The 270,152-nt window shown below is 40.9% G+C and overlaps 25 protein-coding genes and 1 non-coding gene across 32 annotated transcripts; 14 read left to right on the top strand and 12 right to left on the bottom strand.

Annotated features, from left to right (window-relative positions):
- Window positions 1-4,713: 4,713 nt before the first annotated feature.
- On the top strand, window positions 4,714-12,437 carry abhd15a (abhydrolase domain containing 15a). Its single transcript, XM_085917319.1, has 3 exons — window positions 4,714-5,452; window positions 8,915-9,267; window positions 10,452-12,437. The coding sequence occupies exons 1-3, from the start codon at window positions 4,976-4,978 to the stop codon at window positions 11,098-11,100; spliced, it is 1,479 nt and encodes a 492-aa protein (XP_085773445.1). The 5' UTR covers window positions 4,714-4,975; the 3' UTR covers window positions 11,101-12,437.
- A 30,628-nt stretch (window positions 12,438-43,065) lies between these two features.
- On the top strand, window positions 43,066-47,416 carry aipl1 (aryl hydrocarbon receptor interacting protein-like 1). Its single transcript, XM_085916881.1, has 6 exons — window positions 43,066-43,161; window positions 44,146-44,325; window positions 45,293-45,481; window positions 45,561-45,737; window positions 45,842-45,983; window positions 47,217-47,416. The coding sequence occupies exons 1-6, from the start codon at window positions 43,066-43,068 to the stop codon at window positions 47,414-47,416; spliced, it is 984 nt and encodes a 327-aa protein (XP_085773007.1).
- Window positions 47,417-49,476: 2,060 nt separating this feature from the next.
- On the top strand, window positions 49,477-56,842 carry trarg1a (trafficking regulator of GLUT4 (SLC2A4) 1a). Its single transcript, XM_085916922.1, has 3 exons — window positions 49,477-50,255; window positions 54,592-54,718; window positions 55,250-56,842. Exons 1-3 carry the CDS (start codon window positions 49,827-49,829, stop codon window positions 55,258-55,260), a joined length of 567 nt encoding a protein of 188 aa, XP_085773048.1. The 5' UTR covers window positions 49,477-49,826; the 3' UTR covers window positions 55,261-56,842.
- Window positions 56,843-56,925: 83 nt separating this feature from the next.
- gosr1 (golgi SNAP receptor complex member 1) lies at window positions 56,926-66,875 on the bottom strand. Its single transcript, XM_085916921.1, has 9 exons — window positions 66,730-66,875; window positions 66,280-66,391; window positions 65,868-65,955; window positions 65,023-65,130; window positions 64,810-64,901; window positions 61,921-61,995; window positions 60,105-60,134; window positions 58,465-58,547; window positions 56,926-58,053 (listed from the first exon to the last, which is right to left on the bottom strand). The coding sequence occupies exons 1-9, from the start codon at window positions 66,815-66,817 to the stop codon at window positions 57,929-57,931; spliced, it is 801 nt and encodes a 266-aa protein (XP_085773047.1). The 5' UTR covers window positions 66,818-66,875; the 3' UTR covers window positions 56,926-57,928.
- Window positions 66,876-67,406: 531 nt separating this feature from the next.
- Window positions 67,407-81,404, bottom strand: cpda (carboxypeptidase D, a). The gene is made up of 21 exons (XM_085916363.1): window positions 80,628-81,404; window positions 80,173-80,420; window positions 78,689-78,831; window positions 78,298-78,467; window positions 77,452-77,882; window positions 77,174-77,365; window positions 76,373-76,540; window positions 76,170-76,279; window positions 75,882-75,984; window positions 75,492-75,634; window positions 75,236-75,405; window positions 74,870-75,166; window positions 74,591-74,786; window positions 74,320-74,455; window positions 74,084-74,230; window positions 73,420-73,518; window positions 72,811-72,875; window positions 72,568-72,699; window positions 72,292-72,477; window positions 69,276-69,378; window positions 67,407-68,853 (listed from the first exon to the last, which is right to left on the bottom strand). The coding sequence occupies exons 1-21, from the start codon at window positions 81,275-81,277 to the stop codon at window positions 68,627-68,629; spliced, it is 4,116 nt and encodes a 1,371-aa protein (XP_085772489.1). The 5' UTR covers window positions 81,278-81,404; the 3' UTR covers window positions 67,407-68,626.
- Window positions 69,807-70,641, top strand: LOC147054738 (uncharacterized protein C22orf31-like). The gene is made up of 2 exons (XM_085916364.1): window positions 69,807-69,963; window positions 70,045-70,641. The coding sequence occupies exons 1-2, from the start codon at window positions 69,923-69,925 to the stop codon at window positions 70,598-70,600; spliced, it is 597 nt and encodes a 198-aa protein (XP_085772490.1). The 5' UTR covers window positions 69,807-69,922; the 3' UTR covers window positions 70,601-70,641.
- trnad-auc (transfer RNA aspartic acid (anticodon AUC)) lies at window positions 70,974-71,046 on the bottom strand. Its single transcript has one exon. It is a non-coding gene; the product is annotated as a tRNA-Asp (tRNA).
- A 1,003-nt stretch (window positions 81,405-82,407) lies between the features above and the next one.
- On the bottom strand, window positions 82,408-83,585 carry cryba1a (crystallin, beta A1a). Its single transcript, XM_085916211.1, has 5 exons — window positions 83,547-83,585; window positions 83,295-83,413; window positions 82,950-83,091; window positions 82,655-82,797; window positions 82,408-82,555 (listed from the first exon to the last, which is right to left on the bottom strand). The coding sequence occupies exons 1-5, from the start codon at window positions 83,583-83,585 to the stop codon at window positions 82,408-82,410; spliced, it is 591 nt and encodes a 196-aa protein (XP_085772337.1).
- A 2,754-nt stretch (window positions 83,586-86,339) lies between these two features.
- On the top strand, window positions 86,340-87,650 carry crybb1l3 (crystallin, beta B1, like 3). Its single transcript, XM_085915991.1, has 5 exons — window positions 86,340-86,405; window positions 86,497-86,615; window positions 86,697-86,829; window positions 87,003-87,145; window positions 87,482-87,650. The coding sequence occupies exons 1-5, from the start codon at window positions 86,340-86,342 to the stop codon at window positions 87,648-87,650; spliced, it is 630 nt and encodes a 209-aa protein (XP_085772117.1).
- A 1,186-nt stretch (window positions 87,651-88,836) lies between these two features.
- On the top strand, window positions 88,837-100,206 carry unc119a1 (unc-119 lipid binding chaperone a1). The gene is made up of 5 exons (XM_085916383.1): window positions 88,837-89,249; window positions 97,630-97,743; window positions 98,156-98,246; window positions 98,777-98,949; window positions 99,308-100,206. Exons 1-5 carry the CDS (start codon window positions 89,126-89,128, stop codon window positions 99,418-99,420), a joined length of 615 nt encoding a protein of 204 aa, XP_085772509.1. The 5' UTR covers window positions 88,837-89,125; the 3' UTR covers window positions 99,421-100,206.
- A 1,107-nt stretch (window positions 100,207-101,313) lies between these two features.
- On the bottom strand, window positions 101,314-109,338 carry foxn1 (forkhead box N1). Of its 2 annotated transcripts, none has more exons than XM_085916534.1 (9): window positions 109,169-109,338; window positions 106,856-106,985; window positions 106,371-106,679; window positions 106,161-106,256; window positions 105,914-106,044; window positions 105,267-105,363; window positions 103,917-104,124; window positions 103,414-103,848; window positions 101,314-102,720 (listed from the first exon to the last, which is right to left on the bottom strand). In XM_085916534.1, exons 2-9 carry the CDS (start codon window positions 106,964-106,966, stop codon window positions 102,440-102,442), a joined length of 1,668 nt encoding a protein of 555 aa, XP_085772660.1. In that variant the 5' UTR covers window positions 106,967-106,985; window positions 109,169-109,338; the 3' UTR covers window positions 101,314-102,439. The 2 variants fall into 2 exon arrangements, with proteins under 2 accessions (XP_085772660.1, XP_085772661.1); XM_085916535.1 differs by having other exon boundaries at window positions 106,371-106,602.
- A 1,938-nt stretch (window positions 109,339-111,276) lies between these two features.
- Window positions 111,277-118,951, bottom strand: LOC147054731 (solute carrier family 13 member 2-like). 2 transcript variants are annotated; one of them, XM_085916071.1, is made up of 13 exons: window positions 118,850-118,951; window positions 117,674-117,802; window positions 117,451-117,587; window positions 117,123-117,370; window positions 117,009-117,047; window positions 115,988-116,162; window positions 115,221-115,343; window positions 114,940-115,149; window positions 114,746-114,841; window positions 114,079-114,193; window positions 113,844-114,005; window positions 113,442-113,579; window positions 111,277-113,161 (listed from the first exon to the last, which is right to left on the bottom strand). In XM_085916071.1, the coding sequence occupies exons 1-13, from the start codon at window positions 118,949-118,951 to the stop codon at window positions 113,033-113,035; spliced, it is 1,803 nt and encodes a 600-aa protein (XP_085772197.1). In that variant the 3' UTR covers window positions 111,277-113,032. The 2 variants fall into 2 exon arrangements, with proteins under 2 accessions (XP_085772197.1, XP_085772196.1); XM_085916070.1 differs by having other exon boundaries at window positions 114,079-114,182; window positions 114,747-114,841.
- Window positions 118,952-120,965: 2,014 nt separating this feature from the next.
- slc46a1 (solute carrier family 46 member 1) lies at window positions 120,966-125,772 on the top strand. The gene is made up of 6 exons (XM_085916878.1): window positions 120,966-121,453; window positions 121,786-122,177; window positions 122,256-122,728; window positions 123,588-123,671; window positions 124,037-124,193; window positions 124,263-125,772. The coding sequence occupies exons 1-6, from the start codon at window positions 121,136-121,138 to the stop codon at window positions 124,312-124,314; spliced, it is 1,476 nt and encodes a 491-aa protein (XP_085773004.1). The 5' UTR covers window positions 120,966-121,135; the 3' UTR covers window positions 124,315-125,772.
- sarm1 (sterile alpha and TIR motif containing 1) lies at window positions 125,102-132,136 on the bottom strand. Its single transcript, XM_085916877.1, has 8 exons — window positions 131,305-132,136; window positions 128,873-129,491; window positions 128,022-128,234; window positions 127,844-127,935; window positions 127,425-127,751; window positions 127,135-127,324; window positions 126,840-126,961; window positions 125,102-126,754 (listed from the first exon to the last, which is right to left on the bottom strand). The coding sequence occupies exons 1-8, from the start codon at window positions 131,769-131,771 to the stop codon at window positions 126,652-126,654; spliced, it is 2,133 nt and encodes a 710-aa protein (XP_085773003.1). The 5' UTR covers window positions 131,772-132,136; the 3' UTR covers window positions 125,102-126,651.
- Window positions 132,137-132,926: 790 nt separating this feature from the next.
- Window positions 132,927-137,264, top strand: vtna (vitronectin a). Its single transcript, XM_085916919.1, has 8 exons — window positions 132,927-133,010; window positions 133,718-133,837; window positions 133,916-134,425; window positions 134,542-134,681; window positions 134,749-134,905; window positions 134,976-135,128; window positions 135,509-136,039; window positions 136,485-137,264. Exons 1-8 carry the CDS (start codon window positions 132,953-132,955, stop codon window positions 136,601-136,603), a joined length of 1,788 nt encoding a protein of 595 aa, XP_085773045.1. The 5' UTR covers window positions 132,927-132,952; the 3' UTR covers window positions 136,604-137,264.
- scarf1 (scavenger receptor class F, member 1) lies at window positions 137,197-142,271 on the bottom strand. The gene is made up of 11 exons (XM_085916918.1): window positions 141,912-142,271; window positions 141,630-141,691; window positions 141,454-141,555; window positions 140,710-141,250; window positions 140,417-140,635; window positions 140,175-140,303; window positions 139,391-139,497; window positions 139,173-139,284; window positions 138,879-139,003; window positions 138,666-138,803; window positions 137,197-138,604 (listed from the first exon to the last, which is right to left on the bottom strand). Exons 1-11 carry the CDS (start codon window positions 142,010-142,012, stop codon window positions 137,511-137,513), a joined length of 2,730 nt encoding a protein of 909 aa, XP_085773044.1. The 5' UTR covers window positions 142,013-142,271; the 3' UTR covers window positions 137,197-137,510.
- Window positions 142,272-142,909: 638 nt separating this feature from the next.
- rilp (Rab interacting lysosomal protein) lies at window positions 142,910-149,558 on the bottom strand. 2 transcript variants are annotated; one of them, XM_085917251.1, is made up of 8 exons: window positions 149,005-149,558; window positions 147,531-147,660; window positions 146,459-146,580; window positions 145,487-145,672; window positions 145,237-145,400; window positions 144,801-144,923; window positions 144,601-144,675; window positions 142,910-144,284 (listed from the first exon to the last, which is right to left on the bottom strand). In XM_085917251.1, exons 1-8 carry the CDS (start codon window positions 149,332-149,334, stop codon window positions 144,170-144,172), a joined length of 1,245 nt encoding a protein of 414 aa, XP_085773377.1. In that variant the 5' UTR covers window positions 149,335-149,558; the 3' UTR covers window positions 142,910-144,169. The 2 variants fall into 2 exon arrangements, with proteins under 2 accessions (XP_085773377.1, XP_085773378.1); XM_085917252.1 differs by having other exon boundaries at window positions 147,531-147,657.
- Window positions 149,559-150,260: 702 nt separating this feature from the next.
- On the bottom strand, window positions 150,261-163,982 carry prpf8 (pre-mRNA processing factor 8). The gene is made up of 43 exons (XM_085916021.1): window positions 163,791-163,982; window positions 163,180-163,305; window positions 162,929-163,097; window positions 162,628-162,792; window positions 162,250-162,468; window positions 161,956-162,168; window positions 161,689-161,814; window positions 161,428-161,533; window positions 160,922-161,112; window positions 160,698-160,817; window positions 160,406-160,595; window positions 160,150-160,269; window positions 159,926-160,060; window positions 159,653-159,782; window positions 159,134-159,330; window positions 158,803-159,009; window positions 158,390-158,553; window positions 158,180-158,306; window positions 157,861-158,053; window positions 157,597-157,784; window positions 157,279-157,517; window positions 156,963-157,109; window positions 156,662-156,872; window positions 156,373-156,489; window positions 156,040-156,287; window positions 155,777-155,956; window positions 155,332-155,467; window positions 155,061-155,230; window positions 154,837-154,966; window positions 154,578-154,724; window positions 154,320-154,480; window positions 154,028-154,219; window positions 153,695-153,932; window positions 153,455-153,583; window positions 153,140-153,253; window positions 152,853-153,026; window positions 152,514-152,707; window positions 152,182-152,421; window positions 151,889-152,030; window positions 151,644-151,784; window positions 151,389-151,528; window positions 150,900-151,102; window positions 150,261-150,806 (listed from the first exon to the last, which is right to left on the bottom strand). The coding sequence occupies exons 2-43, from the start codon at window positions 163,289-163,291 to the stop codon at window positions 150,652-150,654; spliced, it is 7,020 nt and encodes a 2,339-aa protein (XP_085772147.1). The 5' UTR covers window positions 163,292-163,305; window positions 163,791-163,982; the 3' UTR covers window positions 150,261-150,651.
- A 226-nt stretch (window positions 163,983-164,208) lies between these two features.
- On the bottom strand, window positions 164,209-170,473 carry aifm4 (apoptosis inducing factor mitochondria associated 4). Its single transcript, XM_085916253.1, has 19 exons — window positions 170,331-170,473; window positions 169,697-169,786; window positions 169,047-169,156; window positions 168,857-168,966; window positions 168,627-168,671; window positions 168,465-168,546; window positions 168,268-168,380; window positions 167,724-167,810; window positions 167,564-167,655; window positions 167,346-167,476; window positions 166,549-166,664; window positions 166,398-166,469; window positions 166,237-166,300; window positions 166,013-166,089; window positions 165,801-165,918; window positions 165,626-165,724; window positions 165,481-165,556; window positions 165,243-165,347; window positions 164,209-164,817 (listed from the first exon to the last, which is right to left on the bottom strand). Exons 2-19 carry the CDS (start codon window positions 169,783-169,785, stop codon window positions 164,787-164,789), a joined length of 1,617 nt encoding a protein of 538 aa, XP_085772379.1. The 5' UTR covers window position 169,786; window positions 170,331-170,473; the 3' UTR covers window positions 164,209-164,786.
- Window positions 170,474-171,019: 546 nt separating this feature from the next.
- tlcd2 (TLC domain containing 2) lies at window positions 171,020-187,007 on the top strand. Its single transcript, XM_085916990.1, has 4 exons — window positions 171,020-171,620; window positions 171,710-171,792; window positions 175,414-175,496; window positions 183,529-187,007. Exons 1-4 carry the CDS (start codon window positions 171,442-171,444, stop codon window positions 183,907-183,909), a joined length of 726 nt encoding a protein of 241 aa, XP_085773116.1. The 5' UTR covers window positions 171,020-171,441; the 3' UTR covers window positions 183,910-187,007.
- Window positions 187,008-187,352: 345 nt separating this feature from the next.
- Window positions 187,353-194,660, top strand: ccdc92ba (coiled-coil domain containing 92Ba). Its single transcript, XM_085916659.1, has 5 exons — window positions 187,353-187,671; window positions 187,760-187,947; window positions 188,255-188,455; window positions 191,881-191,928; window positions 193,684-194,660. Exons 3-5 carry the CDS (start codon window positions 188,323-188,325, stop codon window positions 194,391-194,393), a joined length of 891 nt encoding a protein of 296 aa, XP_085772785.1. The 5' UTR covers window positions 187,353-187,671; window positions 187,760-187,947; window positions 188,255-188,322; the 3' UTR covers window positions 194,394-194,660.
- Window positions 194,661-198,056: 3,396 nt separating this feature from the next.
- On the top strand, window positions 198,057-213,044 carry cluha (CLUH binding protein of NUMT mRNA a). 3 transcript variants are annotated; one of them, XM_085916495.1, is made up of 28 exons: window positions 198,057-198,172; window positions 198,267-198,429; window positions 202,269-202,450; window positions 202,537-202,708; window positions 202,892-203,035; window positions 203,128-203,255; window positions 203,388-203,542; window positions 204,194-204,319; window positions 204,401-204,548; window positions 205,290-205,382; window positions 205,717-206,151; window positions 206,313-206,572; window positions 206,686-207,068; window positions 207,524-207,625; window positions 207,846-207,946; window positions 208,029-208,181; window positions 208,721-208,783; window positions 208,890-209,134; window positions 209,206-209,290; window positions 209,356-209,509; window positions 209,880-210,019; window positions 210,335-210,415; window positions 210,497-210,622; window positions 211,276-211,397; window positions 211,478-211,571; window positions 211,641-211,775; window positions 211,865-211,938; window positions 212,059-213,044. In XM_085916495.1, the coding sequence occupies exons 2-28, from the start codon at window positions 198,291-198,293 to the stop codon at window positions 212,189-212,191; spliced, it is 4,173 nt and encodes a 1,390-aa protein (XP_085772621.1). In that variant the 5' UTR covers window positions 198,057-198,172; window positions 198,267-198,290; the 3' UTR covers window positions 212,192-213,044. The 3 variants fall into 3 exon arrangements, with proteins under 3 accessions (XP_085772621.1, XP_085772622.1, XP_085772620.1); XM_085916496.1 differs by lacking the exons at window positions 198,057-198,172; window positions 198,267-198,429 and adding an exon at window positions 199,014-199,194 and having other exon boundaries at window positions 206,686-206,981; XM_085916494.1 differs by lacking the exons at window positions 198,057-198,172; window positions 198,267-198,429 and adding an exon at window positions 199,014-199,194.
- Window positions 213,045-214,241: 1,197 nt separating this feature from the next.
- On the top strand, window positions 214,242-234,289 carry pafah1b1a (platelet-activating factor acetylhydrolase 1b, regulatory subunit 1a). Of its 2 annotated transcripts, none has more exons than XM_085916249.1 (11): window positions 214,242-214,465; window positions 218,825-219,116; window positions 224,126-224,210; window positions 226,348-226,422; window positions 226,657-226,863; window positions 228,357-228,525; window positions 229,422-229,524; window positions 229,634-229,862; window positions 230,331-230,432; window positions 230,508-230,664; window positions 231,526-234,289. In XM_085916249.1, the coding sequence occupies exons 2-11, from the start codon at window positions 219,085-219,087 to the stop codon at window positions 231,597-231,599; spliced, it is 1,233 nt and encodes a 410-aa protein (XP_085772375.1). In that variant the 5' UTR covers window positions 214,242-214,465; window positions 218,825-219,084; the 3' UTR covers window positions 231,600-234,289. The 2 variants fall into 2 exon arrangements, with proteins under 2 accessions (XP_085772375.1, XP_085772376.1); XM_085916250.1 differs by lacking the exon at window positions 214,242-214,465 and adding an exon at window positions 214,598-214,801.
- Window positions 234,290-234,547: 258 nt separating this feature from the next.
- Window positions 234,548-247,869, top strand: mettl16 (methyltransferase 16, N6-methyladenosine). Its single transcript, XM_085916294.1, has 10 exons — window positions 234,548-234,696; window positions 234,964-235,101; window positions 238,427-238,614; window positions 238,842-238,982; window positions 239,410-239,525; window positions 239,692-239,834; window positions 241,721-241,790; window positions 243,271-243,360; window positions 246,082-246,255; window positions 246,615-247,869. The coding sequence occupies exons 2-10, from the start codon at window positions 234,974-234,976 to the stop codon at window positions 247,176-247,178; spliced, it is 1,614 nt and encodes a 537-aa protein (XP_085772420.1). The 5' UTR covers window positions 234,548-234,696; window positions 234,964-234,973; the 3' UTR covers window positions 247,179-247,869.
- Window positions 247,870-248,426: 557 nt separating this feature from the next.
- On the top strand, window positions 248,427-261,230 carry mnta (MAX network transcriptional repressor a). The gene is made up of 6 exons (XM_085916293.1): window positions 248,427-249,254; window positions 251,499-252,108; window positions 252,773-252,814; window positions 252,937-253,048; window positions 258,286-258,478; window positions 258,928-261,230. Exons 1-6 carry the CDS (start codon window positions 249,182-249,184, stop codon window positions 259,569-259,571), a joined length of 1,674 nt encoding a protein of 557 aa, XP_085772419.1. The 5' UTR covers window positions 248,427-249,181; the 3' UTR covers window positions 259,572-261,230.
- Window positions 261,231-262,270: 1,040 nt separating this feature from the next.
- septin4b (septin 4b) lies at window positions 262,271-268,971 on the bottom strand. The gene is made up of 12 exons (XM_085916382.1): window positions 268,861-268,971; window positions 267,912-268,244; window positions 267,608-267,704; window positions 267,421-267,507; window positions 267,008-267,131; window positions 266,783-266,917; window positions 266,248-266,365; window positions 266,070-266,171; window positions 265,539-265,635; window positions 265,282-265,444; window positions 264,998-265,097; window positions 262,271-263,557 (listed from the first exon to the last, which is right to left on the bottom strand). The coding sequence occupies exons 1-12, from the start codon at window positions 268,954-268,956 to the stop codon at window positions 263,489-263,491; spliced, it is 1,521 nt and encodes a 506-aa protein (XP_085772508.1). The 5' UTR covers window positions 268,957-268,971; the 3' UTR covers window positions 262,271-263,488.
- Window positions 268,972-270,152: the final 1,181 nt, after the last annotated feature.

Here is a 270,152-nt window from a genome sequence, read left to right as displayed (position 1 = left end):
ATGCCCCATACTAAGACCATCTATCTACCTAATCACAAGGCCTTATCATGTTGTTTTGAGACCAGCAGGAGAGCGGATGTCTTGGTTATTGCCGATGAGAGTGCAGCTCTTAAGTGAACTGTTGCTCCTTTCCACCTCATTACCTTGACCTTTGTGGTACTAATTAACCTGAAGTAGGCGTAGCATCAAAATCAAACAGATACGGTTTGCTTGTTTTGTGACAAACCCTGATGCAGGATGTGGCTAAAAATATTTTCTTACATTGGATCTTGTGGATGAAAACAGTTTTGTATTAAACAGGAAAAGACACTGCCAGATGGCATTTATTCATTACAAAACAATGGAATGAATTCCCGATGGCACTTTCATTCTTAAGAGATTCTGGATGTGTTCAAGGTTAGCAAAGGATCATAACAAGTTGTGTTGGGCTCGCTATATTACAATGGAATATTTTACAAAGCGATTTTGGCACAAAATGAAACTCATTACATTTTATATATTTCCTTTATAATAATACATATAAAAATGTTTCTTTGAAAGTCTCCTGTTGCAAAGATTTTTGTTTTGTTTTAAGGCTTCCAAATTTAAGTCAGCTTTCATGCAGCACTATTTTGATTGGCTGGTAAGTGATATGGAAAATATTTCCCTATAAAACAGCCCAATATTGCTGACAGAAAATGACAGAAATAGAAGAACTCTGTTTCAGTGTTGATCTGTACAGCCATCTTTTCAGGAACACTTAAGAGGCATACAGTAGAAGTGTAAAAATAAAATCACCACAGTTAATAGTAACATCTAAAAACAAAGGGATGCCCAATGGGACTTCTTCTCTTAAGATCTAAACACTCCTTTTTGTGTATGACTATGGAATAATTGCACAAAGGCTACAAAAAAACAAACAAAATGAAACAATTTCAGCTCACTGAAGTGAAATCAAAGCCCTTTTCCACATTATGATAGCATCTCACTTGCTGTTATGCTTAAAATAACAAAACAGGGTCAGGTTGTCTTTGTTTGTGTCATACGTCAGTTCACTCTGTTTTGTTCCATTCCCGCTCTTCTTGTTTATGGCATTAATAGATTTGGATGTCCGCTGACTTCCTCTTTGATAAAGATAAAGGAAGATTGGCGACCACAGATCTGGAAATATCTCTTTGGTTGGAGGTCTGTTAATTAACTTAATAGCGATCTGATCTGTGTGTGTATGTGTGTTATGGAGCTAAAGGGCACATGCAAAAACGACAAACTGTACCTTTCTATTATTTCATTGAAGTAACATAAGGAATATTCTTTATCTGTATCTGTAACAACAGTAGGTGCTATGAAAATGCTAATGTGGAAATTTGGACACCAGTAAATATTTACACTGTTAGGTTAAAACAAAGGTCAGTTAGGACTGTGTTGCTCGAGGCATTGTTCAGGTTCTCTCTAATAAGGCACATTTGTAAATCATTAGCGCCATGTACATACTTTTTGGGATTTAAATTTGTGATGCCTTTCCACGACAAGAATGCCCAACAGTCTACACTTAAAAAGTGAAATTCACCTTTTTTTGCAGAGTAAGTTGTTGTATATATGTCAACATATTCCCATTTTGATCCTTCACATGCCTCCCCTCCAGGGCAAGCCATGTGCTGTTTACGGTACATTCAGTGCTTATGCTCCTCACTCATGCAAACGCATGCAAAGCCATGTCAACAGCATGCTGGACCTTCAGAAAGCCCGCATAGCTAACTCAACCCGAGTGCCCATCCATTAAACAGAAAAACAAAGCAGCTTGGCTACACAACAGAGACTCACTTGGAATTGGATCCAGCCCTGTATAAACTGACTGTTAATTGCATCTTCTGTGTTTACACAAGCAATGAGAAATTAAACAAGCACGCTGCAAAAGTTCTTTAAATGGACTTTTAATGTTTCAACTGAGATGTGATTTTGCAGGTGATGATGCAATGCACGAGTCCATAAAAATTTCTAAATGTATCATTTGTATGCCAGGTGTCCCTGGTTTGGTTATTTTCTATTTACACATTTTAGTGGATCACCTTGCAGTCTAGTTTAGGTTTAATGGAGTAGCTTTTAGTTTTGCATTGAATATTTGCCTTTCACTTTCACCACAAAACCTCAGTGATGTTGTAACAGGATGCTTGTAACCTTTTTGTTGTTATTTGAGGAGATATTTACTGTTCCATTAAGATTATCTTACAAGTCTCAAGCCGATAACCCAATTCTTTTTCATTCAACAACGATTGCACAGTTACACATGCTTGATCAGGCTTATAATGTTATGAGGTGCGACATCCGGATGTTTCCTTGAGAAGACGACAGCGATAGCACGGAAGGCCGCTGCACTCACTAGCCCCAATGATCATGAATATTTTCTTTTCCTGTTTGTTTCTACAAATATAACCTTCAATAACAATCCCTCACAGAGTATTTGTATAACTTCATAATCAAACTCCTCTGTCCTCCACATCTGTGCCAGCTTCTTCTTTCTATTTGTTGTACTTTTCCTGTTTTAGTTACCATTATTTGAGGTGTTTTTGCTTGTGCTTCTATTTAAAAGTCTGCAGAAGCACATCTTGATTTTTATGCTGAGCATACCATTTCAGAGGTTAGGTTTCCCGATGGCATTGCATAAGATAAGCCTTTGGATATTTTTTGTCCTGTGTTATTTTGAGTTCTGCTCTGTTTTGAATAGCTTTTATCACAGTTCAAGACGAAAGGCGGTGCATGTAAGTACAGGATTCTGAACAAAGAGAACATGAACCAGATTGTTTAGACAGCAATACACTGTTCCACTTGTGGGTTTTATATTTCAATTGCTAACATTTATTTGAAACACCTCACAGGAAGAAGGATGCTCTTGAGGAAGTGGTTTTGCAGTGAAGCGAACATGAGGAGCAAGCGTGACATCGTGACCTTTAAAAAAAGAACAGTCAGCTTTACACATAGTTGTCTAATTAGCATCAATCATCTGCTTGCAATCTTGACCGGACTAACAGTGATTCTCAATCACTATTATCAAATTTGACTTGTTTTTCCTTTTTTATAAAAAATATTATAAATAATATCATATACTACTACAAATATTTAGTATTTGTTGTGTATTTATTATTTGTATATTTTTTACACATAATATATACACCCTTAAAACTGCTTGTTTAAAAATTGGGATTTGATCTGTGGCTAAAAAAAGTCAATAAAATTGGATGATTGAGATGACGTCAACAGAGATGAAAGACGTTTCAAAGTCATGTAGCGAAGCAAGTGTGTGTTAAATCATCCCACAGTATAAAGTTCCTCACTGTAGTGAATATTCAGCCCGATAAGTGGACACATCTGTTGGATCGTGAATACATCGGGAATACGTAACTGCCCGCTTTGTTCACTGGAAAAAAAAACACATGGAAGAACACGTGAGTGTCCAAAATGTTGTGATTTTCAGGCTGCGTTAACCTCTAAAACCACTCAAAGCCACAAATGGGCAAACATATTGTTCACATGAATTGCAGCAATTTGTAAAAAGCCTTGGCACAGTCCCTGTTTGCTCACAGTGCCATGGTGACAGTGGACCTGCAGTGGGGGGTTGGGGGTGAGATAATGACACAGATCAAAATCATATGTCTAAATCCGCCATCAAATCGGACCGTTTTAAACGTAAAGATGTGATCTATAATCCAATTGTCTGGTTTGAAGTTGGCCATTTTCACAAACTTGATTTGACATTAGGTTTTGTATGCATGTGGATGAGCATCACTCATAAAATAAAAGAAATCAATAATACAAGAGATGTTATGTGCTAAACACATTAATTCCATTTAAGGCCTTGGACCTCAGTAAAAATGTTGCCCGGGTGTGATGTCACTCTTGGCTGCCGGTTCATAATAACAAACATCCAAAGTGAGCTCACAAAATGATAAGGTTTCCGTGTAGTTTGGTCGTCAGATGAGGGTAATTAATCCAAGCAAGCAATCCAACAATTTCAATCACAATTGTACTTTACTAAAGTTGTGAAATAATTGATTTTATTTTGCAAACAACTGCAATGGAAACCCAGCTCAGATATGCACATTTATTCAGAAGCATTAAGGAATTATTTGAGAAAGTTTTTCATTTGATGCTATTTTAATAACAGGATGGTAATATACGGGGTGTTATCTGGGATCATTGGCCTTGAAGTCATCACTTCTTCCCATTTTAAATGCATCCGATAAATCATTTACTATTCTGTTATTTACAGAAGTCCACACGCGATATACTATAGTCTTATTGCCACTGGTTTCAAAGTTTGCTTTTCACAAATGCTCATACAAAGTGAGCATTGGTTTTATTCTCATGTTTCAGTGTGACTCTTTTATTGTTTGATTAGATTAATGAAGTGCCCCTTTGGACCCCAGTGCACTCAAACTCGTATTCTGGTCTCAACAACAACAAAATTGAGGAATATTGGGTTGAAATATTTGATCTCTCAAAACTTCCCCAAGATAGCATGTAAAATTGATGGTTGGTTGGATGTTTTCTTTGGTCATCATTCATATCCAAAAAAATATTCACGCATATACTAGAATGTTATTTAATCTAATTCTAATGTACATGTACGTATTTTCCAAAGTACGTAACAGCAATATGCTTTGCATGCCACTTTCTTGCGTCTACTTTCTGTACCTGCTCAACACAGTAGGAGGGGGTTGGACTGGGAAGAGAGGCGTTTCCATTCAGCTTTTAACAGACACATTTTTTTTTTTGCACACCCAGGCAGCTGTTTTCTTTAGTCTCTGGGCAAAGACGTGTAAATTTCTATTGAGACATGATGAAGCAACTTAATGGGCGAAATCAAACCGGGATTTACTTGTTTGCGCTTGGCTGCATTTCATCGGAGGACAGCAGCCACAATTTGTTGTCTAGTGGGACAAGGATTTAGGACAAATTAGCATTAATAGTGCACAAGTGTCCCGCTGAAAAAAGCGTGACCATGCTGGAATGGCTCATGATGCTGTGCGCTGCGGTTTTGGTGGCAATCATCTGGTCCAGCTCCAAAGTTACTAGTACCGAGGAGCATGCAAACAATGGACCGAAAGGATCCAGCCGTACACTGAAAGACGACGGCTGCACCGAGCACAAACGCAGCGTGGAGCTCATCTGCAAACCTTCCGCCCTGGCAAACTATCTCCTGAAGAACTGCACCACTTTCACTAACTACTCGCCGTGGGTCGGGTGGACCTGGCGAGGTAACGCTATCCTCCAGAGCTTTTACGAGGCGTGCTGGTCCTACGGGAACCCGGTCCACTTTGTGCGGGACAACCTGCAGCTGAGCGATGATGGACTGGTGGCTTTGGACTGGGCTTTTCCTTCCTACCAGAAGAGGCGCAGGACTTCCAGTCATTCCACCAGCCCGGTTCTTCTCATCATTCCCAATTCGTTCGGCAAGATCACCAGAAATGCGTTGCAGGTAAAGTGGAGATACTTACGCACCTGCACAGGGCAACGGCAGCCAATACAATAGATGTCCTGTACGTACAGTGCATTAAAATGATTTTGGTGTAGAACTGCACTGCGTAATGTTGAGAACAGTTTCCAATATTTCTAAATATCCTGACCAAATTGGGGCAAACACCAATGTGTGATGCAGTGTAGTTACAACTACATCCACAATAAACTGTTGATTCTGACAATCAAAACTCAATTTGTTTATATTTAACAAAGCATCATATTTAATCCGGATTGATCGTCATTTGGATGTGCTACAGTGCCTACCTCATGTTTTATTTTTCTGGAGGGGGGGGGGGGGTCCAATGCACCAAAAGCAGGTTTTATTTTAAACCGAATATTAGATATCTGCAAATATAATGATATTGTATGGTGACAATTGCATTCATGTTTTTGTAGGGTTAATTTGGACTAAATTGCATTAATCATGGTCTAAAGTGTTTTAATATATTGGTAATGAAAATGACCCATGAAAAGTTATTATTACAACAATTGGGTTTTATATTGCGAATGTCTTGCTGGCAGTCAATCCAAACTGAGCTAAATGAAACATATACTAAGCAAGATTTAGCTTTTGAATGAGAACTCAGTTGTTCAGCTCTTTCTAATGTGATCAGTTGATCGTCACAATAAAAATGTTGCACTTTCTGTTGAATGCTTAAAAATTGTGTTGTGGAAGATGTCTCTTAAAATACTGCCATGCATTGTTATTTGGTCAATGCTAAATTTGATTTAAGAGGTATTTATCATTTATAAGCATCATTAATGAATATTATTAACTTTGAAATTTTGGGAAATGGCTTTGATCCTGAGTCCAAGTTCTATACATGATAAAATGCCAGGTGAGAATGTGTACAATACATCATCAGAACCAAACCATATGACTAATTACGGGAGATTTAATTAAATTGAACAGCTTCATATAGAACAACTGCTGAAGTAGCCAACGAGATCATCATGGAATAAATACAGTGCTGCCTATTGTATGACAGGTTTGATTTTGTTTAATCCACTAAAAATAGGACATAGCTAAATATGTGCTCTCGTGAGACATTCCGTGCCTTTTAATCCCAATGTTTAAAGCTCAGTGAAAAAGAAGAGTAGACGCAGAGGCGGCGTCAGTCATTATACAGCTCTCCCAATACACTGTCTGAGGTAATTGAATGAGCTAATATAAAGCATCTCTTGACTTGAGGGGGGCCACGGTAAGGGTAGCATTGCATTGAATGAATGGCTGTTGGCTCACCCTTTGGACACTTGCCACTGTTTGAGCTCATTACCTTTTTATATCATGTGCTCTCTATGCAAATGTCATGAAAATGTCAAGTAAGGAGGCACAACAGCAACTACATTAAAACAATGACAGAGGAGTGAAAATTGGTGGAAACAATGTAGAAAGAAGAATCCAGTGAGTGGGGTATGTGTGTATTGTGCAGTCTGTATGTGTGTGTGTGTGCGTGCGTGTGTGTGTGAGAGAGATGATTTTTTTTTAGGACAGTACTTAAAAAGAAAAACAAAATAATAATAGCAGCAGGAGGAAATGGTTTGCAACAATGTATTTTCACCGACAGTAGACAGACAGCCCACACTCCACATTCAAAGATATATTACAGCAAGGATTTGGTACAGTAACAATTTTGAGGGAGTAATAAAAAAATGAAAAGAAAGGAAATCCTATTGTAAAACTGATATGACGAATGAAAATAAATATTAATATATATATATATTCTTTTTTTCTATATATAATTTTTTTTCATAAAGTGCATCATGTGGGTAACTACAATGTCTCAAACTCTTGTTTTAGGATGTGGTCTAAGTACTGATTATTTACCAGAACCAGATTTTTTTTTCTTTATTTTTGCCAGAGTATACTGTAACTTGATGTGTTAATGTTTTTATAGAGAAGCACCTCTGCAGTAGTCTTGGAGTGTTCACTTCAGGAATTTATCACTGAGCTGACGGTCAAGCAGTTCTGACTGCAAAACTGCTGGAAACGCTGACATCAATTTAGGTTGTCTACACAAGCTCAGACTTGAACAATCATAGCACTCATGCAGAGCCAGCGGCAAGTATCATACCAATATTACTGACAATTTTATTATCTAAACCGATGGCAGTTGATTATTGCCAACACGGCATAGTATCTCAAATACCAAAACAAAGACTCATTTTGATTGACATCCAGCAAGTCTTCGACTCCTCAGTGTCATCCAAGTAAAATCTTATTGAACTTATGTATATATCAAACCAAATGTTTTGCATAGCTTCTTGAAATTGTTCTTTATGTACAGTAGACAGACATTGCACAGATGCTGTACCTAGTATATCTATAGTACACTGTACTTTGTAGTTGGTCTACTTTTAGCGTATGCTTGCAATGACAACAACGAGAGCCTTGCCGTGTGTTGCGTGATAACAATGACAGGGTTGACCTTCATGTCTGCAGATTGTCAGGTTGAAGAACAATTATCAAATGGCAACATCTTGGCTCCTAATAAACTCCAGATGACCTTTCATATGTGGGTTGTATTGTATTATTGCCAATTAAAGATGATCAAAGTGAACATTCGTCATTTTAAAGTAGCAAACTTGATCTTTATGGACATTTATTGAGGCCAGCAGTTTTAAATGAACAATAGGAATGCAGTATATTGTCATTGAAAAAAACAAAAAACAGAAATGATTTGCTTTGGTTGATGGATATTCAGTGACAGGCTGTACTGGTAAGTGTAGCGGAACATGCTGCAGACATTGTGGGTCGATTTGTGGCCAGTACCACAGCCACCTGCCAATAGCGTTCAATAACAGCGTCTGGCACCACAGGCTAATCACAATGTTCTGAAGGCAAAAGTATTATCTAAACCGTCTTGGTAAGATGAAGAATTAAAAAAAAAAAAAAAAAGCAAGAAAATAACAGTTCAACAAAACCCCGAATGTATCCAGTTTTTGTCAAGCGTGTGTCCTTTGACGTTATACCAGGGGTGTCAAACTCATTTTTTTCACGCGCCGCAATGTAGTCATAACTTCTTTCGGAGGGCCATTATGACTGTCAACCCAAATAAATGTATGAGCACCTCATTATATACAGTAAACGCTACAAAACAAACTGACAAATAACTCGTTTTCAAATCAGATGAGTAAAAACTGGTCAAATATTAAAATGAAAAGATATTAAAAGTGAAGACAATTTGCAATTCTAGTAATGACACACGAATTTGATGCCCAATTTGTCTTCGCAGGCCACATAAAATGATGTGGCCCGCCGTATCTGGCCCCCGGGCCTTGAGTTTGACACCTGTGCGTTATAGTGTATATAAATATATATATATGTATATATGTTTATGCCCTTGTAAAGTTTCCATCATACGTTCTGTAACGTGGAGATAACAGCCACATTTCTGTCTCTGTGTATTACCTCCCACAGTTGTGTCAAAGTGCCCTTTCCTATGGATACCTCCCTGCAGTCTTCAACCGCCGCAGCCACAACGGCACACCGCTCACCACTGTCAAATTGCAGCAGTTTGGAGACCCCACAGACCTGCGAGAGGCCGTGCGCTACATCCGCTACCGGCAGCCTGCCAGCAAATTGTATGCAGTGAGCGAGGGCACCGGATCAGGCCTCCTCCTCTCTTACCTGGGGGAGTGCGGCTCATCCAGCTACGTGACGGCGGCCGTCTGCCTGTCGCCTGTCTTTCGCTGCCAGAGCTGGTTTGAGAATGGCCTCTGCTGGCCCCTGCAATGGGCCTTGGTGCTTTATCAGAAAATGTGCCTCAGCAGGTATGAAGGGGGAGCGTGGGGAAAAGGCGACAGATGTTTCAGATTGTCGTTCCTAACATTCCCACCTGAATCAGCTTTTACTCGCTGAAAAGTATTGAGCTTTTACACAGAAAACTGTTTTCTGCACAGTGTGCCATTGATTATTTTCGTGTTCTAGCAAAACATTTTTTTTTTTTTAGAACACAAATCCCAATACAAATCTGCTTGTGGGAAGCTAATATAATGATGTGTCAGAGAGAAAATCAATGGTGTGTAGGGCATGCAGGATATTAGATGGTCTTGTATTGGCAGCAGTCGGGATTAAATGAGACAGAAAATTAAAACGTAGCATTGAAATTTGCAGTGTTTTTTGACCACGCCAATATCAAAAGTCAATATTATCTGGCCAATGGAAACTCCCCCAAAACCCTAAATTCGTAATTCTTTGCGGTCAACAAGTGCCCCATATTTCATAAAATTCGAAATTTCATGCCTGGAGATGTTTTTTTTTTTTCCAGGGCCACACTACAGCAACTTTTACTTTTCGCTCTTTTGTGTGTCTTGCTGCCCTCAGTTTGGTCTTCAACAAGTGCAAAACTGAACTCGAAATACCACAAATAGCTTGTTCTTTATTGGGCTTAGCTCAGGCCCCTGATTTGAGAATTTAAGAAATGTATTGGCATTCAAAAAGTCTCAATTTTTCTTCTGCAGTATGCTAACTCAAGATAAAAAAAACACTAACAATGTACTCTTTAGGAAGCTGATATCTACTAAAGCTTTCCCTTGCTGAAGCGCAAACGCATCAAAAGAAATCAAGTATTCAACATAAAAAGCATTGCGCATTCTGGGGGAAAACAACTATAGGCTACTTTTTTTAATATTGTTTTTTTTTTTTCTAAGCTAGCGTTTACACCTTCATGGCATTGTAGCATTTCTTTATTTCCAATTTACCATGGTGCTCCATGAAGAGAAAATGATAAAATCCCACTCACTCAAAACATAATTGTATTGACTAACCACTGAAGAAAAAAAAAAAAAGCACAAACAATTTAAAAATCGTTTAGTTACCATAGCAACTGATTGATTCTGAGAGACATCGTGACAATAGAATTGCCTCTGTAATCACCGACAATTTGAAAGACATGCTGAGCTGCTTGTTCTCATGTTGTTTGTGTTTTTTGTGTCTGTGGATTTGCTGTGCTTAGATACAGGACGGCGTTGAGTTCTTCCATACATACGGACAGCCTCTTTTCGACCAGTTCCCTACGTGGCTTGGAGGAAGTTCTGTTCTGTCAAAGTGACCAGGTTGGCTGTACTTCTTCGGCAGTACCAACTGGGACCGGTGGCAGCGCTCCTGCTTCTTGGGATTCTTACTGGGAACGCAATGAACCCTTAAGAGATGTGGATGAAGTGGCCATCCCAGTCCTGAGCGTATGTGCTCAGGACGACCCTGTCCGAGGAAATACCCAGTCCACGATACCCTGGGAACTTTTTGAAAGCAATCCACATTTTTTTCTCCTTCTAACTGACCGAGGCGGCCACTGTGGTTTCTCCACGCCGTGCGAACTAAATATCACTGGGCCGGCTAACTCAGCAACAGCTCTCAGCAGTGTGAAGGCTAACGGTGTGACCAATTGGAGCCACCGAGCTCTTTTGGAATTCTTTAGGGCAACCACAGACTTCTTTGCTGCGGAGGAGAGGACAAAACAGCTCGCTGCAAGAAGGAGAGGTTTGGGGGGAGGCTCGGGAGGGAGAGTCTTCCGACACCGGAGTGTCAGTACGTGTAAACGAGTGCCAGAGTGCTCTCATAATATCCACGCCATCTACAACTGGCAGAGGTCCTATACACGCTGAAGGAAATTAATGGAAAATGACACTCATGTGCTTTTTCTGGTTCCAAGACAAGATGATGGGACCTTCCTTGTGCCCTAGCGGACATAGTTGCCCCTTTGACTGACATGTTAATTTAAAGCCATTGTAAAAGTTGGACTTGATGTGAGTAAGTGATTTTCCCCTAATAAAATCAGCAATTCAGCTGTCATGCTAACATAGCAGAGTTGTTGCTGAGTAACAATGTGTGATATAATGTTGGCTACCTTTTGTAGTTGACACTGGAGAAACTCAAATGCACTTGGGCTACAGCTCCATGTTTGACATTTAAAATGTGGGAAGCATTGATAGGAGGCATGTGGCTGTGTCCCTTGGCTCACTTATCTGCATGGAGTTTGCATGTTCTCTGGTTTCCTGTCAAAATTCAAAAACATGCATATAAGTTTACATAAAGTGAGTGTGACTGTATTTTTGTCTATAAAGGCCCTGTGATTGACTAGTGAGAAATCCAGTTTAAACTCCACCTCTTGCCAAACGTCTGCTGGAATCCACCTCAGCTTTAACCCCAAGCAGGGTTAGTGGCAGGAAATTGTTGGATTCATAGATGGATGGAATCATCAGTAGTGTTCTATTTCAAGGTTTGTCAGAATTTGATGTTGAAGCTCTGTTGATGTCATCATACTTTTTTCTTTTTTTTACATAGGACATTTTTGAATGCAGCCATATTGTTGCTCGTAATAAAAAGTCATTCTACTGTTTATCATTTCATGGGGTGACACACTTGCAGTTGCACGATTGCAATGTTGTTATTCTCTCATGCACTTGCTCTCTTCTCAAGGTTCACAAAGACGCCCAATTATAGCACAGTCCCCATGGCCATTTCATGTTGAAATTGCGTGTGCCCACTGAGCATTATCCACTCAGACAGCTGGAACACAGCCGTACACGCACACACACACACACACACACACACACACACACACACACACACACACACACACACGAACACGCACACAAATGCGCACACAGTGCCAACAGCTAAAATGTCCACTTGCATAATGACCAACTTCACTCACACTCACAAATGAGATGTCACGCTGGGTACATGAACTACAAATTGCAACCGACAATATGAAAGAATATGATTCGTACACAGGAATCATAGGTACTTTTTGCGAGTGTGTTGTTGCATTTCCTCCACTCCAATTAATAAGAAGGGTTGCAACAATGGCTTTTGTCATTATGACTAGCTGACTGGGAATTTTTTTTTCCACCTACTTTAAAGTAGTACTATCCCTTTAATGCAGACCTGTATTTGGTACCTGGGTCTTCAATCTGGTTTTAGCTGACTCAATCCAACTCTTAGCCATACAATTTTAAAAATGATCAACGCTGTTCTATATGATGCAGAACTACAAAACGTTTGACCACATGTAGCTGAATGACACCCCTGAATCCCACTTACCTACTTCAACAGTTAAACTTTTTTTTTTAATCAAGTAGTGGTAGTCGAAGTATTGTTTAATTCAAGGTTATGATCACTTGACCCAGTTGTGCATCCAAATCTTCAAGCATGTCAACGGATGTTTCTATGGCAACCACCTCCGCTCCAGCAGCGTCCACAAGATGGCAGCATTGACAAGGTTTGTTCCTGGACTGTTCCATGTCTCAACTTCCTCAAGCGTCACACTGACAGTCAGAATGACGCAGCTGTCTTTGCATTTGGCTTGGAAACTGTCTGTATATTTAGCACCCCGTTTAAAATTAGAGCTTAGCACATGGGGGAATAAATTTAGAAATCTGCTGAGTCAAACTGGTCCTACTCACATAGTCACCATCCCAATATTGTGCCTTCAGAGAAAAGGGTTAACCTTTTGAAAGCCTGACGTCAAATATGAACCCTAAATTTATTGTGTGGGTGTGTTATTTGTTGCATATCTAAAAGCATTTTCCTTAATAAAATAGTTCTGTTGTAATGAATAAAGCTCCATCTGCTCTTTTAAAATGTGTTTATGGTTTCACTTGCTGAACCATTTCTTATTAAGATGAACTGCACTGAATTCTTACTTGGTGGTTTATTTTTTCCTACGTGGTTTTAGGTGTTGCATCATCACCGTCATTATCATTATCAGATAAAACCCATGGCTAAACTTGTCATACTATCTGTGCATCTTGCAAAACTTAAGGCAGCTCTGCTTACCTTTTGATTTTGAAATGATAGTTTTTTGTCGTAGGTTGAATCTAGATCTCTAGGAAAACTAGCTGTCAAGCTGTTTTTTGTTTATGTAAATTAACCAAATAACAACATTTTCATTCAGCACAACTCAGAATAGCTTGCTCACTGGCACTTGTTCAAAAATAGGTAGATAAAAAAGATGTTCTTGGTTGTTTGGTTTTGAATATTTTTAGGGCCTCTTGCTAAGGGGTACTAGCTTAGCAAAAGAAAGAAAATTTAACTGCAAAAGCTGCACTCCCCGAAAAGATTGTGTTCAATCTCAGAGGTTTAAGCCAGAATCTGGGAATCTTAAACAGGTATTTGAGCATGTAAAAAAACAAAACTAACACACAAACAAACCAAAAACATCTTCCAAGCAGTTTTCATCAACTCAAACATTTCCACCATTTTTCAGTGACGTATGGAGTTTAAAGTCAGGCTGCAAGCATTTGTGGCTAGCCTGCAGCAAATTCCTCAACTGTCACATTATATCTAAGGTGTGGCCATCCTCTAAGCTTGGTGTGTCCACCAGTCCATCAGTTGCTGAGCTGTTCTTACCCTGTTGGCTCTGCGAGGAACATGAGTGTGTGTGTGTGTGTGTGTGTGTGTGTGTGTGTGTGTGTGTGTGTGTGTGTGTGTGTGTGTGTGTGTGTGTGTGTGTGTGTGTGTGTGTGTGTGTGTGTGTGTGTGTGCGCGCGCGCGCGCGCGTGTGTGTGTGTGTTTTCATATGTTGCATGTGCATGCCTATTCTCTTGTTTTGATGACACGGGGTTGCTTTCAGGTAACCACCTCTCCTTCAGGCTAAACTAGTGTCAGCTAAAGCCCAACAATCCGATGGAACATGACAGCCCTAACAGCCGTGCACAAATGCTAGGCAATTAAAAACAAAGCATAATTACAGCCGGCGCACGTGCTTGGACATAAAATACCCTTGAATTTTTTTTGGAAGAAGCAGTTAATTAATAAATAAATAAATAAATAAATAAATAAATAAATAAATAAATAAATAATATATTCTTTATTTTCATTATTTGCATTTCATTATTATAAATTAATTTTCATCTCTTGTCTCAGTCATAATTTAATGCTTGTTTCCATGTCGCATTGTTCCCTTGTGCAGTATTCAGAGTATTCTATTCATGACAGTGGGTTGTCTGACCAGGCAGCCCTAGATGGAGGCCAGGGAGCAGCAGGCGGGCCACCAGAGTGCAACAGGGGTATTTTTTTTTTCCTCTTCTATAGCACACCAGTCCTTAACAGACAGACCTTTACGCTCTTATTATCTCCTGGGGACTTTGTCTTCTTCCATTTCTCTCTTTCCTTGTACTACATCTCTCCGTTCATTGTGCTTTGATGATGAAACATCTCATTTTAAGCAAAAGACAACTCCAAGTGACTAATGTTTTTCTTGGTGTGTAATTGTCTGTCTGTCTGTCTTTCTGTCTTTCTGTCTGCCCGCTTGTCTGTCTGTCTGCCTGCCTCTCTCTCTCTCTCTCTCTAATCTATCTATCTATCTATCTATCTATCTATCTATCTATCTATCTATCTATCTATCTATCTATCTATCTATCTATCTATCTATCTATCTATCTATCTATCTATCTATCTATCTATCTATCTATCTATCTATCTATCTATCTATCTATCTATTTATGTCTCTGATGGTAACTTCACTGGTACCAGTGTGGGATTTTTTTTCCACTAGACTTGAGTTTACTGTGACTTTGGGATGGAAAAGTATGAACGTTCTTTAATTATCACTGCACTCCAGGCAGTAGTCCTGTTCTCTATATTTTTGCAGACTTTAATGAAATGACCTCAAAATGTCACTGTTTTTACCATGCATCTGTGTTGTATAGGTTCCGGAATACATTGCAAGTTTTTAATTTGGTATGATTTTAGAAGTTACTTAAGGTACTAGAAAAAGACAACAAAATAACAATTTCAGCTTTCAAGCGCAATTGTTCAGATTTATTTTAAATGTTGGAGAGATGTTATAAACACAGTGTGCATGATTTCACTTCAGCTTTTACACCGATGAGTCCCCTTCCTCAATGGGTTTGGAGGAATTTTTCTTCACGTAAAAATCTGGACACTTCCTCCATATGAAATTGGCATCTTGTGATTGAGCAGTGAACAAATACCATTTAGAGAAGCAGAAAAAATGACTCATTCTAACTTCCTGAACAACCGAACTGTATGATAAAGGCATTCCGTGAACCTGAAATGACTAATCATTATGTACCGAGAAATAAATACATTTTTTATGCTGTATAGATATTGGTTATCAAAATGAAGATTATTTCATGATTTTGTAATGTCAGAGTTGTTTAATTGCCCTTCTGTTTTGAATCACACCATGCAATACTTACAGCTGCATGTTGGTCCTAACGTGTCAGGTTTCTTTGTCACATGACACGGACCGGCACATTGACTTATTGAAGTAAGCTAAAATGACACCGCTAATTATTAATTGAGAAGTAACATCAAAATAAACTTGGAGACAGCTCATCTGAATGAATAGCTTGCTGGTATCTACATATTGGTATCACAGTATCCATATTGCCATCTTTAATGGAAAATGTGTATTAGGCTGTGGGATAGATAAGGAAAAATATACAGTAGGCCAATGCATTCAAACCCTTGTCACATGTTGCAATCGGCTGGAATCTCCCCTCCAGTCCAAACCAGAACGTTATGTAAGTTAATATATTGATTGTGAGAGGGAGCACTGAAAAACTGAGTGACAGTCAGGGTTGAGGCATCCTGCTGGCCTGCCTGTCTCATACATGTCGCATAGTGTCACAGCATGAAAAACACACTGAGGACTCTATTTTTGTTGATGGCCCGTTTGTGCTTGGGCATTCAAACTGCCACAAAGTGATTTGGGTCGCGGTACAAGACCAGTTTGCCATTTGGGAATTTGGCAGTACGCGCTGCCCCATGCTAGGTGTTCCGGCCGACCGAGGAAATTTTTTCCTACTCATTGCTGACGCACTTGACAATTTGGAAGGAAGAAATTAGACTAATCTTTAGACCTGCTGAAAGTAGGTATAAGTTGTGGCACAGCTGTGTTTTGGGTGGAGAATCGTGTGGTGATTGTCATTGAATTTCATTCATGGATATGAAAACAGTGTGCATCAAACCCTCTTAATTATTGTAGCATTCAATTCATTGAAAACAATACTATTATTCCCATCTTCATTATATTTTCAATGTTTTTTTTTTTTTTCACATGGACACCAACAATCATATTTTCACTTCTGCATTGTCAGAGACTGTGTGCCTCTGGTGCTGACTTTAAAAGGAATGAAAGGAGACACTTCCATTGACTGGGAAGGAATTCAGCTGTGCTCACGCCCAATGGCGCAAACAAGCATTTGGCATTAAAAAAAAAAAAAAATATGAGGTTTTATTTTAAATTTCAAACAATATATATTCCATTTTTTGCATGAAAGCTATGGAACAACAAGTTAGCATATACTGTAAATACAGTATAGTATGTCAATCACAATATATATATGTATATATATATGTATATATATATATGTATATATATATATATATATATATATATATTTGTATATGTATATAGATGTATTTTTATTTATTTTTTTGATTTTTTGATTTTATTCTATTTATTTTTTTATTTAACCTTTATTTACCCAGGCAAACAATTAAGAACAAGTTCTTATTTACAACTGCGGCCTGAAATATATGACATATATATTATATATATACAAATATATGACGTATATATGTAGACTGGCCAATCCTCACATGAAAAGTATCTGAAATCCATCATATTTCGATTCCACGTGTATGTGGATGAAACCTAAAGAAAAAGAATGCAACATTGATGGATAAATACACAATTTGAGAATCTTGGATTCAATTTTGGTCAATTCAAAACGAGTGGAAATTTGCAGTATGTTAAATGGTATGACTTGACCAATCTCAGAACACACAGCAAAATATGTAACGCAGAGAAACACTGTCAGCAGTTATTCCCAGCTATTGTCACAATCACGTCTTTCGTAAGAGTCCCTATCAGAGTGATGTCATCACTTTCAGGCACCACAGTTGTGCCAGCCCATCTCCATCAATTAGCTTCAATGTAATATCCCTATTCTTGTTATATTGTTGTCATTATTTATTAAGTGAAAGGTCTTTTTCTATTACCATCATCATTAGTCTTTTTTCAAGTATCAGACAAACAAGGGTGTTTAGAGAAACTGGAAATTGGACCAGGCTGTCTTGGGATAATTTGTTTCCTTTCCACCAGCAACAAGGCTGATCATATCAGTTAGTTGGCTTTGGCCCTGCATGTGGCAACCAAAGTTAACCTTGTGGAAATTCTACTGTACTATAAGAATCTATGGAGAAATAATAATATATACCATATCTTTGCTCTAAAAACAAACTATGCATGTTGAAAATGGTTTGTGGTAGCATTTAGAGCAGAGGTCACCATCTTAGTCAGAACCGGTATATATTATATATGTAATTATTTTTGGAGTTTTGACTGACATTCAACTCTTACCTTTCTGCTACTGTATATTAATTTGTGTTTCAATTTACTGTTTCCACTATTTTTGCGGTGCCTTGTTACAACTGCAGCAGTTCTAAAATGCGCCATGTAAGTAAAGTTGTATTGTATTGTAAATGTTTTTTTTTCTTCAATTTAACTGATGACCCTTGGCATCAATTCCCAGGAAGTAGACGTCAGTTTCAAAAAAAGTTACTGAACCCTGACCCTGATTTGCTGGAATGATTGCAGCTGACACACTTGACATGATTATGAAACAGATGAGTGTAAATCACGTGAATCAATGAGGAAATAACTGCTTTGCTTTGTAGATGAAATAAAAAGTCCAAAATTCAAGTTAGAGCATTTCCCTCAAAAAAACCAATATCAATCACAATATGTAGAGAGGTGAATGGAACCAAGGACATTGGTTACTGATCTCTGAGAAACATCACTGCACTTTGGACCTCCACATAATCCACTGTGAACAAAAAGATACCTTTATCTGTAATTGTCACGACTTATCCAGTTTATTGTGCAACCCTATTGTAATTATATATGTGGAACTCCTGATTCTTCAAGGTGTTTAGAAAAGGAAGCTACAAAAAGAAAAATTTAACACCATGTTGCCAAGGCTCAAATTAGGACTCAAAAATTTTTTGGACGTATTTTATTGAAATTACAGTGTATGTTATTATTATGAATATTCTCATACATTTTCATATTAATTTTCATTTTGTCTGTGGTGGTGTACTGGTACTCACAGCTGACTTTGCTGTTGCCAGCGTGGAATGAATAAGTGAGTGTCAGTGGTTGTCCGCTTTCTTGTCCTCTGAGATTGATCGATGAGCAATCAGTTGTTAAAGGCTCCAGCTAAAAAGCACCACTCCCTTTTTATTGCAAAGCGAGCATTGTCACAAGTTCAACTTTTCTAAGTGAGAGCTACTTTTTGACCCTACACTACGTTATGTACTGTAGATTGCTGAGATGGAGGACCACATACAAAAGGCAATTATAATAAAACCTCAACTTTGAAATTTTATGATTTATATTTATTCATAATAGCTATAAAATATCAGAATTTAAACATTTATCATTTTGTTCAATTCTGGTGGATTTAAAATGCAAATTATCTATGCATTGCACATTTCAATCGTTAAATCGTTTGCTAGTGCAGTTAAAAACGGTTTTAGATGACTTGTTTTCTTCTGGAAAAAAAAATGCTTGAAATACTTATTTCAGGGGTACACAGCTTATCTGAACAGTCTACGATCTGATATGATATGTTGAACTGATATTACAACTGCCTGCTCAGTTTTTCCTTCCGCTAGTAACACATAGTGTACAATACTAGTATAAAAGAACATTTCAATTGACTCACATTCCTCTCTGATTACTGGGAGGAAGAAATAAAAATAGGACTGAAACACATGAATGAAAGCGTGACATCTTATAGTTGCCAATAGATCAAATCCAAGAAGTGACTCTGTAATTTGACGACAAAAATATTCCTATGTGTTCCAAAACCTAAGTAGAATGAGAAGAAGAAGTAAAAAAGTAGGCGTAGTTCTGTAAGACTGGACTGTTTGCACGGCCTGGAAAACTAGCCAAGGCCACATACTTTACATGACCTGTTCAAGATGGAGAGAGCACATGCTTGACCTGATTTTTAGACCGTTCTCCTCAGCTGCATTTTTAAAAGTCGGGTGCGTGCACGCTGGCCCTTTAAATTGCTGCAAAGTGTCATGTCACACGCATACAACTTTGCTGAGTCATTGGGTTCAAGGCTTCTTTTGTAACCTCTACCCAGCAAGGCTCCTCATTGGCTTCACTCTCCACACTACACACAACCTGGTTGGCTGCCAGCACTACAAATCACTTTTCTTTTGACCATGGGAGTGCTTTAAAGTGACAGAGGCAGCTCCCTTGACTCCCCTTTGGCCGATCTTTGATGATGAACAGACTGAGTGAACTGCAATCATGCAGCACATGAGTTATTAGTTGCCAGCTCTGCGTAAGCAAATCTGCACTTTCATTTGGGCCACGGGAGGCAAAGTATTTTATTGCAAATTATTGAAGTGCATGCTGGTTTTGTTAATTGTAATTTATTTAGATACTTGATCAAGTCATATTACTTGCAGTGGAAGTGCCCACCCAAATAATAGCCCCAAAATACACAGAAAACGGAACACCCATGCACAAAGACATTCGCTGCTCACTGAACAGGTGCAGTGACATCTTCCAATGCACCTGCATAGTATTTACAGTGGCAGGCTAGCTAATAGAGTTAAATCACAGGATACAAAGGGATAGCGCAACAGCACTCCTATCCTGAATAAAAGATCTCATCTCATCTTATGGATTAGAAGGCAAGTAATGCGGAAGGAAGTATTGGTTTCCTGAAGGAGGCGTGCTTGTGGCGCATTGCTGCCCGGCTTTGTGAATGCATCAACATATATCGAGGCAAGGGATAAAAGCTGTGTCACTGTGCTGAGTCTGCATTGTGTAACTTCATATTAAAGCAAAGAATGTTGACTGGTTGTAACGTTTGATCTGCGTAACATAGCTGCTCTCTGCCCCTGCCAGAGGATGGGCTGCTATGCTACAGTTTAAAAAGCATTATTTACTCTGTATTTGTACTGCAAGAGTTTTATGCCACCCACCCTTCGCTACAATATAAAGATATATGTATTAAAGCCATGTAACATATCTACTCTTGTGCAAATGTAATTCACGTACATGTAAAGTGTAAACATTTAATTTGCCATTTTTATTGTTACAATGTAAAAACAATGCAACTTAACTTAAATAACGGATGTTAATTGTGGTATTATCATGCTGGAGTCTTTAAACACAAGTCTTCTCCATTCTGTATACATACTGTAGCATAGCCATGTTTTCCCCCTTTTGACAAGAAAGCCCCAAATTGGGGATTGCAACCATGAGAAGTGTGAATAGTTATTTAGGTATTTAAGCCAATTCCCTCGCCACTCCAATCCACAAGAATGCTTTGTGTACTTAAAAAAGATGAGAAGCAAAATGCTTGAATTAGATTAAAATGCTTTGGGGTTTTTATTGTTATCAAGGATAAACACATTGTGTGCAAAACGGGCATTCCCTGGGATACCGTGAAGAAGAAACGTGTATTTTATGGTGTTTTCATGCTTGGTCCCTTTCAACTAAATTCAGCCTTTTTGTGTAAATGTAAATTCTCCAAACGGAATCAAACCACGCTGAAATGGGGGGTGGGCGGAGGGAGATAATCTATACTATAGATTCTATAGTGTGGTCTTGGGTTGGTTCACTTTGAGTCCCCTGAGTAGTTTACCTAACCTGCACCGTTTGTGTAACCCATGCAATGTGAACAAAAGGTGCTCCTGGTTGACCTCTGATCATGCCATTTCATCCGAGGCTGACCAAAAAGAAATGATAAAGACAAGCAAGATGTGAGAAAATGTCCCCAGTAAAGGTGATGGATTAGAAGTGTACTTTAAGAACAGTTCTTTTATTCATACCATTTGTATGCAAACTCTGAGGAGAAATTTGAATATCCATTCAATGCCTAACCATCCTGATAGCACAGCCTTTATGAAAGTAACGTAGTAATGTGTGTGTGTGTGTGTGTGTGTGTGTGTGTGTGTGTGTGTGTGTGTGTGTGTGTGTGTGTGTGTGTGTGTGTGTGTGTGTGTGTGTGTGTGTGTGTGTGTGTGTGTGTGTGTGTGTGTGTGTGTGTGTGTGTGTGTGTGTGTGTGTGTGTGTGTGTGTGTAAAATCTATGTATTTTAATAAAGGCCTCTTACTAATAGACTCCAAATAATCTTATGTAATCATGGACTACCAGACACGACTAAAAATTGCATGACAATTGCATATCATTGTGGCAATACACAGTATGAGATAGAAATTATTTAAAATCCTCTTTTGGCAGACAATATGATTTCTTCTGCCATTCGGCAACAGAGTGAGATGGCTCTGCAGCCTGGTCATGTGCAAAAGTTCTCAACATTTCACATAACAATTCTAGCAACCCGATAGGTCAGGGTTGGAAGCGCCTCCTATGGGCGGAAGCATTTTGATTGGTCCTGAGACTTAAAGCCCGCCTATTTTCTCACAGTAGTCTACACCGCCGTTGGTTAAAAAGCCTGCCTGTCATAGCTGACTCGAGGTGGGCGTGTGCCCTTGTTCGCTCATTAGCTTCTCCGATTGGTCGACTGGGCTATGCTTACGTCACGAGTCTGCCAGCTGATCGGGCAGAGAAGCCGGTTTGAAGAGATGAGTTGGACGCAGGGAGAGACCGGGGTGGGAGTCCCGAGGAGCAGCGAAGCAGCACGGGGTGTGACCGCTTGATAGGATACTCTGCTTTAGCCTCTCTCTCTTTTAACAAACAAACAAAAAATCGTGTACAACCGTTGTCACCGCTCAGCGCTGACAGTGTAATCCGCAGAGAACTTGTGAGCTGTCGACCTCGTCGAAAGCTCTGGAATTGTCAGGAGAAATTCAGAGAGTTTAAGGTGTGGCTGTCAGGCGTCTGCGTTGAAGGACCTTGCAAAACCAAATGTTGGTCGTGGGAGCCTGGCCGTCCAGGGTTGGGCGCCCGCTACCCCCCCTTCTGGTCTTGCCACAAGCCGAGGCGTTTAAACGTGTTCGGTCATTTTCTTCAACATCTTACATAACCAAAACGTCTTGCCCACCTTGAACGTTCTGCTTCCTGACGACTTGAAACGCGCGTGGCAATCTAAATAAATAGCACAGTAGGAGATGGCTTAATGCTTTTGAGTGCTCTTCTGGGCTTTTAACAAGACCTCCCGAATGTAACGGACGTGGCAACTTTACAGTAGAGAGCCAGCCGCCACAGGCCAACTGGGCGTGGGGTGGAACCGGCCCGAACAGTACGAACCGTCCTCTCCTATCAGCTGCGCATATTAGAATCGTGTTGCCAAGTGGTGCAGTGGAACCGTTGGATTTACCTCAAAGTAAGTGTGAAAATCCCTTTTGAAAAGTTTTTAAGCAAGATATAGCAATCCTCTGTCTGTCTTCTCATGTTTTTTGTTTTTTTTTGCCATCTATGACTGGCGTGAACCCACCCTATAGTCAATGCGTCAGGGTCGTATAAATTCATCTGTAATATCTAACCGGGTCTAAATTGTACTAGATCGACTGGGTGGAGGATGAAGCTAAAGCCTCAAGAGTTGTCTCTAAAGCAGTTGTCATCGGAGTGAAAGGTGACACGGTACAGCTCGATCATTATTTAGTGCACGGAAAGATTGGCCCTGTATAGTCTAATCAAGATAAGCTTTTAGTCAAGTAAAGCAGATTGAGTGAATTCTTTAAGGCCCCACCCTTTGCAGCTCAACATGGACATGAAGCGTTGCCCCTCCTCCACCTCCTCAGTCATTTATTTCCCCTTTCAAGCTTGTCTTTTGCTGTCCAACCCCACGCACCCCCCCCCCCCCCCCCTCCCCCCTCCTCCCCCCTCCCTCATATGTCCAGGTGCCCACTGTACAGACACTTGTTAAAGACCATTTTGAATTTGCACCGCAAGACCAGGACTTACTTCCAGGAGTTTACAAGATGATGGATGAAAGGTGAGGTTTTGTTTGATTAACCTGTGGATGCTGTTTTAATTATTTTTAAAAAAATACATCATTTCTTGGCATGGTATTGCCTGTCAACCTGTTGCAGTTTAAGTTATGCTATGACCTCTGCCCTCCATTATGGCTGCAATTACATAATCCTATTGGCGGCGATCAGAGCCTACCATGCCTGTCTCTGGTTTTTAAAGCAGACGTACTAATGGGTTAACTCCCTGTTTAAGCGGTGGGTGTCATTTCCCACCTGCACCCAGCATGTCAGCCCTTAAATGGCTGTGACCTTGTCATCTATTAACCTCCAGAGGCCCATTATTTACCACCCTGCTTCATTTTTCAGGTTTTTTTCCACCCTTCACTGATAAGTTTTCCATTCAACTCTTTTGCCTGCAGGGTCGAAGGTGCTCTTGCCATCGCCCGTCGCTAACTAAGCCACCAATGGCCTGTCTCTGTAATGCACCACTTGTTGACTGTGAAAATATTTGACATGGAGCTGTTGCACAATTTGGATCTATGCATAGTATTGCGGCAGCCATTCTTAAAGACTATTAGCGTTAAAAATGTTCCAATCCCAGTATTTGCATTCTGTGTGGGAAGTTCAGTGTTGCAACTAGTGTTGCACAAAGGGTTGGACACATTTTTAGTGGGAGAGTGCTGCAAAATTGGAATTTCAGTGCAGTGCGTTGCTTTGACAGATGCATTCATATAATTCTGGTTGCTCAGTGTTTTGTTATCTGCATGGCTGATTGAGATTATTACTGTCGTCCAGTAGTGACGTCCAGTGAGCCACTCCCTAGGCGCTCGCACGTTCACATTCAAAGGGCATACGAGATTGCAATTATATGCTACTCTGTTTTATTAATTTAAATGGTGGATCCACCTTTCATAGTCTGAATTATTTATATAAGCATGAAAATTCATCTCTCCGTGTATGTGCGTGTATTTGTCAGCAGATTTGAAAAGGATTTAGTCTGACCATCGGCCTCAACTCATCCAAATTGGCCACAGTGAGATCTGGAACCGAATTTTTCAACAGTCAGCATCGCTGACATTTATCACACCCAATAAACATAAAAGTGTGTCATTTGCCGAATCACTCGTTCTGTTCCAAGTGGAATGACAAGCCCGTGGAATGATTGCGTGTACGTAAGCGTGATTTAAGGTGGACTGTTATCGACGTAGCAGAGGACCTGCGGTGAAAATGCGGTAGCTGCAGTGAGGTTGCATATTTGGCAAGGCCACGCCCCGACAGCCCCATCAGATGATCAGAGATACTAGCTCAGATTTGCTTCAAACTGCTTTGGACTGTATTTCAAACCATGGACGAAAGATTCTGCTCATGGTAATTTGGAATTTCAATGCTGCATGCCGCACTGCAAAATGGAAGCCATTAGACCACTTGTTGAGACATAAGCAAGTAAAGGTGTGTTAGAAAATCCCTCCACGCCCTGTAGCCTGCCTTTTTTTTTTTTTTTTATGCGGTTGTTACATTATTAGTGACCTGGTCTAATAATTGCATGCAGGGTTCCTCTCCTACCATTCCAGCTGTCCTACAATTGTAACATAGGCTGAGACTGTTTCCGCTGCCGTCTTATCAGTGGAACATTCCATTACCCCATTCAGACTCTGTGCCTTTTAAACAGAAAGGGAAGTATGTAATAATAGCGCATTAGCACTCCGAAAGGGGGCTCCTGTTTGCTTGCCCAATGAAAAGGTCAGTTATTACTTGTCTACAAGCAATTTAATTGTTTGTGTTGTGCATGCATTTTTTTTTTATTGGCGGACACTAAAATTAAAATAAATTGTTAGTTTTGTACAACGTAATGTACGTTGAAATAAATTACTATATCAGAGGTTTAGCCAAGCAAGAAATGATTGTTTGATAGTATCCCGCTTGAGAGACTGTGTCGTTTTGGACCAAGCGTTCATATTTTTGTTAGCGCCTACGGGTAATCTTGGGGTGTAGCCAGCTTCGCGTTTATTCTTTGAAAGCCGCAAAGATAAACTTGACCATTCTGTTCTTTTGTGCTTCCAGAGATGAGTCTGCTCTTCGCCGGCGAACGCCTTCTTCAGCAGAATGCCCCCTCTGCAGTCAAATTCCAGCCTGGCCTTTTGGGAGTCGGTGGGAATCGTCCCGAGACTGCGCTAGTTGAGTGAGCAGGAGCAATCGAACATCCATGCATGATGAGTCAAAGCTATATGGAGCTAATAATAAGTTACCACTCTTCAAACGATTAAGCAAATATGGTAGCCTTTGATTTACTGAATTAATGGCATCCAGGTTTTGGTTTTCACACTTTCTATGAGTGACCTAGATAACAAACAGAGGCTGGTGTGTGTGTTTGTGTGTGCGCGTGTGTGCGTGTGTGCGCTCACACACACACACACACACACACACACACACACACACACACACACACACACACACACACACGTGTAGACCCACGCCTTTTAGATAGAGCTAAAAGCTTTAGGGCACGGAAATTTCTTCAGTAAGAGTACCCACCATTTTCCAATGATACGGTTAGAGACCTAAATGAAACAACATAGTTGACTTAGTTCAGGATGTAACTTATGGCTCTTAATTTATGAGGCTTTAGTAAGATTTGGTCTCCTGTCAGCATTGGATGAGCTATATGAAGATTATTTTAGGCTGCAGCACACACCGCTTTAGGGTAGTAGTGTGCAGAGCCAGCGGTGAGGAGCAGTGGGCCTCTCAGCAGACAGGCTGGAATGTGGACCATATGTAGCAGGCATCCCAAGAATGTAACTTGGCCTTGCTGAGCTGACCAACCTAAAGATACACAGAGCCAAGGGCGACAAGGAGGAGGTAAAAGATAATGTCAAGAGAAAGCGGTTAAAAGCACAAAAATAGATTACCTTCTTGTCGGGAGTGGCTAGACAGGAAGACGTAGTGAAGTAAAATGTTGAGAAAGGAAACATTTCAACTGAGATCAGTGCTTAAAATCTTTCTCACCCTCAATTGAGATGATTGGATATTTGTAATTGTCTATGCAAAGAACACAGGCACATCTGTGTCATCACACACCATGACAAAATGATTAGTAGTTAATTCAAACCGCTTGTCCTCACTCCTTATTGTGCTTGTGTTCCCAGAGATGCCCTAATCAGTGAGTGACAGAAAATTAATAAGTTGTTTGTGAAGCTCCATCTTGGTCACCAGGTTGTATTTTACCGAAGGTGGCTCGTTCATGACAAAATGTAATCTGCTCCTAATGCTGCTTTTCCTTCTCAAAGATTTTGTCTACCTGCTTCTTCTTTATTGTGGACTTGCACGGCTATCGTTACACTTGTCGCCTTTCGACACCAAGAAAGAGCAAAACACTTTTGTCGCGTTCATTGTCACCGTGTCTTTTAAGGCAAATTGCCTCCGACTCAAATCTTTCGTTTGAACTCCATATTGTAGTCATTTAGTATGTAATGAATAAATTGGTAAGAACGTTTCCCATGTTCTTCCGGTAAGTGCGAAAACGAGGGACCTGCAGGTTAGGCTTCTCGAACAACCCCGTTAAAGAGGATTTTTTTTCATTAAGGTTCAGCTGGTGGACGTTTGTGTGCTGTCCATTTGTCAATGTAAATGCAGTGGACGTGTGGTGATTGTATATCAGGCCGCAGTGTTTTTTTCAGTTCACTACCTCAGGGCCAATGTTGTTCTCATCTCCGTTAGCTTAGCATGTCGTGCTCGCAGGGCATCTGGATACAGCTGCATCCAGCACGACAGGAAACACATTCACACACAGACAATCACACGCACTCTAGCACGGTGCCCCCTTTTTTTTTTTTTTTTCTCATCCAACATACCCGACGACGATACTCCTTCCACATGCATGCAGTCTCAGTCTGCTGAAGTGTGATGAGACTGGCATAAAATGGCATCTGACCTCCTTTCAGCATTCATTTCTTTTATTCTTAGCATTTATTCATCGGAAGTAAAGTGTCATCAGCTTATCATTTCATCGAGGTGTGCGGTCCGTAATCCTTTTTAGCTAAATGAGAAATTCCATTTGTAAACTCAATCAGCAAAATGAGGGGATTGAGTCATTTTAGCTCTCTTGTTGCATTTTTATATGCAAAATATAACGGTTTGGTTTCCACATTCTAATTAAATCAATAAGGTGCTGTTACTTTGGGAGTGAGTCGGTTGAGATCGTACCATATTTATGCATTACCATGAGCATCTGTGGCATAGGATCCGAATATGTACTATTTGCTAGTTAGGTCTTTGTGTAGGTCTGAATTCAGATGTATTTTACTGGAAATTCTCCATACTGCACAGGGACAAACTTCCTCTCCTTCAATGTTTTTTTGTTTCCTATCTGTGTGCTTCTCAGGATATTGCATCTGAGTCATAGTTGCCATGCGGCCTTTGTCTGTTTTCGGTCTTATTGTATTTATGTGTGCCTTGCCTGCTATAGTTAATCAAAGCTAGATGTTCAGCGATAGGACATTTCCTTTTGAAGAGAAGGGTGACATGTTGCCGCCAAACGGCAAACGTGACACTTGGCTGTTGGCTACCCTCATGCAAATGTTTGAAATCGAACTCGCGTGACACTCTGAGTCTGACGATAGAAGCTTGGAGGGGAAGGATGAAACGGAGCAGATTTACCAAGCATGGGCAGCTCTTACTCCCTCGCACGGCTGACATTTCCTGTCTTTCAGCTAATAACTCGACTTCTGCATGTGGGGGGGGGTTATGTACACACACACACGCACACACAAGCGGACGGACTCATGGCGACAAAAACATACACACATAAAATGAAACAATGAAGTCTTTCACATACTTCTTCCTATTGGTAGGAAGGAAGCCTCACAAATCTTTATTCTTTCTGGTCACATCCCGTCTTCTACAGCTCAGCTCGATGCCTTTTGAAGCTTTCTCTCTCACTTCTATATGAAACGTGTCCTTCACATGAGCTTCCAGCAAACGCAGACACATTCATACGCAGACGGCTCATCATGCCGCATCGCAGCATTACCACCATGTCGTCGGCTTCACACTTCCATCTCCTCGCCGAGCCAAGCCGCAAACCAGCTCGCCCGCCTTGCCGTGCGCGCACATACGTAACATACACTAGCTAAGACTCAAAAGGTCATTTCCGCTTTCCCACCTGCTGACATCTTACCACCTCACGTCACCTCTTCCTCGAGCGAATTCCATCCTGCACTTGAAGGAAATAAAAAATGAACAGCAATAAGAGTTTCCAACATCTCACAGGTTATATAATTGTGAAGTAGTTCAGGTTATATTAGGAATGTAGTCATCTTTGTTGAGATATGTTACTTTTAAGCATCACGTGCCCAGCCCTCATTATGCCATGCACCACATCACTTTTTTTTTTATGCGTCTTTGTACCTGTCTTGCAAAAAAACAAGGCATAGACTTTAAACTCCAGTGTTTACCACAGATAAAAATGAACGTGTGCACGTTTGCGCGCATATGCATCTTATTCCCTTTTTTTTCCCTGCTAATCCCGTTCTAGGCCCGAGTGGAAAAGCCAACATATTGATCCGATTTTTATGTGAATGCAATTAGTTGTGCGGAGGCCTCATGGGACTTGCCACTCCAAATTATTTATACAGTACTTTATATAAAAAAAAATAATAATAATGTTACTGCGCTGTGGTTTTGATGTAGTTTATGCTATTGAACCTCGAAGGTCCAACATGTGTTTAGATTTGGCAAATAAAAAAATATCGGTAACTGAAATAAAACAAATCGATGTTGCCCTTCTCAATTTTGTGCCACTCGATGCAAATTATAACTGAAATTGTGAAATTGTTTTGGCCATGTGCCTGTAGAGGTTGAATCATACAAAGATGGAAATGCAGCATTAGAATCACAATAACATCTGGATACTGCATTTGGATGACAAAGTTCAGAGATCCAGTCAAAAAGGTTCAATACTGCTGTTTTGTTTGCAATTAGTGTGCAATGGTTTTCTTAAGAACTCAAAAGACCACAGGAAGCATTTTCATAGGTGGAGCTCTGGGATGGCATTTTTGGGGAATGATTCATAGCACTTCCCATTCTTTTGAGCCGTGTCATTCTGTGCAAAGGCGTTTTAGACACGCACTTACTGGCAACTTTTAGATGTGATCCTTCATTGAATGGCCGACCGAGCACATTTTCGTCATACTTGATCAGTGAGATTCTCTAAAGAGAGTTGATTGCGGCTCCAGACTTTCTTATCAGGCCAAGTTAGATTACTTTAGTTTCATAATGTGGCGATTCCATTTTGAAACACTCAAATGCTTTTGCATTTGGTTATATTTATACGAATCCAAGCTGCCTATAGTTGTTCTGGGAGTCACCAGCTCTGCGTAATCAATGACTCTTGGTACACTATGTCCTCCACCGCGGGACGGGCTCCGTCTGCGTGTTTGTCTGCGTGCTTCACATATTGTGAGTGCTAAGAAATAACAGGGTTGGAAATGTCTTTAACAAGCAGCAGCTATGTCACAACAAGCTGTTAAATATGCCCGAGGCGATAATTCTTCATTTCTGTACTAAATGGAAAAAAACGATGGCCTTTGGAGTTTTGTTTGTGAACTTTATTTAGTTTTTTTTCTTCTCAAATGTTAATACTGTTTTGTTTGACGTAAAAGACTCACATGGGGTTAGAGCTGCTGTGTTCTCTGACTGATAGCATATTGTGGCAAACTATAAGTAATGAATCATAAAAATAATTGGCCAATTATAATTTATCACATCATCAAGTTGAGTCCCATGGGGGAAAACTGTAATTTGTCTTTCTTACCTGTGCCACTTTAGTTGATAATATAACAATATACTATAATGAAATCGTTAAACGGCTGTGCAAAGAAAGTGCGTATTTTAATACACACAACGTGAGACATCCCAGCCGTCATTACGTGGACATTTAAGCATTTCTGATCTGTGAATTGGGGTCATCATTTTACTTGTCCTTTTTGATATCCGTTTTTCCTAGATAACACAATATCCATTTTAATATAGCCACCCCAGAGGAAAGTTGTCTCCTCAGGGTTAACAAAGGCAGAAGGACACAAGCCAGAAGATGCCTTTGGCTTCCAATATGTCACATGCATCATTTGAATTTTATAAGGTTGAACAGCTAACTTGGAGGCTTTTACCAAATGATACTTTAAAAAAAAGTCAAACAAAAACAAAGGAGAGACGTGAGTGTGTGTTGACTTGCAGTTTAGAGCATGCTAGTGTTGCGCCTAGCAGCATGGGGTTCGTTGAGTTTTCAGAGGTTACTGGGTTCGCAGGGCTGTGTGCTAGTTTGCCTGAAGGCCCGTCCTTGAACTGAGAGAGAATATGCTGCCGGGGAAAGTCTTTTCACATCGACTGACTACGATTGTTGAAGCTCGGCCAGCTGACTGAAGGCCAGGCAAGACAAATCCGGGGCTTCTCTCAACTATTATACAGTGTGTATCACATAAAGGGATTCTTGTCTTTTATTTCTCAATTTAAAGCCAGACTAGCAAGTTTACGGATTGTCGTCCATGTTTTTCTTCAGGTTGCAATTTGAAAGAGTTGCTCATTGGCTGACCTACAGCAGTTCTTCACTGGCAAGCTTTATGTGCTCATGTACCAACTAAAGCTGCCAGCTGAAGAACTGTTGTGGTTGGCTCTTCCCTGCAATGAAGACCGCTTCTATCGCCAGGACCGGAGCGAGAGTACTGGCTGAACGGAGTCTCTCCCTCCATTTCTTACCACTGATCCTGCTCAGGGTTATGATTGAGCTGGAGTCTATCCGAGATGAATTGGGACAAGAAGCCAAGGGAACGCTGAAGGGCAGAAAGAAGTCCAATGGAATGAAGGTGTCACAGAAACTGTGTTTCTTCTGCAGCATGTTCATGTGCTGAGATACATACCATGACACTTGCTGTTGCATGGAACAAAACATTACTTCGAGACAGATTTGCCCAAATAGATTTAGAAAATAGAAGAAGTCCCTTTTCAAGTGCTTATCATTGTGCTATAATGAAATGAGAATAAGAGAAATCATTTGGAAACGGTTCTATCAATAATATGATGTATGACTTGCACAAATGTATTAAACAACGTTTGTTCTCTCGTAACTGCTTCCACCTTTTCAAAAGCCCCAGTTCCATCTGAAATAAAATCGGTCCAAAAGTGAGATGCTGCCACCACCAAGCTTCACCGCAGGTATGATGATCGTTTGGTGATTAAATATGTTGCGTTTGTGTTAAATAGTGTATACTTTTTGGAATTTTGGCTAACAAGTTAAACCTTGGCCTTTTTTTACCGTAATAAAAATATTTCCCCAAAGCATGTGGGAAAATATTATGGTGCGATAAAACCAAGGTTGAACTGATCTGGCACATTCCAGGCTAGTATGTCTCTAGAGATTTGCAAATATTCAAAGTTAGATACTTTCTACTTGATTTATTTTGATTATCTGCTATTTTGTCATGCAACAAAACTTACATTTTTAATAGAATAAACTTCCCCCTCAAAATGCTCAATTTCTATGGAGGTTATCTAGCTCGTTTTGATGGTGCAAGTCGAAACGTGTAATTTTGTATCCGTCAGAAACCTATTGATGTTTGTCATTTGCCTTCTTCGCCGTGTCTTCATGCACTCATGGAAAGATTCTTCCACCACATCTTCGTCTTCACCGCCGTCCTGATGTTTTCCACGTCTTTGTAAGAGTTTCCCTTGATAACCTCCTTGAGCTTGGGAAAGAGGATAAAAATCCCACTGAGCCAGGTCAGTTAAGTAGGGAGGTTGCTCCAGCACAGTGCTGGTTTTCTCGGCCAGGAACTGTCTGATATTCGGGGCGTAGTAAATCTACGATGACTAGTCCTGCCTCAACTTTCACTTCTTCATACTCACTGAATGAATCCAACTCTACAGGTGCTCTTTGTAGATGTACTGGTTGAAAAACATTTCTGACATTTCATAGTTTCCTTAGCTTGTGGTTTTCAACTAAAAAGAAAATGCAATTTTCTGAATATCAAAACTAACCCAGACAGTTTATTTCTCGCCGTGTGAATACCACGACATACCTTCCAACCAACAGCTGCCGATGTGCCGTCATCGATATGCTTATGCATTTCCCCAGCTTTGTCATGAGAGACGCACAGCCATCCTCCCGTGTGTCTTCCAGACTAGTCCAACTATAAACACACAGACAAGAATCTTGTCTGTGACCCTTAGCTCTCATAAATGAAACTTCAAGAGAAAGGCCGATGTCCAGACCAGGATATGAGAGTGAGCATGTCTCTTTAAAGCTGCCAGCCAAAGTCCAACACGGGGAAGGAATGTTCCGGGGCCTTAACAAAACCAGATGCCCTAGCTTACGCTCCCTCGCACACATGGTCTGTGTTGTCTACTCTGAACAGAATTCTTACTTGGAATCACAAATTAAATCAAGAACTGAGCAGAGGTTTTTTTTTTGTGGATTCCTTTCAGTGTCTTCTGACTCCTTTGACCTAATCTCCTTATCTTGTCTGCTCCTCTTTACCTTTGCCCTTATGCTTGGAAAGCTTTTTCTCACCCTTCAAACTGTTACACTCATGCACACACACACACACACAGGAAACACCAAAATGGGATTATTGCACTCTCTTGTGTACATCCTCTTCTGGTAGCCCTGCCAGTATCTAGCATTAGCGCAATGCAACGGTGCATAGAAAGGTTGGACCTTGACTTTGTGTTTCAGGTGATTCACCTGCTTGAGCTGCTTGCCAAGGAGTCCTCCAGTGAATCCACATGACTGAAGACACCTGAATCAAATATATAACTATTATTGGACTATTTAATATCACAATCAATACCAGTTGACTCAAATAATAACTGAGGAGATATTTTTGTTTAACAAGAAACTTTCTGGTTCATCTAGCATTCAAGGCATTCAGACAGGGGCGTTCCATTCATTCCAATGGTTGTATTCTGAATAAAACATGAAAATTATGATAGCCATTAGTGGACAAATGGCATTCTGCCGTTTGAATTTTGGGGCACAGTGGAATCATTTATTCCTTTATTCTATATCTGCATTTTAGACTAAAGATAATAAATTCTTTCTTGGGCACATGGGCCACCCCTACAAAGTTTTGTGTTTTCCCTAATCTTGCTAACTATCAAAGAAAGAAAGCAAGAAAGAAAGAAACCGTTACGTGGTATTAAGATGGTGTAATGTTGCTTCCTGCTGTGTTAAATGCTCCCTTGTTATAGTGTGCAAGGCCTTATGGACCTATTTGTATAAAAAGTGTGCAAGTCACTCTGGTATGGGATACATTTTAAATTGTCAGCAGGAATAGTAATTCTTGCTACATCTAAAGATGCAATACAGAAAAAATGGTTCAAGGCAGAATAAGATGCAATTGTACTCATTCATTCCATATCTAAAGATTTTACCTATATATTCATTTATAAGGAAATTGTCTCAGAGCAATTCATTGAGCAAGCTATTAAACTAAAAGAGAGGATTTGAATTTAAAACATAAAATTACTGCTTCAAGTAATTTTTATCCATTTGCCTATGTCTAAGAAAAAAAAAAATCAACTTTTCACTTTTCAAATCAATGTGTTAATGGATTTGCTTCAGTACAAGTACATTTCTCTAACATGAAACTAGTTTTACTGTTCAAAAAAGAGATCGTCGACCGCTGAGCCGGAGTCAGGTGACAGTCAAAGGTTGGATGTAGCAGAGTCACGCAGGCAGGATAAGGTTGCGACTGCTCTTTGGAAACTATAGGAGCACAGCATGTAAAGTCATCAGGCCCTATAGCTGGCTGCGTGTGTCGATGAACCTCATTTCATTCTGGCAGCGGAGGTCAGGGAGACAACTCCATATGTAGTGTGTGACCGATTCATTTGAACTAGCTTCTAAAGCTGATGAGAGATTGAAACTCATATCATATACTATGCCTGGTCCCACTGGATTGTTTGCATTCTTTAGAAATGATGCATCATGACAAAGGAGTCAACCTTATTCGGAAATTTTGAATTTATTCAGTTTTCAAGACATTTTCTATGTGGACCACAACCACTCTTGCCACATATCAGGAAATCTAACTGAAGCACAATGGCAACCGAGGCAATCAAAAACTGTCTGTCACATGATGCAGAGATTTAGGGCAGCCATTTTCCTTGTTTTATTGGGTTGAGATGGCAGAGGAGGCAGAAAAAAAGAGCAAGAGTGAGGATAGAGATTTTGGGGGTGGGGTGAGAAAAGGATGTGTAACACATGATAAGCGTAATACTGTGAAGGTGATTAGCAGTAATGATCATCTTAAATGTAACAAATAATGTTATAAGGGACCTATTTCCAAGCAAAACTACAGCCTACTGTACTACTAATGGTATTGTTTTGACATTATACAGCAAGCAAAGTGCTTTGCTGTGATGTCTACTGTACACTCCTTTCGTCAAAGCAGCCAGAAGCTCCAAGGCCAGTCCCTGAAGAGGTTTACAAACCTCTCCTAAATTCTTCCCTGAGGGTGAAATCATGTGAAAGCTGCTTAGGCAGATTATCCCTGCCTCGACGGCAGCTGGCAATGGGATCCTTGGGAGTGCACCTGACTCAATACTGACTGTGACGCAACTGAAGCCTGTGGCCCAGCGTGCCGCCACAATCCTCTGTGACCTTTGGCCCTGGAGTGAAAAATGCATTATTTTTTTTTTGCCTTGAACCTTGCTTTAAAACACACACATGACACTGGCTGACTTGGTCACCAATTGAATAAAGCCTTAACATAATCTATGTTTTTTTATTATTTTTTATTATTTCTCTTTTGTTGTGTGTGTGTGTTTTTTTTTTTTTTTTTTATCTCGTACAAAAATAAAATTCTTACTCTCTGAAACAGTCCAAGCGCCACAGTTGAACGCAGTCCAGCCTGTCGTACCGTTAATATACTCTGTATGCTTTGCCCTGTTCTTAAGGTGGCGTCCTATTCGTGATGTGTATTACACATTGCAGCTGGTACTTGGCCTGTACTGAGCTCCCAAAATAGACACTCGTTCCAGATGGGTGGGCTGCGAGGTGAAGGAGAAGGAAAGAGCAAAAATGATATGTAGCAAAGTGAGAGAAAGCTATTGCAAAGCATTGCAGCTGCACCTTTAAATCACTCAATGAGGATCCGAGGTCCTCCTGGTCCACCAGACTGGTGCTCCTCCTAGAAGGCCTGTTATGTAATTTAGTGATCTCCAACCGGGGGTGCCGTCACCGTGGCTGTGTTTTTAGGGCAGTGGAAAGTCGTGTAGTTTCAAATAATTGGTCTGAAAATTATTACATGTATAAATATCTTTGTTCACCCATCTATGCCAGTGACGTAAAGAGACAAGCAAACGGTATAATTAACCTGTCCATCCGTCTGTCTGCATTCATACAACAACTTGTGACTTCCTTCAAGTATTTTCTGCTTTGTGTTGAATTAAAAAGGGGAAGTTTTTAGAGGAAGTGAATTTGTGAGAAAATTAAGATAAGGCAATCATTTGAACTTTGTACATTTTGGGAGATTTTTTTGTCAAATGGCTGCCCTAGCTGGCTCAATAAAAGTTGGGAAACACTGATGTAATTGATTGGAAAGTGTGAGTCGTGGCATGGCTGTGTCAGCCACACACACACACACACACGCAGCTAACATGTGACAGTTGGAGGTCAGAGAGTGGATGGCTCAGGCGCACATGCACGTACACACACACCACCTCAGAGGTGAATTCATCTTGTGTTCATATATGAAAGGCAAACATACATGTGGGCTGAAAGTGGAGGGAGTGAGCGGACGTCAACCCAGGAAAGTTAAAAATAACTGAACCCGCACCTTCTAAGATGGTTTTGTCTGGAGTGAGGCTGCTCAGAGTTCAATGAAACCTGACAACTTAATCCCTTGTAAGAGATTGAGGCAGTGGCAAAATGATGGCACTTGTGTGTTAATTCCAAATATAAAATATATAGAGGCTTATTAGCATATGAAAACATTTTTTCTTGAAAGTGTGGATCAGCAAATGTTGCCTCAAGCTCTTGTTCCTGTTATGAAAAATGACTTTATCTGATTAAATCTCAAGTCTCGTGCTCTTCAGTGGAGAATGGAACATTTATTGCTTCTAATGAAGAACAGCATGTGCTTTGAATTTACAAGGAAATTGATTTCACTTCGCAATATCTTGAACTTTAAGATTTTCATTCTTTTGAGGAAAAAAAAATCTATATTATGCAACACATGATAAAAGCACAATTAGAAATGTCAAATTTACCTCAGTTGAGACTTTATTCCACTGAAAAATACAAATATACAGTATAGCGCCTCATACTTACTTTCTGTCTGTCTGTCTGTCTGTCTGTCTACCTCTATTGCGTTAATCTGGTACTGGTCTTTCAATAGACTGTCACTTCTTCTCGTCAGACCTTAGGTGTAGCTCTTGCACCTTATTCAGGTGTTATCCATGTGTTTCCTAACAGCCAGATGATTTGTCTTTAAGTCACCACCAGGTTAAGTCTATTGGGATCAGACAGGATGGCCACTGAACAGCACCATTTAATCTCTTGACCTAGTCCAGACAAACAAGATTAGACCAAATTGTTGAGCGGGGATATACTCACCTTGTGTTGTCCCTACTTCACTTGCATTCAATTTCCCTCTTCCCCTCTCTCCTACACCCCGTCGGCCCTTAAGGAAAGGTCAATAGGGCCCCGTCACATATCTCATCTGGGAGCACCAGAACTATTTTGGCCAATGAGCCGTAGCAGGCGCACGGGCTGGGTTGTGCAATCGCATGAAATCAGATCTCCAAGTACAGGAAGTGATAGCGATAGGCCATGAGCAATAAATAATGGATGAGCTTGACAGTTTATCCCACCAAATATTAATTAAACTTTATATTAGTTATGCATTCAATTGTGAAGACAATATAATGGTAGATTAAACTCATTTTGAACCCATACAAATGTAAATTATGATATTTAAAGACATATATTGTGATATAAGTGTAGACTTTTGTCCTTTGTGAGCATTTGTCATATTTGATGACATCCATAAACCAACATAGGTCAACTTAACCGAATGTCATAAAGTGACCACCGCCTTTAATCAACTTTAATGCCTGTTTTTCACAGTTTACACACAGATATGGAAAATAGATTGGCTTCAAAAATAATATTTGTACTTCTTAAATCTGACAATCTGTTTTTGTTTTGAATTTGATCAATTTAAATAGTTTGGCCTTTGGAGAGCTTTTACCTGATGTTACCCATTAAAAAAATGACGGCAACAGACATTGTGTATTAAATTGAATTATAATCCCAAACTGACTCAAACTGAATTGAGTTGTTCAAAACGTACCATTCATGAATCATATTGTTCCCCATGTATCAAGGTCTGTATTGAGACTATCATATGCTTCTTTTGTTGTCCTTGAGAATCAGACAGGAATCTGTAGATGTTCAATATGATAAAGGGAAATAGGATCATATCAGCTGTGCATTGTATGAGGTCAATTAGCTAACAGCGGGGACACAGGCTACTTGTCTTCTCTTGAGAGTGCCTCATCAAAACCATGCTGCCAATCACTGCAGACATTTACATCCTGCTGCAGGTTTGCCTTTTAAATGAAGCTATTGATGGCAACCACATTCAAAATCTTTGTGTAATTGATTATCCTGATCTTACCCGAATATAATTTCCAAATTTTGGGGCTGTGGAGCGTCTGCATTAATGTTGTGTAAACGCATTAACCACATTGCCGTGTTTATGTGTTGCATGCATTTAGCCTTTCTCCTGGCTGCTATGTGTTCTGGTATGCAGCTAAAGGTCGAGCCCCGGTGGAGAGCGGCCTGGCAGGGGCCCGGTCAGGGGGCGCTGGAGCTAAGAAATACTGCAACAGCCAAGACCAACATCACGGTGGAGCATCACAAGCAACTGTAGACAAAGGCTACCGACTGAAAAAATAGTCGAGTATATACAGAATGAGTTTTGTGATTGGGTTTCAGAGGCTGCGAGTGGCAACGCAGGTTTAATCACCAGCAAGTAATATGGACACCTTGCGAATCGGAGCAATGTGTTGTTCCAGAAACGTCTCACATGTTGATACCCATGACATGACTTCACAAGACACTTGGGCAGGCTGTTCCCGAGAATGTTGCAAGTCAGAACAGCCAACACACCAGCTCACGCACGCATGCACACACAGCACAGCAGCCCTTCTGTTGGCCCGAATAAGTACTGCATGGTGTATATATATATTTTTAAAATTCCTTGATAAATATGGAAAAAATCCATTGTGAAGAATGGTGGCTTCTTGTCTGACACAAGATCATCACTATTACATTTTGTGATTTTTTTCCGTTACGTGTTGTGCCGTGAAACGTTAGTTATGTAAAAAAGTGTATACCTCAACTAGTTTTAATATTGAGGAAAAAAAAAAAGATTTTGTCACAGTACAGTTTGCTAATCCAAGTCAAGAAGGAAAAACAGATGTTTGTTGACATTATCTGAAACTGTTTCTTTGGAAAGTATAGTATTTTACTTCACAATCTCCACTTTGCATATACACCCTTTCTGTGTTTAATTCATATAATGGGACATTATTTGTGTGGATGACACAAATACTTTGCACAACCGACCGACCCACCCTCACAACCAGTGGAAACAAACCAAATCAGATTTCCATTGTGAGCTGGACTTGACTGTAACATTTGGTGGAAAAGTCAGTTACATCATACAAAATAAATGTGGTCAAACACTCTTTCCTTACACCCTTTCTGTTGTTGACTCCACGTCGAATAATGTGTTTGGGCGGCTGCCATTTGTTATGCAATATAACTTCACGTGTGACCTTGTTCTCCAAAGAATCCAAATTGTTGAAATATGTGCTAGTGGAACACTTTGAAGGTTATCTTGAGCCCCGTGAACTGGTTGGGGATCTGCCAGTTATGTCATTCTAAAATCAAAATGAAACAAATGAGAAAAGTGTAGCTCAAGGCAGAATTAATTGTGTGGCAAATCCATGTTGAAAGTCTTGTGTTGGTAAAATCAGAACATATGAAGCATGTTAGGAATTGTACGCGTTCTGCATGTGCCTGCTCTGCTCTAATGTGACAAGGGAAAAAAGAAGCGTCAGGAAACAACCCCCACACTCCTCACTCTCTCTATCGCTAATCCATATGTGCAACACAAAAGCCTCACACATTCATCAACATTCAACCGTATGTGAGTGGATGTTGTGCGTCATGGAAGGTGCCTCCCCTGTGTGATACAGTATATATATATGAATGAATGGCCTTTACACAGCCAGCTACGCCTCTCCGGGAAATCCATGACTGCACTTTCCACAAATAGAGCATGACTTGCTATAAGTATAACTAATGCATCAGCAGCAGATTTCCAACAGGGTTCAATGTGACAGGCTGACCATAGTCTCTCCTGATGAATGCTTGTGGTTAAACCTGTTCTCAAAAGGTGCGTGTGTTGGGCTTATTTGATGACTTGCGCCACAGTGTACCTATTCAAATGCGTGCGCATGTAGCCAGTGAGTGAGCCATGCAAAGGCAGGGTCACGAAGAGAGGTGCAGGCAGTGTGACGTGAGCATCAATGAGTCAGACTGACACAAAGCCTGAGTCATAGCACTGTTTCGTCTGGATAACTGTTCAATGTGCATATTCGCACGCTACTTCCTGCTGAAAGTTATTACAGCTATGTTTCAGTTACACGGAAGCAATATGATGATATTGATTTCGCTTCTGAATCTAAAGATTGTATCGTTTTAATAGCGGGGGGGGGGGGGAATGACGGAATAGGCGGTAACCATAGCAACGCCAAACCTGTCATCCAAGAGAAACAGCACACCATATGTCCATGTTACTTTTTCACGGTTTCCAGCACACGTGTAAACTCCATCAAGAACAATGAATCTTTTCATTTGAAATATGATTCCATTGTTCTTGTATAATCTCAATACAGAAAAGATTAGCATGTTGTAAGGGCTCAGATAGCATGTCGCTATGTGAAGCAAAACAATCATTAGGGGGTGAAAACTTGGCTTCAGCCCCAAATCCATTTAAACATCAATCCCCCAATGAAATTTTGAATCATCCATCCACATAATGCAATGATGTACTTTTGTTTTGTGTTCATGAGAATGTTCCTGAGACTAAATGGACCCTTAATTATTTCAAATCATAATCCTAAATATTTAGAATACCAAGTAGACCCCAAGCCTCAATAAAACCTGCCCACTTGAGAAGAAACCTTCATATCAAATGACAAAATTAATTTCAAATCATCTTTTTGTGGGGTGTTCGTTTATTCATGCCTTCCTTGAAAGTGTTAGTTTTGTCTTTCTCACAGATATGATCTGCAGTTCTCAATCAAGGCAATAGGAGAAGGAGAAAAAAAGAGCTACATGACTCAGCAGAAATTATATCATCAAGCTAATTGCTCTGAGTATGGTCAGACAAGCCAGGGCAGCTTTTTATTATTCATTTCCTAAACAAGGTAACTCATTGTGCTAAATTAGAAGTACATTTAAAAGCAGTATAAACAAAAAGTGTTGAAAAAAATTAAACACAGCTTATCCTGTTCAGGGTCGTGGATGCTTAACTTCTATTTACCATATTTTGCCAGTTGTTTATTTATAGTACATTGACAAAAACCTATTTATGTATTTTATAAACATATAAGAAAAAAATGGTCTGACTGGAAGTTTGTTGATGTTGAATCTGGTGTACTGTAATGTGCTTTTTTTTTTTGCACCTACGGCTGCTGTGTAAGTGCAATATAAATAAAAGTAAGTTAAGCTAAAGATAAATTCTTAAATAAATTCCATCATGGTTGACACTATGTGCAAACACCCAGGCTATATTCCCAATACTGCTGCACCTACAACAGTGTCCACAAGACGGTCTGAAACCTCTTCATCCGCATGACAGCCGAGTGCATACTGTACCAAAGTGTTACTTAATGCTCTAACACGTCAGCCGAGGGGAAAAAAAAAAGAGAGGCCGACCTGATTGGAGGGTTGCAGTACAATCCATGGTATAAAGGCCCTATTTGAACACAGATAAGACAGCAACGTTGCGTGATAGTCCCAAGTAAAGGACCTAAACTATACCTGCAGTGTTGCTTCACAAAAGGAAACGCACAGCGGTACAGTTATGCAAGCATGAGCCATGGTATTCACGCACTGAGTCGAAATAAAGCATTAGCCGTGCTCTAAACTACTTGCAGACGTTGAGAAGGAACATTATACGCACATGCACGCACACCCAGACACAGATAGGTGGCAGATGCGGAGAAAGAAAGGTCACTGAGTGCATTGGGTAATTGTCTGCTTTTAGGATTCACCGCATTATTCACATCACCATATAAATCATTGAAATTTCCTCTGGAATGAAAGCAATGTGCACTCCGACATACTTTTTTTTTTTTCTCTTGCTGCTCTTTCATGAAACACACATGTACGCACACGACTGTTCATACGATTACACAAATTTTGTTTTGAAAAGTCTGCCTTCACTTAAAAAATATAAAATGACAAAAAAAACTTAGTCAAGCAAGTATAGACGTCCACCAAGACCATGCAATTCTAAACATGACAAATTATGGCTGAAATCAAGTAGTTGATCTCCCACCCTCAAGGTGGCGGTAATGAAAATGACCGCATTCGGAAAAATGTATGTTATTAATGAAAACCATCTATTGCACGGGTGTCAAACTCATTTTTTTCGCGGGCCACATTGTAGTCCAAATAAATGTAGGAGCAACTCATACTATATGGAGTAAAAGCTACAAAACAAACTGACAAATAACTCGTTTTCAAATCAGACAAGTAAAAACTGGTCAAATATTAAAAAAAAAAAGATATTAAAAGTGAAGACAATTTGAAATTCTAGTAATGACACAAATTTGATGCACAATTTGTCTTCACAGGCCACATAAAATGATGTGGCAGGCCGTATCTGGCCCCCGGGCCTTGAGTTTGACACCAGTGATCTAGTGGCTCGGGGTACTTAGTTACTAAACTGCAGAGTAACAGGAGCCGATTTAAATGGAATTCAGGTCAAAAATGTTGCTTCCAATATTAAAGTCTACATTTCCCACTAGTTTAAACATGTTTATGCAATTTATCAATAAAATGTAATCATATCAAAATCCATCAAAAAGTGCAGACATTTTGACATTCTACTGCCACCTGCTGTGGCACATTCTAACATTCGCAATGCAAACATATTGAATGGAAGAGACATATTTGACTTAACTGCCCCTTTATTTCCTCAAGAACATTTCAACAACTATATGAAATAATCTATCCATTTTCTACAGTGCTTATGCTGTTCAGGGTCGCACATGAGTTGGAGCCAATAACAACTGACCTCTGGCAGGGTGCTGCATTAATTAGACTGGAGGCCCAAATTGGAGGAAATGCTCCTTGCAGTCTAACAACACCATCAAGATGAATTAAATTTGCTTTTAAATAATGCTCAGTATCAACGTCATCATATGAGCCACTTCTTTTTCCCCCAAGCTGACAGACAGTGTTGATGACGGGTGGACAATCCTATTATCCCTGCCCGAACTAATCCTCCTGCAGAGATGTACTTTACACACTTATGAACTCACTCATTACACTCAACATAAGGTGACAAATATATCAACTAATAAGGCAAAGAAATACGTCAGATATGCAGGACACGTTTCTGCTTGGGTTAGAGGGCATCAAGAAGAAGATCTTGCATGGAGGGACCGGAGAAATCCCCAAATTTAGCACTGGGGCAAAGGTAATTGTATTTTTCTATTTTGTTCTACTTTATTCTCTGTATTTATTGTAGTTTCGGATTAAGTGGACTCTCATGTATTATGTACACTTTGAATGTTGATTGTTTGTAATGATTATTACATTTTTAAATGGCTCTTCTGGTCAAGATTTTTGGCGAGATTGCTATTAATGCTATAAATTCTGGAAATCAGATTTAAGACAATTGTACTATTGATGTTGCTGTATTTCACATTAGAGCCAAACAGCCAGTAGAGGGTGATACAGTAACAGAAAAATACTTTAATTGGGCACAATATTTTATATTGATTGCTGCACATGACAACTGGGAGAGGCTCCAGCACATCCTAGTATAAAAGATAAGCAATTCGCAAAATGGATGGACTCTTCTATAAAGTAAGGTGTTTATTTTTATACATTTTTGATTTTCTAACAATAAAAATACACATTCAAAGGTATAACACATGCTGTACTAAATGTGCGAATGATTTGTTAAAATAATAACACTTCTTTTAATTAGAAATAGTTGTATAATGTATTTACATGACTTGAAGAAACACTTTTAAAACAGAAAAACAATCTTACAAGAAGTGCTGGGTTCTTTTTGTCCTGAATTGTTGTAGGTTAGGGTTACATGTGTACTGTACACGGGAGTGGAGCGCCTTCAAAGTGTGAGCAAGGCCTCTATGAATGTTCTTGCACAACACAAATAACTTGGCTGTGTGCTCATACTCTCCTTGGTTGTTATACAACCATTTGCTGGCTTGTTGAATAAATATGTTCATATGTGATGTAACATATTTGTCACATACACACATCATGTTTTTCATAAGAATATGATACGATTAGTCTTTATCGTAACATGTTGGAGAGGCAGTACCATTGGTGACGATACACAAATGATATGTTTCCACTTCTTCCCCTTTGTAAGCATAGTTATGAGCTCACATTTCATAAAAGTCATGGCTCGGTGCTTGTTTTGGTCCAGGTGACCTTTGACTTCCGCACTACATTGTGCGATGATGAGCGCACGGTGATAGATGACAGCAAAGCTGTGGGCACGCCCATGGAGATAGTAATTGGCAACATGTTCAAACTGGACATCTGGGAATCGCTGCTGGCCTCCATGAGAATCGGAGAGGTGGCCGAGTTCTGGTGTGACACTATTGTGAGTAGAACAACAATATACATGTTGAGTTTCTCTCGTTCACATATATTTTTTTTAAAGACACTTGCAATTCTTAAATATGGAGCTAGGTCACGGATGAAGTTGTGAAAAGACAGTTTGAAGTACTGTCTTCTTCATTTATTAGGGTGAAGTGATAGGAAAATGAAGCTTCATATCACTAAGTGAACCAGTGTTGAACCTCTAGATGGGTTCAACATTGGGCTGAATAGAAACCTAACTTGCCATTTCTTAAACCCCTTTCTGTAAAACAACAGTGCCATCTACGTGCAGTCGGAAAATACAACTGGTTCATGAAGCAACTTGAAGCTTCATTTTTACAAAAAAAAAAAAAAGAGAGAGGAAATGAAAAAAACAATCCATTTTGTCATCGCAGTAAAGTAGCCAGTACTGTTATGGTGATTGTATATGTACATGTTAACAAAACTATTCTATTGGTAGAAAAATTTATGATATTATATTGAATTATCTGGTATTTATTTAATATTTATGTAAAACAACGTCTGTCATACGTTGATCCAAATAGTTTCACATTGACCTTTGCCTGTAAATGTCTTGCACAAACTACAAAAATATTTGCCATGTTGTGTAAAGACAATTTTGGGTGGGGGCGAAATGTGTGCACATGTAAGTGCGTGCGTGTGGGTGAAAGCATGTGTGTGGGTGTTTGAGAGAGAGAGAGAGCGAGCGAGACATATGGGTGGAGAGGAAAACTGTCATTAATCTGCAGCAGTCTCACTTTTGCCTAATCGGCTCGGATTCCTGCTGACTCAGCAATACTGCCATTCCTCTGCTCTGATTAGATGTGAAAGGGCTCAGAGTGTTTAGTCCCTTCTCTGACCGACTCTCCACGCACACACACAGTACCAAATGTGATTAATAAAATTCCATTCAGTTGCCATGTTTACGCACAATTAACTATTTCAAATGGATGCATTCTCCTCTGAAGCACACCGGCGTGTACCCGCTTGTGTCTAAAAGCATGAGACGCATTGCAGAAGGTAAAGACCCAGTGGACTGTCACATTCATACGTGTGGCATTGCCAACATGTTTGCCTACCACACCCTGGGCTACGACGACCTGGATGAGCTGATGAAGGAGCCCAAGCCGCTCTTCTTCATCCTGGAACTGCTAAAGGTCGGCCCCAGAAGCAAAACGGAGAGGAGAACTTGAGTGGAAGCATGTGCAGCCTCGTGAGAGATGTGAGTATGTGCAGGTTCTCCAGCCCAGTGAGTACAACAGGGAGTCCTGGGCTTTGAATGATGAGGAGAGGCTGAAGGTGGTGCCCGTGCTGCACGGTCAGGGCAACAAGCTCTTCAAGCAGGGACGCTACCAAGACGCCACGCTCAAATACAAGGAAGCCATCATCTGCATCAAGAACGTGCAGACCAAGGTGAGCAAAGCAAATGCAAATAAAACACACTTTGCTCACAAACATGACTGAAAAGCTCTCACACACAAACACTTTGAGAAGACCATGCGACGTGTTTGTCACAGGAAAAAGCGTGGGAAGCTCCATGGCTGAAGCTGGAGAAGATGGTCCACACACTAACACTCAACTACTGCAAGTGTCTCCTCCGCATGGAGGAATACTACGAGGTTATCGAACACACCAGTGACATCATTAACCAACACCCAGGTTGGATGCAAAGCACACACGCTCGCTTACACACAAATCTCGCCCTAGAGAATGGAACATTAAGCTCCATTAGTTACATTCCATACATGTGATATATGAGAGACCACTGTGGTTATATTAGCGTTTATTCAGCTCTTTACAAGCTGGAAAGGATTTCGCAGAGTGTGAAATGTACCTTTTTATGAGAGCCCTAAGTGAATTTTTCATGCTTCTGTAAAGGGCTGACCCAATAAAAGCTTTTGTTTTTACTGCACAAGATCTGGATCTTCTTGAGATACACTCTTGTTTTGGAATGAATTTGGAACTTTTCCAGGCTATTTGAGATTAGCTGGACTTGATAAATATTTTGAAACCTCTCAGTATTGAACACAAGCGCTGGTTGAACTTTTTTTTTCAGATTTTCTAACCAAATTTGTTATTAGTATTAAAATAAGTTAACTTTTGTACAAAACAACAAAACAGTCCACCCGTTTTTTGGTATATGACATCAGAGTCTCAACATTTTGAAAACTCCTCTTACATAACGTACTTTTTCGCCCCCAAAAAATTAAAATCCTTCCACAACAAACCAAGTAACCACTAGATGGCGCTGCTTGCATTCATTTGCAATGTGTATCTGCATAAAGAATCTATTTCCTGATTGTCAGCATTTGGATTGTTGCAATGTAGTCTATGCAAATTTTTCTTTATTATTGGAATTCTGCTTAGCAACATGTGGCTGGTAGTGTGAGCAATAGTTTTGTAATATCTGTTCAAATTGGTTCTAAAGTTTTATGATGACTCGCCCGTTATTTGCATTGTATGCAATTTATAACGTCTTTTGTAATAAGATATAGCATTTATTTGCATTTGCATTTGTCTTATTTGTAATTTGAAAACCACTGTAGTTTTCCTGGTATGTCAGCCAATTCCTGTGCTCCACCAACACAATTCAAAAATGCCACTGCAAAGAACTAGTTCTTAAAATCTGAAGTCAATCCAATCATCATCAATATTCTTTAGGCAACATTCCCCTTCGAATTTGGAGTAATATCATTTTGAAATTGGCAATTAAAGATGTTTTCAGTTTCATATTATGAATGCACAAGTAATGGCCCCTCAGAAAGCAGCAGGATTTCAGTAAATGCACGGAGCAGTGTTGTAAATAACTCAAGGGGTGTGTTTGGAATAATAAATGCTGCTCTTTATAAGCAACAACGACAGCTATAAAACCACTTTATGTTGGTCCCCTAGGTGTCATGAAGGCCTTCTACCTGCGTGGGAAGGCCCATCTGGAGGTGTGGAATGAGGCCGAGGCCAGGCAGGACTTCAGCAAAGTTTTGGATCTAGACCCGCGCATGAAAAAGGCAGTGAAAAAGGAACTGGCAGTGTTGACCATGCGCATGGAGGAGAAGAACAAGGAGGATAGAAACAAGTACAAGGGCATGTTTTGAATTGACTTCAATGTGCAACGAGGTTTGCATACTTTTTTCAAATTTGACTCATTTGCCGAATTGTCACAGTAATATTTAATTGGTTGGAAACTATTTGTGTACCTTTGCATGAACAGGCAGCTTTACTGTAAATCCTGTTACACTGTAAAAAGTGAAATCTTAAGTAAGATATAATTTCTTCAATTCAACCTAAATTTGCTTATGTTGTTGCTGTGTTAAGTTATTTTTACTTGAAATAAAATTGTCAGGCAAGAACATTCTGCTTGTTTCATGATACTTATGACTTGATTATCCTAATTGATCATATAGTCTTGTCAATGAGGATTAAAAGGTTGTTTCAAGTACTGAGACTTAAACGAACACTTTAAAATGACTGTCCAACAACAAAAGAACCTGAAGTGTAGTTTCTTATGTCGAATTTGCTTATTTTAAGGTTTTAATTATATATGACTTGTTTTAAGTTTAAAAATACTCTTTCAAGACTGCAATAGATATGAGCCTAGTATTATTTTTATTTATTCTTATTTGTCAAATTCTTGTCAAATAAAACTTTTTTGTTCTGTTGGCAGATAATTTTGCTTATTTTAAGGTTTTTTTCCGTTTAACATATTCTTTTTCTTAATATTTCCAGTGGAATTTTATTCGCGTGTGTGTGTGTGGGGGGGTCAAAATAAAAGACAAGTAATTCTATTTTCTACCACTAGATGTCACTCAATCCACATGTACGATTTGGTCGTGTTTCATTACAAGTGCAGCAGGGGGATGCTGCAGGAGAAATGAACCCGGCCTGCAGCACAACTTTATGAGCAGCCCAGAGGCTCTTAGAATGAAATCACGTGGGTTGGAGCTACTGTTTGTCTCTGTCTAATCGCCTACAAGAACCTTGTCGATATAGTTAAACAATCACGCCTTAGCTTTTGTTGTAGTTGGCAGTGGACATTTCATTTAGTATTCCCCTTTTTACACTGTTCATTAAAAGTTATCTTTGTTAAGGTTTTGGTGACATTTAAGGAATTCCCACTGAGCTGGCCACAGTAGGGGAAATGAGGCTCACACTATGCAGAGGTCTAATAATGATGAAATCCAATGGGCGTGGATTACTGGGGGGAAATGCACAGTGGATGGTCGTTTAATATGAAACCAGCTCGTAATCGCAATCTACTATTGTCCTCCGATACATGAGATTTATCCATTGTACGCAAAGCTTTATACAGAACTCTAAATCAAACTTTTGTGTGTGCTGATGATTTATGACGTGAAACCACTGTGCCATTGGAACATGAACGGAAAGTAAATTCTGCATAGCAGCACAAAGCCTTCCATAAAACACTGGTGCTGATGTTGAGAAAGGGAGGGGAGGAGGGTGTGTACGTGTGGCGGGAAAGGGGGGGGGGGGGGGGTGAACTCCCTGAGAGACTGCTTTGCTCAATCAACATCAGCAGCATCAAGTTAGACAGAGATATAGAGAATCATTGTGGAAGTAAGAAAGTAGTACCTTCAAAATAAAACACACTTGAATGATACAAACTATCACAGAAATTTAGGACGTCAAATTTAGGATGTATAAATCAAACTTAAACTATACGAATATTGAAATTGCAGACAAAATTGTTTTTGTCCGTTAAAACCCCACTTTTATCATATAATTTCTTTCATATCCATTTTTAAAATAACTATTTCCTTTTATTGATAGCCTTTCTCTCGGCCATTAAGCAGCCTATAATTAGTATTAAAAACAATAATAATAATAATAATAATAATAATAATAATAATAATAATATGAATAATAATGATAATAATAATAATATAAATAACAATAATAATAATAGGATCTATAAAAGGAAATACTTAAAGAGAAAAAACGAATATACAGTTTAATAAAGCATTTTTATATGGTAAAAGTTCATTTTTTTAACGGATAAAGAAGTGTACACTTTTAATTTCCGGAAACGGAAACTATGCGCTTGTGTAACTTGACAACGGTTTTGTCCAGTCTCTTGCAAGCCGCAGCGTGAGTAGGGTGGACGGACTAGAAGGTCAGAGCGGCTTTCGGTGGAAGATAGAAAGTGCACTTTAGTAGTCTTCTCTGAAAAAAAAGGAAGAAGTGAGAGAAGAAGAAATTGGAGCAGGACTGGATGGAGCTCCATTTTGTTTGCTCCTCATTGGATCCAGAACATTTTTGTCATCTTGGAAGTAATTCAAGTGGATGTGAATGAAGCAAAGTGATAAGTGGACGATTTCAAAGCAACTTCATAAGAGATCTCCGAGACTTTTTTTTAATCTAGGAGGATTTCACTCACAGTCAGAAATAATTTGTCAAACTTCCCCCTGATAATGGCCTATAATCAAGATTAAACTCGGGAAAAGACAAACAAGAAGCAATTTTTGTCAATACGTGATCGAGGCGAGCATGGCCATCAATACGGACAACGACTTCCTCAAGTCCAACCTTGGAGAGGGTGGCGGAGGAAGAGGAGAAGGTGGCGCTCAGCTGGCTGACTTCCAGGAGACCGAGAAGCTGCTGGCCGTCACCAGCGAGCCCGCGGGCCACGGGCTCAAGATGTCCTCGTCTTTCTCCGTCAACATGGACCACAACCAGACCAAGGGGCCGGAGACGGACCTCAACGGCCACGAGCTGAACGTCAGATCAGGCTCCGCGGGGCAGCTGGACGTCGCCACGCCCCTCTCCCCGTCCAAAGTCAGCCTGAGCCGCTCGTCCACTGGCAACGCCGCGGTGCAGGAGAGCCCCAAACCCCGAGACTACCTGATCCTCGTCATCATCTCCTGCTTCTTCCCCGTGTGGCCCGTCAGCATCGTGGCTCTCGTCTACTCCATCATGGTGAGTGAACAAAAAAAGAGAATGTCACTAAAGCAACCAGTGAAGTGATAATTGTAATTCATTTTTAGTTGAGCTTTTAGTGCTCTTTTTTGTCATTTTTTTAAAATCTACTTTAACGATGAGAATAGTGCTGTTTAAATGGAATGCAAAATATAACAATAAGTATTGTCATTTTCATTTATGCATGTCCGTTGCTTCATATTCTGTACTACAGTTGGAGCCTATCCCAGTTAACTCAGGGCAAATAGTGAACTCATCATGTCGGCCACATGCAGTCATACTCAAAATGTTACTACTGTAGTCTAATGGTTTGAGTATAACTGATAGCTCTGTACAATCTTGCACACAAACTCAATATAAATACAAGCTACAACTCTCTCACAACCCTAATGAGGAGAAGAATGAATAAAAATGATGGAATGGATGTAATCTATTAAATATTACGAGGTCACTATACATCATGACCTTCTTGTTTTTCTCTGGTAAGGCCAACCTTCTTGTCAGTGGACCGCCATGCATTTACAAATACATGATTAGGCAGTTTTGAATGCTTAGCAGCGTTTCGTCTCCGTACTGCAGACAGCACCACTTGAATTTAGTCCTCATGATCTTCATTTTACAGATGCCATGTTTGCTGTAGAGAGGGTGTGTGTGTCATGGTCAAATTAACTGTGACATAGTGTTGTGGTATGAGATGTCATAGCAAAGGTAATACAAATCTCCAAGAGGCATCAGCACTTTTTAATCTACCGCCTAAAGGCATGAAGGGAATTGTTTAAGGTGTGGTGTTTATTTGTTGCAACAACACTGCTTTCTGAAAATACACAGCTCCAAGTTGACACAGAAGCAAAGAAATACTGTAGGTATCATCAAGTAACTTGAGTTCTCATCATGAACTCAGTGACATTTACTCGTTGAACGCTTGCTAATGACTTGGAATATACGTATGCATCCATATGTGGGAGAGGAAGTGTGGGAGGTATTGACAGAGAGCTGTGAGATGCAAAGTAAAGGAGACGGAAACAAGATCTGGACACTAATTCAATAGACGCTGAGAGAAGTCAATTTAGTTACTCTGCTGCAGAGAGCAGATTGCGGCAGTTTGCAGCGTACGATGTGGCAGCAATAAACATGCCGGGGCCAAAAGCTGCCTTCTTCGCGAAGGACGATGAGTGTGAGGGGAACACCAAATGGATCCGGTGTACTTCCCATCACGGGGAATTGAATCAGATAATGTAAGATCAAGTGAGCCAGGGAGAGAAAACAGGTTTACAACGCTGCTCGTGAGTAATCGAAGTGATGTCATTTGCATAGAAAGGGGCTCAAATATCCTGGAAACATTAAAAGGGAGATGTCATCAGCATATATCACCAGATGGTGTGAGTGAGTGCTCCCAAATGCTGGTTGATGGAAGGAGTTAGCTTTGTTTTGGCATGACCCTGATAACTCACTAAGGAAGGTCAATATATTATATGGTTTTGGTTGATAAAAGAAAAAAAAACCTCAGTAGTCTATTAGCCTACTATGAAAAATATTTTTATGATGGCACAACCAAGGAAATTCATACAGATTGTTTGACTAATGTGAACACTCCAAGCCCCAGCAAGGTTGTCAATTAATGAAATAACTCCTGCCAACAGTTTTTTTCAGGGCATCTGCCAACTTCATCCATCCATCCATTTTCTATACCGCTTGTCCCCACGGAGGTCGCGGGCATGCTGGAGCCTATGCCAGCAGTCATCGGGCAGTAGGCGGGGGACACCCTGAATCGGTTTCTGGCCAATCACAGGGCACACAGAGACAAACAACCATCCGCACTCGCACTCACACCTAGGGACAATTTGCAGTGCTCAATCCGCCTACCAAGCATGTTTTGGGGATGTGGGAGGAAACCGGAGTGCCTGGAGAAAACCCACGCGGGCACGGGGAGAAAATGCAAACTCCATACAAGGAGGGTCGGCGGTGGAATCGAACCAGCACCCTCCTAACTGTGAGGCAGATGTGCTAAGCAGTGCTCCATCTGCCAACTTGCTTTACAGAAATAAACAGAAATACTGTAGAGTGGTGCCTCGAGATACGAGTGACCCAACTTACAACCTTTGTTGCGATGGACTCCTTTTTTTTTTTTTTTTTTTCTTCCTCCAACTTGGGAACACAAACCCTTCAACATTAGCATTGATAGTTGTGGTTGTATAACTTTTAAAGTAAAAAAAAATATATTTGAACACAAACAGTGGAGCAAGACATGTTGACAGAAAAGGTCCAAGGCATATAGTGTTTATCTTCTGTGAAAAACAAACAATGTTGTACTGTCCCCTGGTGGTTGTATTTTAATACAAGTGTAGCGTATTACGATAGATTGCCAGGATTTTTAATGTTTGAAGATTTTACAACAAGATTTGAGAAGAAATGGTATTATTTTCATCAGCTGGACAACCGGCAAACTGCCATTGGGCAGATCTCGGACAGATGCTGCGTTGGCGAAGGCTTGTGGTCGGCGAACATGGACGATGTGAAGCCAATTACAGGATTAGCGATGCGGGTCTAATGGATTTTTACGGCCAACACCGGACAATCCCAATAATGGCAAGGGCCGAACTGCAGCAGCGCTACTGCAAGCTCGGCAGATTTGCTGGTGATGGATGGACCAAGATGTGTGCATTCATGCTCAGTCGCTCACTTTGTGATTGACTTCAACTACTGCTGAGATATTCTTCATTTTAAATTGGCTTTTAGAATGGCAACTAATTGCCATTATCAATTTGTTTTGACCGCTCACAAATTTGTACTAATTGGATATCTCACACCAGAACAGCGTGAAACTTGATCATCTAAACCACGGGTGTCAAACTCGATTTATTTTTTTCCGGGCCACATCTTAGTCATAGCTTTTTTCGGAGGGCCATTATGACTGTCAACCCAAATAAATGTATGAGCACCTCATATGATATACAGTAAAAGCTACAAAACAAGCTGACAAATAACTCATTTTCAAATCAGACGAGTAAAAACTGGTCAAATATATAAAAAAAAAAGATATTATTAAAAGTGAAGACAATTTGCAATTCTAGTAATGACACACAAATTTGATGCACGATTTGTCTTCGCGGGCCACATAAAATGATGTAGTGGGCCATATCTGGCCCCCGGGCCTTGAGTTTGACACCAGTGATCTAAACAAACCTGTCATTTAATTTGTTTGGCTTCCACCTAATGGAGGATGGTTATTATTTACCGTTCTGACAATTTTTAAGCGCTTTTTACTGACTTGATGTGAGGCTGTGATAATTGCTCAGATGGGTTTGTTGAGTTTTTCACAGAAAAGAATCTGATCGTATGCATGGAGTGCATGGATGGAACGAGGTGAGATGGAGAATGGGAGTAAATGGTGTGAATGGAGCTGACTCAGTCCCTCCCAGGCACCACAAAAAAAGTCTGTCCAATTATAATTTATGAGCTCCAATGCATTTTATTGCCCCAGGAAAGAGAGCGGTGCCATGGAGTGCCGAGCAGATTTGATCATCCGGCTGCATTGAGTGCTTTGCAATTTTAATGTAGATTTTAATGTAACAACAGTTGAGTCTAAAAGCTCTCCCAGCGGCCTCTCAAGGCTGCTCAACACCAAATCAGAGCAAAGTGCCAGGAGATAAACAACTTTGGATCCTCTTCCAAAACTATACACAACATTGTGTGTGCAAATTATTCTTAATCTAAGTTAATAAAATTTTTGCACAGATGTTTTTGGAGACTAAAAGGCTACAGGACACAAAGATCATGACTCAAAATGTGCATTTAAAACATCATCTTTGAATTGAAAATCCAAAACGACTGCATCCGACGCACAGCAGCTCTTTGCTGTGTCCCTCCCTTCTAGCCAGGCTGCTGCTTGTCCATTATTAATGACAAGAGAGAAGAACATTTACTCACTTAGCTGCCTTCCTCTGCTGCAGCCACAAGAATGTGTGCAGCAAAAGCTGGTGTGTGTGTGTGTGTGTGTGTGTGTGTGTGTGTGTGTGTGTGTGTGTGTGTGTGTGTGTGTGTGCGCTGACTCTGGATCAATACATACTCCCTTGGGACTGACTATGCCCCATTCACATTGCAGTGCTAGGGGTGAGCGAGTGCAGGATGTGTCTTTAAAAAGATGTCATATTTGACAGTTCTCGACCATTCCCAAAAGTTTTTTTGATGGTGTGCATACACCAGCCTTTACCTTTAAATATTAAGCACCAAGGACAGTTCCTTCCAGTCGTTCTCATACAGTTGCAAAATGATTTGCACAATTTTTTGGGGGGATTGCTTGTTGTGTTAAATAGCATGTATTTTTGTGTGTCACCAGTCCAGAAACAGTCTCCAGGCGGGGGACGTGGACGGGGCCAGACGGCTGGGTCGACTTGCTCGTCTGCTCAGCATCGTCTCCATCGTGCTGGGTGTGGTCGCCATCATTGTTTTTGTCTCGCTTTCAGGTACTACAAAACCACTATTATGAAAACTGGTTGACCTCCACTTTTTAAGAATTTAGAACAAAATAAAATTGCCATTTCAAACTGTCATCCTCATAACGCTTTTACTATGCATACACGCAAAGTGTTTGAAAACACTTTGAAGGTTCTTGATGAGCCATTTTTGTTACCGCCTTATTAACACACACAAAAGCTGCTCACATGATTTGCAAAAGCCAAGCATCACATCATGCAAGCCATTTATTCGATTCTATCCAATGTTGAAATGTATCACTTCCGGGTTATCCAACTTGAGAGGTTCGACTGTGTCATATTCATTGAAGTCTCACAACAAGTGCTGCACAACAAACGCTATGACAACATGATGAGAAATACGACCAGTTGACAAGCATGAGCATGTTCCTCTTTGTTCAAACTCAGCACATTTTCATGCTTGCTTGTGTTGGTATTTGATTCAGCACAGTGCAATGGGCTGAATGTGCAGTTCCCCAACTTAAATCTCTCCCCTTCCACCCTTCCTTATGTCTTTGACAGCAATCAACTGACACGGACGACCTGAAGGGAAAAACAAAACAGCCAGCCGTGAAGGCCATACCACGGATGCAACAAGAAAAAGCCCATTCCAACAAAATATATATATATATATATCTCCAAAATATGATCCTCTCTTGTACCTCTCTACTTCTACCATATTGTAATGATGCCATCCTGAATTTCAGAAAGCAAATTGCCGCAGAAAGCAGACAGGAATCCAAAATGCATGCATTACACTCCACTAACATTTGCTTGACCAAAAAAAAAAAAAATGTGTGAAAGAATGATCAAATCCTGATGCAACGTTGAAAGATTTTGATATGTATGGATTTGCAAGGGATTTTGGAATAAACGAACGAAGAGGATGACTGAGCACGGACGACTTTTTCTACAGCTATGATGGGGTGCTTGAACAATTTTTCAGTTTGGACTTCTACATTGGACAGCTCCCGTATAATCCTCATATATTTGCTGCTGCGTCGAAAGCCGATACAACTGAAACGTGGATACTTTTGAAGATGTCCATTTTTGTAATGTCAAGCTGGGAGAGTGAAAGAACCCGGAAGAGGACACATTTGGAACGTTTTATTTTTCTTTCACCATTTTTTTTTTCAACAGTGAAGAGTATTTGCATGCCTCAACAGGGAAAGTGGAAATGTTGCCTGTGTAATATTGACTGTTTTCCCAGTTTTTTTCAGTCCAAAAGAATGAATAGTAATATGAACAAGGTGAGTGCAGCTGACTGAATTGTAACCCAAACCCGTCCACCTTAATCTTTGCAAAATGTTAACAAAATATTACATCATTACGCTGCTTTGTACTAGCAAACACACTAATGCGCCACACTCCTAATCCTCCAGCACACTACACTTGTGCCCATTTTGAATCTTTTGCTCCAGTTGTTCACCTTGTGCCCTTAATCTGTTTACGATCTTTCTACTTGTCTTCCGTCATCACCGCTACACCACGATTGTTGTTATAATTGTTTCATCAAATGTTTTACCTGATCCTTGTATTGGTATGAAATATATTTATAAGGGGAAATATATGCAATATTTATGCATGTTGTATACATTTTTTTTGTAAGAGACAGTTTTGTGGTTTATTTAAAGTTTAAAATCCAAATTTAACAGATCATGTGTAGTACACTGTGAACACACACACAAGGCTGCCACACTGACATAGCAAATACAAGCATAGGCTCAAACTTTGGTACACAAAGATTGTTCATTCACATTTTCTGCAGGAATAATAATGTCAGATGCTTACAAATCATATTTATAAAACTATGCAACTCATTCCAGACAGACAATGTTGACCCTTCCAAGTTCAACATCTTCACTTTCTGGCTACATGACTACTTGGGACTTATTTTTCATCAAAACAATCATAAGCAGCCAATCCAATGATTGCCTTTGTTTAGTACGAACCTTAAAACCATTAACAACGGAACTAAAAGCATTTATCAACATTACACTGAATTCGTTCAGCAGTTGGTTTACTTTTATACGTATTACTATACCAATGTAATGAATGTCTCCGGTTTCATCTTTGTGGTGTACATTTTGCATGTTTGGAATAAATGTTACCATGCATGGCTAACGATTTTGTGTCTTGGCGTTGTTGTGGTCTTAAGTTGACATGCTAAATACTTTAAACAGACATTTTCGTTCTCATTTAAAGGAAATGTTGAACTGTTTATTGTAATGCAAAATTTCCAGTGGCTGATGGGAATGTGTCAGTCAGTAAATAAGATAAAAAATAGTGATCAAAAATGTCAAATAAAAAGTAGAGCTTTGCTTAAACGGTTATCCATAGTCAAAAAGTAACACTCGTATTCACACCTATATACAACTTAAAAAATGCAAGTACACACGCGCACACTCACACACACACACGCACACGTATATACACTCATCGGCTACTTTATATAGAACATTTGCACAATGACATCCAATATACAAGCTCAACATTTAATGAGCATTTAAAAACATTGAGCACTATTTGCTGTGTTGTTGTTTTTTTATTATTGTGGATGCAGTTTTTGTTGATGTGGAGCTGCATTGCAATCATTCAGATGACTTCATTCCTGAATAAGAGCCACATAAAAACAAATAACTATCAGTCACCGTGTTGTGTGATGTCTAATGACTGACATGTATGTGACACGATTTTAGAGGTTTCCTTGAAAATGAACTAAAATTCCAATTTGTCCAAGCTTGCAATGTTTCATATATGTACTTGGAAGAAAACGACACCTTCAAGTTTGAGGCCATTCTTGATTTTCACAACAAATGGATATGAATAATTTATTAACTCACATGAACACCCATGTCCAATTTGCACATCAATTAAAAAGAACCATTCAAATAAAATGTGAAAAAAAAAAACATGATCATACTCCAACGGTTCACCAAATTCTCAGCACATGGTTTCTTGAAGGGAATTATTATGATACAAGTTTTTAGTACTTTTTTATTCCTTTGTCTTGTAGCAGGAAAATATTCCACCCACCAGTAAGCTGTCCATCTGTCCCACAGCTACATATGAGTTCAGTAGATCATGTTGGACAGATCTTACATCCTCGAGCTAAGGAGTCTCCAGGGTCCTCAATCACCGAGCCATTTTTCAGGGAGTCCTATACAACAAAGAGCCAATCTATTGGCTCCTTTGAAATATTCAGTGAAAAGCGTAGAACAAGAGGAGAATGGTGCAGACGCCAATCACGGTGCCGAGGATGAGGGAGTCCCGTCGCTTCCGGAGGTTGATTCGTTGGATGAGACTGTTGATAGCTGGGAACCGGTCTTGGGAGAGCAAAAAATTAAGGACAACACCAAAGCAATTACATTCACATTGCTTACAGGGCAAAGCGTGAAAATAAAATGAAACTAAAGCTGCTTTTTCAGGTCTAAAGAGAGAGCTATGAAATGCGTGTCCGTTGAGACCAATGAGGAAAAAATAAACAGTTCTTCCTTCTGTGTTCTATACAGTCTTTGCTGGATCCTGCCGCTAGTTGCCTATCCAAGCTGACTTTGGGTGAAAGGCAGACTGCCTATCATAAAAAAAATCACAGACAACCACTGAAGCAAAGCAAGGGAGGGTCTGCCACCTATCCACAACAGAACTGGCATCACAGATCAACTAACAGTGGTGGAAACAGATAGCTTCGGCTTTAAAGCCTGGTGGAGGTGAGGAAAAAAAAAAAAAAAGGATACTGGCCAGCGTGTTGACTCGGCTCTGTATGGATTTCAGAATGCTCCTTTGGGATGTCATATTCTCCTTGGTTGCCATGGCAATGCTACAAAGACAAGGGCAGATGATAAAAAAAAGTGAATCAGCACAAAACAATGGGTCTTGGTATTTTGTCCAAAAGATTCAAGTCTTTCCAATGTTAGGTAAAGCAAGTTGACTTTTGAATGCTAGGAGGGATGAACAGCAAGCGGACCTCGTTCCAACCATCCCAGTGAGGCAGCCTCTCTCGGCAGGCATGAAAACTAAAGTGACGGAAATCTTTTCACACTTTACTCATTTGGCACGCAGCGTTTCAAGAAGACCCGCTTGTATCAGCCACGTGGCTCCTTCAGGGCGGGAAGTTGCTGAGGGGACTGTTAAGTCGCCCGAGCGATGTGAAGGAAGAGATCATGTTCTCCTCAGTCAGGTACAAACACTTGCTGACGACAGCAACTTCCCACAGTCTTTCTTTCGATATGAACAACCGCATTGAAATTAGAGCTCAAGCTTCTTTTTGCACGTTCTCTGCAATCGGTCACCATTTGCACATTGATACCACGGAGACAGAGGTGGGCAAGGCGTTCCCCCCGGAGAGAGAGACAGAGCAATGATGGGGGTTTGAAGTGTCAACGATAAATGTGATCTGTAATTCATATTACTTCTCCTTTGGGGTTTTTTAAGCCAAGTTAAGAGTGTAAAATTCTTTAATTGGTAGATTAATGTAACCTTCCCACGTAATTCAGTTAAAGCCGGCACTACCGGTGTTTTGTCCACATGGCTACTGCATTCAAACAAAGCATTTCAGTCACGTGGGCCTGGAGGCCAAACATCAGTACATTTCTTGTGATGTGGTCAAATGGGTTTCTGTATCCATGTCTAGGTATGTTATGTAAAATTGTTATTCAATTTTACTGACTAAGGCCACTAATCAAGACTGCAGTAGCAGGTAGTCCCAGAGGAGCCATTGTTGACAAGAACCAATATATTTGCAATTTGGGCCAGCCTGAGGGGAGAAAAAAAGGCGCAAGGGACTGGGGAAGAATTTATGATACCTTGAGAGAAAAAAAAAAAAGACAGAAGTTGTTTATTGCATTCAAGGTAAAAGTGCAATTCATTACCAGGGCGGACATTATTGAATGAGCAGCATTTAGAAAGCGGATGCCGTTATGACCCTCAGGCTCATCTACACAATGAGCAAGCAACTTGAGTTGTAGATTGCAACGGGCTAAAAAAAAAACAAAAAAACTATGCTTTGGCAATTCTGCATTTCTGTACAAAAGTAATTTTATCATACATCTTAAGTAGCAAAACTTGTTCTAGTCCTACTTTGGAAAATAGAAGACAAGAGGGGGGGGGGGGGGGGACTGACATCATTTGAGCTTTTTAAAAGCATGTCAGATTCCATGAATAGCTCTTTAAGTATAGAAATTTTTATTTTGTTGAATAGATTTACATGTTTAAATATAGGACCAATGCCCAGTGGCCTTTTGGGTCAAGGGAACTAGGAATTAGGTTTTCAGTGACCAATTGTATTTTCTTTCTTGAATAGTAGGACCCAAACAAATTTGTCCATAGGTGACTATTACAGATAAATATCACAATGGAGGAACATGACGGCTCTCACCTTATTGTGTCATCCATCAGCCGATCGGAACTACACATGGAAGGAAAGACATGATTATTGGTTATCAAGGCAATGCAAGCTCTAAAGAGAACACCTACATTTACCTAGAGACACGGTTAGGAGCTTTTTTTTTTCTTTCACATCCAAAACAATAGCTTTCACATCCAAATTATAGAAATGTGTCGCTGTGGTCCTGTTCATAGTGAAGGTACATATAGCTGATTTGGGGGGCTCCATACTAAACTGTTTGCTGGCGATGGCAGACACAAAAATGAAAGTATGCTCAGTGAAACAATTATTTTTATAAAAATAAATAAAATAAAATAAAAAAACGGGGGAAAAAAAAAACATGCAAACATCATACTAATTTATACCATAATCTGAGTCAATATGTTCCTTAAGTAAAGCAAACAAGCCGAAAGCAAAGAGACTGTATTCCGTGGTTGACGAGCACTTTCACAAACTCCTCATGCTTTAATATGTGGTTTTGCTTACTGGACTAATGTCAATTGGAAAGCAATTAAATCCTACAGCCTACAGACCTCTCCGGTTTCCATCTAACCATTAAAGACAGGAAATATCTTTTACAGCTTTTACATTAAAAGAGTTTGCTGTTTGGCTAGCTTGTTACTAAGTTAGAGCCCGGCGATAGAGCTCGGTTTGGTGGGGGAAAAGAAGACAAGTTTTTGTTACATGACAATCGACGTGTTTGCTATAAACCCATGCATCCATTTTCAATACCGCTTGTCCTTGGATCACAGGGGAGCTGGACATTACAAATGAACTTATCTCCTGAACTTGTAGTTCAGATTCATACTGCACATTTGTTCAATAGAAATGAAACTCACACGATCACATTTTCAAAATGTCTCTCCAAGCATTATTGCATATGCGATGGCTCTAATACTATCAAGTGTCAATCAATGCAGTTTAACTTAATATACAGCTCCACTCTCCCAGCTTTGATCAGGGGAAGCCCTGTAACATAGGGTGTAGTTCAGTGGGAAAGTTCCATTTGTCCAAATATGAGATATAGGGAAAGAAGGTGCATCATTTTCTTTTGACTAGTGCCATTGTCTTTTTTTTATCTTCATAATTTAATACATTACAACATAAGACAAAGATCACGTCGTTCAAACATAACACACTAAAAATTGCAAAAAGAAAAAATAAATCTGCTATTTTTTTTAAATTGGCCAATTAATTAGTTATTGGAATTTCATTCTGTTATTTAACCAAATCTAAAAAAAAAAAAATCCATATCAATCGGGCCCTAACTGTGACTATTGATTATTCCAGTATATTGAAGATGGCTACATAAAGTATATCTGTCATTTCCAGCAACCCAAAACCAAATGCTGAAGGAGAATAACGTTAACTGGCAATATTACTCTCCCACAAAGGCACTCATAGGAGAGAATACTACCACAACACATCCTACTTACCATTCCAGAAACTTCCTGTTTCCTTTCAAGGGCGACATGAGTTTAATGTGTGTGCAGTTGAGAGGCATCCCCTTTGTGGTTGTTGGTGCAAACAGAATGCCAGCCACTTTGAATAAAATCACTCATTCTTGTCCAGCAAATTTGCAATATGCAAACTTCAAAACGCACAAGTAGGGTCTGTATTTGTTCCTATAAATAACCATTCTCTACATTCTGAAAAGCAAGCCAAGTATTTTGTTGAATGATGCCTCTGCTTGCCTTTTTGATATACGTGTTTGCCATATCTGTTCGCTCTCATTTTAGTGTGTGCACAACGCTCCTGACATCCAATATCGTCTCACATAAGAGAACAAAAAAGTCAGAAAACTTACTTTCTCAGGTGCTCATGTTCCTTCAGAAACAGCTCTGTTCTTCTGTTGTTAACACCTGAACCACTTTTATACATTCTAAAAAAAAAAAAGAAAAGAAAAGAAAAAACACATCCAGGTTAGAAACAAATTATAACCGTTCTCTTAAGCTTTCTTGCTTTGAATAATGATGAAGAGCATGGAGCAGATGTTTAAATCCCCAAACATCTCTCTCAGACTACCAAAGACACATTAGGCTGACTGTCGCACTACTGAGAGCCATTTCTTGTTGCCAAATGGTGATGCTTTGAATAATTAAGCAAAGAGGCATTTAAATCACTGGGGTCGAGAAGCTGACTTTGTGAAATCTTTGAAGGTGAAGCCTAAAACTGTTGAATGGTAAAAATGGTGCATGGCAACATTTCAAGTATTGGTCAGCTCCAACTAAATTTTGCATCATCATTGTTAGTTTTCGCCAAACTTTTGTGTCGTCCGGTATCTTTGTAATCCCGGGTGCCAATACCACATTATTTCCTTTCATCTCTTTTACATTAAAAGCCTTCCTGTGGTTCACCAGTTGAAAGGCTTTAATGTGAAGAGCAGCAGTGGGAGGAAACATCCACTTGCATTAGCCGTGACTTAAAACTACAAATGAGTGGTTCCAAAGAGAGTGGCGCGGCAAAAATTCGGGAGTCATAGAAATGGAAAATAACTGCAATGTTCACAAAGTTAATTGTGCAAGCTTTTTAAAAGAACTTTTGAGCTAACAGGATGGTGATAATAGGACAGCGCAGAGCTTGGACTGAATGGAGAAAAATGTAGTGCAAGCAAAGCTCACTTGGCCCAACACCAAAGGACATTTGCAAACGTGCAACAAAAGAAGAATCAATGATGAAAGGCAAAGACGACATTTTACTAGTGACAAATTAAGACAAACTTAATTCCATGCAAATGCCTAATAGCACCACCATAACACAATAACGAGGGCTCAGTTTTCTTTTAGTCAATGTGAGCGGGATGGTTTACACACCATCACACACCCATTTCTTTGATGCAACTCATTTATCAGGAGCTGGTAACAGCTGCTGGCTGCTGCACTCTCATTGGTTTTCTAGGCATTTAACTCAGCCCCACCCTCATATGGAGAAAGAACAAGATAAAGAGCAGGACGCAGTGAGAGGGGGCAGCAAAAAAAACATGTAACTGTATAACAAATGCAGCCATTTAATTCCCAGCCATTTAATTCCCAGTGCTCCCTCCAAAGGTGCTGATTGGAAGTACAATGCAAGCAGTACAATGCAAGCAGCGGGGATGAAGCAAGGCTTATTAAAAAGGCACGATGCTGTCATTTTTTTTTTTGTGCGTGTGCGGCTGACATTAAAAGCAGGGGCAGGAGTCTGAGTTCTTACGAAATGGAACATCAGTATGCACAGTAGGTGTGCTCCCTCCCATATGCAAAAATTGCTTTTGCAATAAGAATCCACAATTTCAAAATGTGCAGTGCTTGCTTAAACTGTTGTTCACATAGGCGAGACTGGCTAGTTTATAATCCATATGAGCACTGTTAAACATCAATCTTGGTTAAACAGTCTCTGAGGATATCTCCTGCCCCCTGTCGGTTTAAATGATAGCTGCACCAAAAGCATCCATGCAGGTCAGTACCATGAAAGGGAAAACTACAACCCCAATAACAAGCGTTAAAATAAAACATCAGTGATGATCAAAATTACCAAAGGGCAGCATTTTTCACTCTTAGTGTATGTTGGATCTTGTCAGAATACATTTTATGATTTTGTAAACATTTCTTCTACCATTGAGTTTAAATAGTTTGCTTGCTAGCAGCCACCCACATCAATCATTAGAGCATCCGGAAAATAACACAATCTGTCTACATTAGATTCAACTTCAATGAGCCTTAAGTAGGTTCAGTGTCATACTTAAACTTGTTTATGAGGTGATACATCGTTCTTTTAATTCAATTTCTTGTGTGTATTGATCATCAATTGTAATGAAGACCGCCTTGTTTTGGAAAGCATAGAAGAACTTGGAATTTTCTTTTTTTTTTTGCATCAGCCTTAAGCAGGTATGAGGCAGCTACAGGAAGTCTGCAGACTCAATGCATGGAGACGATCGATAGGAATCCTGCAGTGTTCACCGTATGCTTGTGGCCGCGAGATCAATAAGCCATTACAAAGCAAATGAAATGAGTCATACTGTGATGGAGCATTTCAATACACTGACTAACAGCTGAGCCAATCAGACGACAGGACACACTTCTCCAAGCAAAAAAGGCTGAGAAAATTCTTCCTTCACGCAAGGTTCAACAATCCGAAAAGCAATTAAGAGATGCCAGCAAGTGGCATCAGCCATTTGAGTTAACAGTTAAGTTATTTTGGTTCCTGTGCTCTGACCACACAGATGGATTTAGGCTTTGTTTAGATGACACGATTCAGATTCTTTGGTCTAAAGTGGAACAATCTGAATATATGTCATAGAAGCTGCAAGAGAACAAAACTATCTGTTTATGCATGTTTTATAGTCCGAAATTATGTAAGAATAAACAAATTCATACTTGAAATTGTTTAAACTGTTGGTCTTGAACCTATAATCTATGATGGTATAACTTTTTATAAACTTTTCCATGATATTCTATTATTTTTGAAAGGGTCTATACGTAACGAACGGGTTGGTCAATGACTCACTGCACTTAGCAGAGTGCTGCCTTAAATTGAGTCAAATTGACTTTTAAAAGCCCGGCAACAAATAATTGCAAAAGTCACGAGCAAAGCAAAATGTAATCATCAACACTGGTTCATTGAAATTCCTGAGTGCTGATGTTTAAGTGGATCATATTATATTATAGGTCGTCTACTCATCACAAGGGACCAGCAAAAACAAAATTATGGTACTTACTCAATGTCCTTTCTGACAGATCCCAATAGGTCTTCCCGTTCGCGGATGGCTAAGAAGTTTCCTTTAGTTTTGTGGAATTCGTGTGTGTAATCCTAGGATGGGAACATTTAGAGACAAGGAATAAAATCATGAAAATATGTAAACAAAGAATAGCTCTGATGAAGCTTTTAAATCAGCTAGCAAGGAAGATGAGGAATGAATGAGTTGGCAAACCTGGAGGATGTCTCTGTGCCTCTGGAGGGTGTGCATGAGTGCGGCATTCAGAGAAGCCGCGCCTGGAGCATTGGTGTACTCTGCCATCTTGTCATTCACTGTCGTCAGCTGACAGAGTCAAGGTGGGATCGGAAATATATACATTTGTTTAAAAATAAATAAAAAATTCACGTGGTAGTAGATAGGCAGTAGTTTACGATACATATTAAAAGCAATGCACCTAACTGCAGTCACAATTAGTTAAGGGGAACTAAAGCTTCAAATATGCTTCTGAGCGAGCTATTGTATTTTTTTTACTCCTATAGATGGCATCACTGGTTTGTGGCTTAAGGAAGGGCAAGTCCGTGTGTTTTATCCCAACATTAAACATAATTCTATCTCAAAAAGTAAAAAAAAATACAACAGCATACAACAGCTTAATTTTCCCATCAATAATTACAAATATGATAATGATGGACAATTATTTTTGTCATAAGGAGACTTGCAGACAGACTAATTTAATATTCTAATTTTAGGTTTCTTGGAAGAAGAACAACAAAAAAAAGAATAAAAACAGTGTCTTTATTAAGGTATTCTTGTTAATAGTCTAAAAGAAGTTGCCTTGTTAACTTTCATTAAAAAATATTAAATATAAAATAAATAATAATTCCGAATACAATTAGGATATAAAGGAGGCAAGCAAATAGCATATACAGTATGGGAGGTGACTTCACTAGCCTATAATTAACAGAATGTGTATGGCGTGTCTAATTGTGATTCTCCGGGGCAATTATACCCCCCCCCCCAATTGCATTTAAAACAGTGCACATTCAGTTGACTTTCAAGGACAATGGTAATGCACTTACTTTGGCCAGTAGCTGTTCAATCTCCACTGACATGGTGTCAAACATTCTGTCCTGAGTGGAGTTATTTAACAATGGTGTGGTGTCTGACCTACAGGAAGAGGCCACATGTAAAACAACAACAACAACAACAACAACAACAACAACAACTGAATGGCTTAATTAAATGCTAAAAATGGTGAGCTGATGTGTTCACTGTTTTGGTTAAAACTGGACATTGAATGATTAGTTGTATGGAACTAAAAATAAATCTGATTAAAATATGGCCCCATTAGCCCAATACAGGACACTAATTGGAGTCATTTTGCACTCATGACTAGGAGCCACGTTGACACGTCAGAACAATGTAAACATGGGAAGAGAATAGTGTTGTGATCCAGTACAGCCCCTATTTATATCAATAATCATTGCCTACGTGTCTCCTCGCCGTCCATCCCTTGAGCTGTTGTAGCTGGTACATAGTTTACTAAAGGACACCAACTTCAGGTCCAGTTCATTCTCCCATTGCCTGGCCTGTTTTCGAAGATCTAAAACACATGACACACAGCAAATCGTTTCAAAGTCAAAGCTACTTGGCTTGGGCCGGCAAAACGAACAGCCACGACAAGTTGATCACATCAATTAAGATCAGTTATATTAAAGAAATCCGAGATAAAATCCTCATGAGCGTAACAAATCGATTAACAAATCTGTTGATGCGATGACGTGAAGTTACTTAGCGGCTGGTTAGCTAGGCAGTGGACAGTCAGGATAGAAGACGCGTAAACGACACGTTGGAGTACCAGCAGAAGAAGCAAAAAATAATAATACTACAAAATAATAGTGGACAGTCCTTTGACAGTTTAGTTAAATTATTATCTCTTACCTTCCCAGTAGTTACTGCTTCCCATTCCTGCCATCTTTGTTTTGTCTGAGACGTCACCAACTTCCGGGTTTGGCACAACAACCACCATTCAAATATTTTATGTCGCCCCCTGCCTGCCTTTTTTTTAATAGCACAACTCCCAGTGAATGAGTACAGTACTGTTTCGCAACTTGTGGGAGAGTGTTTAAATATTACGCCGCTGACATAGACAGATAAACAACCATACATGTGTAACCGAATAATTTTCGGACTATTAGGTGATAACTTCATACACATGGCACATTTAAAATCCTGGATTTGATTATTTGGATAATTCCTTGCAGCACATTATGATCTTTTATGGTATGCTTAAATGTCACTGGAAGCACTGCTATTGTAAATGAGCACGCGTGCATGATTCTGAACTGAATGAGAGTCTGCTAAAACAATTAACAAAACACTACTCGTTGATTCTGACACATCTCTTCCCTGCAATAGTAAAACTAAAATGTTTATCCTATTACATCATGACACAAATCACTTTGAGTATTCAAAACTCAGGCAACGATGAGCTTTCCTTTTTTTTTTGTATAAAAAATGTCACTGACATTAGACAAACTGTAATAATGTTACAGGATCTTTGTGCATTAGTTCACCATCCCCAGAAATGATCAATTCTTAAACCAAGACTAAAACAATGAGCAATGTAAATTGTTTATCTCAATTCTTTCATTTACACACATGTGACAAACATATACATTCCAGTTTATATAAAACTTCAACATTGGAAGACTTTCCAGACTTCCCAAACCACACGCATATTCATTCTGACATGGTAAGAACAGCGGGGGTGAGGGGTATCCCAAAAAATTATTTGAAAAGAGAAATTTAGAGACTGGAAAATAACACAAGTCTTTCAGAAAATAATATTATGCTGCAGTGGAGCAATTATGGTATGTTCCACTTCATAAGGAACTAAATTGTGAGGTAAATGATTTGGTTGAGGGTGAGCTTTCTATGATGCCAAATGCTATGAAATTTTCCTGTTCAAAAGAAATGTGGACATTCTTGATTAAAGTGAGGACAGAATTGGACATATTTTCTATTTACTCAATCATACAGATCCATAATAAAAGAAACAGTACACTAAAAAATAAAATAGACATTCATCATTTGACATTTGTTAAAAGCTTTGCTTGTTCCTTGACATAGCTTTTTTTCTCCCCATTTACAGTGCAAGTGGCTCGGACAAATGTTGACACTCTTTTGAGAAACTTCCCGTCTTGAGATTCTTTTCCTTGAGGAAAACAAAATGATTAGCGTAGGAATAGTGCAACATCAGAATAGAGGGGCCTAATTTGTATGTCTTCCTACCCCCTGAGAATAGGATGGATCATAAACTTTGAAGGCCCAAATGTTTTCTACTTCCTACATTGCAGCTCCAGAGAAGCCAAGGCACAAAAGTGGATCCACCCTGCAGGGACTCAAGACATTTTTGTTGCAAAGTTGTTGCGTTCCAAAAAAAAAAAAAAATGTCATCACCAGTCTTACATAGTATTTACAGACGATGGTGAGAACAATGAATCATATGCACTTTTATGCTCTGTAATTGTTTTTTCCAGGACAAGCTGTGAGGTCACCAAAACTTTGGGAACTCAAAGGCGGGACGGATGGGCGGCGCACAGGATAAAAGCTTTAGGTTGAGACTGAGCACCAAAAGATGACCGCAACATTTTGTCAATGATTAGATTAATAACAGAGCAGGTTTTCAAAACCCATCAGTGCCACAGAAAGAGTGTCTCAGTCTTGGTGCATTCACGAGGAGGCAGATAAAACACCTTCAGTTCGACAAGTCCACATTCTTGCTATCCCGGGTTTTATCTTGCAGAAGCAAAATATAAACATCGCAGAGGCTCGTTCATATTTTGTTGGCATATAACGTATCCTCATCACTTTCACTTTCATCCTGAAACTCGTGGGCAAGGAGAGACTTTTTGGAGCCCATTGACGTAAGCCGGATCTCGTCGTCGTACTCGTCTCGATGCTGCCGCAACCGGTGGAAGCCATCTTTTTGCCGATTGGACTTGGCAGCGCATACACACCAGATGATGCAGGCCGTTACCACCAATGCTGTCATGGAGGCAGCTGCAGAAAGAAAAAGAAAAAATAAATAAATAAATAAAAAAGACCAATGTCAATTTTCCAGCAAGGAAACAATTCTGAAGGGAAAAAATTAAAAACCTGCAAATCTGGATAAAATAATTAATACTGTTTTTGTTAATATTCTACCTTGATTTGGCTTTTCATCTAATTTTGATTTTAAATGATTATGATGCTATACACTTGCATTGTATGCTTTTGTCTATTTGGTCCACAATGGTCAACCAGAAGTTACCACTAAAAATTAACATTTTACATGCAGAGGTGTCAAATCCTGCCACAGTTTGGCTTTAGCTACAGGCACTTCCAATTAGCTGTCAGGTAAACGAGCTCTGCAGGAGCATGCTCTTTCTGCCGGTTTTTACATTGTGGACCTGGACTTGACACTTCTATTTAAATAAGATTACCTGCACTGGCCACCACAAATTCTCTTGGTAGACCAAAGATGCTGTGATCCATATCAAACTCAATGATGACAAAGCTTGCTGCTTCATAAGAGGACACCACCACCTGAGTCGAGACATGGCAACAATGACTTAAAACTGTAGACGACATGCAATCTTTCAAACTGTAACACATCACACCAAACAAATACAGGCAATAATTTTTGTAATAATTTTGCTCCCATCTGTTCAATTTTTAACAAAAGGGTGAGAAATGCACAATTAGAAGTTTTTGTGGGTGCATTAAACTACTGCTGCACTTCTCTTTTGAGCACTGTTAAAGAAACAGGGGGGTAAAAACCACACAATTAGTAAAAGATTTGCACGATTCTTACTGCTCCCGAACGAAAAGCCGAGCGATACCTAGTTGAGCTTCTTTTAGCAATGACGCTGCCTCATTAGAGAATCACCTATGCAGGTGTGACTACTCAACACAACCTGCAACGGGTTACCTTATGGGTGGCAAACAGGAGTTGAGGACCCGCTCATAAAAAAATAAAAATAAAAAAAATCATTGCATTACTCTGCCTTTTCCATCCTTCATTTATTCAGTGGTTAAGAAATATAATTGTGAAAAGCTGACTGAGGGCATCCCAAGTGAAGATTCAGCGATGCCGACTGAAAACAATCTCCAAGTGTTGTATGTAAAAAAGTAAGTGCAACTCTTGATCTTACTTTCGAATTTGCATTACTTTTTAATTTGCATTAAAAAGGATGTTGTTTGAACTTCTAGAGATGCTGCAGATGAAATGAGTTGCTATGGCTTGAGGCGGCGTATTAGATGTCCGAAGAAATACGGAGAAACAACAAAAGAAAGGAATTACATGGTGGCACCTAAAACTGACTTGGATGTGTGGAATGAGCAGAAAGATGGAGATTGTGTGCAGAGACCACTGGAGAACCGATATAAATGCAATGCTGCAATTCTTCCAGACCTTCATGTGACTCTCAGTGACAAAGCAAAAAGTGACATTTGCTCCAGCGGTGTTGTGACGTATAAGTCAGAACCAGAATCGGGACCTTTAATGATCCATGGCTTCACGGTAGCAGAGTACCAAAATATGTATCATTTAGTGGTGGATCCCCTTCTCCTAGGTCCTTGTGGGAAGCCAAGAGCGTACAATTTGGAGCTGGGACGCACTATTAAGGAGCACCTGTTTACAGAGCTGGCTTACCCCATGCTTCAGATATTTGAGTCACAAGGAACAGTGAATGTAGTGGAGCGCTTTTGTTTGCTTCGCACAACACCCAGCATAGACATCGACTGTAATGAAAGCTTTCCAAAATAAACCATGCAATCTTTTAATCACGGCTCCAAAATATGAAACTATTTTTTTGCTTGGATTTTCACGGATTTGTTGGACATGTTTTGCTGCAAAGCTGAAAATTGTTACATGCTCCAGTTTAAATTCCTGTGGGTTCATAATTGTCAAAATACACCTTGGGAGTTAATGTCATGCGTACTGATGCGGTGACTCCTTTCAACTTTTCCCTGAAGGGGTCGCCACAACGAAACACACCTTTTTGTCCAGATTCGCATGAGAAGTGTTTGGCACAGTTTTTACACCAGATGACCTTACTGACCCAAACCTCTGCATTTGCCCAGGATTGAGACCGACACTGGGGAGACACTGACATGTGGCCCCCTAAGGCTGCATATAGTTCCCTGACCGGGAATCGAACCCAAGTCACGGGCGGTGATAGCCCCATATCCTAACCACTGGACCATCAGGGAGTAGTGAGTACCAATACAACACTAAATTAACCTAAGCATGAATTTTTTTTTATTTTTTTGTTTGTATTAGGGGGGTAGGGGGATGGAATGGGGATTTAAAGAACTTGACTCATTGTGTATGTAGACTTAATGTGACCTGTTAAGTTTAATACCAAACTCTATGAGTAAACTGCTTTTTTGATTATTATTTACTCCAATGGTAATACTGAGGAGCTCCTCTTATCACACCATATATTTATTTTACTATAAACAGGGATGTAGGCAGAAATCTTTCACTGGGATGGGCAGTGACTCAGTGAGAGTGGACCAAGGGTGGTCGTGCGTGCATCAATCGACAGCCTGACTTTCATGAAATAAAATGTGCGCTTAATTCACTAGAATCTGCTTTTGTGTCTCATTTCATAGTCTACTTTGCTCTCATGCACTTATTCACTAGCTAACAGTCAAGCAGTGATCAGTTGTGACGGACGGCCCATATTTTGCAAACAACGATCAATGGCTGCTTCATTCAAATCATTTCGAAAAATTACAATGACACAAGTTTCTTAATTCTCCTGGTGCTTTTTGTTCCTACTTATATTATGAATGTCTATGAAAGATTGGTGAGAGTGCATTTTATTCCATGAAAAAGGTTTTTGTAATGAAGTGAAAGTAATGTTTTTCATTGAATATTCTATACAACAGGTGGCTCGGTGATGCACTGGGTAGCACGTTCGCCTCACAGTTAGGAGGGTGCGGGTTCGATTCCACCTTCGGCCCTCTCTGTGTGGAGTTTGCATATTCTCCCCGGGCCCGAGTGGGTTTTCTCCGGGCCCACCTGGGTTTTCTCCCACATCCCCAAAATATTCTTGGTAGGCCGATTGAGCACTCTAAATTGTCCCTAGGTGCGAGTGCAAATGGTTGTTTGTCTCTGTGTGCCTTGCGATTGGTTGGCAACCACTTTAGGGTGTCCCCCGATGACGGCTGGTATAGGCTGCAGCACACCCGCGACACCCGTGGGGACTAAGCAGTTGAGAAGATGGATGTTCTCTACTAAAATCCATGTGAAATAGCTAGAGGGGTGGCTACAGAGTGACAAGGGAAAACTTCAGTCACTCCTGGCCACCCTGGAGCTCTGCCTTTGTGTATAAATAGTCTACTTTCTTCTAGGTTTCTTGAACACAGGAAATTATTTTTAATTTTATTTTTAATACCACCAGTACTATACAGCTAGATTTCAAAAGTGTATAGTGTATGTGCGTGTACCTCTTGACGTTGCTGTTGGTAACCATCAGCAACAGCTTCGATGTTATGGTTGCCAGGTGCCAGCAAGGCCCGAAAATAACCACCCTCTGCAGTGACGACTCTCACGCCCCCATTCATGACGACGATGGCGCCGACAATGGGCTTCCCACTTTTATCTCTCACCACTCCACGCACTCCTTTGTGGACCTGGATGGGTTAAAGATGTATGAAGATGGATACATTTGAAAGTAAGGGAAAGAGAGTATACATTTGGGAAGAAAAATTCAGGCAGCGCACCTCCACCAGCATGCTCAGAAGAGGCCTTTTGTTTTCTGCCCAGAGTGTGGCAAGCTGTTCGGTAGGAGGAAACACACAACAGCCGGTATACACTGTGATTTCTGGACACTGACCAAAGTCCATGCTGAAGTCCTGCAAACACCCAAAGGCAAAAAATATTAGAATTTGAGTAAAAGTTGGGGAATTTCTTTTTGAATAAATTCAGAACATTTGTTTATTGTGTGAAGCAACAAGAGGTCATACCTTCATACTGCCCATGTGACTTTGTCTCTCAGCTGCTCTCATAACTCCATCTGGAATGTTGCTTGCTGGAGAAAAAAAAAAAAAAAAAAAAAAAAACACAATGGCACCAGGTCTTAACCTCCACTTCATAAAGGATTACAGAAATCCCGTGTCTTGTCACCGTGGGATAGTAGGAAACGAAATTTCGATCTCTTTGTGTGTCTTGACGTGAAGAAATTGACAATAAAGCAGACTTTTGACTTTTTTTTTGACAATTCCACCATGTAGCATACGTTCACAAATGCAGTTGAGATAAAATTATGCACTAAATCTAGCACAACATAATTTTTGGGAAGGGCTACTGCACAAAACGAGTTACCAATTCCTTTTTACTATTTCAAACAGCATAATGAACAAGTGTGACTGGTCGGTAAGTAGTCCTGAGTGTACCCTGCCAAAATTCAGCTCGGATGGATGGATGGAATTATATGGTTTCTGTAGTTGTATGCAGAGTTGCAGACATAAGCTCACTTAGGCACAAGAACACATAATTGGAAAATAGTTCAATGTGACCCCTTCCTGCACATTTTCCTACAAACAAGCAGGTCATTAGGATGTAGAAAAACATACTCTGTCCATTATTTGAACATGCAGTGTTGCCAAGGTGCATTTTGGGATGGTTTTTGGCGTAAACACTGGCCAAGTACTTCAGAGTGCCTTCATTTTCCACTGTAAAAAAACAATAAATAAACCACAGATTAGTTCTTTCCCATGATGCCAAGCAGCAAAACAGCATTCAGGTGATACCTTTATCCAAATTCTTTGAGACTTGCAGTTATGTAACTTCCTCTGTTTAGCTTGTCAAGTCAATCTAGGCCGTGAGGACACAGTAACCCAATTATGTTACGCAACTAAAATGTCTACAGCCTGTTCGTAGCATCAGGACACAGATATAATTATTAATCTCATGTACATCTATAAGGGCTGCAATTATGTAGTCTAGTAATTGTGTTGAAAGTGAAATAAAATGAGCATGTATAACAGAACCTTGCTTCACAAAATTAATGCATAACTTGGAATGACAGTATGTTGGTTAACAATTTTCAGAAAAAGTGAATTATTGAAGCTGTATCCTGCATCATACGGAGAGCTGTCATGAAAACCTGATTTCAAATCTCTAAACCTTTCACGATTATTTCTGTCTTTGCTCCTGTACTGTTTTTTTCTTGGAGGAGTATAAAGGCTAGCGATAGAAACTTCCACAAGTTAGAGAGCATCCTGGCTGTTGAGTTACCTGATTGGACAGGCTTGTCATAAGGGTACGTAGCCACAAGGGATCCTCCGTCAAGGGCCACAGACAGCGTGTAACCTTTATCTAAAATCATGTCCATTATTGCTCTGGTTTCTGGCTGTGGTTCCACCAAACGCTGGGATGCATTGCCTAAAAAAGGGCATTACATACAAAAATACAAATTCTATCCTGTTTCTCTATGTCTCAAGTGTTCAGTCAAACAAAATAATCTAACTGACCAAAGAAGTCTGTGTCCAGATCTTTGCCATGCGTATTGGTGAAGCCCTGAGTGGATGTGCACTGCTTCTCCACCGCTTGTTCTCTTCCATCCGGATTGATTGATGGCACAATTACAATAGTTGTCTCATTGACGAGCTATGGGAGGAAAAGTGAAGTGAGTGATTATTCTGTCTGTACAAAGAACATTTTGACATAGAGTTGAGATTTGTATGAACGATATGCATGTTAAGAGAAGTATATCATCACTCAAAAGTAAAAGAAGAAACTCACCCTACTAATGACTGGATTTTTGCCATAACTGAAGCATAACATGGCAGCAAACTCAAGAAGCAGCTCTGTTCCCACAGGGGCATTACCATGGATCCCTGCTACAAAGCGCACCTTGGGCTTAGAGGGCTCAGACACTCCTGGGTTGTTGGAGATTTCCAGAGCCCAAATAGTTCTAAACTCAACGCTGTGGCCCAAACTAAATGAAAATGAAGTACATTTTTAGAATGCATTGTAACAATATGAGGTCCAAGGTGGCGAGAACACAGCAAGGCTCCCTACCTCTGCAAGGATGTAATATTTGGAAAGTTGAGGGTAAGATCTCGGAAGACGGCAGACAGCTCCTTGTAACCTCGGAATCTGAAACTTTTCTCTGTGTCGATGGTCTTGACAAGCTGTTCTAAGCCTTGGCCCAGAGAGAGGTACTTGATTAGGCTTTCAAACTCCTCCCCTGATGAGTTATGCTGGTGTCCAGAAGGCCACAGGCCGTTAGCTTCTGAATGAAGCCGGGTCAATCGGAAATCAACCACTTCTGCGACATTCTTGGACACGGTGGCGTATGTCGTCACAGGTTGATATCTTCAAAAGACAGAGTGTACCTTTAAGTGCCCGTACACGAACGATGCTACTTGCCCATTGAAATCTTACCCATGGGCGGAGGCAGTGATGGAATAAGTCCCAGGGACTAGTAGTCTCCAGTAGTCACCAGTGTGAGCTGTGGTGATGTTGTGGTCAATGCCCTCCACCTGGATGGTGGCATTGGGTATCCCCATACCATCCCTTATGTCAGACACGTTACCTTTTATTCCATAGTGAACCTGAGGATTCACACACATGCATAAATGATCAATGCAAAAGTGATGAAAAGAAAAAACATCACAGTACATTTATTTCAGTTTTTTACCTGATGGATAAACTGAAGCAAAGATCGGCGATTTTGTTCCCAATATTTAGGCAGATCCTTGGCCCAGGGGTACTTCACACACCCCAACTCGATAGTCACCTCAAAACAATTGGTGTTTACATAATTCCAGTCCTGCATGCCCCCTGAGGAAAGTTCATTTTCTGATAAGCAATATGTACCACTTGATTTTAGAGATCTGTAGCCATTTGTCGGTACTTGAAGATGTGGATCAATTCCACAACAGACCTTGATGTACACTGACTTATGAAAAGTAGACTTTTTAATAGGGCTCCAATATTGACTATCAATACGCCGTTTGCATGAAGAGTATCTGTTGTCATAGCCTGTGATTTGTCTTTTAGTAGTGTGCGTGTGTGTCCATTGACCCACCAGCAACATTGTACCAGCTGGCGCCATTGGTGATGCCATCCGCAAAGTATTCGCCAGGGTACAGGTTCACACAAGGGTGCCCATTGTGCATCAGAGGGTTTTCCTGCAAGTGCATAGGAACACACACAAGAAAAAAATGAAAAAAAAAACACACAAGAGTACTGTTGAAAGTCCTTGCCCAAATATATTTCAGTAGGTTAAGGGTGCTCTCTTTCATCCCATTTTGTTTTCAGTTCAAACATGACAGATCAAGAAAGAACAACAAGTATGAAGTGTCAATTGAGTTACCTGTGAGTAGGTTAGAGACAATTGCTGAAAAATCTTGTCATCAGGTGACTTGCTGTATCGGGTTTTGCCCTCTTCATCGTCATCAAATGGGTAGTTGACCACCAAAGAACCTAAACTTGCAAAGAAAAGAGTGCAGATATAGGAACATACTGTAGATCAAAAGTATGCACACAGAAAAGTCCATTTTTAAAAGCAACCCGTACCTCCATGGAGATTGGCCGACAGGACGAAGGGGTTGCTTTTTAGCCAATTCATCATGGCAATAGTCTCTGGCTGCCTGGGATCTTTGATAGTGGCAAACTGGTCTGGGAAGTTGCGATTCAGGTCAAAATTGTTGCTGTTGTTGCGCCCTCTGTAGCCTCTCACATCACCTGTGTGGAGACAAATGCAAGTGGTGGTCTCTAGTCATATCCAACAAGTAACAAAATTACTTGCTCTGGAATTTGCATTTCCAAATATGCAACTACTGGTAACAATAAATTAGAATGTTAAGAAATAGAAACTATGGTAATTTACAGTAACAAGAAGATTGATGTGCAAAAACAGCACGCTCACAGATTGTTTGTCTGATTTCTTCCACTGCGGTTAACTAGCCAAAATTTTAGAGGCAGTAGTCCAACAGCAATACAAATTGAAAAGACAATAATAAACAATTGAATATATTGTCATGCTGATTTTGATCCAACTCATCATGGTAAGTTTGAAAAAGACTTTCATTATGACTTGCATTGGATTTCTTAAGATTGGGAAACATGTACTTATTGTTTGACGCGTCTGCTATCAGCATGAAAAGCATACAGGGCAGCTTAAATGTGTCCAAAAAAATATTTGAAATAAATTTCACTCAACTAACTTAACTAAAGCCCTTCATAGCTGCCAGGACCTTTTCAACAATTATGATCGCAATGTGGTAACTCACAGAACTAACGAGATGAATGTAAATGAGAGTTAAAATGTTGCCCTGCAGCATATTATCACGTGATTCAAGTGTTTCATTCTCATACCTTCATTGGCCTTTTCGTAACCATCGGGGTTCATCGAAGGCAAAATGTGAATGCGAGTGTTGTTGACCAACTTCGTGACTTCCTGGTCGGTGCCATAGTTAAGGCATAGGTACTCGATGAGATTGAGCAATAGTTCTCGGCCAACGACTTCATTACCGTGCATGTTGCCCACGTATTTAAACTCAGGCTCACCTAAGAGAAAGCACATGAGAATTACAATTCCCTTTAGACAACGGCTTTGTGTGTAAGAAGACATAACTAAAACCAAAATATTTTACCATGTTCATGAACTGTGGGGTTGTCTGAGATGACCATCACATAGAGCTCCCTGTTTTCAACCGAGCGGCCAATGGAGTAAAGATGAGCAATGGATGGAAATTCGCTGCTGTACTTGCGTAAGAAGAGCTCCATGTCAGCATAGTTGTGGTGGCGAAATTCTTGGGGTTGAACAGGTTGTGGCTCGGGTGACAATGAAATAGGTGTGCTTTTAGTCTCTGCTGATGTTACCAACTGGGGATGGGTTGTGTGAGGGGTGTTGCTACTCCAGATGAAGGTGTGAATAATGTCAATGGTTGACGGCGTAGCGGGTGTGTTCTGAGTGACGTTGCTTGCAAGATTTGGCTCATTGACAACTGGCTCCAAGGTAAAATTAAGTTCTGTGGCATTTCCATCCAAAACTTGTACATTGTTGACTGTCACCGGTGTGTACCTGTGTAATGATGAAAGATTTTTAGTCGCATCTTTAAACATCTTTATGTACTCAAATATGGGTCTAAATAATACGGTTGTGTGAAAAACCTTGCTGTTTAGTTGTGATTGTGAAACAAAATTCAAAATGTCCCTTCCATCATACAATTTGGAATTCAACAAGGAATTACAGAAAAAGTGAAGTTATGGCAGAGTGAGACATTTCTTATTAAAAAAAAAAAACTCCACCCTTAAAAATGAATCATCATGTAGTCAAATTTCCTTGTGCAAGGCTCCCTCCAGCATGTTCAAACTCTTGCCCCACAAAATATGACATAAAAAAACATTGTGTTGGCTAATAAGGGTTTTCTCCCTGCAGCAAATATCATTGTATTGCAGCAAGTACGCATTTGCTAACATTCTTTGGTTTTACTCACCCTGTGGCCACAACAGTGATGTTGTAAACTCCTGGGAGCAGAAGTCTATAGTAGTCGCCATAGCTTGCGGTGGTCATGTTGTGGCGGATGCCTGCCACCATTACGCTGGCGTTTGTGACGGCTGAACCACTGACGCTATCTTTCACATAACCACGGACACCAATATGGACCTAGGCACAGATCATTTCATTAAATTGAGGTAAATCGATGTGAGGCATCATTTTATATGTATCTACATGATTGGTTTGCACACATATGTAATCATTTTTGTTTGAATAATGTTCCAAATCTCTCCTGGAAGAAGTTTAACTTTTATTTTAGGACACCATCTATCGTACGTGGGCTTGATAAATAAAGTGTAGCTGCTAATGAACAAATGTGTTTTGTCTACCTGTTCGATGTAGGCTAGGAGAGACTCTTTGTTAAGATCCCATTCCTTATGGAGCTCAGACGCTGGGGGATATTTGCAGCAGCTCAGCTCAAAGGTGATTTCAAGACAGTTTCCATGAATGTAGTTGTAGTCCTGCATACCTCCTGCATAGTGCAAAACGACATTTACTCAAGTTTAACTTCTGCAAAGTGCCATGTGAACCACAAACATCTCCTGCTAATGACATGCACACACAAAAAAATGCATGGTAACAATTCAGTCATCCATTTGTCTCACTGGTTTAAATTGAATGGCAGATGTAAACAGATTACCACAAGGTAAACACGGCCCTGTATGCTGACTGAGAAGGACAGCCCTTATCTTATATACTGTAGCTATCTGAGGGTTTATGTACCGGATCCAGAGTCACACCCGGCCGGGACTGTATGCAGCATAAACGACAGGTGACAATGGCACCAAAGTTTGTGTAGATGAACTCTAAGATAACACCAGGGAGTGAACCACTGGTGATCTTGTTCTTACTGGGATATAACCATTTGATGTACCACCAGCACTTACAGTATCTGATTTTTTTGAACCACAAACAACACGGCGTGATTGTCAAGGACTGTTCCGTTAGCTTACACATTCAGCCAGAGAGGAAAAAACTGTCAGAGCAAAAGCATTAAGTCTAAAAACAACTTAAGAAAATCCAGTTAACGACCAAATTAATGGTTAAACAAATTGTTCTCTGAACTGTGTTTGCTGTCTGTGGCTTACACCATCACAAGTAGGCAAACTTTATGAAACATTGCAATCATTAGTTTGTCCATAAGAGCTTTGCCGTTTTGTTCAGATTAGTGAAGCAAACAGCTTCAGTTTGTAAAGGTTCACATTCTGTTGTCAGATAAGACGGAGGCAAATGTTTTGTGCAATATGAGGCAATGTTGTCATCATGGCAATAGCTTTTGCTATACAATGTGTTTGGAGAAATATTTTGGGTTATAGTTTTAGCATTCTCTGTATTAAAACATTCCAGTTTTGTACACACTGTATCACGTTTTCATATATAGTCAAGTGCCACCAGAGTGTAAATATGAATAATGTATCCAATGTCAACGTTTAAATCACGAATTTAATATCTAAACTAGCTTGAACTGTCAAAATACTAGAACACAGTTAACCTACTCTCAGGTACTGTAAGGTACCAGGTACCAAAATACAGTTGTCTACTTTCTCCCTCTCTTTAGAATAAATGTAAATGTAAAATAAGAGTAGAATACTGGTGTCCCAGTTATTTGATGGTGAAACTCTTCAGCTACTTCCATTCTTTTCAACTGGAATAAAATATGGTCACTGGTTGGGCATTAAAACAGACTTTAATCTTGCAAGGAATAAGATGCCAAGTAGACCAACATTGTAATCAACACAAGCCCTTTTTAGGTAACAGGTCACATGACACTAAACAATGTTTACAATGATTATTTTCTGAGCTTCTTTCTTACCTGGTACATCATACCACTCCGCCCCATTGGTGATACCGTCTTTAAACATTTCGTCAGGTGTATCAGAACAGTTGGGTTGCCCAGTCTTCATCACCGGGTGGTTCTTGGCATACACTAGGGCTAAGTAACGAAAAAGGCTGTCATCTGGTGACTGGCTGTAATGACCTTGCTGCTCATGGCTGACTGTGTCATCAAAAGGGTAGCTAGCAACCACAGTGCCACCGTGCAGGTTACCAGACAAAATAAACCTAAAGAGGAAAGGAGACATTGTTAACAGTTTCCTCTAAGGATTGGCATAAACTCAAAACCAAAGGCTGGACTATTCAGAATTTGGAGAGGAGTTGCTAATGGACAGGAATGTGCATCTATCTACTACAGGGTACACACACTCAAACCATAAAGTCCATTCCATCTTCTGGGCAACAAGTTGTGAGATTTCTGTGTGTTACACTCACTGTTTGTCCAGTATCCACCTGATGACAGCCATGACCTCAGGAATGCTATCTGAGTTGGTTGTTTTCTTAGAATACTGGTCAGGGAAGCTCCTGTTAAGGTCCTTGTCATTGGCATTGTTTCTTCCCCCCCTGGGGCCACCACAGACCCCCTCTTTGGACATCTCAAAGCCGTCGGGGTTCATACTGGGCATGATATAGATATCCGTAGTGTTCACCAGTTTAGCTATCCGCGGTTCCTCCTGGTATTTGGTCAGCAGGTACTCCACAAGATAGACGAGAACCTGCCTGGACACGGTCTCGTCGCCGTGCATGTTGCCAACATATTTGAACCTGGGTTTCCCCGGGGACTCTATATGGGGGTCCTTGGTGATCCGCATCACCCATAGCTCCCTGCCCTGCACGGATTGACCTATGCTTGATAGGTTCGCTATGTGAGAGAATTTCTGGGCGTAGGAGCGCAAGCGTCGGCTTAGATCAACATAATTGTAGTATTTGTCGTAGTTTTCTACCGTTTGGCTAGTCGAGGCGCTTCTTGTCCGGTGTAGCCTGGCGTCGGCAACGCCGAGGTGAACAGCAACACAGACAAAAGAGACAAAAAGTGACACCCGTAGTTTTTTAGTAGCAGACGCTGACTTCCTTTTGTGCGCCATGTTGATATTTCTACCTCCGCACTAGTCGGAAATTCACTATGGAGAGAAAATACTGTTGATGTTATTTGTCCGTCTACATCTACTGTTTTCTTCTTGATCTGTCTGCTAGCGTCCGCTTCCGTTCCACTTAAAGGGGGCGGGGCTTCATGTGAGGAAGTAGGATTTTTTTTTTAAGGTGGACCGGAACATTCATGATAGTTATTTTTAGCCTCATGACGTCATGGGAGGTTACATACTAAGCAAGCCTTTGACTCGTATCATCATTATTATTATTAATTCATTTCTAAACTTTAAAAAAGTGCTGGTTGTGTGAAGATTGTATTCTGATTGTTTTGTGAAATATGAATTAAGAAGCAAAATTCGGACTTTTTTTTTAGCCATCTCAGAAGCCTTGTGCCTAAAAATATGTCAGTTGCAACTTGCAAACTATACAAATCATCACTCTTTCAAGTATGCCAAAGCTCACAAAAAATACGACTGTTGGAGATACATAATTGCAGGAACTGTATTATCAATTGTATCAATTGGTAAAAAAAAAAAAAACCTCAGATTTTTTGTTGCAGCTGTTGCAGTTAGTGGTGTAGAATTGCATTGCATTTTACTCAAATCTGTTTCTAACAAAATAAGTTAGCTACAACTACAAGAAAGCTAAATGAAACTCCATGATAAGATATGCACAGTATAATTATACTCATGGATAGAGCTCCTTTATTAGGTCGCATTTGATTGTCTCTGTTCTTAATGAGGCCCTTGAATGAGAATGTCATGGAATTAAAACATACAGTTCAAACAAGTACATGAGTGTAAGCTGCAGATGCTTGTATTACTCTTTATTTTGACTTGCCCATTTTCTCTTGCACCTGCACTATGTCTGACTGACATCAACTCATCAACTTCACAGACATTCAGAGACATCTTCATTTTCCTCTGTTCTCCGGAGGTCAGCTGCATATCTCTGCTGCTGCTCGCTTTCTCCCTCTCTTTATCATTTATTCTATTCAGTCAAAGCTTTTCAGCATTCAGCAACAGAACATGGCGGAAGACATTTTGATGACAAAGCACCAGGGAATTCTGGAATGATTATGGAGGAAGGAGGGAGAGGAGGAAGCCATGGAGCTGTAGGAAAGATCTCATTGCTGGATGCGACGCAATGACTGCACCTGGAACGACTGAGCATGGGAGCCCCATTCTCTGTAATGTTTGTACTCGCCGCCATGGCGATCACACTCCAGAATGTACTGGTAACCACGGTAACCGGGGAACTGGTAGCACACCCAGCTATAGCAAGAATAGAGGCAAAATATGCTGGTTTTAGTCAAATAAAATTGTTGATTGATTTCCCTTGAGCCATTATCTGTATAAATGTACACAACTTACGCTCCACTCTGAACTTGCATGGAGCCAATCTCATTGGTTCCCCAGCCCATAGCCTGCAGTGATGGGTAGTCATCGCTTATCTCCCATTGGTGTCCCATTAAGTTTTCTTTCTCAAACACCACCATCTTAGACTCCTTGTGGTTCTGTAGAAAGTCAACTCTATTAATAAACTCTGGTACTTGCTATTTTTTTTTTTTTAGTGTTCACCAACACTCATTGAGCACTAATGACAAGTGAATCCGGCTGTGTGCTTTCTAAACTCTGAATCAGTGTCACAGCTTGGAGGAAGACTCACAGCAGAGCAGATGGGGCGGAAGGACATCATCCTCTCAGTGTGATAGGCGATGCTGCCACTCCATGACTCCCAATGAGGGTATTCTCCTCTCTCCAAAACAAACTGCTGTCCACAGAAGCTGGAGTGCTCATATCCTATCCAACTATCCACACATGATGTCAAACAGTTAAAGATTTTTGGGGACCGGTAGAACATCATCACGTGATGCTTACTTCCAGAGAACTCTACTCTGAAAATTTACTGTACTTGAGAAGTAAATGAAAAGTTTAAAAAAAGAAAAGTTTTTTTCATGTGCTACAAGTACCACACTTTGAGAATCACCAATTCATATTGTTAATGACTTACGCTCCACACTCCACCTTCAAGGAGCGGATGTTGTCAGTGCCACATTCCATGATATTTTGGCAGGAGGAGGTAAACTCTAGCCGCTTTCCCTGGAAGTTCTCTTGATCGTAAACTGTGATCTGGAGTGGACATGAATGCATACATATGCAGACGATGACACACACTAATGTGTGTACACATCATTAGACCAATCATTAAATACTACCGATTACCTTCAGTGAATAATCATCCATCTAAAGAGGTAAGACTCACCTTCCATGGTCCCAGTGGGTTAGGATTATTCTGTGCCATGCTTTCGTTTATCGTAATGGCAATTTACCTTCAGAGCACAGAGAAATGGAAAAAATCATGTTCATGTTGTTGTTTATAATTGAGAATATTTTTGAAAAGCACATTTAGGGAGCCATATTGATAAGTAGGATTCATATTTGGTGGTGGAATTGTGACGTTCCTTCTGGACAATCTAATGGGGTCCAATTGTGTCTTTAAGAAAAAAAAACAATGCACATTTTCAATGAAACCGGACATTGAGCCGTTCATTAAAATCTACTGTATATCACCATTGTGAAAGGTGTCCCTTATATTTTGGTTAGTCAATGTAGCCACAAGGTCAAAATATGAGAAAGGTTTGTGTTGCCCAAAATATTTTTGGTCTAACTACTGAACTGGATCTCATCCAAGCGAATGATGTGGCCGGTGAGCTGTCATGCTGTCTTCCCTCGATAGAAGGTTCTCACATGCTCAATTGTTATATGACCTCCCTGTGGCTGCCTAGTATGTGGTTGAACATTTATGTGTCTCAGCAGAAACAAAAAACACAAGGGACACACAAATGTAAATGCTCTAACTATAGGCTGAATAGAATGATGGCTTACCTGACCAGACCCCAAAGAATAGCAGCACAGTGTTCGCGAGGGGGGCTCCACAATAACGGCGTTCTGACCCCAAAGCATATGGGACTATTTATACATGGTGGTGCTGAAAAGTTACAGGGCTTCTGGGTCCGGATCGTAGTCAGCACATTGCTGCTCACACCATTGTTTGAGGGTGAGCTGCTGGCTTTTAATGGGCCACAGTGAAACTAGATGAAGGGCGACATGCCCAGTGCGGATAAGCACAAGTTATAAAAGAAAAACATGAAAAAAAAATGCAACCTGAGCACTGAACCACACAGCTCCTGCGTGAAAAGGGGAAATCATGCAAATTAAAGAAAGACGTGATCATGTATTCACTGGGATAAGTATATTCACATAAACAGGTTTAATTTGAACTGCATTGACAGATTTTAGTCCATCTCTCCTTCATGTCCAACCCCACTATGCTCACATCCATGCTCTTCCAACCTCTTCTCTGACTTCTTTGTGCACACATGCTCAGTAACGCATACACATACACTGCCATTGACAGAGATGCATTCAATCCCACACAAAGAAATATACTTACTTCCACACAACTATTTATACTCATTGACAACTGACCTTGTCATCTGTCTCGATGTTGTAAATATCTCTTGTAAACATTTTTTTTGCTTTCTTCAAGCAGCTTATTATCACTTTCATTGAGCAGAAAGAAAATCTGAAAAGGATACGAATGGTACAAATTCACATGCTGATATTTTTTCTGTATATTCCACATGCAATAGATGAATCTGGAATATAAATGGAGAATTTAAGTGAAAAGGACAGTTGCATGACTTGACATTATTTGTGTGAGAAGCTCAAATCTAAACTGTCTTGCAAAATTGGTTTGACTTGATATTTGACATACATACAGTATATGTGTCCCAGCATTTTGGTTGTATGGCATAACATTTAATTGGGGGCATTTTAAGCAGAGTACCTCCACCTGCACTGATTCAGAATTGCAACATAACTGAAAATAAAATCACAGATTTTAATATTTGGATGTAAAGTCCTTAGCATTTGTGCCTGGAGTGGAACACGAGTTTATCTGCTTTTGGGTGGAATGCTCCAACTGGTTTCACATCCAAGACATCAAGTTTAATCTCTTTTGTCCTAAAGCATACAATCTGAAAAATACATTTGTCAAACCTTAGCCATGATGAGTTTGTCAAAAAAAAAAAAACTCAAAAATATTTTGTTAAACACCAATGACTGTAATAAATATACACCACACACAACACCACGCTTGAAAATCTTAGAGACAATTAAACCAAAACGTTGAAGGGAATGTTAAAGCCCAAAGTGCTAAACTGTAGTAAAATTTGTTAAAAAAAATAATAATAATAATCATAAAATTTGAAAAAGTGAACGCTGCCGAGAGAGTACATGCACGTGTGCGTGTTTAACATTATGCTGATGGCAGTGAATGCCCGCACTTCTGACAATGGGTCTGTACAACAAAACAGTCAGCCAAGTCAGCATGACTTTTCGAAGCATCGTGACCTTTGAACCCGCACACTGTGCTCCAAAACAGCCATCAGCCAATGAGAAACCAGGAACCTCTCGCTGCACCGGCTTACCAGGCGTAAATGTATATATACATCCCCACTTGCTTGCTCCGTCACCTATTACTGTCTCTAAAGATCGACTCATTTCAAGCTGCTTGTGTAAAAGTAAGTTTTTTGTACAAACTGAAGATGATAGAGGGATGAGACTGTTGTTTTTTTTCTATGTGTGGATTCTCCTCATGGGCACCGAGTGAGCAGATGGAACATTGACATAAAATGCAGCAGGGTGTGACTTTCTATTCAACCAGCTCGCTAGGGATGTAAAACTGACAAAAAAGATTGAAGGCCGCGTCTCATTTCAATTCCTCTTTTTAATGAAATGCAACAATTTTACATATGTGGGCTTTTTGGTGAATCGTTTTTGTTTTTTTTCTCACAGGACAAATTCAGGGGATATAACTGGAAACTGACAATTTAGTCTATTCCATCATAATGTTGATTCAACTGTATATTAAATTGAAAATCTCTTTTCGTGTCAGAAAATGATGTGATTTATTATTATAAGTGATGTAAGTGTATAATGAACACTAATCATGTGTAACTGTATTTACTATTGTTTCTGTACAGCTCTGACGATGTCTCACTCAGGTACTCAAGGCAGCATTGGCAGCCACCCTGCCATGGGGCTACATAATCACAAGGTAGTAAAAAGTACATAATGGTGGTTAGTGAGCAGCCAAATGAAATGGGATTGATCGATTTCATCATCTGCTGTATTGTGCTTCTCTGTAGATTTACCTCTATGAATTTGAGAACTTCCAAGGCCGTAAAATGGATCTGTTCGGAGAGTGTCGTAACCTATGCGAGAAAGGTTTCGAAAAAATCGGCTCCATCCGGGTAGAGAACGGGCCGTAAGTCATGAGTGCCACGGTGCCATCATTGTGCAGAATGTCTCCGCTCTTTGTTTGCACGTGTGTTATGTGATATTGCAGCTGGGTGGGTTATGAGCAGCAGAACATGACTGGTGAGATGTTCATGCTGGAGAAAGGAGAATACCCCAGATGGGACACCTGGTCCAACAGCTATAGGTGTGACCGTCTCATGTCGGTCAGACCAGTAAAAATGGTAAGTTCACTATTAGCCATATTCGAGGTTAGGAGACCCAGGCATGACTGTCTAGCCTATTGTTCGCTCACCATCTCTCATCATTTAAGGAACAGTTTAATTTTTATTTATTTTAATCTTGTAGCAGGCTACCAAACAACATCTTATTTAAAAAGTCTTGTGTGTGTTTGCAGGACTCCCAGGACCACAAGATTTGCCTGTATGAGTGCACAAATTTTGAAGGTCGCAAGATGGAGGTGTGTGATGAGGATATTCCAAGCTTGTGGTCTTACGGCTTCCAGGACCGCGTCGCTAGCATTCAGGTCACTGGTGGAACGTAAGTATTTCCCCTTAGCTCTGCATACGATTTAGAAAGATGCGCCAAACCACTAGAAAAAGCAGTAAGTGACATACTGATATGAGTGAAATGTCTCTTGTAAACTTGGGATTCCTCTAGGTCTGCCAGTGCTATCAAACCAGCACCATAATATTAGGTACCACATACTGATTTCCAATAGCACAAGTGGTCTACAAACAAATCAAATCATGTAAGATGAAATAGTAACGTACAAAAAATGGAAAAATTTGTTTTATGCAAACTAAACACACAAAACAATCATTTGGCTAGTTAATTTGCAATGTATATTTATGGTTGATGCCCTCTTTTTCATAGGTGGGTGGCCTACCAGTACCCAGGCTACCGTGGTTACCAGTATGTGATGGAAATGGGCTCTTTTAAGCACTGGAATGAGTGGGGAGCTCACCATCCCCAGATCCAATCCATTCGTAGGGTGAAAGACATGCAGACACACCGCAGAGGCTGTTTTGAGGTCAATGCCTAAAACCCGTCAGGCTCTGGGCAAAAGGGTCACGTTAAACTGCAAGTGACTCGCAAAATCTTCTCTGACCACTTTCCAACACAAAGCACATTGCTACTGAATCTTGCTACTGATTTTGTCAGCACAGTTTGGGAGTACATAAGGCTTCCATAGTAGCTACTCTATTGGTAAAATGCAGTAAATAGTGATGCTCTCTGTCTCCAGACCTCATAAGAATGATAATGGCATTTATTATGTTTCCTTGATAGTTAGCAGTTTGTGCTATTTCAACCCTTTTCTTTACAGATGCACATATGTGTTGCCCGAACAATGATGCAAATCAGCCTGCATAACAAATCAGTAATTCCATCAACTGTATAATATAACCATAGACAGCTGTCAGATCCGCACATGGCATATCTTCTTAAAACAACACACAGGACCTCTGGTGGCTGTGCAGGGCTGTGCCTTTTGCAGACATGATTTATTTTGTTGGGCTGGTGGTCCACTTGATCGCATATCAGAGCCCGCCAAGAAGACTTACATTCACACCTTCTCAGGGATGCTGGCATCTGGAACTTTCCACTGGAAACAAAGACGAAATAATAAAAAGTGCAAACTATGTCACGCTGTCATACTTTTGTTCTTGTTTTTTCTTGCAGTATAGGTTTATTGTTTTGCATTTTATGGAACACTATGGCAGGGAAAATATGATGCCTTTGTATATTTGTATGCTCACTTAAATAACTTGACATTTGCGTGTGAGCGTGTGTGTGTGTGTGTGTGTGTGTGTGTGTGTGTGTGTGTGTGTGTGTGTGTGTGTGTGTGTGTGTGTGTGTGTGTGTGTGTGTGTGTGTGTGTGTGTGTGTGTGTGCGTGTGTGTGTGTGCAACTGAGCCTAAATTAAATTCCACTTGGAGGAGTCAGAATGAATAGCATCTAATTTGATGGCAGAGAGAGAGAGAGAGAGAGAGAGAGAGAGAGAGAGAGAGAGAGAGAGAGAGAGAGAGAGAGAGAGAGAGAGAGAGAGAGAGAGAGAGAGAGAGAGAGAGAGAGAGAGAGAGAGAGAGAGAGAGAGATGGAGAACATGCCGAAAAAGGTCCTCAGTGTCGTTGAGCAGACGACTGCAGACTGTCATGACGGCGTGCGCAGCGCTCGTTTAAAGCCGCAGGATTTGGTTTAGCCTGTTGTCAGAGCCGATGAGCCTTGAGCGAGTGAAGGAGGGAGGGAGGAAGGGAGGGAGCTAAGGGCTGATTTTGATCTTTTACCGGATCGAGAGGAGAAGAAGGGAGGTGCGAGGCACGGAGAATGGGCTATTTTGGACCCGGGCACTGAGCCTGCTCTTTGCTGCGCGGTGTATTAGGCAGCCTTCGACGCAAGCAAATCGCCTCCCGCGGCCACCGCCAAGTCGACGACGCCGACGAGAGCTCCTTCCACTTCTTGTCAGAAAAGCGCCAGTTCAAGACAGCCTGTTCCACGCTCAACTGTTCCTCACAGGACATGAAAGTGCAGCAAGGCTGCAACTCGTCAGACATGGGCATCCCCGTCACCACCGAGGAAGAACTGCGCAGAAACAGCGTCATCACGCCCGAGGATGTGCTTGGTTTACAAAAGATCACCAAGAGTAAGTGTCCTCTATTCGGAAACTGTACGTGTAATTGGCAAAATAGGGGCGTGCGGTTAAATCCTCGCTACTTCGGATTAGGGTTGCCGATCTGCTCCTGTGTGACTTTATATCGGGCAGCTATATCCTGCAAACACGACGTTTGCAATCAACGAAGTCTTCAAGCGCACTCATGCACCATGGACAGCGACACCAAAAACTCTCCATTCATTTTTTTTCAAAAAGACGCTGTCAGTCACCCAATAGGGTAACCAATATTGTGCATGTGTGGAATCGATGTTTCATCGAGCAGTTGGATGGGAAACTGGGACTTTTGTTTCGAAGTTTGACACGAACCATTTGGATAGAATGTAACATAACCTAAGGAGAGAAATAGATGTAATTCACCGGTTAAAGATCAGCAGTCAGGTGAACGAAATATAAATTGGACTTTTAGTGACGTCATGGCAGCCCAGCTCAACTGTATTTTTTGATATGTAAAGTTTTTGAGTTGACACAATTGATTACATTGGTGAAAAATAAATACATTAAAATAAATCTACACACTTGTAAGGTTTGTGAAGTATAATGCAACACAATGTTTACTCAATTATTATGAATATAGAGGTCATAATTAAAGGTCAACCTCTCAGAATGACCTATCATTTTAATAAAATAATCATCAACAGCATCGTCATCATAATACAGTTTTATTTTTCATCCATCTAGTTTCTCTATTGTTTATCCTCCCTTCTGTAGCAGGTGAACCTGGCCCAGCTGGCTTTAGATGAAATGGCGGGTGCACAAATTGTGGGCATGCTGGAGCCTATCCCAGTAGTCATCGGGCGGTAGGCCGGGAACATCCTGAGCCATTTGCCGGCCAATCGCAGGGCACACAAAGACAAACAACCATCAGGCAATGGCACTCACACCTAGGGGCAATTTGGTGTGCCCAATCGGCCTACCAAGCATGTTTTTAGGATGTGGGAAGAACATGGGGAGAACGTGCAAAATACACATAGGACGGGCCGGAGGTGGAATCGAACCCGCATCCTCCTAACTGCAAGGCAGACCAGTGTTACACCGTGCCGCCCCTCCAACCCATTATCTTGGTGGGTGGGCACGACCCCCTGTGGCCTGCCCGCACACACCCGTGTTCCGCAGTACTTGTTAAACAAATCATTTTACTTTATATTCTAATAACTATTATTGTCACATTTGCACCATGTCTGTAGCCACCACAAGGCCTCTCTTTTCTCACGATAAAGGACGTTGACTGAAATGTCCACTGGATAAAAAAAGTAATGTAATTGATTTTGATTGACTTGTATTAATATTATATATATTTCTTCTGTCCCTTTGAATAGATGCTAAACACTTAAAGTTGGAAATAATTAATCAAATAAACAAGCCATAGAAGCACGGTTCCACCGGAGTGAGTGGAAAAACTGTATCAGCGCTGCATCAGTGAGATAATACTTAAATCAGCCATGATGGTGCACTAATCTTGCCTCACCAGTGACTACACGTAATCTGGATTATGTTAGGAGGGCGGAAACACCATATTATGCACCAACCTGGCACACAACAGGTAATTAAAGATCCCGCAACTACAACGTATGCATAAATACGTGGCATATTTTTCAGGGTAAGGCGTTTATTCCTTGCTTGCTTGCTTGCTTTCTTCCAATGAAGCCTCTTAATGCCACGGCATCTAATGTTTTTTTTTTTTAAATCAATCTCCCATTCTTTTCTGGTCAGTGTTGCAATTTTGAGCATCTTTTGTTTTGGTATGTTCCGCTGCATACACTTTCTTAGCTTTGCAGATGCCTTAGTGTGTTGAGTTAAAATCCTGTTTATTTTCCCTAAAGTCAAAAGAAAAAAATCTAGTCATGTATTTGAGATTTTCTGTTTGTAATGCGTCAATAACTGCAACAGTCACACTTTGGGGATTTAAAGATGCTGTTGAGAAGTTGCAAACAGTTAAGAACACAATTCAGTTCTTTATTTTCTGTTAGAAGGGATGGAAAAGTGGTGCCTGATGTCAGAAGGACAGTGATTGTCTCAACAGCTAGAGGCAAGGTCGTGTTATGGGCCAGCTCAGAGGCAGCCAGTCATGGTGTCTCAGTACGATTAGTGTGACACAACACAGGCAGCCAAGCGAACTTCCACTGAAAAGCACTGCTGAGAAAGGAAAAATGGAACGTCAGCATTTGTTCGCAGTCTGCGCTTTCATCTTCTACCCCAGCAATTGTTAGCATTTATTCTCTTTTCTCTCCATCTGTCCTTTCTTCAACCATGTTCTGTTTGACTGCATTTCCAATTAATTTCCACCATCTCACCTTCTCTTCATGCTTCATTAGTTTTATAAGAAACCAAAAGAGCAGAAAACTCTGAGGGGACTAAAACTTAAAGTACAATTTTCTGAAGGCTATTGATTACTCCCTAAAACATGACTTTCCCGGCAGGCATCTTCTCATCCCTCAATATACTCTCTAGTCCCCCTGTGGCATTGGCATTTATTCCTTCGCTTTGAGTATCATTGTCCTGATTTGGAACGTTGACTGTCACTTGATGTAAATTCCATTCTCAGCAATGTTATAAACTTTGGGAGTCGCTGTTTGTTACAAATTTTTATTGTTTCTTAGAAATTTGATGCATTTGTTCATGATCATGAATTTATGTACAGTATAATATACCGAAAGTGAGGCAGAGAACTTCCCAGCATGCTTTGCAGCTTCCACTCCTTGCAAATAGTTCATGCTCATTATTCGCTCTGTTGTGAGGGTGCCTGTGATGTCTTGAAGCTTGAAAGTCGTGAGGAGTGACTTGTCTTGTGTTCTGGACTAAATTTCAAATTTGGTTCACTCTGATGGGTAGTAAAATAATATAAGAAAAAATGTGCGCAAAATTTGTTAAAATGTATGTGTTGATTCTTTAGTTACACCTCCATGCTTACATAAAATGTGTTTCAATAGAAGTTCTGTTTACTAACACTCAACATCACATAGTGCAAAGGAGTTCTCTCTAAAGCGTCCCCCCACACACACACACACACACACACAAAAATCTATTTTATGTTGCCCTCCGAAAACTCTCTATGAGGCTTTAGAGGGATCGCTTCAAATTTTGAGAGGGGCCTGTGAGGGAGAGAATATTACTGTAAGCCTTCACATGGACTGGAAGTCCAAGTATACAAGGTCAGTGGATGTTTTTAAGATGCAGAGATATATTCATCTAAATGTCAGTTAGCCTCGCTTTGCTATGATCCACTCAGAATGGTATATAGACCAAGGTTAGTTGTGTCTTGCAACATGTTGGCGTCTCCTACGTTTTTTTACTCGAGTCGGGGTGGAACTAATCCACGTCATAAACCTTTAAATACTGACTCAACTATATTGTGATTACACAACATGTTTAAAGCTAATACAGTCTTCATTGTAGACTGTGAAGAGATAAAAAGTAGTGTTGATAAGAATATGTATACCATACAGTATGAACTATATATTTTCTAATGAAACAGCTGTTTATGTGTGAACATGTAATGATGATGATATCTAATTTGTCCTGCCTAATGTCCACGTTGAATCAAAATTAGAAATTTGAGAAAAAGGCCAATACTTTTTTAGGGCCCCGAGCATTCCTGTGCAAAATTAAAGGGGAAGTCAAGTCAAAAATATTCTGCATCACAGAGCGTAGGGGCTCATCTTCCAAACATCACATGATCAAAACCAGAAAACAGATTTCCTATTTTTTTCTTACTTGAATAAGATCATAAAAATATTAGGAAAATATTAATCTTGTCATATCATAGGATTAATGGAGTCACTGATGGACAATGGTGCAAGCAGCAGGGTTTCACTTCCCATTCAATGACAACATGAATGTAAATGTGGGTGTGAATGATCACCCGCCTCAATGTGTGCATTGTGATTGGCGGCCCGGGTCAGGATAAACGGTTTAGAAATGGATGAGTAGTGGATAGTCTTGTAAAAAAATAAACAAGCAAATAAATAAATAGATAAATAAATGAGTGTTGTGGTTGTGCAAGTATGAAGACAAACCAATAGATCCTTAATCCCAAAAGAACAGCAACAAAAACATTTCTAATCCACATGCTGAAGGGGTGAGAATCATGTTACCAACAAATGATGTGAGTCTTCACGCAGAGCAACTTTACCCGACAGTTTTACTGCGGTGCCCCGCAGACATTTGGAGCAAGATATGCGTCTGCCCTTTACACAAATACTCCATGATAACAAAAATGAGATGTGCACCCTGGGGTGTGAAAATTAACATATACAGTTGAAAGTGAAGTGTCAGACTGTGTTGATTGGTTTGATTACGGAGGAACATGTTAACACGTGACACATATCATACAGATCTTAGATACTGTGAAGTCGTTTCCACATTAACTCTATCCATGAAGTCAGTTTAACCAATTTACTCAGTTTTTTTTTTTTTTTTTTGCCTTGAGATTTGGAGAAGCCCGTGAGTTGTAAATAAATAAATAGATAGTAAATAAATAAATAAATAAATAAATAAATAAAGATATTGTGTATAGGGTATTTCCACGTTCATGTCTCATCTTTTTTCTTGTTTGTTCATGCTTACGTAACCGATTTCTCCAATTTCACTTGAGGTCCTCAGAGTGCATACCTCGCCTGAAGCCAAACCAAAGTAGCACCAAAACATAATCGTTCCTATCACTTTACATCCTTGGAAGATTTTCCAAGGGAAATTTACACTACATGCTTGCACATGTACTTGTTACAATACCACTTAATTTGGATCAAAACTGAACATTATTGTTTTAGAAAAGATTTTTTTTGATTGATTCAATGAAGCTCTTATGTCTAAGATCATTGCAGCTAACTCCTTCCCATAAAATTAAGTTAAATAACTGCAACATGCACACACAGACACACGCGAGCATGTACGCACACTAAAAAAAGCTCCACTTGATTTCCTTCACCATGGTCACCTAGCAACCCTTTTGATAGTAGTGCCAGCTCACTTAGCTTCTTCTTTGCCCTCATCCACCTGACTGCTCTGCTCAATTGATGTGCCGCAGCAAATAAAAGGCAATTCCGCGCTAGGCGAAGGCGCTATGCAAATGATGTGTTTTACTTTGGGGAGTTGATGAAGGTGCATCCCTGAAGCCTTCTCCTTTGACTGCCATTTATTTCAGGAGAACAAGAGACATCGCCTAAAAGAAGTTTAATAAGAATATTACGAGGATAAATGTCAAGAGGGGAAGAAAACAACATATCTAATGGAATAATCTGTAGTCCATCATATTATTGGGTGTCTATTGAACCCCCCTCTGCTGACAAATATGTGCACCTAGTCATATTTGTTTTCTCTGGAATTGATCCTCATCTTTTGCCTGCTAAATTCATTTGTTCATGGCGCATATGCTGTAATGCCCCGAGTTTCTATAACATGGTGACAAAAACCATGGCTAGATAGGGAAGTAGTAATTAGTGTCCAAAAAATTAGCTGAGGTGACACATCCTAATCGAATGACAAGCTTTGTATGCGAGGGAAGTGCTCGGTTTAGTCTGGGTTGTTAGTAGAAGATACAGAATTTGAATTTTATGGTGTATAGTGGCAAGAGCGAAGCCTTTTCTGGAAAAACACACGTGAATTTTCCCTGAAGCAATTATTTTTCTGGTTGCCTTTCATCAGCGTCATAATTTGCATTTTGAATCACTTGTTAATACAAACAGGACTTGAATGCAACATTGCCAAAGAGCAAAGTGAGATGCCACGTATAGCTCTTTAATCCCAGAGATTAGCGAGGAATTACAGATTTTCAGACAAGGATTGACTTCCCACAACACATGTTCTTGTCCGTTGCACTCTCCCACAAACTCCTACCGAAGTAGGCAGGTGTGTGCGCTTATACCACTCACTCACTCACTCACTCACTCACTCACTCACTCACTCACTCACTCACTCACTCACTCACTCACTCACTCACTCACTCACTCACTCACTCACTCACTCACTCACTCACTCACTCACTCACAATTCTACGTTCACATGGTAGTGAGCTTGTATGGCAGGCTGTGTCATGTCTCACTTCAACAGCACCCGTAGGCACCTTGGCACACTGTTGGGTTCATTGGGAGGTTACAGAGGATATTCTATCTATTTATTGTTGGATGGCCAAATTACACAATATTTACACAATAATAGTTTAATCTTACAGAAGTGCATACGGGGCAAAAAGAGTACAATCTTTTGGTTGAGTTTTTGGAAGACAGCAAAAATGGTTTTAAAAATCTATGCATCGTTATTTCCACCATGTTTGCGACCTATAAATTGTTTCCCCAAAAAGCAAGTGACATTTTTAAGAGAGGGTGAGTCAAAATATACAGGATGCTGCAGTTGCATTACAGTGCACACCCCATTATCACCGTGTGGCTATTTTCAGAATTAACCAGTCAAGCTCTTTTTAATTGGACTCAGGGCTTTTTTACATTACAGTAAATTTCAGTCAGTTTGCCCATGGAAAATGTCGTTTCAGTTGTTGTTGTTGTTTTTTTTTTAATAGCATTTACGTTTTTATTCTATTTCATAAAATAATATGTTTTATACAGTTGAACATATTAGTTTTAGTTAATAAACTTTAGGGGAACTTCATCTTTCACATATGGCCCAGGTGATCTGAAGATGCCCTCAAAATCTGACAGATTTCAACCATTTTTGCAAAGAAGACTGGGCAAAAGATCAAGTACTACATGTACATGCACCTATGTTTTTTTTTTTCAATTGAGTTGTACAAGTTCTAAGTTACATTAATGGTGGAAAACGTTAAAATGATCAATCTTGCTGTCATGTTTTGTCCTTAATACAAACAAATGATTTGAACAAGGGTGTGTAGACTTTTTAGATGCACTTATATCATTAAGTACTAGTGAGCTGTTTTTTTTATCTGTGAGGGATTTGTGACAGGAAAGAATGGCAGAAAGAAGGAATAGAATAAAAGAAGTATATTGCAAATTCCACTGCCTTGATTTTCCTTCATCTATCTGTTGTCAGTTTGCATTCTTTCAATTTATTTTTAAGTTCCACTTAAATGAGTGCGAATGCTTGTTTTTCTTTAAGTGACCTGCAATTGACTTGCGACCGGTCCAGTGTGCCCTTCCTCTCACTCAAAGTCAGATGCAATAAGTGGTTGAAGCAAAGATGATTAATGTGCAGTAAGAGTGAAAGTTTAATACTGAAGTGTGTCTTATACATTTTAGAGCCAACGCATATTCGTCACTCTCACTCAAAATGTCAAACAAAGCACATCAGGCTAATAAACCTCAGCGAAGAGAAAAATGTGCCTCAAGTAATATAAAGTGAAGCAAGATCTTAATGATCATGATCAACATTAGATGTTTACCACTAGACGTTATGCATTTGCAATAACTTTTTGGAGCCAAACATTAATGTACTAGCAAACAAATGTAAACAGTCCAATAAATTAGAATAAGCAGCCGTCGCAATAACGACTTGTTCACATTTAAGGCACTCTAAGCCTAGGTGTCAACTATAGTGTGCTTTGTTTTATTAAATGGTCTATAAATATCTTCAAGCAGGTGGCTAAAGCCTACCTGGGCCATCTGCTCTCTAACCCCCACAAATACTTAGATGATACTATTTGGATTTGTGTACTGGTCCAGACACACTGCGGCTTCCTCAGTCTTGCATTTGTTTTTTTCTTTCTGCGATGAACGTAATTGTATATTTGAAGGTCTGGTCTAAATGTATTACGCAACGTAGAATGGGCAAAATAAACTTGCCAAGGTGTGTCCACTGCCACTGGTTCGACCATGTGATGGTAAAACACAATAAGCCTCTTATGTCTAATCCTCCTCCCATGTTGGCGAAGGAGCCTTTCACGCACGCACACACCAACACACACACACACACACATGGACACACACGCACGGTTTAATGGGGTAAAAAAGGGACCATTGAAAATGTCCACAAAATAATATGTTAAAGGTTGTAAGGGAACAGCTATGCTTAGCTTCAACCTTTCCTCGCGCTTGTGTGCTTCCCTCCCACATTCCAAAAACATGCTTTTCAGGTTTACTGAAAATGAGCCCGCAGGTGTAATTGTGAGTGGGAATGGTCGTTTGCTTTTTAAAAAAAAAATTGAAACTGTGGTTGGGGTTGACTCTAGCGATCAGGGAGTATCTCGCCTTGAGCCCAGCTGAAGGAGACTTTAGATCATGTGACTCTGTGCTCAATAAGCGGAGGAAAATTGGTGGATAGATTGTCAGAGGTTGTGCCATTCAACAACAACAGCACATTTGCACACATTTCTGTCCACCTGCTCAAAATGTTTATTAAAACAACATCGTGTATGTGAGTGCATCTCTTTTCTTCTCTGTTTCAGACTATCTTTGTTCACCAGAGGAAAACGTCCATATGATCGACTTCACCAGATTTAAGATCCGTGATATGGAAACAGGAACAGTCCTGTTTGAGATCACTAAACCTCCAGCACCAGGTCAGCTCATAAGCTAAACAAAAATGGCCCACTTAACTCTCATGCTCACTATAGTGCAAAGGTCACCAATGTTTTTTTTTTTTCAAACCAAGAGCTACTTTCTGCATACTGAATAATGTGAAGGGCGACCAGTTTGATATACATGAAATAAAGCTCTCGCTCCGATCATGTTAATGATTTTTCTCAATATGCAATACTTTGTACATCTCTGTGCAAATGTTTGCATTTTTACATAATCAGTTTTACGAGATATCGAGAAAATCACGATTTCCCTTCATTGATCGGGCTACTCAAGATGGAGGGTGCATGTATTGAAGGAAAGTTTGTTTGGGTGTTTGGATTCATTGTGTTTAAATGGATTGTTTTAGCTTTATTTCTTCCAAACTCACAATTATATCATTTATTCATGCAGGAGGTCGAAAGCAATGTGACCCCAACGCCGGGCGCTTTGTTCGCTACCAGTTCACCCCCGCCTTTTTACAGTTGCGGCAAGTCGGAGCCACGTAAGTCTGCCTTCTGTTTGAGTGAAAGGCAATGGGGAATTAAAACAAAGAGACTGGGTGTGAGACAGCAAAAGATAAACAGACAGAGAGCGTCAAAAACTGAATGATGAACTTGTATGGCCGGCTGCTCTACCAAAACAGTCGAACAGGGTGTGTGGGCTGACAAGCAAGAACATACACAACATACTCTCAATGCTTTTGAGCAGTGCTGGAATCCGTTAATGTCAACCAACTATGCCCTGGATGGATAGATAAATGGATGGATGGATGGATGGATGGATGGATGGATGGATGGATGGATGGATGGATGGATGGATGGATGGATGGATGGATGGATGGATGGATGGATGGATGAATGGACGGATGGATGAACAGATGGATGAACAGATGGATGGATGAACAGATGGATGGATGAACAGATGGATGGATGGATAACGCAATAGTAGCTGCAATTTTTGATTGAACAAGCAAGCATGTATTGTATGCTTTCCACAGCTTAGTTTGACTGGGTGGGCCTCTTGTGTGTGCAGGGTGGAGTTCACAGTGGGCGACACACCGATCAACAATTTCCGTATGATCGAGAGACACTACTTCCGAGACCAGCTGCTCAAGAGCTTTGACTTTGAGTTTGGCTTTTGCATGCCCAGCAGCAAGAACACATGCGAGCACATCTACGAGTTCCCGGCACTGTCAGAGGACATCAGTAAGCGCAGTCTCACACAACAGCTTGATACACAAAGTTTCTTGTACCTTCTGTCATCTAGTGGAAGAACATTTAATTCTTCTTCCCGTCAATATCCATCGCTGCCATAGAATAGATGGATGAATACAAATATTGTTGTAAATGGTCACAGAAATTATTTTATGAAAGCCAATAGTGTTTCTTCTGTGTTTTTTCTACAATTGTCCTCCTAGTAGAGAGGACAAAGTGCATACTAGTACATAGAACTGCGGTCGTCAAATAAATTCTCAAACTATTTTCCATATTCACATGGATTTTATTCACAACTTCACAAAACCCCCAAACTTAAATCCCAAATATTTTGTCTTCTCTCTCTTAGTGCGTGAGATGATCATGCATCCATATGAGACACAGTCTGACAGCTTCTACTTTGTGGACAACAAACTGGTGATGCACAACAAGGCAGACTATTCCTACAGCGGGGGTCCATAGGTCCACCATTTCCTCCCCCTTCTTTAGACATTGTCCACTCAGCCGTTTCCACTTCAGGGCCCTAAATAGAAGAACCCACACGAACGTCTCATTGCTGTTGGCTCCTTGTGTAGGAATGTACACCAGTGAGCATTTACAGCAGTGTGTCTGCGGCCGGCACATGTGTTGTGCATACAGTAGTGATTGGGAAATGAAGCTTCAAATTGTCTTCATGAAGCAGTTGTTGTAACGTTTGACTCCTCTGAATGGCACTTTCTACTCAACGGAGGGCTGAGAGCACACTGACGTTTCTTTGAACGATTAGTGTCATCTGGAGGACTCAAAAAAAATCAATAACTGAATCATGAAGCAAATTTGAAGCTTCATTTTCCTATCACTACCTTACAGTACATATCAGTTCAGTAGATGGACATTGGTTCATTTCCATTGTGTGTGTTTTGATAGCCAGTACTAATAGCTAGAGATCATAATACTTTGTCATTATGGGTCCTGATGTTTATATAGTTTATACTACTGATGGAATCTATTTCTGATTGCACACGTCACATGACTCGGTTCCCAATACGTCTCAGCTCAGAATGACAGACAAAGGTGATATTTGTCGATTTGTGGATCATTTTTGTTTGCTTTCAGGTTCATAGCATTGTCTAGAGTATTTTTCAAAAGAGTTGTCATTTTGAAGTGTCAGACAATATACATAGAAATTTTGATATCCAGTACATACATTGTAGTACAGAACACTGCATATACATTTTAATTATGATATTAAGTGTTGTAAGAATTTTATGTGCAATTTTGAAAAGTGTAATTACATCAATGCAATAAATATGGGACTTTTTCCGAAAATGTGAGTGATTGCCTTTGATTTACACCCAATCATGCGTGACAAAATTAAAATGAATCTTCACAAGCAAAAAACTCAGGTAGAAGAATTTGTACAAAAGTGACTTTACTGCCATCCTCTGTGCAAAATGCATTATTACATTACAACCACCAGGCGTCTTTCTTGTTTCTTTGTACAACAATAAAAGCGAAGCGAGTCATTAAATATGTTGCATTTGGCCCCAACAACAAATATATTTATTGGTTAAGGAAATGTCAATAGTAGTTAAATATAATTGCTACCTTTAATGGAGGTACAATACTTTTGATAGATTCTTTCTATATGGCAAAGTTGGCAAGTCCGACTCCAAGTAACAATTCTTTCTGTGACCATGAAGTCAAACGTATGATGTTTTTATTTGGTAAGATGTGCGTTTTGTGTGTAAATATGTGTACGCCAATACAAGCATTACATTTTTGCTATACAGTAATCCCTCGCTACTTCGCGCTTCACGTATCGCGGCTTTGCTCTATCGCGGATTTTTTTCAAAACTTAAATTGCCGATAGATTCGGTGCATCACGGATTATTATCGACATCGGGGGTCACTTGGAGCGCACTGTTTTCTCTGACCATATCACACTAATGGCCAATGGAAACATGTTGAGCTGTGTCCTTGCAGCTGATTGGCTTAGCAGTTCTAACTACAATTTATCAGCCTCCCGCACACCCGTCTGTGTCAACATATTAGACTTGCGCTTCATCACGGAATATTTTTTTTTACTTGTTTCTTGACTTTAAAATGTTTGCAAAAGTGTTCAATTATGAAAAAAAAGTGTTTGATAAACAAAGTGTTTAAAACAATAATAAAGGTTAATAAAAGTCTCTTGTGGATATATTGTAAGAATATATTGACTCTTTTATTTTCTTATTTATCTAAATGAATAAGAATATTTCTAAAAGTCAATTTGACTTTAAAATGTTTACAAAAGTGTTTAAAAATACAGAAAAACGTTTAATAAAATAGACATAAAAGTGTTTAAAAATGAAATAAAAGTTCATAAAATCCTTGTATGGACATTGTAATAATTTATGTTCTCTACTACGCGGATTTTCACCTATTGCGGGTGGGCGTGAAACCAATTAACCGTGATAAACGAGAGATTAGTGTATTTAGCAACTTTTCCAACCCCTCTATCAACAATTATCCCCAAAAGGAGAAGTAAAAATGACAACAGTGGTCCTAATGCTTGGAATATTCTTATTTTCTGCACAGTAGAGAGCATAGGTCTAAGATTTGGTCTGAAAATACTGTAGACCAGTGGTTCTTAACCTTGTTGGAGGTACCAAACCCCACCAGTTTCATATGTGCATTCACTGAACCCCTCTTTGGTGAAAACAAAAATTATTTTATTCAAATTCAAGACATCAATGTTTTTACCGGTGCAGAAAAGGAGCTGTGCATGAAAATCCCCTTGTTCAAAGAACGAAACCAACACAATGCATGAACTCAAAACTAATTACATACCTGCAAAGCAGCATGACTTCTGCTGTTGCCTTTGAGAAACCAGTTCAGAGATGCGTCATCACGAATTTACACGACAAATCAGGTGTGTTCGGTCCTCTGCAGAAGAGGCTTTGCCGAACCCCTGAGACTAACTCACCGAACCCCTAGGGTTCGATCGAACCCAGGTTAAGAACCACTGTTGTAGACAAATCTACAGTTTCGTATATTGTACTTAACATTTTGAATTTAAGCAATGCAGCGGGTAAACTATGAAAGTTTGATTTAAGATAAAAGCAATAGGGATTTGTCATCAATTTGATGACGTCATGTAAAACTAAGTCATATTCACAGAGTGCACTGGGATTTAAGACCACCCTCACTTTATATAATCTGCTGTTCAAATTTGTACAGGAAACATTGCCGTTTTCTCACTTTGCTCAAATTCTCCATTTCCCCCAAATAACTTGTGCTGTTTTTGAGTTGACATGGAAATGTATGGTCACACAAGCTATAAGAGGTCTTCTCTATTCTCATTGAGTAGAGAGGTGAACACATTTGGGAAAACAAGCATTTGAGGACTTCCTGGGTCACAGATCCAATGGTGAAGCCGCCTGCTACCGTAACGCTCATTCAAAAAAACGTGTCAAGGATCTGTCGGTTCAGAAGGGGTTGACAGTTGACAACTGCCTGTTCAGACTAAGGACGTGGTGCAACAGGTTAAATACAGCGGCAAATTGTCAGCTGAATAAATGTCGGGATGCCAGCCACTTGAACACGCGTGTTGCTTCAAGCTCTGTTCGCTCGATGTGTCTTCAAACTCAATTTTATGAGTCTCACTGACAGGCAGCATGATGTCTCCGTAGCTGGGATGGACACAGGATGCCTGTAAACCAGAGGTGATGGTCACGGTCGCGGGGGTACTTTGTGGATGTGACACCAGGCTGTCTTCTTGCAACTCTTCCCACAGGTCACCTTAAAAACAGGTGAAATTGATAAGTCATTTTAATTGAAACAATTGAAGAGTTCAATTGGAAATTTTCCCTTCATACAATGTATATCGTAAATTAAGTAAGATAGTTTAATAAGCAATAAAAAAAATCACTCCCCCTTACAAATTATATTATGTGAATTTAATTCAATTTGAATACATTTACTGCTTGTACTTATTAGTTTATTTTTGGTCGCACATTTTTTTTTATCTTATCAGTCACAATAAATCAATTGACGTTAAGGTGTTCTAAATGTGACCTTCATTGGCCAAAGAAACTCTGGATTAAATCATCTTCATTCTCAGGATTTTTTTTAACTGTCTCTCTCAAGGGTCATTCTGTGGCTTCCTGTTCCTGGAATAATTTACAAAAAGGCTGGAAACTTCATGATAAGGTCTGAATTTATGTTTCTAAGAATCTGGTGGATAATTTCGAGGAAGACATATCTGACTGTCGATGTTCTGTCTGATATTGATCAAATTTTGACAGAAAGGTGTTCAATTTAATACTAGATATAGTTTCATTTGCCATCTTATGAGGGGGTAAATCAATGCAATAATTACGTATCATGATCATGTAAATGCCTGTATGGCTGATTTTAAGGTCAAGCTGGTCATACTAGGTAGCTGATAAATACGCTAAGTTACTTATCTGTAACCTCGCGGGCACTGCCTACCTTTCAACTGCAGATCAGTCAAACTGGGGTTAAGTACATCCACATCATAAGTATCTCCCTCTAATTGCAAGTCCTGCAGACTCCTTAGACCAACATTAAAGTCGTTCTGCTGGGTGATGCTGTAGGCGGGTGGCAGCTTCATAGTCGCAATTAAGTTCATGCTCCCGGCATGGACGTCAGTTGTGTGCTGCTGATCACATGGGGAGCACAGCGCCAATGAGTCGCTAGAATGGGTGTCGGTGAGGGAGACGAAAGAGGGCCGCTGTGAGGGCGGAGGAGGACACGAATACTGTGGACGTCGACGAGCTCTGCTGGGTTGGTCATGTGTTGGGCTGGAGGACGTTGGCATGGACCCATAAAGGCCGGGAGGTCTTGTGTATGGTGGCGTTGATCGGAGCGTCTTGGGCATCTGTCCAAGAAGATGGTCTAGGTTTTCTGCAGAAAATCAACATGAAGGTGCTTTTCAGTTCTTAACTTGATCTCAAGATGTTCCAGAATCTTACCTGGTCTCGCCATGCTCCTGCGAACACTGACGGGGTCTTTGCGGCGCCACTTGTACAACTCCTCCTGCATTTTTTCCACTTTGGCAGGGTTGAGAGCCCACAGACAACCTTTCCGAGAGGAGTTCCCTTTTTTGCCCTCCAGCTTCTCAAAGCTTTTGTTTAGAGAAAGGTTGTGGCGCACTGAGTTCTTCCATCCATCGGGAGCTGTCTAGAAAGAAGCAGGCCAATGGGAGATATTGAATCCGATTCATAGTACAAGACGGACAAAAGTATTTGAACACCTGGCCGGAACATATCCATCTATCCATCCATTATCCGTACTGTTTTCCTCAAGAGGGTTCTATTGTCAAAAATATACTCTCAAGTCTTGCCATTATTTCACAGGTTTCTACATGGATTTATACAGTATACATACTTGGAGTTAATTGCAGGTGAGACTATGAATAAATTGTTGCAGCTACGGCATTTTAACACTAATAAAAATTCCAACCATGATAAACAGACTCCATGTCACGTTTTCTGACACTGCAGCATGTTTTTAAAAGTAATAGACAGCTGCTTGGTACGTTGCCATCTAAGTTGCACACATTTATGCTGCATTTTTAACTGAGATCCAAACCTCAGTGCTTAAAAAAAAAAAAGACGTTACATTAGTCATCAGGGATCGGCGCTGTATGAGCAGATTATATTTTGTGACTGTTATGCAAACTCCACAACAATCTACTTATACAACACACAAACAGCCCCCTTATTAAAGTGTGTCAAGACAACCTGATTGGATGACTTCCTCATGCCTTTACACATAGTCATGACCAAAATCTCTGCAGTGAGTCATTCATCATTACAGAAGTAATTAGTGTCATCGAGCACATTAAGACTGAAGATATCTACTGGCAAAACAGGATCCATGGGAAGGTGGCGGGATCCATCCACACCTATTTATGCTTGCGCTAGTGTCAAACGTTTTTATTGTATTGTATTTCTATTATTAATATTATTATTATGCATGGGTTAGCACAACCGCCTCACAGTTTCGATTCCACCTCCGGCCCTCCCTGTGTGGAGTTTGCATGTTCTCCTCAGGCCCGTGTGGGTTTTCTCCGGGCACTCCAGTTTCCATCACAAAATCATACTTGGTAGGCTGATTGAGCACTCCAAATTGTCCCTAGGTGTGAGTGCGAATGGTTGTGTGCCCTGCGATTGGCTGGCAACCAGTTCAGGGTGTCCCCGATGACTGCTGGGATAGGCTCCAGCACGCCCCCCCCCCCCAGACAAGCGGCTGATGGATGGATTTCTATGATTTGATTTTTATTTTCATGTAGCATAGGTGTGTAACCTGCAGTGTTGTACCTTAAAGTAGGGGAAGTTTTCAGTCATGAAGCTGTAGATCTCACTGACGGGGAGACTTCCCGTTTCACTGTTTTTCAGAGCCATGAAGATGAGAATGCTGCAGAGGAACACAGAAAGAATACTTCTAAATATATATGGACAAAACATAAATGATTAATCATAGGAAAATAGGGCAGATTAGGATCACTGCTCCACAGTTTTAAGGTTTGGGGTTCAAATCTGAACTCTGGCCTTTGTTGTGGAATATGTATGTTCTTCCCACACTTGTGTGAAATTTCTGTGACTACTTCAAATTCCAAACACATGTGGCAGCTGGGATGGACTCCAGCACACCCTCGTGAGAATATACAGTATAAAATTAATGGATGATTAAGTTGCGTTAGATCTGTTCAAATAAATGACCTTTAACCTTGGTACAAGTCCGGAATTATTGTGGACAATTATCATTTCTGGACAACGTAACAAAGTAATGTATATGTATGAATATAGATATGAATATATATACATACACACACACACACACACACACACAGACACACACACACACACACACACACACGCACACACACACACACACACACACACACACACACACACACACACACACATATATATTAAAGTTTGGAAGTAATCAAATCAATTGTCACCTGTATGAGTAAATTGGTTTTGGGAAGAGGGACTGCAAGTTGTTTCTCTGATGAATTTGAGACGAGCGACTATGGGGAGAATAACTTGGCTTGCAGGAATGCTCCTCAGTAGCGTATGGCCTTGTCGCGACCTGTTGAGAACATACAGGGAGGATCTGAACATCTCATATCGTCTCTCTTTAGTCAGATTACCTTGCAACACTTCAGCAGTTATTGCCTCTGCTATGATGTATTGCACTTACTGTACCTCTTGCAGCGGGCTGGCGGAATTATACGATATATAGCACTGAGAATGGGAACAAGTAGTCTCAGATGGCACGGCTGGTAGGTCAGGGTAGGAACACTGGAGAGATCATAAAAAGAAATTCGACAGACAAGGGGTTAGAAATTTCATTCAATGGGGGAAAAAAGACTTGGATAAACTAGTGTATCATGACAATATGGCCCTTTTCATCACCTGACCATTGTAGGTGGATTGTTCCCAAAGTGTTTGCGCCTCGCTGTTTGATCCAAGTGTGACAGAGCACATTTGAGGGCTGCAGAGCTGCTGCAGGCTGCCGAAGGGAGACGAGCCAGGGTGAAGACAAATTGTATTTTCTGCCGGATCCTCGCTGAGCTGTCGCACGTAGGGGTGGAAACGAGATGGGTCGATGAGGCTCTGCCATCCCGTCCCTTCCGCGTTGTGCTTCCTGCTCACAGGTGCGTGCCTTAAGGTGAGGGGCGCTCTGGCATGCTGGCTAAAGCAGACATCACTGCAATGTGTTGTCTGTGAATTACCATGTTACAATATTAATCATGGTATGATGTATCCTACAGAAATTGCTTCAAAATGCGAAATATTTAAGGGACAAGTATTTCTTACTGATGACAACTGAATGGAGGCTGTAATGTAGAAGTGGACTAAACACCAACAACCTGTCTCATCTTCATTGTCGTCATTACCTGTGATTCTGCCACCCGCTCAAGGTGCTCGTGTGAGGTGAGAAGTTTGACCTGGGCAGTCGAAGATTTAGACTCATCCTTGCTGGGTGAAAACGATGGAGTGACTGACATTCTGTACCAAGGCGTGATTCTGGAAAAATATTGAAAACGCTGTTGATGTTAAATCCGCGACACACACAGTAAATCTAGTTTGACATGTGCAGGTTAATAAAGAGTAAAAGTTGCTCACTGTGTACTTATATGTGTTATCTGATCCCAGTAGAGACTAGAGACACGTGGCCAGTCATGGTACCTTCATCTATTTTACATAAAGGAAGCGCTTTAAAGTGCCAACGAAGCGTGGCTTTTTGGTCATGCGACGCCAAATATCACTGAGGCAGACAAGTGTAAACAGAGGAACAGCAATCTAAGTACTTTCTGTCCATTTGAAAAAAGGCAAAAGGGTGAAGGTGGAAATGGAGAGATTGCATTTCATGCTGCCAAGCAGCAAACACTGCTCTGCCTAACTGACATGCACTCAAAAGCCTGAACGCATGCACTTAGGCATCGAAAGTTCAAGTGGTACTTTTCAGAACTTGGAAAGAAAACTCAAACTAATTATTATTTACCATTCGATTTGTACAACTTTATAAATGTACACATCATTTGCAATGTATGAAATAAGAGCTTTTCAACAGATGGATATATGCTTGTGTCAGTTTTTGAAATCACTTGCTGCTCTGAAATATTGTCATAATAAACTAATTTTAATGGATCAAACTAAAATGTCTTCTAAAAATATAGTACATAGTATGGATTGGTTGGTTACACAAGGTTGAAGAATGAAGAGCACTTTCCAAAAATGAGAGAAAAGAAAATCTTGTCTTTTGTTCAACATGTTCAGACTGAGCCAACGAATTGTTTTAACAGGATCAAATTTGCTAGTGTGCAGGGCGGAAAAAACATTTCAACATCAAAATGTTTCATTGCATTTTGGAAACAAATGGTTTACACATTTGCATCACACTTGTGAGGTTCAAGGGTTACGCTCTTGGCTCAGACCTTCCTTAGTGGAGTTTGGAGGTTGGAGGGATGGACAAACGGACAGATGGACAGATGAACGGGCAGGCTGAACGGGCAGGCAGGCAGGCAGGCAGGCAGGCAGGGCAGGATAGATGGATAGATAGATAGATAGATAGATAGATAGATAGATAGATAGATAGATAGATAGATAGATAGATAGATAGATAGATAGATAGATAGATAGATAGATAGATAGATAGATAGATAGATAGATAGATAGATAGATAGATAGATAGATAGATAGATAGATAGATAGATAGATAGATAGATAGATAGATAGATAGATAGAGAGAGAGAGAGAGAGAGAGAGAGAGAGAGACAGACAGACAGACGGATGGATAGATGGACAAGATCACAAAGTTGAAAATGAAAGTTTACCCTTTTTTGCTGCACAAACAATTTTCACTACAAGGAAGACGTTGCAACAGATGCTGACGCATGGCTGTTAATTTGTTTTGATGCTCAGCATTAATTGGCCTTCCCACAAAGTTTATGTCAAATTCCAGCTTGTTAAATAATAATCGTGAATAATAGTGATTTCCCCTTTTATGTTTATTGTATTGTTAGATTCAGTTTTTTATCAGTTAAGATGTGGAAGCATCAAGGACGTTTTCCAGCATTCAACTACAAACATACAAATGTGTGTGTGTGTGTGTGTGTGTGTGTGTGTGTGTGTGTGTGTGTGTGTGTGTGTGTGTGTGTGTGTGTGTGTGTGTGTGTGTGTGTTTATGCGTGTATATATGTGTATACATGTGTATATAATTTATTATATAAATTGTTTATATCTATATCTATATCTATATTTATATATATATATATAAATATAGATATAGATATAGATATAGATATAATTTATTATATAAATTGTTTATATCTATATTTATATATATATATATATATATATATATATATATATATATATAAATATAGATATAGATATAGATATAGATATAAACAATTTATATAATAAATTATATACACATGTATACACATATATACACGCATAAACACACACACACACACACACACACACACACAAGACCACATCTTTATATGCATATGCATATATATTCCACATATTTGAACCATATTTAAAAGAGCATTTTTGTCAAACGTGGTCATATGTGGTAGCACTGACGGAGTGCCCCCCTCTACCATTTCAGTTGCCCATCCCTGTCACAAACATACCTGCACTGTAATGCTGAATGTGCTACATAGATTGCAGGAGAGCAGTTACGACTGGAGACTCACCCTTAATTTCTTCTTTGCGGATTTACACCTTGGGAATCCCTCTTAGGTCTCGACACATCCTGGCTCCATTTCTTGAAGATGTGCTCGTCAGTGTGCGAATTGTCAAAATGTGCAGTCAATCAGTTGAAGGGCCAGTTTTGGATTTGACTGCTAGTAACATTATCGTCATGCCAGAGTATGAACGTGTGCTTGTGTGTGCGTGAGTGCTTGGCACTCGTCCAACTAAAGACTGGAATGAGATGAGAGATGATAGAATAAGCAAGACAACCTGTTGCAACAGGTTTTGATGGATGCTCACACTGGCAGCCTTCTCTTCCTCCTTGTGTGACTTGGACATAAGATACACTAAACACTAGCTCACACACGACCAGTGGCAGCAGATGCTTTCATCATTCCCACACATTATAAGAAAACAAATGCAAAAAAAGCAGCCAGTGAATCAACAAAATCTTCATTTCCTAGCCAGCTCACAAGAAGCTTATTTTTGCCCAACACAAACCAATTTAAAACTTTCTCACCCGTCAAACAACCCACATAATAAAATCCCTGTTAACAACAAAGGCAATACTTGAAATAGTTGAAACCCACAAGTCTTGCACGACCAGAATATGTTGATTAGCTTTATGAAACCATGATTACAAACTACTCACCCTTCTCAGACAGGTGATGGAGTCGACAAGTTTAAGTACGTAAAGGGGGAGGTTCACTCCAACTGAATAGACAACCTCGTTCACACAACTTTGAAAAGACGTTGATTGGTTTGATGCCAAATCCGCCCATTGCCTACACTTACCTTGTTTGATGTGACAAGAAGCAGGCTGACTCCTGACTGCTTATGATAATGTTTTGCCTCGCTCACCTCTGCACGTACGACTTTTATTGTTACGCTGCAGCAACAATTTCCATTTTCCAGTGCCTTATTCATCATCACTCATCACTCACCCTTGTGTGATGGCATCACAAAATGAAACCAAATTGAGTGGTGATTTCTAAATTGAAGCTTCAAATTTTGAACCCATAAATTATTTTTACCTCGGCAAGTTGGGTTGTTCCACCGAATAGCTGATGTGGCACTGTCTACCTTGAACATACCATGTTCACGGTGAAAGGGCGAGGCCGTGACAGAGGATTTATTACATGCTGAATAAACTTGTGTTAGTAAGGAAAGCCTTCTGCCAGGAGCTCTTTTCTGCTAAGTTCTTTAGGAGGGCGTAATGTGCATGTGTTACTGAAATTGTCTTCAATGATACTGTACATCATTCCTCTGCTCTATGTTAAAAACATTATTTAGACTGTTTATATTATTTTTCTGATGTAGATTGTGACTTTAGAATGCGTGTCAGTCAAATATACCCCCAAAAAATCAAACGAGTAAAACTGCAGTCTAAGGTTGAAGTCGTTTCACATCACTTTTTTTGTCATATTATTGGGGTGATAAATGCATAATGTGATAAATGTTAAATAAGTTTTATTTCTATCTGTACATATGTCTAAAGATGATCATTTTCCTACCACAGTTGTGCTTAACCTTGCATCGGTTAATCAAATAAACTCTCCATGGCCTACATTTACATTTTAGGTATGTATAAACATGTATATGTAATGTTTTTACATATTGGGATACATGTTTATATATGTAATGTTTTTACATATTGGGATATGTCAAGTTGTGTGTATACTTTTACGAGGCCACTCAGTCACTGTCAAAAAATGTATTTATGTAACAATATAGCTGTGGTGTAAAACTGCAGTTGTTTTATCATTTCACCAAAGAATAAACGCAAATACTTAGAGAGAGCGCTCAGTATGATTTACTGCTTATTACAAAGATAAAATGAATATTGTTTAATTAATAGGGCTCTGTCAGAACAAGCCTTCTCACTCGATGTGATTCATTGCAGGTGTTGTGTGCAGGTGTCCTGTTGGTTGAGCGGCATGAAGGAGCATGTTTGTCATTCATTCAATTCTTTATTTGCATGAGTTTATAATGACTTGTAATGTTGCAACCCAGAAGACTAAGTGTAGAATTGAATTCCATATTAGACACATTTATGGGAATATTCAAACTATTCAAAGACCACGCAGCTGCATGAATACTTGACTTTTTTTTTTTTGGGCTCAGGGAGCGCTTATATGAATGTGGCAATTATATTCACATCCCCAAGGGTATATATATATATACATATACTGCAATGATGAAAACTCGCAGCTGTCTTGTCACAGCTTACTGGGGCCAAAATATTCAAAAATAATACTAAATAAGTCAGTCACTTCAGAAGAACAAATGAGAATTTACACAAGATAAAAGACAAAATCACACATAATGATTTAAAAAAAAAAAAAAAACATTCACAGTCTTACCGTTTGTGATATCAAATGATGTCCGTCAGTCAAGAAGAAGAAGAATGAGCGTGGTTTGACAGAATCAACATTTTCAACCTCCCTCCAGCATTCAGCAAACATCTGGCCTATTGCCAAAGAGCTCAATGAAATGATTCCAATCAGTTTTCCATACTCAATTTCCTTTTGAATCACATTGACCTCTTTGAAAGGATTTGCCTTTTGTCCCAGTCCAAGATCCCTGTCCTGATCATGCAAAGTTCAAAGGTCACAGGAGCTCATTTGATTCCACTTATGACCATTTCTCTTACATGTACAATATTTATTGTCTCCAAAGTTGAAGATAACTCACATGGAAAAAAAAAAAAAAAAGGTTACAATCAATTTTAGAGTAACAACCACATTTTCAAAAATCACATTACAACTTGGTTAATTCCATATGGTCAAGTTCGGGCACCACGCATACGAAACATATCAGCTCACTTGTAACCGCAGTATGTCAAACAACAACACGTCACTTATTTCCCATAATAATAATAAATTATGAAGAGGAATTGAATTAAATTTAACAGTTTACAATTCAAATGTGTGTTTTTTTTTGACATCAGCAAAAGGAAAAATAATATACATTCTTTGGACACTTTATTAGGCACCCCTGCGAAAACTAATGAGATCCAATACAAGCGCTTCATCAAATTGTCCATCTTCACAAAGTTAAATATGCTCAATTTGGTAGATACCGTTAAAATGTATATTAACATCAGGAAATATTTATGATGGTGGGTGGTGTTATAGAGTTTCAGTACATTAAAATTGCTTCTAATAGTTTAACCCTCATATCATTATTAATTGGACACATCTCAGGCAGTGTCATCATAACTGAGCATTATCTTTTTATGTAAAGGCAGATTTGTTAATACAGCTCATATAACATTGTAATGGAGTGATCATTGGAGTGGCTCAGAAATATGTATATAACAGGACACGGTAAAGATTTAGTAGCTTCTAACTGATGTGACTACATACACAATGTAAAAAGTGAAATCTTAAGTAAGATATAATTTCTGAAATTCAACCTGAATTTGCTTATTTTGCTGTGTTCATATGTCAAATTGGCTTATTTTAAGATTTTAATTATATTTCTGGTTTTAAGTCTAAAAATTCTACTTTCAAGACTGCTGTAGATATGGGCCTTGTATTATTTTCTTATTTTTCACATTTTTGTCAAGGAAATCTTTCTTGTTTTGTTGGCAGATATTTTTGCTTATTTTAACTATTATTTTTCATAGTTTAACTTTTTTTTTCTTAAAAATTCCAGTGGAATATTTGCAGTGCACATTTTTTCCACCGCATTGTGTGTAATCAATTAAAAATAAATTCTAAAATATTAGCAAAATGAGTCCTAGTGTTCACCAGATCAAGTCGAGTTGGCCGTGATAGGTCTTAATGCTCAATAAACACAGTTTGATTATCCAGAAATAGAAAAGCGTTACTTGCTGGCACTGTTTTTTCTTGAGATGAAATTCAAGGAACTTGAGTAACATTTGCCCAACTGGGGAAGGTGTTCAGATCGAACATGGCCACCCCCCACGTGTTAATGCCGATGTTGATGGTGATGACCCCAAGGAAGTTCAGGACGAATCCAGCCTTGGCCTGAAAACACAAAAAATACCATGTTGCAAGTTTTTGTGTTGAATCACAGATTGTCCAGGGGTTCATAGATAGATTTAGCTTTTGGAGTGCATTCAGTTGATCTGTTAGCTCGGTTTCCACGATAATATTCATTTAGGATATTTTGCTTTTACAAATAAATAATATGATGTGATCAGACATAGGATTAACATAAGCTGCTTTATGAAATTGGATTCCGGATCTCTGGATCCAAAGCAAACCAGCACCACACACTGGAATATGACATTGTGGATGGCCTCACCATGTCGATGACTTTAAGGTTGCCGTAGGAGAAGGCGATGGCGTTGGGGGGCGTGGCCACAGGCAACATGAAAGCCAAGGAAGCAGCAATGGTGCAGGGAAACATCACATAAAGTGGGTGGATTTTAATGGCGGTGGCCTGTTGGAGTCAATGGAAAACATTTACTCTAACAACTCATATTGTACGTATGGAGAGCGAGAGCGAGAGAAGAGAGAGAGAGAGAGAGAGAGAGAGAGAGAGAGAGAGAGAGAGAGAGAGAGAGAGAATTTTGGCAGGCTAAGGCTGTAATACTAATCCGTTTAGTGAAGAAAAAAGGTAAAAAAAAATAAAAATAAAAACAAAGTAATGAATTTAATTGTTCAGAGGATTCAAGGATTGACAGTAGAGAACGATGGTTCTCACCATTGCACCGAGTATTGGAAGAAACAGAGTGGTGGTAGCGGTGTTGCTGGAACATTCCGTGAACATGGCCACCAGCAGACACAGCAAGATGGAGATGGCAAAAGGAGGGATACTCTCCAGCGGTTCCAGACTTTGCCCTAACCACTTGGACAGCCCGGATAGCTTTACCGGTATAGGAAGAACACACAACTGTCTGTGAAGAGACTTCCTGTGGAAATTTGCGCTGTGATCTTACCTCACTACCGTGGGCTAAAGCAAAGCCGCCTCCCAGGAGCAAAAGGATGTTCCAAGGCATCTTTTCATGAACAGTTTCCCATGTTAGCAGAGGAGGCGCGGGTTCTATAGGAGCAAAGATGAGAAATCCATTTAACAAATAGTCACATGCAGCCTGGGTAAAAGCTTTCACGCGCAACATCCAAAGGTCATATGTCAAGGCAACATATGCCATAAATTAGTAACGGATGTAATAACAAGATGTTGAAAAGTCACAATGACATGTCAAAAGTCCGCCTTTTAGAAGCGCCTGTACAATCAATTTGAGTTGGCAAATAAGAGAAAATTATTTCCGCATAAGCAATTTCGTGCCATTGTAGTTTGTCCAAACTTGACCTTGGAGATATCATGTTAAAATAAGGAAGGAGGATTGATAAGGGGTTATTTGAAAAGCCAGAATCAGCTAAATTGCTTTTAACAAGCCCTCAAAGTTACAGACCATATCTTTATGTGTCCGTGTTCAAAGAAAGCAAGGACAGACATGATTGTAAAACATCTCGTGACAAGCCTGTTGGAAATTTACCTCATTCGATGCTGAGTCAACTACAATATCACTCTTGATTTTTGTTTCAGATAAGCACAATTATAAACTACCTGGCTTGTACTCTGATGAATGAACAGCTTGCCTACCGTCCTCAGACGTCCTGCCACATCGGGGAAATTTGGAGGGGATGCAGAAGAAGAGCGCTGACATAAAAATGGCCACGGTGCCATCTGTGACATACCTGACAAGGAAACACACGTAATTAAGGACAACATGCTTACTTGACTCTGACTCTAAACTATTTCTGGCATCAATCAACAGTCTTTTTGTCATACTCACACTTTGTTTTGGTTGAAGAGAACCGTGGCCCAGCCTGGTATGAAGCCAGGCTCTCTGGTAAACCACAGAAGAACCAGCAGCGAGAAGATAACCAGCACAGTGGCCTCTGCAAAGCTCATCTTGCCCAACTTTTTGTACTCATTTTTGATGACCTGGTAGGCCTCCTTGTCACCTGCGCTCTTTGCACCACATCCAAATGACTCTTTCAGACTGGCACAGTAAAATATTTGGTTTCGTCAGAGCGGGGTTAGCTGTGAACATTCAAAAAGACTTTGACTTACTTAAAGCCCAGAAACATAAACTGCAGCCATAACCAAGCTAAGGCCAGCATGAGAACCATGTTGGGGAATGCGAAGCCAAACCAGCTTGCAAAATTGATGACGCCGCCATTTTGAGGGAAAAGCCTTTGAGGGAAAGTATGAAATAACAATTCAGAAGTGAAAACAATGTATCTGTGAATATTCTGTCAATGCTTCCAATGAGGTACGGTAATATTGTCATTTGCCTCAAAGCTTTAATAAATTATTTAAACAAAGAAAGCACATTCATGACAGGCTATTTCTGCATACCATTTTTTTTTTCCCATATTCGGGGTGACTAACTTTTTTTACAGCGAGGTATGCTAACTGTTGCGTGGAGCTACACTCCTGTCTCTAGAACCGTTGGTGTACTGAAAAGGTGTAACAGGAAATAAAGAAACTTACTGAGATACAATTAAATCTTTACAATCGTAAACCAATTTTCCCAAAGGAAATGTGATTTGAATTTGATTTGTTCCCAATTTAGTGGCTCTTTATAACAGAGACAACCTTGGGGAAGTTTGTAATTTAAGGTTATGCTGCAGTGTCTGCAGAAAACATTCTTTTTTGTTGAATATATTAACAGGTAGATTGTATCAGGCTAATATGATCAAATAAATGTTTTATGGAGCATTGCTAGGAAAACCCTACACTAGAGTGGGTATTTGGAAATTGTTTTGATAAATTGTGATCTGCAAAGTCAAATAAGATCTTGGATTTGATATTTCATTGGCATCACGAATACGTACGTATCAATCTGGCCCCTCAGGATGACATTGGGTGTGGTTCCCGTGAGAGTGGCTGTCCCTCCGATGCTGGCAGCATAGCACACGCTCAGACTCATGCCTTTGGTCAGGTTCATGTACTTCTCTTCTCGCTTATTTCTACGCTGCTGCATCATCTCTGGACTCCAAGAGTGACCCTCTGAAGAGAGACGTGAGGCTTTCAGTTCAATCTTCTTCAGCTACTAAATGAACAACTATGTAACGTCCCAATGATCATCCATCCCCTGGGGAAGAGGGGAGCAGTGAGCAGCAGCGGTGCCACGCTCGGGAATCATTTGGTGATCTAACCCCCCAATTCCAAGCCTTAATGCTAAGTGCTAAGCAGGGAGGCAATGGGTCCCATTTTTATAGTCTTGGGTATGACCCGGCTGGGGTTTGAACCGACAACCTTCCTGTCTCAGGGCGGACACTACTACTAGGCCACTGAGCTGAACGTTGGTGGGATTCGGGCTTGGTACTTTTTATGTTTGATGATATTGTAATAATCGGGGCTATTATAGTTTGGGATTTTTCATTAGAGTAAGTTTTTATTTCATTTTGAGTTTTGTTTTTTAAATTCACCTTCAACTCGTTTGTAAGAGTAAGATAGTTAGCTTTTATTGATTTTTAATGCTTTGTTTTAGTTGAGTTTTTATTACTTATAGTGTGAGTTTTCATTTTTTTAAAGAAGGATTTTTTGGGCAGAGCTAGATTTAATAAAAAAAAAATTTTAAAAAAAGGTCTCCAAGTATTGCGTAATATGAAAAGTAAATTACAATTCTCAAATGACTGTTGAACCTGCACATATATCCAGAACCTTGTTCAACACTCCAAAAACAAGCAGAATCAAGTCTAAGTAAAAAGCAACATTTTGTTGAGCTTAATTTATTAGGTAATAGAATTTAATTTGCCATTCCTATTAAAATGACACCGAGACCCACAACTATAGTTTTGCCAGTGCTTCCCAACAAGACACCCATCAACATTACCATAAGTAAAAACCTACTTGGAACCTCATTGTCTGCCTCACGCATATGATCTTCATCTGTATAGGCACAAAGAGAAGAAAATGTACAACCAAATGAATCTGTTTGGCAAAATCATGGGGTGCCAAACTCACCCATGTTAATGCTCCTGTCCTCTAGTTTGACCTCCTTGGATTTGGTAGAGTCAGTCATCTCAAAACCTTGGTTTTCCAAGCCATTCCTGGCAGCGCGGAGTTCATTGGCTCGTTCCTCAGCATTGGCCTCTGAGTCATTGAGCTGCTGCAGCACGGCATTGGCGATGGGCAGCATCATGGCCGTGGATGCTGTGTTACTGATCCACATAGACAGGAACGCTGTGGTGCCCATGAAGCCTATCATCAGTCTGGAAAGATAAAAAAAAGACATTTATTAGGCAGTTGTTTTGAAAAAGGTCTGCTGCAAATGGAGAATTTGAAGTCTTACAGTGAAGGTTTGACACCGACAAGTAGCAGGACTTGGAGGGCAATTCTCTTGTGCAGGTTCCAATGCTCCACAGCGATGGCCACCAGTAACCCACCAATGAAGAGCATGTTGGAGTCTTTCAGGTACTGGATACACACCTGGACCACAGTGACATGTGTTGCACACGTAAGGCAATTTTCAAGAAGCACAAAATAAATGTCATATATTAGACGATTGCAGATACCTCCTCTGACTCCATGATCTTCATCATAGGGAAAAGGATAACAGGGAGCAAAGCCGTCACAGCCAGAGGGATGCACTCCGTACACCAGTACAGTGCCATCAGGATGATCACAAAGCCGCATTTTGCCTCCTGCAATATTTCATGTATTAAACAATCACTAGATAAAAAAACATTTTGCCCAGCTGAGCACGTAGAACTCACACTAACAGCGAACCAGACAGAGTGAGAGAGCTGTGTTCATTCATTTTGCAACTTAATCAATGCTCTGTATTAATTATAAAACGCAATAGAGATAAAAACTGGTTACAGACTTCAGTGGTCTCAAGCGCATCCCTAATGTCATCACCATTGGAATGGTACTATTTTTATGGTGTGTCTTAAATCATAAAGTACTCCAAAGATAAAATACCTCATATCAAATAAATGAGCAATTTTGAACATTGTGTTGGAATGAATATAGAATTAATTGTATGAATGAAATGTTGTTGTTTTTTAGGACTCTGAAATGACAATTGCACTATGCGAGGTCACTGATGGGACCCATACCTTCCTGGCAACATCTATATAGATAAAAATATACACACATAGGAACTATAAAATGTGGTAATATTACGACATGTTTTGATTACTCTCACAACAGCACAGTGATGACAATATGGAGGGTCAAACGTTCAACTGCAGTGTCGTCACTGAAAAACAGCCCATTATTGTCCTACACTAAAACAAAAACAAACAAAACGGGAAAAGTTGGGGTGAATCAGCTCAAAATTTCAAGCTATTTCAAAAACAACTTGCCAAATTCTTTTGGAGCAAACAATTTGCTTCCTTGGCTGTGCTAACTAACACTAATGCATTAAAAGTTAATTTATCATCAAAAGTTGCTCCAACTTAAATTTCTGTTCTAGCCCCCCAAAAGTAGCTGTGGTGTTTGTTTACAGGGTAACGTTCATAGGCAATATTGATATCATGTTAGTTACTCACAGACAACTATATTGTATAATACAGCAGTACAATACACGAGTACACTTGCAAATTGCAATTTAAAAACATAACTTAGAGCAAGTTTGATAGGACGAAAAAGAGAACTACTAGACTGAGTTTGCATTCAACACTAGTGGCGGACTTCCCCTGGTCCATAAATCAAGAGCATCAATCCCAGTTGTGAGTCATTCTTACCGAGGTGGGGATGACAATAGGCAGAGGCAGAAGTAGAAGAGGTGTGAGAACTATCAGAATATAGTTCCTATATCTCCACAGCCATGTAAGAAATCCAGCCATGATCGAGAAGCTTTGCTACACATTCAAAGTAATGAAATAGACAGAGGACCAAGAAAAAATTGTGACAGTGACAGTTCTAAGACAACACCAAATGTGATCGGAGTTTAAATAGCCGTAATCTTCATAAGTCACTCTGAAATCCATTAAAAATTAACTTCAAAGGAGCCCACGTGTGCTTCCATGTGTGTTCCGATAAGATGATGTGCTATAGAGATAATAAAATCGGAGAAAAATAATCTTAATCTGATGTGACCACTGCCAAGTTTCTCTCAATGAGAGGGGAGATGAAAAAAAATCATTCACATGCCTCATTTGGCCATTGTCTCCACAACAATGGAGCACTATACCAAAATTACTGTCAGAGAATTGAAGAGGAGAAAAAAATAGAAAGGTAGTGATGTACAAAAACTACTCCAAGTCAAAATTAACTCACATAATATATATGGTTGTTTCATTTTTATAGGCATAAACTGGAGGGAACACGGAAGGCCAAAGTCCCATTAGATAAGGTTATTGGCCTTGTAAATGACTCATGTGGGCGTGACTTTGACAAAACAATGCTGTGATTTCCATTCGATTCTGGACAAGCAAGAAATGCAGACAAACCAGACAGACCTCCTGCTCTTCTATTATGTGTGCTTGCATGGAAGTGTGAGAGCAGCACTCGTGAAATGTGCACACCAAAATATTTCATAATTACGATAATTAAAACATTAACAAAAAAAACATTACATTGCATTGCAGAAAAAAACTAAGACAAAGAAGCAATTTGTGGAAGATAATGCAAATATTTGGCTCCATGGATTGAATGTATTTATTTATTTATTTATTTATGTATGTATGTATGTATTTATTTATTTATTTATTTATTTATTCATTCATTCATTTGGCCAAAATGCATGAAATGTTGCATATGCTGTGCACTAAAAGTGAAAAAGGGCCATGTACATTATTGCAAAGCTACATTCTTAGCCGATTGATTTTATTTTAAAAAAATCAAGCCAAAACCTTTAAGATCATGAATCATCCAATGTGTTTGCACACAAAAAAAGTGTAAGAATGTAAGAACTAGACTTCATATGGTTCTCAAATATTTAATAGCATCCTGAGGGCCACTGGTGAAATTCTCAAAACTTCCTTTAGTAATGACATCAGTTTTAATAGCCTTAGATGCTTTAGCTGTCTACTACACGTGGATAAAAAGTAATCAAGCCTCATCGGATAATAATTATGAATATTCAGATAAATATTCAAAACCCCACCCTAGCATACTGTAATAAGATTTGGAAGTGCCTCATGACATGACATAAACAGGTTCAGGTAGAAAATAGCTGTCATTAATCATCCAATTATGTCATTATCAATCATTTGGTGTGTCACTTTGGAACTAGTTGACTGGCACACAAAAAAACCAGACTTTTAGTTACATCACAGTAACTCTTTCAATTGGGATTCAATTAAGATCATCTGGTTCATGAAAAGGTTGGTTACATATACATGACTTAACAGCCATTAGCAGCTGGGTCAAGATTTGAATGAAAAGCCAACAAGTCACCCAAACAGATTTATTAATACTTTTCACCCTCATCCACAAATAAATAAATGTAAGCAGTTGTTGCAAACAAGAATGGATTATACATTTTTCCTTAATATCACATAAGGTTCTTTAAATGTTACTAACACACATAAAAAGTGGTAAACCCAACTACAGAAGCAAAATTTTTTATTTGTATATTGTGTTGCTATTCGTACTAACTCATGCACATGAAATAAAATGTAAATAAATTGAGACAAGCGTCACAAATGTTAAGGATACGGGTTTTTGAGTAAAATTTTAAAAATTGAGCCAAAATACACTGCAACCCTTACAGGTTAACCTACCAAAACCTTTTTGGGTGACTCTTAGTCATTCGGTTATGATGTAGTAAAAAAAACTGGATTCGATCGTACCTAATCCTGTAATCTGTGTAATTCACGACTTGGTCCAGTAGATGTCGCAAAATCCACACTAGAAGAGCAAATCAGATAATCATTTTGTCATTTGTGGTGAGCTGTTAAAAAGGCTGCCATTAACTTTTGATTTACTGGCAACAAAAACAACAAAAAAGCCCTTTCATAATGATTTACTAGTACAGCGTTTGCAGGAAGTAAGTGAAGTTTCATGTTTATTCGATACGAGTCGATATGTACGAGCCGGACACGGCTGCTATCCTTCCGGATGACGAAGAACTGAAAGCCGATGGCTCAAACTTTCCACTCGGCCATGATGAGGACACCCTGCAGCTTCCACCACCGACCTCTCGGCCGGCGGGACCACCGTTTGCATGTCCGCTTCCAGTGTCCGTGGAGCCCGTTATGTTCCTATCCGTGTTTGCCGTGGTCCTCCAGGCGCCGCTGACCACTCAGTATCTATGGGACCGAATTAGCGAAGATGTTGGCTACAATGCTTCGAAGATGTCGGAGTGCGGCAACAGATCCGCGGGGCCAAACGCTCTTCAGAAGGTACACTTGTATGATCTGCTGGCCCAAAAGGTGCATCATAGTCTGCTTTGTTTATTTTGGGTTGAGACCAGCAAACTCCAACTGGCAGATTTAAAACCAATTCTACTAAAAACATGACGTCACGTGATGCGGAAGTTTATGTATTTTTTTTTAAATTATTTTTAGTTACAGGCGCAGCAAATGTTTTCACACTGTAATTATGATGATGCTCCAGATAAAATAATAATAATAATAAAAAGTAATGATTTTAGATAGCGGTAGCAAAAGTACTCACACTGTTATAAGTAACAGCTACTTGTGTTTTTTTCCATTGTGTCATTTTTCTTTGTAAGGAGGTGGAAACCCTGACAGCACACTGGAACCTCTACATCAATCTGGCGGGCTTTTCCGTCGGCTTGTTGGTGGTCCCTCTTCTGGGCTCGTGGAGCGATTTTGCAGGTCGCAGGCCGGTCCTCATCATTCCCAACCTTGGTCTGGCCATGCAGGTGGTTGTCTACCTGATAGTGATGTACCTCAAGCTACCTGTGGCCTACTTTCTGGTGGGTCGACTGCTCAGTGGACTTTCAGGCGATTTCAATGCTATACTGGCTGCCTGCTTTGCGTATGTGGCCGACACGAGCGACAGAAAAGCCCGCACTTTCAGGGTGGCGGTCCTGGAAGCTTGTATTGGTCTCTCTGGGATGTTTGCCAGCATTATTGGAGGGCACTGGACACGGATGCAGGGGTAAGGAATTTGAACTTTATTTTTTTTGAATGATTTTCAGCCAAGTTTTAAACACCTTGTTTTTCTGCCTATTTGTAGCTACATCAACCCTTTCTGGTTGGTCCTGGCAACCAGCCTGATGTCGGCTCTGTATGCGTTCCTGTTTGTCCCCGAATCCGTCGAGAAAGACCCCAGCGCCAAGCTTCTCACCGTTCGCCATCACAAAGCCGTGTGGCACATTTTTTCCACCGGGGGCAACGAGGGCGGCGGAAGGTTCCTGAGATGCAAACTGTGGCTCTACATGCTCTGCTTCTTCCTTGTGGTGAGCATCCACATCGGGAGCCGCGAGCTGTACGTCCTCTACGAGCTGAGCCCGCCGCTGTGCTGGGGCTCCACGCTCATCGGCTACGGCTCGGCTGCTCTGCACTTGGGCTACCTGAGCAGCCTGCTGGGCCTGAAGATCATGCTGCGCTGGCTGGAGGACTCGTGGGTGGCTGTTATTAGTCTTGCCTCCAACATCACTGGGCTGCTGGTTTTCTCTGTGGCGGACACCACTCTGTTCATGTTCACAGGTGACACTCAGTAACATGTAAAAAAAACTCAACATACATGTTCTAATATGATATGTATTTTCCATTACAGTAATCCCTCCTACTTCGCGGGGGTTACGTTCCAGACCCACCCGCGAAATGGGAATTTCCGCGAAATAGAAACTAGATTTTTTTGAGCTATTCTTGGAAGATATTCTATTTTTATCGCTGACATCAACCAGCTCGCTGCTAGGGGACTTTCATATCAATGGACTGTGCGCTCCGCATTCATGCCTTAGCGACGAGACTAACAGTGTATTGCTATGTCCAGATGAAGGCCACCGCCGGTGGAGAGTGTTATATCTTTACTATTTTCCAGGTTCTGATGTAGCAAGCATGGTTCGGACAACGACGTGATGGATACTGCTTTATTCCTTTCATCACAGTCAGTTCACTGGCCGTACATCGCAACACTGAACGTCCCCGAAGCTCCCCCTCCCACATCCGGGGTTTTCCCACTACGGAACATGAGTTAGTCCAAAATATACAACAGAGAGAACGCCCTGAAGTCACATGTGACGATAAAGTATACTGTACTGACTCTTTCATTTATTCATTTCAAAACAAGAAAACGACTTTTAAACATAAGCTATCATTATTAAAGGAAAATGAAGAAACTCAAGTGGCCGCGAAACCTCGTGAAATGATGAAATTTCTGCGATAAAATCATTAATTTATTTTTGAAAACCCGCGATACAGCGAAGCCGCGATAGTTGAAGCCGCGAAGTAGGAGGGATTACTGTATTATGTAGGGCTATATGTTATGTACTAAACCTCAGATCAAATGTATGCCACACACACAGACAACTGTAATGTGTCTGTGGACATTGTGTGTCACCAGGTTATGGTTTTTTATTCTTCTTTGTGGCTGTTACACCTGTGCTCAGAGCCAAGCTGTCCAAGCTGGTGAGCCAGTCTGAACAAGGTGAACCACTCATCACATTGCAGACCAGCTTTACATGCAAAAACATTGAGACTTAAAGGCAATATCATCTTATAAAAATATACCGTATTGGCCTGAATATAAGACGAGGTTATTTTCATTGAAATACAACTGAAAATGGGGGGGGGGGGGGATCGGCTTGCATTCGAGGTCTAGACAAAGGCTTTTTTCAAACTTGAGTCTTGAAAAAGAGGGAGTCGTCTTATAATCAGGCCAATACGGTACTTTTTGCTTAGTTTTGGTAGCTTTACTAAAATGTAATTATTTTATGAAATGTTCTCAACTGCTACCGTGACTGAAGGCATCCTGGAGGTAGCATACATGCTGAAGTCTGCATTCTCTGCCAGGTGCTCTCTTTTCCTCCGTGGCCTGTGTGGAGAGCTTGTGTTTCCTCGTGGGTAGTGGCCTCTTCAACTCTGTCTATCCAGCCACGCTGCACTTCATGAAGGGCTTTGCCTTCCTCTTGGCTGCCATCATCCTCCTCATCCCAGCAAGTATAATTGGGTGAGTCAACTCTTTGCCTCAATCAACACTCAAAAGACACATTTGAAATTGATGCCGATGTGTCCACAGGACGCTGCGTTGTTTGGAGATGAGAGAACTCAGCGACGCCATGGCATCCTGACCTGCACAATCAGACCAAAAATAAAAAACAATGGCATCACTGTAGCAGAGGGAGGAACGCAAAGGATTCTTCCCACTCACACATTTTACTTGAAAGAGTGAGAGCCAACAAATTAGTGAATAAGGGTGTATTCAGATCAGAAAAGTCCTTTAGTCTGCTTGTTTGGTCCGAACCAAAAGCGGACTTAATTTTTTTCATTTGGGGCGGTTCCCATTCAGACTACATTTTGCAAGTGGAGTATATTTTGTAGACACATCCACGCATCTGTGCTCCCACTCCCGGAAATAGAGGAAAACATGCTAATTAACAAATATTTTATCCAGTTCGTCACGCCAAGGTTTTTTTCATCACCTGAACTCCCGCTCTTCTTTAAGGTGTCTCGTACTTTCATGTAAGTTTGGTGAAGTTTTTTTTGTTACTTTGCCTCGGCATTGTTCAAGGGACCACTCAAAGCACCTCTCCTTCATTTTCTCACTAAACATGCCGAACACGACGGCTTTTTTGTGTCTTCTCTAGCAGTCTAATATTCAAGAGGCACCGTTTCTCCTCATTGCCCCAGGTCTGCCCACGGCTCATTTTTTGTAGCATTCAACTGTTAGCAGCACTGAAAAGCTAATTTTTCCCACAGTGTCTTGCTACGGTGTCTTGCACCAGCATAAAAGATCCGGACCAGCATTACAATCAAACCCCGGTCCAAACAGTCAGGTCTGAATACACCCTAATTCCACTAAAAATGATTCTGCCATTGCAAAAAGTCAATGAAGGGAAAACTTGTTTTTATGCATTTATTTTTGCGCATTGTGAATCATCCAAGAGGCTGCATTTGTTTCAATTCAATATGAATACAATATTGAAACTGATTTTATTCTGTCCATTTGAAAAATAATAATCGTCCAAAGCATAAGTGCAATGTTGTTGATTCACATTTCTTCATTTTTGTATACATATTGTTCAAAGAGAACCAGCGTAATGTCATTTTTAGTCCGTCCAATTTTTTTAACAGTTATCTGATTTTAATCCATGCATATTTTTGACAATTGTTTTATGGAAACGAATTCTTTAAAAAAATAATGGACTTTTTTTTTTTCCTGTATTTAAAATAATTGTTACTTTTGACAGATTCTTGTTTTTTTCAGTGGCCTTTGTGTGCTTTTTTAAATTTCTTTAACAGAAGGAAACCTACAATTTCGACTGCATGCAGAAAAAGTAGAATCATGTAACCAGTTGGGGATTACTGAGTTAGAACTTGAAGCAAAGCAACACTGGATAGTCCCTCAGCACACAGCCACACACAACATGGTCATGTCCGAGATGCACTGCAAGCTAACAAATCAGCTTTAAAATGCACAAAGGGAAGAGCAGAGATCAAACAGCATATTGGCTTGTTGGGATTGAGCTATGTGTTTTCTACTGGAAGGACACTTGTAATATTTCAAAAATAAAAATGTTTTTAAGATGCATTGGATTTATTATATGATATGAATGCAAAATAAAATTCAAAATTTGACTATGGTCATCTTTCTGGTAGAATTTACTACTGTAAACTGGAGTGCTGTAGTAACTTCCTTTATTTACTATGTTTAAAAGCATTCATTGCCAAACTGTAATTGCTTTTCACAGTCTAGTTATTTTGTGGGTTTTTAAAATTGAGCGAAACAGACAAAACCACACAATTTAGAAGGTGCATCTTTTTCATTGGACGGAGTTTTTCAGAATCAAAAAGCATTGAGTATGCAACACAAATTAGAAAATGATGTTAAAATGCACAATGCTGAACAAAATGTGGAGCTGTAGTTGTTTTATTGACTAAAATATGCTGTCCGACAAGTATTAAAGCTGACCTCACTGCATCATTGTATAGTAGATGGCAATTGTGGGCATCAACAGATCTTTAGGCCAGTGCGTTATCTGTTGATGCAAGTACATTATAGTTGCTTATATTAAATACACAAGTAGGAACAGCAATACGTTTTGCTTGGCTGACCAATATTTTACTTAACAGATATAGTTAATAGTGCGGACAATGGGAACACAAATATAAACAGGTAGTTTTATGGTTTATGCTATATTCTATTGCATGTTCCAAATTTGTGATACAATGTAAATCATTTCATTTGAGAATAATTGTAACAAAAATGCTATGACTCAGTAATCTGAATGATGTGAGTGTTAATCCTTTTGTTTTTGTTCCTGAGTCAAAAAGAGGCATACACTGTACTTGTTGACACATTATTAAGAATAAGGGAATCACAGTTTTTTTATGCACAAATCATAAAGACCTCATGTTATTGTTTGCGATTTTGGCATATGTTAAAGGTGATTCTAGAATAAATGTGTTCATTTCTTTTTCTGCTCTTTGGAGCTATCCAGAAGGTCTTGGTTTCCCTTTAGAAAGCGGAGGATCTTCTCAATCGAGGCTTCCTGATACTCATGCGACCACCTGAGTCAACAAAAAGCAACATTCAATCAGTTAATAATCAAAACATGGGTCGTGTTTGTAAAATATGAATGGAATGGCTCCTTACTTGATGCCGTTGAAGTTGAGAATAGATCTCATGTCCTCTGGCAGAGACATGGGATCGGGCCATACAAAGTAATCTGTGACTGGGACAATGTTCTTCTTTCCACCCAAGGCGGTGACTATTTCCTGTAACATCAGAGAAATGACAAAATAATAAAAGATGTTTGCGCTTAAGTCACCTCACTAAATATATTTCACCAGCAATTCAAATCTTCAACGTGAGGAGTCAGTATTTTCAGATGGATCCCGCCAACCAAAACAGGGGCAAGAACTATTAGAAACCACAAGAGTGAGCTGACCTTATGCACCCAGTCCTTCATAGCCGTGTCTCCCATGCACTTGTCCAGAGCGTTGGCAGACAGGACCAGGATGAAGTTTCGAGCTCGCTGGACACTCTGAATAAGTTTGTCCTCAAATTTTCCGGCTTCTAGCTTCTCCACATCTATGAAGACGCTGAATCCTCGAACCTGCAGGTGCACCTTTAGAAGACTTTTGGTGCCATAGAATGTACAAGTTAGAACAAAGCAAGTCAAATGGCCATCTTGAACATGATGTAGTTTTGACTTAATAAGAACCCTCCTACTCTGACCTGGCGAGTTGTGATCCGGTGGTCCGACGATAGCTGATGAACACATCGGGTCCTGCAGGCTGGGCATCGGTGCTGCATGGTTTCAGCGGTTTTCGACTGACCGCCAGGATCTTGGCTCGGTGGACTCCGTTGAGTACGTGGCAATCGTGCAGGAGCTGCTGATCCGTCAGGCTTTGGAGGTTGTTGCGGTCCACTCCTGACTGGACAAAGCCGTACGTGTACTGGCGATAACGAGGGTCCGCCTCCGTCAGCCAGTCAGCCATATTGTGAGGGTCGCATGTAGCATAGTTGGCGTAGGTCTTTAGCACGCGCAGGTCTCTTAGGAACCTGGCGAAAAGAAAATATAGTGGTACCTCTAAATTTCACCATAGGTTTGACCAGAGAATTTTCCAGAAAAGAAAAGGAATAAATTAATGTGCCTCTTGCGACAGAGGCCAGCAGTCATGCCAAGGTCTGTGCTAAGCTCTTGCTCAGTGATGTTCAGAAGGAGATCTCCATCCACCTGGAGCTCCTGGCTCAACAAACAGACACAAATTCATCAGACAAATGCAAGTTATATCGGGACTCTGCTTTGATGATCAGGAAATCAAAACTGACCTGGAAGCGGTCACAGTATGCGCTGAAGCCGACCTGCTGCAACCAAGTCTGCACCTCGCAGGTCTTCCAATTGGGTACAGAGGACAGGATGCGCTTGGGCACTTCATCGCCCATCATTCTTAAGGCCCGCTTGGCTAAGGAGCAGGCCGTGCCATTGCTGGAGTACATGACTATTCTTTTAAGGCTCTGCACTGCTCCAATCTCTTGGAAAATCTGGAACCAGGCATAGGATGGTTTACAGGTGACACAATATCCATCCATCCATCCGTCCATCCATTTTCTGTACCGCTTAGTACCCACGGGGATCGCGGGCGTGCTGGAGCCTATCTCAGCCATCATCGGGCAGTAGGTGGCGGACACCCTGAACTGGTTGCCAGCCAATCGCAGGGCACACAGAGACAAACAACCATTTGCACTTGCACTTAGGGACAATTTGGAGTGCTCAATCGGCCTACCAAGCATGTTTTGGGGATGTGGGAGGAAACCGGAGTGCCCGGGGAAAACCCACGAGGACACGGGGAGAACATGCAAACTCCACACAGGGAGGGCTGAGGTAGAATCAAACCCGCACCCTCCTAACTGTGAGGCGGACGTGCTACCCAGTGCACCACCAAGCCGCCTAACGTAATAACACAATACAACATTTTCTATTTAATGGCCTGTACAGAAAAGGGTAAGGACACTGTGTGGCCTGGCCACTAATCAAGTGTGAAATTAGAACAATCCTTTTTAGAGTCATCAATAAACCTAGAGGAAATCAATACTAACACAATTGGGAGAACCGCAAACACAGAAAGGACCAAAGCTGAGATTTAAACTCTTAAACTCAGAACTGTGAGCAGTGATTGTACCTTGGTGTTGCGTTGACGGGACTTGATGCTGGTCTCAACGCAAAGGTAGAAGGCCGCGATGCACTTTCCCTCCAGTCTCGTTCCATCCAGCAACGGCAAGAGGTGCTGCAGGTCGGACGCCGTCTTCCCTTGCATGCAGTCGGCGCTGTCCGACAAACTTCGCGCAAATTCATCGGGATCCAGAGATGCGATGAAGGGCTCCACCAGTTCCAGCGTGCCGGATTTCACCACCTCCTTCTCAATTTCTTTGTTGGCCGCCAAGACGGTGACGGCTAGGCACGCGTGGAAGCGGATGAGTTCGTCCTCTTTGGAGAAGGCAAGAGGGAAGAGCCATTCAGCGGCCTGCTTCTCGATCATCCATCTCTGGCAGCGGTGGCCTCCGTACATGGCGCAGTTGGCCAAGGCCACGGCACAGTGACGCAGCACGGTGGGGTCCGTGCCTCTGCACCAGTAGAGCAGAGCATCCAAGGCGCCGTTGGTGATGAGGTGCACCGACGTCTCCTCGGTGTGTTTGAACATGTGCTCCAAGATTCCCGACACGCTGCGAGCCAGCTGGGCGTCCTCTTGCTGCCGGGTTAGGTTGAGGATGACCCCTAAACCCAGACGAGCTACGTAATCTCTGTCAGGGAAGGGCCAGAAATGTTAGAAGTAATATCTGCTTGACAGGAAGACAGAGAACACAACCCTGCCTATGAAAAAGAAACATTCAGTATCATTTAATTGTCCCATCACGGTGGTCTACCGATGGCCTTTTTAATGAATGCCCTTCACAATATTAAAACCTAAAGGAGCCCCAAGTTGTGGGTGCATTTTTTTTTTTAGAAATACATAAAAACTTCCTCTTTCTGAAAAGCAACTTCAAACACATTTGTGCAAATCAGAAATAAAATACTGATTTGATTGTTGTAAAAATTTTCATTGAGTTGTGTGTTTTTGTACTAAATGTAAATGGCTGTGATTCTGTATTTGATTTGATTTATTGTGGCCATGTGAAGCAGTTTGTGACTCTGTGCTATATGAATTAAATGACTTCCCTGTGCTGGCTCGCACTTCCTGTAATTTACCACCTGACCTATTTTATGGTGGTTGTTGTATTGTAGAGGTATTTATTATTATTATGATGATGCTGATTTTGTCTAAGCTACTGCACTATTTGTGATATATTGTGTCTGTCTAATGTCAAGTCAGCCTTTGGCTAAATCTGGTGTAGATACAGTAAAGCTATCCATCATCCATGTTCATTAATATGTCCTGTTCCAATCAAATGAATACATTTTATAAAGCACACTATGAAGGGACTGAAAAAACAAACAAAAATACAACCACATTCTAATGAAAACCAATGCAACAACTCTAAAGAACATAAAACCTTCACAACAAGGATAATAATGCTCAGTTTTGCAATGTGAGAGGTATTCATGTCACAATATATTTCTTATTGTGGTTTCTTGGTGGTGCATTTTGCCGTCCACTCTGTGACCCTGAGTAGCAGTGCAGAAAATGGACGGCTGGGTGGATGGATGGATGGATGGATTGATGCAGTGTTTCTTATTTCCGGGATGCACAGGGACAGGAAGTGCTTCTGGAGTTACACGTCTATGTGTGTGTTTTCTTCTCTATACTGGCCTGCAGACAATTTTATTATCGCAGCAGCTAAAATAGATCATCTTCATCGAAGAACCTTAAAACGGAGACGTGATTGGTTTTATACTTAATGTGGATTCTGATGGGGGAAGAATGCGAGTCTCCCGTGATAGTAATAGAAGGGAAGAGTGCCTTGGATATTTGTGGCTATTAGCAGGGCGGGGCTCAAATGAAACTAGCTGCAGATAAGAACGGATAAATGTCTGGAAAGTTCAATACTGCCTGATTACATTGTCCAGGTTCAAGTCTTTAGATGTAAATTGCTGGTGAAATTAATGTATGAACGTATTCTTTGTGCATTTCTTTAAATTATTTACTTTTATTATTATTATTATTATTATTATTATTATTAGAGCGTTTCATGTCTGTTGATGGGCGGAAACTCATTGAATGGCAAATACGCCATTCTGTTTGGCTTATAAATGTGTCAATTTCATCATTTACTTGTCATAGGAGTTTGCCTCCTTGACAAAGCAGAGTGAATTGCTCAACACTTTCTCCATCTCAATGTGAAGTAATGTAGGGTAACCACATTTGTCAACAAGTGTTAGATGTTACACTGCATGAGACAAGGTCTTCTTCCTGCAATCTAATGGAGAGCCAATACAAAATGTGTATTTGTATACCTATTTATGAATGCATATATGTTCAATGGAAGTATTATTGTGTTGTTTATTTTTAATTGATGAAACACAACCTCGGAATTGCAACCCCATTGTGCATGTTCCAGCATCTCTATTGCAGGTGATGGTGCAAGTGTACCTAATGTATTGGCTGTAGATTGCTACCTGTTGTCTGAGACCAGTATCTGCTCCAGTAGTTTGGCAGACTCATATGTGATCTCCACTGCAGGTGTCTGCTGGAGTTGCAGCAAGAGCTCCAGGCCTCCATCCAGCCGGATTCTGTTGCAGATCTCTTCGGCCACCTGACGTCCGACGGCAGGTAAAACCCAGGCCTCCTCCACCAGCTGGTAGATCTCCGCGATGGCCCCGCGCGTCTCATCAGAATCGGACGTTTCCTTGGCGCGTTTAAGCCGCTGGATGGCGGTGCGCAACGCGGGAAGAGAGACGTCCAGAGCCGCTTGCACGTCGGCGTGGATCCCTGGAGACACTGGTCTCTGCTGTTCGGCCCCGGAGCCGCTCCTTCCTCGTTGGAGTCGGCTGACGTATTCGGGCACCGTCAGGCGGTCTGAGCTAAACATGACAGACAAATGTCTGAAAAGCCTCCACAGGAAGAAGGTGAGAGAAAAGAGCATCTACCGGCAGAAGCAACGGTAACTGGCTTTGTTTACAAGAGCATCAAATTGGGTGACGTTTTTTGCTCCAGCTGGTGAATAGCAAACAAACAAGGCCTCTGGTATTAATCCCAAGTGACAACTGCCTCCAAATTGTTAAATGAGCAACTCCCCATCGATATCCTCCAAGATTTGAAATAATCACAACATGATCAGGCGCTGGTATGCAAATGAAGCATCAAACATACAGCCCAGGTCCTTTTGTCTGTTCTTGGTGTCAAGTGAACGTCGTTCTCTCACTTCTCACCATCGGTGCGCGCTTTGTTTCTTAGTGTTCCAAAAAAGAGAATCAAACCAAAAGAAACTCGTCTTCCGCAGTTATAGAAAATGAGCTGTCACCGCATTGGCATCGGACAGCTGCAATCCGCAGCATCCATCCATAAGCTGCTTGCCTGCTGCGTCCTCCGGAGAATTGCTCAGGTTGCACTTTGCACCGCCCGCCTCTCGTGGAAACAACCGGGACCGAGCTTCTATTAAAAGAAGCACCCCCCCCCCCCCCCCACCCCACCACCACTCCGTATGCGTTGTAGCAGAGCTCCTCTTGCTGGCCCTCTACTGGACACACCAATAAATACAATATTCATGTAATCATCCTCACTCAATTTCTAACATACAAATTTGCCATTTTGGGCGTCTCCTGAAATTGGACGTATGATGTTTTAATACTATAACCTGCAGGACAAACGTTGTAGGAAATGCATGAATAGCAACATGGCTCTGCCAAACAAACAATTGTTATTGTATGTTAATACAGCAAAAGTGTCAAAGATATTGATGTGTCAAAATGAGATGACCGCAATGGTGATAAACCTCACCTATCTTTACAAATAAAGCATAATGACAGAATTGGAGTTTATTTAAGAAGTAAAACTAACATGTTGATAAGAAAGTGCATGGTTAAGAGACTCCACATCAATATAGTAAAAAAAGAAAACAATGTCAACACATGTTGCTTAAATGTTACTTTTGTATTGATCTCTTTGTGTGTGTGTGTGTGTTTTTTTTACTCAAATTGAAAGAATGCTGCATACTTGGCAAAAGCAAAGGCCGGACGTGGGGTGACTGACACATGTTTCCAATGATTGGAAGCACACAGTCCATCGTTTCTGTCTCATTCTGTCCTCTCCTACTGCAGAGCAAACATGAGCTTGTGCGCTGTGTTGCTCTTCCTGCTCGTCGCTCAGACCTTAGCTGCAGACGGTGAGTACAACCACGATTTCCATTTACAATTCAAGTCAAAGATGGTGAACAGAAAATATAGAGAACATTACATATGTTATGTGTTGCCCTGAAATGATCTGGTGTTAATCCACCTTTGCTCCAACATCAAATGGGATACATGAGTATTTGTGTTGATCTAGTTTTAAAGTAAAACAGTTGGAATTGTTTAATGAAATAAATTCAACCATGATAGCTTTCAAAAATAATCTGACCTTTAACCTTATAGGTAAATATGTTCTAGTTGTTAGGCAGAAGAACATGTACAGTGAGCTGGTCACAATAGCTGCGGACAATCTAAAATTGATACTTTGTTGAAGATTTTCGAGAATTTGAGCCATACCTGCATGAAAGGGGAAATGGTTACTTCCAGGTTCAGTTCCTACTCAGTAATCGCATGACTATGCTGCTCCTCTCGTGGTGCCCACACCCGGGTTGGAGTTTGCCTGAACAAGAAAGGCTAACAAATGAATGGTCGGGTGATTGAAACCTCTGCACAATGCCCTAAAAAATTTTTTTTAAATAATCAAACAAAACAATTAGCAAATGTGTCCAATTTTGACACAGTGTCAGGTCAAATTGACCTTTTTCTTGGGCTGAAAAAAAGCATCAAAATGATTTTTCACGGCCTTTTTTTTTTTTCATGTCACTTTCTTCAGAATACTAACTTGACTTCTTCATACCTTTAGAGTCATGCATGGGCCGCTGTGAGAACGGCTTTGACTCGGAGAAGAAGTGCCAGTGCGACAGCATGTGCAAATACTACAAGAGCTGCTGCATCGACTTTGAGCCCATTTGCGGCATGATGAGTACGAATCCCCGCTTGCGGTGTCACTGAGCTAACCCAAGATATTAAATAATTCAAAAACCATGCTTTCTCCTCCCAGCTCGCGGCGATACATTTGAGTTGGCGGAAGACGACGAAGATGATCTCGATAGCACCGTGCCATCCACGTATGAGCTGCCTGTTATCGGTCCTACTCCACCGTCCATCTCTGACTTTCCACAGAAACCAGAAGTCACATTAGTCATGAATAAACCTCCACCAAGATCTCCAAGAACCACAGTGTCACCTTTGGCAAAGCCCCCCGATAGCACCAAAGACAGTGTTACAGCGAAGCCTCCGAGACTCACCATCCCACCCTCAGTGAAGCCCCCCGATAGCACCAAAGACAGTATTACAGCCAGGCCTCCGAGACTCACCATCCCACCCTCAGTGAAGCCCCCCAGTAGCACCAATATCGGTAACGCAGCAGATCAGACAACCCAACCTCCTACGACACCTGCAACCACACCTGGCACCACCGCTCCTCCTGATCCTGATGCTGAGACGTGCAGCGGCAGGCCCTTTGACGCCTTTATGCAGTTAAAGAATGGCTCCATCTTTGCCTTCAGAGGTGAGTCCCACCAACCCTATCTCAAGGGCAAGAACAAAATTTTAATCATGTAGATCCAACTATGTATACAGTGTTCTGGGTGAGTCTTTTTGGTCATATTTAGTTTTTGTTTGCAGGTGAGTACTTTTTCGAGCTGGACCAGAAGACTGTACTTCCTGGCTATCCCAAACTCATAAAAGACGTGTGGGGCATCAACGGGCCCATCGACGCCGCTTTCACCAGGGTCAACTGCCACGGGAAGACATACATATTTAAGGTACACATGTATGTCATGTAACTAGGAAGTCAAATCTGTGTGTTCACACTGAGATGATTTCAAAAAGGGGAACCAGTACTGGAGATTTGACAATGGTGTACCGGATGATGACTACCCCCGGATGATAAGCGTTGGCTTCGACAGGATTCCAGATCACGTGGACGCGGCCTTTGCCCTCCCAGCTCACAGCCACAATGGCAGAGAGAGGGTGTATTTTTTCAAAGGTGAAACCATGTTTGGAATCACGTCACACACAATTGCTCAATCTTGTGCCTCTATTTTTGCTGTCATCAGCGGACCAGTATTACATCTATGAGTTCTTGCACCAACCGTCCCACGAGGAGTGCGTCACCATGTCCGAGAGGTCTCCATCCACTCTGTTCACACGCTACACCAATATGTACTCCAGGAACTATGAGGATTTTTTCGGTGATCTCTTCTCAGACAGTGAGTTGTACTCTTAATGCCGTGATTCGCAACCACTGTGCTGCTGCACATTATACAGCACACTGTTATCATTAAAAGGTTTGTTTTTCAAATTAATCTGTAAGAGTTGCTGACTTGAAAAAGAATGCGATTTGCAGAGACTGTTTAGAAAAACAAAGAAAATCATTTGGATAGTCATTTGGAATGAGTGTGGTCAGTGCTTTGCTCAAGGGCACATTGACAGAAGTCAGGAAGCAGACTAGCTGTGTGCCATATGATTATTCCAACATCAAATATGTTCTTTGGCTCAAAAAGGGTCGGGAAATATTGCTCTAATCGTTTTTTTTTAAATGACATGTGGGTGGCATGTTTAATTGGATTCCTTTGTCTGATGTGTTTAGTGCCTCAGCATAGCAGCCATTACCACTTCATTGACAAAGACTGGAAGGGTCTCAAGTCACCGGTGGATGCTGTCATGGCTGGCCGACTCTACGTCCCTCCAAGCCGACTCCAGCCGGACCGACAATGGGGCCAGTACCAGCAGTATGGACGGCAGTACGGACAGCAGTACGGACAGCAATACGGTCAGCAGTACGGTCAGCAGTACGGTCAGCAGTACGGTAGGCAGTGGGGGCGAAGGAGGTGGAATCGCTCACCCGTCTGGGAATCCCTGGCTGAGCGGGGTATGAGCATGGGCCAGCAGTTTGCAGAGAGAGGGATGGACATGGGCCTGAGACTTGCTGAGAGGAGGATGGAAATGGAAGAGAGGCTGGGACCAGACTGGAGCCGAAGCTGGGATCAGGACTGGGACCAGGACAGGCGCAGGGATGGCTACCGGCAAAACAACAGAGGCAACTACGGCTCCAGAAGCAGGAATGACAGGTCCTACGGGAGGAGGCTGCCTGTACAGACCGTTTACTTCTTCAAAGCAGGTAGTGTCGTTTATACTACATCATACTTTCTTGTTACAAATAGTGATGGTAAAATGAAACTTTAGATTTGCTTCATGAACCACTTGTTATATTTACGGACTCCTCGAGATGGCACTGTTGGTTGTGTCGTATCAGTTTTATGTTTGTATGACAAAACACATGACACGTGAGGCGCACGTGCTTCACAAATAACTTGTCATTAAAGTTTTATATTTATATGAGAGTTTAAATTGCCTTTTCGGTTAAACCGTTTTTTTATGGCAGCAGTTTATGATAACATGTATATGTCCTGTTTGACTTTAGAGATTTAACTTCAATTTTTGCTGCTTAAGGTTTTACAATTTAAGTGTGCTTTGTGATTGAGAGAGCCTGCATAAGACAAAGTTCTTGAGCAGTTCCGTGTTCCTATAGCTGTTATTAACTTTTATTCCCCTGTGATGTGCAGATAAATACTACAGAGTTGACCTCAGTACCAAGAGAGTGGACCCGGCCATGCCTCCCTATCCGAGATCCATCGCCAAGTATTGGCTCGGCTGCACCGACACCAAAGGGGCTGAGAAATAAACTGAATAGTTTTTAGGGTGGACATTTACACTAGATTTGGAGCACATGGGATCAGTGTTACACACTAGCTTGCTTGTCATCTTGAGCAAATATTGAAGAAGTACAAAGTCTTGCTGACCGACTTTGTTTACTACCAATTACCTAATGATATTACAGTGCAAATGTTTCAGGGGTACTCTTTCAGATTCAAAATTGTTACTGACTGAAACCACCTGTAATCGTGCCATTCACAATTTACACAGCAGTTAATAGTTTAAGATCATTTTGTCATATAATTCCAATTTACCGGTACTCATTTATGCCACACCATTATGTGGCAAGTTACAAAGGAAGTGTCATATAAGCTTTTTACTTGTTCATTAAAAAAATTGTCTTAACTTTTTATTACTGTATAATCAGTTTCATGAATGCATTTATTTGGGGGGTAGGGCATATACTCCTTCTGCCTTTTAATGAGAAGTATGTTGTCTGTCCGTTTAGATTAACCAATGAGGTTCATTGGCCAATAAAGGGTTGCAAAATATTAACATGAAAATATTTGGATGTAATCCTGCAACTATATCTATAGGAGAAATGAGTTGTGGGTTGTTTTTTTTAAATTAACCACTGGGCCAAGTTTACTAATTTTTATCTGTGACAAATAAAGACATTACTTAGCTACTTTTTCTGCTGTTTTGCTATTTTGGACTATTCACCATATTCGAAAATATCAAATTTCAGCAAAAAAAAAAAAAGACAGTAACATTCAGAAACAGTATTACAAATGTTGCTCTCAATATTATTATATTATTGTTTATTTCTAGATTAATATAAAGTGCATACTGTACAATGTATGTTGTGAATCCCTATTCTCCGTATGTACATGCATGTTTGTAAATATACACCATTTCATTACAGAACAGTACATTTATGCATTTGCGTTTGAGGTATACGAGTGTGTGATCATGACGTTTTCATAGCATGGCTCCTCTTTCACACTCTCCACTTCACCTTCACCGGTCCTGACTTCAATGAAAGTAGCAGCGTCCCCTGCTGGGCCAACAGTGAAGTAACTGCTTTCAGTTTGTGCCCCACTGGGCTCATGTTCATTCCTTCTGCCGGAATCCTGAAAGTCAGGCGACGCCACCTCTGGAACGCTCTTCAAAATAGACGACAGCGGCCTTTTGAGAGGAATGCTCTCTGACGACCCTGTATCGCAAGAAGCCGTTTGAGGAGTGTTTTGTGAAGCGTGTTTCCTCCTCACAGGTTTACTGATAGCGGGCTCGACTCCTGGAGGTCCGCCCTGCTCCCACACGCTTCTCCGAGCCCCGAGTTTCCTCCTGGGGGGTTTGGCGATGGCTTCTGAGTCTTTGGGTTTGCTTTTGTCAGGCTCCTGCTCTCTTTGTCTCTGGAGGCTTCCAAGACGCCTTAACATGGCCTGAACAGGGCCTTGGGAGCTCGACTCCAGCTTAGATGTGGGCCGCCCCGTCTTCCCTACCGTCACATATACTGTGGTGACCTTGTTTGGAACACTGGCTGGATGATCGGAAGCGGCCGACCCTTTATGTTGTGGAACTGTGTTGGACATGGTACGTCTTCGTCCTGATGTGGTCCGGGATATGTTGCTCGATTTTCTATCCACCTCCTGGTCCACAACCTCATAGTTCAAATCTTGGTGATCTGTTACCTGAACTTCTACGTCATCATCCATCTTCTCAGCATCAGCTTCATCTTCCTCGCCCGGTCCAATTGAGACCACTAAACCCCCGCAGGTGGATTTGGCTTTGCGTGGGTGCCCGGACGGAGAGGTGACATCTTGAGCCGAGCCACGTCTCTCCTTGGGGCTGAAGCGGGTGCCCTCTGCAAAAGAAACAGATGGCCGCTTGCTTTTGGCAATGCTGGAAGTCCGGGGGATGTCGAAGGGGGAGGTAATGTCCTCGTTACTGAAGCCCGACGGGTCCAAGAGCATGTTACACTTGGAGCTCATCTCCCGGAAGTGGCTATCCTCCATTCCTGAGATATCTGTCAAAGAGAGCGAGAGTAGATTTGCAGCTTAGCACTCAGAGAAGATCACGTGAGGTACCTTCTCTCGGGGGGACGCAGTAAAGAGCCTCCCCCTCCTCCTCATCACTGTCGAAGGACGACCCATCAGTCACCCAACCCGAGGAAGGAGGCTCGATGAAGCTGTGGTTGAACGTCAACTCTGGGTCATGGTGAGACACTGTATGGAACATGACAGTCAGTGCAAATATGCAACCATTAGCGCTCTTTGGTTTTTGGAATGAATCAAGCTGACCAGTGACACGAGGGAGGCCGGAGGACCAGTCAGAGATGCAGGGTAGGGCGGCACCAATGTTAGCCAAGACGCTGTAGACGTGATATTTCATCCGCACAGCCAGCCCTCCATCTGCCACCGTCATCCTGGTGAGGAGGAAGGTACAATAGGTGATCTCAAAGACACAACATATTGTCGCCTGATTGAATATGTCAACAAAAAATAGATTTGACATTAAACCAGGTATGACTGGATTGCAACATGTCTCACATAAATGGCAAGTATGGATGAAACAGAGGAAAATGTGATCCTGACCTGTCTTTGCTATCTGCTGGAGCTCCTCCACAACATAGACAACAGCAGAATATAGCTAGGACCAACAACAGCAATGGAAGCAGTAGGCCAACCAAGAGAGCGCCTCGGCCATCTGACAAACATATAGAAACACAATTACACATCAGGCATTTTACAAATTCATTCAGAATGGATGTATGAATTGCTGGATGAAAGGATGAGTGGATGGATGGACATACTATTGGGGCAGGCACCAGTGACCGGGTGACAGCTGACCCCTTCGCCACACTCACAGGCCGAAGAACAGTTGAGCCCGAACTGTGCAGCTGAGCAACTGCTGTTACAACTGAAAACGATGGGGAGAAAAAGAATGATGTCATTTCGCCACAGTGAAATATGGCCACTGAGTCACCATCTATTTTTATGCTTTCGACAATATAAAGGCAAATAAAAGGGCGGTTGTCAGAAAGCATGAAAATTGAACAAGTATGTTATTTTTTTAAATTTTTTTTAACTTGTTTGTACACGTAGACAGACGCTTGTAATAACAAAAACAAAATAGTCTTTTCACTGAACCTGCTACTGTAATAATAATAAAAACACCAAATCAGAAGCCTAATTCCACTTCCACATCGAAAACATCTTCATTCAACACTGAACGGTGGCTTTACAGCAGGCTCCCCTTTTTTTATATATAGGTGATCAAGTTATTGATTGTGACATGTGAAATATTGCTCAGCGGCTCTACAAAGTTGCTAGGTGTGCAAGAACTATAGAACGTCAGTGCGTTCCATTTCCTGGGCTACTCAAATGAAGCCAAAGTAATAACTAATGCCATCATTGATCAGCGTCACACCTCCAATGGGGTTGTGTTTCTCTTTTTATTTGACCTCATTAATAAAAAAAAATATTTCATAAGAACTATTAAGCTTGATACATTTTGGAGGATGTGTTATAATTAAATTAAAGCAAAATGATGGATGAATTTGACAAATGAATTCTACTTAGTGAAATGCAGCTCACCTCTCCCCCTGAAAGCCCGAATGACAGATGCATTTTCCTGTCACGTGATGACAGTCTCCATGGTAACACGGGCTGCACAGGAAGCGGCAAGCCTCTCCATACGTCCTGTCGGAGCAGACCTCCTCGCACCTGGTAAGGGAGCAATGATGACCCACTAAACTAAATTCAAAACATCTCTGTATTGGATGTCTTTACTGTTTGCTGTCGTAAATGAAAAATGTCGAAGTCCTACACGTGCACACCTGGGTCCTGTCCATCCCGCATTACAGCTCCAACAATTACCACTTCGGGGATCGCAGGGTTCGTTGTTTCTGCACCGCGGGCACGTCTCCTGGCAGCTGTTGCCGTAGTAACCGGATGTGCAAAGACGGTTACACTGTGTCCCATTCCAGCCCGTCTCACAGGATGCACATGCACCGTCAGTGGAGGCGCACACTTCATCTCCTTTACAGTGTCCACAACTGAGGTGAGAATTCATGTTATGGAATATGATGAATGGAAATGAAAAATGGCGGGGAACACTCGACACACAAACCTCATTTGACACCCAATGCCGTACATCCCGGGTTTACACGGCCGGTTGCAGTCGTCGCCTTCGTAACCCGGATAGCACAAGCACTGCCCGGTGGCAGGGTCACAACTACTGTGTGTGAGGTCACAATTGCAACGCCGGTCACAGCTGGGCCCCCACCAGCCGGCCTCGCATTCACACACACCGGTGCGCTGGTTGCACTGGGACAAGTAGCAGTTGCAAGGGACGGGACATTTCAGTCCCCAGTGCCCCTTGTGGCATTGACAGCGGCCCGTCAGTTGGTCGCAGCCCGGTCCCACGGAACCCCCGGGGACACATTGGCACGGTTTGGTGCAAGTAGCTGTCCACCAGCCCTCGTCGCAGGTGCAGTTTCCGTATACGGGGTGGCAGACTCCGTGGTGGGCGCATTTGCAGGCGTATTGGCACAGAGGACCCCAGCGGTTTTGGTTGCAGGTGCACTCACCTGTGACGGGGTGACAACGGCCATGTGGGTGACACGGGCACACTTGACGGCAGTCTGATGCCCAAAACTCTGGAGGACACCCTGTAAATAAGACCACAGGACTTGATAACTTCAACGGAAGAAAATAAATGGACCAATCAGAGAGGGCAGAGAGCCGATTGGACTCTTGAAAATGTAAAAACTTGGTAGGACAGAATGAAATCTTTACCCAGCCCTGCTACACAATATAAAGACTTGTAGAGCCAAAATTTCTCAATAATGAAAATTATATTGTGTCTACTCACGTGTTTTACAGTGAGCTCCATAGTAGCCTGGTGGGCAGCGACAAACTCCAGGATAGACACAGAGCTCATTCTTCAGACAGGCCTGATCACCCTCACACACAGCTAAATACACACACAGACCACTAAAACAGAGGCTATAAAACGAAAAAAATATTCATCGCTTTGCCCAAACTCACGTATTGTGCACTCTTTTCCATCCTGACGCCAGCCTGTGCAGCACACAAGTGTGGCTGGATCCCTGTAAAAGTGTTTATAAACTCAATTAGCTCGATAGAGCGGACATTTTAACAAGCGGTCATGAACGAGACAAACGAGTGAACTCTGAACCTGCATAAAGAGCATTCAACTCCAATCCACTGAAGTTTACTGGCACACTAACAAGCTTTCGTTCCTGGCTTTATAAACACATGATCAGGTACCCACACCAGTGGCTTACATAATGAAGTCGAGATGTGTACCTGGGGTTGTGGCAGACATTCCTCCCGGCCGAGTCCAGCAAGAGTGAGTAAGACAGCCAACAGCAGCAGAAAGTCGTCAAAGTTCTGAGGAGAACCTTCATCTTCTACAAATCTCTTTTGTTTGTATTCCCAGCTCTCTCAAGTGTCTCTGTTTAACGAGAGCCGCCCTCCACCCTTCCCTTGTTCTCTTTCTCTCTCCACTGAGTCGTCTTGCAGCAGCAATGCAGGGGTCAGAGCCACCGGGTTTCCTCTTCCCATTTCCTGGGGAAGCTGAAGCCGCTTCCTCCTATTCAGCCAGATAGGCTTTTTAAAGATGGGGACATACACATCAACGGGGACTGGCTGTTATTACACAAGCACCTAACGTCAATGTTTGTCTTGTTCCCAGAAGCCATACTGGTCCCATCATCCAGGAGATGATGCACATAGCTACAATGTAATGCAAAGTGGGATTTCATTCACCAGTAAGTCTAATTGCAACTCATGAGATACAGTCAGGTAGGTTTAGGTATATTTGGACACAGCAACAGTGGATTCGAAATAAAACTGTCAAAATCATGATGTGATTGAATAGTTTTGCCTCCATTTTCAGAGGATCAAAAGTAGTACTTGCGCTTTAGAAATGATTTCCCAAGCATTCAATGCAGCAACCTTCAATTAAAATTAAAGTTTATGTTGATTATTTTAAGTTTAATGTGTATTAGTAAATATTATTTTTTCCGTTATTTTGAATTAAGCTTTTCCCCCAAATAATTCTTTTTACACTGTGCATTATTTTAGTAATTTTAGTCATCAATGTTTTATCTATTTACTTTTCTTTTCAATGTTTTAAATTATTTGATTTGTAAATGCTTTTAAATGTTGTATTTCAAATTATTTGAAGCACATTTAGTGACCTTGTGTATGAAATGTGTCATATGAAGCTACTCTGCTTTGCCTTGTGGTCGCATTTAAAACCCAAGTGAATAAATTGAAGATCTTTGCCATTGCAAACGGGGTATGAGTCAAATAGACTTTAATGATCAGTGTGTCAGTAGCACAGAAAATTCTGCATCTTCATCTGTTTTTTTTGTTTGTTACATTTGCATTTAAACGTAATCCATTTCTTTTCAGCAGAAATAAAATCCATGCTCACAAAAACAAACAGAAACACAATTTGACAAAAAATATTCAAATGAGGATTATGTGTTCTCACAAGTGCTCACTGGCCTGTGCGTTGCTGCGGGGCAACAGAAGCAGATCAAACTCATGACTGGCACATCACACATCGACTTAAAAATGTCGATCTCTCAAGTATTTGCTTTGGTTTTTTTTTCGTAATTTGTAATATTTATGTACATAAATGGCACCAACACCAAATGTGGAGCCATTAAATTTTAAGTGCAAGTACCAATATATTCTTAAGAGAATATACAAATTAAACACATTTTGAAGAATTAGAACTATGTTCCAACTGGACTCACTGGCGGAGCGAGAGGAGGGGCCAAGGTGGCACTGCCCCCCCCCCCCCCTATATTACCCGCCCCCCACGTGCCAGGCCAGATAATTGACTTTTGTGTATTTTCAGATTTTTTCCAAAATTCTCTTAAACATTTCCATCCATCCTTCATAGGGAACAGCATGAACACTTTGTGAAGAAAAAAAATTAACTCATAATTATTTTTTTTTTTAACACTTTCTGTACAAAATCCAACTCAGTCTTTGCACAAATAGGATCAAAAGACAAACAATCATACAGTACATGAAGCCGTTCAAGCAGCAGTTTAAGGCGCATGGGGTTAAAATAAAGTGGCGGCTAAAAGAAGGCTAATACCTCATTAAAATTGATTTGAAATGGCCCGAATGACGTAAAAGCTTGGTTAACTTTTTAGAAATTATAAGTGCTTAATCATGTTTTCAATCCTTCCTTTGTTAGACTGCACTTCAAAACAGTTAGTCTTTGGTTTTTTAAAAGAAATAAAGGTTGCATATAAATATATATTAGTCATATTTTGTTTCCAAATAATTGAACTTCCTCCTATTATGGGGAATACAATTACATATTTTCTTTCATGACTTAAAATTTAGGGATATAAAATGGAATGTAGAAGATTAAGGAAAAGTTAGAGTAGTCTGTTTCTTCTTTAACATTTGCATAGTTTTTTTTTGTGATAATGCTGGAAAGCTTGCAGCAGCACATTCAAGTCACCTACTCAAACAAGCGGTGGGATAAAATGGTTTTCCTTAAAATAAACTTGCAACTGACTTGTCACGTCTATTTAGTACTGTGGCTCCCCACTGGCCTCCCCGTCTGCGATGATCTCCCAGCTGGACGAGGAGTTGCTCATGTGGGTGGGGCTCCGGCCACTGCCCGACCACGTCAGGAAGCCAAAGCTGCACCGCACACAGACAAACAGGCATTAGGTCAGCTCAGTGGGGCGGGGATTAAGGCTAAATATAGTGGACTGGCTAAGCGCTCATGATAATAGTGGGAGAGTCTTCATGCACTAAAGACCACTGTGGTCAGGGAGTTGCTAACTTGCTGTAACCAGGGTTAGGGTCTTAATTTGTGTTTTGCATCTTTAGCACTGCCATTGATCATTCTTAATTTAACACTACTAGAAGAAGCTTTAGAAGATACAGAATGTTTTCTGCATCAGATAAGTACAAAGTATCCTTTTTGCTTTGTACAGCTGCACATTTTACTCACAGGTTTCGAATTCGTGACTCTGCTGGCTTTTCAGAACCATCAACTTCAGTCACAGGACCTTTGTCTTCCTCGTCACTAAAGAGAATAAAACATTCCTTATTCAAATGATGTCATGATATCTTTCTTTGAGGTGAAAACCTTCAGCAAATATGCATTTTTATTTGTTGGGTTTTGGACCATGGTGGATAGAGAGGCATGACCTGCTGTCATCGGGGGGTGGAATTCCAAGCATCTTGGCTTTGATGACTTTTCTTTTTTTATTGATGGCAGCTCGCACCGCTTCCAAGAGGAACCCAGGACACCTTTCCTCATTCAGAATCTCCCTGGAGACACAACACAATGGTAGTGAATGGTATTTGTAAAAAATGATGAATCTGCGACTACAAGAATAAATGCTTCTTTGACATAAATTGATAAATTAATATGTTGTAAAAGTAAACAACAAACAAAGTTAGCTGTAGTCAACTAAATAACGTCCTGACTTATTGCTGAGGATGGATTTTAAAGGACGAGTTTTCACTTTGTATTACTGCCCTCTAGTGGTACAAAAACACAGATACTTGTGCTTGTGGAACAGGTGAATAAAAAACAATGACAGCACACAGCCCGAATACAAAAAAAAAAAAGGAGACATACCTTTGATAATAGTTGAGCTCTTCTTGCACCAGGAAGAGGTTAGTTTTGAGCTCATTGCGCTCAAAAATGATGTCACGCACTTCCTTTTTGGTGAAACACGGCTGGTCATAATCATTTACGTCAGCTGAAGGCTCCGTCTTACTATTCATCTGACTCGGAATGGACTGAATAGAAGACAACAAAGCAATGCTTTTCTTATTCAAACTGTATCTATCAGGTATGGACAAAAGATGAGAAATAAACGTCATACGTGGCTGTTGCTGTTTGTTCTGTCCATCTGTGCTTGCAGCTTTTCAATCACTTTGACTTTCTCTTTCAGGTCGGCTTCCATGTCGGCCTTTCTCTCCACGGTGCTCTTGAGCTGAGCCTGCAGCACGTTCTGTTTGTGTCGCAGCTCCCCATTCATCTTCATGAAGCGGTCCAACTGCTCTTGGAGCTGCACGGGAATAATTCACATATGAAATTTGAGACAGAATGGGAATAGTTTGTGTCTGGCTATTAGTAACAAAATAAATTGGTGGGAAAAAAACAGTCAACAAGTGTGAATAATATGTCTATCCTGTCATTAAGGTCACCAGTCTGGAGGTAAATAATAAATACACACCCTGTTATGACAGCTACTGACATCACATGCTACAAAAAACAAGAAGTGCACGCACACACGCAAAGTGGGAAAAACCTGTTCAGCCTGGTCTAAAGTTCAACTACTTTTCAACCAGGAACTCTGAGGACACTGTCTGTCATCTTGTAGATAACACAGCTCCGTATCATCAAGCGATGATTCATTTGTAATGTCACGCACTGAAATTTGTGTGAATTTTACTTAGTTTTAAAACCATGTTGTTCAATTGCTTTGCATTTGTATCGTCACTTAGCCAATCGTACACATAAATCATTTGAATGGATTGCAACTTGCTGTTGAGTCTCCTTTCCTGTTTTCTGTGGAAACTCAAAATTAGTAAGTCATTTTTGACAGTTTCAATTTATGACAGCAGAGAAAGCTCAGACTAATTGAAATCCACAAAAATCAAGAGGCCGATGAAATTTTCCAAATTAAAGTCTGCATCTAGAAAACAAAGTTACCTAATTTTTATGAATGAGAATACACAACAATAAACTGATGTATTTTACAAATACGCTGTAGAACCATCTGATCAATTATAATGCGTTTCAATTTTGAGGGTGAGACACAATTTGCATTCACTCATTCATGTCTGCTTACCGCCTCCACTTCCTTGGAAATGGTGGTGATCTCTTGGACTTTGGCCCTGAGCTCATCTCTCTGCTTGTCCACCACCTGCTTCAGCTTCAGCATCACTTCTCGCTCCTGCCGCTGGACACGATCTGCACACCAGAAGTGGACAGCAACTAAAAATTGTCCTCAAAGTAAACATAGATTGACTGTGAAGCCAGTCGCCCGCCTTTGTTTCCTCCACCATTTCTGCTGTGTTTCATATACATCAATTACTTTGAAAACTTTTCTTTTGTGTGGTGCCGCGGAGACTGTGTGTGGTCATGTGAGTGCCTGGCTTCACTCGATTGGTGGAATTGAGTCAAACATCGCTATTATGTCTATGTCCAGACGGTTAAACAGAGTCGCGTGACAATGCCCGAGGTACAAATTTCTCTGACAAATACAGTAGATTGTGCAAGCAATAATAAGATGGATATAAAAGTCAATGCAATGAAGTAAAAATGGCGTTTCTTAACGAAAATACTTAAGTAAAACATATTATGCATTAAAACTACTTTGACAACTTAATAAAAATAATTTTGACTGGGACATTTACGTTACCATTTTGAACATACTGTAATGGTGTTTGACACTATAGCTCAATTGCGTCACACCAAATTGATAGCTTTAATTTGCAGTCATGTTCAGGACATGAAATGAACATTTTCAGTCACATGACTCATTTTGCTGCTTGAATGAGAAAATATGAGACATCCAACCAACTCCACCCTCTGGCTTGACATTGCTGACCTATGATGTCAACCATCTGGGAAACATTAGCAAAAATGACAATAATATAATCTGGTATATGTTAAGCCATTTGCACTGAATTGTAATAAAAAAAATTTAAAAAGTCCGTCTGTCCGTCCATCCATCATAGAAGGTGCAGGTTTGCTGGTTGATGCAGAAGGTACAGTTTACCTATATATCAACATTCCATTTAAACAAGTGAATGATACTTATTTTTATCTGCAGTGTACCAAATTTGAATAATGAAACCCCTCCAAAAAGCTTTCTAAATGTGTATAGACGCCACAATATGATTTGTACTTTGACATACCATCCTGCGCATGGCTTCCTTTTAACCTGCTCTGCAGCTGCCCATTGTCCTCCTGGAGCTGCTGGATTTGCACTTGCAGCTCCTCACATTTGCTCCTCCACTGCTGCTCCTTCTGTTGCTGCTGTTCCTGCTTGACAGAACAAGACATGTCAAAGCATTTCTACGCTTTTAATACACAAAGCCCGAGTAACTGCAAACTTGTATTAACACGTCCTCTGGAGAGTTTTTAAGGTGCGGCCAGACTTAGATACTGCTAAATTAGAAATAGATATTGTTAAGTAAGGAACTAATGTATTCAGAATTCTAAGTAATGTTAAATACAGTATTAAATGTAGTAGAACTAACAATGTATTGTTACCTCAATAGATCCAAGGAAAACAACAGTAAAGTTGAAAGTCAGCCTGTCAACATGTTTTATTTGGTGTAACTATGATAGAGCCAAGGAAGTTCAAAGTAGCAGTGAAGCCAAAGTGTCGCTTGTGTTGTATTAACTAGAGATGGAGTGTAACTGTATTATTACCAAGGAAAGTACAGAGTAGCAGTACCCTATTTTTATATGATTTAAACTCTAAGACATTTTTAAACAGAAGCTCCATAGGGTAGACATCAGTGAAACAGTTGCGCCTCTTATTTATCTATCTACCTATCTACCTATCTACCTATCTACCTACCTATCTACCTATCTACCTACCTATCTACCTACCTATCTACCTACCTATCTACCTACCTATCTACCTACCTATCTACCTACCTATCTATCTATCTATCTATCTACCTACCTACCTGTCCATCTGTCCATCTGTCCATCTGTCCATCTGTCCATCTGTCCATCTGTCCATCTGTCCATCCGTCCATCCGTCCATCCGTCCATCCATCCATCCATCCATCCATCCATCCATCCATCCATCCATCCATCCATCCATCCATCCATCCATCGCTCTTGTTTATTCATTCTATGTGCCTTCTTGTTTTTACTTTGTGTTGTTTTCTTGGATGTTTTGTAATGTGTTTTGTCACCGTGGGATAGTGGGAAACGCAATTTCAATCTCTTTGTGTGTCTTGGCATGTGAAGAAATTGACAATAAAGCAGACTTTGACTTTGTTCATTAATTTAAATAAGTGCTTTGCAACCTGTTCAAAGAAATCCACTATCATTACTTTTAAAAGTAAAGTCGAAGAAGAGTAAAAGACCTGCCCAGCAGTATTTATTTGGTATAGTTTTGACTATTTAGCGAAATTCACTATTTAATATTTTAAATAATTATTCAGTACTTTTCTGCTTTTGCTTCAACAAAGAAAACAAACAAGTGACTGTCAGTGAAATAATATTGAAAGCCATCTGCGATAGGTGGTTCGCGTGCATGTAATACGCGGTAATTACGTTTGTTATAGCATCGTGTTACCATTTCACCACAAGTAATAAGTGAAAGCGACACAGTTCATTTCGTTTTCGGGTACATTGCTATATTCTCACCCTGGTTTCGTGATTTTCGTTGATTGCGTCAGTGTCCTTGCACGCCCGTTTTTTCTGCTGTAGCTGTAAGCTCTCAAAGGTCCGAAGCAGTTCTTCTTCCCTGTGTTTGTGTGCGTGATTCCTAGCTGTGAAGCTCTCCAGAAGCTCCAGCACTTTCACCACCCTGGGAACCAGGCCCAGCACGCTCTCCTTGCCGTAGCCATCGATGAGCCTCTCCAACTCGGCTCCAATTACTTTGGCGATCTCGTAGACATCGTCCACCGTGAGAGAAGAACAGCTCTTGTCGAAGCAGCCGCCGATTGCTTGGCTGGAAGACGCAGGTTGCTCCATGTCTGAAGAAGTCGAACGCTCCAGCTTCTCATGCTCCTGTTAAGCGACAATCAAAACGAAAGTGGCTCATCGGAGCAATCAATCCTAATGAAATAAATGGAAATTTACGAGTGAGATAACAGAACCTAATGTACCCTACTCGCATAAAAATAAAGAAGAAAAGAAATGGGACATCTGATTTTGTGTACTAAACTGATAATACTGGCTAGCTGAAGTCAACCCGCCGTTGGATCCGCCCACTTTCCTAACCAATGTAGCACAAGCGCGCACAGTGTACACTCAAACACGCGTGCGCGCGTACACGCACGCAGAGGATTTCCATGACACTTCGTGTCGTGGTACATTAAGTAGGGCGTTAAAATCCCGTTTTTGCCCTAAAAACTACAGTTTTCAGGTATTTTTTCTGTAAGTCGGTTCTTATTAGACACTATTTTTCCCTCAAGTTTATAGTTATTTTTGGCCGATAGCACATCTCATACAATGCAGGTAAAACATATTTGATGTAAATAAAACTCTCCAAGGGATCAGTAAGTTAGAACAGTTTGTTCTTAATGTTTTCCAAGTCACAGGCATTTAGAGTGAAGCTGAAGTGGGCTGAAACCTTGCTAGAGGCTACCCAGAAGTATTTTTCTCTGACCTCTTCTGGAGGCAACACTTAGCAAAACATACATTAGGTTCATTGAAGACTCGCTCCTCATGGGTGTGAATGTTCGCCTGTCTATGTGCACTGGGATTTGCTGGTGACCAGTCAAGGGTATGATGGGCCTCTCATCCAAAGATAGCTGGGATAAGATCGGACTCACCCACGACCCTTGCGAGGATAAGCGGTCTTTAAAATGGATGGATGGATGGATGTCTGACCAACTGACAAATTTATGGGGGGAATACAATGCTATTATTGCAAGGTGGTTGAAACAGGTAAAAGGTTGAAAATGTATAAAAATGCCATCTTTATTTAAATCCAAGCTACAATGTCACAAATACCAAAAGAGAATTAACTGACATGAGGAATTAAGATTTGACTTCAACTGACAGAAACAAGTATTTCTGCAGTTGAAACAATCAAGATCATATTACGGTCCTGTGGCCAGATACACCAACACACATTTGATACATCATAACTTCCCTAAAAAAACATGAATTGCAAGTAGAAGGGACTGTGGAAACAAACTGAAGGAAATATAGAAGGAATAACAAGAGTTATTAGACATTGTAATGTCTAGTTTTGACATTACAATGTGCAAACGCCACATGCTCGCTCAGAAGAAATTTTACAAGAGTGACTGACAGGGCCAACCACAAAATGAGTCCTTCCGCTCAACCATACATATCCTCACGATCGGCATTGTAGATTTCACCCTCCTGTAACGAGGCAAAGTTTAGGAAGTGCGATGGTCGATGGACTTCGTGGTAGAACTCCTTGGGGTTGGCCAGCTGCAAGTCGTACTTCATGTTAGGGTCATGACGTACACCTGGATTAAAAAAAAAAAAAAAGGAGGTAGGGTGGTGAAAATCATAATTCTAAAATGTGATTGTGCACAATAACGTTTCCAAAAGGTACTTACCCATGAAATTGTAGTTCCAGGAAACTTGGCCCGGTACCATAAAGAAGCCCAGGAAGCGGTCAGAGAGCAGCATCTGGACTCTCTCATAGTGCGACGGCAGGTAACCTTTCGGGTTGTTGCCCTTGTCTGTGTTCTGTCTGCCCCACTCGTAGCCGCTGGGTGTCAGCTTGTAGGCCGTCAGTGTGCAGGAGCCTGGCGTGAAGCTGAAAATTAAACAATACTAAGTTGTTGCCAAAGGAATAAAAATGCAATTCAAAGTTCACAACACACTTTACCCAATCAATTCGTTCTTTTACACAAGGTAAAAATATAATTAAATAAAAGGGGACACTCGTCCTGATTTTTCTCTCCAGTTAAGATATAAAATTCACATTCTGTAGTTCAGTCCTTCAAAAAACTGCACAACTTTATAAATACCCCAACATTTTTGGGCATTTATGCATCAGCAATATCGGTGCAAGCACAGATAGTCCAAGATCAAATGTTTACCTGCATGTGATGATGATGGTCTTTTCTCCATCCCAAGAGGGATTGTCAGCCATGACCTTGGCGTGGGTCGTGACATCCTGGGGTGACAGCTGTGGTGACTCGTTCGGTTGGGTGTGGATCCAACCAAGGGGTTCCATTTCCTTTGGGAGTGGAAGGTATTTCGAGTATGAATACTGCAAATATTCTAGAAATTGATAACATTGTATCCAGAACAAAAAGGCCCTTGCTTAGAGGGAAGTAAATCTGTAATCTTACTTTCAGGTATTCGTGTCCTGGCAGCTGGTTGGGCAGGTGGACAGTCTGGTGGGTGCCCCATTGAGGCACCATGACGATACAACGGATCTCCTTTACCTGGGGGTTGTCAGGCGGGCTGGTGCCATACAGGTAACCTGCAATCTGAAACAGAAAACAATCTTAATGTCTACTAAGTGAGGCTTAAAAAGGGTCCAAAGTCAACTGGAATCAATTTGTAAAACTATCAACTACTCTCTGCGCCATACCTGTGCACGCAAATCTGAAATGCAGATGAACTTCTTGAGAACATTCTTGGGCAGGATGTAGGTATATCCTGTTTCCTTGATGTCATCAGAGGAGACGTAAATGTGGTTGGTGCGGAGATGGAGGTTGGCAGCAGATATAGCTCTGACAGAGGAAGTATAACGAGCACTTATTACTCAATTCAAAAACTAAACTACCCCCCCAAGATAGGCACTACTTCAATTTTCCACCTATTTACATTTTTTTTTTGCAATGTGATGACTTTTAGAGACAAATAACTCAATCTGCCACATACCTGACCCTCCATTCTGTCTTGGAGGAGAAGGTCTGCGTCTCATAGTTGGATGTGGTGGACGTGATGATCTCGTCACCGTGTTTGTTGACGGTGCGTGTCTGTGTGGCGGTGAGTTGCGATTGCTCTTTGGTCTGCTTCTCAATCTCGGCGATCTGCTGCCGTTGCTGCGAGGGAGCAGAGATCTCCATCCCCAGGATGATGTCACGGATCTCAGATTGGGTCAGTGACGCCACGTTTACACTGGAGGGGGACAGCAGCAGATACGTGTTAGGTGTTCAGTTCTGTTGTCCTGTTACTCATGGATTACACAGAAATTCAGCTTGGAGGCTTACTTGTTCTTTTTGCCATAGTCAGCCAGAATGAGGTCTTTAAGTTGTACTTCCACCTTGATCCATTCCTCATCCGTGAGAGTGGGCCAAATATGATGAGGCTCGGTGATGGTGGTCTTATCGGGTTTCAGGATCACCTTGGCACGGTCATTGTTGACGTGGAGCGCTCTTAGGATCAGGATGAGTCGAGAGAAGGCCTAAAAGATGGAGCAAATCGCACAAAAACTTCTTACGCTGGAAAATAAGTTAGTTTCGAATTTCAATTTCCTGATAGCAAAAGAATGACAAGGAGAAACCAAAGCTGAAAATGTCCGCATTTGTGTAGAACACAGGAAGACTCACTGTGTAAGAGGAAATGGTCTTAAGCCAGTCATCGTAAAGGTTGAAGAGCACCATCTGAGGCTCAGTAGCTTTGAGGATGAGGTCTCCAAACTTCTCCACCTTCAGACAGGCCTGGAAGGGCAGCTGCAACTCAGAGCCCTTGATGACAATGTTGGGGAAGTCAAGCAAGTGGACCTGAGGAAAGAGAGGGATGGCGTTAAAAATGTAAGGCACTAAAGTTACATGAATAATGAGAGTGAATAGTTTATCATGAATCCATTAATACCAGCCGTGACTGACTGTCTTACCTCCAGAGGATCCAGCATACCCTTCCTGGTGACAATGATCTGCTTAGGTTGCTCCTCCACTGGGAGGGAGCGGATCAAGGCAGCAACTTCTTCTGCCGTCTTCCATTTGGCAAGCTACAAGGAAAATTAGGCTGCATTACTAGTGGGTATCAACATTTTCGATTTAATGTCAAATCATTAACAATGGTTAATTGTTATTTCAAAAGAAAGCAGATAATGATGTCGTCATTGTAATTGCTCTCCTAAACCAAGACGAACCCCCATTATTGTTATCACGGAATTTTAGTGTGGGCAATTTATGTTTAATGCTCTTACCTGGCCCAGACGTTTCTGTCCGGCCCACACAGATGTGTGAATAATCTTTAGGAAAAGCTGACCAGTCCTGGGGTTGAAGATGAAAATGGCTCCATTGATGGGTTTGGTGGTCAAGTTGCCCTCAAAGGTCTGGTAAAAGGTGAAAATACATCTGAGCATTAGAAGAGTTGGAAAGAGAAACCTGATAGTCTATTACATGGAGGATATTCTTTAACATGAGGCGCATGAGTCGGAGCAAACCTTATGGATGGTGACTCTGTAGACATTCGTGTCATCCACAAACCAAATGATTTGGTTCGAGAACAGCTCCCCGTAGTTCTGTGAGGACAGGTAGGGCTCAGTGGGCTCTGAGGAGTAGAGCTGAAGACCCTTGCGGATGCGCTCCCTGAGCACATACAGGGCAGGGTTGGCCTTCATAATCTTGGCCATGGCCTGTTGGATCAAAGGCTTGCTGCCCGGGAACCAGTTTCCATAGCCACTAAACAAAGACAGGAAAAAACAATTATGTTCATATGTTGACGTTAACATATAAAGAGCAAGCACAAGGTCACAATTGCTCATGACAACGCCAACCTGTGGAGGTTGTACGCCAAGTCGATAGCAATAAGCACTCCAGTGGGGGAAGGGTAGATACTCATGTTGTCCGTGGTGTAGTCCAAAAACTTGGCCCTGGCGTAGCGCTCAATGTCATGCGAGTCGTAGTCACCCCAACGCAGCTGAATGTCAATCCAGTACTTTTGTGTGGTAGTGCTGTCCATCACATCCCTGCAAGAAGAGAAGCAGCAAATGTATTCAAAGATAATTTGTTATATATACGCACAATCATACAGAACTTTCACATTTTTCTAATATCATAAAGTCATACTTTGAGTCTGCAAGCAGAGATGGTCGGGAGACGTTCCACTTGTAGGACGCAAAAAGGAGAATGTCGGCACAGGATGAGTTCATCTTGTACGACTTCCTGGGGTGGATGGTCTCCTTCTGCACAGTCTCGATCTCGAGAGCGTCGAGCTCCTGGTCAAACACCTGAAAGCCAAAACAGTCGCATTTGTACCAGAAGAACATGACTCTGATTTTCTGTTACACCTCAGGAATAGTAGCAGAGAATTAAAATCAAACCAACCTGACAGAGATCCATGACAATGCTCTCGTGGATCTTCTGCCACAAGTGAGCTCTGAAGATCTGAATGAGGGAGATCTTTAGGGTGGGAATCTTTCCATGCATGAAGATTCCAGTCAGATCAAGCTGCACCTGGAAACCCACATATACCTACAAACGAGAAACGGGAGAAAACTATTAGCTTGTGTTGATCCTAAACATCCAATAACACCTTTAACAAAAAAATATATATAATAAGTAGTAATTATATCGTTGGACTTACATTGGCTCTGTTGATTGTGGGGGACCACCAGAGAGTGAAGCGACGGTTGGGAATTTGATTCAGACCAGACCTCTGAGCATTTGTCAGCTTCTTCCACTTCATGGATTCCTCAAATCCACTGGCCTTCTCCCTGTATGCCGGAGAATAAAAATCGGTGTACATTGAAGCCAAACCATAACGGTTATGTTTTCACTCGAGATGATTGCTTTCCCATAATTTCTCACCAGAAGAGACCCTCCCAGGTGGGGAAGTAAGTGCCTTTGAAAAGCGTGTGCTCCAGGATGCCCTCCACACCACCTAAGGCCTGGATCATGTCTGTGCGGTAGTTGTTGAGGTTCCACAGTTTACCATCATGCCTTTGGTGGGTCCACCAAAACGGATTTTGCTTTAACACCTGTAATCCACAGAGAAATTAAAATCTGCATCACACCAATGTTTACCATCTACTTTCATGTGCCAGTCACATTTTGTTTTGTGTTGCACTCCAATCATCACCTGGTATTGTTTAAAATCTGTCCGGACTCGCCAGCCTTTGTCATAGGCCAGTGTGTGTCTGTCCTTTTGGAAAAGGGTGTTGATACGTGGGATTCCTCTGTCCCACGAGTCCTCTAAATCCTCCAAGGTCAGCCGCCTGGGAGACAGACACAAAAGAACAATTGTTTCAGTTGGAATTCAAGCACTTTATGGATTGTTAATGCCAACTAGATGACCAAAATGCATACCGCTTGATACCTATTAAACTCACATGCTATTCCATCAAAATTAAGCATGGGGAACCAAATTGCCACTTTGAGGGATTAAAAATATGATAATGTGACTATTTTCCAGATAAAACCAACCGTGTTAAGCACATAAAAAAGAAAAACTCAACAACAAACAAATGATGAATCAGTCCATTGTAACCAAGTGGAGACAGATTTAAATCGGCAGAGGGACATACCTGTTCTGTGCAATGGCTTCTTGCCTCTTGAGAGCATATTCTGCCCACACTCTCTGGGAGTCAATGAACTCACTTTCCCATGGCTGAATGTAACGATACAAATTTGGAATGAGTTGGTCCTCTTCATGACTCATTCCAGACCTGAAGTGGGTGATTCCCACGTCTGTCTGCTTGGACCAACTGGAGAGAAGAGTTTGTGTCTTTAGAACTTAACCAATAATTAGCTTGAGTCAAGTAAAATATACAAATCCTGCATGACTTACCGCAGATCAGACTGTGGAATGAGCACGTGGCCCATGGACAACATGCCCAGGCCGCCCAACTCTTTGGGAGTGTAGAAAACAACAGGCGGGAACCGGCTAGGCATTTTCGAGTTCAGCCCGATCTTGATACGAGTCTGAATCTTGTTCTCACACTTGACCAGCAGGTCGAGCAGCTCCTGAGTGTTGACTACTGCTTCGCGGAAGTAGGTCATCAGGCCAATAAGAGCTGTGTTCCATTTGTTTACAATCTGGAGGTAGAAATAAGAGGACATTATGATACAACCATAAGTTTCAATGTTTAACTCAACAGATCTGTATCTTTGGTCGGTTTACCTTAGTAAAAGTAGTTGAGCCTGAAGCCATCAGAATCTGGCGCACTCTGTTGTGGAAGCGCTGCATTGATTCATCGTCCACACGAAGGAAACACTGAGCTGTCCTCTCCTTGGTAACCTACAAATGCAAAAACAGAGAAAATTTACTATTGACTACAGTCGCAGGTTATTGCAATAATCGGATCATTATTTAATGGGATAATCAATAAGATAACCAATTCTAAAAAAATTTGATCGAAAGAGCACTAAACTCTGGTAATAATCAAAGAGAGAAGTTTGTGTTTTCCCACCTCATTCTGCAGATTCCAGACACCATCCTTGTGGGTGAACTCCTCATAGCTCGTTCGACATTTTGGCAAGATGCGGCACTCAAAACCACACATGTTGAAAAGCAGGTTGGGGTTGTCTTTGCTGTAGACTGACACAAAGCTGTTCTCCCACTGGACTGTGGTCACAGACCTTGGCAGACGGTTCTTGATGTCCCAAAAGACGGCACGGCCACTGAGGACAATTGAATAAGTTATGGCCATTCATCAAAGACCACTTTAACCTGTGCAAACCTGTGTGTGTGTGTGTGTTGTCAGGACTTACAGATTGACATCATGCTTCATCAGCCTCATGCGGGCATCACGTGGCCAGCACTTTTTGTTGTTGTAGCCCACAATGTTTTCATTGTTGGGGTCGGGGTGCTCTGTCAAGTACCTCTGAATGAGGTCCCTCGCCTCATCAGCAGAAAACCTGGTGAAGGCACAGAATAATTAATAGGTATTTTGAGTAACAAAACAAATTTGACATATAGATGACAAAAAAAACCCAAAAACTATTAGACTAAGCAGATACGGTAGATAATTCTCAGAATAAAATGTTGTCCATCAGAAATAGGCTGCTACAGAGTTCATTTTCAAACCTGAAGAAGATGTGAATGCGGTCAATGTAGCGGCAGTACAGTCTGATTGGGTGGGCACTCTCTGTTGCCGTATCTTGGAAACTGAGGAAATCGTTGGGCATTTGGGGTGGACCTGCCATCTCGCTGGCACGGTGCAAACCCAGTACCAGGAGATCCATTACCAGGCCGTAGTACTGTACAATGAACGATGCAAACTGGAGGCCACGGATGATGCCATAAGAGTTTGTGTGGTTCATGTCCTAGAAAAGAGATGTGTGCAAAACAATCAGGTTTAAAACGGAAAAGATTGAGCAATGTTTGGGGCAAATCGCTCTTTACCTTGTAGTTGATGACAACGTTGTTCTTGGCTGTCATATAATCAGCAATGTTGTGGTCAACAATAAGACGTAGCAGCCTGTTGAGCAACGTCAAATCGATCTTCTCATACATCTTCTCATAGCGTGACTCTAGCATTACATTGCACTCTCCTTCTGCAGTTTCCCAAACATCCTGCAAGTTGTTGATGCCTGCAAAGAACAAGGATAACTACTTTTAGGACACAGAGCCTTGTATAGCTAAGGTGTAATTGTTGACAGGTCAGACCTTGGCACCACTTATAGACGAGCAGTGGAGGTGGCTCGGTGTCAGCTGGTTTGATCCATGGTGGGAAGAGTCGCCTCTTGTCTGCTTCATACCATAGATATTGATCAAGGTAGGCGTCTGTGATCTTCTCCAGGGGTTCCACATCATACACTGGCACCAGGTGGCTGTACAGGTCCATAAATTCAATACCCACCTAGACATGGAAGAATAAGGGTCGAGTGTGATGAGGGGTTTTGGGTGCAATGGCTAAAACCACAGCAAAGAACGTTTAAGCTAAAAGTTATCAGATTTTAAAAAATGAAAAATAATCTTTGCCGACCTCTTTGAAAGCTCGTTGTGTGAGCAGGTGACGCTTGATCCTGGACAAAGCCTCGTGAGGGTTGTCGTAAGCTTGCTCGATCAGCCCAAGCTCTTCCCTCTGAGACTGGTTCAAGCGAGATTTCACACTAGAATACACACACACACACAACACATCACTGAAGGGGTCTATTGAATGGTAATTAATATTACCTTTTGAATGGGCGCTTACCTGTAAGCCTCTTTAAGCCTTTCCAGAGCCAGGATTAGCAGCTTGGTGTCATGCTTGTATGACAGTGGAGGGAAAGGGATGGGTGAGAAACGTCGACTTTCCAGCCAGTGAACAGTTGTGGTATAAATGGCAACAGCTTCTTCAGCTGTGATGTAGGGACCATCCTGAACGGAAAATATGGATACAACGGTAATATTTCAGACTAACTCAAAAGGGAAATTAAACAGACCATTGAATTCTATTGAAAAAAATGTCTTAATGGCAACTAGTCAACTGCAGGTGCAGTCAATAAACAAAAGCCACCATTAAAGATAATATTCCTCCGGTTCTTACGCATATGCAAACAGACCAGTGCAAATGCGCCTTAGTGAGAGGTTTTCATCTCAAGAGAAATACTCCTATTTGTGCAATACCTTCAAGTAATTGTGCTGTCTCTCCTGCTCAGCTTTCAGGTACAAACGGGTCAATCTTCCCAGGTTTTTTTTGCAGACAGTCTTGTCCACAGTGGCCCCGCGGCGGATTCGCTCTCTGTTATAGTGGGCTGTGTTAGTCCACCAGTCAGCTTTGGCCTTCACGTACCGCAGGATCATGTTCTCAATGGGTGTTGGCAAACCAGGTACCTGCAGAATTTGAATTCTTCAGTTAAATGGAGTTAACACAAGCAGTTCCTATTATTACATGTAATACAGAACAGTATAGATGAATGTGTGAATGTCTTTTAGCAAAGATTTGCAAGGTGCCCACCTTCCATGGGATGTTGGCCTTCCAGCACCTCCAAGACTCACTGAGGTGCTGCAGGATTGTCCGGGCTTTGTTCTGTTTGATGCCCTCAGGCATCATGTCCAAGATGTCGTGCATCACAGCAGCACGCAATTCCAGGTCAAAGTGGGACTCCACACGCTGTTTGGTCACAGTCTTGGCCACACCCTTGGAGTGACGTCCTGCAGGGGAATTTAGTCAACTATTCACGCAAAATGACATTTCAAGTGTCCAGAACACTGCAGTTTTGACTTTGCATCGTATCATCGCCATCTACTTTCATACAATATATAGTAACTGAATGATTAGAATATCATTATCTGATCAATTGATAAACTACATGAGGTGCTTGGTAAATGTTTACACCTCTTATTAACAACAGTTTCATGATTACAGAAAAAACCTGCCGCATCACTGGGTCCTGCAGCATCTTTAATTTGATATATATTTGGTAAATGATGCTACATGCAATACAATCATGACCAATAAAAGAATGTGACCCACCTTCAAATTGCCTGGCCAGCAAATTTCCAAGCCACCTCTCCAACAGTGGAGTTATGCCCCTCATGAAGAAAAGCCACACCCTCCATCCAGGTGCCCAGAAGCCACAACCTGGTCCCTTGCCAACAGGACCCTGAGTTAACAAACAAAACGCGAATCAAAAGACGATCAAGGCTTTCAGCATCTCTGCTGTGACACAATGAAAGTCATACTGGTTAAATACTAAACTCACCAAGAGAAAATCTGAATAGTCATTTGCGTTATAATTCTACTCACCGTGTTAAAGCGGTAGTAAATGAGATGTTTCAGATCTTTGCACATCCGGATTTGTCTCATCAGCTTGTACTTGTACCGGTACATGCCAGTAAGCTGGCCTACATGAGCAAAGATGTACTGCAGTCCATCAGACAACTAGAAAACAAAGATGTGCATTTAGTTCTCCAAAACTGCTTATAAAACTCAGAAGGGCAAAGTTTTGGTGTATAAATAGCTAGTACAACCTGGAAAGCATCCACATTTCCCAGTCTGTACTGAACATGACTGTCCACCACCAGCTTGCTGAGTCGCAACACCTCTCGACAGAGATGGAAAGCGTTGCCAAATCTTGACTTTTTACGCTCCTGAGGGACAAAAACAAAGTGTCATGTTGACAAAAACAGACACATGAGGCTCCTAAACAAAGAAATGCTTCAAATGTTAGTTAGCCTTTGGAGATTTATGTTGAAGTCCAAAAAGCAAAGCATTTTTAGTTTTTACCTTTGTGGTCAGTGTCTTGACAGGCTTCAAGTTGAAGTTGTAGTCCAAATGCAGGTAGTTGAGATTCTTTCGGTGGATAAGCAGATTGAGCATGTTGTAACCCTGCCGGCACACCTGCAGGCCCACCTCCACCCAGTCGAGCTTGGTGGACTGAAAGAACTTTGTGGACTTGAAGGAACGGAAAAGGTACCTACAAAGAAAGGAAACATGTTAACACGCAATCAATGCTGATGAGAAAATACGCTTCGAATAGAACATCCCAAATAAATCTGTAATGTCCGCCAAGACACACCTTTTTTTCTGGGCCTTGGGGGGTCTGTGTTTAAGAGCGTTGAGCACATAGTACTTCAGCAGTTTCTGGTATGACACACGAACTTTTACTGGTTGTCCTGCAGGGCAATGCTCACGATACCTGAAAAACAATTGACACTTCTCAAAAAAAAAAAAAAAAAAAAAAAAAAAAAAAAAAAAAAAGACCTTATTGTTTTCTCAAAAATTACAGTTTTGTTTGCTTACCAGTTCTTGATGAGAGGGATATCTATGGCTCTCCTGGTGCGCCCTGAACGCAAGTTGAAAGGTCTTGGCGCCCACAGCAGAGCAATGCCATTGGCTGTGTTGTCAGTGTAGAGAGGAGTCTCCTTGAGGAAGGGCTCCACAAACTCTGGAAGCTCGAACTCCTCGTCATCGTCGGGAAGAGGCTCTTGGCTCTGAAAGACAGCAGGTAATAATGACAATATGTTCAGAAAGTGTTAAGAATTACGCAAATTGTCATAAAATCCCGTTAATTAGGTATTGTTTGGAAACATGAATGGTGACAGGCTAACTGCACCTGCAGCCAGCAATAAATGAATGCCACAACTCATTTAATATTCCTCCAATTCTTACGCACATGCAAGCAGGTCAATGCAAGTGTAACTCAGTAAAAGGTCATGAAATACTGACAACTTTGCTGAAAAACTAATAATTCAGAATGAAACACATTGGTGCATATCACATTGGGATTGGAGTAGAACCACATTTACCTTGACTGAATGCCTGTGTGAAATGGGGTTGATCAATGGATCAAAGTAAAACGCAGGCAGATCTGGGTCCTCTGTCTTGATGAACACCACGTTTGGTGTGTGGTACCTGTACCCAAAAAAAAAATGTTGGTACTTCTAACTAAAAATAACAAAATAAACCCTCAAAACAAATAACCTTAATGATTTTTTTTTTTTTTTTTTTTTTTTTTTTTTAAATCAATAGAATTTTAAACCGAATGCCACTGCAGAGGTCGAACCTACCAGGTGAGGTGGACATGGTGCGGTAGGTTGTTGTACAGGTAAGGGAAGGCGATTTTGTACTCTGTCCTTATAGGCTGTCTGATGATGATCTTGTTGATGTCATTGAACTCATTCCAGTCTTCATCCCTATTGGAGAAACCAAAAAAGAATAAACATTAAGCTCAAACATTTTTGCTTGAAATAGTACAACACAAAATATGTGTTTAGCATTTCAAAATAATGTCCCTGAATAATATATGGGTTTTAGTGAATTGTGACGGTTCTTACTGGAGGTTAATGTCTCGAACAAGAGGCTCAAATTTTGGTCCTCCGGGTATAGCCATGTTTAAAGCCTTGGATGTGAAGAAGGCCTTGAGATCAAATAGGTAAAAGTAGTTGTAATCAACCAAGTCTGTCAGCAGTTGGTTGGCCAGGCGGTATAGTGTGGACATCATGGGGAGTGAGAACTGCCACCGACGGTAAGTGGTGCCATTCACAAACCTGAAAAAGAAACAAGGAGCGGGATTGAAGGGATTTTTAGCAAAAAATAAAATCAAAAACACAATTCAAGATGCTTTTTACTTTGTTGTGTCTTTGAGGGGCTGATGCTCATATAACCATTCCACGACAGGACCGTCCTCCTCTGTGTCCAGCTCCATTTGAATGGCCTCCAGTGGTTCGACATCAAGTATGTTGTCTGCGTAATCCAGCGGTGGCTCCTCATCATCAAACGGTGGAAAACGCATCCTCTTGAAATGTCGTCGGTCACGCTTCTCTCGGCGCATCATGATCCACATTGTGCTGAGAAAAAGCCAGGATTACTAAAGATTCTCATCCAATCATATGAGCATAAGATCCATCACAGAGGCAAAAAGAAATATTTTAAAATGTTATGAAAGCGTGTCCAAATAATCTGATAGCAGCCGTTGAATTAAAATAGACATGGGAAATACTCCTTACCCCCACTGGGCAATGTAGACTGGCTCGATGACCCAAGGTATTTCATTCACAAATGAAATGGCTCCAGTAATGTGGTACAATACGGGTACATCTCTGATCTGTTCCCAAGGCATCGGCATGTTCTCCAGCAGTTTCAGCACTGCATGAGGCATGTACTTGAGGGCACTGTTTATTTAAAAAAAAAAAAAAAAAGAAGAAATACTTATATTTGAACCATGTACACACAGACATTCTATTCTACTCCACTTTCTGTAGATTATCATTAGACAATTGATGCTTGTACGTATGTTTAGATTCTTACCCTAAGTAGACCCTTTTGTCATGTCGAAACTTCCGATTGGTCATATCACCGTGATCCCTGATGATCTTCCGGACATGTTCGGGAGGCATGTCTTCCTTCTGAGCATCCACAAAACCAAACTTTCTCTTCTCAGAGTAGCGCTTTGCCTGCAACTGCTGCCATTTCCTCGCTGTGAGGTTGGAAGACATTTAACAAATAATGACAATGCGTCTCATCTCAAATATACTTAAATCTGCGGAGAGGCGGCAAACCTTTCTCTTGGAGTTTTTCTTCAGTCATGTAGTCTGGGACTTGTGGTGGAAGGGGGACACCCGGAGGCGGGACCCCCGCAGGTACCCCGCGAAAGGGGAAGGCAACTGCCATGGTGTTTCACAACACTGCAAACAAGACCAGTAAACAAGCAACATAAATAAATATACTATATTTCCTTTCTACAACGGCCAAGTGACGGTTCAGAGTGTGCATATTAAGTCCCTGATCACTTTGTTTTCTCAACTGTACATTCTAACGTTAAGAAGTCAGGTTACGTGTTTCGAATAAATTGCTATACACAAGAGCCGTGGTTAGCTAACATCACGATCTCTAGCTGAGGTTAGCTAACACGTTGTGAAACGGCCAGAGCTTAAACATGAAATAGATCCAATTGTATGAAAATATAAGTTTAATGTATAACAATCTGTTACTATGTGTATTTCTATTATTATGGGATATGATTAAAGCCTTGTTTCAAGTTTTTCAACTAAGCGCAACAATGGCGCTAAGGCCTAACGTGGTAATGGCGGCACATAAGCTAAGCGCTAAATAATTAGCACGGCGGCCAAGGAGAGGAAGTTACAAACTGAACACATGCAGGGTCGCTCACCGTGATCCCTTCACTCCCACGACGATCTGTTGACGTGGAAAAACTTTTTGTTTAATGCACGCTGTTGTTTACCAAAACATGTCTCGTTTAATGCAGGTTGGCTTCTGAACGCTGCATCGCACACGACGACCAACGATGGTCACACGCTGTACGCCAACTCGTCGAATTCTCAACGGCAAATACGTCAGAGGGATGACGTCCCTTACTAATATGAACTAGGCCTACGTAAAATAGATTGCGCAGGCGTTACGCACTAATGCCCGGATGGTCAGATTTTCGGCGTGTACTGCCATCTACAGTGTTGGAGTATATCATACAGTTTGCATTTTCGTTCTACTAATCTACTGACTTGATGTCGAATTTTATTTTTGGTAGACGTGAGAGACACTGGACAGACAGCTCATAATTGAAAGATTTTTTATTTGACCTCACCACCATGAGGAAATGAAACATTACAATGACATTGCATTTTAAGTATTAAATAGACATGATATTTAGTTTCCTGTTTTACAAGAATTTAGTTACAATGCACACAAACCAACAAACAAAATAAAACAATCATAGACATTAGAGTAAAATACTCAACCTTCCATTGCAAATCAGTAACGCAAGAGACATGAAGCTATGTTCATTCCAAGCAAAAGTAAACATTATGCCTTAGCAATGTTTCTGGCCTTTTTTTTTTATGCACCTGAACTTTTTCAAAATATAGTACAGTACACTGTAACGAGTGCATCTTCAGAGAGCATTTAGTGGCTTATTTTCTATATATTAATTGGCAGTGAACATCAATCAAGTGAAGATTTCAAGATTAATGGCAAGCATGCTCAACGAGTGGATCCATTCTGATGTTGTTGTTGTAACTGTAACAATAACAAGAGTAAGTAAGAGCAGGCTAGACATTGACCGGCTTTCAGAATGCTTGACGAAGTGAGGTGATGGGATCAGGATGAAAGGTGGCTGTGTCCTTTATCGGTGAAATGCAATTTGGACACCTTACATCTGCAGCCAGCTCAGGTCTTCAGCTCTGAATAGAGAAAAGATTCATATGACTACAGATAAAAATCCTTGTGATTCAGTGATGCAGTAATTAATGATTTTTTTCTAATTTGCTCTCTAACTTATCAGCAGTTAATTAGTGCTCACCACGTCCGTTCTTCTAAGAATAGATTGTCTGTTGCTGTTTATGGAAGCATGTCTGTAACACTCATGCAAAGCTTTGTTTCTTCCACCACATGCATGATGATGGTTCAAACCGTGTCGTGTTGACTTTAGAGGCATTTTATTTTCAGACATTTTGGTTGTATTTTTTATTTCATTATGGCACTTATATTTAGAGGTTACTCTTATGTTGCTGCTTTATCCTCTTAACCTTGAACATGAGTGAAAAACCGCTTGCCACTACATTTGAACATCTCCCTAACACATTTGTAGTTTTTTTTGCACACTCACTGAGTCTGCGCTTTTGTAAAGCGCTGGCCTGCTGCCATCAGTTCTGCCAGCCGAGCCACAGCGGGATCAAACATGAGACTGGCTGCCGCCACCACCGCATCATCTCTGTGGAGAGACAAGAGCAAAATAACTGATGTAGTCCATCCACTGCAATAGTGAAATAGTTTACGTCACATCTCAATGGCTCTATGGTAAAACAGAAGACTATTGGTACAAAAAAGTGTGTGCATCTACTTACTTAATATAAAATGCCAAGAACTTTCCTTCCTCCACTTTGCCTTTGAATACAATTTCAGTGTAGCCCTCCCCATACCCTGTAGAAAAAAAGTAAAATGACAGTCAAACCTTTCGGTGATGTGAAAGTCCAAGACCAAAAAAATTACCTGTGTATCGGATACTCTTTCCAAGCAACACAGTCCAGAAGAAAGGAACAGACTCAATTTTGGTCGGTATATTTAAGATATTGAGGGCAGCAACTCTTCCTGTGGAAGAAAAAAATGTGGTATGAGATTGTTGATGATTGCAAATTCATCACGAACTTGAACCAATGTTTGTTACCTTGAGCTTGTGACATTTGCCAGTGACCCACATTGACCCGTTGATCACCTCGAATGGTCAAAGGGAAGGAAGTGACGTCTCCCGCACTAAAAACGTCTGCTACATTGGTCCTCATGAACTGAAGAGAAGACATGTCACATACACCGGTCACAATTTGCGACACGCACTTAATTGATAACACAGCAGTGATGGCCATTGACTGTTTATTTCACCTTGTCGACCACAACTGCTTTCTTGGAATCTATTTCAACTTCACTTCCTGCTAAAAAGTCGGAATTGGGGATCACACCTGAAACATACACAAAGACACGCCTTGAAAGTTATACTGACGTAACACAGTTACAGATAGCATAAAGTCTCCATTTTGAGCTAAATGATAATTGCTAATTCTGCATCATAAATGTTACATTGGATGGAGTACAACAGGATTAAGTACCTATTCCTGTAATCACCACGTCAGCCTCCAGAACTGTACCACTCTTGAGCATGACCTCTTTCACCTGCAAAAAACCCCCATAATTTTAGCCTCCAGCTACTTATCCAGGTTTACGTTGGCTCAATCACAGGTTCAAAGCAGTTGTCAAAAAGTAGAATTACCAAGCCGTTCTCTCCTCTGATCTCGGCGACGGCGTCATTCATGTAGAACTTCACATTATGTTCCTCCAGCATCTTCAAAGATGAAATGTTGTCAACTTGTTGCAATAATAAACATTATCGCAATCGCAGTTCTTTCACAATTGCTGCATACTCGCATGGTCATGTGGCCAATCTGGTACCCCAGAGAGCGTTCATAAGGGTATTTGGTGGTTCCAACAATGGTCACACTGGATGCTTTTTTGGCTAGATAGGCTGCCACCTCCATACCTAGAATTAAACGTAAAAATAAAGAAGAAAACATAATTTTGTGGTGAGAAGAGAAGAACAACGATACAGGAGGGGAACTGTATGAATGGAGTCACGTCAAAAACTTCAAGACTAGAGCTTCACTATATACCATTTAATTTACCAAAGCCAAGTATTTTATCAATTTAAAATGGCTACTTTATAGTTCTAAGGCAATTTAAAATGACAAAATGGAAATGGAAAACAAATCACGAACCACACCATGACAAAATCTTGTTTTATGTTTTACTACTAACAGTTGTCGGCTTGTTTTTACATTTTCAAAATTTGACACCAAATAGAAGAAAGTTGTAAACAACAATATCAAATTTGAATGACTTTTGATGGCACAACGAGAAGCGCTAGTTTTTACATTTTCAAAATTTATCACCAAAAAGATGAAAGTTGTTAACAACAATAGCAAATTTAAATGACTTTTGATGGCACAGCGAGAAGCTGGTAGCTCACAAGCCAACAGACTTGGTCTTTATAATACTAACTAATAATAATAACTCGTTATTGTGATGGATAACCATGAATATCTTTACTCAGGTTTGCTCTTGGTAATTTGGCTTCTCCCAACAATCTAAAACATGCAAGTTATCTTAAGTGAATATTCGAAATTACTAATTGCAATAAGTTAAAAAATAAAAACTTGACAACCTATGAAGGAGGCTCCAACGACAACAGCCTTGCGGCCCAGACAGGAAGCATGAATGTCTTTGGCGTCCTCATACCTCTGCAGTAACTTCACTCCAGTCAGATCACTACCAGGACAACTTAGTGGCCTCGCTCTGTGGGTATTAACATTTTTCACACAAGTTACCAATGTCTGAAAAGAAAAGAAATGTGTTTGTTTAAAATGAGATAACCAGTCTTGCCTGCAGCCTGTTGAGATAAGAAGCTGGTCGTAACGAAGGAACGAGCCATCCTTCATCTTTACTGCTTTATCTTGCGTGTTTACACTCACTGCCTGAATTTAGAACAGAGAACAGTAAGCTTTGGTAGCACATTCTTAAAATATTGTCTGTATGTTACTACCTCTTGCTCCGTCCGTACTTCTATTCCATATTGTTGGAAAAATTCATTAGAGCGGAGGACAATGCTGCTGCTGTTTTCATTCAAAGCCTGAAAAAAGAGAAAATTTCCTTCCACATCTTCTAGCTAATGGAACAAATGCAAATCCAGTGGAACCTCTGCAGCTGAATGCCCTTATTCAACCTTAAATTCAGGGGGAAATCCTCCTTTAATGTCACACAAATCTCTGAAACAAGAGAATTGCATTGCTGCATCACAAGTTGTTTTACTTTGTGTTTTTTTTGTGTTGCCATCATAAAAGGGTAGCAGTGATGGCAATGAGGAAAAGTGTGACAATGATCAGCACAGAATTGAAAACAGAAACTATTGAGGCAAAAGTGGGACACATCTGTTCTAGCTGCGTGACACCGAGTGACGTGGCGGAACACAAAAGAAATAGACGAGAACAAAAAATCAAGTTTGTGACTCTTTGCTACACATCGTGTTCAGCCATTGAGGTTCCACTGCATAAGACAAATGTACTTCTTAAAAGTACAAGGTGGCTTACCTTACTCATCTTGGGTTTGTCATAAGGAGGCAAAGAATCTTTGGTTATCATGACGATTCGGCCCTGGTAGCAGTTCTGACGGAGAGTCTCAGCACACACCAAGGCTGCAGGACCTGAACTCACAGCACGTCAGTATCAAGCAGATCCAGAGAAGTGGATTCATTCATTCACAGACAAAAAAATCAACCAGTCCTTACCCCCTCCTATGAGCAGGATGGTATGTTTGATGTCCGGGTTCATGCTGCACATCTCCTTCACACGTTTGGACTGCTTCAGAGTCTGAAAGGGAACACAAGCGACTTGTTGAAAAATGTGTCAATGCAGCATTACTTTCATTTCATTAACCTGCATTCACTTACATTTTTCTTGACAGAAACGTACACCTTTCCATCTTGAACGGTCACCTGTATCAAAATGGTCAACAAATTATGAGGAAGAGGGGCAAGTAATATCCTCAAATATCACAGAAGAAATAATTGTGAATCCAAGTGTACATAATGGGATTACTGAAGAGAATTTAATGAATTGTAGATTGTTCATACTCAATGCAAATGTTGGGGAAAAAAACATATTAAAGAGTGAGTTTTACCTTATGGCAAGGCAAAGAGTCCAGGCCTGGATACTCTTCAATATCACCAGTTTTAATATTGAAACAAGCACCATGGAAAGGACATCTCACTCTATTTCCAACCAGTGCTCCTGGAATAACAAACAACATCCATCAGCTCAATGTAAAATGAATAGTTGCAATTTGGAATCATAAAAATATATACATATACCTTTTACCAGAGGAGCATTATAATGAGAGCACTGACTTCCGACTGCACTGTACTGACCCTCGGTCCGAACAAGCAACACTTTCTGGTCCGCCACAGAGACTACTTTCATCCTTGATTACAAACAGAGTGGGAGTCATATGTATGTGTATATGTAAGTATACATGAATATGTAAGTGTGTCAGAAATGTTCTAGGATTGGTGTCAGAAAATATACATTTCAAATGCAGAGTACAAGCTTTTCCATTTGTTGTATTCCCAATGGAGCGCAACATACGGCCACGGCCTTTTCTGGCCACCTTGATGTTGTCCACATCTTAAAACTGCCCATCTGTGTTTTCAAAAACCCTTAAGCTTGGGAAATAGAAAGGAAAAAAACCCCACAGAAGACAGGTATGGTGAGTGGGGAGTTTCCTCTGGCACAGTAATGTTCTCAGCCAGGAAGTACAGGATGCTCTGGGCATTGTGAGCAGGCGAGTTGCCATGGAGAGATGCCGTGACGCAACCATTGCACTGTAAGTAAATGCCGCAGGTTCTATTTGTAGACCTGCTGGTTGACGGAATTTGAATTTGAAATTGTGTGACACCTTGCCTGGACATTTTCTGACACAACTTGTTTTGTTCCACGGCAGAAGCGTTGTCATGGGACATACTGGCCATCTGTGAGGTCAGCCTCCTGACAAACCAGCCCGGTCACCGCCTCCAAATCTTCATCTTGATCTTGTTCTTTGTTAGGATTCATTCTGTTGAAACATGGATCACATGATGTGAATAAATATTCACGTGTTGGCAGGCACACTTCTTCAATACGTTGTATGAACTGATTTATTGCCTTGTATTTTACTCCAAAATACAATTTGTTTAAGATTGACACTGACATGCAAAATTAATATCTGTGAAGGAATAATGCCTGAAGCGTGATGAAATAAAATAAACAAAACCACACCCACACTGTAGGCAAGTAAACACGTGCAAATATATAACTAAAACTAAATGCAAAATATCCTAGCTGCTCATTTAATATAATGACGAAAACCCACAACGTAGGCAAGTATACACATGCAAAGATACAACTAAAACTATATACAAAATATCCTAACTGCCCATTTAATGTAATGATGAAACTATGCATGTATCATAAATAGATAGAATTACTTCTTAACCAGATGCTTCCATTCTTTGAGTGCTGTTCATCCCAAATAGATGTTAAAATGGTTAAACTCGCTGTATTATATGTATTAAAAGAAAAGAAGTATTAAAAAAGACGCTCAGAAAGGCAACGCTCACCTTTTTCTTTAAAGATTAGTTGATTGATAGAATTAGAAGAAACCGGTTGGTGTTTACAGCAAACAACTAGATGCGTGATGCGTTCATGAGAATGTAACGACTCGACTCGATAGTTCAGTTCTGCTCCTATGGATGTCACCGACGTTACGCCTAAACCGGAAGTGGGTCTTTTTTGTTTACATAAGCGACAAACTACATTTCCCACATCAGTGACGTCTGATATGTTTGGGGAGGTTTGAGGCGTTCACAGCGCATTGTAATTTGACCTTGCAAAATGTCTCTAAATTCCGAAAGTTATTAAAATCACATTTCTGCGATAATAACACGTGAATTGTACTGTAAATTGTATGTGGTCAGTGATGACACATTTGCTGATGAACAGAAATTGTTTTATTTCTATGAGCGTTACCATGTGCAGTTTTATTCAAGAGCTGCTGTGGCTGTTGAATTCTTTTACATTTGGGGAGCGGACAAGTCTTCCTCCACGATGACTGAAGGAACTTTAACACATGGTTATATTATTTATAATAAGAACAACAAATGTGAATTAGGTACTTCATCTGGTAAAACAAGCAAATATTTTAATATACAAATAAATATAATACGTATAGTTTACGAAAGCCTGAAGCTGTATTTTATGGGGTCACTTGAATGCGGCACAAAAACGCATGCTCGTGGCCGCGCCCCCTTGTAGTAGGGCGGGGAGTAGCAGTCTGTTTGACAAGAAGTTACTCAAGCAACGGACGAGATTTTACAATCGGGCTTGTTTCACAACCGTGGACAAGCCGTAACGCCTTTGGGGTCAATTTATCCCTGCCAGGGTGGTGGCCTGAGAACACGGACCTTTGTCCAGGGCACAAGGCACCGCTAGTCCACGCGTGCCGCGATAACCCCCCCACCCCATTTCACGTAATTTCAGCACGTTTTCCGCTTCTGGACGAGCAACCGCTCAAAAACAAAACAGCTTTTCGGGCTTTCACAAGTGTGTGTGAGCGTGACTTCACGGGCATGTGACTTTGAGAAGCTTCTCTAACAAGACCTCGGCGGCCAGAGCCACAGTAAGTGTAATTGGCCGTCCACCCATTGCGCTCTTTACGCGTTTTTTGGGGCCATGGAGCTGAGTTCGGCGCTTCTCACCATCGGGGGATCCTACGGATTCTTTCGCTCTATCAACACCGGAGTTGCCCGACTACCTGTGCCGGAAGCTGCCCGCAGAAATGCGCTTAAATGGAACAACATTTCCACGTCCTTCGTGCACAGCCTCGTCACCGCCATATGGGCAGTGCTTTGGTAATGAGGCTCACTTTCTAATCAGCGATTTTATCAGATTTAGTAAAAAAAAAAAAAAAGTTAAGACATCTCAACTTTTTGTTTTCCAGCTTTTTTGTGCAACCAGAGATGGCTGAAGATTTGATAGAAACACACTCCGTGTTTTCTCACGCACTGGTGTCTTTTTCAATTGGTGAGTAACTAAACACCGCGGTCAAATACTGAATGAGTTGGGCGTGTGGCTGTCTGAGACACCTCGTTGATGATGGAATTCCACCCTGGGTGTGCCCTCACTGTTTACAGTATTCATATAAGGACAACATGGCGAACCTGTCATGTTCCTCCTACATGGTGTGTGCACATAGCAAACATAAAACACATCAGTTATATTGTACATCTATTTAGCACAGTGGTCTAGTCTACATCATACTTGTGAGGTTGCAGTCCTTCCGGTGTTGAGTTAGCATGTTCACTCTCTGCATGAGTGGTTTTCTCTTGAGACCTGGGATTTACCCCACATTTCAAAAACAGGCATGCCAGGTTCATTGAAAACTCTAAATTCTCTCGGGTGATCTCCAGCTCACACCAAGACCCTAATAAGGATGAGCAGTATTGTGGCTTCACGCTTTTCCATCTAGCCACAGGTTGCGGTAAATATTAAATTCTGCATATGATTGAGTATTATTGTAAAAAAAAAAAAAAGTGTCTGTGCATGTCGGCGTGGCAGAACACTTTATTTTGGGGTGAAATGTCATGTACAGTTTTTGATTGGCTACAATGTAATTTATGATAAATACAATTTTTGAATTTCCACAAAACCAGCTGCAGGAGGTCAGCCACTGAAGCACACATATTGCGCAATAGGGCTGCCTGTTTTGGCAGTATCGTGTGGTGAGCTGTAAGCATAACATGCATGTTTTTGGAGTGTGGGAGGAAGCCGGAGTGTCTGGAGAAAACCCACACAAGTACCAGGAGAACATGCATGAGCAGCTTGGATTGAAACCCTGAAAGAACTTCAGTCAGATGTCATCACAACAACACGATGTAAAAGAACACTATACATAAAACTAAGCATAAAACTACACAATAGTAAATAACAAACAGAAGATTACGATTCACCCAGAATGGAGAGCAATAAATTTTGACCAAATGAACAAAATCCAAGCACAAACAAATCTATTTCGGCGACCATGCTGTTTCCTTTACATGACAAACAACTTTCGATGTTTTGTAATGATTCTTTTTGCTTTGTTTGTTAGATTTTTATACTTTTTTTTTTGTGTCTGGAAAAGGGCTATCTCTTAAACTTGACTTTCTCACACACAAAATACCCTCAATTAAAATTAACTCATAAAATGATGCTGTAGTTACATCACAGCAAAAAAGTTCCGCATTTGAAACTATTTGTTCAAGCACATCTGTGGCGGTGTTGTTGAATTGTTTTTCCTTAAAAAAAAACAACAACCTGCCACACCTGTGTCCATATGCTTGTCCATAGTCTTAAAATAGCATCTGTTGCTATTTTCCGATAAATCCTTCAACAGTTTAAGAACTGCCCTCGCCCCCTCAACTACAGCTTGGCTGCTTGCCACACAGCTAGGGCTCCCCCAAGAATTCCCAGGATGCTTAGCATTCCGAAAAGAAGCCCAGCCCTGGAAACTGGCCGAGTGAAGTGTGTTGCTGAGAAGTGAGCTTCAATGGAGGGCAATATGACTGTGGCACCACATGTCACTCCCTCTCACTCGTGTGATGTCACTGAGCAAGAAGGCCCTGATTTGCAAAGGGCTGTGGTGTGATTCTGAGGTAATGCTCGTTTTTCGAGAGAAGTTAGCCCCAACATGCCGTTTGTGGTACACCACGCTCCCATTATGGCATTTAATCCATAGTTCATTGCGTAGTGAAAGACAACCTTGTTTCGGGACTCTGTCACCATCTCCAGAACAAATCGAGTTAGTGTTACTGTTAATGCGCCCTTTTGTTCTCTCCATGGCTGTGCTTGGAACAGATAATCATATTAAACAAGATGCAGCCACAAGACAGACATAGAGGATTCATAGTTTAACCTGTCATGTTTGCACTTGTCAGTCACAGAACACATTGACCATTCTTTGTTCCTAATTCCGACAGTATTTTCTACTACAAAAAAAAACAAAAACGTCCATATCCATGTAACTGTACTGGTGAATAAAGAGTTGAATTTGAAGACGATGATTAGGTAGGTAGCTGTTTTCTGTAAACGAAATAGTTCAGGATTCTGTTAGAGAAAAAAAAAAAAGCCCCATCTAAAGCCTTTTTTCAGCCAACTGCTTCAGTCATGGTTTGGATGGAAGTCAGTGGAAACTGTCTGACTCCTGTGCTGATGATGCACAGAAACATTCGTCTGGGATCAGCAACGTTTAGACACCCTTCTAATTTTCCCTCTACTGGGATGTTGCAGATTGGTGGTAAACTCATTCAAATATTTATTTTCCTTACAGTACAATATTATCATGAGAAATATTGAGATTGATATTTTTTAGAATGTATGAAACATGGACAGCAGAATGCACAGTTAGCACCACCCTTTCGTCTCAGCCATGACCCCAATGAGGACAAATTCTAGAGAAAGTGGATGATGTCATTTTAAATACGTGGGTAGTATGTAACTGCACCATGATGGATTGACCAACTGGGTGAAATGGCAATCTCAATAAACAGTTGATCATTAACAGGAATTTAGATTCTCTGGTGCCATTACAAACAGTCGTTCAGTTGATCGCTGTAGATTTCAGCACAGCTTTTGAGTCATGGATAAGGTTCACAGGGTGAATTTGGGTTTGTCACGTCCTTTTATGTGGGGGAGAAATGTCAACACGTAGGTCAAACACTCACATTCTCTCACAATTATGACATATTTGTATACGATACGTGTCCTGGCAGAAAGTGTGTATTGCGAAAGATGATGCTGTCCATGGAATGAATCTCAAACATCCTTCAAAAAAAAAGTTACTGATATTAAAAAAAATCTATCCGTCACGGATAGAATTAAATCTGAGTCATGTTCACACCATATTTCATGGTTGTATAATTAACAAATAAAAAAAAAAAAAAAGAAGTAAATCATTTTTGCCAATAAATGTTCTTTCTCTCTCTTTTTAATATGAATAATTTGGGGCATCAAAACAGCAAACAATATTAGGATCATACACTTATTTTCTCTGCTTTTTTATCAGAAACCTGTGTTTTTGGAAAAAGTGGAAACACTTGGCTGGCAATTCTGCTTTGAAAACGCTGGAAGTGATATGTTTTTTTATGTCAACAATACAACATTATGTCTGAATATTTTCTGAATGGACTACTCTCGGTACTATTTCCTGTTTTTCTGTGACGTACATTTTTTTAGGTAAGACCTATAAAACCTTCATAGCAGTTCAAGGTGAGAGAATAAAGTGAAACGGTGTCACGTTTCCAACACAATGGCCTCAATTCTTGCCTCATCAAATCTACCGCGCTCACCCACACACCGCCCCCTTTATCTTCACCACTCCATTATTTTTACAGCATTCTCAAAAGCTGTCACCATGGATACGGCAAATGGCGGTGAGGGGGTTGGTCAGTGGATATGAATAGCTCTGTTCTCCAAGACGCATCTTGGTTGCCATCATGGTTGCCATCATGGTTGCCATGGAAGCAGGGTCTCCCTGGATTGCCTTGATATGCCCGTCGCACTTGTTGTGACAGTGAATTTGTTGCGCTTTTATCAATGAACAAATTGTCCCCCCCCAAAAAAAAATCATGAAATTCACTTTGGCTAAATTTCTTTCTCTCCCAACAGGTTACTTCATCTATGACCTCTTCGACATGGTGAGATACCAGAAGTTAAGTCAGTTCTGGGAGCTCGCCTTGCATCATATCGTAGTAAGTCTTCAAACACGATAAGCGCTTAAGCTCTGTTTTAAATTGGGTTGCATGAAAGGTCAACTTAAGGTTCGTAAAGAGGTCAGTCTAGTTATACAAAACAAGACAATAAATAAAACACAGAAGTAATTGTACCAAAGCTCCAGTAGGCCCATCAGAAGCGCGGAAGAGGCACAGACAAAATACTTGTCTTTCTTGTCTTGTTACACAAAGAACCAGTGAGGGAGGAACAAAGCGGCAATCATTGTGAAATGTAACAACACTCCCCCCAGGCACTCTATGCCTTGACAAAGTCAAACCCTCGCTCTTTTGCCAACACTTCGTTGTTGTCATGAACAGGTTGGATCAGATCGGCATTCTCCTGTCGTGTTGAAAATGAGGAAATTACTAATAAAATGACAACTCACTTGAAATTTATACCTGTAATAATAACTCGTAATTTTCACATGTCCTGAGTGTTGTTAGTCACCTAAATGTTGAACGGAGGCTGTGATGTACCAAAGTAAAATTCCTTGTTTGGCACGCTCAAACATGGCGAATAAAAACTCTTGAATCTTGAATTTATAATGTCAAGTTATCTATCGACCACAGTTGTAAATTGATCCATTTATTTATTAAGATATCATCACAGACTAAAGATGGCAAAGAAGAAAAGACAACGATGACCTTTGAACTAGAAATGTTACGTTATGGCAACAGAAAAGAATTACACATGTCTAAGCCAATGACTAATTGGATTTGTCCTCTTGCCAAGTACAAAAATATACTGACCACTACTCACACTGAGGTCATAGATGATCAGTCTGTCTATTTTAATCACATGCTTTGCACATACCTATAAAATTAGGGGCAACCTATTTCTGGCCCCAAAATAACCTGACATCACTTTTCCTAACAAATTGTAAGAAAAAGCATTGTGGAATGGCTTTCAGGAGTGACTGTGTTATGAACCCCTAGCTATTAAATAGCAATAAAATGCAGTCAAATGGTAAAAGGAGTCTATGGATATTTTATTTTTCTTTATTTTATTACATTTGAGTATTTCTCCTGGATTGCTTATACCAGGAATTAACCACTCTCACCACATGGTGTCTTGCGGCTCAAGGTCAAACACAGTGTTAACAATAAAGCAGACTTTGACTTTGAAAACAACTGCTTTGTTTCAACTCCAATTTTTCAGTTTCAAAGACCATGACATTATAATCTTGATTAACAATCTAACAACTAAGGTGCATAGTGCAGCATTCATTCAATATTATTTGATAATATGATGATTTTTGCACAGCTGTAACCTTAACACGAACGCAAAGAGAACTCTCAGGATATCTCTTATACTGCATGTGCATTTCCATTGGCTGTCCAAACTTAACTTGACTGAACAAATATTGGAGCTCCTCCGGTTTAGTTAGCTCTCTGATGTTGATTATGTGCCATTGCTCACAATAGCTGGAGGAGAAGATAGCCTAAAAGCTAAAGCTGGTTAAAGGGTGATTTTACAGAATGACAACCGAGAGCAAATGTGAATAACAGTTAGGGGGCGGGGCATCTGAATGAAAGCGGAGTCTCAACCCTTCATGGCTCTGGCGACAATCTGCAGCCAGCTGGCACAACCAAAGCCTCAATTCATGGCCTTGCAGAAGGGGAAGGAAAGAAATGGAATAAGCAATCGTCTTTTAACCCAACACTGAGACGGCGCTGAAGCCACTTACCACAAGTCGTTCCGAATAGTGCTCTTTAAAAACATTTTCATTAAGGCCTGCAATTATAAGATTTTAATTTTTTTTTACTGGTAAGGATACGAATAACCAACCAGTTCTGCTTCATATGCTCAGGTCTGCCAGTGAGGTGTTTGCATGGGTCTTTGCATTAGAGGTGTCAAAATTAATGGATTACTCAACCACCGACTGATTATCAAATCAATCACATCCAAGGTGGATTGTTTCGAGACAATTTCTAAATGAAGATTGTCCAAATCTTATCAACGGTAATCAGGGAGAACATTTTAATACATTTTATTGCAAATAAATTGTATCCGATTATTCGAATAATGGATGAACTAATCTATAGAATAGTCGATTCTAAAAAATATTCAATAGTGACAGGATTAAAAACTACTCCTAGGAAATAGGTCTTTACATCTCAGTGCCAGATACTGTGGGTCATCGCTCGCTGTCTTGTGGAGTCCATACTGTGGTGGTTAAAAGTCATGGGGCTGGGCAACAGTTTTTATTGTCCACGTGAGCGACAAACATGTGAGTTTGTCACAGTCAGATGCTCTTTATCTCTGATTGAACTCGGTTTGCCTCGAGAAATTTGTGTCACCCTGCTTTTATTAGGCAAAATTACATTTTCTTGCAAAGTACACACTCCTCAAGCAGATCAGGGTGTGAGCAGTTACTTTTTGGGTTGTTTGAGGGCCAATACTCGACACAATACTCTACATGATGTCCACACAGGATGGCTGGTGCAGAGATTCAAACCCAGAACTTCAGAACTGATACACTGACTGCATCAAACATCACACTACGTACCGTCATTTGAGTCCACTTTTTTTTTTTTTTTTTTTGGTCTTTTTAGAATCATACTTTTTCTTCTTTAGTCATGTCTTTTTTTCCCTTTCCTTCCAATTTGTTTTTGACATACTTCTGCCTCCAGTTGTGGCAGGTTCATTTGGTGGCAACCACAAATAGGAGAACAACATGTCTCATTTTTCCAGTTCTAAAAATGGATATTACCATGAGCTATCAGTCTCCACGTTCAAAAATAGGGGAACCTCCAATGCTTGATGCAATCCATGACAGAACGTTGATCAACGACTGTATTTGTTTCAATATATGTACTATTCAAATGTCAAAGGCTAAAACAATATTGGATGCTTAGCGAGTTATCATTATCATATTATCGTGGTTCGTCCTTGCTTGCTATCTCAAGGAATGTACATAATCGCAGGTGTTTTTTTTTTTACACATGCTCATGTATTTAGATAAGTGTGGTATCTTTTTATGGTGCACTCCTTACATTTAACAAATCAACAATTTGCCTTGCTAACTGTGAGCTTCTGACATTTTTCACCCGCCAGCATTAGAGTACGTCTTAACACATAGTGAGGCACAAAGAACTAATATTTCACAGACTGAGGGAGGGAATGAGGACATTTTTGTGTGGTCAACAATGTGATGAATGTGTTTTTCTCAGCCATCTCAGTCCTTTAGTGCCGAACCCCCTGGGTCCCCCCACTCATGTTTTTGTGTTTTCACCCAGACAAGAGGGGAGACATCTGGTTGTCCACTTGAACCCCGGGCCCCCTTTTGAAACAAGCACACCCAACACCAAACCTTCAGCTTCCTGAGTGGCGTTCCACAAATGCGTGCACCCACTTCAAACATTTCTGTTGTAATCCTACTCCCTCCTTTACCCATAATGCTCTCTGCCCCCATATCCTTGTATTGCCGCGAAACATCGTATACCATCCCCCCCCATGTTCTCCCGTGGGTATGATTCAGAATAGAACCAATGAAAGACACTCGTCAGACATTTGCATTTGGGGAGTCAATTGGAATTAGAATACAAGTAGACGGAATTGAGTGTGCACATTTGGGTTTCGCTCGGCAGGACCGAGCAAGCCAGTCTTGTTTGGCTGAGGACAGGTCACACGGTTCAACACGTGTGTACCATGCATACCAAAGAGGTTGCAGACAGGGAAAGCCAACCATCAATTTATTCATTAAATTACGAGGTATTTGTTTACAGTTGACGTATGAGCGGTTTGTGTAGGCAATTATTCACCCGAAGCTATGCTGACAGGCAAGGTGTAGCAACCGCACCCTGATTCATGGCTCACATCATTTTTCATATAAGCTGGGGAGAACGGTGTGCTCCATTGAGTTTATTATAAGTATTGGCTCTCTACATTAATTAAAAACATTTGCTCAACAATCTAATTATGATGAAATGTGGAAGTATGCCGGATGATCTTGTAGACTCATCCTTGTGGATTCCATCCAAATATGACTGTAACGTGACCTGCCATCAGGCGACAGCGGTTAACTCAAGTCGCATGATAGTGGTCACGGACACCACCACCCGCTTTTCTTCAGATGGATGCATGTGTTTTGAAACATTAAACCTAGCCTAGCTTAATCATTACTGTTTCTAAGGAGAGGCTGTATTGTTGCCATTCCTCTATTGAGCTTTGTCTTTGTTTCCTCTCAGTCTTTTTTTTTTCCCCTGATGACCACTCTCAAGGAACCAAGCAAGCACAGACTGGTCCCCACGTGATTGCTTAAGAGCTTTTGCTTTTGATCGTTATCTGTAAGCCAAGTGTATATCTGCCGATTCATCAAACAAGAATGCTCCTCAATAGACTCAGCGCAGAGCTACCTTTATGTATGACTGTACGTGAAAATGTTCAGCTCGAGTGTGTGGTGTGAAATCTAAAACAACTTTAAGAGTATGAGACTAAAAAGTAACAGCTGTTAAACTTCACGCACCTGTCCTGACAGTAATGGTGTAAAATTATTTGCTCTCATTTTTTTTTGAAATCACAATTTTTTTTTAATATCCACTGTAAAGTGAGCTTGCAAAAAAAAATCCTGAAATGTGCAATTAACACAATTGTACCTGGAATGTCTTGATTTGTGTGCATGATGTGTCTTTTTTTATTTTCTTCCTTATCGGGCTCGGTGTATCCTGTCCAGTCTTATCTTTTAATGCTGAAGGTCGCAAACGCTCCTATTATCTTAACTTGGACCTGTGATGATTTGTTTTGTGGAGATGCATCTTCATGCCTCCTACACGGCCCTTCTCATCCCTTGTGTATTACTTGCATTACTTCATTGCTACTAATGTTACCTACATGACGATGGAAACAAAAGGCAGGCCTGTGGTACTTTGTCAAGAGAACGATTAATTTAGCCCATTGGGAGAAAATGCAGGCAATGGTTCCTGTACGTAGTTAAAAAGATCCCATTCAAATACATTTTTGTGCTAACATTGCGTCAATAGTGCAAGAGGAAAAATACACTCAATTCCCCTGTTTGAATGAATGAATGATACATAAATAAAATATTTTACAAATATTAACATACTACAACCCATGATAAGGACAACCCCATCACCAAAAATTCAAAATAAGGCAAAATACTGTGCAAAAAGCTATACAGAAAACAAACCACAATCCTCGCACCAAAATCAACTTATGTAAGTAGAAAGCTAAAGTTTTACACCAATAGTTGTCTAGCTTGGGCTGATTCATCTTAATACCTGGAAAATCCCAGCCTATTAAAATGTATTGTTCTTGGAGATGCTTAAGAATTGAAGGTCTCCACAATGTTAGATCTAACTCTTACATTCCCTTGGGTAGATCAAATTGATACAGAATACAAACGTATTATTGTTTTGAGGACTCGTGCTTGATTGTAGAGAGCGGGAATTGCAGAGTAACTCCTACTAATGTGCTTTGTTGACTTTTGTGGATTCTTGTATAGAACAACCTTTTCTAAGAAAATGGAAACTGCACATTTTCTCATTCCACTTCTGTTTAGTTGTGTGTTTGAAAGCCCAGGTGCCCTAAAACATTTGTCTGGCTCTGCACTGCAGTTTCTTTCCTCTCTGGCTCTTAATTTATCCCCTCGGTGGTGTGATTCAACCCGTGCCACATGAGATTTCCAGTTGATGCTTAAGTATTCCAAATGTCCGACAGTTTCCAGGAGCTGTTTGAGAATTACTGGGATTCCCCTTCTGTCAGGGCCCGCCAGAAGAAGCATCGAATTTGGCCTCTTTGCTCCATAAATGGCTTCCAGGCAGCCCTCATTCAAGCTCAGAGAACTGTGATGCATTTATATTTTTCTCTCACAACTTTGCACTTTTCTCCCCTTTCTAGTCTTTTTATGGTCATGAGTTAATGAGGTTCCTCACCTCTTCCACAATGCAATGACTTGATAGCCACTCAGGACTCAACTATCAGTGTTTAACCACCAAAATTAGGAAAGGGGGGATTGCAATTGGCTCTTTACAATATGCACAAACACCATAACCATCAAGTAAGGATAAGCGTCACCAAGCTAGAAACCGTTTAAGTCCCTTGTATTGAAACAAAAATCTGACATTTATTTTGCCTTTATAGTTTTGTGTTGTAGCCTCTATGGTAGAATTCTCATTTGTTTTGTTGACTAACTCCAGTTAGCATTACTCAAGAAAGTATTTTAAAGGAGGACACACCCTTCTTCCAATGGATGTACTTGTGGTGGCCTTATTTTGTCCACACCCATTTATCCAATGAGACAACGCAGAACAGTCAAAAGCTGCCAAGTTATTAATGCTACCTCTGCAGTACTTCCTGTTCACGGGAGGTGAATACAAAGCCAGACATGCTGGTGTCCTTCAATGTTTTTGTTATAAAATGACCACCTCGTCAATTTGCTCGACAGTTTTGTGTCAATTGCTCTTCAGCTTTTGGTTGTGACCCCACGCTGCACTCTGGTGTCGTAAATGCATTCTTTTGTCACCATTGTCATCTAATGCAGGGACTCGAAAGCTTGGATGTGGAACAGAAGTCATTTTGGAATGTTTTTAATTTCAGAAATGAGGTCACCACTCATTGACTGCTAGTTGCAAGTTTCTATTATTAAATGTGAGTTGTCATGTTTGTATGTGTTTTTATACATTTAAAGGCGTACATTGATAGACAAGCAGCAAACGTTGGTGTGCAGTTAAGCACACTGAATCGGGTGCCTCGATTTACACTCAGGCTAAAGAAATAATCAGAGTGAGTAGTCAGTTAATCTGGCATCTAATCAGTGGTTGAAGGTGTTAGTTAAAGCTGCCTTGCCCTAAAAGATACACAATGTTCTATCTTCAATACCCATTGTCGAAAGTGAACCCTGTCTCATACAGACACAAAAACAAAAAGAATGAATGACTGACAAGAATATTTATGTGCATGAAGTTGCAAAGATTTGTTGGCAAAAGTAAATGTCAATCAATCCACAGTAAAATAGACCAGACTGTTTTTAAATTGAGACAGTTCAGCACTTTACTACTCTTTCTAGGAGTAGCCCTTTTTTTTTTTAAATACACATTATTTATTCAGGGTCACTTGCTTAATTTTATTTTTTATTTTTTTACCTGTTTGACACCAATTTATCACTGTTTATTCACTTGTGTCAGCGTTTTAATTGTTAGTGGGCGGACTCAAACATCGGATGTTATGGTTGTAAAAGCACGTGTGTCACGTCATGAAGGGCCTAGTTGTTGGATTGCTTGGGTTCTCGATGCTGCCACCTTGTGGGGACTGAGTGTTAGTTGTTATTCAACAGAATTTTATAAGAGCTGCTTACCAAAGGTGTGTGTTGACCTTTGCTCTAAATCCTATCACTCGCTGCAATGTTTCCATATTGTGCATGTTGATGCATTTTAACTTTGTTTATAAATAAAACCCACAAGGTGTCTCTCATGTAAGGGTAAAAGGAGATGAAATGTTCATTAAAATCAGACAGATCAGAAAATCAGAAATTCCTTTTCTGCCAATGAAACTGTAGCATAAATGGACAGATCGCTGATGCAACCCTAACATCATCTAAATACAACACAATCTACCTTAACGACACAAAAAAAACATAAAAACACTCACTGTAAATCTCAATTGTAGAGAAATTATGGACATATATGATGCAACATTGGAGTTGTGTCCATTATCATTTAAGAAAAGTAATTGTTAACGTGGCCAGTGGAATAATGATGTGGTTACCTTAATGTGAATGTGGTTATTTTATTATTCTTAACTTAAATTGTAATGTGATTTTAAAAAAAATGTGAATATTAGCCAATGAAATCAGCCAGACAAATAATAAGACGGGCCCTAATTATGGCAGCTTAGTTGCAAAGCTCTTCTGTTCTTCATTATCGAATCAACATCAACTTAATTATGGACCGCAACATGAAATGAATTAAATTCATAAGTCAAAACAGCACTGTATTATTTAAAATGTCTGCTTTGGCATAACATGGTTCCCTCCTGTGTGTCCCCCACTAGGTGATCACCTGTTTCGGCCTATCTGTGATGACGTACCACTACATTGGTTTTGCTGTGGTGGCTCTGTTGGTTGAGGTCAACTCTGTGTTCCTCCATCTCAGGCAGATCCTGCGCATGGCCAACCATGCCGCCAGCACCGTTTACCGGGTCAATAGCATGATCAACCTGGGCACCTACGTGGTGTTCCGCATCAACACCCTGGCCTGGATGACCCGCTGGCTGGTGCTTAACAGAGACAAAGTGCCTCTCATGGCTTATACGCTGGGCAGTGTGGGCATGGCCATCATGACGGTCATGAACATCATTCTGTTTTACCGCCTGCTCAGGAGTGACTTCCTACAGAGCAGCACTCGGGAAGCCAAGAAAGAGAAGGAAACATAGGGAGAATTCATTTGGTGTTTGATTTGGTACATTTCTTCTCCTCTTTGTTGTTATTATTCAGCTTCACTACATCTCTCCACTCTTCCACATACCAACATTACACTTACCGCATCACTGCAGAGACCCGCTTTGGGTGTTCCCAAATGTAGCTTATGGTGAGTGAAGCCCACAAGCACCTCCATTTGAAGCAACACTTCGTGGCGTTATTGTATATCATCGTTTATATGACGTATGGGTGTGGGCTTGTTCACCACTGAATGAATTAATCAACCAAATCTAATCTTTATTTAAACTAATTATGCAAAGGTGATGTCTTTTTTTTTATTTTTAGCTTAACATCAAGCCTGCTACCTCAGAAAGGTTTTAACACTTTTTTGCCTCTTTCAGTACGAGCATTGTTAATCATTGTCAAATGTGGCATAATAAATCCCCATAATATGATAAGGCTGAAGCATGGATAATTATATTTGGCCCATGCACAGAAACTGAAAATATTCAGGAGTGTCAATAGAGTCCAATAAACGACCCCGTTTGTCAATCCAAATGTTGGAATTCAGCAGTCAAATGTCACCACCATGTAAGCAAACAGGGAACTTGTGAAATAGTCTAAAATAGTAAAAAAAATCAACTTGGATCTGTCTGATGTGTTGCTGGTTGGAAGTGCCATTCTTATAATGAATGACCTTTAGATGGCAGCACACTCAGCAATCACCTCAATGACCTTAGGGAGAGAGAAAAAAAAATTGGTTCCCAGTTGTCTTAATAAAAGGTTGGTAATATTCCTCCATTATAAAAAAAAAACCGGGAGATAAAGAACTACAGCACATTTAATATTCACATGTCACACTTTTTGACATCATCTGGTTATGGAGTGCACTTCTGTCTCATGCCAATGCATTTATTTCTTACCATGCTAACCAGAATATAAGCTAGAGACAAAATGTGGAGCTACTCTGTGCTGCCAATTTAGCGAATGCAAAGCTAGCCTGTTTTTGCGGGGTTATACGAAACTAATAGTACTTTGCCTCCAGACTGCGTTTGCGCAAAGCCAGAACTGGTTAATTGACACTGGTTTCATTTCAGACATGATCGATGCCAGAAAACCAAAGTATTTTAATACAAACTATCAAATTCAAATTTACCCTTTAAAAAGAGGACAGGTCACTTCACTTTGCAAATCCTTCGTGTTTGTAGAATTGATTACTTTGGTGAATTGAAGACTTTAAAATTATTTTCTTTATTCAATGTTTTACCAGGTAAGCCAATTGAGAACTTTTTCTCATTAGAAATGGCAACCTGGAGGAAAGGTGTGTTAAGTGTCTTGCCCAAGGACACAACGACATGTGACTGTGACAAAGCTGGGATTGAACCGCCAATCCTCCGGTTATTTAATGACCCACTCTACTGCCTGAGCCACAGCCGCCACTGTTTTAAATGCCAAGTTGTGAGGATCATTGGAAAAAAAAAACGTTTTTTAGCTGGCCAGGGACTGAACTCTGCCTGCCAGTCTGATTAATTGGCACAACCCAAAAAGCTTTAAATTATATGTACCACAAAAGGATGACAAAGCACTTAAAACGGGAAGATGACAAAACATCAACACCATGCAGCTAGCACACAGGTGTCAAACTCCAGTCCTCGGGGGCCGCATTCCTGCATGTTTTCAAAGTGTCAAACACACGTGATTCAAATGATCCGTTCATGCTCTGCAGGAGCCTGATAATGATCCTGATTAATTGAATCTTTTTGAATTGAAAATTGAAAAACTTCAAAAATATGTAGGAATGCGACCTCCGAGGACTGGAGTTTGTCAATAATGAACCCATATAACACAAACAACAGTATTCCAGTTCAGTCATTCGACACAACCAAACCACCTTCACATGACATTCATCAAATCATCAATCATACGTAATCTGCTTTGGCCTGAGAACAGAAGCAGCAAATTTTGTTGTATTTTTGGTTTGGGGGTTCAATTGTGTATATTTGTAATTTATTTGTTCTGAAAGAAGAGTTCCGTTACAAATGAGCTAATTGCTTAAAGCATTTGAAACTAGCAATCGTAATTGTGTTTATGTTGCCTTTTTTTTTTTATCAACCTATGTGTTGCTGTTAAAGGACGAGTCCGAACCCAATGCCACAGAAGGACTAAAAACAACAAAGCTGCTCTTGACTTGCAGTTGTCCACCTGAATGGAAACGCTATTCAGTGTTTATCACAGCAGCCTTATATTAAGATCAATATATAGTTCTTTGATTAAAAAAAAAAAAAAAAACTTTTTTAGTACACTTACTAGGCAGTAGACTGTACCTCTTCCGACCAGTGTAATGTAATTGTCATTTTTGTGTCTGCGAGTCTGATTGCACCCTCATTGTGATGTATTGATGATTGGCAGCCAGATTGAGATACATTATTTGAAGTTGTTGAAGTTTTGGCAACATCAACATTGTGAGAATATATGATCATTGAAGATGATTTCCATGCATCTTTTCCAACATGCATACTGACTTGGTTGAAATTATATTTTCAATACTGCATTTAATTCATCAAAAATGGTTTTATTATCTAAATATCATGAATATGATGTGAAAAAATAATGACAGCTCAACCCTTTTTAAGGGAGCTCATGAATTACAAAGCACAAGATACCAGTTTATCTGCGAGCAACTTAGCTTTGCTCAGTGTAAATATCACTTACTTCTTCTGGCACAGATTATTTTGTATCTCACACTCCCAATTTATGTTTATAAAAAACATTATTTCGTGTTACAATAAAGAGAATCACTCTAGATTGTTTTCCTTATCTTTTTATGTACTGCAAACAGAGGCAATTGTTGTAATTCGTATTATATCCACAAGGGGGAAATGCAGTGTCACAATCAAAGTGTAATTTTCATCCTTGGCACATACACGGACGTTTACTAACCACACTAAAACAAAACTGCACACTATAAAATGTGCAGGTGTTTGGACAAACCATTAGTATTATTAGGGTTAAATAATATTTACGAAGGATCAGCATCAGGTGGATTGTTGGGGGGGTCCTGAACCGTCATCGCTTTAAATTACTTTTATAGGTTAAATTTAAAAACAAAAATGAGGATATGTCAAAATTGGATGTGCTGGAAAAAATACGTCAAAACTACGCTCAAGGGTACTTAAAGGTATCTCAGATTTAAATATATTACTTACCAGTATTATTTCAGTACTCATTTTATTTATTTATGAGGCGTGGAGTAATATTTTGGTAGTGTAAAATATGTGCCTTGGTTAAATCACAATTAGGAAGTAGAATGTATCTTTTGTGTGCCCCCCATGTGATATCTTGGCATGTTTGGATTTCTCCAATCAGCTGCTACGTCGCCTCCGTGGTCCGATGTCTGTTCTCGCGTGATCTCATCACAGAGTCCAATTGTCGCCCCTCCTACCCATGCCACCCACAAGTCCCCCTCCCCGCAGCAGCGCGCATCATCCATCCATCCATCCCCAGCTTTTTGACGCCTCACACTGGGGGCGTTAGAAGGATGTTGCGCATGTTAACGTTGGGTGCCACGGTGCTCGATAAAAACCAAGCAGTCGCCGTGTTGGAGCGGGAGCCATGTTCGATTATTATGTCCAGCCGCATTTGAGCACTGTCGACACTTTGAGACTGCTTGATGTTCACTGGAGCTGCATGAAGAATGCAGCCTGCAAAATCGACGCTGGAGAGCAACATATTTGTGTGCCTTGACGGTCTATTGTCTTGAATACTTTACATTAAAGGTAAGTTAAAAAAAAAAAAAAAAAAGAAACACCCAGGTATGATTTTTCTGTCCATCTGAATCCAGTGTTCATTTATTTTACTCCTTAGGGCAGAACCTCAATAAGAACTTCTGTGGTGATGACGTCTTTGAAAGCCGTTCTGGAGCTCCACAGGGTTGCACATCCATAAAATGTGCATCCCATTGAGCAATCGCAAAGGAGTGGAAAACCGCAGGATTTCATGGAAGTCAACTTTCCATGACAATGATGGAAATTAATGGGGATTAACTTGAAATTGTGAGTAAAACAAGAAACGCAAATTGGTCCTGTCCTAAACAGCTTTCATGCAAAATTGGTAGCTCTCCTTGCCCTTATGAGAGGGCATTACAGCGTTATCTCATTCGAGCAGCAACATATATAAAGTAGTCTCGTATTTCCAAAAATTGACCAAGCGACGGCTTGTAACTCTTCTCATTTAAGATACCACTGCACTTGCTGTTTTTTTATTCTCATTTCTCAGCGTTATATGTTTCAGTTTCCTTTTAAGAGCCAGCGTACAATTTCTTTTGTTTCCCATACATTCCCCACAACTTCCCATGGAAAGCTTCCAACTTTCAAGCCTAGTCCCATCTCAGTGAAGACCCTCACCTACCCACGGGTGCAAAGCCAGTCATGGCTGAAGATAGCAAAGTGGCCCGGCAGTTGGAGAGCGTGGAGAGGAGCGTGGTGTTCCTCAGACAGGAGCACCTCACTTTGCTCCACGGGCTTCACATGGAGATTCTTGCCCTGCAGAGACGATGCACGGGTAAGTGGCTTATTAAAAATGGATGCATCAAATTATGATTCAGCTTTTTCTTTTGAAGCGGTGGTGGGAAGTACTTCATTACTGTACTTCACTCGATTTTTTTTTCACAAAGTACTTTGCTTGAGTATTTTTTCTGATGAATTTTAACTTTTATTACCTACGGTGGAACACAAATACCTGTATAATCTACTCCTCACTTTATTAAATTATGCTCGTTATTTTTTTCAACCTTCATAGATGAAGTCAGGATGTAAAAAAAGATGTTCAGAATGTTTGGACTTTGTACTTTCTTACCTTTACTTAGGCACAGCAGTTGAATCAGTACTACTAATTTTTTATGCGTGCCATCTTTGATGTATTAATTTTCATTGCCTGATTTGCAATTGGCTGCTTCATTTTGATAGTATTATTTATAAAGTAAACCATATGGTATTTTCTAGTGACGAGAGCACCAAACATTGTCCGACCACCAATCTCCAATTAATCTGCAGATAACTATTAGTGTAATGACAGATATACATCCATCCATTCATATATCCATAAATTCTACAGTTGTGGCAAATGCTTACTACCTACAATAGGCCAGGATCATAACTGTCCTTTTGACATGAATCAATGTCAGACAATGACAACATGGTGATGTCACTCTGCAATTCCCGGAGATGACATCATTATGGCTTACCCGGGTATGGATCTATGCAGTTCATTTGATCAAATCCAGCTAGCACCAACACTAACTTTACTACCACGTCAATAATTTATTGTCTTTGCTTCATCCAAACAGTCACTCCTTTATCCACATTAACTGCCATAAGTGCTTCTTAGTTTGTAACCATATACAGCATACGGCAGATTTTGCCAAATCAAACACAGCATGATCAGAAAAATGATCATGTTTTGCAGTTATGGACTTTTTTCAGCAGTAATATGAGACTGAAGGGCTATTTTACAGCAAATAAAAAAATGTGAGACCTAATGTTTTCATGGGACACGAAACTTGAAGAATGGAGAGATCTTGAAGAATTTGAAACAATAATCGTTTGTGATCTTTCCTTCAATGAGTGCCAGCTTCCTAAAGGGCACTATGAGGGTGATCTGAATTCCGCTGTATTAAAGTGTAGGAATGTTGACTCGCTCTTCTGTGTCCCTGAAAACAAAATTCATTGGTGTCTCATTATCATGATCGAGAGAGCTTTTACCGATGTTGGCAAGCTCGAGTACTGTAAAGTTCAGTTTGTTCCTGTAAGAGTCACAGCTCTGAACATTATGAAAGAACCTCAGATGGCTCAAAAAATGAATAACTACCTGATTTACGCCTTTAACTGCACTTGCATCAAAATGTAGAAGGTTAAACAGCCATTTTTTTTCCTCAGGGGCGCCTCCATTTGAGCCACACCTCCAACTACCAATCCCAATCTCCATACATTGATCCACCACTTGGAACACCATTTACATGCTGAACTATTGCTGTCTGATGGCAGTCAGTAATCTCCATAATATCCCTCATTCTTTCTGTATCACGTCCCATATTCTTTCTTCCCTTTTCTTTTTCCAGCTGCATGGTCGTGTATGTGAGCCTATTGCGATGCTATTAGAGGAGCAAAGCAGTGAAGCCGATTGTCGACGTATAGGCTACAAAACAAACTGATGAACAACTAGTTTTGAAATCAGCGACTAGTAAAAACTGTTCAAATGTTTTAAAAAGAAGAATAGTAACAAAAAATGTGAGCAATATCTTTATGTTTGTAAAAGTAAAGACCATTTGTAATTCTATTAATGACACAAAGTCAATGAAAAATTGGTCTTCATGGGCCACATAAAATGATATGGCGAGCCATATCTGGCCCCCGGGCCTTGAGTTTGACACCCGTGAGTTAAAGCTTTTCTATTATGCAACCACAACAATAAACATTAGGTTAAGTTCATAACTCTCAAACTGAGTATTATTATATTAGTAATAGCAAGATTGTTGATACAGCAGGATTGGATTGTGCAGGTACGCCTGATGTTGCCACTTACCATGTGTTAAGATTACAATTTAGTCTGTTTCTTGGGCCTTGAAATAGGGCACAGCAGTCATTTAGAATAACTAGATAATTAAAGCTGCATGAGGCATGGCGTCAAACACCAATGAAAATCTTCTGACAAGACAGCTAAATCACACACTTGCAGAATAATGTGCTGCTTGACGCCATCCATAATCCTAAAAGGCGCAGAGCATTAGTCAGAGTATTTGGTGAGCATCAGATATAATCCACCCAAAGGGTCCCAGATGTTTACAGGATGAAATAAGGATGAGCTGGCCAAAAAGGTCAGTGACATTCATGCTTTTAATCCAAAAATGTATGTCCTATTTAGCTTTGTAGTTTAACACTCCAATTTATAAATCAGACTGATTTTAGGGCTGCACAATGAATCCAATTTTAATTGTCATCACAATTTCAGCAGACACGATTAGAATGACCTGATTTGACTATTATTTGTATTTCAAATGTAGCCTCTGCCGCATATCTTATCAAGCATTTTCTCAACCAGTAAATCAGCTAACCACCAGAGAGCAAGCACAAAATTGAGGCTTCATTAAACTCCCGAAATAACAAGTGAGAGAAAAGGCTGTTTTGTTGGCTGGGCTTGTGATAGTAAAGAAGATCATAGCATATTTATTCAATCAGTGCTGGGTACATTTGAAGTTCCTCAGTCAACTTTTATTTATTATTTTATGAATTGCTAATCAATTTGTTTTCAAGTTTTTTGCTGCATTGAAAGGTATTGCAATACAAATCCAGATATTTTCCCCGACATAATCAATAATTGTGATCATCATCATGTATCCCTAGTGGACATTCAATGTACAGTGTTCCTGAATTGACTATGAAATGGTACACTGTATATTTGGACACTTTGTCAATTTCTTTTCCACAAAGAGTGCAAGCATAGAAAATAGTAAATTCCAATGCCTTTGTAAAAATGATTTGAACAAACTACAATTGAACCTGGCTGAATTTGCTTTTAATTACATTGCTTTGAGTCACTTGCCTTCTGTCAATAAACATTGTGCACAGACAGTAAGAGTGCAGAGGCAGCTGTTTTTCTTTAAGAACTACATATTGATTTCAGAGAGAGCAATACTCATAAAGCTGCAGCTTGCTGTATTTCCAACTGCAGTAAAGACAGTTTTGACAAAGTAATGGAACTTGGCCAGTCATTCTGTAATGCAAAGTCTCAAATTTAGCTTCATTAATTATGTATGAACACGTACAAATGTGCTTTGCATTAGCATCCAGCATTGGTTAACTTATTAAGAAATTATTTAAGCTTTTTGAAATGTCACTGTGAGTTTTATGAGATCTTTTGGCTCAAACTTGACAACCCAAAATAATGACTGTATTTACATTTCTTAAACCTGTATCTTTTCTGCTTTTCAGAGTTAAACAATGATCTGAAAGTGAAACCTCTGGGTCGAAGCCAAATAGGTACGTTGAAAGATACATTTAATCTCTCATAGTACATTTATTACAGTATGGTAACTTACATCTCTTTGAGATCTCTTTGGATCAGTCCATATCCAAGCACAACCCCCAATGCAGTATCAGCAACACGCCGAAATCCTTGCCTCTTCCCCATCCCCCAGGGACTCTCACTCTCTCGCTCTCACTCTCTCGCTCACTCACTTTCTCTCACCCTCTTGCTCTCTTTCTCTCTCTGACACTTTCCTCACAAACCTTCCTTTCTTTTCACATAGCCTGTACATGCTTTAATAGGAGCTGACCCAATAATCCGAAATGAAAAGAGCAAATGCGTAGCGGCTTTATTAGGCCAATGGGGATAACAAAAACTCTTGCAAAGACACACTGTCCTGGAACACAATATGCAGTCCCTGCTGGATGTTTTTATTCTAGCCTCAATTTAGAGATATGCACCATTTTGTCACACTGAGCAAAAAACAGAGGAGTCAATAGACGGGCAGCGCCCGTGTAGCTGCATTACGCAGCCATTAGCGCCATCTCTTTTTCCAAGGCAGGTTATGTGCCTATCCATCAAAAGAATGCTTTCTCCTCCCACCCGGGAAAATTGATCCGACCTCTTTTTTTTTTTTCCCCCTCAGCTATCGTCTCCCCTTGTGGTCCCATGGGAGGTGTCTGTTTACAGCAGACAGCGAGAGGAAGCAGAAGTAGGCAATGAGAGCTCGTAAGATGCAAAGAAAGGCGAGGTAGCGAGAAATTAAAAGGAAGCAAAAAGGCGGCAGACGGGGTGGAGGGGAGAAGAGTGCGGGGTGATATGAAGATCACATTATGAACTCTCAAGTATTATGCACGAGCTCAACCTGGGTGTGGTGATGATGGGCGATAGCAAACCCGGGATTCAATGTCTGAGGAGCTTTCCTGGAATACCAAAGAGAGACTCTGTGTCTAGGAATATCAGGAGTATCTTACTAAATCACGTTAAGAGTGCATCGGTTCTCTTTTATTCTCTTACATTTATGTCTTATCCAGGTTGTGTATTTTTGCTTGAGGAATGACCAGTTGTCTCCCCACCCTTGGGATTCTCCCCTACAGAGATTCTGACCTATTTCTGCCGTTGAGGCATGAGCACTAACCTCAAAGGATGTAATCTCCTCCTATGACCAGCTTTGCTCAGTCAGCCCGTAGGCCCAGTTCTGACTCCGATTTTTATGTGCACCTCCTTTGCCTCTGAGGGTTTGACAGCAATGAAGGGCGTAAAGGTTGGATACAGAGCAAGCAAGTAAAAAGAATATAGTGTTGTCAGCTTTAAATTTGTGTGAAGAGGACGCTGCAGGCACTGTGTCTCTCGAGACAATATGTATCAGATCTAACCGAATGAACTTTTGGTATACACTGCTTGAGTCCAACTATGGTTTATTTTTAGGTATTGGTGCCAGATAAGCATAAATTATAAAGTGGGCATAAACATTATTGCACCATGTCTACATATATAGACAACATACAGTGGTTTAATTCATTCCGCAACCATTCTGCAAAATTTCTACTTGTATCTCAAATAATTGTTTCCAATTGAAATGAATGGAAATGCCAATGATGTGTTCCAGCCTCCACCAATACATAAGAAAATAAAAAAACAATACGATATGTTCAAATGAAATAATTAAACACAACACTTGAGTTCAGTGCTCCAATCGGACATTTTTGCCCGCAAGTCAAAGCAAAATAAATTAATAATTGGACATTATTCTTTTGTCTTTGTGTTAGAAATACAAGAGGAAGAGGAACTGCTGGAGATTCGCTGCAGGGATGTAGAAGACCGTGTGTGCGAGCAGGAATGCACCATAGGAGAAATTCGTAAGGAGCTGAGTCACAAAGGCGCGTTGGTGGGAGCCCTTCGAGCAAATCTGAAAGAAAAAGAACGCCACTTCCTGGAGGAGCTCAAACGACGCAGCCACTGCTCCACCATCTTGAACACGGAGCTGCAGAAACAGACAGAGGCGGCGGCGTACCTTTCCTTCCAGCTGCACGCTGCCAAGCAGAAGCTGCATCACCAGCGGCTGCAGCAGAGGCATGCGCTCCTGACCAGAGCTTCCGGTCAGGATGCTCAGCACGGCACCGAACACATCTCCCCCCAGCAATTCTTCCCGGGAGCCTCTAACTCCTCTCCTGTGGTCAAACCCAAGCGCAAGAGCACAAGAGCTTCCTCACGAATGGAGCGCGCCCGGGAATGTGTGCCCATGGAGAAAGTGACGGGCCCCGCGGAACCTGCAGCCATGCCGGACCCTGCCCTCTTTCTTCATCCCTGGAGGCTCCAAGTGCGCTCCAAGCAAATGCTAACGCAGAGACCACCTCTGCTTGGTGTGGAACTGGGGGATGAGGAGGAAGTGGCTGAAAAAGGGGTAGTGGTGCCTGAAAAAGATGTACTGATGTCTGCAACTGCAGCGCCCCCTGCTGCTGAGGCACAGGCAGATTAGCAAAGGACTGATCTTTTTCGTTTCTGTCAACGCTTTTGTCCTTCTGCACCTTGACTAAATTACACTGCAGACCAGGGGTGGGCAAACTATGGCCTGGGGGCCACATATGGCCTGTCACGTTCTTCAGTCCATTTACATTGTAAAGACTCCTTGTCATATTGGATGTCACATTAATGTCACATAATTAAAGAATCGGTTGGAAAATTTCTTGTAAATAATAAAATATGTAACATATTAGTAACATATTTTTTATTAATTTATTAGATGATTTTCATATATCCATAGTTAAATATTCAAAACAAAATATATAAAATATGTAACAGTAAGATATTTTATTAATTTATTAGATGATTTTAATAAATTCATAGTTAAACATTCAAAACAATTATGCATTTATTATATTCATTTATCCTTTTATTTTCTTATTATAATTTCAAAACCCTTTTTTGTTTTTCCTCATCTTCAAAATCAACCGTGTCCCCTGAGATCAAAAGTTTGCTCACCTCTGCTGGAGACCATTTTTAATGTCATGGACGACAACACTGGACAAAACTCAGTACGTGTCACTTTAAGTCAGTCTTTGAATCGACTAGAATGATGTGTTTACATGGGTGTCACCTGTGTACTGTGGGGCCTTAAGAGCAACAGCCATGTTGGGTGAACGACGAGCCTTTTTTGTTTGGTTACGACCAACTGTGACCTTTCAAGGTGAACCATAAATCAACCTCTCACTGTGTTTGTGTGACGTCAAGACGAGAGCCACAGCTGAAACTGTCTGAGTGTTTGTGTCTGGGTGAGTCCATCTATGGATGATCGCAGATCAACAGAAATGTTGAACTTGTCTTAATTTCATACAACTATATCTGTAGTAATTGTTCTGTATTTTAATTGGGAGATGGTGGCTAAATATCAGTGAGAAATGGTACAACTATTAATACGGTCCTCACACAAAAATACATTAAGACCAAACGGTCCATTCTTTAATGACGGAATTAAACTCACTGTAGACGGTTGTTACATTTTGACAAGTAATAAGTGTAATTTGTCAGACAGGAAATGTTTGAATTAAGAAATACACTGTGCATTTTAATCAAAATTTTACGAGACTGAATTAGAAATACCAAACGTTTTTGTTTTTTTTAACCGATTCCTCTTAAGTGTGTTTTTTTAAACGCTGTGCTTGATACACGAATTGCTTTGTATAAACAGTTGCCCAGTTGTTATTCAACCCTGAATTTCTCATCACATTCTGTGTTCCAAACAAAAACACTAGAGGCAACTAATCTGCTCGAGAAACTTCCTTTTATTTACATCTCAGGAAAAACGGACCAATAAGAACGTGACTGCTGGTTAAGTGAGGGCTTTTTTTTAAGTTGGTGGTGTGGTTGTAACATTTTCAAAGTGTATAGTACTAACTCTTAAATACTGTAGCGGTATCAACATGTGCAGGGAGATTATCAGTTAAGACACGAGCTTTGCACAGAATATTATTAGTTATGCAAATATAAGAAGAAATCCCTATGTATAAAAATGAGCGAACTGAATACAATAAGCAAAGTATGAATATTTCTTCTGTCAGTATTTTTTTTTTCTGTTATACATTCAGAGCTCCATTGTAATGACTGCCTTATCAAACAGCAAACCATGTGTTTTATTTTCTATGAAAGAATATAATGAAGTTTATAGTTTCACATATTTTTCCCTCTTTGTAATTAATGGGTCCTGCTTTTAATACTTGTTTTTTTTTTTGTGATGAGAAGTGTGAAGCTTAACTCATCAGACATCAGATATGAATTTAAATATTTAGTTTTGTCTTCAGTAGAGCAATGTATTCCTATATTTATATATAATCTATAGGTTGTGACAGCTGTTTTACAGACTATGTAGTATGTTCATATTTAATGACTATTGTCTCCATTTGCTTCATAATTAATGCCTCATTGTTTGACTTTTGTAAGATTCTGTCGATCTGATAAACATGATCTGATAATGTGCTGCATGAGTGGCGGCAATAAACCGTTTTATGCCACACATGACGGTCAGGATAGAATGCCAGCTAAAACCCTTGTCCCAAATGGTAAGCCATCATAGCATAACTGGGTGCACTATTCTGGTTCATTTGTCTTTCTTACAACTTGGTACAATTTTGCTCTACAGGTTGATATTAAATTAAGACTGTTAAGCTCAGAGTATCTAAAACAAAACATCAGGTAGATGAAGCTCTTTATCCATCTAGCTTGTTGTAGCACTTCAGTAGAGTAGGTCTTATTCAGGATTTAGACATATTCAGCTTTAACATACTTGTTTTGCGTCTGTACTTCAGAGTGAGTCACAGGAATGAGCCAAAGCGAGTTTACCTCCAAAGCGAGTGCCCTCATAATTCATTATTTTCGTTATTTCTATTTTAAATCATTAATCCTCAATTTGCTGCAATATATCCTCACTTCCCCCAGCCAGAGAAAGTGTCTTCCATCTTTTTATTTAGTGTGGAGTTATTAGAACTATTTCAGTCAATGCTTAGCGGCACCATCCAGCATCTGCTGGTGATGCACTATTTGATGTGTGCTCAATACCATCAACCACACAGAAGGAGTTCCTCCTAATATTGTCCATGTCCTAAGGTGACACCTGCATCAACCTTGTAGGATGCACTGTAAAAATAAAATAATAAATAAAAACCGAGACCTTCCTGTCTGTTTGTTTTGAATGATTTACAATACACTTGCTGGTTAGTTTGTGTGAAAGGCCATTGAATGAGATCCAATAGAAAAGATGAATTGCAAATTGCATCTCACTAATATCACCATAATAAAATGGTAGATGTGTTCAACTATCATGTAGAGTTAATTGGTGCATGATTACCTAAGTAAGCATCCAATAAGTGTGTTACCTGAAAGTACTTTGCATGTTTCACTCATCAGTAGCATAATCAATTACATAGAGCAACCATCAAAGTGTACTATTATACTTTTAGCATGTTGTTATCTTTATTAGAAGTGCCCCTGGAGCAAAAACATTGTATTCAAACAGTATTTGACAGAAAGAAAGCAGTTCTGAATGAAAACCTAAATATTTGTCCTTTCGATTGTTATAAAAACAACCTTCTAACTTGTCTTGGGGAGTGAGCAAATTAGGGAAGTTGGCAGATAATAAAAGTGTCTCCCATTCTGTTTTGGAGAATGCCTTGGGTATGTTCTTGGTATTTATCCCTAAATTCAAGTCAAGTTATAAAAAACTGATGTGAATCAGAAAGAAAGGAGATTAGGGAGAGGGATGGTTGGCTGAATATACTGTTGACATGTTTTACTCTCAGTACCGTGAGTATAAACATTCTTAAAGATGTGTGTCTGAATCAGGCACCTTATTTCTTCAAAATTAACAATACACAAAGAAAAATCTCTACAACACTTATGTAATTACAACTATTAAATATTGGGAACCTCAAAACGTATTATTTAGCAACACAAAAGAACAAAAAGTATTTATTTGTTGATTTTTTTTGTTTTCATTATTCAGTTCCATGATTAATTAATCAATGTAACATTGAATCAATTAATTAATGAGATTTAACTAAACGTTTCATTGTGTTATTATTTATTTAATTTTGTCAATATCGGTCACCCATACTTAAGTGGTAGAGATTTGTTACGTGTGACTCTCCGTAGTAGCCGCGATCAGTGGGCGGGGCCAAGTGAAGGCAAAGGCAAAGAGGTCAAAGGAGGAAAGGAGAAAAGCACGTGTGATCCATACATCTCTGTCCTTCCTATCACACTTGTTTTGTAAGCCCGTCTAATGCGCATGCAGATTGCCAACTGGCCCAAAAGCACACCAAGCCAAGCCGACTCGTGAATAGCTCTTCTCCAACACTGTCAGATCGCCTGTTTAGTCTTTTTGACCATGGTGAGCAAGACGGACGACATCCCGGCTTCTGCGCCCGGTTGCAGTCCGGCTGATGTTGCTGCGGAGGAAGCCGGGGATGGTGCTCAGGACGCCCACGAGAGCAGCAGGGCACATTTGAAGGAGTCGTGTAGCTGTGGTGAGATGTCATATCTGTTTCATATACGCGTAAACACTATGGTCCTTGCATTTATATTTGTCTCGCTTCACCTCTACCGTCTTTGGGTCATCTTAAATGGCTAGTGGTACACCTGTATTACATGCCAAGGGTATAATGTTTCTTTTTTTTTTATTTAAGCAATATACAAAATTAGACTGTTTTCGTAAGTCTGTTATCGGGATAGTACGTGTCTATGGATGCCGATGCACAACTAACCAACCTAAACAGTTTAGCTGAAATGCTAACATTTGGCCCGCTGTCAAGCGCTTTAGCCATGCTAGTGGAAACATTATTACACAGCTTCTTTAGTAATCGTATAAAGTTGCTTTTCATTTGAAAACCCAAAATGTAAACTCTCCGAAGTTGGAAACGTTTCGCGCAAACTCATAGTGACGTATATGTTACTGAAGGTCACCTTCAATGGCGTCGCACACTTTCAGCACAAACACGGGGGTCACTCTCCAAACCTTATCCCTTAAATGTGTTTCCCTTTCGTTTTGCACTGTGTCTCACACTTGTTTATTTACTCTAGTAATTAATAGTTCAAGACGACTCATAGTTAAGACATCAAAGCACTCATGAGCCTGTCTAAACGCGCTCCTGACATGCGTTGCTCCCCCACCGGTGGGGATGAAGTCGAGTGTCCCTCTCGCCCGGGAAGCGGAAGCCCTTGCTTACATAGTAAAAGTCATGAAGGTGCATTCATTGTGAAAGGGAAGGTTACGCTTCTAATGAGACAAGCTGGTGAGTACTGACGTTAAAACGTGGAGCCGTTCTCGATGAAGCAAGCCGAAGCACGGTGTAAATGTTGCTCGATTGACACCGAGCCGAGGATGGCAGTCAGCCGAGAAAGAAGTTACACAACTTGGCAAGCAAGTCACCGTAGCCTGCGTTGTAGTCATGTGGCATTCGTCTCGTTTGACAAAAAAAAAAAAAAAAAACTCCTTCCAACGTGTCGACCACTGTGATAATGTATCGATTGACATTTTAAAGATCCACATTATTGCTGCAGTTAGGATTGGTATCAATGGTCTTGTAGCAATTTGAAAATAACCCATGACAGCTGTACTGAAATTAAAAACACATTTATTGCAGTTATGCATGTTTGTCAAACCGACATTAATTTGAGGACAATACCGTATTATATCCTTAACAAATTTCCCTAATAAACATACCATTCCGCAATGGACTAATGCAACAATCATTCCTCATCTACGGCTGGATGATTAATCAAAATCATTGTGATTATGATTTTGTCTTCTCTCGATTTTACAACTTTATTATTGAAGAAAAATGATTATCGAGCAGAATGGCAGGGCTTTATTAGATCTGGTACCAGCTGTGTACAGGGCCGTGCGCTGACGATTGGGAACACTGGTTTAGAACACTTGTGAGGCAGAATCATGTGCTAGGTAAAAGTAGATCATCACTCACCGGATGACTCTAGGCCTGTTTATTTGAACAGTATGAGTGGTAACAGGTCCATACACTTGTTAGTTGTATCCCGTGCCATCTAGTAAAAGAGCATTTAATTGTTGTGCTTGTCACTGGCATAGATAAATGAAGAAAGATGCATTTTTTTTGTTGTAAATAAAAAATAGCATTAAACTAAATGAACTCTTAATGTCGCATTTAATACAAGCATGCATGTGTTTATACAAGCAGAAGACATTTATGGTCCTTGTTTTGCAATCCAAATTGAGGGCATAATTTTATCTCCTCTCTGAAATGTAACGTCTCACATTCAGGTCAATTGATGCCCATCTGTGGCTCATTCTATGAATGAAGAATAGGACCTCAACTGTGTTGCGGGACCAGAATGTTGAACCGGTCAACCGGCATGACCCTCTGCGGCTTTAATGCTGCCGAAACGGGTGAAGGGTGACTGGGTTAATCCCGACAATCACAGACAGCCTCACACTATTCTTCTGCTCACAAGCTCATCCTGTCCAACCAAATCATTACGCTTCCTGTCTGTGTTATTGTAATCGGACTTGTACCTGTCCAGGACCAGGAAACGTGCAAGTAACAGACCCTTCGCACCCAGGTCACAGTCTGTTTGAACTACCGAGGCTGTCTCTCTGATGAACTCACACCACTCACAGAGTCTCAGCGACATCACTGGGCAATCACATCCTGCTCTTACCACTTAACTGTTGTTAGTCACCTGAATGTTGTTAGTCACTTAAATGTTGTACAGAGGCTGAGATCAACCAGAGTCAAATTCCTTGTTTGGCATGTATAAACCTGGCCAATAAAGCAGATTCTGGTTCTGATAAGGCCTTATATTTTGTTTTTCATGGTTGTCCTCCTTTTGGATGACGTCATGGGAGCTGCCAGGGTCCTCATGTCTCAGGCCTCGGACTTGATCCATTTCTCATTTTTGTAAGTGCCTCATAGTAGAGCTGTGCACATTTATAGTCGTGTTTTTGCTACTTGGCTGCTTCTCTGTCAGATTAATGTTCAATTTATCCCTTTGCCTTGACCTCCTATTTTTGCCTGGAACAGGACACAGACTATTTTTGTGCTCCCAGGCGTGATACATTCCCTGCTTTGAACTGGAATTCAGTTATTCTTTGACAAACAAGTTATGTTGTATTTTGAAATGACATTTCCATCGTTAGTAGCCTCCAATTTAATAGATGCCGCATCTGAATTAACTCATGTGCCGCAGTGCATATTTATATATATATATATCCGTCACCTGGAATCAAACAGATTTTTGCCATCAACAAATTTATTCTTCACGTATGTTTTTCAATGGGTAGGTGTGGAAGAGGGTCTCGTTGAAGTCGGACAAGTTCAGGCATCTCGCACTCAAAGAGAATATGCATAATATGTATACAATACAACACAACTTTATTTATATAGCACATTTGTTACAGCTGCAGCTATGTTTAAGCTCTTTTACCTCAGGTATATTAAATACATTGTGGCGCCTACTCCTAGTTTTGGACAGTTCAAACTGGCGTGAAGCTGTTGTTTGGTATTCACAGCCTGGCTGCTGGCTGCTCTGTCCTGTGACTGCAACTCCCCCCTTTCTTCATATGTTGCCAGTGTCGGTCAGGGTCTAGTTTATGAAGCCCCACCCCCTATCTTAGCAACCCTGACGCCGTGTTGCCCTTGACGGTGAGCAAGGACGTGCACTTGACAGCAGCTGAATCCCTAATGCATAAATCCCTCGGTTTACTACTCAGTCCTGCTGCTCGATTTCCACAGCCTTTACTTTTATTGTCACTTTTACTTGAGGAGATAATAATGATTTGTGCAGTGGCAGCAAATTTGGACTCGTAGCGAAAAACGTTTACTGGTCCATCTTCAAATGGACATTTACTTTTCAAACTTGGCTGTTGCAAACGTCTGTGACGTCATGCACACTGTGATCATGACGCCGCTGATCCACGAAGTAAGCATGAAAAGAAACATTTCATCTATAATTGCTTCAAACAAGAAAAGCATAGTTATTATTGTATTATTGCCATTGTTTTATGTGATGTGTTCTCATGTATTAATGTGAGATGTTTTTTAAAGCGCTTTTTTGCAGCAACAGCTGTTGTGAAAGCGCTATGTAAATACAAATGTATTGTACAGACAGTATAATGCTTAAAAGTGGCATTTATTGAATGAAAATGTCTTGGCCAAAAGAGTTCCATTCATTCAAACTAAACAGCTTTTGTGCTATTGTTGCTGACGCAACTGCTTGGCAGGACATCAGCCAGTCATGTGGTTCAATAGTCTGGAGGTTGCAGCGTGACAGAATTTAGTTTGCGCTCCTCACAAACTAAATGAGTGAGTTTTGTCTCTGCTTTTCTGTGCAGAAACAGTCATGGTGAATGGTGGAGGCGCACATGAGCACACGGATGGATTGGAGTCAAAGAGGGACAGTCACAGTGAAGTGAACGGAGGCGACGACTCCAGCGAGCAGGAGGTGATCGTCATCCAGGACACGGGTTTCACCGTTAAGATCCAGGCACCCGGCGCCGAGCCCTTTGATCTCCAGGTACACAGGAAATAAAAGCAGCTTTGCGTCATCAGGGTTTTTTTTTTTTTCTTCTTATCTTCCCATCTCCACCTCTTTGTACTCAGGTGTCTCCACAGGAGATGGTTCAGGAGATCCATCAGGTGTTGATTGACAGAGAGGATGCCTGCCACCGTACCTGTTTCTCGCTGCAGCTGGACGGAAACGTGTTGGCCAACTTCGCTGAGCTCAAGTCCATTGAAGGTCTACAGGAAGGCTCGCTGCTCAAAGTGGTAGAAGGTCAGCGTGATAAGCATCTGCAGCGGCTGTCTCGTGAATAAAAAGTCCTTTGATGCATTGGAGCTGACAGAGCAGTCCAAATGTTAATGAAAGGCCGGCCACAAAGTTCTATTGAGGACAATTCGTCAAGCCCAGGCAAACCATTCAGATCCACTTTTTTTTTTGTCATCCGTGCTTCTGTAGAGCCGTACACTGTGCGTGAAGCACGGATCCACGTGCGTCACATCCGAGACCTGTTGAAGAGTCTGGACCCGTCAGATGCCTACAACGGAGTGGACTGCAACTCTCTTTCCTTCCTAAGTATTTTCACAGATGGAGACCTTGGAGGTACCTTGAGATTGCTGCAGCATCCTGTAATAGACGCTGCGCCCTTGTTTGATGTGCAATGTGGACATGGTTTGTATTTTTTTTGACTGCAGATAGTGGCAAGCGAAAGAAGAAGGGCAGCGAGCTGGAGCAGATTGACTGCACTCCCCCAGAACACATTCTCCCTGGCAGTAAAGAGCGCCCTCTTATACCTATCCAGCCACAAAACAAGGAATGGAAGGTAAAACCCAATTTCTACGATGAGGTTTTAGTTTTCAAACATACTGTGACCCGCTTGTGCACACCTCTAGTGTAATACAATACCATTTGTTGCAGTAGAACAAAATGTGGACCCACTTGTCTTCCCGAACAGCCTATGCAGTGCCTGAAGGTCCTGACCATGAGTGGCTGGAATCCTCCCCCCGGCAACAGGAAGATGCATGGCGACCTCATGTACCTTTACATCGTGACAGTGGAAGAGCGCCATGTCAGTGTCACTGCCTCAACACGCGGCTTCTACCTCAACCAGTTAGTCAACTTCTCTCGTTTTGAGTAACCTAATCCTTAGTGGCTCATATGGAGCCATTTGTTGCAGTTAACAGTCAAGGACTTTCTTCAGGTAGAACATTCTTCACTAATTTTTCCTCATTCTAAATGGAAAGACCATATTCAGCAGCCACAACATTAGATTCACCATGATGATTAAATGACCCGTAAGATTTTGTCAATTTGGTGAGATTAAGTAATCATTATTTTGCTTCCAGTGTACAGCTGGACTGAATGATAAAGAGAGGTATAGCAAAAATTCAAATGTCATTGTGACACAGAATAATAACCACTGTGAGAAACTTTGCTACTATATGTGCATTCACCTGTCAAGGAACACTATTTTTTTTTTTAAAGTCATAATATTTAGTACATATCTTGTATCACCTCATAAGATTGCACATAGGTTCCTTTGCGTTTATACAACAGAGGAGTGTGTTGGAAGTAGTGATTGCAACATTCTCTATTTTGCTGTGTCATTCTCCTAATCTTGGGATACCAAAGAGCTCAGTCACATAAATTAGCTCGATTTACATTTGTAGGCCAGAAACGTGTGCTATGTAGAACCTTGGTCTTTCCTCAAAATTACTTTACATTAGTTTACTTGCTCATGTTTGTGTCTGTGTTGTTCAGGTCGACGACCTACACTTTCAACCCCAAACCAGCCAACCCTAGTTTCTTAAGCCATTCTCTGGTTGAACTACTGAGCCAAATCAGCCCTGCCTTTAAGAAGAACTTCACTGCCCTGCAAAGGAAAAGGTGACATTTCCGACATATCATCTGGTGGTGGGGCACATGGGAAAATCCCCATTATTGATGTAATTGTCTTTTACAATGCAGGGTCCAGAGGCATCCGTTTGAGCGAATACCCACACCTTTCCAGGTGTACAGCTGGACGTCACCACAGGTCGACCATGCAATGGACTGTGTTCGAGCCGAGGACGCCTACACTTCCCGTTTAGGTTACGAAGAGCACATACCAGGACAGGTACGGCTACTAGTTTGTCACAACATTAGACCTGCTGCTTACTGCGAGACTGAATGTGGCGGAACTGTTGTGTAGTTGTGTTTTCAAGGGTGGCTGACTGTTGTCAGTAAGCTGTGATTTGATTTGGAATTTGAATCTGCTGGTGATTAGCGTCACAACATCAACTATAACAGCAAATAAAAAAAGGGTCATGTTGTGTCCCGTAATCTTTTCCGGTTACTAAGCCAGATCCAGCTGATTGCTGCCAAGCTGTACCAATACTTTACAAATAGCTGGAAGACAAAGTGTGGGGCATGTGTGTTGTTGAAATGCACACAAGTGCAGTCAATGAATGGGACTATCATTGCCAGCTGTCTCTCAAATGTCCATTCATTCTCGCCTGTTTCTTCTGTTACAAAGGCTAGGACAATCACTTTTTTCCCTTGACAATTCTATTATGTTGTTTGTGGTTAAATACAATGTACATGCCATGCCGCCTTAAGATGCTGTTTCATGATATCATGATTAGAACGATTCTTTTTTTTTTTTTTTTTTTTTTCCCCCCAGAGTTAGTGGTCTGTAATTTGTTGATGATTGTACGGTTGTATCGCTCTGTGTGCAACTGGGCGTAAGATATGCTTACTCTTGAGATCCTCCAGGAGTCTCATATAATGATTTCTGCCTTTATAAAACATTATCGTCCCATTTTGGTTGAAATTTACAGATGTATTCATTTAACTACTCATTTTTGCTCATCTTCAGACTAGAGATTGGAATGAGGAGCTGCAGACGACAAGAGAGCTTCCGAGGAAGAATCTGCCTGAGCGCCTGTTAAGGGAGCGGGCTATTTTCAAGGTACTATAGCAGTACTGCATGTATTGTATCATCCAAATTGTTTTATTTAGCAAGGATACATATTAGGCTAATTGTTTCGATTTCACCACTCTAAATAGTCATGTTCCCCCACCATCACATCCACACACACATAGACATACAAACATTTGCCCAGGAAACCGGTTCTTGGATCTCATTAGGCTGTATATACAGTTGAATTTTTCTTGAGTAAACAGGATATTTAGAAAAAATATGTATAAATGAGGACATCGTCACACCTTAATCGTAAATAAATTACCGCTGCAGAATGTTCATGTTTAGTCAAAAATGTATCTCCATTTTCTTCTCTTTGCAGGTCCACAGCGACTTTGCAGCAGCAGCCACACGCGGCGCCATGGCAGTCATCGACGGAAACGTAATGGCCATCAATCCCGGTGACGAAACGCACATGCAGATGTTCATCTGGAACAACATTTTCTTCAGCCCGGGCTTTGACGTGCGGGACCATTATCGTGAGCTGGGCGGGGACGCCGCCGCCCATGCCGCGCCCACCAATGACTTGAATGGCGTGAGAGCTTATGGGGCAGTGGATGTGGAGGGACTCTACACACTGGGCACAGTGGTGGTGGACTACAGAGGCTACCGTGTCACCGCCCAGTCAATCATTCCTGGCATCCTGGAACGCGAGCAGGAGCAGAGCGTCATCTATGGCTCCATCGACTTTGGAAAGACAGTTGTGACCCACAGCAAATACCTTGAGCTTTTGGCAAAGACCAGCCGGCCCCTCAAAGTCAGTAGCACAAACGTTTGCTCAAAAGTGGCCGCTGCTTAATTAGACGCTGTATATCAATTTATTGCTCAGTGTCCGCATCTGCATTTATATAGTCAATATTCTAAAAACGAATGCAATACCTCATTTTAACAATCACCTTTTCTTGCTCGTCATCTCAGGTCCAGAAGTACAATGTGCTCAACGAGAAGAACGAGGCTGTGGAGCTTTGCTCATCGGTCGAATGTAAGGGCATCATCGGAAATGATGGCCGTCACTATATTCTGGACCTTCTTCGCACCTTCCCGCCTGACCTCAACTTCCTTCCTGTGGAGGGAGAGGAGTTAGCTCCAGAGTGTCAGCGTCAGGGTTTCCCCCGCCAGCACCGCCACCGCCTCGCCTGCCTTCGCCAAGAACTCATTGAGGCCTTCGTTGAGCACAGGTTAGTGTTTTTTTTTTTTTTAACTTAAAAAACACAGGTTAGTGTTTGTCTGCGCTTCTGTTATTCAGTAACTCACCATACCTGCAATAACAGTGGATTATGTCCCTTCTTAGATACCTTCTCTTTATGAAGATGGCTGCACTTCAACTCATGCAACAGAAAGCTAACAAGGATGCCAACAGGAACGAAAAAACCCCAGCCATCACTCAAACGTCCCAAACCGAGACCAATACTGATGGAACGCAAAGCGCCGCTTCAGATTCGAGCACGCTGGGTTCTACAGATGGCTCGGTCCAAACGGACAGCGGCCTCATTGGGACTGATGGGGAGGAAACACCTTCAAAGGCCACAAATGGTCCTTTGGAGCCTACAGCAGCACAGAATGGGGAGTGCAAGAGCCCACTGGAGGGTAAGGAGCTTGAGGAAAATATTCCAGGATTAGCTCAGGCCAAAGAGCTAGCGGAGACCTTAGTTGCCGAAGATGGATCTGGTATTGGTACGTTTAAAAATCTCAAAGGCTGGGACAGCTACTCTGGTGGATAGTCGCAATCAGACAAGTCGTGTCGGAAAGAACGTCCCTTCACATTTCCAAGCAGCTTTAATCCACCCGAGTAGCTGTACCTGCTCAGTCCTCAGCCTGCATGGCAAAAGAGTGTTGGCCCTCAATCCCTGTCACTTTTCCAGCCTGCTGAGTGAAATAACTAAAACCAATCATACTCGTATTGTGTAGTACCACTCAAAATGTCCAAATGTCTTTGGATGTCTGATTTGTTCACTCCGTCGTGTATAATGTGCATGTTGACACTTTTCCTTTCTTAAGTGGGGTTGAGTTTGCATTGATCCACACCACAGTGTTGTTTGCATGGTCTGTTTACAGATTGATTGACAAAATAATATCAAATTGACTATCCACCTCACTGACCAATATTTTCACTCGTCGTTTCCAAACAGACCCCAAAAGTCGTGAGGTCGTCCTCAATGCCTGCAAGGCAGTTGGCTCTATCAGCAATACGTCTTTTGACATCCGCTTCAACCCTGATATCTTCTCTCCAGGTAAGATCGGACAGTATGTTTAATTTTGTTTGTTGAAATATGTTAATCCACAATGATTTATTTTGGCTTTATAGTGCAATTTATGGCTTTATTAATTTGTTTGCTCAGATGCAACTCACTAAGTTGCAGCTCGCTGATTTGTTCCATCATGCTGTCAGGAGGCTACTCCATTTATTTTACCTCCTTGGCTGTTAATAGTTAATGTGTGTTGTTGAACCAGGAGTACGTTTCCCAGACGACAGCGCAGAAGACATCCAGAAGCAAAAGCAGTTACTCAAAGATTGTGCTGCCTTCCTCGTTTCCTGCCAGATTCCATCACTGGTCAGTGATACTATGAACATTTGTCACTTACTTTGTTTAGATTTCTTTTTAGAGGTCAAGTCATTTCCTATCTTCTGACTAGGTTAAAGACTGTTTGGACCAAAGTGCTCTGCCTATGGATGGAGCCACTCTGACAGAGGCCTTGCACCAGCGAGGCATCAATTTACGCTACTTGGGCACCGTACTGGAGTTTGTGGACAAGACTCCTGCCAGATCCCAGCTGGAACACATCTATGTAGGTCTAATATTTTGGCACTTGGAAATAGTTTGCATTGACATACAAATAATCACATGGTGTAAGAGATGAAGCACATTTAATGTGGGACTGGGATTAAAAATGTTGCAGGGGAGCAAATACAGCAAAATTGCTCTGCAGACAATAATACAGCCTATGGCATGTCAAGTCGAGAGAGACAAGTAGAAATAAGTAGCTCCTTTTTGTTAAGTGGAATCTAGAAATTGTATATTTTTTTTTCGATAAAACCAATTTGGAAAGTTGAAAAAAGTCTGTCATTTTTTTTTTTATATATTCGTAGACATTACAGATGCTTACACAATCATGAATTGACAAAACCTCCATTTTTAGGGTAGGGTCATCTGCTGAGTGTAACTAACAAAAGCCAGTTTAATCTAAATTAATCAGTCGAGTAACAAAGTTACTTTTTCAAAGTATGCCCAGTCACACATACTCGTGTGAAAATATTTTTCTTTCATATCTTCTGTAACTGGATTTGATGGTTACCATTGTACCATTTTTTCCTTTTTCATCTTTAGAGAATAGGAATCATTGAACTGATCACCAGATGTGCAAAACATATTTTCAAGACATACCTCCAGGTTTGTGGCATTCTATAGAAATAGTAGTTTTAGCAGTTTTGCAGTTTGTGTTTTGACTAAAAAAAACCTTTAAAATTATATATTTGTTTTTGTTTTCCTCGTGAAGGGTGTGGAGCTGTCAGCTCTCTCTGCCGCTGTCAGCCATTTCCTGAACTGCTTCTTGAGTTCCTTCCCGGATGCCATTGGACACCTGCCGGCCGATGAGCTCGTGTCGCGCCGCAAAAGCCGCAAGCGGCGCAACAAGGTTCCTGGAAGTGGCGACAACACAGCATGGGCCAGCCTAACGCCCAGCGAGTTGTGGAAGAACATCTCTTCGGAGGCGCGGAGCTACTATCACTTCACCATTCAATGGTAACAACTAATTTGGGTGTGTCCTACCTGAGCGGAGGCATGATGATGAAATCATCTCCTCGCTTCCGCAGTGAAAACGTGGACCAGGTGGTGGAGAAATACAGCATTCAGAAAATCACTTTGCTCAGAGAAATATCAATCAAAACAGGCATCCAGGTAGGTTTTCGTTTCTCCCTCCAAAAAAAGTCTATAACATTTTAACATTTTGGTCTGCTCTCCAGATTCTGATCAAGGAGTATAACTTTGACAGTCGCCACAAGCCCACCTTTACAGAGGAGGACATCCTTAATATTTTCCCTGTGGTAAAACACGTCAACCCCAAAGCCTCAGATGCCTTCCACTTTTTCCAGAGTGGCCAGGCCAAGGTCCAGCAAGGTAAGACTCACTTTACTACTTGCGCCTGGTTCACGCCTACATTCATCGATACATTTTGTGTATTTCCTCAGGTTTTGGTCATAGTTTTATCTGGACTATGTTGTAATTGTTTTCTAACAAGTCAAAAGTTGTATCTCAATATACATGTGAAGTTGTGACTTGGTAGTGAATGTCATTTATTACCCTGGAAAGAAAAACATTTGTTAATTTAAACATTGGCCTATTAGACAATGAAATATATATATTTTTTGGTCAGCTTGTGTTTAAAATGATTTTAGCATGCCTGATTGTAGTCTGGTACATTGTAGTTGCCTAGAGCTATGTCATTATACTATGATTAAAAACTCTTCTTTTTTGGGGGGCTTTCCAGGATATTTGAAGGAGGGGTGTGAGCTGATCAATGAGGCCCTCAACCTTTTCAATAACGTATATGGCGCTATGCACGTGGAGATTTGTGCTTGCCTGCGCCTCTTGGCTCGCCTTAATTACATCATGGGGGACCACGCTGAGGTATTATACACTGGCAATTAAATGAATCAATTCAGGGGACATACCCTTCCCAAGACCAATTTGAGTGTCTCGCCGCTAAATTTTGGCGATTCCATATGTAAGCGTATGACTTTTATTACATCTTTAAAAATGAGAAAGTATAGAAAGAAGGCTCAATTTGTGAGCTGCTTTAAACGGAATCATTGATATATTTTTTTAGACTGTGTTGTGATGCATTGGTCTTCTAAGCGGTGGAGCAACTAAATTAGCAAACGTTTTCACATTTATGTCCTATTGATTTTACTTTCTAAATGACGTTCTCCTACTTGTCTGCAGGCACTCAGCAACCAACAAAAGGCTGTTCTCATGAGCGAAAGAGTTCTCGGCATCGAGCACCCCAACACAATTCAAGAATATGTAAGTTGTCCGGTCTGTTGTTGACAGTTTTTCTGCTGGTGCCATACTTCTTATATTGCTCTACTTTTTTTTGCTCCCCAGATGCATTTGTCTTTGTATTGCTTTGCTAATGGACAGCTGTCCACGGCATTGAAGCTGCTTTACAGAGCTCGATACCTCATGTTGCTGGTGTGCGGTGAAGACCACCCAGAAATGGCACTGTTAGATGTAAGTTCTACCTGAAGCAACAATGTTGATTGGTTTTGTCCAAGATGGATATTTAGGATTGGTACCTCACACATTGAGTACATCAAAAGTTAGAGAGTGCAGACCTACGCAAAGGATAAATAAATCCTGACATGCATGGCTGTGTATTGCCATCAACTAGAAGAATTTGCTCAGTCCTATCTGGCCCCACTCTAAGTGGAATGACATCAAATTACTAAATTTGCACCAATTTTCAGGAGCTCCCCCATTAAATGGGCTCTTGCCATTACTCCAATAATTTCAATGATTAGCCATGTATCAGTAGTTTGTGTGTAACAAATAAGATCTCTAAATCTAAAAATGATCACAATAAAAATAAAACTGTCATTTGTAGTTTCAACCACTTTTGCTAGGATATGCAGGCCAAGAAGCTGATGTCAAATGTTCTTTACTGACCTCGTCGAGTATGTGCAACTATAACAATGTAATTTAACACAAACGACAGAGTTTGGCAGTCAAATCTCATTATATAGATTTGTAAATGTATTGTTGAAGTAATTTAAATTTCTCAGGTGACTGAATCAGCTCAGTGGGGTATAACTGATAAAAAAAATTAGTTCTGCCTCCAATGTCCAACTTTGAGCAGGTTATATAACTGTTATTGTTGTTTTCAGAGTAACATTGGCTTGGTACTGCATAGCGTGATGGAGTACGATTTATCTCTGAGATTCTTGGAGAACGCTCTGGCCATCAACTCAAAGTACCATGGATCACGGTCACTCAAAGTAGCGCTCAGGTGGGGACTAATAATATCACTTATTTACATTCATATGCTTTCATATACGCTGATGAGACCGTCTTTGTTTTTCTGTTCAGCCATCATCTTACAGCTAGGGTTTACGAAAGCAAAGCAGACTTCCGCTCGGCGCTACAGCATGAAAAGGAGGGCTACACGATTTACAAGAACCAGGTATCAGAGATTTCTGCTCTTACAGTTCCTTATTTGGATGGCTCCGTATTAAATACGTGTTCTGCGCAGATGGGCGAGGCTCACGAGAAAACCAAGGAAAGCTCCGAGTACCTGAAGTGCCTCACCCAACAGGCTGTGGCTCTGCAAAGAACAATGAACGAGATCTATAAAAATGGCTCCAGTGCCAGCATCATGCCCCTTAAGGTGACTTTGAAGAACTGTCAGTTTTTGTCTAATGATAAGAAACTCTAAGCAATTTGTTTTTTTTTTCCCCTTCTCATCTTGTTGATTAGTTCACTGCTCCAAGCATGCCCAACATCCTAGAACAACTCAACATCATCAATGGCATCATTTTTATCCCTCTAAGGTATGTACACAACCAAGAAAAATATTATATACTGAAGTGAAAAATACTCATCTGACAGCCTTTTAAGTAATTTCTGAATTCCTTTTGGAAATTAGAAGATTAATACGTTGTTTCTTTCAGCCAAAAAGATATAGAGAACCTGAAAGCTGAGGTGCAGCGACGGCAGCAGCTGCAGGAGTCAGAGAAGAATGAGCTGCTGGAGAAGAGCGAGCAGCCCTCGCTGGAATTCGTGGACAAAATTCCTGTCGATTAATGTCCCAGTGTGCTCAACATAGTTATTTTTTGCGTTACAAAGGGTGAAGACTGTGCCGTAACAGTCTTGTCATTATGCCCGCCGACCCAGGAACTGAGCAAACTATATCAGCGTTGAAATAAAGAAAAAAACACCGTAAGGGGGATATGCAGTATGTGTCAAGCGTAAAGAGGATATGCAGTATGTGTCAAGGGTCCACACACTGTATGATGTGTAGAAAAGAGGAAAACTGAGCAAGCAGGCAATTCCTACAACCATCCAATCCACGTAACATGCAGTGTTAGAAAATCCTGCCATGAGATGTCAAATCTGTTTGCATTGGAGCAAAAGATCTCACTTGTGGACTCAAGACCAAGGGTGATGTTCTGTACCAGAGCCTTATCTGTTGTGTTACAAGCTCGGATAGTTTCGTACCTGCAGTTCTGTTAGATAAATGACCACATGTTGCTCCCTAAAAGAGCCTTGAAGAGACCAGGGCAAGTGATCCTAGGCAACCCTCTCCTGTGCACTAAAATCAGATTTGAAAACAGTGGGCCTTGTATTTGGAAGAATGTACTGCACTTCATTACTCACGCCCTCAATGGTACTTTAATTGAATCTCATCATTTGTGCTACCTGCTGAGTCTTGCAAGCAAACAGTGAAAATTGGGCTGCTTTGCTGGATATATACATATATGTTTTTCCTTTTCAGTGAAACATACACAGGAAACTTAAAATGACATTTTAGACCTGTTAATTTAAGCCATGACTGTTTTATAGCAAATGTATAGAATGGAGAAATATGTATAAATCTATATCAGATGTAACCACATTTTTGCATCCTGAAAACGATCCATAAACCGTCCTATTGAAAGCAATTTCCTCCATGTACTAACAACTGTGTTCAATCTATTTTTACACATCGAGAAGGCTGTGCAATTATGTTTGTATGTGTGACTTTTTTTTTTGTGTGTGAGTCTTTGTGTAATCCAACAGGACCGCTGGCGAGAGGTGTGATATGAACATTGGCTTTTATTTTTCTATATGCATAGTTGACATAAAATTAACATTCTTATTTTGGGACATGTGCTCAACATTGCTTGTAGTTACTGGTCCTAGTTTTACGTGTGTACTCTTCTTCCAAAATTAGATTGTCATGTTTTCACATGTATGCAGCCCATACAAATATGACTGCATATTTTCAGCACCAACGAAAATGGACAAAAAAGGGCTATCTTGATTGAGATGTACCAAACAAAAACAAAAAGACTGACAGTTTGCGCTTGTATACATGTGATGTAACTTGATTAAAGCAATATAGAGATGGCGCTGGAAATATTTAAAAATTAAAGATTGAGGGACAAAAATAGGCTACATTTAAAGATACAAGATGAACTGCTCACAGTCAAAGGGAGTCATTGCAATCATGAGTCAAAAGCGAGGGGGATAAATATTTTCTTTATAAAAGTGATTTATGCATCTTAATTGTGGTTTTGTCTTATTCACTTGTATTCTCTATCTGATTTGTTCAGTTTTGACCAATGCCCGCGGATTACTACCAATACATGTCCATAAGGGGGCACGCTAGCACGTTGCACAAGAAGGAACTTCAACTTGATTACGTTTTTAATCAGTAGTTCGCTTCTGATAACGTGTGAAAAATGTTTTAACAATATATCCAACTTTCGTTTATTATAGCCAGACTGCTTTTCTTAATTACCAATATTTCACTTAGTGTATACAGTATATTCTGTTGAAACACGGTAGAAATAACTGCTTAAACAAAACAGACGTCAGTGGGATGAAGAAAAGTGTGACTGACCTGCATCTGAATAAAATTGTATGAAATAAAAATTTGATACGTGAATAACAATCCTTTGTAGGGTGCAAAACATGAACTGCTAACAGAAAAAAAAATTAACGAACGTTGAACATAATTAAAATAAATACAATCTAGGAGCACCATTTTGCATTTACATTTACAATGCGTGCAAATAGATTTTCCGTGTTTCAAATAAACGTTTAAAATAGTGCCAAAGGTTGTAGTGCCCCCCCTCCCCTGTCAAGGACGTGCGCGTTCCCGCCTCTCCATGAACGCGAGCTCCGTGCGCGCCCCCGAGACAAGGCGAATGCGGTAGCCTACGAAAAAACAAGCGAGCGGCGCCGGAGACACTAGAGGGGCGCAGTTTACCTCCAGCTAACAAGATCTCAATTTGGAGCTCACATTTCACGCCCCGCTGGGTTGTGTTGCTACCGGAGAGTGTTTTGGATATATTCGCGGACAGAGACAATAGGGTAAGTTGGGCTCGTTTACAAAGACGTCCGATGGTCGAAGGAGTCTGGCGTTAGGTGGGGAAAATGACGATGTGGCTGTAATTTTTGCACCTCCTTTTATGCCTCAAAATGGCGGCTAGGCCGCTCGGTCTGAAGCAGCAGGTAGCATGTCAGCACTGCACTTTATTTCCATCTACACATGTGCAACATTTGGTTTATTCAAGTATTTGGCCTCAGTGACGAAGTTAAATTTAGCTAATTGAGCTCAAGTGCACAATGGCACTCCCGTATGCGTTCATATAACGAGTACAGATTGTAGCTAACTTTCTGACTGCAATCATCAGCAGGCTAACGAAGGTAAGGTTCCGATTAACCTTATTGGTTGTCATAGTTCATATTTTGGATATCTCATAGTGATGTATGGTTGAAGAAACGCTATGTGTGCTAACGACATGACAACATGTCACTGGGTTGGGCCGGAAGGTTACTGTTGGCGTTTGTCGTTGTCATTACGCGAATGATTTGAAGACGATTTGGTGCTGTTTGACACTACGTCATTGCCGCTAAATATAAAATTGACACAGACGTCGCCATTGGTTATTATTCAAATTGGTTCGTCTTCTGTCTGCTCATTAGCTTCACTGCTAAGTCGGATGTTAGCATCGAGGAAGGGCGTCCGTCCAGTAATGGTCGCCCTGAAGGTTGCGTCTGGTTGTGTGAAATCTATTTCATGAAATGCAGATTTGGGGACGATATACAGTCGGTGTTTGGGTGTTTGTACACGACAGGGTGGTTTGCCGTCTCACCGGTGGGCGTCGGGCTCAGCTGGAGCTCCTTCGTCATGTGTGGGAGGAAATCAGGGTGGAGCGCATGCGAGTCGATGATGGTCTTCTCGGAATTGCGTCTTCGCCTTACCCAACTCGGTTTCCCCTTACGTGTTTTTCTAGTCATGATTCCGAGATTGAATCGTTTTTTTCTTCCCTTTTTCAAATTTTACGAATCCTAAAGATAGCATGATTTGATTCTGATGTGTGTTTTAGTATGGTATGGTTATTTCATGAGAATAACTAATGTCTATTGAGGACACTAGATTCTCATGCAGTTTACACATATATCAATTCAAATTTTCTTACTGAAATGAATTGAAATGCAATTAATATGTCCCACCCCCCAAATAGTAGAGCTTTTGCACTGTATTGTGAAATACAAATAACACAAAGTAAACGGTTGGTTGCCTCATCCTGTATCCCATTTCAGCTAATTCTGTCTTTAGTGCATGCAATGAAAATTGTGATGATGTGTGACTGTGTACATGCCAAAATAAACAAATAAAATCAACAGACAAAACTGGTTTTCTCAAATGTAATGTAGCTGAAAGTTGTTGTATTCGTGTGTTGGTGTTTGCCCCTAAGTGGCACGGCCTACTGAGTGAAGTCAGAAATTAGAGCCAGTTGGGTTGGCGCTTAACCACATGGAGTTCACGTGCAGATTCGGTTTCATGCACCTAGTGAATGTTTTTGTTTTGTATTTGAGTGTTCGACTGTTGGTCGGTCGCATGGGTAAAAGAGTAAAGAGAGTACATGGTAGAGTATTTTGTCACTTGGTTCGAGCGGCGGGCGATCCTGGTTGCAACTAAGTTGTTTCGCTCTGCTTTGCTTTTATGACTTCAAGACATGTTAGCTATACAATTAATTTGTAAGTCATACTTGTGCATTTATGTATATAGTCTTTGTGATATTGCAGTCACTGGTTAGATGTTATATCTTGTATTGAATTGTTGATGTGTTTGGATCTTTTGGATCTTAGCATGTCAGTTTGTGTTAGCAGCCCCAGTTGATGCCACTGTTACTTTCCCTAACGTTGTCTGACTTATCGTCACTGTTAGGAAATGAAGGCTGTCCAGATTCCAGATGCTAGGGATGCTTGATATTGAAAAAGTGACAAAGGCTTTAACTGTAGTTCTTTGCTAGGTCATGCAAAGATGTCTGCAAGATTAATGGTGAAAATAAAATATGAGTAGTGTCGGTACAGTTGTGCATGTTGGTCCATTCAATGATTTTCATCTTGCAAAAAGAATCATGTGACAAGTTTCCTTTTATTCTTGCTTCATGTGCATTCGTTTGGTTGACGTAACCCTTTGTATTAAGATGGCCCACTCTCTTGAACTGTCCAAGACGACGTTGTAAGCTTGGTGACGTCAAGTAACAAATATGTGCTCTGTAATGCATCGGGTGTGGCTCAGTCCAGTTGTGACTGAATAGCCGACTGCTGCTTCTTAAAGGGAAACAATGTTATTAATCTAGAATAGCTCCTCCAAGAAACGCTAACCTGTTGGGTTTAATCAGGAAATGAAATGACACCCCCAGAGCACTTTGCACCGTTTTACGACGGTTCCTGCTGCTGCTACACAAAGACAACAGAATCAATAGCGGAAAGAACAAGCAGATTTATGGATACACATCGATTGCAGCTTATTCCCCCTCCACCATCACTTCATTCCCAATTTTTGAGCTCAGCCAGTTAAACTGATTGGTTGGTATTTTTTTCAAGATTGCAGATACAAATGAAAGTGGATTATTGTGCGAACAAAAGAAACCCACAAATGACTAAAAATATGAAAATCATTTTACATTGCTTTTAAATGGCTAGTAGTTTTGCTACTGAAAACACTGAACTACAGGATAAGGAAACTTGAAAAACAAAATGGAAAATTATTTTTCCCTCATTCATTTCAAACATTTTTATTCAACCGTACAATAAATGTAAACAAATATAGAATAGAAAATAACACAAACTATTTAAACTACTAAAATTCTACCCCTCAGGAATAATGAATAAGCTTTTGAATACAAACGGAATTTTGAAGTTATGATTCTACTAATGATAGTACCATTATTGCTTTTAGCAATGTGCATGATGAAATGATTGATTGATACTTTAGTCCAGTGGCTGAACAGCTAGCTAGTAGTGGCTAAACTACTAATGTTTATATGGGCAGGTCAGAACAATTGCAATCATTTCCCAAAACTCTTCAACGCTAGTGTTGGGCTATTTTTGTCTTTATGAACCACAGCGGATTTGTTGGGAAACATCCAGAAACCCCGGCATGCTGTAATCAACACTCTATGAGAGATAAGCTGTCATTTGGACCTGTGTCAGATGCTGACATCACAGCTCAATAGTTAACTGGCAGCTACGTCAGTCGCAGGTCCTCTGCAGTGTGCAAGTGTCAGTTATGCATTTAGGGAAGCAAACACATTTTTTATGTTTGTTGCTTTATCAATTTAATAGAGAATAATGCCAAGCAGTGAAATGATGTCTGTTGCCTTTGTGGTTTTAGTCACTTGTAATGCAAAGAAAAACTAGTGTCAAATACATGGAGACTGCTGCTCTGTAATAAACATCCCAAATTTGAATCCATTCAATACTATTTTTCTCTCTTGCCAACCTTTTGTTGAAATGTGTATTCACAATGAGTAAGTGATTCAGCACAAGATGCCTCATTCTGGAAAATGGTCTGATAAAGCATGTGTGTATGCAAATGAGGGAGTAAGTGATTGTGTAAGGATCTTAAAAAGAAGTAAATTAGCTCTGTTTAGACTTTTGTCTTTTGGTCAGTCGGGGAGATTTAGTGATCGTAGTCCCAGTAGACTAAGAGGCTTAGTGCGGCTCATAGTTGGCCTGCCGTTGGCTGTTTAGTTTGGTATTTTATAAGGCTGGTAGTGTATATAAAATTGTATATATAAAATACATATACCCCATTTCATTTAATGTACCTTAGAAAGATCCCTCAACTGACAGTATGTTGACCTTGTAACCAGTAAAAACTGTGCTGTCGCCTCCCTGTGATTTCCCCATTCATCACTCCGCTTGGCACTTCTTAAGGAGGTGTGATAATGACACAATGACGTTTGGGAATTCGACGAGTGCGCAGCCGTTATTCGGGCCTCTTCGGCCATGACTTTGACTCTTTTTTTTTTTTTTTTTTTTTCTGTCCGCAACCTGTAATGGAAAGTTTGTCGCTCCTCAAATCTGGGTCAACTCTTGCATGTTTGCGCAGGAATTTGTAACCTGGAATTGTATTGATGTTGTGGATGCTTTTGAGAGCATCAAAAAAATCCACAGAATGAGTGATTGAGTTTTGTCGGATGGATGGCTTCATGCCATTCTTCTAATTGATGGGATGTAGTCATATTTTCGGAGTGCTGCTTTGACCTGGTAAAATAAGCAGTTTCCATGCATTTTTTTCCCCCTGCATTTAAACTGTTACGGGCATTGATGCAGCACCTCTTTGACCTACTATAGATATTTTCAGCTCCACCCACTCTCTATGTTATCTGTCATGCATACCTAACGCGCACCTCCATTTTTCCCTTTCAGATGCAGTGTAGACTCGGCTGTTGACTGGTCTGCAGGCTCTCCGCTTCTCTTGTCCCCAGGGGGCCCGATTCCTGAGGTCCCCGCTCTGTCCCCGGGCTGTGTCGGGTCTACACTAACTGACGCTATAGGAGTACACGGCTCATCCTCGCTCGCGTTGCTCGGATTCCGCATAGCTCATCTCCCGACTGAGGAGAGCGCGGCAGCTACACCATCTACTAGCAAGCGGTCTCTCCTTGCCCCGCCCACACCATCCCGTCACCATGGTGCTTTCCCAACGGCAACGAGATGAACTGTAAGTGGCCAATACACCTCTGTTTTATGACTCCAATAGTGCAAAGTCTAAATATTGTCCCTCTCCACTTACTAAAGTTCAGGTTGTAATGGTGTCATTTGGATAGGTAAACCTTGGTGAGGGTTTTGTTTAGATTTACATGATCAGGACGAGGGCTGAAATTGGTATGCAGAAGTGGAGCAGCATGATTATCAGCTCAACGAATGCAACTTGAAAAAACATAGGTGGTAATAAAGTTTCTTTAAATTGACCGAAGGCTACAACTGCCAAAGCAGAAAGTATGTAAATGACAATGTGGCCATTATTCTTTCAATTTAAGTCCTTTTTGGGGAGGGGTACTCGCATTTCACTTTATATGCTGGTATGCTGCTTCCTTAAATCACTCAGTGCTTCTGGGGCAACTACTGCACGGTTGTTCCTTATTTAAGCAGATTTGGCGCAGTTTAGTGCTCAGCTGCTTCCGGAGCCGGGTGGTATATTGAGGTTTAATGATCTTTTGCAGTCTGACACTACGAACAAAAAGGCAATGCAGTTTATATCAGTCTGGATTTGTGTCACAATTGAGATACTGAATTGGGTCCTGCTAAAAAGCAGTGGCAGGGAACTGAGTGTCTTCCATTTTATTGTCGTGCACTGCTTCACTTCCTGTATAAGCCTGGACTCAGCCTCCCTGCCAAGACATTACTAACCAATCAGAAGAAAAGGTCAACATTTGAGCAGAACTTTTATTGTAATCAATTTACATTTGATGCGCTTAGGAAACTGTCTTTGCCTGTTGCCTTTTCCTGAAAATGCAGTACCGAGGAAAATAGAAGAAAAATATTTCTCTGCTCCTTTGGCTCAGCTCTCGCCTGGCAAGCCACACCCACTAAGAAAGTGGGTCTTGAGAGCACATTATTCACCATGGCTAGGACTCTGTTCAAAACGAGTAGTCCAATCAAATTTGTCTACTTGCTGAGACTTATCCTTCATCTTTATCCTAATGGTTCCTGGGAGACATGATAATGTCATTGATTGGAGTTGGGTTGAGTCGTGAACATTTTTATTAACAATTGTGATAATTGTTATCATTCAGTTGATGTTTTGGTATCACACTGCAATATATCCCAAATATTTTATGAAACTTTTAAAAATCCAATCTTTTTCATGTGATTTTGCTCTGATAAAAATTACGTGATCGGCTCTACTTTCATAACATTCTGTCTTTTCTCTGCTCTTTGAGATGAATTAAATGCATTGATTTGGGTGTCTGTCTTCCAGTACGATTGTGGAATGCATCCACCTAACTTGTCATACATAACAAGGCAGCTAACATTCCCAACAATGTTTCTATGTTTTTAGATTAGTGCTGTGGGCGGGGCCTGTTGGTATGGGGAGCTCGTCTGGAATGCTAAGCTTTCATTAGTTCTGTACTAGTTGGAGGAAGCTTCCAAGACCCCCCAGCCAGAACCCCTCTTTTCCCAGTCTGTGGGCCAACAGCCCACAGGAAACTGGTGTCTTCAAGCATCAGATGCATTCTGATGATGAATTGCTGTTTGTCTCAGTAACTTAGACAAACCTCCCACCTATAGATGTTGGTCTTAAACAAAGTGATGTCAGAACCACAGTAGCAAATTTGCTGGCTAAAACAAGACACTTGCGTAACTCTGGTTTGTTAAAAATGGTCAGCTGTGTCTGGCTGTCAGCATCGAAGTTACGTCTATTAAACCGTCTGATCATCTTGCGGGACAAGAATAGCTTACCATCAAATTTTAGGGTTTTCCATTTGATTGTTTTATATTCTGACATTTTTTTTAATAACACATTTACTGTAATAATGACTTTTTTTTTTTTTTTAAATTAACAACAGTGATAAACTCCAGCACGATCCGACTTGCGTACAAATTCAAGTTATTTTGCTGCCGTAGGAACTGAGTTCAGTCATAAACAGAGCACCCCATGTAACCGTAATGTGTTTAGTTTTGGGTAGTTTAGGTTCATTAGCCGAGGATAAATATTTATATTTTAAATATAATTTTTCTAATAAGTTGCTATTTTGGCATCAACAGTCAGCTGTGTGATTCTGTACTCTCTTGACAACAGTCTTTTTTTTATTTTTTTTATGCTTAACCAATGAAAAGCACATTTGTGTGTCTTTACAGGGTCAGGGGACTCACTGCCTCAAGCATGTTTTAAAAATAGCTGAAGAACACAAACATGCTACTCCCCTTAAAGACCTGGCGGGCACCCGTGTGCTTTATTTTTTTTTAAGGTTTCTCCTCACTAAACAAAGAATATGCCCAGGGTCATCTTTCACACTCTGCGTACATTTGTGTACGTTATTCTCTGGCTGTAATCGCTTGATTGAATTACACTGGTACCCTAACCTGAATGTGTACATACGCATGTAATAGTCGACCGTTAACCTGTGCTAAATCGGTGAGGAATCCATACTTGTAGTAAATATTTGTATAAAAAACACTCGGAGGCAATTGAAATAAACCAGTAAATACTGGGAACTGAGCAATCCTTGTGCAAAGAATTCTTACCCTGCATGCATTTTCTAATGCAGTATATGTGAGGACCATCGCAAATCAAGGAATTCATCTTCTGAATTTCTTTTTCAGTGAAATGCGCTTTTAAACCTGGAATCAAATTACCTGTTCTTACGCCAACCATATTTGTAACAGACAAAAGTAAGGAGCTTGTAATTGTTTGTTATCCAGGCTCCTAGTCACACTTGCATGAATACAGTGAAGATGGGGATTGGAACTAGTTGAGCACAAAACACTCCCAGGTCTCACACTCTCGCACTACCTCTTGACTACATTCAGTCAGTGCAGCAGTTTGCTGTCAAAAACACTGGCGGAGGAGACAAAAGGACATTGTACCAGTAATAGAATTGACTTTGTAAATATTGAATCTTATTTACAAATATATTGACAGAGAGCAATGGATGTTATGAGCAGCCTTGCCGTTAATGACATGTGAAAAGGCAGGTAATGTGACAACCAGTATAGCCTGTGAAAGTGATACTGATATTGTCATGTCACTCGGCCAGAGACCAGCATGACGTTACGTCAACTGATATTTATTTAATGTTTTTGAATGCCCACCTCATTGATTTTTGTAGTAGAAAATTGGGAGGAAATGAAGTCATCTGCAGGCTGGAAGGATGGCTGACTCATCTCTCCTGGATGACATCATCCTGCTAACTGCTAATAACCATAGAAACCAGCCACTTCCTTTTTTTTTTTTTTTTTTTTTTTTTTTTTTTTTTTTACATTGCTTAAATAGTTCTTTACTTGGGGTTCTGAGAATTTACTACTCAATGTCTGTGTGGATAGAAGAAAAAAAAAAGATCTGCATGTCCACTATTCAAAACCACCATCACCTCACTACAGATGGAAAATGTGCTAAACCTGTCATATTTATGGACAGACTTGACCAACTTTCAATTTTGCATGATTTGAAATGAAAGGACTTACAATTAAGTCATTGTAGTTTTTCAAGTCTTCCTGCGGCATTCCATTGAGCCTTTCAGTTGACATTGAGACAGACAGCAACAGTTTGGACACACCCTCTCGTGTCACACCTCCACCACATCAAATAACGCCGAGTTTTAGCTTCCCTCACCTCGCACTGCTGTTTCTCCGATGATGATGACGCTCGCAAGTCGGCCCTCTTTTAGTGTTTGAAGTGGGCAGCCTGTCAGGAGTATAGATAACCTCCTGCTAACCTTGAACTCTAATGAGAGCCCCCCCCCCCCCCCCTTCTTGTTGTCATGGGTATTCAGGTGGGCAGAAGGTGAGGTGCACGCAGCACAGACTGCGCTGACAGATTGCAACTCCCTCCCCCTTCATACTGGCACCCTCAAGCATTTTCTCCCATACAGCTTGTCTGGCTTTTCTTGGCTTTAGATGTACGGCTTGTGGTGTATAAGTATAATAATTACAGAATGAATGTGTGGAGGAGGTGCAGTTTCCTTGTTTGTTTTTAGATTTTTTTTTTCTCCTCCTGGTCATTTTCACTGATACTATAGAAATATTTCAACAATGAAAGCTAAAAATATATTTTACTAATCAAATTGTGTATAGATTTTTTTTTATTCATAATAACCCATAATAATGACCAGGCATTAGTGACTCACATGGGCTTGAAAATATTTTGCTGAGGGTTGTTCCCTTCTGAGTGCAAGTGGTATTACAGAGTGAGTCACTCACTCTACCCAATTTCATTCTGCAGAATCGAGACGAACCTGGTCACAAGCTACATTCTTTTTAAACATGCCCTAAAACAACTTGATCAAAAATGGGAAAAAAATAAAAATGTAGCTCAAGGTCGACTCAACTATTGGCTCCCACTCCAGTACTCGCAGTGCCTTGTCCTTTTGAATAAATCATGATCACACCTCAAATGCTGTCTCAGAAAGTAGCTAACCGATACCATCAGTAGAGAGCCCAATATCTGTGATATTGAAGTTTATACACTCCTTGCTAGATTAAATATCACTTCCCAGCTCTACCCTGACCAGAAATTAGTTGACACGTTCCAGTTCTTTCAACTGCTTCTTTCAGCTTTCTTATTTTGTGATGAACTGGATGGAATCGTCACAACCAAAAGCCTGATCACCTCAAATATGTTTTCTGGCTTTATTCTGTATGTTTTGGATAGTGGTGAGACGGACACTGGGATCTCAATTACCCCCCCCCCCCCCCATTCACCCTCCACATTACAGTGATTCATTCTGTGGTGGGTTATTTACCCACAGCCACAGAACAGGAGGTCATTTTAGACAGCAGACAGATGTGATATCCATTATGCTGGCTAGGTTGTCAGTCATACATATAGTGTCCGACTTGTACTACACGTAAGGCTGATTTGTATACGTTAAATATTATTCTTATACATAGTTGAGACAATACATTGAGGTATATACATACCTATTTTGCTACACACATTATACTTAAGGCCTTATCTTGGTTGTGGTGATCATAGGTTTAATTATGGATCCTCTTTTTATGTTCCAGAAATCGAGCCATAGCTGATTATCTGCGTTCCAATGGATATGAAGGCGCATATTCCACGTTCAAGAAGGAGGCAGAATTAGACATGGTGAGTAGACTTTACACTGATCGGATCGTCGGGATCGCATCGGCCAATTGTTTTATGGCCAGTAATCAACTCTAATAATGTCTTTAGTTCGCTGATCATTGATCCAATTGAAAAATGCCCTTTTGACAACCTTTTTGGTGGTTCTTTTTCTTTTCTTTCAAAAGTTCAGTTTTTACTGGGAATGTCTCTCTCTCTCTCTCTTTCTTTTTCTCTTTCTTTTTCTCTTTCTTTTTCTCTTTCTTTTTCTCTTTCTTTTTCTCTCTCTTTTTCTCTCTCTTTTTCTCTCTCTTTTTCTCTCTCTCTCTCTCTCTCTCTCTCTCTCTCTCTCTCTCTCTCTCTCTCTCTCTCTCTCTCTCTCTCTCTCTCTCTCTCTCTCTCTCTCTCTCTCTCTCTCTCTCTCTCTCTCTCTCTCTCTCTCTCTCTCTCTCTCTCTCTCTCTCTCTCTCTCTCTCTCTCTCTCTCTCTCTCTCTCTCTCTCTCTCTCTCTCTCTCTCTCTCTCTCTCTCTCTCTCTCTCTCTCTCTCTCTCTCTCTCTCTCTCTCTCTGTAATATATATATATATATATGTGTATATATATGTATATATATATGTATATATATATATATATATATATGTATATATTATGTCCCCACTCCACCCCCGCAAAAATGAATTAAGATCCACCCCAAGCATGGGCTGCCAGTCACCCATCCCTGGTCTAAATACTTAAAGACATTGCTTTAATGTAATCTGCATCTTATCCCATCGTTCCCCCCCTAACTTCTTATAGAGTCTTCTCGTTTCACCTTACCTTCACATTTCACCTCACCTCTTTGTTGTGAGCCTTTATTTATTCCTCTGGCAGACGTTTTCTGAGTGGAAGGTTTAATAATAGATGAGGATGAACAGCATGGGGGTAACCACGTACTCTTGGGGTTTTATAGCTATGGCCAAAACAAACCTTTGGAAGCCTATATGATATTGGGACAAATTTTCCTTGAATATATTGCATTTATCAGTTGAAATTTACCTGCTTGTTAAATATAGCTGGTTGCGTTTGACAGAATCAAATGTTTTTGCCGTGGCCCTTGTGACTGTCTCTGTGGTTTAGCAGGTTTAAATTGCAAAAATAATTTAAATGTGTCCACAACCAATTACTCTGTAGTTACATGAGAGAAAATATAGATATACACATACACTTAGATATTTGGATCCATAATACCCACTGGTCATAAATTGGCAGCCTGCAGTGTAGTCTGGCACATTTTGTCACTCTCGTGTAGGTTGTTAGCATCCAGGCAGATGGCCGGTTAGATGATAGCAGGCTTGTTTAAAAAAAAGAAAAAAAGAAAAAAACTACTAATGCATAATGTCGTTTCCTTCAAAAGTCTTGTATATTCCTGTAACATGGCACGGTGCCTTGAAGCTCCTGGTAACTGTGAAAGCTTCATTGGCGGCCCCGCAAGGGTGTGAGGGTGGCGATTGTTAAAATTCACAACTAGCTCCTCAGCCTTGCCATTACACAAAAGCAGAAATTCTAAAGTAGTATTCAATGCTGATGCTTGCAGTGACGAGAGAGACATAATGAATGAGACTCAAATGAGGGAAATGGAGAGGAATGCTCATGCAAAAGAAGGCAAACAACTCAATTCTAAGTTTTTAAAATTTTATTCTTATTTCACTCAACAATTCAAATCTATAAAATCCCTAAAAGTCATTTATAGCCTTGCCCATCAATATAAATAAGCTGCCATACCATTAAATTGCTGACCAAAATGAATAATTTATTATTAGCAGATTTTGAAGACATTATCATGATGCAGGCGTCTGTCAAAGGCTGTACATGCATTCTTTTGGTTTTTTTTAAGCAACTCTGAAAGGAGTTGCCAACATATCCCGCACACCTTCCTCAGTTTAGCAGTTGGGTAGCTATTGTGGGAAGGGTCAAGACTTGTTTGTTTGTGTGTGTGTGTGCGTGTATTTGTAGTGTGGATGTTGTACAGTAGCATGCTTGCGTCGGAACCAAGTGTAAGTAATTGTTTTCTTTCATATAAGACATGCCACCATTGTCACTGGCCTTTTTTGATTCTGCTGATTCTTCAACTCGTTGCCTTTTTGCATCCAACCACCCCACACCCCCACCCTTGCTCCTCTCAGAATGAAGAATTGGACAAGAAGTATGCTGGCCTTTTGGAAAAAAAATGGACTTCAGTCATCAGATTACAAAAGAAGGTTTGTTTTTTTTGCCACTTTCGCAGGAGGCTTGTGGGGAATGCAGTCTTGTGAATTGTTTGTGACATCACCCATGGAGCCACTTTACTTTTACTGTGTATTTATAATCATCTCTTTAGAATACTAACTTACTGCCATTGCTAAAGCTTTTTAATATTGAATATTGGAACTCCCTTACCTTTAGTTTGGTTCAATAAACCTCCATCTGCTAACATACTTACTTGGTCTGGGCAGGTTATGGAACTTGAATCTAAACTGAACGAAGCAAAGGAGGAAATCACCCTGGGCGGACCAGTTAGTCAAAAGCGAGACCCCAAAGAGTGGGTTCCACGTCCTCCAGAAAAGTATGCGCTGAGTGGCCACCGCAGTCCTGTTACCAGAGTCATCTTCCACCCAGTCTTCAGTGTGATGGTGTCTGCTTCAGAGGATGCAACAATAAAGGTTAGTGTGGCTGAAAGGCACATTTTCCCCCATGTATTGTGTATTTTCAATTAGTCACAGTATTAACACTTAAAAATATGCTCACTCAAATATATTTTATTATTAAGATATGGTTGACTGTTTTGAAGTATTGATGGTAAATGTTTGCTTGAAACTACCATTTAGATAGTTTGCAAATGTTGTTTCTTTCCATTCCTCTTCCATGATGTTGTAGTCCTCAAATCGGTCTGCTTCTCAAAGGTGCTTTTATGGGCACACCTGAGATTGCACCAGCATTATCTTTGTGTGCCCAGAATCAAAGTACAAACTCTCAATTCCAATAGTCTATTAAGCTGTTTGTTCTTCATAAATTATTCATCAAGCACATGTTCATCTTTCCCTTTCCAGTAGCCACCACGGTTTGCTCCCAGTGCAACGACTCCCCTTGGCACAATGCCACATTTCTATTCTTCATAAGCAGCATCTGCGCCACCAAGCCCAACCACCATCGGCGGAGCAAGAGCAAGGCTCTGAGCCCAAATCTTAAATTTTGCTCCACCTTCCTGCTCCTGCTCTTGCTCTTTAGCTGCTTTCTTCGTTCTCTCTGTCTTTCTCCTGGCCTGCACTTATTTGGTGCCCTACTTTTTCTACCTCTCAACAGCCCTGTTGAATTTTTAATTGAGTAGACCTTGCACGCTTCAGATTGTTTTGACAAGTCAAACAAGCCAAAATAGCTTTTTAGTCTGAAAACTAAACTGAGTAGACATTATGTGCAACTGCTTTTTGTACTGCTTTTGTCCAAAGTTAATTAAAGGAGGAGGCTACGATGCAAGGTGCCACTCAATTCATCATGAGTAAAAAATAAAATAAAAAAAAGAAATTAAAAAAAAAAGAGTCAGTAATAATGCTAAGTGTGTCCGAGTAGCTTAGAGTTACAGGTTGTTGTAAAGGCTTATTTGCCCAAGATGCTGATGAAATGCGTAATGTGCTGATCAAGCGACTCTACAAAGTTCCAAACACATTAACTCGGCTGATCTCTCCCCCTGTGCATTTTATACCTCACAACCATCTGGCACATTTAGCCCCTCTAGAAAGGGACGGTGGGGTCTCCCATTACCGTCTGGACAAAATCCCCCAACCAAAGCAGTGAGGCGAGGAGTGTTTGTTTCTCTGTGACCGTCTGCTTGAAAACCAAACATGAGCAGCTTTCTTGGGTTTAAATCCATCCTGCTTCCTCCCATAATTACTGATTCTGTTTGTGCTCCATATTAGTGCAGTCATTAAAACCTTCAGCAGAAGGTCTTGACCATAGAAAGAGACGATTAGAAATCCACAGTTAGTCTAACTTGGAGCATTTTATAAGATCTGTCAAGGCTGTTCTCTTTTGTCATCTGTTGTGTTTAGAGTTGGGAAAGTATGGAATATTTACGGAACGTTTCTGAGGACTGCACATGAAGAGACATCATGAACAGAAGCTTGTTTTCTGTGATCCAATTTGCTCGTGTGCTCTTTAGGTGTGGGACTATGAGACCGGAGACTTTGAACGCACACTTAAGGGCCACACAGATTCCGTGCAGGACATCTCTTTTGACCAGACTGGAAAACTACTTGCATCTTGCTCTGCCGACATGACTATCAAGCTGTGGGATTTCCAAGGTTTCGAGTGCATCAGGACTATGCATGGTAGGTTTTCTAACATGCCAACATCCCTATGTCACAAACAAATCAGAATGAATACATAAATGAATGAAAATAAATAAATAAATAAATAAATAAATAAATAAATAACACTTAGAATAAAGAGAAAAGTAAAAAAAAGAAATTGAACATTTGGAACATTTTATAGATTTCCCGACAGCAACAAATTCGAACTGACCTTAAAAATGTAATGAAATTACATTGAGCAATTTCTATGGTACATGTGTATACAGATACTAAACTGGAGGAGGTCTTCATTATGTAACGTGTCTGTTAAAATATTATTTTTTTATTTAGACTGGTCTTAATAGACTTTATAGCTTTTCCGGGAGGTGGATGTGAGCTACTTAAAATCTTCCTCAAGTTCACTGCACAAAGTCAGTCTGCAGAGAGAACCTTTGATCAAATTGAGGCTTCGCAGTTTCCCCTCTACTCCTTAGGCCACCTTTTTGTTCACTTTCAGTTCACCCTTCTCAAACCCTCATGCGTTTTCATTAACTTACAACAATGAGACACCAAGCTGTTGATGTAGATAAGTGTTGAATGAGTCAATTGTTTCACGATCCTCTTCCGCTATGTCCTGCATCACACGATACCAGTGTGACGGTATGCCTGATACACACATTTATAGCTATTACTTATGTCTGTTGAGCGGGTCAAATCAGGTCTAACAACTTGGTAATCAACCCGATATTGTATCCACTGTGAAACTGTGTGAAAGCCCAGCTCACTGCTTAGATTTTATAGTTAGCACATTGTGCCCAAAAAAAGCAATTCATTTTGCCCTTTTGGTGGTTTTCCACTTGCATCACCAAAATCTGACCCTGATTTCCTCCCATCCCCCCTTGTAATCGCTAAAGTTTCCGACTCTGTTCTTTTAGGACATGACCACAATGTGTCATCAGTAGCCATTATGCCCAATGGAGATCACATAATTTCTGCCTCAAGGGACAAAACGATGAAGATGTGGGAGGTGGCAACTGGGTAAGATCTTTTAATTCAGAATTATTTGGAAAAAGTCTTGAAGTATTTATTTGCCTAGGTGTCATATTTATTGGGTGGTAATTCATCTCTAAATGTGTTTTCCCACAAGTTACTGTGTGAAGACCTTCACTGGCCACAGGGAGTGGGTGCGCATGGTGCGACCCAACCAGGATGGCACTTTGGTTGCCAGCTGCTCCAATGATCAGACGGTGCGCGTGTGGGTTGTAGCCAACAAAGAGTGCAAAGCTGAACTGCGGGAGCATGAGCATGTGGTGGAGTGCATTTCGTGGGCGCCAGAGAGCGCTTATCCCACCATACTTGATGCCACTGGTTCTGAGGTGAGGGATGACTTGGATTTTAACCAGCAGTCTGGATTAGTGTATGGAAAAAGACGAACCAACTGTACAAGTGTGGAGTTGATATTTGCTTGACAGCCTTGTTTCTTGATTTAAAAGCAACTTCTCCAGGTAAGATGATGTAAAGTATTTGCTCAGTTTAAGTGATTGTAGTCTTTGTTCACACAAGGTTGTATGTTTTGAATGTCGTCCAACTGGAGGGTCCTCAATTTGTCTCTCCTTGGAATTGACATTTTCCACGGTCATTGAATGGTCATTAAATTGTTTACTTTAACATAACAAAGAAAAACAAAAAGGCTTGTTGAAAAATAACTTCTAATGTTTTACTTCGTCAACATGTATGTTTTTCCTTTAATGCGTCTATTTGACCAAAACATGTCCTGCAGTAATTTTGCCACATTGATTGATTTACTTTTTTTATTTTTCTTTTTTTATGTTTTGTCCAACCAGAGCAAGAAGAGTGGTAAATCAGGCCCTTTCCTGCTGTCTGGCTCCAGAGACAAAACTGTCAAGATGTGGGATGTTAGCATAGGCATGTGCCTTATGACACTGGTAAGGTCTATTTCAAGTGTTTTTTCTTTTCAGTGCGGAAACCATTTTGCTTCATTTATAAATTCTGTACCACAGGTCGGCCATGACAACTGGGTGCGTGGGCTCCTTTTCCACCCGGGAGGCAAGTTTATTGTGACCTGTGCAGATGACAAGACCTTAAGGATCTGGGACTACAAGAACAAGCGCTGCATGAAAACCCTGAGTGCCCATGATCACTTTGTTACCTCTTTGGGTAAGCAGACCTCCTGTCCTCTTATCCCCTGCTATTATCTCTTCAGCTGCTGTCCCTGCCACTAGCTTATATACCCTCCTGCTTCCACGGCAATTCCTTGTGAACAAGACCATTATCTCCTTTGCTGGTCTTGAGTGTCCTGAGGGGTGCCACCAGTGAGCCATTCACCTCCCTTTTTCACTTCTGCTTATTGATATAGCTCAGTAATTCCCTTGAGGACTATCTCAGCCAATTATTTTGGCAAGCTGGTTGACATTTTTCTCTTAAAACTCATAACTACAAACAGCAAGCGCTGTGAGTTGTTGAACATTTTGCAAAAGCTTCTTTGTTATTGTCATTTGTGCTCGCAACAAAACTTGTTTTTGATTTCTATAATCAATAGTGGTACAGTATCTTGGTGCGCTCCACTCTAAATGGAGCTGTGTCCCAAATAAGGGTCGGTACTTTTGTACATTTTCTCACCTGGATAGTACTTCGCAAAACAAATGGACAAACTTGCATAGGCAGCAATTACTTCCACCTTCAACTGCACAGCCGAACCAAAAGGAAAGGACACGTGAACAGAAATGGTGCATGTGAGACAGATACACATATTGTATAATTACGCAGAAGTAATAATTCTCAGCGGGGTGAACAGTAGCCCTTAACATGTCTGGCTCAACCCTTAGGCAAGTGTTTGTACCAGTAAAGGACTCCCTTTCAAGTCAACATCTGGTGCTTGACAACTGTTTAAGGAACGAACAAAAAACTTGCACTGTGCGTTATTAATTGAGCATAATGTCAGCATTAATTACATATGATTGTTTCACGTTAATGACATGTAATGCACTTAGGTTTTGTTCTGATCTTTGTTCATTTCAGATTTCCACAAGACTGCTCCTTACGTGGTCACTGGGAGTGTAGATCAGACGGTAAAAGTGTGGGAGTGCCGCTGAATAGGACCTCCAAAGATTGGACCAGCACCCCGACTACCCAGATGGTCTTCTGGATTCTGCCCCCTCCACACACATACCCCCTTCCCTCACCCTGTCATTCTCCCCACCCCCAACCCCCCTCTCACCTAAGCTAAACTTCACCCGCACATCTTCATCTCCTTCGGCTGCACCTGCCACCATGGTTACTTACTCATTGCGCTCTCTGGTCTAATAATCTCTGCCCTTCTATGTAAATTATTCCTGGATGTAGATCAAGCTATTAAATGTTACACAAAAAAAGTATTCTTGCATGGTAATCAAAACTTGTATACTGTAAATTTGCATAACGTCTAGAAGTACCATAGGTTTAACACAGGGCTGGCCGTCTGTCACGCAGCCTTACTGACCAACCGAAGGCAGATGTTTTTGATGTAGGGCACTAAAAAATAATTTAAGAAATGACAGTGTCTTTATGTGTAAGATTACTTTTGTCCATTTTTTTTTTTTTTTTTTATAGAACTTCTGTCTCCCTCTTTCTCGCTCGCCTTTCCTGTCCTAGTCTGATGGCACCTAGCTTGGTAAAACCTTCGAGCGATCAGGCAGAAAAAGCGTATACGGTGACACTGTCTGTCGGCCTTTGTTATTAAAATAATCTGTAGCTTTATACCATCACTTCTCAAATGTGCATACCATTTCTCTTCATGTGGAGCTTGCTCATATTTTAATGGTTGTATATACCAATCTTGCAAACTGTTGTCCTTGGACCTCGGGGTGGGGAGCTTTGAACAAATATTAGGCTTTAGTTGTAACATCCCATTAAGAACAGCACTGAGCTATTCGCTAAAGTTTAGTGGAGGCTGTCGATCTGCACGCCTGAGTGGAGATCAGGGATTACGCCAATTTCTAATCTTCAGCACTTGATAAAGATGCCGGCTTTGTCTCCTTTGCGTTTTCTCTGACCTTCCTTTTGCCCCTCAACTCCCAGCCATTTTGCCCTACAACCCGTAGGGTATTTGTGTAATATAGGAAGGATGTATAGACTAACGATACTTAGTTGTCGCTTGGCGCGTCTAAAGACTACAAACATGAACCTTCTCTTGCAAAAAGAGGAAAGGAAGAAAAACATGACAAGTCGATGTGCTCTCCCAGGTTTGATATTTGGGATATGCAGAGATATCTTAATTTCTGAGGGGTGAAAAGCATGTTCTGCTCAATAAAAATAAGTTGAATCGGTTTTCTGTGAAAATATGAACTGTAAATTTAGCTAGTTAAGCCATTTGGCAGTTTTGTAATGTGGTGAAAGATGAGCTGAATAGAACTGGGGGTAGTTTTGGACTGTGGAGAAAGTGTTAGCAGCGAACATGCTAAGTCACGTTCAAGCTTCATATGTTCTCTGTAATATGAGTATCTTTACTGAGCAGCCCCACAAACCACTTGACGTGTTTCTGAGTGGCATTCTTCTCAAGGTTAATTTTAACTGGGAAGAATGTCTGATAGATTGGGATTAAAAAAAAAAAAAATCGACCAGTCATTCCTTTCCCAGTTGTAGGACAAGAAATGAAACATCAACCAAACAGTGTTGGTTCATTAAGTCTTGCACATCCCCCGTTTACGCTAAATCTTCAACTCTATTGTTCAAAGACGAATTCACTGTTGATAATTGCATAAACCTATAATTTTCCAATTGCAGTTCTCCATTGCTTCAATAAACTCATTAGCTTCTTTGCTACATTTTTTTTTTTTCTTTTCACGTGTGTACTGGATGTGGTGCTCTGCTGCTGAAGCTCCTCGCGGTGTAAAATGTGACCTGTTGATATACGGTATAGCGCTGCTGCACGGTAATCTACATCAGGGGCTGAAGTGGTCTTAACACATTAAGGTACATAGTGGCTTAACAGTGAACAGCGGCATGACAGGTGTTGAGAAAAGGATGCTCAGTATGGCTAGACCACTCAATCCCTCTTGTAGAATGGACTGATTTATTGTGAGTGTGGCTCTTCTACCCCCCCCCCACCCCCCTTTTCTTCCCAAAGGGGGTTTCTACACTTACAAACATTTCATCAGACCAGGTTGATCCAAAGGAGAACCCTCTTTTAGGGAATGTTACAGCTATCCCTTAGGTATCTTCTGCCTGACTTTGTAGTAGAAAATTTGGAATGATAATGGCAAAGTATTGTGTTCAAGCTGATACCAAAAAATGTCTACATTCTGGTTTAGCCAAGAAACCAGCCTTTAGTCCATTTAGTCCATTATTGCCACCAATTTTAGAAAATTTGCTCTCACCCGCAGGGCCACACGATGACATGTCAGGCCTTAGACTATTCCTCCAGTGATTTTAAATTAAAGATGTAAAATAAAAGATTGATGACATTTGGGGGGCTCTTTTTCTAATTTATGGATCACAGCTACTGTGTTGTATGCAAGTGTTTCTCCTTTCCCAAGCAATTATTTTGCTCTCTGGTCTGGCTTGAGTGGCCTGACTTGAGTTTTTGCTGTCTGTGTGTCATTTCTGCCTCAAGTCAACCAGTCCTCTCTAACATGCGTGTGAACCTCATTGAGGGCTTCAGACTGCACAACAAGCTCTTACTTGAGAGTTCATGATGTTTTCACCACTATGGTCTCACTCTTCACGCTACAAACTGTTAACAATATACCTGGATGTCAATTATTGTTTGCAATATAATAAAAACAAATCTGCATATTTGAGCAAATGTGTGTATTCTTGAATGTTTTCATTTCGCAAGTTGGTTCTCAAAATACGTCATTACTTGGTGGAGGAAAGAGTTGCATGTTTGACGTGTAAAATTGCCACCACAACGAACAATAAATAAAACGCTAACTACATGGTGCCCTATTACAGCTTCGATAATGAACGCAAAATTAGAGACCATACAATATGTAGAAAGTAAAATAAAACAATACAATATTAGATCACGTTGCAGCGGTTCTGACGCTTCTTTGTTTACGATCGTCATTGTAGAATGTGGTGCCTCCGCGGCGGCGCACAAGATTGACGTCACACAAACAGGAAGCGCGCGAGTACAGTCGGGAAACGTGTGGACAACGCGAGCTTTAGAGTAGGGCAACTTGGCGTTGTTCTGTAAGAACAAATATAAAGGTATGTTGACAAAATATTTCACTTGTGGTTGTACGTACGCTTTTCATATACTAATGTTCATGATTCCTGACGCGCGAAGCTTTCTCGTATATATAATGTTCGTATTCATTTATTTAATTAATGTATATGATATCGTACTAAACACAAAAAAAAAATGGTCACGCAAGCTGACTTTAAAAAAAAATAAACAGCTTTGTTGGACAAAACCAGCCTTACATTGCCCCCCCCCCCCCACCCCCCCCCCTTTGTATATGATTCCTATCACAGGCCTGTTGTCATGTCTCTGAACAAGTCCATGCATCCCCGAAACCGCTACAAAGACAAACCACCGGACTTTGCCTATCTGGCTTCTAAGTACCCAGAATTCCAAGAACATGTGCACACCAACCTGAGTGGACGAGCCGTGTAAGTATTACATATTGTGTGCCAATTCAATGACACAGAGGCTATTAACAATACTATAGCAAATACTGACAGTCATAACAGAGCATAATTTCAACAATCGGAATAAAACTGTTCAAGGGTGAGAGGATTTGCTAAAAAGGTGTTTACCTTCTACAAAACGGGATGTCAAGGATTTGTGCCTGTCTGGGAAATTTGGGAATTTGTCACCAGCTAACCATCAGTGAAAGGATTGTCTGTTATTTAAGTGGATTTTGTGTGTGTGTGTGTGTGTGTGTGTGTGTGTGTGTGTGTGTGTGTGTGTGTGTGTGTGTGTGTGTGTGTGTGTGTGTGTGTGTGTGTGTGTGTGTGTGTGTGTGAGATTCAAATGAACGATGGGGTTCTAAATAGTTAAGCGGCGAGTAGTGAAATGAGTGTTATCATGGAATGGGACCAATTTTTTTCTTGGGGGAGATAAGACACCTGCCATTTTTGGATGAACTGTGCAGCACGCTGATAGCAGGTGAGGGGGGAGTCTGAACAGAGTAATGGGTTTGACTCTTTTTGCTCCACGTTCAAAATTGCATGTAGCTGAGAGTAAGGAGGTTCAAGTCTTCTCTCTTTATTGGCATGGTAGCACAAGGGTAAGCACATTCGAACAGAACAAGTAGATGAGTATTAAAAGTAATTGAACAGTCTTGATGAAATTGAAAATTTAGAGTGTTTTTTTTTTTTCATGGGCAGGAAGATGATACATTTTTTTGCATGAATTTGCATGCTCACAATGTTGGGCAATTTGAAATTCAAACAGAATCTCAGGATAAATATACTTCTTCTGCTGTTGTCTCAAAGATATTAAATGCTCAGACTGCTGTCATGTCCAGTGCCAGCAAATGAATGGCTCTGCCCGACTGTTTTGCTTTTTCAATGTTTTTGTTTTGTTTTGTTTGGGTGGCCAGCCTCCAGTTGGATGAGAGTGTCTCTGGAGGGATCTGAAATTGACTGTGCACCGATCACCGATCTAAGCTGATGGAGCTTAAGAGGTGCTGCAAAAATGGGAGTAACCCCTCAAAGATAGATGTGCCAAACCTGTGGCCATTATATCTGAAGTTATTCCATTTTGGAATGAGGCTGCATCATAAGAGGTGGAACAAGTGAAATGCTGTGTATACTTTCAAATTATTTGCCAAACGCCTTATATTTTTGGACGTGCATGAGAGCAATCATGTCAGCTTGAATGTATTCATTATTTATTTGCACCATGAGTGCCCGTGTCTATGTGCATCAAAAATGTACTCTCAGCAAACACCTGTACCGTAAAGGTCAAGGAGTTCACGATCTAGATTAAAATGTAAGTCAACAAAATCTTTTCAGTAACAGACCACCTCAATACAACTTGACAGTGCTATTTGTCCCATGTCGTTTCCCATCCACTGCAACGCACACTACTCGCGTAAGCACGCTGGCGTAAGCCTACGTGGCACAATAGGCGTAAAGCGCGGGCACGCTCACGCTCTGTCTGGCATCGGCCATTGCTCCAACGTGGCCGGGTTTGCGTGCACTCCCATCATCTGTTCAGTCGACGGGGTTGCCATGGAGACGGCCGTTTGCAGCGTTGCTCATCATCTTTTGTAGCACGCACACACACACAATGTATACCTCAGGGCTAAAAATAGAGGTCTGGCCTGAGCAGTTCTGCTCTCTGAGTATTGATCTTTTTCTAATGATGCCTCTGAGGCAGAAGGGAAGATAGAAGAACATCAGAGAGAGTGCAACTGCTTCCTTTCTTTCCTTTATTCAAAAATGGGACATTATTCCAAATTAAATGGACAGAAAAAAATTGTATTGGATTTTTATTCGCTTAATGCTCTGGTCCGTAACATGGTGGAAAATGGGCAAAAAATTTTTGAAAGCATTCAGAGAACATTTACTGGTGACAAGCTGAAAGTGTGAGGATTTTGACAATTTTGGACAATTTTAAATTAAAAAAATGTCTCCAGACTATTCTAAAAAAATCAATGAATTTAATAATTATTTAGTTGTTAATTCATTGTTGCACTTTTATTATTATATGTTGTGACGTAATAACCAACACTTTATTTCTTCACACTATTTCAGGTGCAATTTTATTTTTTTATTATTGAGGGGCAAAAAATAACATTGCTTCATGATATTATTGTTGTGCTCCGATATCTTTGGCATTTCAGCTTGACGTCGGCATATTTTTTTACATTATCGTCCAATTCCTTCGTCGGATTTTTATTGTTTGAGTATGTTGTAGTGGCCTGAATGAGCCAGGTGTTGACCTGGGCCATTAACCCTGCATGTTCATTATGTGTAAGTTTCACGTAAAGAATAATGCTAGTCTCCACAGGTAAAGTACCTCTCATTTATATCTGTCTCGCACCCGACGTGCTGCGCCCGCCCAGACATCCCACCCAGTTTTTATTTTGGTCACTACTGCATCTCTCATTTATGCTATGTAAACTGTCCACATTTGTGCCTTAACAGGTGTCCACCATTGTGAATTGGATTTTTTTATTTTATTGCGTTTCAATGGGCAGCAATTTTCTTTATTCAAGGGCTAAAGGAAAATTGCGGCCCCCTCTGTCATTTAAGTTGCCCGTTCCTGATGTACTGTAGGTGGGATTTGCATCTCTTTCACCAGCCTTTCTTTTCTTTCCCCTTGTAATCCATTCACAACTGTCTGTGTTGAGCTGCTTGCGTGCCAGACGCTGTCAGCTCTGGGATGTGCCTAATTACATCTGCCAAGCGGCAAAAAAAACATTCGGAAAAGCTTTAATTACGTGCATAACGCCCACTCACGCTGTCTGCTGCAGCCGTATCTTCTCATATGACAGCTGTAGCCATGAGCATTTGGGGGCCCAGACAATAAAAAGTGTGAAGTCTTAATTGTGATGAAAATTTGAATTTTATTATCTTTAACTGTGGAGTGCAAATTAATGAGCTGCTCATCTGTGGTGGTAGGTGGAGGGGCTGCATGGGGTTGGAGGGTTAATTAGGTGCTGCTACAGAGATGACACAAAGGAATCAGCTAACCTGCGTTATACAGTGCATTCTTACACACACCTTGCCTTAAATGCTTTCTCTAATATGGATCTATTTTTGTAAGCAATGTGACAGAATATATATATTTTTTTAGTACGTCATCTTCACAGTTCTGAGCTTTGGGGGTTTGAATCTCTGCTCCCGCCTTCCCGTGCGCAGACAAATAATTGGAAATTAGTACAATACGCCTCTGTATGAACACCACAAAGAAGCTTATGATCATGTTATTTCCAAACTCAAAACGTTTGTGTAAACTGTTTTTGTTCTATGTATTTTCTAGAGTGAATTTCAAGGAGCCAGAGGCCGTGCGAGCCCTGACTTGCACCCTTTTGAAGGAGGACTTTGGTTTGAGCATCGAGATCCCTCTGGAGCGCCTCATACCCACCGTCCCTCTGCGTCTCAACTACATCCACTGGGTGGAGGATCTCATCGATGGCCAGAAGCAACCACGTAGAGGCATCGACATCGGTAGCGAATCATAATTATCATCTTAAGCTGAGTCCTGGTCACACTGATTGAATTTGTCAATGGTCTGATTACATTTTAAATTGAATAGGTACTTAAGGTGATAGGATTTTATCCTATATATACACACACACACAACCTTTTAAAATGACAAATTAAAATAGTCCAACATTGTAACATTATTTATTTATTTATTTATTTTAATTTTAATTTTATTTTTTTTAAACAAGGCACTGGCGCATCTTGTATCTACCCGTTGCTGGGAGCCACAATGAACGGCTGGTTCTTCCTTGCAACTGAGGTGGACAATATATGCTTTGACTACGCTACCAGGAACGTGGAGCAGAACCATTTATCTGACCTGGTTAAAGGTAAACAGGCAACAGTCTCACCAATGCTACCTTTTTATTGTGATTGTTTAAAAATGGCTACAGGTGCATTATTGTGCATACATTAATTTTGAAATCCAATCAAGTGATAAACTGTCAGCAACTGAGAGAAACAACAGCAAATTGAAAGACAGTATTTATGTTAGTTTCATTATGCTAGCAATCATGGCCTTTATCATGATTCGAAACGATATGGAAATAACGGATATCTCCATGTGTGTTTATAGACACGCCAGTTCATGTTATACTCATGTTATACTCTAGTTAGTTTGTTGATGCTGTTATTTTTCCCTTGCATCATCAGCCTCAAGAAAGACAACTTGAAAGAGGACATTAGAGATGTCCAATTTTATGTGAGGAAGACGTTTGTGCTAATACAGCATGCATGTCTTGTTTTTGTTTCCCACAGTGGTCAAGGTTCCCCAGAAGACTCTGCTGATGGACGCTCTGAAAGAAGAAACAGAAATTGTGTACGACTTTTGCATGTGCAACCCTCCTTTTTTTGCCAACCAACTTGAAGCCAAGGTGAGTCTTTTCTTATTTTCAGATGGTTTTCTAGGCGAGTGTTGAACCTTTAGAATCCAAATGTTTGCTCGGTGGGCTGCAGGAAGCATGATTTGTTTGCACAGATAGTAACAGACATTTAATAGGATTTGATCTTAATCTCTGTCTGTCTTGCTGCTCACTGCAGGGGGTCAATTCAAGGAACGCACGGCGGCCTCCTCCCAGCTCAGTGAACACGGGCGGGGTGACAGAAATCATGGCGGAGGGCGGCGAATTGGAGTTTGTTAAGAGGATCATTCATGACAGCTTGCAGCTCAAGAAACGCTTGCGGTGAGTAACAAAGACAGCTTCAGTAACACCAAACGTGTCAAAATATGAAACCAAGTTGTTACTGGGAGTAGTCAAAATGTGTGAAGTGGCAGATGGATTCTGACTTTGAGAGGTTCTGAGAGGTTGAAATCCATCCTGTGAGTGGGGAAGTGGGGCAATGGGCAAATGGGTTGCGCAGACATTAATGGAGCTGTCATTTACAGTCACGTTAATGATTTTGGAACACAGTTCCCCCTCACGCTGTATCTGGGCACCCACTGGGAACATCTGTGTTTGGGTGGGCACCACTTTAGCAACCCCTCCCCGCTTCGTCGCAGTGCTGTCATCAGGGTAGCAGAGTGAGAGGCTGCTGCAGCAGGGGACTATGAAAACCAATTCGACATGCCACACCTGCCTGCTCTTGTCTCACTTTGATGCACGTTTACAGGTGAGGAGGAGCATATGAATGATTTCTTCTTTCCAAGCTTTGCCATTCAGGCCAATCCAACCGCAGCCGGCTGTCACTCCCAACCAAAAGGCATGCTGGGACAAAAGAGCCTGCAGGTGTCCATGGCAACACTGCCAGCTTCACCAATTGGTCCTTTGAGACTCACCACCACCCCGCCCTCTTTTCCTCCCTGTCTTTATTATCTTCCCGAGTTAAAGGGGCGCCCCCCTCCCCTCCCTTTGCTCCGAATCCAACATGTACAAATGCTTTCTTAACAGAAGATAATGATCCGGACTTATCATGTCGTTGACATGAAGGTGGGTCTCTTTTCTGGTGAAAATGTCTGCACTTGAAAAAGAGCATGAACTTGATCAAGATCATTTAGCAGCTGCATACATAAAAGGGACTGAAAAGCCGCATTGGCAGTGTCGTGTTGTTGCTCTCCCCAACACATCTGTCACTATCAGAGCTGTTCAATATTTCATTGGGTCCTCTGATACGGACATGTCAGAACCAGCTCACTGTTCCAATCAGCCCAGCATCTTCATACTCAAATGGTCTTTATGACCTCCAAATATTTCTCTGTAATATTTGTGGAATGGCACAGAAGATTGCATCATGCAGTCCACCGATGATCTGCTGAAGAAGGAGAGTGCTCCTTTCTTGACCCTGTAACGCGTAGGTGTCAAACTCAAGACCTGGGGGCCAGATACGGCCCGCTACATCATGTTATGGCTCGTAAGACAAATTTCGCATTGACTTCATGTCATTACTAAAATTACAAATTGTCTTCACTTCTAAAAAAAAAAAAAATAGAGATATTGCTTGCTATTTTTATCACCATTTGTCTTTTCAAAATATTCAAACAGGCCCTCCGAGGGAAACTGTGACTACGATGCAGCCCACGACAAAAATGAGTTTGATACCCCTGCAGTGTAACACAATGAATTATATATTTTAAAATACGCAGTTATTTAATATTGCTATAAAATGCCTTTTTTTAAGTCTTAGGCAAATAAAAATCTCACCCATTTAAAAAAAAAAAAAAAAAAGGTAGCCCCCTGCATACCAAACCGCCATGACATTAGCATGTTAAAGTAAGTCTCCCATGTTTTGTGACATTGTAATGCTTGTCTGTCCTCATTTTGAACAATAAGTTTAAGATAAGATGTGCAACATTAGTGTGGCCTAGCAGGCTGCTTGAGTGTTTACAATCAATTGAGTCATGTGGATAGCGTTGTCATTTAAACTGCCCCCCCCTAGGAGTCACAAGCCTTTTGATAAATCAGTGTGCTTTTTGTTGCACTTCACAAACCCCCCAGATATTGTAAGAGCCTTGTCTGATAGTTGTCGACGCTATACGGGCTGGATTTCTCACGAGTTGTCTCATTTTTGCTAGCTGGGTCTATGCTTCGTAGTCAAGTGCTCAGCAGGTTAATGTGGATGCTTGTTTTGCCAGGTGGTACAGTTGCATGCTGGGAAAGAAATGCAGTTTGACCCCATTGAAGGAGGAGCTTAGGAAGCAAGGGGTGAGTGGCTCGTCAGATGCAACACACTATTTGCAATACAAATATAAATCATACAAAGCGGCCCATCTTTAACAGTCTGTACCTTAACAATAATTGTTGTTCAAGAAAATCTAATTATTGCGTTTCCCTTTTCCCCCCCAATACTTAATGTACATTCCTCGGCCAAGAAATCAATTAGTTTATCTCGCTCATCTACCGTGCACTGTGTACAAATGCAGAGAGAGCTGAAAACAATGTTCATAGCTCCTCCCACTCTTGACATCTGAAGTGTCTTCCGGAAGGAGCCGACACAGGCAAAGTGGATTCACTGTGTCTAACATGGCAACCCAAAATTGTCACAAGCGGTCCATGAATGCAACGATTTCCGTTAGCAGTGCATGACTGCCTCCCAAGGCTAAAGAGCCACGAGTGTCGTTAGCTGGAGCTAATAGCCCAGCTCGTGACTCCTGACTGGATCAGGCCTACAGTCCCGTGCCAGTCACTTCTCTCACATGCTTGAAAGAGGAAGACATCCAGTCCTATGGTTTGCTGCACCTGCACCCTCCTGAGGGTTTTGGTTCGCTACGGCTGCTCATCAGTACAAGTGCAGTTTTGGCAAGTATCCAGAGAGCCGGCAGTTATCCAACTGTAAAAGAGGATATGAGGGAAAAAATGGGCACAGTTACTATACTAGTAGTTTCATCACTCATGATTTCTTTTTGAGTACCCATTTCTGTCGGCATATGTTCACACGGAGACAAAATGAGTTTTTTGTTGTTGTTGCAGTAGTTATTGTGTGTAAGATATGCTTTCATCAAACTATCTTAATATTCTAGTACACTTTATACACCAAATGTTATATCTTGCTGAAATTAGCCTGTTTGATTAGGCAGCCCAATCTCATGCAGGTGAGCGACTGTGTACCCCACGCAGTATACTGCTGAAGCCTCAGTGTTGCAACTAGAACGAGAGCAGTTTCCTCTTTTGGTGCGAAGAACAGTGTGTTTGATATTTTTGTGCATATGCAACTGTGTGTACATTTTCTACGATCTTCCCCCTCTAAGCTAGTTCTAGTTTACCACTCCAAATCATGCCACACAGACTGCAACTGAATTGTATCATTTGGTCCAAATGCCTGAAGGTGTTCTTCTCCGTGCACTTTGCACAAGCCTTTTCAAAACCACTTTGTGTTCCTTTGTCACATGACACCTTCACACTTCTCTTTTCACACCCATAATTAAGAGGTGCAGCACTCAGTGACCGCTCAACAAACTCTGTCCACGTTTCACCCAGCAAACTGTTATTCTGTGACTCCTGGCCTATAGGGTGGTCAGAATTGTGGAGAATAAAAACATCTATCCATCCATTTGCCTTTTGGCTAGAAGGCATGTACACCGGTCACAAAAAAATAGTTGAATTAAGTTTTCTAGGAAATGTAATCCACGGCCAGCATGACTGTGTTGACTGCTTTGATTTTCTTTTTTCTTCTTCCTTCTTCCAGGTACCCAAAGTGACTCACACTGAGTTCTGCCAGGGTCGCACTATGCGATGGGCGCTGGCCTGGAGCTTCTATGATGATGTCATCGTTCCGGTAAGTCTTTGCAGGCCTCGGGTGGGCCACTAATGCTCCGGCTTGTCTCCCTCTGCCTGCTGCTTGGCGTTTCCAACACCCAAAATCCATCCACTCAATAATGCACCTTCTCGGTCCTGCTCCCCCTTAACTGCATCTTTCATTCTTCCATCACATGCTCTTGTTCCTCCTCCAGGGACAGCTTTATGTGGTTTTAGTTTAGCAGTAGCCTGGCAACAGTTGCCAGGGCAAGAAATGTGCACCCTCACTGGCTTTTGTCTTGTGTGGACAGTGAAAGCGTTGGAGAAAACACAACAATAAACGGTATCGGTCAACAGGAATGATGTCCATGTTGACGTACTAGAAAGAAACAACTGGACGCGGCTGCTCAGTGGATACATGAGCTGCGTGTTGTCGGACTAGACTATTTTGGCCTTTCCAGTATAAAATCAGTTAAGCAGAATGATTGCCCTACATTTCTAGTCTGTTACGCTCCTCCGCCTCCTCTTGCATTCACACACACACATGGACAGTATGTTGTTTGGACAGAGGTTTCTGCATGCACAGAAATCCATGCATGGTTGGCTCATTCTGCCCAGATGCATGTCTTCCTATGGATGTCAGCCATACAGGCAGGCTCATTAATATTACACGTGCTCTTAAACATATGCGGCACGCATGCAACTGTGACCTACTTAACCCTTTTACTAGCCATTCAATTCAACTCTTAATTACTATGCTGCATTGGCTGTATACACTTTAGCCATTATTCTAACCAACAACTAGATAAACAGCTACTCGATTGGAAAAAGCACTGAAATACTTTGATTTTTACATTTTCCCCTGTGCTGAGAAATGATGAAATGCTTACATGCTAACAGTTTTTATGCTAACACATTGCAAGCTTGAAACTTACAAACTTCTACAAGCATTTAAAAACGGAAAAACTGGCGGAGCTTTATAGAATTTAAGTGTTGCAAATTTGTTAAACAATAAAAATGGCAACAATGGAGGTAATAGACTGGTTTTCCAAGCGGAGACGGCGCTACACTGGGGCTATAGCCCCAGTTTAGCCCCTCCAGCATTTTAGTTGATATTCTTGAAAATATATTTTGAAATTATTTTTCCAGTCCGCTTCTATCATGGTCAACCGCCACCTCCTCCCCTTTTAACCCTTAGAGAGAAATAATCGATGGATTTGTGCAGATATCTTAATCGGTGTGGGGAAAAATGTAGTGTGAATTATCTCCTATATTTGAAAGTAGAATATTGTGGAATAAACACAATAGAAATGGACAATGTGGGTTTACTGCACATTCAATTCTAATCTGTCTGAATGTGCAGTAAACCCACATTGTCCGTTTCAATTGTGTTTATTCCACAATATTCTACTTTCAAATATAGATAATTCCCACTTCCTTATTAGACTTTTTTTTCTGGGTCTCGAGGGACAGTTGCTGCTAAACACTTGGAAAAGAGGTTTGACCTCAGTGGGTTAATTGTTTTGTGTTTGTGCATACAGGTAGGTGTGTATCTGTTTGTCTAAATGTGAAATAGTCACGATAGTCAATTGCGTAGGTTTTGTAGGAAAAGATCAACAAACTTGGTTGTATTATAAACAGATTTGTATGAATAAAGGCTTTGCATGACCGGTTTAATTTTGCTGCATAATGACTTTGGGTAACTTGCTTACATGTCTGCGTGTGGTGGGGTGAAAAGAATATTAAGTGGAAAGAAGCAGTACAGATAGATAAGAGGAAGTCCATTATGAAGCCCATAATTAAACACAAGAATATCTCGTAATTGTGTCTTTGGGGAACATCAATTACTTAAAACCAAGAGAAAATTATATTTAATGGCACTCTCCTAGCCAAATACATGAGCAAGGACAATGTGCTAGCCCTTCACCCCCACCGGCTGTACCTTTAGGAAAAACCTGCAGATTACATTAGATACACAACGCTGTCTTGGATTGAGACGGTCAAGTATTTAACTCACAATATGTATTTTATTTTAGCTGGCATCAGTGTGGGATTCCACTGCATCAGACATCCCTCTAATTCGTCTGTCTGTAAATGGCGGTTCTCTGTATGAGCACAACTAGCTACATATTTCATGGACATGACATATTTGCATCTCCATGCAAAGACCTCACACATACAACAGGACCTTGAGGTGAGCAAACTTGACTCAAAACAGCAGCAGCCCGTGAAGGTCACAGCCCACTCCTTCCCTGCTGCTGTTTGTAGGTCAGTCGGCCATGCTGTCTGCTCTGTCAATGCAGACCCTCGCCTCCTACCGCACCCTCCGCCAGCCTGCAGAAGCCCCCGTGAGTGACACTGAGCACGCAGTTGCTAGCATGTTGCTGTGCAGGGAAGCGTTGCAACTTGACTCATGTTGTCTCGAGATACGGTTGGCTAATGACCTCTAGCGCCATTATAGTTTGACTCTAGAGGGCAATAGAAAGAAGCAAGGGGCAGTATTACAAGGCAATGCAGGTCTAGTGGAGAGCATGTGCTTGGAGCTCCCTCTTGTGTCCGTTTTGTAATATCAACCGCAGACAGGCTAACATTGCATTCATTATACTCCCATCAATAATGGTCCATATGTCACATGTCTATTTTACATTTAGAGCAAAGGAAACAAAACACACATGTGGCATTAGTCGCATTTCCGTGAGATCATCAGTAAAATCATTACTCCGCTTCTCTCTTTGTCATATTCTCTCCCCGCCTGCGTCAGTCACCCCCCAGTAAGAAGCGTAAATTGGACAGAGCCCGCAAGCCTCTTTCCTTCACACTTCCCCATGTGGCTGTGAAGGAGCTCCAGGCCAAGGCCCGTACTCTGGGCTGTACTAGCCGCCATCCGCTGAAAGCCATCACATCTCTTGTGGAGAAGACTCTCACGGAGCTGCGGGTGAGTTGTTAGTTGTGTGTATTTCTCTCTGCTTATTAAACCTCACGTGTTGTCGTTCAATCGTGCTGTTTTGCATGAACAAATAACACCTTAAAACTATTTTGGAGCAATGTAATGTGTGAAAACGATAATGCAATAAGTGAACAAATCTTTGTCATAGCATTCTGTTAGATCATCCAAGGTAGAGAAATGTAATATGACGGTGATAAATGTTCAAGCCTTGGGAGAGGGCTGTACGCTTTTGACTTTACCCATTTATTACCATCTCCAGCCATTCTCGGTAGAAATGTTCAACCTGCATTCCTTCTTGAAATAGATCATTAATTGCGTTAAAAGTCTATTGTTACCTTTGTTTACAGGTGCTGCACAAGCATGTTCCATGCAGGGAGCACGAGCAGAGCCTCCTCCTGACCGCCGTGGAAAACACTTGGCTCCACGGGCGGCAGAAGCGACGCGAACATATGCGCCAGCTGCGGGAGCTGCCGAGAGCAGATCACAACGCCGCCACGATGCCGTCCCTCACCCAAGACACCCAGGTGGATGCCACTCAGAAGTCAGCCGACCTGGAGGTGACTGCAGAGTCGCCCTCGGTTGAAAGCAGGAAGGTTACGGATATTGCCGATGAAGTAGATCAGAAACTCCCGGAAAAGGTTGTAGATGTGGAAACGAAGCCTGGGTGCGACCCCGCGGGCTCCTGTGGCCAGAAGGACGCCGGCGACGCTACAAGCGAGATGTCCTCAAAACAGCCAGCGAGCCCACTCTCAGCTGAACCCTTCTTGTTTAAATGTCTGCTGAATGTCCTGCACGAGGAGAGTGATGCAGTAATTGAGATGCACTGGGTGGAAGGTCAGAATAAAGATCTGATGAACCAGCTGTTCACTTTCCTGAGGAACACTCTTTTAAAAGCTGTTTCTAAATCTTGAACAGAAATCCATGCAATGTGCATGTAGAGATGCTTTTGACATGTTCAAACAATTCTAACCCTAACTTGAACGTTAGTACCAGTCAATATTAGTCGTGATTTAAATTGTACTTATCAGTTTATCTTGTTAGGTCATCGATTCAGTGTATATTTTACTTTATTGCCCAACATTGGGAATAAATGTAACTTTATCAAATTTTTGCTGCTTTGTGATGTTTTTATGGGATTTACACATGAATTACTTTCCACTTGATTTAGGATTTCTTCTGATTTGTTTCATCAAACTTGATTACACGGCAAAGTGCTAGGCCAAAAGTGAATCTGTGGTTTATGTTGAACATTGCCAATCGTTTTTCAGGAAATGTATTACTGTCATGTACGTCTACAATTGTGGCTCGCACATCTGCTTCACAGTGCTGAGGTTAAGAGTTTGAACTTGTGTTCAGGTTTGCATGTTTTGCCCTCTGTGATTATGTTGGTCTTCTCCAGATTACTTACACATTTCAAAAACATAGCCTAGCCCAACAAGCACTAAAGAAAATGCATGTGTATTTTCCTGACATTTCATGCCAAATATTTGCTGAAAATTCCCATAATAATTTTGAAGAAATTTACATTTTGCTCAAATTACCTCATGCTAATGATTTCTAAAGGATATACGTATATCTAGGAAGCATACATACCACACCACATCACTTTATTTGAAGGAATCTCCTCCATTGTTTACATTTTCCAATATTTGAAAACAGTCCAAGAATATCTGAGTCACATCACTGATGAGCTATTTTTAAAAATTGTCATCAAGCGTGGTCCTTGGGGGCTATCTAGTACCTGCATCGGTGCATGTGTAGATTTGATTTCCCTGGGTGCGAGCTGATGTAAAGAGAACCTAAAATTATGTACTGAAAAATAGTTCTACAGATGCAGTATCTCATCCATCCTCAAGAGGGAGCATGTTTCCCAATATGCTATGACTTTTCCTCTTGCTTTTTTTTAATCCTGTCGCTGGCGCCAAATTATAAAATATTTCCACTAACTGTTAGCATTTTCCAATATTTCTCCATGAAAGTGAAGTTATGTAAACGAGGTCATAGGTTTTAAATTCCCACTGGCTTCTGCATTCAGGTTTTGAGTTTCTCGAAACTATTTTTCTTTGGAAACGAGGAGCGGACTAAATGCGGTGTTTTTTTTTTTTCCTACAACAAATGCGTCATCCAAACATCACACAAGAAAGCATTTTGACGCGATCGAACCATCCAAAGCACCGATTACGTCACCACAGTCACATGAATACCATCAAGCGTTACGCAAGTATCCCGCAGTGTGACACGCTTTTGACAACTTTTTGACGGCATTGTCGCGATTATTTGCCAAAGGAGGTGCAATCTAACAATAACGTTTGCAAAATAATCGCTACAAAGCCTTTCACGTAAACAGCTTTATCGAGCACGTGGTAAAACTCCTGTTTGCATGTCGCTCCTTAGTCCTTGACATATTTGTGCGAACAGCAACTTTTCCTTCCTCGAATAGTTGCGTTAAGTTCCAGAAGCTATGCTTATTTCCTTTATTTTGGATGCTTTGTAGAGTATTTTTCTTTGACTGTAGCGAAAGACTCGATTTTTGGTGACATTTGTCCTCATCTTCATATTTGTAGACGAGTTCCATCGTCATCGATCCCGTCCAATGAGCCACATTCCGTGTTTTTGACGGATCCCCGTGGCATTGGTGTGTGTGGGCGGTTACTCGGCTCTGCGTGATTCACAAACCTTATTTGTTCCTACTACTTTGAGCGCCATCTTGTTCGGAACTTCTACCCACTAGTTTGCACTCAAGGGGGTGTCCGGTTACCCCGCTCCTGCCCTCCTTAGCGCGGGGATATCTCGCTCTTTCTCTCACTTGCTTTTATCCCGCAACAGCTTTTTTTTTTTTTTGCGTTTGCTTACATCGCCCCCTCTGCTTTTTTGTTTGCTTTTTTGACTTGAGAATCTTTCCAAGCGGACAGAAATGAGCATCGAAACGCTTTTGGAAGCCGCCAAATATTTGGAATTGCAAGCCCAACAACAACAGAGAGCACGTGGTAAGATGTTGTCTTTTTAAGTTTCGTTTATTTTTCAGTTTTGGGTTTAACTTCACCCACCACGCAATCGTCATCTTAAAGTTTGATTTAACAATTCGCTGTCTTTGGAACCGCCGCTGATGCGTGAATGCCTAATAATATTAGAATGCAAGTTTGTTGTTGTTTTTTTTTTTTGTTATGAACCCGTAGTAGAATTGAGTAATTGTGTGTATGTGGACGTGTTGGATTTTTCTGATTTCACCATCGACGTGATCGTGAGAATGGGCGGTGTCACGACGTCGCGCGGCTCACATGACGTTTTCCTGTCAGTTTCCCGCACAGTGATAATTACGTCTTCCGTCTCTCGCAGTGTGGACGCGAGCTTTTAAACCAGCCTGCGCGCCACAGGCTGCAGCATTGGCTTGTTTGTGTTGAGGGAAAATAAAAATAGTCTCCCGAGAGCGGGCTGTCTGTCGATGACGTGTATCATCCAGACACGCCCATTTCACCACGTGCACGCCGGGCAACCCCTCCCGAAGATTGTTTATTGCCAGAAGATGAGTCACTACAGCACAAAGACGCGATGCCCAAGCAGAATAACCGCCACATGCACAGCGAGTGGAGATTTTGAGCTTTTATACAGAAGTAAAATAATTTATATTTTTTTATTTGTGAAAATAACACTTTATTTTATTGTGATGATCCACGCTTCTTTTGTTTTGTTGCATGTTTATCACTTTCACCCATTTTTTTTTACCTTTATTGGGTAAAGGTACATATTATACATTGGATAAAATTCTCCACACTCCACTTTACAAAAATATCACAAACAGTATACTATTTAATTCGAAGCTCATAACAAAAGCTCGGGACTCAAGAAAATTGGAACACAAACCAGATTTTTTGTTTAATAATTTATAGAAAATCAAATCAATAAAAATTAAAAATCCACCCACTCGTGTTGCTTGATAGTATAGTATAGTATAGTACAGATAGATTTGTGTAAAATTATGGAATTTACCATACTGATGACGATGATGAGCAGCGGTGTTAAAAATTCTGTTTTAACCAGACATCAGTGCTATATATGTATATTCTTTTTGTGACATTTCCACACTGTCAGAGGAAATGGACAGATCAATTAGATTTAAGACAGACGGTCCTAAAATCTGAAACAAATAAACTTGTAGTTTGGCGGTGTGCTGTGAGATTTGTCTGATGTCAAATAGTTCCACATCAAATCTTAGTTGTTGCTTGTTGGAGATGTTTACTGCATTGGAGTGAGCTTTCCACTTCATCCACGTGGCTCCACCTACACATTGCTCAATTTGGTTGTATGTCTTGCTCCTCCTCCTGCTGTTGCTGCTGTTCAGCAAGCAGGTCATTGCATGTAGGCAACTAGGCCAGTTTTGCTATGTGCTGGAATTATGTAATAGTCCATGTTTAAAAAGGCCTTCATATGATTTCACTTTTAGTTTGTAAAAACATCTGCCATAAGACTTTCTACTGCACAGCACTCTACGTTGTACGTCATAGTTCACCATTAGAAAGTGCATTTTTACTCTCACTGCATTCATTTTTAGTTTCAACCCGATGTAAAAGTGCTACTGAATGTAACGATCTTAATGTCACCGCGTTCCTTGAATGACATCACAGATGCCATAGCAACAACACAGACCTTTTTATTAAGATCCATACGTCACGGAGGAATTGCTTAGGATTGGATAGGATTGCATTTAATATTCAAACTTTGAATGCAGAAACACTGCATAAGCTTCGTTGCCACACGTGTTTGTGTATGTGTGTGTATGTGCGTGTGCACGCGTGTTGTGCTTATGGTGGCCTCAAAACACCTTACACAAAGGCTCAGTGGAGCATGGTGGTGACTGGCCATCAATACATTCATCTGCTTTTTAATTTCCATCATTATTATTCACGTGAGTTTAACACTAAGTCCTCTGCACCTCATTTTCACTGAAGTAAGCTTTGCTGTGTCCAAATAAGGCGATTACAGCTCATGTTAATGTGTGGGACGGTGGGTAGTAATTGTGTGTGAGTCAGTGCCCTGTGATTGAACATTTTACTATGTGTAAGAAAGTCTTGCCGAAAGTCAGCTGGGCTGGACTCCAGCCTGTGACCCTCATGAGGACTAACTGTACATTCTACGCAGACTATGTTAGTTAATGGCTGGTTGGCACACTTTTTTTAAGGTGTTAAATCTCGTGACATATATATAACGGGAAGTCATGTGTTTGTTATCCGCAGAGGATGAACTGAAAGAGAAGCTGCGTCTGGATCTGCTGATGGAGCAAAGACTGACCGATGTCAACAAGTACAACTGCCGAGGCCACATCAACAATGTTTTTAAAGCGGACGAGCTTATTACTGAGCGCCCCCCGGCCTCCATACCGCCCTCCTTGCCTCCCCCCTCCATGTCCATCGCAGTCATCCCCATTCCGGTGGTCAAACCCGACCCGGCAGCCTCGCCTTCTCTCCCTGTGGCCTTGCTCTCCCATCCTGCTGATCCCCCTCTAGCCTCCCCCAAAAGGGAGCCACCTTCTCCTCAAGAACAAGGGGTCGTAGCTCCACCGCGTTCTCCCCAGCCAAAAGTGGAAGACCAGAACCACAAACTGCCCTCCCAGAACCATCAACATCACCCAACGCAGCTCCTTGCTCAAGCCAACAGCGCTAACACGCAGCAGCAGACGGCACATCAACAGCTCCAACGCTATCCGGGCTCCATCGTCTCGCCCCCCCATCAGCCTGCAATGCTCCCCCAGTCCCTCCAGCCAGCACCCTTGGTGAACGGCCTTGGCAGTCGGGCCAGTCCTCCTGATGACGGACGCCTACTCGACCAAAAGAAACGACCTGGGGGGTAAGACCATCAAATATCTACAAAATGACATTCAACTTGGTGCCGGCGATTATGCTTCAGTGTTATCAAACTTACCTTTCAGGTTGACCGCAACCTCTTCCGGGTCGCTGGTCAATGGCCAGTTTTATTTCTTGGAAGTTTTTAATTTATTGTAATGCATGCAGCAGGGCGTTGTCAGGCTGAGACTGAGCTGAATTGTCACTTCTCAACATTTCTTGTCACACAGGCGTGAAAAGAATTTAGTACTTATTGTAAAACAGAACCAAACTTACCAAAAAAATAAAGCGATGACACTTAAGGTGATGACGGTTTCTTATGGATTTAAATACAATTTTGATTACTTGGGGAAACTGTTTCTCGTAACACACTTGAAGAGGCTGCTGCTCCTTTTGGAATATGTGTCACAAAGACAAAAAAAGCTAAACACACCCAGAGTAATCCTTTTAGTGTGATGAGCTTTTGGTCTCACGAGTTGTGTTTATATAATGTGCAATGACTGGTTTTAGACTTTTGGTAGACCTCAGTGATTTTGGAGCTATCATTTTATTTTATTTCCCACTGGATGGCATTATGTTATCACAAATACATTCTGACATACTGTTCTCAAATCACTCTTGTCATGTATGAATCTGAAAATCTGAATGTGTTCTGATCTGTTCTCCAGGGCGGGTACAAGAGAAGTGCATAACAAGCTCGAGAAAAACAGGTGAGTTCAAGTGCCTCCTCAAAAATGATCCTTTTATTTATTAGTAATCATTGCAGAATGTAAATAGTCCAAAGAAGTCCACCAGCATGGATTCAAGTGTGCGTGTGTCATGTGTCCATCAGACGAGCCCACTTGAAGGAGTGCTTCGAGACCCTGAAGAAGAACATCCCCAACATTGATGAAAAGAAGACCTCCAATCTAAGTGTGCTGAGAAGTGCTCTGAGATACATCCAGGTAGGAAACAGACTGATACTCGATTCCGATTTTGTTGTTGTCAATTCATCACAAATAGGCCTTTTTTTGAACTCTAAAGCAGTTTAGGCTTAGAATTACTCAGTGACAAAATTAGTGTCAAAATTTTGAATGGCCATTTCAAGTACCAACAACTGCACATATTTGAAGTGAAACCAAAATGAAATAACCTCTTTCAGTACGGCATTAAAATGTTACTAACATGATTTGCATGCACAAAATGGGATTTAATCAGCTATTTACAACATTTCTGATTGCTGGCTACTGTTACAGTGCTTATTGGTGCTCATTTATAAAATAAAACAAGCAACAAAAGACAGCAATGAAAAAACAGAAATGATTTGAAAACCATCATGTCATGTGTTGGCTTTACAGTCCGCCGCTGAAAGGTTTAGCACCTTGTGTACTGTACATGATGGCCACATGATGACACACCCCAACCCTGCAGTATTTTCACCAGTACCACTTTTTTTTGCAGAACACAGAATCTCAAAAAGCAGGTGGGAGACCAAGACAAAGACAGATTGTAAATCCTCAAATGATCCAAAATTACTGGAAATTGCTCTTAGAGAGGGGAAATGTTGACCCAACGCTTGTCACATGCAACACAATGCGCCACACACAATTCATTCCAAGTAACTGCATAAAGTTGGCATTTGACTTCAGCTTTAAAAGGCCCCAAAATCACACTTTGTTCTTGACCACAAGTGGTAATAGATCACTTGGAACAAAAACTTTCAACGGGGTCTGCATACTTTGCAATTAACCTAAAAGCTGTACCATGTGTGCACACAGCGTTCTTCAAATGGTTGTGATGCAGCATTTTCAGAATGTCTGAATGTGTCAAAAAGCCTTTTTATTTTTTTTTCATCTTGATGCTCACAATTACTACAAAGACATCACAACTTTGTTTCTGTCTCTGAGTTGACTGTCTTGGCAGCGCTATTAGAACAAGAATGCATATAATCAAATATCTTCTATGCAAAAAAATGTCTAAATATTTCAAATTAGAGATGTGTTGCTCATAAATGGGGCCAAAGACTCAGCCCAGGCCCACTAGATGTTATACACGTTTCATTTCATTAAAATTGGGTACTTAGACTCTTGAATCCAGCCTTATGAGTATGGCACAATGTGTGAGGAATATGCACCATGTTTATGGCTTATAATGTAATGGCCGGGCAAGTTACAAAGTCCACATTTGGCCTGGTTTTAACACTTTCAGACTGTAACATTACATGAATCTTGTTTTTTTTCACCCCCTCCTCTTCCTATCTTTAGCTTATGCAGAACTCAGCTTCAACCTGAGACATATGTTCTTCTCCTGTTTCTCGCACATTTTGTCACAACAACAACACAATTCGGCTTCAGACGGTCAAAATGTTTCAGAACCAAGCTGTTCCCGTAGAATAGAATAATGTCCTCCCTGAGGGCCTCTGGAAAGTATTCGTCTTTCCCTTTTTGATGCTGAAGAGGCCGGTATGCTCGATGCTGAGTAGCTGCAGTCTGGCTGTCAATAATAAAGAGGGAAAGTAGGGCACGGTGGGTGCAGAGCGTTTTACTCATTCCCCCTTCCACTAGTGGAGAATGACCCACCTCTTCTGATCAACAAGTGAGCGACACACATTCAAAACAAAATAGTGAGGGGGGGGGTCAATCATTTGACAGATTCTTGTCAAAATAAGTGTTTGTGGTTACAACCATTAACCAAGCTTATGTAGTGTAAATGTACACTGACATTTACTTTGTGGTCATGTCCCAAAAGGGAGCTCAGGTGAGTTTTCCTAAGAGGCTTAAAGTTGAGCATATGTGCTGTTACCTGTTCACCTGTGTGCATGTATTTTAAGATCTGCATGGCAAATCAATCATGTACTTGACATGCAATTGCCGCTTCATGTCATTTCTCGTTTGTAGTCGCCCTCCAAATCAATAACAAGTGTGAACGGTTCACCTCATTCAGTCAGTGAGTCATCTCTTATGTGAGGAAACAATTTTCAGACCAAGGTGTTTACATTTTGGGCAAAGATTTGGTTTTGTTCAATGCTGTCCGTTGTGAGTCATTTGGCAGCTCTGACCTACATCCTTAACTTGGTCTCTTTGACATACAACAATGGCTGTCCATGTAACAAGAAAACTATAAAGGCGCACCCGTAGAGGCTGAAAACTAATCTCCAATGCAGTTCTAGTCCTCCCACATGCTCCGCCCCTCCCTTACGGGCCTCTCTGAGCTTTTAAGGCCACATGAGCAGCGAGCACATGGCTAGCTGGAGCCGCGTGACGTCATCCGCCTGTGCTGCTCCTCCACCCAGCGCTGCAGCAGTTAGGAATCGGGAGCACTCGCAGTTGGAGCTGCCAGCTGTGGGCAGGGAATGCATAGCAGTAAACACGAGGGCTCGCGTTCCCCTCCTCCATGACCACTCGACGTCTTTCTGCTTGCTTTGTCCCCAAAAGCCACAAAGAGTTTCGGGAATGTGCACTTCATATTCAGTTGGAGGCCCCTGACAGTATCTTATTTTACTGGTTCGATCTTTATGCTAATATCTCATAGCAATCCATTTTTAATGTCGCTCGTCCTCATTAGGAACTCCCACTGCGAGTGTGGCAGGGGTCCACTCTCGACTGTTTTGAGTTTGAAGTCACATAAACCTGGCCTCTCTGCACTGGAGCATAAGAACAAGAAAGTGATTTTCCACACACAAAGCTTTTCTTGTGAGCTGCCACGCACCACGTGAAGTTGCAGCTGGAAGGCATGGCCAGATGAGGCTTTACGCTCAGCACTCAGTCACAAGACCTCAAGCCGGGGCGGAGATATCCGGCTTTAGCAGCGTGTTTGCAACGTGGCCTCGCACGCCGCTGGCCCTTTAAGACGGCGCCCTATACGCAGTACAGCTTGTCCTCCTCAACTGCTGCGAGTGAGTCGGGGAGTAGACTGCCTGCCCCTCCCCCCCCTCAGTGAGGCCATGTGCGCTGCACTACCTACCCCCCACCCTACTGGTTGCTTGTGACAGCCAGCTCGACCAATGTTTACCTTACACACACACCCTCGCACTCAATGCGGCCCATTCCTTGCTGGTCTAGATTATCGCGCAAATAAGCTTGAAGGGGGGGGGGGCTTATCGCTCAAGAATTGTTGTGTGTGCGTGTGTAAGGGCAGGAGTGCCGGTGTCGATCATGTGTAAGGAAACAAAAGGTGCTTGGAACCCAATGTCCTAGCAACACGGCGATACGATTAGCAGGACGCCATGTGGGAGCCATCTGCCTCCAAGCGGCTTCTCGGGTTGCATGCGTTTCTACGGGGACGGCCGCATTTGTTGTTGTCTGTGCCACGTGCGCGCACACAGCAGTTAAGTGGGTCTCTGTGTTTGTGGAGCGCCTCACCCGTTCCCTCCTTGACTCATCATTTGTTTGAGGCGAGGCAAGGAGGTGGGTTCTCGTGTCAATCCAAACCAAGTCTTTTTGTCCTTGTATATTGTGAGGGACTTAGTGTCAGTCCAGTAACATTTTGTGTCTTGTTCAACGTTGTGAATGGGTTGGCATGGAAACATTTGTGTTTCCTTGACAACCGGTGATGACGAGGGATGCGTCAAATCGTGTCCTCGTGTGAGTGAGTACACTTGTCCTCGCTCGTCAATAATGTCGTGAGGATGAGTTGGAGCCGCTGGCTTTGGGCCAGAGGCGGGTGCACCTCGGATTGGGCGCCATTCAGTCACAGATTGAGGCAAGCAATCATTGACATTCACACGTATGGACAAATGTGGGAAGAAGGTGCAATACCAGCAGAAAACTTTCACAACTGTGTCCGGAGCATTTAAATGTGGCGCAGGAGTTCAAACTGTCACCACCTTAAAACTTCCTATTAGCTGTGTAAGCATTTTGAAAGTCCCTTTCTCTCATAATACTCAAATAATCTCATAATACAAATACTCATAATAAAAAAAAAAAAAAACTTGCATATTTTATTGGTTTGATGTTGTCGATTAGATCTGCAAACTAAGACATTACAGCAAACACAAACTTGTTGACACCATCGTTACTAATTCATTGCTACTCAGCATATTCGATCCGATTTTTTTCCATTTGCTCCATGCTTCACTTAACACTTACCTAACCCTAACTAACCCATTGTCACCCACTTTCATACAGTCTAGTTGAATTCTTAAGATTTGATGGTGCTTGTGCAACTGCACAACTGCATTGTGTCTGCCACGGAGCAGCAGGATGAAGATAATGGGACAGGTGGCCGCTTTTTTCCAAAGAACTCGTGTGTTGTACGTACGTGCGCCGGCCGCTTGACTAAACGTGCCCTTTAAACACACAAACACGCGGTGACTGGCCCATACACTGAACACAAGCAGGAAGTCCACCCGATCAGGAAATGCTTTTATGACCCTGACTCATCAGTTCATCAGTAATCGACTTCACGCCGTGTCTTCCCATTGAGGGCACATGGATGTAGATTTGCGCAAACAAGTCAACAACTTACATGCTCTTGTTTTGTGCTCACACAGCTAGTTCTCATTTGTTAGTAGGTTTTGATTTTAGGGAATTTGTTGAGTTGCGTGTCAGCTGACCTGCAGCTCAAGGGGAAACTGGGTCACAGAGTCATTGGCTGGAAGCACCGCCCACTTTCCATCCCCTTCCGCGCCTCATCTTGCCTGTGTGCTTTTGCCCCATAACCAAAACGGCTTCATAACAATGACTTGCATTTGCAAATTTACCCCAATACTTTATTAGATCATTATTGTTTCAAGGAATTAATTCACTCGTAAATCGTAAACGTTGTTGGCAGGAGTCCACGCCCGCAATTTCAATAGAATCAGGAAGTCGCTTATTAGCAAACAACATGCCACCTATATTATTTCACTTAATGGTTCAAGATTAGTGCTGGTCTGCAGTGTGCCAATTCACATTGTTGTTACTAGCAGTGTCACAACTGAAATGATATTTTTGTTGGAGCAATAGTGGCACACAAATTGAAAAATGTCAAAGAATAAAAAATCCAAAGAATCAATGTGTTTACAGTAGTATAAAAAGTCTACACACCCCTGCTCAGTATCAAGGTTCTGTTATATTTAAAAAAAATCTACTATTATGTGAGCTATGACCTGTACAACTCCATTGATGTTTTTTTTTTTTTTTTTTTTTTTTTTTTTTTTTTTTTTTTTTTAAATGCAGTAGTGTATTGTTCTACGGGCACTCATGACTTTGTGCGCCGGCAGACGCTGAAGCGCAAAGAGAAGGAGTACGAACACGAAATGGAACGTCTGGCCCGTGAGAAGATCGCCACGCAGCAGCACTTGGAGGATCTGAAGAACGAGCTGAGCCAGTGGATGGACGTGGTGGAGATCGAGCGCGTGCTGCGGCAGACGGCGCAGCCCGAAGAGGACCAGGCCTCAACTTCCACAGCCTCAGGTGGGCAAAAAAAAAAAGAAACAGTTGACAGCAATGATGGACACAGGACAGATAAATATTGATAGTTCTGTAAATGGAGCCGCTGCCGTTTTAATGTCTTAATGGGCCTCCTGTGATCTTCAAATTAAAGATAGCGTTAAAACAACAGAATCAGTAGTACACTAACTGATTCTTCTTCAGACAATTCAATTTTATTTTGTATAAAGATCTTTTTTCCCTCCTATTGTTTATTGATTAAAAGACAACTAAACAACAATTAAGCAATGTTTGCAAATGTCTCATTTTAATGAAACATAAAAAATGATTAGTCTGCTTTCATGGACGACAGAAATCAAAGAAACTTCATCTGGTATCATTTTGAGAAGTGTCACAGTGAATGTTTAAAAAAGTGAAAGGCACACTGTGTTATTTAAGAAGTTGGGTCAAGTGACGTTTGTGTGTGCTTGCAGAAGGCGAAGAGGTGATGGACGACGACGACGAAGATGAGGAAGTGACGGCGCGACCTCCGAGCGAGTCGCCCGCCATCCCTCAGGCCCACAAAACCGAAAGTCTCCACCAGACGCCTCCTACCCACTCCTTGACTTTGACAGCCCCCACCCCTTCCTTCATCGCCCATCACATGTCGGCGCTGCATCCGCCGCCCAAACCCCTCGCCCTGGGTGCAGCCCCCTCCACTGGCCAGCCCACTTTACACCCCACCGTCATCGCCCACGCCTCCGCCTCGCACCCGTCCGTCATCCAAGCGGTCAACCACGTCATCCAGGCTGCGGGACCAAAACATATCGCGCAACTGGCGCCGGGGCAGCCGTCTATTGGCCACATCACTGTGCACCCGGTGGCCCACCTGAGCTCCCACCTCCCCACCCTGTACCCCCAACCGGTGGCTGTCACGCAGCCCGCCTTGATCAGCCACATTGCGCACACTCTGGGCCACGTCAATGGCGCCGTCAGCCAGCCTTCTACCGGCACCGCCATCGTAGGCAAACAGACTGTGGTGGCCCACCACCCGCAGCTGGTGGGCCAAACTGTCCTCAACCCTGTCACCATGGTAACCATGCCATCTTTTCCCATCAGCACTCTGAAGCTCGCCTGAAGGTGCTCAGCGACACCCCTCCGTACAAGACCGCCGCGCCGACAGCCAAGGAGGACTCAGTGGATCAACACCCTCACTCGTCACGTCTACCGCTTCAGTCAGGGACAGGAAGGACCTGCCGGGGCGGACCAATAGCAGGGCTCGACGTGACTCATCCCGCCATAAGCAGCAGGTTGAGAATGGGAGTCAACAGAAGCCCCGCCCCCCCCTGCCAGCACACTCGTGCTTATCTGCCGCTTTCAAATTGTGGACTGGATCCACTCTGGTGGTGTGGAACTGCAGTCCTGAGGTTCGTGCGTGTGGCAATACCGCCTCTCGCTGTTCACTAAGGTTCTGTAGCTTAGCATGCACTCACTGCTCTACAGCTTTTGCGTTGGCTCGCTGAGCCACGTGTTTACACTAAACCGTTGTTCCATTGTTTCCCAACCAAATCATCTGACTTGATGTTTTACATTTTAGAAACAAATCTCATGGCACACCACCAAACATAAATGCCACCAAAACTAAATATGCAAGGTAATGATGTACCTTCTCTCATCCAGTGGAATAACATTTAAAGGCATTATTTGTCATCAAATAATTTTCTAACAAATTATGTGAAATTGGACAATTTGTAGCAGAATGCCTGTTGAGCTTTTGGCACACTGGTCGGGAATCAATGCTCTAAATAATAAATGGATGCAGAAACCAGTTCAATCTCCCAACTCTTGTATGGGATTATTAAAATTGTAGTCAACTACGGAAGTGAGACATTTGGAGTGTAAATACTACATCATTTGACGTTACTAGCACTGTGAAACTAGAGAATCCAAGCTGTTTAACATGGCATGAACCACCTACACAACATGTCTGTTGTGATTTGAGATACAAATCAACCCGCCCCCCCCCACCTTTTTTTTAATTAATGAAAAATATGTACATTATCATCTGTATGTAAACTTTTTTGTTGCTTGTAATTCTCAAGTTCTGTCTACATTTGTTTTTGTTTTTTTGGGACCATGTACTTACCTTTACGAAGGTTACAAAACATGACATTTGGCCATTGTGCAAAATATTCTGTGTACTTAATGAAATTTGTCTGGTTTGTTCCCATTCCAAGTGATTGGAATTGCAAAGATAAAGCTTTAGTTGTTGCTCTTCAGACTATGTGCTAATAAGCCTGCAGCAAATAGGTTTGATATCATGATGGAGCCCAACACAAAATGTCTAAAAGTGGTCAGTGGTGATGACACTGGAAGACATGAACAATATTACACGTGTGTTTTCCCTATGGCGAAAGTTGTATTTGTAAATAGCCTGTAAAAGCTGGGCTGAATTAGATTTCACTATTCTGAAAGACGCTGGGAAAAATATATGGAATAAAAACTATATAAAACATGACTTAATAAAAGGTTTTTGTTTGAAAATGTCTGGAGCTTTATCTTGTTTAATTTGGTAAAAATGACACTTTCCTCACCTGTTTTGCCACAGGTCACAGTTTTGGAATATTTGGATATTCTTATTAGAATGCATTACTTCTCATTAATACATTGTTCTATACTAGAAGTATCTGCACAGAAGGACATCGGAAATATTAAAGAAATGTTCATGTATAGTACGTTTTTTTTTATTAAAATAATGACCTTTATATTTTGGGGTGAAAAAAGGCTTTTTTTGTGAAAAAATGGATCATGTATATAGTAAGGCCTTTTTTTGGTTAAAAAAAAAAAAAAGATCATGTATAGTAAGGCTTATTTTAATTTAAAAAATGATCAGGTATATAAAGGCTTTTGTTTAGTAAAAAAAAATAAAAAATCACGTACACGAAAGCTTTTTTTTTTTTAATTAAAATAATGACCTTTTATTTTTTTGTGAAATTGTATATGAGGCTTTTTGTTAATTAAAATGACCATGTAAATAAAGGGCTTTATTTTTTTGAAAAAATGCCCTTTTTGTTTAAAAAAATGGCCATGTAAAGCTTTCTGCTTTAGAAAATGACCATATTTTCATTAAAGAAATGACTGTTTAGTATGGATTTTTTTAAATTTATAATAATAATTTAATATCTTTTTGGGTGAAAAAAAGATTATGTATTGTAAGGCTTTTTTTAATTAAAAAATGCCAATTGGCTTTTTTAATTAAAAAAAAATGACTGTATAGTAAGTTTTTTTTTTATTAAATCATGTATAGTAAGTTTTTTTTTGTGAAAACAATAGGTCTTTTTTTATTTAAAAAAATCATGTAAGATGCTTTTTATTGTGAAAAAAAATTACAATTTATAGTAAGGCTTTTTAAAATGAAAATAACTACGTAGTAAGGCTTTTTTAGTAAAAATAAATTATAGTGAGACTTTTTATTTAAAAAAAATGAGTAAGACCTTTTTTAATAATGAAAAAAAAAATCATATATTGTAAGGATTTTTAAATTAAAAAAATGACCATGCATGTGAGGCTTTGTTTTTCTTTAAATGACCATGCATAGTGAGATTTTTTTTTTGTGTGTGAAAAAATGACCATTTTAATTAATGTTCCGCTGTTCTTCCACTTGCCTCATGAATGCAGCCAATCAGTCAGGTCACATGGTTGTGCGTCAGGCCAATCAGGAGTTTCTTTATTATTATTTTGTAGATTTCTTGAGTGGGTGCTCATTACGTCGATTGCGATCTACTGGTCGATCGCAGCATGACGTTAACAATTTTTTTTGTCAGCCTATCATCCTATAATTACAAAAACATGCTATATTTATGTGTGTTGTGCAATATTGGCCTATTCAGTTATGCAAGGTACATCAACATACATTACACATACAAAGAATCCATAATAAATTAGCAAATAGTTATATGTTTTGCATTTTTGTGGTGTGTAGGTAGATCACTTTGACTTGGTTGTTTTATAAGTAGCTCGCATGCTGAAAAAGTGTGAGCACCGCTGATGTAGAGTAAGGGTTTTATTTAAAAATTTTTACCATGTATAGTAAGGCCTTTTTTTTTTTTTTTTAAATTAAACAAATGATCATGTATTTCAAATTATAATTGTATTTTTATTAGCATTGTTTTTTGTTATTGTTTTTTTGTTTTTGCATATTTTCCCCGGTCTTTCAATTTGCATTTATACATTATAACATAAATACACTTGAAGCATGAAATAAAAAATTAACTATGACAATATGTGACACAAAAGTAAATATTGCCAAAGAATAAAGGGTGGAGGACAACAAGAAGTTGTGCTGAATTACAACTAGGTTTGTAATCACATTGTTCAGAGTATTAGCATTAAAAATATTAATAATATAATGAACGAAAATAATGAACTTCAAATGACGTTACCATTTGTCGTAAAACGTGAGCTGGAAATTTAAATTCCAAAGTCCATAATCAACCATTACTGTATTAGATATTGCTTCAATGCAAAATTGCTTCAATACACATTGTGTGTGTGTGTGTCTGTAGGTAGTTAGGATTTTGGCCATCTGCAAATTCACTACCACTTTTTGAATAAAAATGCTGAAATAAAAAGTGTTGCCACTAACAAAACACGGTGGCAATTTCAACTTGAAATCAAATTCATACAAAGCAGGTTAAACAACAATGTTGCAAAATAGTTTTCACGAGATAATCTGTAGAAAAAAAATTATTTTTCGGTGTTGAATAAAGAAAAGACATTTGATATATTCAAGTTGACTTATCGTAATAATAACAAATAAAAATAACCTGCACCAAAGGAAAAAAAAAAACAATCTCCAAAAGAATGTTTGACAGTTTCAAAAGAAATTGATTAATTTAAATTTCTGAACAAGTGTCTCTTGTTTGTTGTTGTTGTTTTTACTCAATGATATTTTACAGCGTGGAGCATTCTTGCTTCATCCGGCCGGCCGAGTTCATGACGGGCACTGATGAGGTTGGGATGGGAGGTGAAGGCTGAAGCGGGCGACGCAGCGTGTCAGTAGGCGTCCTTCCTGGTGTGCATTTGGTTCTGAATCCTCTGCAGCATCTCTTGCATGCGCCGCAACTGATGGGACACATCACAACATGACACATTACGTTACACACACTGCTGGGTGGCCACTAAAAACCACATTCAATCAATAAAGCACTGCGACTCCAATCACATGACCTCATCTTTGACACCCCTGCTTGACATAATGCTTGTATAATGCTATTTGTCAACACAAAAACAAATAAAATAGAAACAATAGTGTATCTTATTTATTTAATGGAATAAATTGGATCAGGTGTGATAAAATAGAGCTAAGTGTAACATAATCTTCTGTAATTGACAACAGCATTAAGTAAACAGTGAACCTCCACTAGATGGCAGTTCATTATTTACGGTATTATTTTATATGTTTTTATGTGTGTTTTTATGTAGCAGTTGTTTGAGGATTGTAATTACAGCTATGCTAATTTCTGCTAACGCAGGGTGTTTTGTTAGACAAATATATAATAAATATTAAATTGAAAAGAAGGTGAATTTCTCGTATTTGAAGAACTATGTGAGGCACATTGTAAATGTTTTTATTGTAAACTTGTGGGATGGGTAAAACTATTTATAGAAGCATTTACGTATGATCTTATTCTATTGTGGTGGCCCAGAATTTATCGCTGGCATCTGGCAAAACCCTTGTACTTCCAAATTCAACCCATTCAGCATGTTTGTTCAATCATGAATAATGCCTTGTCAAAGAGCGTAATACATGAATGCGTTGTAAAAAAATAATATACGTGTGGTGTGGACTGACCTATCGTGTGGATCTGTAAAAATGATTGTACATTTACAAAAATCGCGACATGAGAATTTAGCCCGAAACCATCAATATTTATATTCTAAATATGCAAACTTCACCATATGCTGCTGTTATTATTGTAGGCTGCAATATTGGAGCAGAATTGGTGATACACTTTGCTTCAAGTTAATTTTATTCCATTGTATATGGAGTCTACTTATTTTTTTTGTGATTATCTTATGCTGAAACAACTATCTAATCATGCCAACTGAGAATGTGACCAAAAAAACATGGAGTGAGAAAAAGAAAGAGGACCAACGAGAACACAGCAGATGGGAAACTGACAGGAGAATGCAACCAAGTACAAGAGCAGTCAGAAGAGAAACAGCGAGATTATAGCTTGTAGCCATATGGAGCGTGAGAACAAACAGTGAGAATGTGTCCAATATGAGGAGAGACATAGAGGAAAATAAAGTGAGAAGTCAAAGAAGTGGCCAAGCATCAACAAAGCAATCTCATTTCAAATGTTTGCTGCCGAAACATGAGCTGCAATGCAATAGCGTGAGAGCCGAGGACCCTTAAAGGGCCTCGTCCTCCAGATGGGAGCGGGCCTGGCCGTGGCCGCCGCACTCCATCTCAAACGCGTGCGGTGCCTGATGCTCGTGATCGGCGTGCCGCTGCCCGGGAAGGAGCGGCGACTCCGTTTGGGGGTCAGTGGGCCGTACCTCTTCGTCTTTTTCCCGAATCAGCTTTTCCGTCGGATTGTCAGTGACGTCGCCCACTGCTGGGATGGGGAAGTCGGTACCGCTCTCTCTGGTTAGCTTACTGGGGACACACATGCACACACGTGCAACATTGAAGTCTCAGGATGAACCTCAAATATGAATATTCTATTTTATGATCTTGACAAAGTCTATCATTAGCCAACAAGTAAATGATCTCAAAGCTCTTAGTGCAAGCAATTGCTAAAATTGTTAATCAACATTGTTCGGACATGTTTGCATCATACTTGCGATTGCGCTCCTTCACAACCATGCGAGTCATATTCTGGATGCAGTGGGCTCGGTAGTTCTCGTAGTGGGTCTCCCGGGTCACGTCCTTCAGGTCCTGCATGTGACTTCGAACCAGCATGTTCCTCAGCTTCACAAAGTCACAGTGTGCCGAGTTCTCAACTGCAGAAAGACCAATGTGAAGATGGCAACATGTTCAAGGTGCATGTGGCGCATTTGGTCTCTCAACTTTGAACTGGGGGGGGGGGGTCCTTACCTTCGACGATCCCCCAAGGGTACAGACGACCTCGCACCCGCTTGCCTTTGGCTTCCACCACTGTGTTGCTGCCGATTACGGCAAATGGAATGCTGTCCTTATTGTGGGAATAAGTAGAATGAATGAAATGTTAGGACAATAAGGGCAAAAGTGTTGGGAAACCAGGCCTCGTTGTAAACAATCCCTTACGAAGTGACAAATGCATCCCAATACTTCTGTCCGTACAGGAAGGTCACACTCTCTTTCCCCTTTGTCGTTTCTGCCTTTGCAATATTTTCGAGAGACTGCTGCAAAGACACGACACGCTTCACGGCATGATGAGCCCGCGCGAAGGGAGCCGGAGGCTGACTCACTACTGCTAAATCAAGAGGAGCTCAACAAGGTCAAGCTCCTGTTTGATTTCATGAACCACCAACGTAGCACTGTCCTAACATCACATCGTGTGGATGGATCATCGTCGTAATGTTCAAAGTGAAAAAAAAAAAATGTATCTCGGTGTAGCCGCTTCAGCACAAATGGTCTCACTCTCACCTTCAACTCTTGATCTTGCTGCTTGAAGTCGTCATCTTCATCAGAGTCGCAGTCAGGGAACTGGTATATCTTAATACCATATAGCTCGATCTCTTCTCTAATCTACATCAAGTAAAGCCAACAGAAGCATTTTAGCCGCTGGGTAGAAGTTATGCAAGAAAGAGCTCAACGGCCCCACCTTTATTTTTTTCTTCTTGACCTCACTCGGGGTGAGCGTGTCTGCTTTGGCCAACACTGGAACAATATTAACTTTCTCGTGCAGGGCTTTCATAAATTCCACATCCAGCGGCCGAAGGCTGCAAAACACAACACGAGTATGAATGAAGTAAGTCTGTGAATGCGGCAGGGAGGAGGATAATTCGCTGTTGGCTTGTGCAATGACCACCAGTTGCCAGGAGAGGGAGCGGTTTCACCGCCGCTGTGACTTTGAATCGCCCCTGAAGCACGACTTTATGCTTTGAGGTGGTCCTTAAATACACATTATGGCATGATTCAAAATCAGAAGAAGAGATAAACCTGAAGACACTGCTCGCTGTATTCATTACTCGAGTGGAAACGCAAATGACCGTGTACTGAAGCTGAGGCATTCATTTGTAATCATGTCAGTCAATCAGTGGCTGTGACCAAAATGGGTCAAATCTGATCCGTTCTCGAATGACAGATTAAAGGCACGGTCGTCCCTGCCCTGGAAGGACGCGGCGGCTTTCTCGTACCCGTGGCCGAAGGGGGAGATGAAGTAGAGGCAGCAGTGCACTCGGTTGTCTTGGATGTTTTTGCGGTTGAGGCCACTCTCATCCCTAAAGTATTGCTCAAACTGCTGGTCGATGTAGTCTGCCACTGGCTTCCAGCTACAGAGGAGACAAGCAGCTTCTGAGCACACGCCCGAAAAAACAACAGAAACAACGGACAGTGTCTGTGTCTCTGTGTGAGTAGTGTACCATTCCGTATTGTTAACAGCGTCGCCAAAGCCGGGAGTGTCTACAATAGTCAGCTTCAGCTTGACTCCTTTTTCTTCAATATCAACAGTGTGCTTGGTGATTTCCACCGTTTGCATGATCCGTTCTAAAGAATGACACAAGCACAAACAACAACTAGAAATGTGCTCTGGATTTCCCAAACATTCCAATTCACAAGTTGATTTTCCACCCAATAGCACCAACTTGGGACTTTTTGCTACTGGCAAAACAAGGTCAACAAGGTGCCATTTATCAAATGTTGAGACCATCTGATTGACCTGAGGGTCACCCATTAGTAGAGCAGATTTACTCTTGCTACCTTACTTACATTTGAGGACACATGGCTGGAAATTATGAGGAGGAATAATAATTGAGGCGGTGCTGTGCATGGTCACCTTCAGCATTGAGCAGTCTCCTGTCTTTGTATAGATCTGTGAGGAAGAGACTGTTGACCAGGGTGGATTTTCCCAGGCCAGACTCGCCTGGAAGCACAAGAGAAAACAAGCAAGAAAAAACCCATTGAGATTTTGTGCTGGGTTTATGGTCAATTGTTGCTGCTGATTAATCGAGACTAGACATTACCTGCCACCATGAGTGTAAAGTCAAATCCTTTCTTGACTGACTTGCGGTGCACTTGGTTGGGGAGTGTTGCAAAACCTACATATTCCTTGTCCTGATCCTGAAAAGAAAAATCGAAATTAGGATGCACTGCATTCAGAGAATTGGCCACTTAAGTGGGGTCTTTTGGTGACAACACAAGCACAGCGGCACCAGCAACACAAAGCAACAGTCACTTCCTGCCCCACCGGAACAACAATCAGCTTCTAAACTACACACACACTAACGCACACACACACACAGACAGATATCGTCTTCTCGCTGTTACCTCATTATTGCTGTAAGGGTCAAAACGGGCCCACGGACTTTTGGGCCGGGAGGGACTGATGGGAAAGGGCAAGTCAAAGTCCACGCTTGGTGGTAAACCGGTCTCGCAACCTGACTCCGACTGGGCCTTTCCCGCCACAAGGGGGTGCAAACCGGATGGGGTGTGAGGGCGCTCTTGGCCCTCAGCTTCCCCATCTGCATCATGGGCCTCTTGGCCATGATGGAGCTGCTGTGGACTGTGGTCATGCTCATGTTCAAGGTGCTCATGTTCTACATGACAGCAGGGCTCTTGCAAAATGTTCCCCACCTCGGAGTCATCGGAGTGGCTGGAACGCTAGATGAGTTGGGGGGTTGGATGAGGAGGAACAGAAGGGGGTAGATGAAGGAGGTGGTAGATGGCAAGTTTTACTTTTTGAGAGGAGGTTAAGTACAAAGACTTTGCCATTTTACTAGAGCAGGCACAGTGTTGGGAATTTCATGATCAAGTATATTTACTTATGCGCTTTTCAATGCGCTTGTTCATTCAATTAGTTAAAAGTTCAATCTTCATTTCTGTTTTTTTTCCATGCAACACGTCCGAGTTGCAGTTGACGTACAGTCTGTAGAAGACTCACAAACGCTCGTGTTCGGCTCCAGTTACCAAAGACTGGTGGCTTGCTGGCTGCCACTCAACCAAGATGAATAATGTAGAAGCCACGAGAGCGCCATCAGCCCATTTCATCTCGGCTACAGAGTGGCCCATGTGATGACATTTACATATTATCGCTGAGTCATTAATAAAAGTTGATTTGCTCGATTTGTAAAAAGGCTTGCTCAACACTCAGGAGACACTTGATTATGTGAACAGACACAATCAAATGAGATCAGATATTCTTGCGTCTCGTTTCTCTGATGGTCGTTTTTGTTCTCGCATTGGCGGTATAAGTGACGAGGCGGGCAGTGAGCGGTACCTGGTCCACATCAAATTCCCCAATTGGATGTGGGGAGACGGGATAGGAGTCGCGTTCGTCTGATGACGATGGCATTTCATGGTCACTGTCCTCCATTGCAAGTGGGGCTAAAGTGAACTCTGCAATCTTCAACCAGAAGGGAGTATGTTTGTGGAATGATTTAATACGGAAGAGAAGAAAAGGGTCAAGACCACATGGTTGGAGAACCAGGAATTGAGTGAAAGGAGTACCATGATCGGGCAAAACGGAGAAGAACAAAAAGGAAGGTGGGAAAAAACAAAACATAATTGTTAATATATAAACTCTCTCCATAGTCTTGTCATTTTGCAGCCACCCACAGCTTTGGGGCATGTGGTGCAATTGACAGTTGCACTCTTTAGGAAATGAGTGACCTGCTTTTCTGTGCTACAACCACAGAGCTGAGAGAGAGATCAATGCCCAACACACTCAGTCCTGTGACCTACATACATACAAACATGGATTTGGTCAAGCCAAAAGTAAACTAAATTAATATTTACTGCATACTAATTTCATTTGAGTGCACAAACAATCCATGCTGTCCACACATAACACCCTTGATGTAGGCTTCTGCTAATTCAGTAAAGATGAAAACTTGAAAGATCAAAGTAACACCACAACAAACAAGATGACCCAATCTTGCTCACCCTCTGTGCAGAAGCAGGCGCTTTCTCACGCAGGCTACTGAAGATCTACGAGATCGAACTTCTGTTTCGCTTCCCTCTGCAAGCTTCTCCTCAAGCAGGAAACAGAGGTATGAGCCTCAGTATTTATACATCGCCACCACCGGACGTCGCGTCCTACATGGCCATCGACCCTCTCGGCACCCCCGGGATACTGATCACACACGTTGATGAGATCCATCACTGGGGCAGTGTCCAGTACAAACATCACACTTTGTCATTATCGCACACCGTGCTATTCAAATGAGCTACTAAACCCTTTTTTTTTTTTTTATTAATCAAGTCTAAATTATACATTACAGGGATGCTAATGAACTTACTAATTAAGTGCATGAATTACCTACAAACTATTTATATGCCAACATAATTGTGTAGGACATTAACAATTAAGGAAGCGCTCATTTGTATGGAAATGTATGCCATATTTTTCACACTTTGCCACAGTGTGGATCGTCTTCTATTCCAGCCTTTATTGTGATGTAAACATACAGGGATCAAGTCCAAATTCACACAAATGAGTTTGTGTGTTTAGCTCACACTGCTCAAACAGAAAAAAAAAATGAGACAGTGACCAGTCAGCACTTTTTGCTG

The sequence above is a fragment of the Syngnathus leptorhynchus genome, chromosome 7 (assembly GCF_054491065.1).
Source record: "Syngnathus leptorhynchus isolate UIUO chromosome 7, UIUO_Slep, whole genome shotgun sequence".
In the NCBI taxonomy this organism is placed as follows: Eukaryota; Metazoa; Chordata; class Actinopteri; order Syngnathiformes; family Syngnathidae; genus Syngnathus; species Syngnathus leptorhynchus.
This window is presented reverse-complemented; position numbering and strand designations above follow the sequence as displayed.

Coding starts and splice junctions, on each gene's coding strand:
- cryba1a (XM_085916211.1), bottom strand. CDS start 83,585: ATGGCACAGAATAATCCTAACCCACTGGGACCATGGAAG. Junction 82,798..82,949: donor TCCGCCCCATCTGCTCTGCT/GTGAGTCTTCCT, acceptor GACTTTCTACAG/AACCACAAGGAGTCTAAGAT. Junction 82,556..82,654: donor ATGCAAGTTCAGAGTGGAGC/GTAAGTTGTGTA, acceptor TTCTTGCTATAG/CTGGGTGTGCTACCAGTTCC.
- unc119a1 (XM_085916383.1), top strand. CDS start 89,126: ATGAAAGTGCAGCAAGGCTGCAACTCGTCAGACATGGGCATCCCCGTC. Junction 89,250..97,629: donor TTTACAAAAGATCACCAAGA/GTAAGTGTCCTC, acceptor TCTCTGTTTCAG/ACTATCTTTGTTCACCAGAG. Junction 98,247..98,776: donor TTGCGGCAAGTCGGAGCCAC/GTAAGTCTGCCT, acceptor TTGTGTGTGCAG/GGTGGAGTTCACAGTGGGCG.
- cpda (XM_085916363.1), bottom strand. CDS start 81,277: ATGGCGCACAAAAGGAAGTCAGCGTCTGCTACTAAAAAACTACGGGTG. Junction 76,541..77,173: donor TTACGAAAAGGCCAATGAAG/GTATGAGAATGA, acceptor GTCTCCACACAG/GTGATGTGAGAGGCTACAGA. Junction 74,456..74,590: donor AAAATCCAGTCATTAGTAGG/GTGAGTTTCTTC, acceptor TTCCTCCCATAG/CTCGTCAATGAGACAACTAT.
- prpf8 (XM_085916021.1), bottom strand. CDS start 163,291: ATGGCAGTTGCCTTCCCCTTTCGCGGGGTACCTGCGGGGGTCCCGCCT. Junction 161,815..161,955: donor GTTCGAGACATTAACCTCCA/GTAAGAACCGTC, acceptor TTTCTCCAATAG/GGATGAAGACTGGAATGAGT. Junction 153,027..153,139: donor GTATGCTGGATCCTCTGGAG/GTAAGACAGTCA, acceptor CTCTTTCCTCAG/GTCCACTTGCTTGACTTCCC.
- foxn1 (XM_085916534.1), bottom strand. CDS start 106,966: ATGTCAGTCACTCCATCGTTTTCACCCAGCAAGGATGAGTCTAAATCT. Junction 106,045..106,160: donor CCGCCAGCCCGCTGCAAGAG/GTACAGTAAGTG, acceptor TGTTCTCAACAG/GTCGCGACAAGGCCATACGC. Junction 103,849..103,916: donor CAGGAGCATGGCGAGACCAG/GTAAGATTCTGG, acceptor GATTTTCTGCAG/AAAACCTAGACCATCTTCTT.
- rilp (XM_085917251.1), bottom strand. CDS start 149,334: ATGGAGCAACCTGCGTCTTCCAGCCAAGCAATCGGCGGCTGCTTCGAC. Junction 146,581..147,530: donor AGGAAGCCATGCGCAGGATG/GTATGTCAAAGT, acceptor TCTGGTGTGCAG/ATCGTGTCCAGCGGCAGGAG. Junction 144,285..144,600: donor GAGTCACGAATTCGAAACCT/GTGAGTAAAATG, acceptor TGTGCGGTGCAG/CTTTGGCTTCCTGACGTGGT.
- LOC147054738 (XM_085916364.1), top strand. CDS start 69,923: ATGCCGACTGAAAACAATCTCCAAGTGTTGTATGTAAAAAA. Junction 69,964..70,044: donor CAAGTGTTGTATGTAAAAAA/GTAAGTGCAACT, acceptor TTGAACTTCTAG/AGATGCTGCAGATGAAATGA.
- scarf1 (XM_085916918.1), bottom strand. CDS start 142,012: ATGAAGGTTCTCCTCAGAACTTTGACGACTTTCTGCTGCTGTTGGCTG. Junction 141,556..141,629: donor TGGAAAAGAGTGCACAATAC/GTGAGTTTGGGC, acceptor GTGTGTATTTAG/CTGTGTGTGAGGGTGATCAG. Junction 140,304..140,416: donor GCGGGATGGACAGGACCCAG/GTGTGCACGTGT, acceptor CTCCCTTACCAG/GTGCGAGGAGGTCTGCTCCG.
- mettl16 (XM_085916294.1), top strand. CDS start 234,974: ATGTCTCTGAACAAGTCCATGCATCCCCGAAACCGCTACAAAGACAAA. Junction 238,615..238,841: donor ACGTAGAGGCATCGACATCG/GTAGCGAATCAT, acceptor TTTTTAAACAAG/GCACTGGCGCATCTTGTATC. Junction 239,835..241,720: donor CAGCTCAAGAAACGCTTGCG/GTGAGTAACAAA, acceptor TTGTTTTGCCAG/GTGGTACAGTTGCATGCTGG.
- aifm4 (XM_085916253.1), bottom strand. CDS start 169,785: ATGAATCCTAACAAAGAACAAGATCAAGATGAAGATTTGGAGGCGGTG. Junction 169,157..169,696: donor GCTGACCTCACAGATGGCCA/GTATGTCCCATG, acceptor TTTGTAATCAAG/GATGAAAGTAGTCTCTGTGG. Junction 166,301..166,397: donor TCAGAGGAGAGAACGGCTTG/GTAATTCTACTT, acceptor GGTTTTTTGCAG/GTGAAAGAGGTCATGCTCAA.
- crybb1l3 (XM_085915991.1), top strand. CDS start 86,340: ATGTCTCACTCAGGTACTCAAGGCAGCATTGGCAGCCACCCTGCCATG. Junction 86,616..86,696: donor ATCCGGGTAGAGAACGGGCC/GTAAGTCATGAG, acceptor GTGATATTGCAG/CTGGGTGGGTTATGAGCAGC. Junction 86,830..87,002: donor CGGTCAGACCAGTAAAAATG/GTAAGTTCACTA, acceptor GTGTGTTTGCAG/GACTCCCAGGACCACAAGAT.
- cluha (XM_085916494.1), top strand. CDS start 199,029: ATGAGCCTGTCTAAACGCGCTCCTGACATGCGTTGCTCCCCCACCGGT. Junction 206,573..206,685: donor GAGGCCTTCGTTGAGCACAG/GTTAGTGTTTTT, acceptor GTCCCTTCTTAG/ATACCTTCTCTTTATGAAGA. Junction 209,291..209,355: donor CAATCAAAACAGGCATCCAG/GTAGGTTTTCGT, acceptor TCTGCTCTCCAG/ATTCTGATCAAGGAGTATAA.
- gosr1 (XM_085916921.1), bottom strand. CDS start 66,817: ATGGTGGTTGTTGTGCCAAACCCGGAAGTTGGTGACGTCTCAGACAAA. Junction 65,956..66,279: donor GATGGACGGCGAGGAGACAC/GTAGGCAATGAT, acceptor CTCTTCCTGTAG/GTCAGACACCACACCATTGT. Junction 61,996..64,809: donor TCTGTCAGAAAGGACATTGA/GTAAGTACCATA, acceptor TTTTTTTTTTAG/AATGTATAAAAGTGGTTCAG.
- aipl1 (XM_085916881.1), top strand. CDS start 43,066: ATGCAGGACACGTTTCTGCTTGGGTTAGAGGGCATCAAGAAGAAGATC. Junction 43,162..44,145: donor AATTTAGCACTGGGGCAAAG/GTAATTGTATTT, acceptor GTTTTGGTCCAG/GTGACCTTTGACTTCCGCAC. Junction 45,984..47,216: donor CATCATTAACCAACACCCAG/GTTGGATGCAAA, acceptor TTGGTCCCCTAG/GTGTCATGAAGGCCTTCTAC.
- pafah1b1a (XM_085916249.1), top strand. CDS start 219,085: ATGGTGCTTTCCCAACGGCAACGAGATGAACT. Junction 229,863..230,330: donor TTGATGCCACTGGTTCTGAG/GTGAGGGATGAC, acceptor TTGTCCAACCAG/AGCAAGAAGAGTGGTAAATC. Junction 230,665..231,525: donor TCACTTTGTTACCTCTTTGG/GTAAGCAGACCT, acceptor TGTTCATTTCAG/ATTTCCACAAGACTGCTCCT.
- abhd15a (XM_085917319.1), top strand. CDS start 4,976: ATGCTGGAATGGCTCATGATGCTGTGCGCTGCGGTTTTGGTGGCAATC. Junction 5,453..8,914: donor TCACCAGAAATGCGTTGCAG/GTAAAGTGGAGA, acceptor TACCTCCCACAG/TTGTGTCAAAGTGCCCTTTC. Junction 9,268..10,451: donor CAGAAAATGTGCCTCAGCAG/GTATGAAGGGGG, acceptor TGCTGTGCTTAG/ATACAGGACGGCGTTGAGTT.
- sarm1 (XM_085916877.1), bottom strand. CDS start 131,771: ATGCTCTTTTCTCTCACCTTCTTCCTGTGGAGGCTTTTCAGACATTTG. Junction 128,235..128,872: donor CCCGTCAACGCAACACCAAG/GTACAATCACTG, acceptor GCCTGGTTCCAG/ATTTTCCAAGAGATTGGAGC. Junction 127,936..128,021: donor CATACTGTGACCGCTTCCAG/GTCAGTTTTGAT, acceptor TTGTTGAGCCAG/GAGCTCCAGGTGGATGGAGA.
- septin4b (XM_085916382.1), bottom strand. CDS start 268,956: ATGGAGGACAGTGACCATGAAATGCCATCGTCATCAGACGAACGCGAC. Junction 267,705..267,911: donor ACCCTTACAGCAATAATGAG/GTAACAGCGAGA, acceptor TTTTCTTTTCAG/GATCAGGACAAGGAATATGT. Junction 265,445..265,538: donor CCCTTGGGGGATCGTCGAAG/GTAAGGACCCCC, acceptor GTCTTTCTGCAG/TTGAGAACTCGGCACACTGT.
- trarg1a (XM_085916922.1), top strand. CDS start 49,827: ATGGCCATCAATACGGACAACGACTTCCTCAAGTCCAACCTTGGAGAG. Junction 50,256..54,591: donor CTCTCGTCTACTCCATCATG/GTGAGTGAACAA, acceptor GTGTGTCACCAG/TCCAGAAACAGTCTCCAGGC.
- tlcd2 (XM_085916990.1), top strand. CDS start 171,442: ATGGAGCTGAGTTCGGCGCTTCTCACCATCGGGGGATCCTACGGATTC. Junction 171,621..171,709: donor GCCATATGGGCAGTGCTTTG/GTAATGAGGCTC, acceptor TTTGTTTTCCAG/CTTTTTTGTGCAACCAGAGA. Junction 171,793..175,413: donor ACTGGTGTCTTTTTCAATTG/GTGAGTAACTAA, acceptor CTCTCCCAACAG/GTTACTTCATCTATGACCTC.
- mnta (XM_085916293.1), top strand. CDS start 249,182: ATGAGCATCGAAACGCTTTTGGAAGCCGCCAAATATTTGGAATTGCAA. Junction 249,255..251,498: donor ACAACAACAGAGAGCACGTG/GTAAGATGTTGT, acceptor TGTTATCCGCAG/AGGATGAACTGAAAGAGAAG. Junction 252,815..252,936: donor AACAAGCTCGAGAAAAACAG/GTGAGTTCAAGT, acceptor TGTGTCCATCAG/ACGAGCCCACTTGAAGGAGT.
- LOC147054731 (XM_085916071.1), bottom strand. CDS start 118,951: ATGGCTGGATTTCTTACATGGCTGTGGAGATATAGGAACTATATTCTG. Junction 115,150..115,220: donor TTTATGTTTCTGGGCTTTAA/GTAAGTCAAAGT, acceptor TTACTGTGCCAG/TCTGAAAGAGTCATTTGGAT. Junction 113,580..113,843: donor TTCCAATACTCGGTGCAATG/GTGAGAACCATC, acceptor TGACTCCAACAG/GCCACCGCCATTAAAATCCA.
- ccdc92ba (XM_085916659.1), top strand. CDS start 188,323: ATGGCTGAAGATAGCAAAGTGGCCCGGCAGTTGGAGAGCGTGGAGAGG. Junction 188,456..191,880: donor CCTGCAGAGACGATGCACGG/GTAAGTGGCTTA, acceptor TCTGCTTTTCAG/AGTTAAACAATGATCTGAAA. Junction 191,929..193,683: donor TCTGGGTCGAAGCCAAATAG/GTACGTTGAAAG, acceptor TCTTTGTGTTAG/AAATACAAGAGGAAGAGGAA.
- slc46a1 (XM_085916878.1), top strand. CDS start 121,136: ATGTACGAGCCGGACACGGCTGCTATCCTTCCGGATGACGAAGAACTG. Junction 122,729..123,587: donor CACTCTGTTCATGTTCACAG/GTGACACTCAGT, acceptor GTGTGTCACCAG/GTTATGGTTTTTTATTCTTC. Junction 123,672..124,036: donor GGTGAGCCAGTCTGAACAAG/GTGAACCACTCA, acceptor ATTCTCTGCCAG/GTGCTCTCTTTTCCTCCGTG.
- vtna (XM_085916919.1), top strand. CDS start 132,953: ATGAGCTTGTGCGCTGTGTTGCTCTTCCTGCTCGTCGCTCAGACCTTA. Junction 133,838..133,915: donor GCCCATTTGCGGCATGATGA/GTACGAATCCCC, acceptor TTCTCCTCCCAG/CTCGCGGCGATACATTTGAG. Junction 134,426..134,541: donor CTCCATCTTTGCCTTCAGAG/GTGAGTCCCACC, acceptor TTTTGTTTGCAG/GTGAGTACTTTTTCGAGCTG.